General features: G+C 39.3%; 5 protein-coding genes and 1 long non-coding RNA gene across 12 annotated transcripts; all 6 read left to right on the top strand.

Annotated features, from left to right (window-relative positions):
• Positions 1–3,229: 3,229 nt before the first annotated feature.
• kif21a (kinesin family member 21A) lies at positions 3,230–70,511 on the top strand. 5 transcript variants are annotated; one of them, XM_044357897.1, is made up of 36 exons: positions 3,230–3,717; positions 31,307–31,529; positions 34,871–35,053; positions 36,123–36,263; positions 37,213–37,344; positions 38,044–38,214; positions 39,026–39,141; positions 39,336–39,531; positions 39,617–39,806; positions 39,975–40,041; positions 41,518–41,721; positions 43,682–43,769; positions 44,191–44,305; positions 45,495–45,683; positions 46,264–46,463; positions 46,702–46,809; positions 46,947–47,015; positions 47,289–47,428; positions 47,855–47,999; positions 49,224–49,418; positions 49,572–49,673; positions 50,259–50,424; positions 51,079–51,099; positions 51,885–51,942; positions 52,542–52,596; positions 52,697–52,899; positions 53,564–53,671; positions 56,100–56,231; positions 59,284–59,355; positions 60,326–60,462; positions 60,985–61,159; positions 61,413–61,577; positions 65,185–65,302; positions 65,975–66,145; positions 66,462–66,661; positions 68,617–70,511. In XM_044357897.1, exons 1-36 carry the CDS (start codon positions 3,674–3,676, stop codon positions 68,705–68,707), a joined length of 4,890 nt encoding a protein of 1,629 aa, XP_044213832.1. In that variant the 5' UTR covers positions 3,230–3,673; the 3' UTR covers positions 68,708–70,511. The 5 variants fall into 5 exon arrangements, with proteins under 5 accessions (XP_044213832.1, XP_044213831.1, XP_044213833.1 ...); XM_044357896.1 differs by having other exon boundaries at positions 53,552–53,671; XM_044357898.1 differs by lacking the exon at positions 51,079–51,099 and having other exon boundaries at positions 53,552–53,671.
• An 8,181-nt stretch (positions 70,512–78,692) lies between these two features.
• On the top strand, positions 78,693–148,649 carry LOC122986561 (copine-8-like). 2 transcript variants are annotated; one of them, XM_044357902.1, is made up of 20 exons: positions 78,693–79,005; positions 97,412–97,452; positions 105,646–105,692; positions 106,778–106,881; positions 114,829–114,868; positions 119,592–119,668; positions 126,170–126,233; positions 129,306–129,409; positions 130,117–130,221; positions 132,293–132,334; positions 133,388–133,463; positions 136,238–136,294; positions 137,267–137,328; positions 137,624–137,670; positions 139,504–139,685; positions 142,322–142,449; positions 144,995–145,097; positions 146,148–146,205; positions 146,919–146,992; positions 147,267–148,649. In XM_044357902.1, exons 1-20 carry the CDS (start codon positions 78,923–78,925, stop codon positions 147,477–147,479), a joined length of 1,707 nt encoding a protein of 568 aa, XP_044213837.1. In that variant the 5' UTR covers positions 78,693–78,922; the 3' UTR covers positions 147,480–148,649. The 2 variants fall into 2 exon arrangements, 1 of the variants encoding a protein (XP_044213837.1); XR_006404326.1 differs by lacking the exon at positions 146,148–146,205 and having other exon boundaries at positions 78,694–79,005; positions 147,267–147,291.
• Positions 148,650–149,997: 1,348 nt separating this feature from the next.
• Positions 149,998–153,844, top strand: LOC122986562. Its single transcript, XR_006404327.1, has 2 exons — positions 149,998–151,756; positions 151,793–153,844. It is a non-coding gene; the product is annotated as an uncharacterized LOC122986562 (long non-coding RNA).
• A 10,639-nt stretch (positions 153,845–164,483) lies between these two features.
• On the top strand, positions 164,484–171,447 carry cpa4 (carboxypeptidase A4). The gene is made up of 11 exons (XM_044356833.1): positions 164,484–164,592; positions 165,883–165,964; positions 166,965–167,099; positions 167,267–167,365; positions 167,662–167,763; positions 168,439–168,540; positions 168,906–169,016; positions 169,303–169,393; positions 169,808–170,007; positions 170,752–170,836; positions 171,184–171,447. Exons 1-11 carry the CDS (start codon positions 164,528–164,530, stop codon positions 171,369–171,371), a joined length of 1,260 nt encoding a protein of 419 aa, XP_044212768.1. The 5' UTR covers positions 164,484–164,527; the 3' UTR covers positions 171,372–171,447.
• A 1,560-nt stretch (positions 171,448–173,007) lies between these two features.
• Positions 173,008–189,186, top strand: smc1b (structural maintenance of chromosomes 1B). Of its 2 annotated transcripts, XM_044357259.1 has the most exons (25): positions 173,009–173,332; positions 173,652–173,840; positions 174,942–175,054; positions 175,304–175,507; positions 176,418–176,656; positions 177,040–177,295; positions 177,882–178,022; positions 178,192–178,274; positions 178,438–178,645; positions 179,462–179,647; positions 179,805–179,996; positions 180,953–181,099; positions 181,300–181,437; positions 181,617–181,733; positions 182,318–182,424; positions 182,844–182,985; positions 183,155–183,300; positions 183,777–183,930; positions 184,069–184,167; positions 184,295–184,451; positions 184,688–184,842; positions 186,880–187,031; positions 187,823–187,892; positions 188,110–188,220; positions 188,314–189,186. In XM_044357259.1, the coding sequence occupies exons 1-25, from the start codon at positions 173,224–173,226 to the stop codon at positions 188,455–188,457; spliced, it is 3,759 nt and encodes a 1,252-aa protein (XP_044213194.1). In that variant the 5' UTR covers positions 173,009–173,223; the 3' UTR covers positions 188,458–189,186. The 2 variants fall into 2 exon arrangements, with proteins under 2 accessions (XP_044213195.1, XP_044213194.1); XM_044357260.1 differs by lacking the exons at positions 187,823–187,892; positions 188,110–188,220; positions 188,314–189,186 and adding an exon at positions 187,693–187,795 and having other exon boundaries at positions 173,008–173,332.
• A 1,032-nt stretch (positions 189,187–190,218) lies between these two features.
• borcs5 (BLOC-1 related complex subunit 5) lies at positions 190,219–197,034 on the top strand. Its single transcript, XM_044357180.1, has 4 exons — positions 190,219–190,948; positions 192,281–192,424; positions 193,258–193,415; positions 194,839–197,034. Exons 1-4 carry the CDS (start codon positions 190,891–190,893, stop codon positions 195,070–195,072), a joined length of 594 nt encoding a protein of 197 aa, XP_044213115.1. The 5' UTR covers positions 190,219–190,890; the 3' UTR covers positions 195,073–197,034.
• Positions 197,035–208,419: the final 11,385 nt, after the last annotated feature.

Here is a 208,419-nt window from a genome sequence, read left to right as displayed (position 1 = left end):
ATATATAGATATATATGAGATTGCTAGAACTAGTCACTCAAATCTATAATTTTTTTTGCAAGGTTCAGAATTCAGCCCAGCACACTACGGAGCGATGGGGTCTGACAATGCCATAGCCTATATAACTGTGAGTACTGCATTAAGGGAGTGTGCCAATAACTTTTCTGCTATACTTCATCATTGCTAAATATGCCTTTTTTTATTGTTCAATATAATGTCCTTGTCTCCGCAGCTCAGATAATGGTGACCAAGTAGCCCTGAACAACTTTCTACAGCACATCCAGTTTGTACTAGCACACTTTGATATGTGCCAATTTGCTTTATAATGACTATATCGGCATCTAAAACTGTACTAGATTAACGGTATTTATTAAAAGTACTTTAATGCTGTCTTTTTGCACATTTCCAGTTCCAGTTGTCCTTTTTAGGAGTGTTTTTATTTAAGAACAAATGTCTTTCTAGTAATGTAAGATTCCCACCAACATCAGGGAATTTCTCAACTGAATAGTTTTCTGATGTGTGAAATGTTTGGAAATTGCACAAAAAAACCTACATGATTATGGAAACAAAATTACTTAGTATATATAACATTATATTTTATAGTTACAGATCCATTATTGTGTCAAATATTATAATATAACATCCAAATATTGCAGTATATGTTGTGAGAAATAGCAGTGATACCATCCAGCCATTAATCTTGTAAATCTTACTGATTGCCGAGTAGTTTTTGTACTTTGCGTAGGAAACAATACAGTATAATTCCAGTGAAATATTCAAAATATTCAACATTGCCTCGCCATGTTGTACAACAGATTTGATTCACACTCAGGTGGTCAGTCATATTACAGAATATTCAGAGGGATAATAGACCATAGATCAATTTTAACCTCATGATAAATGAGGTGTGTCCATTTTGTTACTGTCATTTTCATTTTGTATATGAAATGTTGGTGCTGTATATGAAGTTCTATTCCATGTCTCTTTGATCATCTTTTGTTGATTGATATGATCTTTGGGAAATAAACGTGCACTCAGTGAAGCAATCATCAATCACACTGTGCCTGTTAGTATTTATGATGCAACACTTGTAGACTTTGTTTGATGCAATGTTTACATTCACTCAAAAGTCAATTTCATGGGTGTACTTGCATAAGAACAAACAAAAAAGTGAAATGAAAATATAGCAATTATTATTAGTTTTTAAAGGGCCAGTTCACCCAAATTACAGAAAGCCATTAGTGCTGCAACTAACAAATATTTTCACAAATTAATCTCCAGATGATTTGACCCGTTAAAGGATTAATAATTTCATGTATAAAGTATCAGAAAGTACATCACAATGCATTATAATTTAAGGTGATGTCTTCAAATTGCTTGTTAGAGATATTAGATATTCAGTTTAATATCATACATGACAAAGAAAAGCTTCAAATCCTCATATTTGAGAAGCTTGAAAAAAGTAAATGAAATGATGAATTATCAAAATAATTCCCAGTTATTTTTTGTTGACTGATAAACTAATCAGTAATCAAGCTGATCAACTCAGCACATGAGGTTATATACAGGTTTGTGTTCAAAGACAGCTTTAGCTAAGGGGATGCTGTCTATGTGATTTGAAGTGCAGATTATCAGTGAGTTGAAAAAACGGCTTTGATCGTGATCATATTATTTAGGGTAATTTTTATTTTCAGTTTGGATATACATATTCAACATAACAACCTCTCTAAAAACAGTCAAAGTCACAGCCAGTGAACAGTGTCTGTAGTGCAACCACCATGCAGTCTTTGCCTTGTTTCACTTTAAAATGAACTGACATGTGCCTAGTCATTAGTGGGCCTGCCTGTGATTTGCAATGCCTTCCTGTCCCAGAAACCTGATAGGCTTGTAAAAGGACCCCTGTATTCATGGTGTTATTGCCCAGCAGGAAGTGGTAGGGTGGAGTGCTGGAGCCTTTTACACATAAACCAAATTGAAATATATAGCTTCAGGGAAACTGAGTCATGGCTTTCCCTTCTCCATTACCGTTGGCTGTTACTTACAGTGGATTGAAGAGCAGTTTTGTCCTATTATGTTATGATTGCAATACACCAGGCAATTTCAGCTGTATTTATATGTAATCAGAGCAGCAAGATACTTCTGCTGTATATAATCAGAACAAAACTGCCTTGTTTACACCTTACACACATATTCCCAAAATGTCAATTCTGTTTTCTTTACTTGAGATACTGTAGCTGTCACAACACTACACACTCCTCTGTAGACCTCTCATACTGTATCATGATGATTCATGACCACAAGGTGGCACTAATAGCCCAATTAAGTGAGTAATTGAATTGAATTGAGCATCATTTATGGAGGCTTTATGTATTGAACTAACATGCAGGTGTTTGTTTCAGTGGGCACAAGACTGCAACACAAGCAGAGTCCACTGCATCTTTTAATTTGTCACATTAACTTTATAGAAACATTTATTTCAAATTTTATTTTAAACATGATCTCAATCTGTAATTTCATGTCTTTTAAATGCATGTGCATGACGTGTCTTTCTGAAAGCTTATGTTGTAATACAGTAGAGATTATTTAGACCCTTGAGTGAAGTTCAAAACTCTTAAAAGCACTTTACCATGATGGACAGGGGGAAAAAACAATTTTTTTCCCAAGAAACTTTTAAAATTGTGTGTTAAATAATCACCATAAAAGAAAGCCTTACAATAACAGCTTGCAGGGAAAAAAACAAAAACAAAAGGAGAATTACATATAAAAAAAATCATAATAAAACTAAAATAAAGTTCTTTAAAAAATACAAACTTATACCAAATAATGGTAATAATTTCCATGTGATTTAGTGATGATAGTGAATTTTTTTTTTTTTTCTGATTTCAAAAAATCTTTATAATGACATAATTCAACAATAATTATTACTTACATATGTGGAATTTGCCTCAGTATTATCAAATTAATCATATAATTTGAAATATGACGATTACATTAAAATCAAGCAAGTGTCTTTGTCACAGTCTAATTGTATGATGTCATTATTGCTCTAAATCTGCCTAAAATTGAGTGTATTTAATATAATGTTCATTTTTCTTACAAAAAATATGTGTAACCTGCTTGTTATGACGTCATCTCGCAGTCGTTTCCCTGGAGAGGGGCGTGGCTTGCTGACGCATTGCGGCTCCCTCCCCGGTGCGTAAACGGAGCGGAGAGAGAGTGAGAGAGAGAGGCACGGCACCCGCGTGTACGCAGTTTATGTGTGCGTGTGTGTGTGTGTACGCGCGCGCGCGGCCATGGCTCACCTAGCAGCAGCAGCAGCAGCGGCAGAAGCGGCGGCGGCGTCAGTCTGCATGTGGGCTCGAGCCGGAGCTGAAGCATCCGAGCCGAACTGCGCAGAGATGCGGTGCACGTAGACGTAACATGCGGACACACCGCCTCACCTCATCGCTGAAATCACGTTCAAAAGCACCGTGAAGATAATTTTTAGTGTTTGTTTTGGCATGGCGACGGTGAAGTCGAGGTGAGCAGCTCCGTTGCTCGGTCCGCTCGCTTGCCGGGGCAGCACGCACTTTTTTTTTTTTTCTTCCTCCGCTGTTTTGCCAGGGCAAGCAGCCAAAACAAGATAAATCCGCTTTTTGTTCCTGTTTGCATATCGATTATTTTATAAGGAATCATGACGACCGGACAGGATGAAAGCTCAGTCCGTGTGGCTCTGAGGTAAGTCACTAAAATTTATTTTAATTCTCCATCAACCGGTAAATGCGTAGCTGTATCTTAATTGCCCGGTGCCACCTGTCAGTCAGTGCCGCGGGCCTAGCAAACACCTGCAGATCAACAGCAGCATCTGCTGAGCCACACACGCACACATACACACACACACTCACACTATGTATCCAGAAATTATCAGCCTCATTTCATTTCAGCACGGTGACCCAGTTCAGCCGGGCACCTCTTGATAGCTGCTGCGGGCTTTTCAACACACATTCTCGGTCTGTTTGTGCTTCACCTCTGCAAGAATGAGCAGTTTTCCCCCAATGTGTGATGTACAGTATGTGTCTGAACATAGCAAAACCCCCCAAAAAACACAGAGCATCACGCCCTTTGCACAGGTGCGCACACATGGGTTGTTTTCTGCACACTCTGGCATGCTCCAGGAGGGATGATATCATCTATTGTAACGGCTGAGCTATCAGAGAAAGAAAAGACAGAGAGAGAGAGAAAGAGAGAGAGGGGTGGGAGAGAGACAATCAGCCTGTGTTTCTCTCCTAAAGCCAGGCCTCTTCTCAAAGCCTCCTCCAGAAAGACAGTTAATCGATGAAAGAAGAGCTTCACTGACAGCCAGGTTTCAAGGAAAGGACAGTGGAGCGTTCAGTGCAGCTTCTGTCAAGTCTAGTCTTTGTTTGGAGACAGTCAGTGGACAGCACAGTTATGGCTTTCAGTGATCCAAGCTTGTTACTATCTATTCAGGCATGTTATTTTTTTTTTATTAGTAAAGCTACAGAATCTGTCCTTCTTCCTTTAAGTCCATGCACTTAATATGTGCTATTGTGCTGAAGTAGGCCGCTCCCACCCAGCTGGTGAGGTGGCACAGTGACAGTGGCATAATGGGAAGCCAGTCTCCCTCACAGTCTCTCTCTCTCTCTCTCATCCGAATGCCATTCAAGGCCATTCGCAGACCTTTTGACTCGTCATGAAAATGATAGATAATGACAGTATTGTTGCGCTTATTCCGTCTCTTCCCTCTATATCTGTGTGTTTTCCATCTCGTCCATGCTTGCTCATATTTTCCTAACAGTCGCCCTCATGTGCACTTGTTCACAAAAGTGCATCATCATTGTTTATCCAGAGCTTCCTGATTCCATCTCTCGTTATGAAGGGAGGGGGGAAAATCCATATTGTGATTGTGCTGTTTAAAAATACATATTGTTGGTGATGTTTTTTGGCATTTCTGGGCTGCTTTTATTGTTTGGTGGTGGATTCTTTTCTTGTCAAATATGTTGCTACTAAAGAATAGTTGATGTGACAAGCAGAAAATGCTTAAGCGAGGAAAATATCATTTGCAAATGCCAGAATTTGTCTGGCACATGTCTTCATAATCCAACAGCAATGGCTTCTTTTTGGAGATTTTGTTCTGACAGTCAGGGAGAAATATCAGAATCAGAATAATCTTAACTGGCAAAATATGTATACAAGGAATTTGTCTCCGGTTTAGTGGCTCTCAATGTCCAAGAGCAATGGCTTCTTTTTTAGAGATTTTGTTCCAACAAGAGTACAGAATAACTGTGTTGTATAAGAGATGGAGACACCATTTTTGGCACTGACAATGTCAATAGACTGTTTTGAGAAAAGGGCAAACGTCATCCTGGGAACTGCACAGAGTCACCAGGCCTGAAGCAGAGAGAGGACATGCATGTTGAAGGAAAGTAAACCAAAGTGAATTACAGCTCTTAATTGCAGAAAATGTCCCCTGAAGCAACCTGCACATCACAGATCAATTATATCTACCAGTGTAACCGAGTATCTGAAGGGAGATTTAAATGAGCAACATCCTCTCATGGAGACAGTGATGCTTCCAGGTGTCTCCAATCCCTCTGAAACTGCACAGTTAGTGGAAAAAAAAACCTGCTGCAAGTTGATACACCGAGTGGCCAGAAAAATAGAAACACCTGTGTTGATGTTGTGCAATGCAATTAAACAGCACTGCAATAAATACTGACTAAAATGTTGGGTTTTCATTGAGATACTGTTGTGGTGTTAATTCAGTTCTATTGTATGCTTTGAAGCTGTTGAACTTAACTGGGTCATAGAATATAATGTCGTCCAGTACAACAACAACAAAACTGACAATAGAGCCGAATCAACATCTGTTTCATTCTCTAATTTAATAACTTTTCGGCTCGTGTGAAGTAATAAAAATCGGCATGTAAGTCTCCCATGATTATTCAGATACAGGATGTTTGTTGTGAAGTTGAATTCCAAACTAAATTATGGCCACTGATCTTAAAAAGTCACGCAAATGCTTGCTTCCCCAAATTAGACATAACCATGTGTTTTAAAATGACTCGCACTTCCTGAAAGAATGCAAATTACAGTAAAAGTGAGGACAGCTTTCATCCACTGAGAGGTGGACGCTGGTTCTTGTTCCAGGAACTAAAATACAACACTAACTTCAGCACGCTACGTTTTACTTTGTCATATTTAAAAACAGCTCATTTTCTTAAAAGATACCCAGAAAAACCACCATCAGTCTCTCTCAATGAAATACTAATTTAATGTAAGCTTTAGACCTCTGCCAGTAATCTACAATTATGAAGGATTCTGGATATAATGATGCCAAAAATCAGTATTGTAATTAGTAGAAAGCTGTTTACTTGTTGACACGTTGCTTGGCACAAGCCCTGGTGATGGATTTGCCGCAGCATGTTTTCAACTGCTACCAACTGTCAAAATAGTTTGACAAGACTGTTGACAAGTCTCACCGTGCACGTGCACAACCAGTTCGTACAGCTGCTTAAAACTTACTCCTCACTGCACAAGAATAGGAGCGAGTCAACAAAATTCCTGAAATGTAAATTCAATGGAAAAAAAGTGTCAAGCTTATCTTGGAAACCAATATTTCCAAGGTGCAGTTTAAGCCTTATTGCCTGATCCCAGATTGCATACTGCTTTAAACAGGGTTACTTTAAGGACCGAGGGGTCTATTTGAGGTTGTTTAATCGGTTTTAAGACCCCAGCTTTTCTCAACAAAGGCCCTCCTGTTCTTTCAAACTTCTGCAAAAGAACTGGGTCCTCAGAGCATTTGCTTTCAACATGCATTTGCGTCCATAGTGTGTGTTTACTGAAGCACAGGAGGGGTTAGCATTGATAGTGCACTGGGAAGGAGTTACACAGTACACTTTCCTGACTACAGTATATAGATTGTGCTGCAGCTGGCTTATTTGCACAGTCCGAGACGTCACAGTAGTCAGTCTTACATCGAGGGGAAGGGCTCAGGTGGAACCGAGGACTTGTCTAACCTGCCTGCTGGGGCAATTGCCGCAATACGACAAGAAATAAAGCAGCAATTGTTTATTTCCGAGGCGATGACAGATGAGCGGCACAGATCAAAGTGAGAGGGAGGGACTTAGACTGTGTTTATTACTTTGTGTGCTGTAGTTTAGCTGCTGTTGCCAAGCTAATTAACCACCAAGCAGACCACAAAATGCAAAGACGCAGCTCATCAAGAAAAATCAGTTTCTATTTCTATTTATCCCCGCCCCCCCGGTAAGGACTTGTTGATCATGATGCTCAGCTGAAGGGCATAACAGTGATGATGATGAAATTATATAGGTCCCTAAACCTCTTAAGGCTTAAGTTACAGGCATACTTTAATGTAATGACATGGAGGCATGCAGGAACTGGTCTAAGTGGCTAAGTGTAAGCCCCGACTGTAGAGACAGGGTTAACTGTGGTAGAAGAAGCTTGTTAAAATGAGCTGCAAGATTAGAGCACATATTTACTATTATTACTTAATGACCAGACCAGACCTTAACTCAGCTGACAAGAGACAACAGCTGACAATAGCTGTGGGGGTTTACAGTGCAAAAAAGAGGCTGGGGGCCTCTTAACTGAAAGATCCTCTCTTTGGCTGGGGGCCAAATAGAGGATAAGTGAGGTACAGAAATTGAATGGGTGGAAAACTGCAGAAAAACATGTGTGAATAGAAAGTTCATTGTAAAACATTAATGAATACTAGGAACAGGTTTCTGCTTGTAGTATGTTCATTAAGTGTTAAATAAAGTTTTTGTCAGGATTTATATCCTAAAGCTAAGCAAGGGGATTTTCTAAACACAGTTTGATAGTATTTAGGGCATAAAGTACCTAACAGGGGCAGGACTAGTAGAGGACTGGCAGAGGACCAGTGGGAGCTCAGATATGGGACGTTCAGATGCGTTTTCGTCGCCCATGGCAGCACCGTGCAAACACAAAAGCCCCGACGGGTCTAAAGCCTCTCCAGACCTCGTGCTTTGTTCACATCCACTGAGCCAAGTCAGTCTGTCAGGAGTCAGCCACTGACCCATAGTCCTGTGGCTCTATGTGTGTTTGTATGTGGCTGTATCAATGTGTGTCGGTCAGTAGCTGTTCTCTCTTCTCTGCTGTTGTTGTAACTGTTAGTTTAGTGTCATTTTTATACCCTTCCGTGTGTCACACTTTCACATTTTCACACTTGCAGCTTCTTTAAGCTGAATGCTTTGTGTTAAACACCTGCCTGATGGCATGAGAGGGGGATATTTTTTCTGTCAGTCCATATTAAACACAATACACACACACACACACATTTTTCATGTAGTGGGAAAGAAGTCAGTCTGAACCGAGCAAACATGAATCTCTATTAGTGCATATAACTTGGAGGTCTTCCCAGAATTCCTCGACAAGACAGTGATGTTATCCTAAAAAAAAAATATTACATTTTTTCTGCATGACAGTATCTTCTAAGTTTGAAGGTGAGTATGTATTTAACACTCTATGTTGGTGTTATTTTAGAAGTGGAATGATATCAGGGCATGTTGGTGCAGCAGCGATGTCCCACTCTTTTAGGAAAACTCTCTAACTGCAAGACTTGATTTTACGACAAGAACGAGGCTGTGTTCAAAATCAATCCCTAATTACTATATAGGGCACTACTGTATTTACCTTCTGCTGTTTTATTTGAGTGTCTGAATACTGAGTGTGTAAATTTATCCACTAGTGACCTCAAAAATCCAACAATGGAACAGAGGGTTGGATTTGTGGGCTGGATTGTAGATTTTTTTAACAAGTAGGTCTCAGAGGGTGAGAGTGAACGGCGCTCCTCTTCCACCGGCTCTCCTCTGCTGTATGTTCTTTACACCAAGGACAGGCACGTCCTGAATTCACTGATGATACACTTATCATCAGCCTGCTCCATAAAGATGAATCCGAGCATGGGATGAGATGAGTTTGTCAAATGGTGTGATGAGGCTTTTCTCCATTTAAACGCCACAGAAACGAAGGATATGGTCATTGATTTTTATAAGGAAATGGTCCCACCCACCATCTCAGACCTTCATCAAAGGAATTGGCATCAAGATTGTAGAACATTATAAATATGCTGGAAGAGTCATTGATAAAAACCAGAAGTTTGCGGCCTGTAAGAAGGGACAGCTACGTTTGTTCTTCCTTAAATACTTTTAATGTCGATAGGAAAATGATGTCTTTGTTTTACAGGTCATTTATTGAATCTGCACTTACTTCTTCTATGATTGCTTGGTCTGGTGACCCGAACATCGAGGACAAAAACCACCTGAGCAATATTGTGATGGTGGATTGTAAGGTGATCAGTGTCCCACAGACCCCCCTGACGGCTATCTTTGACCAGCAGGTTCTCCACAGGGCCAGGTCTATATTAGACCGCACAGACCAGCCTCTCCGCTCAGAGTTTGAAACTCTTCCTTCAGGCCGTAGACTTAGAGTCCCCCGGTTCAACTGCAATATTTGTTCCCTGTGCAATAACCCTGCTTAATGTGCACATGTAATTCAGCATGTCAGAGTTTGTTTTGTTGTATGATAGAGTTCTGTATATTGTACATACAGGAAACATTTTTACACTTTCTGTTTTTGTACTTTTGTTCTTGCTTGTGTTGTTTTTTTGTCTTTTGCATCTCACCGCAAGTCAAGTTTCCCATCTGAGATAATAAACTGAACTGAAACAGTAGCGTCCGTGGTAGATGCGCTACTTTCTGCTAACAATCCCACAATCCAGTGCAGCGCAATTTATAGATGCAAAAATGATAATTGATGAGGATTATTATTAGTAATTGTCCAAAACTGATGCTCACTTTCGAGCAAACTGTTTATAATATACGGCGTGGTGAGAGAGTGAAGGAGGAAGTGATTTCGGACACACGCAGCGAATCTACGCTATGCTAGCAGCTCTATGAGGCTGCACTTAAGCCCAGCAGTGCTTTAAGCTGAATGCAAAGTAGGTTTAGTAGGTATAATGTTGCTTAATATTTGCTAATTATCACTAAACACAAAATGTAGCTGGTGAGAGGAGGTTGTGATTGATTGATTGACTTATTCGATACTTTGAAAAGGAAACCTGCAGAATCCAGCTTCTCATTGGGCTCAGGTTGGTCCTGTTTGTTTGGTGACACCTGGAAGTTGCTCAACATCCATCATAATCATATTCTTCATACATGCTATGACTCTATGTATAATTTTGTCATCCTGTTTTTTTTTTTTTTTAAATAATAATAGATATTTATCATCATTTTTATAGTAATTTGGGTGCAGCGTAGTGATGGAAAGGGGTCACTTGTAATATTCAGTATTTATAAAGAAAGATTTAACTTTTTTTGGGTACAGCCTGACTATATTGTGAATAAATAATGTATTTTCTACTCTTACAATCTTCTTCAGGGAGTCTGTGTTATTCTTTGTTGCTTTGACTGGAGCGTTGAGTGTCGGTTGTAAGCTTCGTTGTTCCCATCAAGATCTGCATCCTCGTGCTATGATCCACATTCTTTTGTTAGAGAAATAGCCCAAAGGGAGCTCGCATCATGTCGTATTACCTCTTCGCACACGCTGTTTGTCTTTTTAAGTGATAGCCAAAGTGTTAAAGTGCTAGCCAAGTTACCGAGACGGAAGCTATGAATAACACCTCCTTCGCCTGCAGCACTAGCTGAACGAGGAGTGTATGTTTCCAACACGGGAGCCGGAGCTCAGCAGAGGCCAGCTTCGAATAGACTGAGCTCATCGCAGTGTAACATAACTGACCTCACATCACTTCATATTTTATGGCACTATAAGGAGTGCACTCAGGCTGCCAGCTAATGTGGTTTTTATAGTGTTGCTAATAGATTAAAGTTGCCTATTATGATCAACTTTTATGCTCTTTCCTGTAATTAAGGCTTTTAGCTGATGCTATCATAACAGTGATAAGTGCAACTCCGTGAGCTTGTAGTCTAAAAAATGTGAAAAGATAATGACAAATGTCCCAGTGCCCATGAGGACACTCCAGTCAACATTATAAAGATATTTTAATCATTTACGGAACAGTGATATAAAACATAAAAGCAGCATATCCTAACTTTTGAGAAGTTGGGGCCAATGAATGTGTGAGATTTCTGTTTGAAATGACTGAATTATAAAAAAAGAAAAAAGTCTAACAGCTAACTGATTAATTAACTGTTTATTTCAGACTGTGTCAAACAAAACAAGCCATCTGAAGACATCGACTTGTACTCTGACAAAACTTTTGTAAAGACTAAACAGAAAAAAATATCAATAGATTATTTCATAATGAAATAAATCCTTAGTTTTGGGGTTGAGCTGGGGAGAGATCTGCAGCAGCACTACAGACTGCCTTTCTCTCCCTGCAGCACGACTCCAATTATCAGATATTCAAATTATCTTTAGTAACTGACTCTGTTATGGTGACAGGCTGCACTGGAACATGGTCATTTGAGTGAAACCCAGATACGTTTCCAGTGTTTAGCTGTCATGACCCTCTTTCTAGATAGAAGGCTCAACCACTCCGAGGCGATACTAAGCACAGCCTACACTTAGACTTAACTTGCCCCAAAATAGACTCCCGACCGGCCACAGCATTGCTGCAAGACCTCAGTTATCTATATCACAACCTCTAAGGAGTCAGCACATTTCTGCCAGACGCATCTGTAGCGATGCAGAGAGTCTTCAACTGCGGAGCCACACACACCACATGTGGACATGCTTATGACAAGAGCCCCCCCCCCCCCCCCAATTCTCCACTATACCTATTATATAGTACTTAGAAACTAGCTGGTCATACAAAATAGAGTGGATGTAATTATAGAGTAGCTTACATGTACACCACACCCATGCAAATATGTTGTTCGCTCTGCTGCTGGCTTTGTCTTCCCCCCGCTGCTGCACTTTACTTTCCTCATTTTTTTTTTTTGCTCATTTTCTTCCTTCAGTATTGCCTGAATACTCCTACACAGCTCTGCTTGATGTCAGCCTTTTCTCCTCACTGTACAAATCTGTCCAGTTAAGGACTCAGCTAAAATGGTTGAGGTCTAAATGTAGAACTGGTACCACAAATAGGATGTGGATGTAACTTAACTTCCATCATCAAACTGCCAGCAGAAAGTCACAAATAGGACACAGACAGTCACAAATAGCTCTGTTTGCATAGTGAGATGCCACCTTGTTATTTATGTCAAGAGGCTGTCTCTACAGTTAATAGGGAGGGATGTGTTTTCTCTGTAAAATGAGCTGCTGTCTTTATGAATCAGGCTGCGTCTGTCTGTCTTTCTGTCTGTCAATTAAATGTGATATGTGAGGTTATATCTGTAATATATCAGAAGTCATTTGCCTGTTTTGGATGGTGCATCTTTAGATGGTGCATCACTTGAGTGATTTATTTACCGAATGGATGCGGTACAATAAAAACTGTAATGTAAGATCTCAGATTGAGCAGCCACAATTATTTTCATTATCATTAATCAGTCATAAAATGTCAGAAAATTTGTGAAACATGCCCGTTTTTAGTTTAATTAGTCTTCAAATTACTTGTTTTTTGTGACCAACAGTCAAAACCCAAAGATATTCAATTTATAATGACAAAAAAAATAGTAAAAAGAGGCAAATCCTCAAATTTGAGATGCTGGAACAAGCAAACGTTGGCATTTTTACTTGTAAATGACTTAAATGATTAAATAATTTTTAAAATTTTGGCTGATGGATCTTCTGTCAATAAGCTAATCATTTCAGCACTAATCTCAAATACCAATGACTCAATTTTTGAAGAATCAATTCTGGAGAAATTGGGTATTTTGGCACCATGTTAGTGTATGATGTAAAGAAGTCTAGAGCTAGCGGCTCTGTGAGACTGTACAGTGGTTTTAGCTAAATGCTAACATGCTCACAGTGACAATATTAAGATAGTATTTACTAACTATTATTTAGGTATATATTCATTCAGGTAACAGCTACCAGGTTCACCATTTTAGTTTTGCATGTTAGTATGCTAACATTTGTTAATTGGAACTAAGCACAAAGTACAGCTGAGGATAAAGAAAATGTCATTAGTTTTGCAGTTATCTGCTCATAAACCAAAGTTTTAGACAAACTGAAATTTTGATCTGAGGATGGAGCTAAATGGAAAGTCAGGGATCATCAAAGTTATTAGAATTTATCCTCTCGAGACCTTGAATAGTTCTAGCAAGTTTCATGGCAATCCATCTATTAGTTGTTGAGACATTTCACTCTTAACCTGTTAGACAACATTGTTCCACCTGTGAGACCCATAATATCAGTCGTGCCATTATTACCTTTCAAATGACACCAGGGTTATGACTGTAATCAAAAGGGTTGAAGAACAGTAACTTTTTTTTATTTTGGCTACATTATTTTCAGGCTTGTGTCTGGTAATGTCAAGTCACTACAGGCACCAGAGGAAAAGTCAGGGGATAGTAACCAAAGTCATTACAATACATCATCTGGGAACCATGAATGTCAATAGTTGTTGAGATGCTAGATATTAGAATATAAACATCACAATATTTTTGAGAAAGTTCATTTGGGACCAAAGTGGTGGACCAACCAACAAACTGACATCGCTATCTAACCTTTCAATTTAAATTAAACTAGGAGGGATGATGCTTGTCGATACTACAGTACACCTTTTTCACAGCAAGAAAAGCACAGGTGGAACTAATAACTAATAACAGCCAGGGAAGCCATACTTGCAACCCATCACGCACCATCCCAGAGTCACTCATTTGGAAAAACTAAATGAGATTCAGCCATCATTAATGTTATTAACTGCACCTGTGTGTTTCTAGCTACGACATATCAAGATGGTCTACAGACTACTATATCAGCAAGATTTCTGGAGGACATGAACAACACTTTTAGATGCAGTCATTATCAATAATGTAGTACAACAGCCTCTTCACACAGAGCTCTCACATGTTTCATACAGTGAGGTTGTCACACCTCCCTGTGTCGGACAGTCTTACACCTAAATTGCAGGCTGGGATTAAACGGCGCTGAAGGCAGCGTATATGCAAATGAAGCTTCACCACCTGCCGGCGCCATGTAGCAGCTGCCTGGATCTGCATATTCATGAGGTGTTTGAGCAATTTGAATTTTTGCTGCAGGTGTGAACGCTCGACGTGGGCGGTATATGTGTTAAACGTCTCGGTGTTGATTGGCCACCTGCCGGCAAAAAATAACGGCAAAAAAAAACCTGAAATCATATATCTGAAAGAAATGCAAATGGTTAACCGCCGAGCCGAGCCGACTTCCACTCGACCTTGGCCGGCGTGTTTACCTAACCCATTATCTGCTATCTGGTTGCCTTGAAAGCTACAGATGGCGGCTGGCTGATGTGTCCCTCACCCACACACACACACACTCTCTTCACTTTTTCAACTAGCTTTTGTGTCGCTGTCCGGTGGTTGACACAGAGATGGGACTCCTGTGTCAACACCACATGGTTGAATGACACTGCAGTCCAGGCTCGACTCTGCCGTACGGGCTGGTGAAGTGGATTTTGAGAGTAAACTCCCAACAACTCACCCAGATACATCACACTTTTATTCTTTTCTCTTCTTTTCTTTTTCTTCAAGTGGGACGCTGTCGTTTAGTTTTGTGTGGTCTGTTATTCCTGTTTCGAAGGTTTAGATACACTAACTTGATATGATTGTGTGGATGTATAGACCAAGGTCAATGAACCAGCAGCTTAGATTGAGATTGTTATCAAAGGTTGACTGATTGTGGTGTTTTGTTATGACGTGGTATATATATAACAGATTATTTGTGGTAATTTTTCAATTGTAAATCTTTACATTTCTACCTTCTGTACCTAAAATACTATTCTTTAGTGAGTTTTGGAAAACTTTAACAACTGAAAACTTAACATAAATACAGGGTTAGGAGTGCTGTTTAGGGGACGGAGGTTGTCGGTTCAATCCCTGAACCGGCAGGATAAATCTAGGAGGGGAAAGTGAAGTGCCCCCCCCCCCCCCCCCATTACCACTACTGAGGTGCCCTTGAGCAAGGCTCTTAACCCTAACTGCTCCAGTGGCCAGCAGATCAGATCAGTGGTTTGACTGGGCAGCTTCCAGGTGTGAATGAGTGTAACTGTGTGAATATGATGAGGTCATTACCGCAAGAGAGAAGCTTCCTCTTAGTGAAACTACCCTGAATAAATAAAGGTTAAAAAAATTAATTAATTAATTAATGAAAAACAGCAGCTGTATGGTGCTTTTAAATGCTGAAGTAATGTACAAAAACATACTAGCAAAAGATGAATAAAGACAGAAAATGTACTATGATGACAAAACATTTGCAGACTGTGTTTCTGTAGCTGTGATCTGAGAGGAATCAGTATAAAATATCAGCATTGAATGATGCAATCGGCAGATTTATGAAATATCGGTCTAATGTACTGTATGAGCAGACATTAATATCTCTCTCTCTCATTGATGGATGTGTTACTGCTACTGGAGGGTATTTTACACCATTAAAATGTCACCTTTGCACCAGAAACAAAACCAGCTTTAAATTTGGATCGCTGGTGTTTTTTTATGCTATGCAGTCTTTACAAAATAGGATTTTCATAACCTAAGAATGACCACAGAACTATCCAACAAAAAGAGAGAAACCAATGTGGATCCAGGACGCCTCCATGTGTCTTCTCTCCTAGCCGGTATAAAGTACGTCAGCTAGTTTTACCTACATTTGCGGTTAAATATCTTTGTGCTAAATCAAGCATCCGCTGGAAACGGGTGCAATAATAATAAACATGTTGCTGTTTATTTCTTCTGCAGCATCACTTTTAATGAGCAGAGATGAATCACCAGTAAGAACTCCCACTGCGATGTTGACCAGTTTAAACGCTAACCATCGCTGGCTGTTGTTGTTTTTAGGCTCTGCTGTTATATGAGATGCTTGACATCATTACGATGTCGATGGACCTATATTAGTGGTGCCAGATGACTATACAGTTACAGTTTATTTGTTGGGCTATATGATCCAAATTTAATTACACACCTCTCGTATTAGATTCAACCTGTGTATGGGAGAGTGATTCCACTCCCAAAAAGGATGCGTCATTCATAGCACGCTGAGGTGTCCACAAATAACGTTTATACCAGTTGTCATGGAAATTTAAGATGGATTCATAAAGAGCGAGTTTTATTCCAGAATCACACATGTATACGTACGGGGACTTGAAGTCTGGATCAGAGCACTCAGATTTATAGTGGTAGCCACACCCGTTACAGACTGTGACAAAGCACTGCGGGACTGTTAGAATATACAACCTTGGGAGTTAATTGGTACAACAGTTGGTCCTTTGTTCTTCATCACTCATCAGTGTTTCTTCCTAGAGGAGTTCTGCCTCTGCAGCCGTCCTCTGGGAACTGAAAGTTGCAGGTCGGATCACACGCTTCCCCTTCTGATAAGATTTTGGAACTTTCTCACACAAGGTTTATGCAAGTAAAAAGTTCCCACTGCACATGCATATCTAAGTATAAAACATGTGGATTATTAAATAGTATATAATTAATAGTAAAAAGTTCTATTATGCTATCAAGTTTGAAAAAGAAATGATAATTAATAGTTAGTGAGCTGCTGTCTTTTCACACCAGGCATGTTTCATCAAACTCTGGGATGGTTTATGCTTCAGTATAATTTGTTTTAGCAGGTGTGAACACATAGTGATTTAAACATCTTCCAAGTGAACTGCAGAGATGGATGATATTCTGACTGCAGGCTTTCAAAATGACAAGTTCCTGTGGTTGTGATTAGTTGTTGGGATAGTCAGTATGAATCTAAATAAAACAAATGCAATAACAAGTCAAGTTTTCTTCAGGAAAATAAATACCGTATATTTGATACTCAGTGCTAAAGACAACATGCAGCCACAAGGTTGTTTTTTCTTCTTTTAACAAGTTGACATTATCAAAATACATTATTGGATATGTGTGACTGCAAGAGCTCAGGTTTGGTTTTAACTTTGGTAGGGACACTTTAGGCTGGACAACATCAGGGCCAGCCCTACACTGACTGACTGACTGACTGAGTGATGAAGTTGCACCATTGGTCGGCTGACCCTGTGTTGGAGTTTCCCCATTGGCTGTTGTTCTTTCAAAATGAATCAACAGGAACAGTTTTCTATTATGTCATCAGGGGGATGTTCACAGGGCTTCCGCTCATAGACCTACTCACCAATGATTTGCACGGGACTAGTATTACCTCATATGTGTGTTTCATGCGGCATGTTCCCACAGAATTAGCAAAGTCTACTATTTTTCTTGAATTTTCTGACAACATGACAGGCTGCAAAGTTTTACAGTCTTGTCTCTAAATGACCTAAATGTATCAACTGTGATGGAAACAGAGGACAGAGCGACACAGAGTGACAGTGTTTTCCTGCTTTCAGCTCTCAGCTCCAGTGTTAAATGCAGAGAAGTCTGTTTAATCACACACACACACACACACACACACACACACACACCAGCCGCTGTGATCGTGACTCTCCGGCTGGCAGCGCTGTCAGCAGCCGGCAGGAGAGATGCTCCACGGTGGTGCGTTTTGGATTTTATAACTGAACTAATTACCAGAACGCAAACCTTTTTTATTTCTTTTGACATTTTCACATCAGAAACGATGAACAACACCATTAAAATACGTGTCTCGCTGGTAAAACATGAGAGTCTGAGGCTGTTACATCAGTTTAGTGTAGGTGTGCTTGCAGTAACTGGGCGGAGATGAGCCTCTTAAATTTGCACCGAATGCTGTCAAAACTAATTCATAATTTCCACTTCAGCCTCCAGATGAACATGTTATATCCAGGAATTCACATTATAGACACTACTGACTGTCTTTGCATACACGGTCCAGCCATATGCTAGGTTTTGACCTGGTCTTGTTTGTCAAATGGCCAAAATAACTGTGTATCTCTATCACTCTTTTCTCTTCCATAGACACATGTGCGCACACACATACACACATAAAGAAGCTGACTCTGCAAAATGTTTACTTTACTGAATACGCATTTGCTGACTTGCCTGAAATCAGACTTGTATCATGATTTTTTTTCTCAGAATTTTACATTTTATTTTATTGATAGTCTACTTAACTATAAATCTGAGACCAAAGTTAATATTTAAAATGAACATATCATAAAATAAATGTATAGAGACCTGTAGGTAATGTTCTGCTCTGTAACTCCCTGCTCACCTGAGATTCTGTCCTTCTTTCAGTTTGTGGATTTTGGGCGAGACTTTTCTTTAAATCATCTCAAAAACTATTTCTATTCTATTTTTCATTCAGCTCCTGAACTTGTGGTGAGATCCTTCACTGTGACATCAGAGCTCAGCTGAGAGGCTGCAGCTCACCTGTCTGTGTGTCTCTGTGCTGCTCAGGCAGCTGCTGACTTGATTTTCACAATAAAATGATGCCTGACCGTCACAACAGATCAGTTGGACAAGCTTTGGCTAATTTAGCTTAATGACACATATACAATAATAACTCTGCTCTTGATCTACTCGTGGAAAAGGGGAGGATTGTTATTAAATAGTAAAAGTTTCTCCCATGAATTTCAAAGATTAATGTTTAGATTGATTAAAGAACATTTTTATTAACTAAACTCAACTGTTACTGACACAGAATGTCTGAGCAACAACCACCAATCAACACCTAACGCCTGAAATTAAATATAATATCAAATCATCTTAGTTTTGTCCAGTGAAGTCGTTTTCAATTCTGTGAGGAGGTTCGGGACATTTAAACTATAAATACTAATCGCTTCAGATTCTCCACCTCACCGACTCCACTACTGCTGCTAGTCAATAATGCATACAGCTTGAAGTTGAGGGTTGCCCCATATCCCGCTCTTTCACTGTTTGTCATAATAGTGCACTTTTTTTGCAGAAAACACACAAACCTGGCATCTCTGCAGCGATCTTACTGTTAATGTTACATGGAGTTAAAGTGGCTCGATTGTTTGAGATCAATCCAGCAACACCTCGGTAATGTTAAGGACACATCCTTACGTCCAAACCCAAATCTACACCCATTGAATCCACAGCTTCCCAAGACTTAAGCACCTCTAATATGGTCACCAGAAGATGTTTCGTCATGTGACAGCCCTGTATTGAAAATGTCTTACTTTGTAAAACATGTGCCAGTAAGAAGAGGAAAGGGTCCATGTCCCCTCCACCACTGACCCCCGGCCCTCTCCATGTTGACAGTTACAATTGATCTCTCGCTGGCACCCCCTTCCCCTCCCTTCTCCACCCCTGATAATGAAGGGGTGGTCTGCTGCCTGACCCTTGACCTGCAGGAAGCAGTAAAGCCGTTATCAGCGTGCCACAGGAACTCGGCACAGCTTTGTTTGTTTGCAAAGCACATTTTTCCAAACAGGCTCACATGCTCTAGGATCAGTGGAATATCCACGTATATCCAAAGCTTTATTAGAGGAAGATGAAGCAATAAGCTCAGGTCAGCAGCAGGGTTGTGTCGGCCTCCATGAACCTGATGTGCAGATTATAAAACCAAGTCAATGTGTCCTGGCAGAGGTTTGTGTGTGTGTGGCTTGTTTTCTGCAAGCTGTGGCCTCAAAGCATGGGATGAATTTATTCTCTGTGTTTACTTTTGATCTGTAACACACCTAACAAGTCCATAAAAGCATTTTAAAATAAATCTGACTCAATGCAAAGTTATGTTCACTTCCATATTTCACAGTTTAGTAATTAGATGAGAATCAACTGAGCTGAACATGTAAAATAAAAGTGTTTTTCCTCATTTGTACTAGATGTACAAACAGCACCTTGCTTAGATTCTGCACATTTTTTGATACTAGTGCAAATATGACATCTGAGTTCTTCTATTGGTAGTAAATCAAGGAAGCATTTGATTAAAGAATAAGCAAACAAGACAACACATGCTGTCAAAGTGTAAAGCAGTGTTATTTGTACATCATGGGATGAGACTGGGTTACTCAGCCTTATTGTTGCTGTTGCTTTCCAGAGTTGATATGTTAAACAGCACAGCTGGTTTTAAGTCTTGTGAGGTCACAAGTCTACAAATTCCAGGTCTGTCAAGTCTTTACAGACTATTAAATGACATTTAACATGTTTTCTTTCATAGCTGTGTTCATTGTTTTGTTTTGTTTACATAGCTGACATCAAGTTGTTTCAATGCATATAAGCCTGATAACTTTCAGCTTGTGTGGCTGTTGATGTCATTTATTTAATGTTCAAAATGTAAGTTTTGAATGATTTTGCTTTGGTTATCCTGTTGTATTTATGATTACTTATAATGTTGTTTTGAAAGGTTTAAAGCAACAATTAGTCAATTAATCAATTAATTGATCCACAGAAAAATAATGAGCAACTATTTTGATAAAAATTGAAAATTGAAATTAATTGTTTTAGTCATTCTCTTAAAATTAGCTGGTTTCAACTTCTCAAATAGGATGATTTAAAACTTTGGGACTCTGGGAAAATATTTTTTGACATTTTATAGACAAAACGATTAATTGAGAATATAATCAGCAGATTGATCGAAGGCGTTGCAACCCTGTAATGGTGATATTAGTCCCACAGCAGTCTGGTCTCATGTCCTCATTTATTTGAGAGCTCTGTTTGAGGGAAAGCTTAACAAAATGTTGACATGAGGACATAAAACATTGATCTTCTCTTTTCTCTGTCTTTTCTCAACTCTCTTGAGTTGTCATTTTAGGTGATTAATAAGATCATTAATAATAAATCCTGTTTCTCAGTAATATATTTCTATGCAAAAATGTTTTTAAACAACAGTTTTTAACCTTCGCAGGGAGGATTTAAAGTCAGGCTTCAGTTTCATCCTGCTTTTACCTGTTTAAGGATGAGGTCATACACTGATGTCAGATTTTGAGGTGTGTCGCCAAAACAACCTTTTCTTTAAGTTAAAGTGATTAGAAGGTACACAGAATACTCCTCCTTCCCCTCAGGCTTCTAGTATCAAGATGTTTGACAATTTTAAATGCATATTTATTTTTCTTTCACATCTGAATGGAGTCACTAAGGATCGAGTGTCATATGTTGTACAGATTGTAAAGCCCTTTAAGACAAACTCATGATTTTGGGCTATATTGACTTAACTTGTCACCTTTTCGTTAAAACCTATATTTTTTTGCCAGTTTCCATAAGATGTCGATTAGCATTTGTTTTGAAAAGGTGAAAATCTTTTGAGTTGATTGCTGACTTTTAAATTCTGTGCTGTTTTTAAAAGTGAAGAAGGTCTCAGCACTTGAACCGAGGCCAGCTCTGTTTTCTAACTCAGCTTTGGGCTTATTAATATTTTATAACTTCTAAACTAAAGTCAGATTTTTTTAACCCCGACTGCATCGTTGGCTCTTTGTGGAATTAATAGAGCGTATAACTAAAGCCTAGCCGAGCGGTTACACTCGCAAAGACGTAAAATTATCCCTGTGGGTTAAGAATAATTATATGATAAACCTTTTTTTTTGATGCCTAATTCACCGGTTGGGTCGGCAGTGAATTAACCTCACGCTGAAGTCTGTGACGGGTGGCAGGATGCTGAGCGAGCTGCCGTGCTCCGACTGTCTCCGATGCCCCTCCTCTTGGCATCTTTTAGTCGGCCAGACCGGCATTATATCCTGCTGGGATCGGATTATGACTTTAATTCTTCGCTTCCATTACCGGTCACCATAGCAACCCCATCCTTTATGTCACGCAGAGTACAGAGAGTGTTTCAGGGCAGCACAGACATAAAGAAGACACATCGATACAGTATCGGGGGTGGTTTTATTCAATCACCGCAGATGTGAAGTTAAAGCTTTTTATCAGTGATGGATTTGTGTTTGACAGTCGCACAGATCACATGCTCTCGTGGTTTTCTTCCAGCTCGTCTGCGGCCCGAGCGTTGAGTTAAAGTAGACGGCGTGCTGAGCTCTTTGTCTGGTACTGTAGGTGGTCCCGTCTGGCTGAACGGGCAGAGCATGAAACCACTTCTAGCAGTGTGTGTGTGTGTGTGTGTGTGTGTGTGTGATACTAAAAATGTACCTCCTCATTGTACAGCAGGGCACTTTAAAAAAAAGCACCCACCAAATAGAAGCTGCACTGGACCAAAGATTTCTTTTTTTTTTTTTTTTTAATTATGTGCCAGGCGCTTGCGTTTTTTTAGGAAGAAGCCAAACTGCACTAGTCAGCACACATGTAGTGAAACCACGATCATACAGTAATGTAGTGCTTCAGCACAGTCAGCTGCCTCACAACACACACACACACACACACACACATGTTTTAAGTCTTTGACAGTTTGGAGTCTTACACACAATCCCCCCCTCTCTCTCTCTCTCTCTCCATACACACACTCCTCAGCTCTGTTGCTCTAATCCTGCAACCACTGCCAGCATTCACTTTTTATATGATGGAAGAAGTGCAACATAAAAAAAATAGTAGAATTATAATATGTTAACAGCAACTGTGTGGCTGCTACGGGAGCGTTTTAAATGAGTCACAGAGATGTAAAGAAATGCAACAAGAAGCCGTACAGTATGTCACTGGAATAGTCTGCCAGGTTCTTCTTTAAGACAAACCATAAAATATTAAAGTAAATAAGAAAAATAAGTATCATTTAGTGTTTCCTTGCGATATAGATGTTCAAATAAATAGTTTTATTGGTTAATATTCAATTTCATGTTTTTAGAACGAGTGGTTTTGATGTCATTTATTTGACGTAATAGTGATATTACATGTACTGTAGTGTAACTGTAAGTATTTTTTAAAAGTGTGTTGTTTTATTTTATGGACCCCAGAAAGGGCCGTTGTTGCCATGGTAACGACTAATGGGGATCTAATTAAACATTAAGACTGATGAGATAAAACGGAGTGGCAACCACACACTGAAGACAGGATTTAATGGTCACACTTTTTTTTTTGCCAGTTTAAGACCAGTTTTGGTCAAAAAGTTGCTAGTAAAATCTGTCTTAAGGGAGCTCGTTATACTCGTTATACTGTATATATGTATCCCCAATTAATACAGTTTTTATATTAATTCAAATGTGGGACACTGGCCTCCACATACAGATCCTATAGAGAGACATCTGGTGGGTTTGGTGTGTTGTTGTAAGTGAAGGATGCTGGTGTTATGTAGAGTGATTTCTCTGTTTTATATGAGAGGTTTGGGGAAACTTCTTTTCTTTTTTTGGTTCATGAGGTCTCCCCGTGTATGTGGAGCAACCTCAGACAAGGACTTTCCCAGACCTGAGACTCGGTGACACCTGGGCAGGGTTTGCTGTTTGAAAGCAGCGACTGACAGGAAGATTAAGCCAAATGACAGCAAAGAGCTGCGAAGACAATTAAGCACATGTTTCTGTAATCTAAAACTTACCTGACCAGTTCTGAATTTTCCTGATGTGTTAAACTCAAAGAGTAAACTCCACCCCCCCCCCCCCCCCCCCCCTTTCTGGCGTTCGACGCCTCCTTTTAAAAATGATTTTCTGAGGTGTCGTTTTTGTGGGTGAGAGGTGAGAGAGGAAGCAGAAGAAAGCTGACCGCATCAGAGCAATCACCTGCACTATTAAAGCCTCCGTTTCCCTGCATGCTTCACTTTGATTACGACCACAAGGAGACACGTAGACACCAGCCTGCAGTGTCTGGCAACACGCCAAATGTGTGACACACACACACACACACACACACACACGCGCTTCTCTCTTATTACCTCTTCACTCCACTCGCACACACTCTTCCTCTCTGTCCTTCACACAGGCCTAATTGTCTGCTGGACTGAAGGACAGTTGAGACGTTCTGCTTAAAGTTGAGCGGACAGCCCGGTGGCAGGTGACATCATCCCAAGCAAGCCGCACTGCTGCTCTCAGCAAATCTCCACATAAAGATCTGGCCTGTTTACTCTCCCGGTCTGCAGCGACCACTGGGAGTGGAGCTTTAGCTTTTGTGTGCGTGGCTTTGAGTTTTGGCTGTGTGTGCATGAACAAAGGTTGCTCTTTTTTTTCTCTCCTCCTCTCTATCTGAGCACTAGCAGGGCTCTCTGCACTGCAGCGCTGTCTTGACAAACAAGTAAAGCCACAAAAAAACCTAAATGAATATTGTTTCTATTGTGCCATCGTGACAAGATTTCAGGTATAATAATTTGAAATAGAGCTGCGATGATTAGCTGATTAGTCGATCAACAAAAAATGTATCTGCAGCTGTTTTGATAATTTAATAATTTGGGGGTTTTTGGATTTGTGGACAAAATAAGACACTTGAGGACGTCAGCTAAGACTCCAGGATGGTCATCACCATTTCTCCATTCATCTGATGTTTTATTGACCAAATGATTTATTTTTATCGTTAAAAAAAAAAGAGAAAAATCTGCAGATTAACTGATTGGTCGCAGCCTCATTTGAAACACTGAATGGAAACAACAGTGTTTCATTCTACTTTAATGTTTTACATTTACCTTAAGCAGATTTTTATGTACATGCAATAGAAACACAGACAGTACGTTTATTAAATAATGACTCAGCATAGTTCAGTGTCACAGCAAGCAGTGGCACAACCTCCAAAAAAGAGTTTATCTGCTGTTACTGTCATGTTTAATATGTCCTGTTAGTTTGTCTTCAGATGGAAACAGTAAATATGGCCACCAGATATGATAAGAGTAAGACTTTCTGAATACTAATCACTTTTTTTTTTGTTTGATACTCAAGAATGGTGTTTCCTTGGCGCCCTATTTGTTACAAATCCTTTAATCAGGTTATTTTTTTTGCATATTTCAATAATTTTTTTTTTTTTTTTTGCTAGACAGCTGTAAAGAAGTGTAAATCTGCAGATAAAACTGAAAGGACTCACACATGTCTGTATCCTTCACCCCTCCCTCATAGAAATATGCTGCACCATTAATGATTTATTGAGTGCAGTGAGGAGGCGGTTTGACAGTAGTGGGGTGTTAGGAGGGGGGGGGGTGTTAACAGGTTTGGGCGTGCTTCAGTGTTCACAGCTGAACACCAGCAGCTCAGAAACAAGCTGTGAATATGCAAAGCCTTGAAAAGTACCAATACAGGGTTTTTACTCTGTTTTTGAACAAAAAAGATAAGATGTTGTGTCTGGATTGTATTAAAAAAATTGAGGGAAACTGAGGACACAACAAGCACAAATGAAACATGATTCACATTTGATTTACTGTAACGTGGTTTTAATGCATCAATGACAGATTAATAGTAGATTTCTCTGCATGAATCAGTTGCACTTTATTGGACCTGCAACCTTTGGACCAACATGAACGTCATGACAGCTCTCCAAAAGTGAAGCCAAAACATCTCGATCGCTCCCTGCCGGCTGCGGTATAGCTCATAAGTCCCGCCCCCTCCATGTTAGTGGATGGGACATGAGCCAAACTAAAAAATACATTTTTCTCAAAGATAGTTTCTGTCATTTTAGATAGATTGTTCTTATCACTTTGATGTTTGATTGTTTCTGATGTTTGACATTTTTCCGTGTCCTGCGGACCGTCATCCTGCCGCCTCCCACAAAGGAGACATTTCGGTTTCACTTTTGCATATCGGCAGGAAGTGGAGACGTGTCGTCCATCTTTATATACAGTCAATGGCTGCAACTAACGAATATTTTTTAAAAAATGTGAAAAATGTCAATCAACGTTGCTTTAGAGGACTAAAAAGAACAGATAATATTCACATTGAAGAAGCTGGAACCAGAGAATTTCAGCTGTTTTTCTTTTCTCAAAAAATGACTCAAAACGATTGATCGATTATCAAACTAGTTCCAGATTCTGTCAATCGACCAATCGATGAATCGTCGCAGCTTTAATAATGTAAACTCCTCAATGACAGGTTTCGTTGTTTGACACCTTCTGTGTTTGTATCTGAATCAGTTACCGGCTGACATAAAGTAGACAACTGGTCTTTGCCCAGTCGAGCCCTCGTGACCTTTGACCCTGACCTCTAACCTTGGCTCCTCCCCTAACACGTCAAATCCAGAGCCTCTAAAATAGACAAATGACCACAACTGTTTTTTACGTCCTCTGTATTGATACAGTGAGGCTCAGTTTACATTTTATAAACGCTGTCAGACCACTTTGACTGGAGTCATTATTGATGATGCATCAGAGCTATTGATCTGAACTATTGTGTAACTTACATGCTCTGCCATCTATAATAAAAGATGTGTATATTAATATAAACAACTCAAGCAGTAACTGATGTTAACAATGTGACCACAGTGTTGTAATTAATGTAAATTCAACCACTGAAAGCTTGCAAATTATCAGTCAAATTTATATACTATTACCATATTATCAACATCATGTTGCAGTATAATCAGTAAATTGATCATGAAGTTTTAGAGAATAACAAGACGTCTGTTTCTGTGTAATAAATCTAAGTAGTGTGTTATTACATAGACTGTTATCACAGCTGATCATTAAAGAAAGTGAATTAAATATCATTTTCTGATCGCTATTTTTACATTTTTTTCTCTATACATACTCCTACAATTCCACTGCTCTGCAAATAACAGCTAATATTTTACTATTTGCATCTTAATTTTTGAGTTAATTATCTAAAATTATACATTTATTGCTATATCAATCATTAAATGATGAAACGCACCAACAGTTTTGTGCTGGTGTTTCTTCTTTATTCTACCAGGATCATTAAAAGTGTCTATAAAGTGGTCTCTAACCATCACTTGTCCCTGATGGAGACTGAAATGTTTGGTTTTGGAGATAAATAAGATGAAGATAATGATAATACTCCACATCGCTGTTTACACGCAGATGAAAAGAGAGCAAATTTTGGGAATAAGCATCAGATTCCTGTGTGGGAAAGTATTGTGGGAGAGTGTTGAAACAGACAGGATTACACAGCCAATTAGAGAGTTAAATGGTCTGAAACAAAGACCCCCCTTGTGGTTACTGGAAAGGATTAGATTTATAGAACATTCTTACAGGCCAAGGAAACATGTAATTGGTTAAATACGGTGAATTCGACATGGAAGCTAATTGATTTTCTAACTGGGATCACGTTTATTGTGCTTTACAACAGCCACATGAGATCCAAACAATAGAGCTCAAGCCTCTGCAGCCCGGCTGAGGAGGCTGAAAGGGGAAGATTTGTTTTGCTTTGTGTTGTGAGCATGTTTGACTTTTTCCTGAGCGTCACGTTCACGCAGCTACACATACGTTTGAGAGCTGCTCGGTACTGTGACAGATACCTGCTTTTACTACTGAGAAGCTCCGCTGCAGCAGCTTCAGAAGGGGAAATGGAATAAATAGGATTTATACTTGTGTGTAAAAGGGTTTGGTCGTAGCAGCAGAGCACGTCGGCTACTCGTGCAACCCTTCAAAAATGTAAATAAACATCCAGGCTGCTGCAATACCTCATGGGGACTACAAGAGCTGTGGTTAGTCAGCTGGGGTTTTCTCCTACATGTTTCTGATGCCAGTAGATATTGTTGATATTGAAGAAAACTGCAAGCAAGTTAAAAAACTGTAGCAAAGTCTTTTTAACTGCAAACCTTCAGCTCGTTGCAATTGCTGTGTATTATTTCTTTGATAAATTGTTTTGACTATAAAATGACAGAAAATTTTGAAAAACGACCGTTATAATATCCCAGAGTTAAAGATATTCAGTCTACTGTCATATATGACAAAGAAAAGGCATTAACTCATTACATTTTAGAAGCTGAAGCAAACAAATTTATGGTAGTTTTGCTTATAAGATGAGTAAAACAGTTATTTGATTAAATAGTAGTAGATCAAAATAGTTGCCCACTGATTTTCTGTTAATCGACTAATCGGTTAATCGACTTATCGTTGCAGCTTTAGAACGACTGAAGGACTTTAGATGTGACCAGCTGTATTCCAGCTACAGCACAGTAACAGGACTGTATTACTATAATACGATAGCGATTTGAGGTAATAGAGAAAATAAAGAAAATAATCTTCAATAAAACCCAGAAATATTCTGGTTGGTTGATGCTAATATTCTAAGATTTAATAACCCAGTTTGGTATCAGAGATGAAGAAGCTAATCAGGATGTCCCCAGACTTTATTCTACAAAATCATGCATCGTGACTGAACTAATTCCTCGGATCATTAAACTTCTTTATTAGCTTGTGGGAAGTAAGGTGGCGGGGGAATAAAAACATTTTATTAATGGTTCAGATTCCCCCAAACTGCAGTAAAGGCCTGCAGCTCTACAGCTCCGCTGACAAATAGGTACTAAAAATGTAGATTTTGCCTTAAAGTAGTGTTTACAAATTTCTAATATTATATCAGGTGCATTGGTAAAAACACAAAAATGATATCAAGAAAAAAGGCACCTGCACAATAAATAGATACACTCAAAAAAAAACACCGGAGTACAGCTATGACATTATATCTTCATGACATGAAACTACATAAAATAATACTATGTAAAGACTTCACCTGATGCAACCCAGGTAGGAAACCCCTTCCTGAGCCTCATCATACACATACATGTGTTGCGTATCAATAAATTGAGCACAATCAAATACTTCAATCCCTAGAGGCAACATCTAACTGTGGTTCAAACTAGCCAGCCTAAGCAAAACCTCACCAGGTGACTGTATGTGGCTTTTTAAAGCAGCTACAGGATGTGCTGAGTTTGCTCTTCATCAGTGCAATACGGTGCAGTACGCTCGTATATTTCTCCTTCTTAATGCAGCTTCTCAGGCTGTCAGTAACACCTAAAAAGCCTTCTGTATAATTAGGTTGCCTGGGAAAAACCTTGAGGCCTCTGAGACCTTGAAGGACTGTGTATTACAGTAAAAAATCCAGGTGAAGGAATCATTCAGAAGGTTCATGTGTGCTATCTTTCATTCTGCGACCGTTACCTCTCCTCCCACCCCTCCGTCCAGCCGTGTAATCCTGCAGCCGTGGCGTTGGTGTCAGCGCCGGGATACAATGTCACCCAGACGGACACAATGGTCGCACTGTATTTCCCCTCACAGCATTGTTCTGCCTGAACTTGGAGGCACAATGAGACCCTTATCCACACAGGACACAGAGACTGGCAGGCCTGCTGTCAGGTGCTTTTCTTCCAAGCTTGTTTGTGAGCTGAACCCATCAGCGCAGTTGGTTTAAAGCGACACACTGATACTTTCTGCAAGACTGGTCACAATTAACCATTGATTGAGGAGAACATAGATGCTGAAATGATTCGTTAGCTGCTGCTGTGTACATGCTAACGCTTTACATTAGAGCAATCCTGGCTCTTAAGTACTTAAAGCTTTGCTGGTTTCCTGTCCTACCAGACAGTTAATTAATTGCATTAATTTGGTTTTACAGCTTGATTAAGTTCCTTATGTGATGTCAGAGTTCAGTTAAGAGACAACACGCAGCGTCGTGGTACATGAGGTTCAGGATTGAGAACAATGTTTAAAGTAAGAAGAGCTCGTTATCTTGTACAAAGCGTGATTTTTACACGTAGGTCTTACATTCAAGACATCAGTATACATCAAACTAATGAATGAACTGACATATTAGAGTAGTGTGCAGGAAGTCTAACCTGCTTTTCATCAGAGCTAAATTAATATGTTAATATTGATGGAAAAACATCTTTTCCAGTATTAATATATATAATAATTTGACACATTTTGGCAAACTCTCATTAAAAGGATCACATTGATCGACTGATCAGTGTTATTAACTGCGTTCTGTTGTTGTTCTTCACATCAGACTTGTGTGTTTAAAACTTGAATACATCATTTTGTTAGTTATTGTTTACAGTAGGAATTACAATTTGCTTGAAATTATTAATGTAAATTACAAAATTGCGTAAAACTAAAGCAATATGATCATGTTATCATAATATGATTCAGCAAATATCTGTTAAACGATAATATTGAAACATTTACTTTTCAACTGTGAAGAGTTGAAGGTCGTTTCTGTGGCCTGTTATAATATCATAAACTACTGACTTTAATATAACTAGAGCTATATTATACTTTTACCTTCACTATATTTGATAAGAGTTTATTTTCACCCTTCACTCTATGTAAGATATCTCAAAATGTTACTCATTTGACAGAAGACTCTAGGTCACCCCTGGATATTTTCCATCTTTTATCTAAGTTTTTTTACATGTCTATGACCTCCAGGCTGACCTTCGAGAAGTATTTTCTTTCCTGCCGTCCTTGTCCTTGAATGCAGATGTTTCTGATAGTGTTGTACTGCCTGTCACACCATCTTTCTTTCACTGCAGAATGAACACACACAGTTTCAGTCGTTCTCTCTCTTCTTTCCCTCTCACATCCACGTAAAAAACCGGTTAATCCCCGTCAGATTTCATTTGTCCGACATTCAAGAGAACATCTGTAACGTTCGGCATTTCAGCTTCGTCAGGCGCACACACACGAACAGACGCACTACAGCGGTACATACAGTATTAACCCAGCTGGCAGGTTTTATGGGACAAAGTATTGGGTCACAGTAGGATGATGACCTTGTCACTGTTCTACAAAAAAAACCTGCGTCTGTAGGGAGTGAAAATATATAAATCCATCTGTGATGGTTCTTTTCTGATTTCACAACAATATGTCAAAAGATGAACCCCTTGTTGTGTTTTAAAAGCCTTTCCTGTATGCAAATAATGCAAATAATAATAGAAATAATGTGGTGTTGCTGCACAGTAGATTCTGTATTTCAGTTTCCTTGAGAAGTGTTTGTTTAAAGACCGACTGACTAGAATGAAAATGATAATAATGATCTTTTGTTTTGCTAGTTTCACTTAAGTGGATCTAACTATTGTTTTTCTAGGTTATTTGCAAAGTTTTTTTTATTTTGTTGCACTTTTATACAATAATTGCATGTTGGCAAATAACTTATAGCACTCAGATTTGGCAGCAGGTCTTTATTTTATTGATCCTTTTATGTTTTTATTTGTCTCAGTGGTTTAGGTGTGGTTGAAATTTCTCCTTCCAATGCTGCCAACAGTTTCTACTGCTTTAGGCTGCGTTCTCTTAATCTACAGTAAAACCTCTTCATTTTTATTTCCCAGAATAACAAACTGATTCAGCTTTCACGAATCAGTCCTGGTGGCCTACGAGAGGCTGTGGTTTTGTTTTCCTGTAACAAATAATGTGACATGTGTTTTGGATTATTCAGGGGATTATTTTCCTTTTTATTTCTTAATTTGTGGATCTTTCATAAAGTTTGAAGGTGGTTTTCAGTTAAAGCCTCTATTACTTTCAAACCGCTTTCTTTCTAACATCTTATGTCTTTGGGGTTTTTTGTTTTTTTTTTTGTCTGCAGGATCCGTCCTCAGCTGGCCCGGGAGAAGATTGAAGGATGTCACATCTGTACGTACGTGATGCCCGGGGAGCCTCAGGTGATCCTGGGGAAAGACAAGTCCTTCACCTACGACTACATGTTCGACATGGACTCCCAGCAGGACAGCATCTACTCCACCTGCACGGAGAAGCTGATCGAGGGCTGCTTCGAGGGCTACAACGCCACCGTCTTTGCATACGGACAGGCGAGTCTTTGTGTTCAGTATCACAGCTGCACTTCTGACGGGGCGTTATAGCTTTAAGTGGACGTGTAGCAAACTGGTCTGTGTGCATGTGTATGTTTGAGGAGAAAGGGAGAAGGGGGCTGAGAGGTGGGAAGTGTTGACATTTAGGTAAAAAGACACAAGAGGAGACTTCTGTTGGAGGAATTTGAACTTAGGTTGGACAATATGGCCTCACAATATTTATAAGTCTATCCTTAGACTCTCAATTCAGATTAGAACTGCAAAAGTTAATCGATTTAATCAATTATTTGACTGACGGAAAATTAATGTGAAACTATTTTGATAATCGAATAACCGTTTCAGTCATTTTTAAGGAAAAATGCCAAACATTAGCTGGTTGCAGCTTCTCAGTTGTGAGTATTTGAAGCTTTTTTGTGACATATATGATAGTAAACAGACTATCTTTGAATTTTGGACTGTCGATTGGACAAAACAAGACATTCGATTGTGCAATTATGGAAGAAATTATAACAGTATTTTTCACAATTTTCTGAAATTTTATACACAAAATGATCGTCAGATTAATCAGTAATGAAAATAACTGTCAGTTGCAGCTCTGCTACTTTAAATAAGGAAAAACTAAACACCACAAAAATGTAAATGAAAGAAACTAAAGGTAGAAACCTCAGATAGAGCAGCAGAGGTGGAAATCTATCCCCCAGGGTGAACAGACATGCAATATACATATATATGTATGTTATATATATACATATAAGCCGGCCAAAATTACATTTAGAATAAATCTATATTTTGTAGTTGGAATTATTCATTTGGACAACATAATAATGTAAAAGGACAGTATGATATCAGTTTAAAATTAATCAGTATGTATATCAGCTGATTATCAGTATAATCAGATGCAGTATTGAAATATCATCCAGCACTTGTTCTTATGGCTGATTCTCAAAGTCCTGTTGGTTTACTTTATTTATTTACTTAATTACTTTATTACATTTACATTTTTGTAGTCATGTAAAGCTGTATGTGACATCACGAGGGAGCTAAAGCCTTATAATCCTACAAAGTCCTTACGGGGCCCAAAGAAATAACCGTTTCCCCTGCGTGCACACTGACTTGCACTCATTTATTAGTGTATAACTTGAAGAGCACTTTAAGGATTTATTCATGGTATTAATGGCATTACTGGCAGTGAGCCTGCTATTGCAAGATGAACAGAGCTTAAGGGTTTTTTTTGAAATCTTTATTTAGAAAACCAACGTTGTATCATCACAGCTTGAACATAAATGCTGAATTAAATACAGGAATGAGTGAAAATTAACAGAAATCTAACATAAATACCAAGAAACATGACTAAAAAAAACAAACAAGAGACCTTAAATAAATAAAAACCTCATGTTAGCATGTTTCAGATACTATTTTTACTGGATGCTGCTTTCAAAAAATCCTTGTAATGAGATAATAAATACAGAGACTCAAATATTTGGAAGAGATAGAAAATAAAAACACTTTATGTACTGTATGCCCAGAAATAACATGAATCTTTTGAACAGAGCTGTAGAGCTGACGTCAATTAATTTATTAGTTTATTGACAGAAAATTAATCCGCAAAAAAGTTTGATGACCAGTTAATCATTTAAATAATGTTTCGAGCAAAAATACCAAAACTTTTCAGATGCCAGCTTGACTTTGACTCACCTGTATGATAGTAAAGTGAATATTTATGTATTTTGGACTGTTGATTGGACAAAAAGACAAAGTTGAATATGTCATAAATGGGCTCTTGGAAACCCTGATGGGTATTTTTCACTTTCTTTTACATTTAATAGATAAAACAATTGATTAATTAGTTGAATAAGTAATGAAAATGATTGTTAGTCGCAGCCAGCTCCTCTGTTCCTTCAGCTACTGCTCCTTCTCTTCCACTTCTCTCTCTCCCTCTTTGTTTCCTCCACATGGAAATGACACGCAAGTCTGGGCCTCCGTCACCTCCCTCAACTCCCTCAACTCCCCTACCGCTCAGGTTGCTTGGCGACCGATCCCCCCGCTGCACGGCACTCACACGAGTCAAAGTGAAGTGAAGTGCATACACACCTCTTAGACAGCTGAAGTATACATCTTTAATGTGTGTCCGCATTAACCCGTATCTCCCCGGTAACTGCTGCTTCTGTGGCTGCCGGCCTACTTCTGAAAGCACTTTCACACATAAGACAGCGGTGGGTTTGGCCTGGATCAGACCTGTTTGCCTCTGTGGCTTTACAGGGACTAAGCTAGATTTAGAGCGACCCACTCGGCTGCATCACAAGAACTCTACCCCGGTCGGGTTGCAGATATAGAACGTAATGATGTGGAGAGCAGAGAGTAAATCTGCTGTCATATCAAAAGCACTTTGGGTTGTTTAAAGCCCTGGTTTATTTTATTTTAAGCAAGAGGTGCCACAGATATTCTGGTACTAATATATCCAATGACAACATCCTCATTTGAACAGAACGAATGCAGCCACAACACAACATTTTCTGAAGATACACAAGAAAAACTTGCTCTACAGCTACATGCGTAGCTTCCAGGTAAACACAATGAGTAAATGCCTCGTGGCCTGTTTCCAGGAAAATTCTGAATTGAAGCTGATGGCAGGAAAAAATAAACAACAAAAAGTTAATTACAACTCTTCATAACAGGATATAATAACAATAAGATATTTTATCTGTGTAGCACTTCACATGTCACATCCTGCCTGGGGCTGATTTTCATGGTTTGTGCCTCAGCTCCAATTAGGGGAAAAACAGCTGCAGCGTGCAATGATATTTTTGAGATGCCTCCCACTTTGTGGCTCTTTCCTGTTTTGACATGACATTACCCCCCCCCCCCCCCCCGTGCACAAAGTCAGATCCAGAAAGAAATGATTTTCCCCAATTTGTTGTGGAAGAACTTGACTCGCGTGCACAGATCCCTGACCTGCCCGACATCAGTGGCCGACCTCCCTGATGCTAATGTGGCTGAATGGCAAATGAGCAAATCCCTGCAGCCGGGGCTCCAAAATGTTGTGGAAAGCTTTCCCAGAAAAGTGGAGGCAGTTGTAGCAGCAGATTGAAGCCTGTGGTTTTGGAAAAAGATGTCGGAACAATCATGTAATGTTTAGGTGTACACATACTTTTGTAGTAGTGTAAAATCTACCAGATTTAAACATTCAAAAAAGATTAAACTTGGCACCTCATGGGCTAAAAATGCCATTAAAAACAACATTAATAGATTAAAAAAACAAATGAACAGAATATTTCTCATTAAAAGCAACGCTGTCTTGTGTTTTAGTTCTTCTTGTATGACGTTTTCTCCTCTTCATCCAGACGGGTTCAGGGAAGACATACACCATGGGGACGGGCTTTGATGTCAACGTCGTAGACGAGGAGCTGGGTATCATTCCCCGCGCCGTCCACCACCTCTTCAAGGGTATCGAGGAGCGCCGACAGGCCGCTCAGGAGCAGGGACGCCCCGTACCTGAGTTTAAGATCAACGCCCAGTTCCTCGAGGTACACGTCATCATATTCTCTCTCTCTCTTTAGCGTTAGGACAGGCATTTACAGAGATGTCATGGGTCAGGCTTATATTGTTGACACTGCTCGTTTAACAGGCTTTAACACCAGCGCTCCATCACTTGAAAATATCCACACTGACAATTGAACTGCAGCAGCTGTCATCGTGGGGTTAGGAGGTGTTGGGCGGGGGGGGGGCGGGGGGGGGGGATGGTGGCAGACAGGAAGAGTTAACAGGAATGATGTGAGTTGACAGTTGTGCTGGTCTATCAGACTGCGACAGCGCTCAAATTCCCAGAGAAGACCTGGAACTGGAGAGGTGGTGAAGATATATGGATACACACAGGAATCAGATACTTGGCAGATACTGATACTTTTAGACTAGAGTTGCTATCTGGTGCTGATATCTATTGTCTTTAGATCGGTCCTTTTTACATGTCCGTTAGTTTTATTTCCCCAGAATTTTCTTGTCAAGTTGCAAACTGCACTCAGCTAACTCTGTGACACTGAAACTCAAACTGTTAAAATCTTTTAGAACTGCTGTAGCTGTTGTTTTAGTGCTGCTAAACTTACAAATTAAACGACCAAACAACAGGGAGCAAATAACCTGTTCCTTTAACATACGGCACTGAAACACCTCTACAACAATCACAACAAAAGAAGTGTACCCACACGTGGAGGCACTTACTGGGGAGCAGTCGCTCTTTTCATCAAAACTAAGGAGGTGCACGCTTCAACGAGTGAAAGCACTCATCAGGGAGCAACTGAGACTTTGACTACCAACACCAGAAAAATACAGGACCAGAAAAATACAGGAAAACAAACTATAAAGGAGACCCTCACAGGCTCCTCTCCTGCTGCTGCGAGAAGATACGAGGGACATCTTTATGATATATATATATATATATATATGCTACATCATCCCAGGTCACATGTGACTTTGTTGATATTAAACACTTGACCTGCATGTGCATGAGATGGATAACATCCAGTGTTAAGCACTGCCTCTGGTGGTCAGGAAGAATGAAATAGAACTATATTTTTCTTGTGTTTTGTCTCTGTGCAGCTTTACAATGAGGAAGTTCTGGACCTGTTTGACTCTGCAAGAGACATGAAACAGAAATCTCACATCAAGATTCACGAGGACGCCACCGGAGGAATCTACACAGTGGGAGTGACCACACGGACCGTGTCCTCTGAGGCAGAGGTAAAGGAGTGTGTGTGTGTGTGTGTGTGTGTGTGTGTGTGTGTGTGTGTGTGTGTGTGTGTGGCTATTGGTGTACCCGATTACTAACCTCAGATGGGTATTTTAAACAGGCCTTGTTCAATCAAGTTTACAAATAACAGTCTTCAAATATAGAGAGGGAGGACATTGACTTATAACGCTGCATCTAAACTATTAATTCAAATTCAGTCATTCAGCAGTGAACTTTGTTGTCAGACAGCAGTATATTGGTTTCATCTTCAAGATATCACAGTTCTTAACAAAGATTTGTTTTGTTTTTATTAGTAATAATATTGTAGAGAGTTTATTTTTCTTTATGTAAAAAAAAGCAGAATCTGATGGACATGTTCTGAAAGTAAAGGACCAGTGTGTAAGATTTAGTGGCATCTAGTGTTGAGGTTGCAGAATACATCTTCCCTCCCCTTCCAAGCGCGTAGGCAAACCTACGGTGGCCGCGAATCTTGCAAAAAACACGAAAGGCCGTCTCTAGAGCCAGTGGTTTGTTTATTCTGGGCTACTGTACATGGCAGCCTCCGTGGAAGAGGACCCATGTAGATATAAAGGGTGATTATACACTAATTAAAACATGAATATTATATTCCATTTCTGCCAAGTCTGTTCCACTAGATGTCACTAAATTCTGCACACTGCAACTTTAAATATCGAAGGACTTTAAATATTTTCAGATTTATGAATGGATTTACTCTTGAATGTGAACCAGTTTGCTACCAGAAGACCTTTTTATGAATACATTTGAATTAATTTGTGTTTTAAAGATATTTGTGTTTATATGCAGCTACATCAAAGTGAATTGGACCAGTGTGTTAATCTCTAAAGCTCTCTCTCTCTCTCTCTCTCTCTCTCTCTCTCTCTCTCTCTCTCTCTCTCTCTCTCTCTCTCTCTCTCTCTCTCTCTCTCTCTCTCTGTTCAGATGATGCAGTGCCTGAAGCTGGGGGCTCTGTCTCGCACCACAGCCAGCACTCAGATGAACGTCCAGAGTTCTCGATCCCACGCCATCTTCACCATCCACCTGTGCCAAGTCCGCGTCTGTGCCTCCGACAATGTTCGTACATTATCACACTGAGCAATATCTGAAATGCCATGAACACATTAAATACATTCTGTAGAAGACTAAACTAATAAAACTCCTATCGAGACAAAAATAAAAATGAGAGCAGTCAGGTATCATTTTTTTTTGGAAACATTATTTTTGCACCAATGAATTGCTAAGTAATTGATTAAAAACACTGAGCAATGTGTATACGTCCAGTTTAAAGTAAAATATACAATATAGGAGATATTTATCAGCCAGATTCAGCTCATTGTGAGGCAAACAAAACTCACAATTATTAGTATTAAAGCATTTTTCTTAAGGCACCATACCTTGATATATGTTACTTTAGTTTGAGGTTTCATTCATTAATACTGTATTTGGAGAAGACAAACTCTTATTGGCATGTAAAAGTATCTTATCTGAGTCAAGTTTTTCCTTCATTTAAATTCTATCTGTCCCTTTTAAGTGCATAAATGTGCATTTTTAGTAATAAGATAAAAAAATATACAGTACTTACAGAGGAATTTAAAGGAAACCAAAGCATTTGATTTGCCATAACTCATTTTGTAAGTGTCATATATCTCAGATGGCAGGTATTTATAATTATATATATTATATTATTATATTACAGTGAGGACAACCCACTGGCATATTGTGCTGCTGTGTCACTAACTAGTGTTTTTTTTTTTGTCTTATTATAACTCACAGCAAGAAAATGAGACTGATAACAGGGTCAGCAACGGCAACTCTGAGATGGACGAGTACGAGACGCTGACAGCCAAGTTTCACTTTGTCGACCTGGCCGGTTCCGAGAGGCTGAAGAGAACCGGAGCGACGGGCGATCGAGCCAAAGAGGGCATCTCCATCAACTGTGGACTGGTGAGCTTCTCCCTCTAGTGATTTGTGAAGTCACTCAGTGAAGCAGGGAAGTGTTGATATTATAGAGTTTGACTGCCATCTAGTGGCCAAAGTTAATAAACATCTATTCTGCACTGAAAAAGAAGTCTAAGCAACAAGAAAAATACTGCACAGAAGGACATGCATGTGTTAATATTTCATCATTAAAGTTATAAGTGTTAGGATTTACTGCTTAAAAAGTCTTAGACATGATCTTTGCAGTTTAATCCACAGATATACAGCTTTAGACTGCAGCGCTGCGATTATAAATTGGTAGATTGAATGAAAATTTAGCTGCATTTTATGTGTGTTCTTCTTTTCTAAAAATAAACACAAATGCAAAGTATTACAAGCCTTTATTTGTAGGAATTAATGGGTTTGTTATTAGTGGATTTTGTGGATTTTTCTGTTTATTGAAAGCTTTTCAGATTATTTTGTGGGGTTTTCCAGACAGAGGAGGTTTGCATGTTAAAATTGCTGGTAAAAACAGGGAAGAGCACAGAATTTACACAAATGGATCACAAGAAAAATGTAAAGATATATTGAAATAATTTCCTTACAAATCCCCCGACTGCAAACTACAACTGTTAACCAGCCTGGAAAACTTGAGGACTTGAAATGCCCTGATTTAGTTAATGAACAAAAAGGAAAAAATTGTCTGAAATAAATTAAATATAATGTCATACCCATGCTAGGAGCCCAGGTTAGGTGACAAACATACATTGTATTTATGTTGTGACATATTTCACACTGAAATATTCTCTCCTCTCTGCTCCACCGTCTGTTCCTGAAGCTCGCTCTGGGGAATGTAATCAGTGCTTTGGGCGACCGGAGCAAACGGTCCTCACATGTGCCTTACAGAGACTCCAAACTCACCCGACTTCTACAGGACTCACTAGGAGGAAACAGGTTGGTGGGCAGATGTTCTCACTTTTATCCTCAAGTGTGATACATCGAACATAAACCCAGCCATTTCTCATAACGATATAAATACAGGAATGAATTGGAGAATAATTATCAGTAAAAATAAATGACAGTGCGAGTCTTTATCAGAATTGTGCAGCTGCACCAGACACTAAACATCCATCTCCTTCTTGTCTCAGCCAAACAGTGATGATCGCATGCATCAGCCCATCCGACCGTGACTTCATGGAGACGCTGAACACGCTGAAGTACGCCAACCGAGCCAGGAACATCAAGAACAAGGTGATGGTGAACCAGGACAAGGCCAGCCAGCAGATCAGCTCTCTGAGGACGGAGATAGCTCGACTGCAGATGGAGCTGATGGAGTACAAGACGGTGAGGAGAGAGGAAGAGTTTAAAGGGCAGGGAGAGCTGTCATGTCAGATGAGATTTACGTATATTTCATTCTCCTTCGCTGCAGGGTAAACGCATGGCGGGCGAGGACGGCGTGGAGAGCTTCAGTGACATGTTCCATGAGAACTCAATGCTGCAGACGGAGAACAGCAACCTGAGAGTGAGGGTGAAGGCCATGCAGGAGACCATCGACGCCCAGAGGGCGCGGCTCACCCAGCTGCTCAGTGACCAGGCCAACCAGGCCCTCGCCAGGGCAGGTAGGGAGGAACCTGCACACTCAAACTCTTAGATTAGTTTAGGCAAAGACTTTTTCAGCAAGATCGTGGTATTTTTTATGCTTTCGTCGTCATAACTATTACATAATGCAGTTAGAGACGATTCTTCTTTCTCTCTCTCATCTGGAACCTGTTCTGTTTCTTGTCCAGGTGAAGGAGGTACAGAGGAAATTGGCAACATGATCCAGAGTTACATCAAAGAGATTGAAGACCTCCGGTAAATATCTCTGACTGTAAATGTTTTTGAATACTGTGATTTATTTTCTTTGTTTGTTCTTCTGTCTCATTCAACCCACCGACTGATCAAGGCGCCATCACTTATTTTAAATTACTCAAATGCATGATGACTTTGAAACAAACTGATGACAGGTGTGAAATCATAAATATTTCTTATCATTTCATTTAAAAAGTCAGTTCATCCAAATTACAAAAGGACATATTTTTATCTCCAGCAGGTGAAAGCCTGGAAGGAGATCATGTGTTTGGTCGTGTGTGTGTGCATGTCCGTGTTTTATCTGTCTGCAGCTAATCTCACAGACTACTGGACCCATCAGCATAATGTTTTTTGTGCTCAGTCATGACTGTTTGCTCAAGAACCTCTGGTGGTTGCAGTGATTAACAGTTTTTAAAAACCTATTTTATAACACGATACCTTATGAGCCTTAGACTAAAGCTTAGACTTTCATCTTTTCATCAGTCCTCACCATTTTATGATATGTGTGACGTAGCAACAGGCATTTCTGGCAAGAGGCAAGGCTAAAAGTCTTATCTAGTTTGTTGCAGGCCACATTTTGGCCTTTATTGTGGCTCAAAAACTGACATCCATAGAAAAGTTTGGACTCATCTTAAACTGGAGCATCTGCAGATCAATTCTATGCCTGATATGGTATGATCCACTAAAGTTAGGCATGATACGAGATGAATAATATCCCTGTTACTGTTATTTTTGCCACCATCTTGACTGTAAGAGAGCCAGTAGGGATGGATGGTAGGAGTGAGATTCAACTCCTCGTTGTTTGGGAGGGGAGAGGGAGGTAGGGAGAGGTTTTATTTTCTGTGCTGTTACAACAAAATGTTCTAAATAAACAAAAAAATGTTTTAATTAAATAACAATGTTAAAATGTAGAAATTTGGAGTTATCATCCGGTTTATTGTTTCCTTATTAAGTTTATACAGTTAAGTGAACCCAGGAAGCTCAGTTACAATACCATTATAATATTCTATCTTAAAGAAAACTGAGACTATACTATACAAAAAAAACTTTATTCAAAACTTTATGTTATGACCAGCTCGAGGGCCACAACAAAGGAGGGAGACGCACACTGAACTTAGCACTAAACAAACTGAAATGTATTAATGCAAGAAACAATAATAAATGCAATAAAGTGTGAAAGTCAGTGATGTTTGAAAGTGTATGAATGCAGTGGCTGATGTGAGGCGTGTTCACTGTTTTCTGACATTTTGACCAAACAACTAATCAGTTAATGGAGTTAATTGCAGCTCTAGTGAGTGTGGAAGGAAGGCACAGAAGGCCTGGAAATAATACAAAGATGGAAAATAAGTTTTTGGAATATACTCTTGGATATCTCCCTAAGACTTGCCACACTGAACACAAAAAAATACTTTCAAAGCATTCAACGTATATCCTGTTTACTCTGAGTCTGATATCTGTGTCTCTGGATTTTCTCCTCAGAGCCAAACTCCTGGAGAGCGAGGCCGTGAACGAGAACCTGAGGAAGAATCTGTCCCGCGCCTCCAACCGTCAGTCGTTCTACGGAGGACCCGGGTCCTTCTCCACGCCGCTGCTGGCCCCCGAGAAAGAGACCTCCGACATCATCGAGCTCGCCAAGAAAGACCTGGAGAAACTGAAGAAACGAGAAAAAAAGAAAAAGAAAAGGTATAACGAGAGTGTTGTAGACGACCTGGATTATTTGTCATGGACCAAACATTTGATCTAGGATTGGCTGTTATGTGTTGTTGCATATTTAGCAGCTTTAGTGCTCGCATCTGAATAAGTTTCAGACTGGATCAGCACTTCTTTTTATCCCAAAGCTTGCCTTTTTTTTATGCTTTTATTGTTGTAGACTTTAATTAGAAACAATTTAACATTCGGGACAATAGGAACATGCAAATTAAAAGGCTTGTAGTCACGATTTGTACACCGAGTGCAGACGTTTTTTATTGAGTATATTTGTAGATGTGAAAAAAAATCAGGCAATCATTTGAAATGTGTTTAATGGAGATCAAAGTTATTTTGATAGACACAAGAATTCAACCGCAAGGAATAATTCCTGATGAGAAATCTACAACAGCATGAACAGCTGATCAAAGGCTCCAGGTTGGAAATGGTCAGAGATGTGCTGAAGTGGCACTTTTAAGGGGGATAAAAGATGGGATTTTACAGTGCAGAGCTTCCTCTGACCATTCTTCCCTCCATTCTTCCTTCCTCCGTTCATCTCTTGCTCCCTTCTCTCGTTTGACCCTTCACCCCTCCCTGAAGACTCCAGCAGCTGTTGGAGGAGAGAGAGAGGGAGGAAAGGCAGGAGGTGGTGGAAGAGGTTGAGGACGCCAGGTTTGTCAGAGCTTCCACCCTCCTGTTGCCATTCCCCATCCTTTGCTTCCCCTAATGCACCTTTATTTTTTTTATTAATTTGTTTATTTTCAGCAGGTTTCCCCCCACCTGGAGTGAAACAGTCTGATATAGCTGCTCTTTACTGCCATAAAAATCATTATAATACATTAGAATATGCCTTTTAAATCTTTCTTTTAGAGCTGTGTGTTCCCCTTAACTCTTCCATTGACTCATCATGCTACAACCCTGCTTTCTACTGCATCTTTTTTTTGTTTTGTTTTTTCTGACTTTGTAATAAATATTCAAGACAGCTTGTAACTAGAAAGTGATTCATGGTTCATAACACTCCAGCATAGTGTATGAAAACATTCAGATTATTATTGTTAAAGGTTTGAAACTTCCTTAAATGGTTTGAAAGTGTTGATCTCACTGGTAGAATATGATCCTCTTTCATTTATGACAGACTGTATTAATCAGCATTTGTGTAAAATGCATTAATACAATGTAACGTTGGATGATCAACACCTTTTTTTTCTTTTCTGTTCATTAATCTTTATTTTTTTTCAGTCAGCCTAGTCAGATGGTTTTGTGTAAAACACAACCTAAAACATCACTAACCCTCTATGATTGGATAAAATATTTATCCAACAGATTTGCTTCATAGATTTGGTTCAAAAATATCTTTTTTTTTCTTTTTTCTATTGTTTTTTATTGCTTTGCAAATTCCCTCCATGCTTTCTCTTTTGTTTTCTTGCTTTTGCTAGACTGATGAGATTCCTCTCTCCTTTGTTAAACAAACACACTGTCTTTTTCACAAACAAGCTCGTGAGCAACACAAATGTGGTGCCACAATCTCTGTATTCAACTTTATAGACTCTCTCTGCATCTATTACAGTACACGCAAACAACATTATCTTTATAATAAAACATATACATCGTCTACAAATATATCACAGTAAACTGAACACCAAGTAGTTTCATCAAGTTCATCAAAAAGCTTATTTGCCTAAAAGACAGTGGAATCATGTAATGACAACTGTGCTTTGTATGTGTCATTTAAAAAAAATTGTGCAGATCCAACTAAAAGAATGAAAAAATGTCCTTATTACCCACAGATGGTTTTTGCAGTAGAAATATGATGTGTTACAGTACCTGTGAAGATGCACATGCGATCCACGTGCATGTGTTCTGCTCAGGAAATATTCATGTGTTCCTTTTTAACATGGTGACAAGTGACGGCTGATAGATGACGTCTTTGACTCTCATCCGTTTCTGAATCTTTCAGCGCCAGCAAGGAGGAAGTTCCTGACAACGAGCAAGAAAAGGGCACCGAGAAGGAAATGGCCGAGCGAGTCAACGAGGACGCAGAGATGGTGAGATTGACCGTATCTTGTTTCATACGTACACTGACTCAACACTGAAAATCATTTAAAAGCTTGTTAACCCTTTATGTTACTGGTCTTAGGAGATTTCCTGGAAATAACAATGTAATTTGGTACAAATTATAGAGAAATGAGGAATTTCTTTGGAATTAATTTAAACCAAGGTTAATATTCCTTCATTATGCATTTATATTTTGAAACTGTTGTTTAGATATGATGAGTTTTGTTCTTGCCTTTGGACAAATTTATTATTTATGATTTAAATTTACTAAGTTTACCAGCTGAACACTATTTTTCTTATAAATCCCAAATTACATTTCCATTCCAGGAAATTCCTGAAAAGTAAAGACCTGTAAATTAAAGCTTTACCTAAAGCTCCATCATATATTGAATTGTTTGTGATATCTTGTAGGAGGTCCAAGAGGGCAGCGACCACGAGGAGGCAGAAGAAGACGAGGAGGAGGAGGAAGAGGAGATGGATGTAGAGGAGAGCTCTGACGATTCCGACTCTGAGTCGGATGAAAAAGGTTCGAGGAGCCGCGTCTGCTCTCTTCTCTCTCTGACTCACTCATGCACTCGTTTAGCAGCCTGCAGATCCACCACATGTGGGAGCTGTTCAGTCACTGTCGGCCCAGTTTTACACAGCACATCCCTGCCTGTAGAGATGACAACTTGTGACTGTATTGCTTAAGATGCATGTAAGATGCAAGAATACTTCCTAAGAGTCAAAGAAGGGGGTGTAACATGAGACAAAGGAGCAGCTGGATTGGGGGGGTGGTCTGGATACGATGGTCCTATCAGTGATGTAGATCCCCAAGGTGGTCTGAAGTCAGTCATGGAGGTGGAGGAGCACGGTGCTATTTGCATAGGAGGATTTAACTGATAAGACTGTTACAGATTAATACATCCTTGGTGACAGATCACTGGGTGCTGTTGGTGGAAACGACCTAAACGTTGATTCAAGACTGAAATAAAAGGACGTAAACACTTTGTGCTACCTGAGAATTGTTAACTGTTAAATTGCAACAGAGCAGGGGCAGTTCACACAGATTGCATTCAATCTGAGAATTATATAGTACAACACGCTCAACTCACAATCAAAAAAGGCTGGTGCTGAATCCTTGAAATATTAAAATTGAATAAAGAAGGGAATTAGGACAGCACACCTTACATGAAGAATCTGTTACATGATTGAGGTGTTTGCATTTCATTTCATTTTGTTTCATTTTATTTGATTCATCTAGTTTATTAGTTTGGTGTATTTTATGTTCTTTTGTTTGTTTTTTGTTTGTCTCCTGATGAGCTGGACATAAGTACATTTTTATTTCAATTTATTATTTTGTTATTATGATGACTCATATGTGTAGCTCTCTCTGCCGGGATGAACTTGTCGTGTCAGTTGTGGATGTCTATAATTAAGTCCACCTGTTTTGGATTGTGTTGATCACCAGTATACACGCTGAGGAACGGCGCCTGGCCCGAAACGTCCGTTTGGCAATTCAAATTAAAATCAGTCCTAATTCCCTTCTTTATTCAGTCTGAAGAAACAACCATCAACTCATGTTTATAGAGCATTTGTGCCTGATAATGAGAGAAAAGCATTCTTTAAGTAAGAAAGGGTGCTCTTACACCAGAAACAAGAAATACTGCAGGTTTGTGACTGCGGTGTCACTGCGAATGTGAACTTTTTATCTGATTTGATTCTGTGTCCGACAGAGAACTTCCAGGCAGATCTGGCCAACATCACCTGTGAGATCGCCATCAAGCAGAAGCTGATCGACGAGCTGGAGAACAGCCAGCGGCGCCTGCACACGCTCAAACAGCAGTACGAACAGAAGCTGATGATGCTGCAGTGCAAGATCAGGGACACCCAGCTGGAGAGGGACCGTGTCCTCCAGAACATGAGTAAGTCATGGATGGTGTTCGCCAGCAGGGGGAGTCATGTATCTCTCAGTGGAAAGAACAGACTGTACATAATTATTCTACTTATGGTGAGACAGTTTGGACAAAAACATCCACCGAAAGGCATACGTGGGCTTGGTTTTTAATGTCTGTGCCTTTGATCAGTTTATTTCAGTCTCAAAGTGAAGTCTATTTGACTTCCTGCTCGTCATACCTGTATTTATAAGAGTTTATATTCCACCCTGCACGTTTGATCCCTGCTGCTGAACAATCCAAACTTTATGTACTTCAGAAAATCATTTAAAGTCACTTGTGAATTCTTTCTACCAGCAGCCAAATAATGACAGCTACATGTAAGTCTATCATCATAATGGATCAAAGCTGAGAGATTTTTAAAAGCATGGAGGAGTTTTGAGCTTCTCTAAATTAGAAAATAACTGAAGATCAAGGACTGTATTAACCGTGACAGAAGATATTTTATTATTTCTTTACCGTGTGATGCTTCTTACTGCAATATTGAATACTGGTTCTTTTTTTAAAAGACCGTCTCTCCATCATTTTTATGTTGCATATGTATTTTCAGGCTCTGTGGAAAGTGGCACCGAGGACAAAGCTCGCAAGATCAAGACTGAATACGAGAAGAAGCTGAGCATCATGAACAAGGAGCTTCAGAAGCTCCAGTCTGCTCAGAGGGAGCACGCCCGCCTGCTGAAGAATCAATCACAGTACGAGAGACAGCTGAAAAAACTTCAGATGGACGTGGCGGAAATGAAAAAGACGAAGGTATATTTGGAAACACTGTAGACCTCTTCTTGTGAATGCAGTTACTCTCTTAAGGCCTATTCTGTTATTTTTAAGTAAATATGGAGGACAAGAGAATAAATGTGTCATACTATAAATCAAAAAGATCTCATAAATCTTATGGAACATTGGCGAGATAATAATGGCTTTTGATGCTACAACTTTATTATATACGTGTATTTGATATGAACGTATTGTCTGTTTAATCTGATCATCTCAGGTTCGTCTCATGAAGCAGATGAAGGAGCAGCAGGAGAAGAACAGGATGAACGAGTCTCGCAGAAACAGAGAAATCGCTACCTTGAAGAAAGACCAGCGCAAGCAAGAGGTTAGTGACGGGGACGTGCTCTGTACCCGCTTCACTAATCCACTAATTACATCTCCTCCATCAATCTGGGCCCAGTGTTTCAGTCCCTTTTATTTTAACTAATGTTGTTGATACTGTAATTGTGTTTACATCTTCAGCACCAACTGAAGTTACTGGAGGCTCAGAAAAGGCAGCAGGAGCTTATTCTGAGAAGAAAGACTGAAGAGGTGAGCAACTTCTGCACACATTCCTGACATTTACCAACAGAAAAGGTGCATCATCATCATCATTTTGGGTTGTATTTTGTTGTGTTGTTGTTGTTTATTCATGGTTGTGATTGAGATGCAAAAAAAAATCAAGGTATTTAAATCCTCCCCTGGACCCTCATAGGTCCTGCTAACTCACTAGTTTCACTTTATGCCTGTAAAGGTTTATGAATTATATGTATGTAGAAATGCTTGTAGTGTTCACCTATTTTCTGTTTGCCGTGTGTTTGTCAGGTAACAGCTCTGAGGAGGCAGGTCAGGCCCACCTCAGGGAAGATCATCAGGAAACTCCCAGACCTGAGCCAGGACTCTCCTCACCGTCCTCCCTCGGGACGCATGTACTCCTCCGGCAACGCTGCTCCGAACGGCACTCGGTGAGTTTGTGTGTGCGCAGGTGTTTTTTTTGGACGCACATTCATTTAGTTCCCAGAGAGACAGATGAGGAAAGCTGCTAAATATAGATATTTTTGGAGTGAAAATAGGCCAGGTTTTATCCTTACAACAAATACTGTATGTGGAAGTAAGCAATACACTGAACACCTGCTGCATCATAGTAAGTGATCCTGGAAGAAACATCCATTAATTCACTTAAAGTGTAACATAAAACTGAGTTTTTTCCATTATTATGATGGATTTAATTACATAATTCTGCACCGGCTCTGGAACAGGTTTATGAGTTTATTTACAACATCCCTGAATGTGCATATATTGTAAAAGTGTTCAATACATTCAGTCAATCAAATACTATAATTGACTGACGCTCTGTGTGTGTGTGTGTGTGTGTGTGTGTGTGTGTGCAGGTCTTCCTACAGGCGTACAGTAGGAATTTACTCCACCAGAATCGCCCGTAATAAATGGCAGACTCTCGAACGACGGATAACCGACGTCATCATGCAGAGGATGACCATCTCCAACATGGAGGCTGACATGAACCGCCTCCTCAAGGTAAAATCCTCCAGCAGCACCTGTAAAGTTGTATTATATGGTTTTACAGATGTTGGTTGCAACGGTCCAGGAGGGTTGAATAATTCGACTAGCTGGGAATCATCTCCAACATCAGTACTGTTCCAGCAAGTAACACTGAACCATCACCCTACTTTAAAAGAGCTTCAGTGGTCAACAGTCAAAGACTTGTTGGACTTTGCATCTGTGAGGTTGTAATGAATGTAACTCTATAAATGACACTTAGCTTACAGTAACAAACTTTCTGTACAGTTGAGTTTTCCTGGTGAGCCCAGCTGTAAGTGCATAAGTCAGCGTTTGTTATTGTGCCCTAAATTCTCTGCTGAATCAAAATAGTCTAGAATAAGAAAGTTGTCTAGTGTTTCTAGTTGTCACTGTGGACAGAAACTTCAGTTGATTTGTGCTTTTTGGGGCCAGATAGATTCATCACAAGCTGTGTAGACACTAAGAAGTGAAAGGTTATCAAATCCTGACCTTTAAGGGAGTCGCAATTACTGCTACATCATCTTGTTGTTGCATGATTCATCATCATCATCATCATCATCATCATCAGTGGGTTGTAAAAACAACCTCAGGGTTTCCGCCAGTAAAGTCGTTAGTCCCGGCGGGGGGGTGGGGAGGTGAGACGCAGTGAGACGTCTGTCCTCCCTCCTGCTCTCTGCTGTAAACACACGTAGCTGTCAGCGAGCAGCTGCTCTCATGTCTCCCCGGGCCTCGGTGCTTGTTTTCGGCAGAAACTCTCCTGCTCTCCGCCTGCTCAGGCTGATCTCGGATGGTAGGCAGGTCGCTCCGGTAGAGGCAGCCTCATCGTCACACACACACACGCTCTCTCTCTCTCTCTCGTGCGCCGCACACTCATTACGCACTGAGCTGTTCCATAAAGGAGCGATGCTGCTTGTGTAACACATTTGAGTTCACAAAACATCTTAAAATACTTTTTTTTTTTTTTTTTAAATCCACGTTGCCACCGGGCTTTGTGGAAACCCTGAACCCGTCGTAACCTGTATGAGTGAATCTGCTACTTCCTGCTTCTCATTTTTCAAAATGATCTAAAGCACTGCTTTCTCTGCGTTTTCCGTTTTTGTGCTGCTGCAACATTTATAACAACAATCAGAGATTATTCCACAGATACATCTGTCAAAACCTACATCTGCGGTCTAACAAATCAATATATAATAATTTCCTGTCCTCTCTGCCTTTTTAAAGCAACGGGAGGAGCTGACTAAGCGTAAGGAGAAGGTCATCAGGAAGAGGGAACGGCTGGACAGAGAAGGACCAGAAGCAGAGAAGGCGATGCTTCCCCTGAACGAGGAAGTGGACGCATTAACAGCCAACATTGACTACATTAATGACAGCATCGCAGACTGTCAGGCCAACATCATGCAGATGGAGGAGACAAAGGTGAGGAAAGCCGGATGACTTTGGGGATTGGTAGCCTAAAGGTTAAGCTGTACTGGCTTGCTGACGTGCATGTGTTCAGTTAAATGGATAGAGAAAAGTTGGAGAGCATTTAGGAAGTTATATGAATTATCCTTCACCGTGTTTTGTTTCCAGGAGGACGGCGACACAGTGGACGTCTCTGCTGTGATTAGTTCCTGCACCCTGGCAGAGGCTCGTTTCCTGCTGGATCACTTCATGTCAATGGCTATAAACAAGGTACCAGCACTGATAATGACAAGATGTCTATCAGGAAAAAACGTTCTTTTTCATAGCTATTTTCATTTTAGAATATATTCATATATTTTACTTTTTTATTGCATATTTTACTTTGTATTGTACTTGTATTTTTTTCTCTTACTTTATATATAGGCAGTTGTATATTTTGATTGTTATGCACCACAACACCAAGGCAAATTCCTTGCATGTGCAAACCTACTTGTTTCTGATTCTGGTTCTGACGTTCAGATCAATCCTTTAAGGTCCCATGAAACTGCATTTTTGGGGTTCAGCAGAGGGATTGCTGAAAAAAAAATGTGTTGGCCTTATTGATAGAGGTTTTTTCACTTGTGCAGGAAGGTTTTATTATATTTATAGGCTCCATTTAATGTAGTCTTTAAAGTTAGTTAATTGCAATAAGTACAAAAAATATCAGCTTCAAATAAAATCAATCATGTATATGTAGTTATGAAGGCAAAGTAAAGTTTCATATTGTAATATATGTCATTATGATATCTAGACTGCTGCATACTGTATGAAATCTGTATGAGTGAGAACAAATACTCTGCTGTCTGATGTCTTCAGGGTCTGCAGGCGGCCCAGAAGGAGTCTCAGGTGAAGGTGATGGAGGGCCGGCTGAAGCAGACGGAGATCACCAGCGCCACACAGAACCAGCTGCTCTTTCACATGCTGAAGGAGAAGGCAGAGTTCAACCCGGAGCTGGACGCCCTGCTGGGAAACGCTCTGCAAGGTAACGACAGCGTCTGTATGTGCTGAGACCAGCAGTGGAGATGAGGACCCAAAACACGGACCAGACCCTTCTGGTTTAACCCGGCCCACCTCCTGAAAGAGTCTTTAATATTACGTCAAGTTTGAATTTGAACTGAAACTTCTGATTTAATCCAGGGATGATGATGATGATGATGATGATGATGATGATTTCTCAACGTTGTCATGAATTAATTCTGTGAAAAGAGTAAATCTAAATATCTGGCCTCTCAGGAAGTGGACTGGGTTACTGGTCAGTTGCATGATTGGGCCTGTTGAGAGACTCTTTGCCTGTCGCCTGCTGCTGAATATAAGCTGGCCTAAAAACTTTTAAATGTCTGCTACTAAGATCATATTTGACCAAATTTCCTAAAACATAAATCCCTATAAATGTGTGAAAACCTCCGATTACAGAACTACCTAATTTTACAACCATTAGATTCTTTAGTATTGTAAATGGTGTGTATTGTTGCCAGCCTCTGTTCAGTAGGATGTTCTGTTTACAGTAGTTGCACTTTATTATTTTTTTTTGTTTTTTAGAATTTCGGGGGACTGTGGTTTTGATTTGTGCATTGCCTTTTTTCTGTTCCCCCACGTTTTCCTTTTCTTTTTTTGTTTTTTTTTTATGTTTTTACAGAGCTAGGTAACATCCCGGCTGGTAAGTGAAACCATCTTAGACTCATATCTGTGTTATGAATGCATGGTTCCTTCCCTTTGCACTTTGAAACTAACTAAACATAACATGAACAGGTGCATGAGGTGCAATGCAACCAGGCTTCCCTCCATCTGTCTGTTGATTCCCCCCGTTGCCCCTCATCTGGAGACACTTTTCCTCCTCCTCCTCCTCCTCCTCGTCCTCCTCCTCGCAGCTCACCATGTGCTACAGCCTCCATGCTTTAGCACCCTGCTAATCCCAGACCCTTCCAGAGGAACCATACAAACGTGGATAACGTGACTCTGATAGTCCCTGTAGGTCAGCTGACCCCCACAGGAGCAACAGACTAATTATTCCTCACACTTTACAACCTTTACGTCTCATGTTGGGTCTTTTGCCTTCACCTGAACCCACCCACACACCTCTTTTTATAACCCTTCCCCACCTGGCCGCTCTCTGACCTCTGACCTCTCACCTTTTCAATCCATCTGAACCCATTGAGCTACGTGAGGACCGAGTTTCTGTTGTCGATGAAACGGCATGGCGCTGCGCTGACATCGCCCTCATCTGCTTCCCTCGTTCATCCTTCCTAAATCCATTTTGAGCAACTAGTTAGTAACTAGTAACTTAAAAAAAAGAATATAGTTGTGTAAGAGAGTATATTATTTAGTGTCAGGCGAGGTGTACTCACTAGAAAACATTTTATAGAGACATTAAGTTGTCATCTCAGTCTTTCAGTCAAAAAGGTTTTTACTAATTTAATATCACTTATTGATCCTATTTGACAGGAAGTGGGGATGATAGCAGCAGTGATGAATCTGCCCAGAGCCCTTCTGCAGAGGGAAAGTAAGTTTATGTTATGTTTCTGTTGTGTTGTGCTATGCTATGCTATGCTATGCTATGCTATGCTATGCTATGCTATGCTATGCTATGCTATGCTAGTGATATTCAGTTTACCATGATAGAGGATTAAATAAACCAGAAAATATTCACATTTGAGAAGCTATTTTTTTATTTTAAAATGACTCAAAACAAGTAGTCGATTATCAGTGAAGTTGGCGATTAATTTTCTGTCGATCAACTAATCGATTTATTGACTAATAGTTGCAGCTCTAGTTTATGTTGTGTTTATGTTTTGTGGTGTTTGTGTTATGTTGTGTTTCTGTTATATGTTTATGTGATATGTTTATGCCTAGTTATGTATATTGATGTTTTATTGTGTTTTGTTAAACTGTATCTTTATGTTCATTTTTATGTTATATTGTGTTCTTAAAAATGTGTTTAATGTATATTATGTTGTTGTGTTAATGCTGTGATTTTATTATTATGTTAAATTTTTATTTCCTATATTATACATTTATGTTTCATTAATTAATTTAATTTTACAGAAGGTTTTATTTATATTAATACTCATTTCTATAAAACTCATGTATTTCCTCATGCAGCACCTTGGCATCAGATCTCATGAAACTCTGTGGAGAGACCAAAACAAGGAATAAGGTATTTTGTTTATTGTGTTTATGCATCATTTCCTGCATAATAAACTCCAGCGTTTACCCAATTACTTCCTGTCTAATTTCCACTTATCTGTGCTCTACAGGCTCGTAGGAGGACCACCACTCAGATGGAGTTACTGTACGCAAACACTGACTCCGCCCCCGACGCGCCCACCGCAGACTTCTCTGGCCCGATGTTGCCGTTAGCTGAAACACCAGATGGGGGAGGAGACATGGACTCGTCAGGCTCATCAGTCAGGGACTACACAGCTCTCTCTCCTGGCTTTTCCTCTAAAATGGGCAGCATGTAAGTCCAGGCCCGGCACTCTTTTGATAACACATTAATTGCTATTTCCTCCCTTCCTGCATGTTTGAAGTTGCTGCTACCTCCCTCTGCTTTATTTAGTTTATTTGACGTTTTTATTCCTTAGCCTCCTGACATCAAATTGCCATACCTTCCTCCAACTGATAAGTCCTTCGAGGTAAAAGCATGTCGAAAGGAGCAAATATTAACATATGTATGGCTTATTTATTTACTGTGCCCTGCAAAAACCGCCACTCTAATTCCTTATGACGGCTGAGTTACACACTGAAGCAAGCAAATATACTAACCAGACCGCTTTAACTGGCTTGTGAAAGACCATGCTTCAAACTTAAGTACTTTGTGACTTTTATGGCAATCAGTAAATACAGTAGTGGAGTTATATTTTGGGGTGCTGTAGTATAGCACAAAGTCTACAGTGTCGTCATTAATTAAACATGGGCTTGGCGAAGAACCACCACTGTTTTGGGACTTAAAATATCAGGTAACTGTGTTTCTGTGTGTACTGCATGCTCATCTCCTCATTGTTGCCATTATTTCGTGTTGATTTCACATCTTTCGGTTGTTTCATTTTTTTTTTTTTTTCTATACTGTCTTTGTGTTGTTTGTGGATAACTGTATCAAACTGAATGATCAGTTCTGGCTCCAGAACTCCGTCAGGGGTGGAAAAGCGAGCACCGGAGCCTTCACCGCTCTCTCGCAGGAAGACCTATGACAAGGCAGCAGCTGAAAGGGCAAAGGTCAAGGAGATTAAACAGTAAGAGCCCGTTGCCAACACTGTGGCTGCAAAGCCGAAAAAAAACTTCACTTCAACTCTACTAATACTCCTTTTTCTCGGTTTCCTGCTTTGGAGAAGCATGTGGTTTCATCCAAATCAAAACTGCTCTCTGCCTGGTGCGATAACTTCTGACCCGCCAAGTTCTACACTGAATTTAAAGTCATGTTTTTCCTTCCTAACCTGGAAATTATGTCTCTTTGAGCCATAATGGTAGTGATATTTATCTTTTTTTCACTCCTGTTTTTGACTCAAATTCAGTGTTCAACTTGCTTATCAATCCCTCTGCTGCTGATCTAGTTATGATTAGCATTTCACATATTTAGGAAATCACTGGCCTTTTTCCTCTTCTTGTCTTCTCAGTAAATTCCTTTTTCCTTGCGAGGCAACTGGATTTGCGAGATCACAAGATCACGCGAGAATCCATCTTGTCAGGCTTCAAGTTATGCGCTTGACCGATCGGCTTCCTAGAACTACCGGCAGCTACAGGCGTGGTTTAGTGATGACAGCGAGAAGCCCGTGATAGACGGTGATAGACAGATGATTCATCCAATCACCTGCCAAGTATTTTTTGAAAGTGCCTGCCCTTTTCCAAACAGGACGACTTCTCAGATGGTTCCGAAAATCTGCTCTCATTCATCTTCTCTCAGATTTATACTAGAATAGATTAGTTAATCTTATGTTAGTTTTAATGAATAATATTGTCAGCAACAGTTACTCCAGAAGTCTAATAATATTTAAGTTTTTTTTTAGATTTTATTGGTATGTCATGCACATGTTTTTCTCTGTTCTTTGTGCACATTATGGGTTTGCTCACTTGAAACAACACTCACTTTCATGATGCACTTATAATACACATTGACAGTGTCTGTGGGTGAGTGTGGTGCATATGAGAGAAAACAAAATATTGCTGCATTCATGTCACATGTAGAAACGTCAGTAGATGCTACTTTCTCAACTGGAAAAAAGGGGAAATCCAGATTGTCTGACTTATGATCTGATTAATGAGAGTGATTTATTAATTGTGTACAACAAACAAAATGAATTATTTTTATTTGATGGCATTTTATGATTGCAGAACAGGATTGTTGCCATCACTCTTTAAAGATTATTTAAACAGACAGACAGGAATCATGAAGAAAGAAATAAATGATAACCAACAAAAGTTCCTGACCGGAACTGAATTTTAACCACTAAACTTTTTAGGCTACAGCGTCAAACTTTTTCTGGTGTGTAACGACCATTACAGCCTCAAACTATCTTAGCTATAGTTAGACTTAAGCTGGTGAAGATCGGTTGATATGAAATGCATTGTGTTAGTATTTGTTTTGTCTTGAAATTATATTCAAACCAAAAGTTACAGTAGTTCCACAGATTTTTTTTTTCTTGTCATGGAGAAAAGACTAAAAACAAAGTGTCTTTAGCAGATTAGCCGACATTAAGACTCTCCATCGACTCATTGAAACTCTGGGATATGTTAAGCCTTAAAATGAAAAATAATAAAAATAATAATCATTTACTTCTCAATTAATGGTTTATGGGAAATGTCATTTAATGATTTAATAAATTATTCAATTACACAAAAATTTTGCAAACAAATGTCTTGTGAAGTCCTAGTGAGACAGGAGTTGGCTAAAAGATATCTTGACAAGTCGTTATTGGTCTGAAATACCAACAAACTGATAAATCAGTCTAAGCCAAGTTATGTGCAAGTAATGTTTTCATTTTTCATCCATCCAAAAATGTTGTTTTCTCGTGTGTTGTAGCATTACAGCCTCACACTAGCCTGGCTATTATTAGATTTAAGCTGCTGATAGAAGATACTTTGATATCAGGTGCATTATGCCAGTATTTTGTTCTCTTTACATTAATTATGTACCCAAAATTGGAGTGTTTGCTCAATAGTGTTTTCTTGTCTTGTCATGGTGAAAAGCCTTTCACTGAAACTCTCCTCTGAAACCAGGCTACCAAAATCCCTGTGCTATATTATGCCTTTAAATTAAAACACTTTAAAAATAGTAAAACATTAATGGTTGTAAAACGCACAAAAGAAATGTATTTTTGAAGCTCTGGTGAGGCAGAAATGACTGACTGCCATCTTGACAGATTAATATTTGCCTGACATAACTACAAACTGATACATCGTTCTAAAGATAGCTGGCTGTAAACTACAGTGTGCAGAAAGCTAGAATAATGCTATCTTGATGGCTGCAGAGAAGTCTGAACATGTGAACGTTTTCCTGTCAAACTATCCTGACAGTTGATCCTATATGACGTAAATGCAGCATATGCATCTCCCTTCTGTCTTCATGCAGTCCTCCCACACTTCTGCCTGTAGTGTATAAACAGCTTAGCACACACTTTAATTATGCCGCAGCTTAACTGGCAGCCCTACTGTCTTCATTCACAGCCCAGTCATCAGGAACCTGAGGAGCAGCATACCATTTCCTCTCTCCCCTACCGCTCGTCCCAGTAACCACATCGGCGTGTTTAGCCGTATGACAGGGTATCTGGGGCGTACTGCAAACGCCCTGCAGGATAAGTAAGGACCGGAGATAAGTAAAATTGACATGATCCTGTCAGAGAGTCAGATTAGAGTCAGGGAAAGATGATAAAGCTGAGAAGCGACACACGTTACACTCCAAAATCTGTCAGGTTTGACATGCTGGCCAATTCCCAAATTAGATATTTCCAGTCAATGTATAATAATAATAATAATAATAATACCTTTTATCTATATAGCGCCTTACAAAACAAGTTACAAAGTGCTTTACATATAATTAAAAAGATAGTAAGCAAACAGTTAAAAAATTATGATAATAAACAACAAAAGATACTAAAGTAAAGTAAAATCAATAAAAAAGCAAGTCTAAAGTTTTTAAAATTGACTTAAAAGACAATGTGTGAGCTTCCACAACTGAAGGGCCCAAACAGAAAACATCTGGTCTCCTTTAGTTTTAAGGTTTGACCGTGGAATGACCAGGAATAAATTCAGTTCAGGAGGTCAGCTGTATATATTCTGGAGCTAACCGTCTATGAGCCTTAGAAGTGATCATTAAAATTTCAAAATCCACTCTAAAACGGGCTGGGAGCCAATGAAGTGATTTTAAAATGTGATGTGATGTGTTCTCTCCTGTTGGACCTGGTTATGAGTCTGGCTGCGGGAGTTTGAATCAGTTGAAGTTTATTGATGTTTAAGTTGTGTGAGGCATGAGAAGAGTGCATTGCATGAAATGAATGCATGAATTATTGTTTCTAAGTTCTGGGCAGATAAAAATGACCAGATTTTTTAAAATATCTTAATTGGAAAAAACATGATTGGAGAACAGACTTAATATGCTGGTTGAAGTTGAGGTGGTTATCAAAGATAACATCAACGTTTCTGCAATAATTAGTAATGTTAGATGATAGAGGACCAAGATGGGAGGAAATGTGAGTCCATGATGATTCTGGACCTGTGATAATAATCTTGGATTTTTCTTAGTTTAACTTTAGAAAATTTGACACAATCCAGTTGATTGGTGTCATTAGTTTCAAAGGAGAGATATAATTGTGTATCATCGGCATAGAAATGGTAACTGATATTTTGTTTTTTAATAATATGACTAAGTGGTAGCATGTTAATGGAAAATAGTAAGGGCCCAAGAACGGATCCCTGTGGAACTCTATATTTTAGCATTACTGAAGCTGATTGATAATTCCCAATTTCCACACAGAATGACCTTCACAGAACCAATCTAAAACCAAACTTGAAATGCCCACCCAATTTTTAAGACATTCATTTAAATTCCAAGATCAACAGTGTCAAAAGCTGCAGACAGATCCAACAGGAGTAATACAGTGTGTTGACCACAGTCAGCTGCTAAGAGAAGATCATTAAAAACCCTGAGGAGTGCGGTTGCTGTGCTATGACCTGCCCTAAAACCCGGCTGGAAGAGACCATTACCATTCATGAAAGAAATTACCGGTTTTTTAAGGAGAGGTTGTCCCGCTGTTTTTTAAAACAATCAGGAACAAGGCCAGATGAAAGTGAGGAGTTGAATTAATTCACCAGAAATGGACAGGTTATCACAAAGGTTTCTTTAAGGAAGTGGGTAGAAATGACATTAAGAGAGCAGGTGGAGTTCTTCATTTTGGCAATGGTCTCTTTTTAATTTTCAATTGTTAGTTTATCAAAGGAAGCTCAGGTAGGTTAATGTAGACAAGAGGCAAACACGAAGAACATTTTGGGATTTTGGAGTGTAATGTTGCCGTGTCATAATAAAATAACTAACTTTTTCTAGGTAGTGTTGTTATTATTTTGATTATTATTTTATAGTTTAGGTCATTCAGTCTTTTTTAATCTTAATTATGTTGGTACAGAGTGGACCAAACCATTTTAAAGGACCATACTAGTTGTACTGAATGTTTTGGCTCATTAAACACACATTACAACTGACCATTTTGTAAAGCATACAGTAGAAGGGGTTTAATTATACACACATCATGTAGGTGCAGGGCTATTAAAAGACAGCACCAATGAGAGACACAATTTTAATTCAAATAGACAACATTTTAATCCAATTTGGACATGGATGTGGGATTCATTATAAAAACATTTTGAACAGACTTAAATTGAAACATTATCCATTTTAATTAAAGTTTAAATTGCGGCTTTGGAGTAAGTATGTGGCCGTTACTCTCTCTCCATTTTCATTCCATTCACTTCAAATGTAATGAATTTAATAACAAATCAACTTTCTGTCTTAAGACTTGCTGACAATAGGTAATCCTTCAGGGTGAGCATTTTGTTAATTTTTGTTTTTGTTGTTTGGTTAGTTTCAAATATTGTGCTGTAATGCAGCTGGAGTCTGAAAGATTTGTTTTGAATGTTTCTTTATTGGTGCATTCAAGTATTTAAATGTTGGCTGCTTCGGGGGGCATCCATTTGTAACCCAAGAAACAATCAAATTCCAATAATCTTTTTCATTACTTCCATGTTTTCTTATTGTTTGCTCTCTGGTTTGGATTCTTAAATTGAAACCAAGCTTCTGAAATCTGTGGTTTTTGGCAGCCAGCTCTTAAATGTGTGAGCGTGGAAATGCTCAGAAACCAGGCGAGCATTTCCAAGAACAAAACAAAAAAAAAAAACAGAGCTCCACTTGCACATTTATAACCATGTGGCAACAACAGAACATACAGAGAGAGATAAATCTAACTAAATGTAATGAAAACATACTGTATTTCAAGCAAATTGTAAATATTTGCAAGTGAACTTTTATACTCTTCTGGAGTAAGCTGAAATTATCTAGTTGTGGAAATAATAGAAGATAAATGTAAGGTACTGTATGCTTTGGAAGATGGCCGGCAGTAACGCAAAATGTACATGATTTGAAGCTAAAATGTGGAAAACCAGTGGTATGGTCCTTTTTAAATTCATCACATACTAGGAGTGAGGTTTAGTCAGACTACATCAAGTATTATGTCTTTGAGATACTTTGCTCTTGTTGAAGTTAAGCTACTGAATATTATGGTTTAATTAGTAAAAAATAAGGAACAGTGTATAAAATAGGGAATAGTTTAATCAGTGGACAATTAATGCTCTTGCCCTCCAGGATGGATGGATGCCTCCACCTGTCCTCCAACATCCTCCGTTCTGTTTCCCCTCCTCTCTCCGATCCACCCAAGTACAACTTCCTTTTTTTATTTGTCTCATGGCTCACTAAGATTTCACCTATTTGGGGTGCAGGGCAAAGGTGAATCTTTAGTCACATGGTGTAGATCTCATCCTTTCATTATCATGACCCACACTGTTTGATTGAACATGATTGTTGGACAGCAAAGCAGTTCATCAGACTGTCCTGTAACGGAGCGTCCCAGGGGTTTCATCCCATGATGCCGCAGTGTCCTTGTGCAAGACACTTTAATTAACCAGACATGGCTGGTTACTGTGGTTAAAAACAATGAATGAATATCCTCTCTGGGATCAGTACTATATACTCAATGATCCTCTCTGTTCATTAGCCTTTTCTTATTTCAGTGAGGCTTTTACTTTTGACACTACCGGCCTTTTAAACCTCAATCATTCACAACTCCTGAGTATTGACATCTGGATCTGTGGTACACCATCAACTCTCCCTGCGGCTCCACTGATACTGATAGCTACGACTGTTTGAGAGTAGCGATTGTTCAATTACGCTATCAGATGCCAATTTGTCAACACGGGAATAGTTCAATTTGTATCGATCTGGGTTCCTGTGATGCTGTTGAACTTGCGGTCCCTGATGATCCGGCACTGCTGGTTTCCAATGATCGTCTGTCTTTGTCTCCTTGGATGTTTTTTTCTGTTACCGGCTGGAGAAGAGAAGCTTCTCACGGTACAGGGGGTATTTTTGGATACTTGGCTTTTTCTTTTTCTTCAGCACAGTAAGGGTGATTCTGTTCACAGCTGTCTCATCACTTTTCTGTGGACTGTTATCATCTTTCTATTTTTGATATGCAGCACTGTGCTAATCAGCCACGAGAGCTGCATGCTGTGCATGACACTGGTTCTGTCGGTGTGATTAATATCTGTGTTGCTCTTGTTTGTTCAGATTATTGGACAGGGTTACATCCATACTGCAGCTATTGATAGTGATATATGTGTGTGTTTTCCAGGGGCGTCATTAACCCAGTGCCATCCACTAAGAGCAGTCGCTCAGCAACGTTACAGTGCGTCCACGTGGCGGAGGGACACAGTAAAGCTGTTCTCTGTGTCGACTGCACCGATGACCTTCTCTTTACCGGATCCAAAGGTCATTACCCACAATCCTCCTTCCCTCCATCATTCCCTCACCTCATCACTCTTTCTCTGTGGCTCTCTCTCGGTCTTTACTCCCTCGTCATTGATATTCCTCACATGCCTCCTTGGTAATTTATTACATTTTGATATGCTGTTCTATAACAGCAAATAAAACCTGACAGGGATTCATTAGGACTGTCATACACAATATGTGGAACAGGAGAATAAATGAGGTAATGAAATAAATTGACACTGGGTACCTGCAGTAAAACTCTAAGGAGGAAGGAGCTTTTAAACATAATAAATTGAGATAAAAATGGAGGCAATCAGGTAGATCGAATCTCTCATTTATTCCCAACCTGCTTTCTTCATTTTTAACTTATAAAGTAACTTCTCTCTCTGGGTACTTTTATTTGATTTTTGTCCTTGTTATTGGGAATAGTTGTATAAAATCAGTCTGGATTTTGAGCTGTACTCTGTTGAAATAGTGTTGACAGAGCGCAGACAGACTGACAGACTATGTGTCTTCTTGCAGACCGGACCTGTAAGGTGTGGAACCTGGTGACGGGTCAGGAGATAATGTCCCTGGCAGGTCACCCCAACAACGTGGTGTCAGTCCGCTACAGCTCCAGTTTGGTCTTCACCATCTCCACCTCCTATATTAAAGTCTGGGACATCCGGGACTCGGCCAAATGTATCCGAACGCTAACGTGAGTGTGACTGTCTCAATGGTTCTGCCCGATCTTTAGCAGCTGAAGAGATTGTGTTTATACATCAGTTTTACCAGGATTTCTTGACTTGACAAGAACACAAGTAAACCACAGAGGCCTTTATTAATTAATAGACCCTGACTCAGAATTACATAAATGTGATGTACAAGTGAATTTGGGAAACCTGTTTTCCTTTAGAGTTCTAAGATGCCAGCTGTAGATTTATTTAGATGTTGCCTCCGTGTGTCTGCAGGTCCTCTGGTCAGGTTAATGTTGGCGACATCTGTGCGTCTACCACCAGCCGGACGGTCACCATCCCAGCAGGAGAGAACCAGATCAACCAGATCGCTCTCAACCCCAACGGGACGGTTCTGTACGCTGCTGCCGGAAACTCAGTCAGAGTCTGGGATCTACGAAGGTGAGCAGTTAAGTTTAACTAAAAAGAAGAAATGGTCACAAACAGTCATACTTGAGCTCTTGAGCAGCATGACTTTAGGGGTGGCAATGTGAGTCCGAGTGGTGCAGAGTGAATATTTTGAAATTTGGTACAGACATGGTGATGGTCTCTAGAAGATGAATTTGATGAAGATTTTGGTGATCCCTTTATTTCACACTTCATACAGTGACACCAGTAAGTCGAGCTTTCCACCTGTCCAACACTTCAGTTCATAAACATTACCGTCTCACAAAGCTGCTAATGTGACATCTGACTGATCTCAGAGAGATATAACAGAAAATAGGTGATTACTGTCTCCAATTGGGAATCTTTTGAGAAAATTCAATATCATTAATATATATTATATTTCAAAGTCAGCACTATTTGTAAAATACAAAAGCATTCACTTTTTCTATAGTCTCACTTCAAAAGTCAAAGAAATCAAAGACAATAGCCATACATGATAATGAAAATTACAAATGAAAAACATCTTTTTTTTTAATCAAAATATCTATAAATATTATATGAACTAATGCTCTCAGTCTGCATTCATCCCCTGCCATTCTGATTCTCTCCTTCTGATCCAACCTTACTATTTTCAGATGCATAACACAGATTAGTTTAGTTATTCATAGCCCAATTTATTTTTGCTGCCCACTTGGAAGACTCATTTCAGTATAAACACCTGAAGGTATCCATTGCTGTCATCCATCAGTTTTGATAAATTGCCTCTTTGCTCCTCTTGGATAATAAAAAATTGATAACTGGCAGTCTGGATGATTAAAATAACTTTGAAACAACATGACCTGCAGGAACACACTATTATTTGCGCTGAGACAGAGTCCTGCAAACTTCATTCAGAAACTTTGTTCATCCACTTAACAATTAAGTCCATGCGATCATTCCCTCTGTGTTTTCCTCAGTTAGAAAAACAGTTAACTGTTCATAAGTGTGGCGGCGAGGGGGGAGAAACTGTTCCTGTGTCTGGTGGTTTTGGTGTACAGTGTTCTGTAGCGCCTACCACAGGGGAGAAGTTGGAACAGGTTATATGCAGGGTGTGAGGGGTCTGCAGTGATTTTTCCTGCCTGTTTCCTGACTCTGGAGGTGTACAGATCCTGGATGGTGGGCAGGTTGGCACCGACGATCTTTTCTGCAGACCTGAGATGTCTGTTGTAGTCTGTTCCTGTCCTGTTTGGTGGCCGATCCAAAGCAAACGATGATGGAAGCGTAAAGAACAGATTCAATGACTGCAGTGTAGAACTGAGTCAGCAGCTCCTGAGGCACGTTGTATTTCCAGAGCTGGTGCAGGAAGTATATCCTCTGCTGGGCCTTTTTGATGACTTTGTTGATGTTGGACTCCCACTTCAGGCCCTAGGAGATTGTAGATCCCAGAAACCTGAAGGATTTCACAGCAGACACAGTAGGCTGTTTTATAGTTGTAAAGAAGATCCATCATTAAGCCGCATTTGCTTTTTTTTTACCCTCAACCAAACAAAGCGTCCTTGTGTGTGCTTTTACATAGCATGCCAGCGTTCTGGATTCAGAGGCGTGACGTGAAACATGACAGCATCAGCTCCCTGTCCCGCCATGCCGGCTCTCTCTTTTACACAGACATCAATCCAGCTCTGTTACTACCTTCATAGCCGGCTTATTGGCAGAGCAACTCTGCCTCCCCATTCTATGTCCGAACCTTTTATACAGAACAATGAGACAGAATAAAGGCGCAGCATTCTCACCTTGACCAGGCTGTGTAGAAGGGGCTAGTGCTGTTGAGTATGGTGATGGGGGACAGTCATGGGGGGCTCCCCCTGAAGTCCAGTGTCATCTCCACAGTGAGCGTGTTCAGCTCCAGGTTGTTGTGACTGCACCACATGCCCAGCTGTTGGACCTCTCGTCTGTATGCAGACTCCTCGCCGTCTCGGATGAGGCCGATGACTTTTGTGTCGTCTGCAAATTTCAGGAGTTGAACAGACGGGTGTCCTGAGGTGCGGTAGTTTGTGTAGAGGGAGAAGAGCAGCAGGGAAAGCACACATTCTGAGGGCCAGTGCTGACTGCTCAGGTGCTGGATCTGGTTTTTTCCCAGCCTCACCTGCTGCTTCCCGTCTGTCAGGAAGTTTGTGATCCACTGAGTGGTGGGGGTAGTCACAGTGAGCTGGGTGAGTTTGGTGAGGAGGACTTCTGGGATGATGGTGTTGAACGCCGAGCTGAAGTCCACGAACATCATCATTGTGTACGTCTCTGGGGAGTCGAGGTGTTTCAGGATGTATCATCATCCACTGAACTGTCTGCACAGTAGGCAAACTGCAGGTGGTCCAGCAGGGGGCCTGTGATGTCCTTCAGGTGGGTCAACTCCAGTCTCTCGAAGGACTTCATGATCGCAGATGTCAGGCCAACTGGCCTGTAGTCGTCCAATCCAGTGATGCAGGGTTTCTTGGGGACCGGGATGATAGTGGAGCGTTTGAAGCAGGAGGGGACTTCACACAGCTCCAGTGATCTGTGGAAGATCCGTGTGAAGATGGCGGCCAGCTGGTCAGCGCAGACTTTCAGACGGGGGGGGTGAAACGCCGTCTGGGCCTGGTGCCTTTCTGATCGTCTGTCTCTGAAAGAGCTGACACACATCCTCTTCACAAACCATCAGTGCCGGTGGGGAGTCAGGGTGGAGGGGGGGGGGAGGGGTGATAGCAGGGGGTGAAGTTGATTGTGTGAAGTCTGAATCGGAGCAAGTGAGGGGTGTGAAAGTGAGCTTATCTAACCTGCAGTAAAATACACTCAGGTCGTCAGCTAGTTGAAGATTCTCTGCAGTGTGGGTGATATATAGTCCCCTTTAAACATGTGCTGTAATGGGTAAGACTGGTGTACTGCTGCCACCACATATAAAGGGCAGAAGATGGTATTTGGACACTGGAAACCTTTTAAAAGGATGGTCTGCAGGCCAGAATACGTGCACAGAAAGTGAGATTTATTAACAAAAAATATTGACGAAACAGAGGAAAAAATGAACCCTGGGAAATTCAACCAAAACAACTGGAAGGTACCACCTGCTCAGGTTACCACAGGGTGAGCTAGAGTGATACCACGCTTTCAAAACATAAAGAACAACACTGACGTAGAATTTCTGTTACTGCCAACAATCACAATTTCCTCTGGTCACACACACACACACAGCTATGAGTGCACCGAATATACAGAATGTCAGTTTATTACAGAACAGTTTTATCCTTCCTCCCTCAACTTGACAGCGCCAAGTGACTCACTACTGAGTGCAGCTAATGATGCACACCTGTTGCCACTATCACTGATTAAGCAGACAATCTGCCCTACCATCACAACAAATGAAGCCCTTCAACAAAATGTGACATCGTGAAACACAAAATACTCAATTGAAACGTTACATTTGTGTAACATGACTGAAATGAACAGAAACATTAGACTGAAATTAGTGATTTAACACAAAAACACCAGTAATGTTGGGAACTAGGGCTTAGTGAACAGGGAGGAGAGCAACCTTTTCACAACTGGTGTTTAAAATGGTTGCAGTGGGCCAAAAATTGATTATACATGTTCATTTATATTTTGTCTCTTTTGTCAGATTTGCATCCACTGGGAAGCTTACTGGTCACCTCGGTCCAGTAATGTGTTTGACTGTGGATAAGTCCGGAAACAACCAAGACCTTGTGATCACCGGGTCCAAGGATCACTATATCAAGGTGTGTTTGCAGTGCATCTCTTAAAATCTTATACAGTATTTATCCCGGCACATGCTCTGTGATTAGCATAATGTTTCCTCTGAGTCCTGCAGAAGAAAGTAAAAGATTAAGATATGATTCAAACATTCAGGAATACAACACAAGGACTTTGGAAGTTACTCGAGCTCCATCATGCAACATCAACCTACAGTAGCTTGAGAGGAAGATTTGTTTTCACAGCCTGCACATATCCCACACAGAAACATACCAATAAACACAATACAAGAAATCTACACTACCTACACATACTTGTATACATTCATGCTCCTCTATGTATTCATGCTCATAGTTAAATACTGCACATTTACATTTTGTCATTTAGCTTTTATCCAAAGCGACTTACAAGGGAGGCAAGACGTGTATGTACTCACACAGATGAGTCAGGATCTATATGTTTGTTCAGATGTTCAGTGGCAGAAGAGACAAATCTCCCACCAGAGACATTTTTAAATCCGTTGTGTACGACCAGATGGCGGTAATGTGAAGTGTAGATACAGGGGTGATCAGTGTCATTCGCTATTACGTGCATGGCATTTGATATTCTAATCTTCTGGAAACGTTGGAACTCACAATACAACGCACAACAAAGCGCTTTCAGAAGACATATTTTAACACGCGTTGTGGCTGTTGCAGCTGTTTGATGTGACTGAAGGCTCTCTGGGAAGCATCAGCCCGACACACAACTTTGAACCGCCCCATTACGACGGCATCGAGTCACTGGTGGTCCAGGGGGACATCCTCTTCAGCGGCTCCCGAGACAACGGCATCAAGAAGTGGGACCTGGACCGCAAAGACCTGCTGCAGGTACTGGAAGTTTAAACGTTCTTACTTCTGTCTGATCGATAAATGAAGCTGCTACGTTTAGGTGGTTTGATACACAGTTCGGTTCACCAGAAGGAAAGTTTCACCATAAAAAGATATAAAAAGACAACAGACATTAAAACAAGATATAAAAGAAACAGAAGTCAATATAAAAACACATATACATACATATACAGTCATTCAATTGTCACATGAAGGTCAATTTCAATTGTTAGAATGTTTAAAGTTTCAATTTGTAGATTAAATCGCTCAAATCTTCCTCATAACTTTTAAAACCTTCGATCTTTCTCCCCATCAGCAAGTCCCGAACGCCCACCGTGACTGGGTGTGTGCGCTGGGCGTGGTCCCCGGCTCTCCGGCCCTGCTGAGCGGCTGCAGAGGCGGGGTGCTCAAGCTGTGGCACACGGACACTCTCGGGACCCTCGGGGAGCTCAAGGGTCATGACAGCCCCATTAACGCCATCTCTAGCAACAGCAGCCACCTGTTCACTGCCTCCGAGTGAGTCTCAAACACACACCAACACACACTTTTAACTTTGTGTCCCTGTGTTCGCTTCTAGAAGGTTTCAGGTCACATTTTCGATCAGCACAGCTTGGATGGCGTGTTACTGAACTGCAATGTAAAGCAGGAATAAACAATCAGAAAACAGGCTGTTAATAAAAGAAGGTTAAAAACAGACCAATATGTCTTCACCTCCTCATCCTCAGTCAAAAAGGATTCATCTTAACCCCGGTGAGACTTGACAGGAGGTCAACTATATATTGATCACTGTTTTTATTGATTGTCAGTTACAGAATGTTGAGCGTTTGTTGATTTCTTGGATTCCTGTTTTTCACTGCTGCTGGTTTTCAGTTTCTTCTTTCCATTGCTGTCAAATATTTTTATCCCCACAGTGAGCGTAAAGACTAATCTTACATACAGGAAGGCAGAATAAAACTTTATTTATATAACTAGATTTATATAGCACCTTTCAAAACCAGAGTGTTAAGTGCTTCAAAGTTACAAAAAAAAAAAAAAAAAACATTAAAAAACATTTGAAGAGATATTCTGGGTCAAAGTCAAGCTAGAATTATTAAAAGAAGAAAGAAGAATAAATCAGGGCAAGGAGGCATCAGTGAAAAGCCTTTTAGAATAAATAGGTTGTGAGATAAGATTTAAAGGAATAGTTTCATATTTTGGGGCGTATTTGCTTTCTTGCCAAGAGTTTGATGAGAAGACAAAATCCCTGTAAAACCACAAATAGTCGTGGACAGATACAACGTGTTTATTAGTGAGTTTGAAATCGAGCCAGGCTAACTGTTTGACCTTGTTTCCAGCCTTTGTGCTAAGCTAAGCTAACTGGCTCCAACTTCCTATTGAATGGACAGATATGAGAGTGGTATTGATCCTCTAATCTAACTCCAATCAGCGTATTTCCCAAAATGTTTGCTCACCTGCACCTGTGAAGGAGACTGTTCTATAATTTGGGAGCCAGGACAGCAAACACCTGGTCACCAGAGTCTTAAAGGATAAGGCTGGAAATTTTCTTTATTTCTCTTACTGTCAACAAATCTCATGCAGAGCCAAACCAACGATGAACTGATCCTGCTTACAAGTGTTCTGTGTTTATCTAAAGCCTGATATATCTTATTCCTCTGTGCTGTAGACATCTGTTGTTGTCCAAAAACTATTAAAAACCATAGACTGTATAAAAATATGGACGTAGTTACCGCGACGTCACCTGTTGGTTTCTGAAGAGCGGTTTTGAAGCTCAGAGCGAGCCGCTCCGGCCGTCGCCATCTTGGCAGTGCCTAACTCCCAGCCAATCAAAAATGGGCAAAAAGGCGGGCCGAATGACTGAAACAAGCCACTTAGCAGCTGGCGGACCTGTCACTCAAAGCAGCCATGTTCTTCATTATGCATAACTTTACAGCTTAATAAAACTTAAACGGATAACGGATGAGTTATAAAAAAAATTCACCCCCCGTACAGTTGTACTGAAAAGTGAAATTAGCTTTAGAGACCTGAACTGTTTTTTGTACCAGGCTGTTTATTTCTGCAGTAAAGTTGGGTATTTTCACATGGGGGTCTATGGGGATTGACTCACTTTTGGAGCCTCAAGTGGTCATTCAAGGAACTGCAGATTTTAGCACTTACGCATTGGCTTCATTTTTTAGCCCCGGAGGTTACCGCTCGTTAAAAACACATCAATGAGCCACAACGCTGCACTGGGTGACATGTTTCTTCATCACAAAGAGTTTGTGCATGTTAGTTCATTTAGAAACGACTCCAAAGACTAAAAACAGCGATAAGTCTTTATTCTTTGGAGCCGTTTCTAAACAAACTATTGTAACCATTTGACGATAGTTTTATCCAAATACTTTTTGAAAAATAAACAAGGTCTACAGCGTGATATCTGTGTGCATCTGGATATTTTTTGCTGTTTCTTACTGTTTCACGTTTCTGTCTCTCAGTGACCGGACAGTGAAGATCTGGCGTGCGCGCGGCGGACTGGACAGCACCTTAGAGGCGGGTGACAATGCGGACGAGGTGGCCAGTAACTGAACACAGCACCTCCTGCCCCGGTTTCCTCTCTGGAACAACACTAAACAGCGTCTTCTGATGCCGCTGCCCTGCACTTTGACCCCTAACTTATCCAGCCCAATGCTGACTCCCAAAACACACACACACACACACACACACACACACCTTCTGCCATGTAACCTTCATGACTGAACCACAGCAAACACTACAGTAATCTCAAAAGAAAACACATAATACAGACTTTATATACTCAGAAGGCTGTAGACAAGTCTTGACTGTAGATCATGTTAAGAAGTGAATATCAGTAGGGTCGCATTTACTCACAAAACATGTTTATTTAAGAGCTGAACATTACAAAATATCTCTGCCGCTCAGCTTAGATTCAGCGCTGTGCCAGCAGCATACGATACATCCACACACACACACACACACACACACACACACATTTAAAACAGAAAAGAAAAGGGGGGTCGCAGCGTCTTTTGTTAGATTAGGCAAAAAATCAGACGTATGAAGAAGTTGAGTGTTAGAGGAGAAAAAGGTGGTAGAGCTAGCGGGTTGGTAGCTGGTCTTCACAACCCAGTTCTCCAGTTTCTTGGGTTTCACAGATTGTTTTCTCTGCACTCAAAGCAGAACCAATGTCCCCCCCCCGCGCGCTCCTCCCCCCCCTCCCCGAATAACGAAAGTGGCTTTACGTGAAAAAGACAAATCACCGTTCCCCTTAACTTCCTCTTAACCGCTTTTGTGCTCCTCCTCCTCCTCCTCCTCCCTCCCTCTTCAGTTCCTGCAGCTGCCTCAGATCAGCGACCAAAATCGTGCAACTCGTTCGTCTTTGCTGTGAACAAGAAAACACACTTTACTTACTGTAACGGTTCCACTTTTACTCTCGAGCACTTGTGAAAATCGATACAATTAGTCTTGACACTTAATCCTTCTTAAATGTGAGCAGGTTATTCTACACACTTCTTGTTCATGTGTCATCGCGTGTATGTTCACTCTCTTCACATGTTGCTGTTAACACTCAACCCTCCCCACCCCCTCACTACTACTGAGTTGTCGTCTAACCCCCCCCCCCCCCCCCCCCCCCCCCCCACTCCCATGCTGCTAAGTCGTGTGCTCACCTTCTTCAACCCTATAAGAGGGCTTCTTGTCGTGGACTCCAGGTGAGGTCCGCTCGGTACCGTAGCAATGTACTGTGTATGTATATATAAGTAATACTATCTTTCTTTTTTTTTTGTGAGAGGAGAGGACTTTAGACTCTGCCTATGTTGTGAGCCTAACCCCCGTCTCCCAATTCTGATCCTTTTGGGGCCTTCCTGGAGACACTCATAGTCTCCCTGATGTAACTGATCTATGTGTCAAGATTGTGTGCTGTCACATTTTGAATGTTCAGTAAAATAAAAAAAAAAAAAAAACAGTTGTAGGCATCCTTTAAGTACATATCTAATGTATGTAAACAATGTATTTAAAAAAGAAATCTGACTGAATGTTAGTTTCGTGGGACCACCGATCTGAACGGAGTCTCGCACGAGAGCCGAGAGGACCAGAATTGCAGGAGGACTGAGCTTTACGAGCAGGATTAACGCTTCGGGCGGAGCTTCTCCCCCCCCCCCCTCAGTAAGCTGACTGATTAAGTTTATTGGCCTACGGTTAGTTTTTTTTTTTTTCTTCTTCTTCTTCTTTGTTTTGTTTGTTATGCTGTCTCTGTTCCACATATCCTGGGCGTTCCCCTCTGGAGTTGTAGTAGCCATTCCCTAATGGCGGACTCTGTAGCGATTCTAATGTCAGATGCCTGGTGAGAATAAATGCCATCTGTCAAAAACGACCAACTCTGTGTGGCTTTCTTGTTTCTATTTGTCATTTATAAATAGTCTTCTGCTGTTGGTGTACAGCAGGTTGGTTGCTTATAGAGATATTTACAGGTAGATGGAGTGAAGTATGGGTGATTTTTGTCATTTTTTTTATGAATCTTAAGCTGAGAAAAGAAGTTTCAGTCATATTTCCATCTGTTAGATTTACTTGGTTTTAGACACACAGATCACTTTTTATTTGTAACAAATTAATTTATAGTATTTTACAAGAGAAAAGGAGAAAATATACATCAGTAAAGTAAATTATACATCATTAGGTTTTATTTTTTATGTCCATAGTGTCCTCAGATTCATTCAGATCCAGATATGATGGGGTCCTTGTTGTTTTCAGTGATCTGTTTCTCCCCCTTATTCCTCAGGGGAATTTTTAATATCACAAATGTTTTGTAATGTTTTATGTAAACCAGCATGAAGTTGTTGCTTTTTTGCAGGCAACAAGTCAAATTTTGCTTCCTAACATTACTTCTGTTATCTTAGATACAATATGTTGCTATTCTTGGGGCTCTCGTGGCGTAACATGTGTCATAAGGTTAAACATATGTCCTCCCACCATATGTAAATCTTTCTCATGTGACTAGAAGAAACACGGGAATCGTTTGCATTTTGCTGCATCTGCCCACGTACCCTCCAAACCCGTGAAGCAAACTCTTCGTTTCTGTCCTTTTTCCTGCTATGATTCCCAGAATGTCTGTGTTTCTTTCCACATCACTGTGTCTTTAAAAGCTACTTTTTGTAAAACAGATGGTTTTAGAGAGGCAACGCTCTCAGGTGTCTGAAGTGATGGAAGTTGGACACAAGATGGCAGTAGCAGCAGTGACAGGACTGATCAGGGACAGTATAAGCTGTCAATATCAAAGAAGACTTTCACTGACATTTGAGGCATTCGGCTAATAAGAGAAACAATAGAAGAGCTTTAGTTCCTCTGCAGACAGATTAACCTGCTCGGAGGTTCGAGGTAATGAGGATAAACACATGTATTTTAGACACAGGTTTCCTTTACAAGAGTCAAGACAGAAAATAATGCAGGTGTCGCCTTAAAGACCTTGTTCATTCAGTTTGATCCTCCAACAAATCAATAATCTTTATTACAACAAACCAAAAAATGAATATTGGGCTTTTGGGGCTCCTCTGGGTCTGGAGCCCAGAGGTTTTGCCGTGTTAGTAATCCAGTTTAGTTGATAACGACACAGGAAGCCATCAGTGAAGAGTGGAAGGACCCAAAAAACAGAATGAAATGACAAAAGATGCATCAGCCTCTGATGACGAAGTGCTGCAGTAGGCGTGTTTGCTACAATACTCAAATGTTTTATGTTACAGTATTACAGATACTAATAATGATGGTATTATGTAGGAGAATAATTTTTTAAGATAGTGAAAGAAATTCTTTTGAAATTTGTACAGATCAGTCTGATTTAAATAAGTCACATGACACTAAATGACCACCAAAACGTTACTTCTAGGCTGGATTATTGCAGTTCCTTATTATCAGGCTGCACTAACAAGTCTCTAGAGACTCTCCAGCTGCTCCAGAATTCAATTTATTTGCATATTCATAGATTCTGGATTTTTTTTTTAATGCGGGAGAAAGAATAGACGTAATTTGAAGAACTTTTAGCTAGGTAATTGAACTTTTTCAGACACAAAATAACTATTCAAAAGTAGTTTTATGCATCTTGAGACATGTCTGAAGGGGATCTTAAAGATTTAAAGCTGTCGAAGGCTTTAATAACCCTTTTTTTTTTGTTTTTAATTACATTTTGCTTGGAATCATTAATTTGTTCACACCTTTGTGAAACGATAACACAAAATTATCACATTCATGACACGTTTCCACTGAAAAACTCTGTGATCTATTAATTTTACTACTCTAACAACTTAAAAGTTACACTCTATCATGATGTCCAACATGTACAAGAGATTCTTTTTGTTGCCAAAATCCAATGAGAACACTCAAACAGAGACTCTGTTCATTCGTCTAATGAACGACTCAGGAGGCCATCAGGGTCTGCAGTCATAAATCTGCAGGACTGTCTGACAGGCGGCACCAATCACCGGCCACCTGATGTGAATGTTACAGGGTTTGCGTGTGTGTGTGTGTGTGCGTGTCACTGAGGTTATGTTGGGTTTAATTTGACCCAGAACCGCCTGCAGAAGACTCAGCAGTACTTTCACTTTGTCCCATAACTCCACAGACACCAACGCCAGTTTTAATCCACGTCTTTGTTGTTTTAACAAAGAAGAGCTGCTTCTCCGCTCTTCTGCTACATCTGTATACGTAACTAAATTATGCTGCTGACTTTCTCCACAAACACCAGATGTGGCGTTTAAAGGCCAGTAGCCCCTTTTCTTTGATGTAAGCCTATTAATCCTCATTTAAAAAACAGCACAACCAGCTGTTTCACAAGATGCAGAGATGTGCACATTTTACTCCTGTGTTGTTGCTCGTTGCTGAGCACATCTCTGACCCTCGGAGAGAGATTTTGACCTAGCTAAGCAGAAAACTAGATCTGAAAGACCCTTTTACAATGAACAATGCAGGATTAGAGCAGCTGAGTTTTGCAGAGGGTGGGTTCTTACTAATATTTAACTGAAATAAAGCTCTAATTATTATAGTTTTGGGTCTGAAAATCTTTCTTGTCATGTCTTTTTGTTGTGCTAGTAGATTTTGCTGAGATGTAATAATCCTTAATGCCTTATTTAAAGTCCCCTTCCACTCAAAAATATGTTTTTCTTCTTGTTCCTACAGTTGGATGTTTGAGCTTCACTGTGCAGAATGATGTATGTGCTAACAATGCAAGACATTATATATATTTATATGTCCCAACACTTCATTGAAGCTATATGATGTTTATGTTCAAACCCGAGAACAAGCATCAAATCAAAATATAGATGTTTTATAATATTGATGAGTCATTTCCCCCCCGAATTTTAGCTTTGATATATCTGCTATCTTGACTAGAGTTTAAGATAAAGTGTTATTGGTTTGTAATAATGTCTCCAGCAGCAGGTCAGGCAAGGTGGAAGAGGGTTAATACAGTTTAGAAGAACTCTACATCTGTCGCAGCAAGACCACTTCTCCAGCAAATTAAGAGAAAGGGAGATTGAAGAGACGGTAATTAGGAGCAGACAGAGCTGCTTCACACTCTGATAATTTGAAATCTATTTGTGGCACAGAGGCATGAATATAATACAATTCTTTATGTCCAGATAAACTGGGGCAGCTTAAAGCAAAAACTTTTCTCTTTTTCTTTTTTTTTTACAAACTGAGCGATTAAACACAAATTCAAGTCACGCAAGTTTGATTTAAGTTGCTCAACTCAAGATTCTGGTGCTATATTAAATTCTTTTTCTTTATTATTTAGATATTTTTCCATCTCAGAATAATTTAATGATGTCTGTAAGGATTAAAATATTGTCCCGATCCAAGGGTATTCCTGAAATTAATACATTTATGACCAGTATTAATCTCCAAAGACTTAATTTTTTTTTTAAAAAGAGGGAAGAATTAGAAAAATTAACTTAGTGGAAGTGCAAGAGATGACAAAACAGTTCACCAATAAAGTTCTCAATAATGAAGTTCATTTGTTTGACAAGGCCATCTGTAAATCACTACCGCTTCCTTATTACAAGTGATCAAACTAACTGCTTCATCTATCGCTCCCTCAGCTGCTGTGTAAAACTGATGCTGCTCGTGTAATAAAGAGGAGGTGAGATGAATTAGACCCATCATATCTCCTCATATCTCTCCCAACAGAACCCAAACCGACAGAAACAAGACCACAGAGTCAAGTTAGCGGCTCTGTGAAGCAGCGTTTTTAGGCACATTGGTGCTTTGAGATTCAGTTAATCAGTTGTTCTCAAACTTTTTCACCCTTAAACTGACACAAATTAGACCACAAACCCCCCATCTGATGAGGTTTTTGCATTTTAGATGTTTTATTACAGAAAGTGTATGAAACCCATGAACAAAATAGTCATATATTCTGTCATTATGTTACATGGCAGACAGACTTTTTTGGCTTCATGCACCACTGAGCAACTTTCACAGGAATGAATGGGTGCCATTGGTATCCATGAATGTTTGTACCAAAGTTCCTGGCAACTCATTAAATAGTCGTTGAGATATTTCAGTTTGAACCAAAGTGGTGAGCCACTTAAAATATTAGCCAACCACTTTACACTTAACATATGAACCCAGATGAAACACCTCTTGAACTATCTTAGCTGTTCAACCATTATCTACCAAAACTCATCTGACCACTTATGAAATGTAAAGGTCGGATCTGTTTCACCGAGGTCGTCACTTATCTCCCTCTCTGTTTGCACTGGATATAGAGCCGATGTACCTGAAGCGGTTATAAAGAAACACAAATAAAGGTGTTTGTACTGTATGCTGATATCTCTACAGACCTTTTTCAGAACACAGTGTACTTGTCAACGACTGTGATCTGCATAAAGCAGTCATTAAATGTGTGAAGCTGAGACTTTTCGCACTTGATAAGGGTTTTTAACTGTCTGCTGTGTTCCTGGCTTGAAGAAGATATTTTCATTTTTGCAAGTAAGGTGCTTCCAACATTTCTGATTCTCATTCTGTCTGTTTTACCTGGATGAGTCTCAAACAGAGAAGAGCAGCAGTGCCCGGCATGCCAACACCACCGGAAGACAAAACCAAATGGATCCATAGCGGTCATTCATTTCCGATTCATATTTTTTTTGCTAATTTCTATCAGGGAAATGAGAGTTGGATCACCGTGTGGTCATTTTGTACAAATTGCCAGGTGCTGTATTCAGGTAGAGAAGATGGGGCTGCAGTGTAAGTAGGCATCATTTTAGCGAGCACTGAAATTGATGAAGCCACATTCAAGTTTCCATCCAAAATGTGACTCAGAGAAGTCTGTGAAACATAGAGAAAGATTTTGGTTTGAGCTCAGTGACAAACAGAAAACATATCATACAGCATGAGGGCTGATTTGCATTAGATATTGTATTTACAATTGCATGATTTAATGGTGGAAGCTGCATAATTTCATGTTATTTTGTTATGAACGTACATCATATGCCCAACTTTTTTTCTTGGTTTGGGCCCCTTGGTTCTAGTTACATTATTGTGGTTCCTACTATGTGTCAACAGTTTGTAGAAGACCCTTTCCTGTGCATAAAACCGGGTCCAGTTGATGTTCAGTTGATGTGCATGAACTGACTCGCCAACACTGTCGGGAACGCCGCCTGTTATCACCCAACATCATCAGTGTTGGACCGCAGTAACGCTCTCATAGCTGAATGACACCGAATCCCTGCAGCCAGTTTCCAAAATATTATGGAAAGCTTGAAGCCAGAAGAGCGGAGGATGTTATAGTTGCAGATTAATACCATTGAGATGTTCAAACAAGACATTTGAGTGTCATGCTCAGGTGTCTGTATACTTTTGGCCATGAGGTGTATTGTGAGATGGAAAAGGCTGTGGAAGCATGGGACTCATTTTTAACAACATATCAATTAAAAAAAAGCATGATAAATACTTGGAAGGGCAAAGTATGTCTATATAGTGGTTCCTATGGGGGTCAGTGCACTTCCAAGGGGGTCATGAAATAAATGTGAGGGGTTGCTATGATTCACTTAATAACAAAAGGGGAAAAAAGATGAAAAATTATACTTTTTGTTTTTTTTAACCATGCAGATTGTCCATCATTGTGGTCCAGATGTTCCCAGATGATAAATCCTATTGACATCCAAGTGAAGTAACAATAAGCAAAACACATTTTTGAGAGAAAGGGGACTTTAATTTTACATTTTGAACACTCACACAGAGGGCTGAAACATAAACCTTCGTAAGACCCATATTACTCAACAGAAAACACACGACTCCATATTTGGTTCATCTAACAGGTGTTTGACCTGCAGGATGAACTTTCTGTCTCTTTCTTCAGCCTAATAGGAACCGACAGACATGTTTCCATTTTTAGCTCTCAGGTTCATGCTGAGCTGGTTAATTGAGTTTGTTTTGCTCAGGTGCTCTTTGTCATCTGGCTTCGATGTGACACTTTTCACCGCGATCCGATCACAATGTCATCAACCGTACGCCTAACCCTCTCAGGTTCGACTCTGGCCTCGAGTTGGTCGGACACACAGTGACCATGTGACACACCTTTGTACCTTGTGGAAAGAAGCAGCTGACTCCGTGTGAGTGGAGAATGAAATATGTTGTGCAAGTTGCAGGCACACAGATAATAATAATAATAATAATCCATGTGAAACCTAATTAATCCATAATAACTTCACCTTTCAGCTGCAGGCATTTTCAGACTCATTTTGGAAAGTTAATATTTGATAATGCACTGCATGTATTTAATAATTTTTGTTCCTTAACTTATAACTATTTTAAAATCACACTGTTAAGTTTTATTACTTTCCAGTTCTTCTCCACACACTAATTACATTTCCTCCCACCCACAAGGATAATTCAGTTGGCTCCTCTAAGAACTATTCTTAATATTTCGACGGAGAGAAAGTCAACTTTCTTTTTATTCTTTGCCATTTTTTTCATCGCAATTTCCTCAATATTTAAAAGAACGGTTGCGAGGAAAATGAGTTTGTGAATAATTCACCACGATTCAGATGAGGAGCTAACGAGGAAATAACAAAACAGCTCAATTAACTGTGAGTCAACCCAGAGCCTCTTCACCCCTCAAATGTAACTACATTAACGAGCAAAATTAACAAAATTAAGTCACATTTTCATTAAAGGAAGAATTAAAGTAGAAGTTTGTTGTTCCAATGTGAGTTTGCATGAATCTCAGCTCCCAGCCAAATCAATTAATGAGTTTATTGATCAACGACCTTATCAACCATCTGCAGATACTGTATATTGTGTCTTACACATACAAGTGTTCAGCTCACACGGACTTACAAGACACCAAAATACGCTGCAAATAAATAACTTTTGTCCTCTGCAACATGTGAATAAAATCAGCCACACAAAATGTTTCCTTCTTGAAACTCAGCTCAAGTTGTTGTTTCCATACGAGAGGTGAGTCAAAATATGTGAACAGATTTCTGGGATTTACAGACACATAGAATTCGCACTTTTTATCTCATAATTAGGATTTTTTTTCTTTCAAAACTTACATTTCATTTCATTTCATTTGTCCTGATATTTTAAGTTTTATTGTTGTAATTCTGACTTCTTTTCTGAGATCTGTTTTTATTCTGACTTTTATCCCCAAATTCTGTTCTAAAATTTCAGCTTTTCTCAGCCGATTTTACGCTTAATTTGACGTTCCCAACCTTAATCTGAACCACATCTGACATTTATACCAAAATCATCTAGTTTCCACAGTCGACCCAGACACCAAACTCTGAACTTTAATCCTCTGCTTCTCTTCTAAACGAGAGCATTCTGTGGTTTGGCAACCAGTCAGTGCAGTTAAAGCCACTGGTCAGCAGCCTCACACAGAGGACCATGAAGATTTTATTGTAGTCAAACGACACTCAGATCTCCAGATCATATATGAGGAAAACATCATCTCTCAGGCCAGAAAAATTATTTCTGACCCCACTGTGAATACCAGCTCCTCCCCTCAGGCAGGAGAAACAGATACAAGCACTCCTTCATCCTTCAGTCCATTAAAGACATAAACAAACACCCCAGTGGCCGACAGCAGCGAGGGCTGATTGTCGTTATTGATGATGATGTTTGTGTACTGTTCTGTATGGTGAATGTGTAATAAGTGATAATGTCAGGGACTAGTGCAGTAGATGAGATTCTTCACTGTTTTACCTTTTATTGTGAGGATCTCAGAATTATGAGTATTTATGGCACTTTTTAATCATGGTATCTATGAGATGTATGATGTGTAGTCATGCTGAATTATTTGGTGCTGTACAGCAGTAGCATTATGTGTCCAAGGCAAATTTCCATGGGACAATAAAGTCTTATCATATCTTATCTTATCCCCAAAACTCAGATAATGCAGAATTTATCCTTTTGCGAGACTTTGTGCTCATTATAAGTAGATAAATACATTTCTATGGTGTGTGTGTGTGTCTCTCTGTGCGTGCGTGTGTGTGTGTGTGTGTGTCCGTGTGTGTGTGCGTGTGTCCCCTCCCCTTCACACCGCGGTCTCTCCTCCGGAGCACCGAGGCGCACAGAGAAGCGACTCCGGCGCGCTGCAGCTCCGCGTCCGCGTTTCTCTCTCCAGGCTTTGCGCTTCCAGACTGCAAAAAAAAAAAAGAAAAACCCCGACTACTTGACGCTTGGTTGCAAGGCTTCCTCCTTATTCCTCCTTTTCCTTTCTCTCGGTTCCTCCCATGCCGCCGTTAAGGCGCTGGATACGGGGCGATTTGTGATCGACCAGGCAGCAGCTCGATGAATATGGCGTGTATCGGGGACGCTGACCCGTTCACCGCTGCGATACCTGCCACCAAAGTTGAACTCACGGTTTCTTGTAGGTGAGTACAAACTGCTGCTGGTCCACCACACTGTCTGCTGTAGTTAGAGATACACAAGACATGTTTATGTGTGTAAAATGATCTAATATTAGTCTAATATTTGACACCTGATAAGGAATAACTGTACGCTTCTAACACGCTGGATGGTTGGATGCCTAGTGGAGAGTAAACGCACCAAAAGTCTTACGCGCTCGTTTTTATTGCAGAACACAGTTTACTATCATTGATTTTAAGCCTAAAATGCACAATTATAATGGTCACCTCTCTCTCTGTATGACAGAAGTGTAAGATGAATGATGATATAGTGGTTTATATGTGGAGTTAAAGGGAAATACAGCCGGATTTTGTGCGTATGTTGGCAGCAGTTCGCCTTTGGATAATCGCCAGATGGAGGTCAGAGTTGACATGCCTGGTCTTTAATGTACTGTCACATCTCTGGGCTGTAATACAGCTTCCACATAGAGCTGTGAGACTTTACTACATGTTGACAGTAGCTTCTTAAATAGTCACTTTCGGTGTCGGATTATGAGAGAGTATTATTTTAAATTCAGAGGATTTTTGTGCCGGAAAGATGGATGAAAACGTGCGCGAGCTGTGCGGTTCATGCTGTGGCAGCATCCTCTCTGACTGTAGCAGTGATAGTGGAGAGATTTACAGTAGATGGAGATGGGAGGTAAGGAGGGAGGTGGAGGGGAGGGAGGAATTTCTGGATACTGCAACTGGCTGATGAGACTCATTTAGCCACCTTTAATTATGTGTTTAAATGAATATATTTACTGTATTTAATCATCTGAATTTCAATGCATCTCTATCTATCTATCTATCTATCTATCTAGAGCTCAGACAATTAGTAGATTAAATGATTAGTCATCACAGTAAATGATTCTGCCAATATTTTGATAATTGATTGATTGTTTCAGTTAGTTTCTCCAGTGTGAGGATTATTTGTTGTATATGATAGTAAACTGAATATATTTGGGTTTTGGACTGTTGGTCTAACAAATCATCAACATCTGAAGACGTCAACATGAGCTTTGTGAACTTTTCTGACTGTTATAGACCAAACGATTATTTGACTATATTAAAAAATAATTAACAGATTAATCAGTAACAAAGATAATTGTTAGTTGCAGCTCTTTATACAGTATCTGTCCATCTATCTACTGCATCTCTTCATGCTGAGGTGGGCGTTATACAGCTTCTGTTTTACATCATTGTAAACCAATCGTTGGGTTGGTCGACCAAAACAAGACATTTGAAGATAAAACCTTTTTTCACAATTGTTTTATAATTTCATAGACGAAACGATTAATCAAAACAATAAGATTTTTATTCTAATAAAACTCAATTAGACAATTGACTAATTCACACACACATTCATTGACTGATGACACAGCCTTCGGGAGCAGTTTGGGGTTCAGCATCTTGCCCGAGGACATTTTGACATACGGACCGGAGGAGCCGGGGATTGAGCCGCTGATCTTCCGATTAGTGAACGACTCGCTCTACCTCCTGAGCCACAGCCGCCCCAATTTATCATATCCTCCCATTTGAGAAGCCACCACCATCAAATCTTTCTTTAAAAAATGACTAAAACAATTTGTAGATTAATTTTCTGTCGTCCGACTGAGTGATTGATCGACTAATCGTTGCAGCTCAAGAGGAAATAATTGGCAAATAGTCAGTTGCAGTCCAACAAAGCATTCAGTGACCAATCCTGAATCTGCATCTGTTATGTTTCTCATCTCTTCTATTCAGATTTTTCCTTTAATTTGTCACCTGTTTGTATAATTTCAATATAATGATATGAGACAGTGTTATGTGGGATGTGCAGTAGCTGAGGATTTCTCTCTGCCTCCACTTGCTCGATCACTGTATCACATCATTTTAACTAAAGTTTCATGTGTGTAAACTCATGAGGCCACAAGTAACGATCATTTCTAAATTATTAATCATCTGTCGGTTATTTCCTGAATGTTTTATTTATCATTTTGTCTATAAAATGTCAGGAAACACTGGGAAAATGTACATGATCTTCAGATAGTTTGTTTTCCCTGTCGTCCAGCTCTGTATGGTAAGAGTTAGGTTGTGCTTTCATGATATTATTTTACCGGAGAACTCAGTCTTGTAAACCTGGTTTGAGACATAATGAACAGAAATATACAGACTTTGGACTAAATTATGTTTCCACTGACCTAAAGTCACCGGGCTGCTGCAGAAAACCGACCTGTTGTTGCTGTTTTATGTCGGTCTAAGATAAAAGCTTGATAATGGCTGGACAGAAGAAGTCAGTCTGGTAATGACCTTAATGACTTTGAGATCAGAGTCTGTGAAGACGTACCCTCCAAAATGAGGAAGCCACCATCTGGACAAAATAATTGTTCTTTTGAAACGATGGCATCATGACAGAAAATTTCTTTTGTTAGAAAGAGTTATGACTCATCTCTAGTTTTCTTATAAAATGCTGCTCTTACAAATGCAACATACTGAATAAGCTCTTGATCATGTGACCGTGAATAGTTAGTAGTTATAGATGATTATAGATGGATGGATTAGTGTTGCGGTGCAGCATTTCATGAATGCTTTACAGGAAAGGAGTTTTGAGTCATAGAGTCATTAAGTAATGCATTGTTTCTATTAGTATCAAACAGCTGCCAATAGGAAATAGACCCATGTAGACAGGTCTATAGCAAGGTGTACGGTGGCCTGTGATGGCCAAAAAAGCAAAAGTTCTAACTGAAATTAAATTGCCTTTTTTTTTTTTGGTCTGCTACATTAAACATATCTTTGCTATAAATCACTTTTCCTACATTCTCTGAATCCAAAAGGGAGAAATTAATATTTTAAATTCTTTGGTTTCATGATGTTGCCCCCTAGTGTTACATTATTATCGCTCTGTCATCCACCAACCTTGTCCCCTAGAAATAACGTTCATATACAACTAATTTGAGCCAGAAAATATGTTTGGCTAGAAATGTACGTTTTCTCTCAACATAATGAGAAAATGTTGTTAATGAACGTATGAGTGAAATGTTGAGAGACAACGTACTTAGTTTTATTTTTCTTCCACTAAAATATCTGATTTTGCAGCATCTGCTAGCAGAAACTACAACAATATTAAACTTTTTATGATTATGATTTGTTTAGATAATGGCAGCGCTTGGTTAAGGTTAGGGAAAGATTGTGTACTGAAAAAAGTTTGCATTGACTTGAAGCACAACATGTTTTGAGCCACACTGTGATCTTTCACTAACTTTAACCTTAAAGTGCTTTTGTTGACTAAACCTAATCATACGCATGACTCAGGATGCAAACTCGGGTTTCTGGTGTCAAAGTCCTGCATCTTGCTTATTTGGGTGAACTGACCCTTTAAGATACTGGCTGCTTCTTAGGGGGGGGGGGGGACTGTATGATCCTGAAAGTGAGTTTTAAAAGCTCTCTGGCCAAATGATTATTTAAAGAGCAACTTTAAAGGGAACTTCATTCATCATATTTACATCAAAATCAGTTCACTAGTCATGAAGAAGGTCTTCAGTTAGTCGTAAAAATGTTATCTTGGGCTCGGAGGCTACCAGTTATAACAGAAAGTCTGCATTATGTACTGATTGTAAAGTTTGCAAGATATTACCATTTACTGTGCAGGGATCAATGTTATATATTTGTATAATGGGAAATGTAGGATTCCAATTTTTTGGAGCATGTAGCTCTTAATCTCTCTCAAAAAAAGTCATTTGCTATGCACTTATGTTTAACTTGCACTTGTGAAAAGTGGAACTGAGTATTGAGGCACTCGTTCTCGAAGGTTTCTCCTTGATCTGTTGCTTTGCTTGTACCTCATTTGTATGTCACTTTGGAGAAAAGCGTGAATGTTCGTAAATGTAATATAATGATCAGAGTCTTAAAGTCGGGCTATCTCAGCCTTTGCTGCGCCAATTTTGACTGTCACAACAACGCTTTTCAGCCTTGTATTAACTGTTTAAACAGTCTGCATAGCTTTTGATAAAGTCCCACATAGGGTTATTTTGTTCTGGGATTGAATGCACCTTTTAAAGGATAGGTTCTGTTTTTTTCAAGTCTGGCTAAATACAATACTGACATGCTCATATCTTAGTCGCAGCAACAATTCCTACCCTCCACTCTGAAGCTATTCTCTCACAACGCGACTACACCATAAGGGGAAAATCCACATCCCTCGTTCTGTGTAAAAATGTATTCAGAAGTTCGGCTGAAGCTAATATGATGCTTCAGCGGTCTGAGTTGGCTAAATCAAGTCGATATCTTCTAAAGTTTAAGTCTGTTTAGAACAGAATTCCCCCTTTTTGTTTCCCTGGAACGTTCCTTGCCAAGCTGCACCGGAGGGATACATTCTAGTAGTCACGTGTAGATTTGTCGCCAGCTTTTTACTCACACGTATACTGTGTGTTTATTTACACTTAACCCCCCCGTCAACTGTTAGCTGGCAACTGTAGCCGGTGATGACGTGACCATGTTCTTGCAGCCCCTCTTCTACTGAGCCGTACAAACGTGGTATTTAAGTCCAACTCGGTCCTATCAGGAAGGAAATCTCAGGACAGCATTTGCTCGTCACTTGTTTCTTTCAGGACACGCCAGATAAACACAGACATGATCCATATTCCATGTCTTATTAGATGCAAAGGCCGGAGCAAATTGAGGAGGTCTGGAGGACAACAGCTGGAGAGTCGAAGCACATTGTTACCAAAATATTTGTAAGCAAAAATACTTCAGCTAGCAAAGAAAAAAATTCACTTAGAAGTTTACTCTGAGCACATCTTCAGTAGTAAAAGCCAGATAACGTCAACAGACTTACGCTTCACTACCAAAATGTTTCCCTCCACTGCTTAACTTTAGAAGAAGAACTAACTTTAGAAGATACCAACTCCATTTAGCTAACTCAGACCGCTGAAGCCTAATCTTAGTTTTAGCCGAGCTTTGGAACGAGGGCTGTAGATTTTGTCCCCCATTTTTTACAATGTAGTCGCACTCCAGGAGAATAGCTTCAAGGTCAGTATGGAGAGTAGGAATTGTTGCAGCAAGTCTCATTTCCACATATATACGAGCCCATCAGCATTGAATTAAGACAGATTTGAAAAAACCAAAACCTATATTTAAAGCTCTTTATTTCATTCACTACATAGGAAACTCTAGTTAAAACATTTATGCTGAATACTGGTGCTCTGATGTTTTCATCTGTACGCTGCAGTGATCGGTAGTTTCCATGGATTAATTGTTCAGTTTGATTATTTTTATAAACAAAAAACATCCATGAAACACAGATTTTAGCTGCTGGTGGAGTGGACACCATCAGCAGCCTCAACAACACATAATTCACCAGCCCTGAGCTGGTGGGTGGTGTGATTTTCCCACTTTGGTGTCTCTGCATGTCGGCAAAGCTACTGAAGCATTCAGTCTAGATAGATCCCATCTTTCAGTGAAAGCCCTCCTTCACTCAATAAATCCAAACCATCGCCGGACTCATCACGTGTTTATTCAAGCAGAAGAAGTGACAGATTGATTAACTCAAGTCCAATATTGTGCATCAGTGAGAAGAAAATCCCACAGTCTGCTGCAACGGTACGCACACACAGCCGTTTGACTGATGAATGCCTATCACTTCTGATCACAAGGCCTTGATGACACACACACACACACACACACACACAGATGGAGTTTAGTTTTGTGCAGAGATAGTATACAGCGAGGCTCGCAGGCCTATAGAGCTGCAGAATCAAACGAACCCTGCAGACGTTTGGTCCTCGGAGAATGTTTGTGCACAAAGACGTCGGTGTGGCTGTCATCTGATCTGAGTGGTCCACAGCAGAGAGATAGCCCTGACCTTTGGGCACAAAAGGTACGAAGTGTATTCCGTCGAAGAATTGACGTGCTGTGATGTGGCTGTATTGAAGCCGGACGCTGACCTGCTGAGAGGCCGGTCGATGTGTCACAGCCGATGTTGCACTTTCCACGAGGAAGGTGAAGAAAGAGACAGAAAGACTTGTTGAGGCAGAGAAGGAATCCTGTATGCATGTTTCTTACGTTAGTGCTCACACATGCACGGCCAACACGACTGCAATAATATGCAGGTTTATCAGACACACAAATTTAAGCCTTACAAGGTGACAACAGCTGATTTATTTAGTCCCAGTGTTTGAATTCTGGAGATGATATAAAGTAGGGCTGCCACCAATGATTAATGTCATGGTCCATTTATCGTTTATTTTATGAAAGGTCCAAAAATTATGAAAAATGTTCATCACAAGTTCTCAGAGCTCAAGGTCAGCACTCAGAATTGCTTGAATTTTGTTCAGCCAACCGTCTAAAACAAAGGTATTGAATTTATAATGACATAAAACAGAGAAAAGCAGCTAATCCTCACATATGAAAAGCATGAGTCATGAGTGTGAGTGCTATTTTTTCTTGATATATTATCTAAATGACTGCTCTAGGTCTGCAACTAACGATTGTTTTCATTATCTAATAATCTGCAGATTATTTTCTAGATTAGTCCCTTTGAAAAATGCCCATTATAATGTCTTAAAGCTCAAAGCATCGTCTTCAAAATGTCTTGTTTTGTCTGGTCAACAGTCAAAAATCCAGATATTCAGTTTACAATCATGTACTGTATGTATTAATTCTTACAACCAGCAAATGTTGGCATTTTACAAATGGCATTTTTACTAAAATTACTAAAATGATTATTTGATTATCAAAATTGTTGCTGATTGATTTCTGATGATCAATTAATCAATTAATTGACTAATCGTTGCAGCCCTTGATTACTCAATAATTAAAACTCAATAATTAAAAATTATTTTCTGGTGATTGACTCATGGGTTAATTAATTCAGTTTGAAGAAGCAGACAAGCGGTCAGAAACTCTAAAATGGTCCTGCTGTTGATTCAGTTTTCCAAAACAGTCCCAGAAAAACAGATATATTAATTTTCTGCAGATGTTCAACGATTGCCAACATCAAAACATTGACAACCCCAGGGGATTTTTGTTGCTGTGTCCCCATGTTACCTGCCTGTCTCTAATATCGTCTTTCAAATAATAATAATAATATTAACTCTATATATATAGTACTTTACAAAAACAAAGCAACAAAGTGCTTTACAATAAAAGGAATGGGGAAGGAACAGGGTGCTCTGGTAGTCCAACACCCCCAGTTTAAGTGTGGCTGGTGACCTTTCATTCCCCATCTCTTTCCTGTCATCGCTTTACTCTGCTATCTAATAGAAAAGACAAAAAATACGCCCCAAAAAATAATTTAAAAAAAACTATGAATTAGAAAACTCTAACAGCTTCTAATTAAGGCTGCAATTCATAACTTTTGAAAATTCTGAAATTTGTTGAAAACCCTGATGTGTAGGCTTTAAAACTCTGCTTTTCAAGACTCCTAGTTGTATAGGGCCTGGGGACACTGAAATAAATGGGCTCGAAGCATTGCCTGCACCAATTTTTACAAAGATTGTCTCATTTTTCTACAGTCTGAATCATTTTATTAAAATAGTAAATTGAAAATCCTGTAATCACACCAACATTCTACACATAGGGGCTTTAAGCTGTAGATTAAGTTTGGTCTTGTCTGACTCACCAACTTCTCAACCATCATCCCAGAGTTATATCCCATCCAACATCGTGTTTTAACCATAAAATGTTGAATAATGTGAGGGAGACACCATCAAACTGCTATCAGTGCTCTTTCAAGGGGAACATCCTGCTCCACTTTGTATGCCATTGTGGCTCCTCCAAGTGTTATTGTGCTCTGCAGCAGCGTTTCCTCAGAAAATTAAAGCAACATTGTGCAACTATTTTACCTTAAAATAACTCTTTCATTCCCACTCAGCACCCTGAATGCCTGTTCTTGTACTATTTAACTTGGGTTGAGAGGGTACAATCACCTGCGAGAAATAGTAGTTAAATGGATGTAACTCAATTTCCTGCTGCTGCTGTTTCAAAATAAAGTCTTTCCACTGACAAACTAACTAGGAAATGAAATGTGTTTATTGCTGAGTTAGCGGAGCTTCATTAGTGGAGCTATTTTTCAAGAGTACAAGCAGAAACAGCCACAGTAGCCATGTTTTCATTAGATTTGCAAGAGAATTTGAAGTGAATTTTTGAAATGTCACAAGAAGGAAAATGCAAATTAGGTATGTTTCCATCAAACGGTTTGAAGCGAATAAACTAGGCGACCGAACGCATAGTTTTGTCAGAAGATGGTGGTAATAATCCGCCAGTAAACAGAGTAGAAGAAGTAAAGGTTGTCAACCAGAAACAAAACAAATAGTTATACTGCCTTGATGAGAGAAATATAAAAAACAACTTATTTTACCTTGCAGTGAGGGTACCGCATTATTCTATTTGAAGAGGAACAGACTTCAACACTTACTGTTGTGACATCCCTCACTGTGCTTCTGGCTGATCTTATTTCCGTGATTGTAAACATCTGAACCCACAGCAGTTGTGTGCTAAAATGTAAATACAGTAAATACTGGTGGCTGCCAGTATGTATCTTAGTTCGGTTGATAACGATATAGTTACATATTGGCGAGATAACAAGTGATTGTGATTCACTGAAGGGTTCCTCATGTGAGTCAGATGTTGCTTATTAGCTGAAGACCCATCCGCATGTACTCATATAGATGTTTTCATCAGCGGTAACTTAACACGGTTCAGATAAAGCTGAAAGCGATCAAGAAACAGTAAAATAAGGCTGATATCTGAAAGTACAAACTTAGCAGCAGAGGCCTCTGTTGCTGCTGCTTTGCAGATGTTACATAGTCTTGCTTTAAATCCACCCAACAGTTGATTGTTCTTTTGGTTGCTGCAGGGGAAGCAGATGTCTAATGTACCGCTATGTTATGTATGCCTGCAAGCTTGTCATATATCCTTTGTGCTTCTTGTAAAAGTGAAGTGTTTCAAGATTGAGTAATAAATCTTGACTTGACGTGACTGAAAATGTAACCAAATGGTAAATTTGCATAAAATTATACAGCTAGTCATGATATGTAAATGAAATGTCTCAAATCCTCACAGTTCTGCTTGTCTCAGTTCAAGTTCAAGGAACAAGTCAGCAGGAGAGATATGCGTCCTCCCCTCAAATCCTGTCATCTCCAAGAAATCCACTGACTTGATGAAGAAAGAAGAGGCCTCAGGAAGTTGTGGAAAAAAGCAACAGCAGAAGAAAGAGAGAGCAAAAAGGAGAAAGCGAGAACAGTATTTTACAAAGATCCCTTTAAATTTCACAAAAGAGAAAAGCGGTAAAGAGAAAAGCGGATCCCTGAGAGCATCAAAAGAGGAGGTTGAAGGACATCTCAGAACCATCCACACTGACAAGCTAAAAGATTAACTGATTCTTGTCCCAGCTGACATCCCATCAATCTCACCACCAGGATGCGGGGTGCACCATCTCCCCCCTGGCCTTCACTATAGCAATGGAGCTCATTATCAGTATCTCCAAATGGGTTGAGATGGCTACAACGGCTACAGTTTGGTCAGAGGTTACCACCGATACGAGTCTATATGGACAATATATCAACAGTGACGACAACTGTCCCTTGTACCAAATGACTTCTGGAAAAGCTTCATCAAAACATCACATGGGTAAGGATGGAGATCAAGCCCAGCAAGTGCAGAAGCATCTCCATCGTCAAAGGTCAAGTCATAGATGAAAGATTTCCATAATGCTTAAGTCCTGTCAGACTGTACAGGAACAGCAAATAGGAATCACCAATTGCAAGTCTTGTGGAAGAATTCAAATGCACCAAAGCAAGGTTGGTCATAGGGAATATATATATATATGTATGTATATAAGCTTATGAGAGGAAAAAGACCAAGTACTCTGAACTGGCAATTGAAGTTGTCAAGAACATCTGGAAGACCAAGATTTCCCCTGTAGAAATGGGATGCAGGAGATTTGTTGCTACATCTACGATCAGTCTGTTGAATAAAATGGGGATGAGGAGACGCTCCCTCCAACAAGCAATCAAGTCCTTGTCAAATGCAGCAGAAAAAAAGCAGCAGGATTTGGATTTAAAAGACAACAATGGGGCTGCAAGATGAAGATAGGAGGGTATGGAACTGAGGGGGGTGTACCTGGGACGCCAGGTATCACTGTTGAGCCCTCTGGAGATGTTGTGGGCTTATCGATGAAACATCAAAGAAGGAGAGTACCCACCTGATGACCACGATGACGTACCTACCCTCGCTTTCACCACTCCAATCCCACTGCCATCATCGAGAGTGTCGATTTACCACAGAGATTGAAACATCGAATCCTATTAACTCTGCCATATGGTTCATATTTGAGTCAAAGTCAAATGAACATGGAGCTAAAACGAAAAACACTGTCTGGTCATGAGAGAGAGTAAATTCGGAGATGCAGAACAGGACAGTTTGTTTATGTAATATGTCAATTTTTTCAATTGATTTGTCTTTCTTTATCTCTTTCTTTTTTCATATAAAGTACGTATATTGCTTCTTGTTTGTTTACTATTTTTATTATAACTTTTCTGTTTATCTGTTTCTTGCCTCTTATAAAATTCCATTCAGTTACTTTTTTCTTATTAATTACTTGCTAGATCTGTTTGCTAATAATTAAAACTAAACTAATACAACTTAAAGTTCAAAAACCACGTTAATGAAACGTTAATGAAAGTGAAATCAATCTTGACTAAACAGATTCCCTGTTTCCCCTCCGCTTCACCCTCTCCGTGTTGCTTCACCTCGCAGCTTTGCTACCTAAAGTGTATTGGTCCTTGATCTTACACATCCTCCACCATTTAGGTGGAACAGAGCAAAGAGCATAAAACCAACATATCAAGTCAGTCTCAGGTGGTGGGTCCAAACCACAGGAGGCCCAGTGGGGGTCATGCTGAGTGGATGCATTAATGAGTTTTTGAAGGAGTCATTTGATCTAATTAAGGCACTAGACAGCCACCATAGCTTCACCTGGTTACCTCAGAGAGCCGACATGGCTCCATCACATTACTAACCACCTCACCTCCTGCACCCCCCCCCCCTACTGCTCCGCTGCTTTCATCTTTTGCGTAGCTGCTTTCCACTATCTCTGTGATTGCTGTAGACAGATTTGAGGACATCCTGTTGATTAGCGTCCAGTGTTTGATGTCTTTTTACTAGGTACAATATGTGTTTTCAGTGCAGATTCTGTGCTTTAAGCTTTAGAACTATAGCAGCAAATGTATTTTAACATATGTAAAGTGGAGATTTACAATGATTTTTAGTTAATATACAATGTGTTTTTTTGTGCATTCATCGTGGTTGGAGTTGTGTGATTGAGGAGACTAGTGCCAGCTCACCTCATGTTTCAGGTCAAAATACATTCACGTTCACAGTCTCTGGTCGGCTGATGATATTTTCACTGCAAACCGACAATGACGTAAAACAACTGAGCAAATTTCATGATAGACGTTCTGCCTGGATCATGCTGAAAGATACACATCACAGCTTTTAATCATACTCTTTCAGTTTTCTCCAAAGAGAGCATACACCCTAAATACTGTATCTCCACATGGATTGAACGGGGATATTGACATTAGACCTTTCTTGTAATTTTGACCACCTCGTCTTAGTTGAGCTATTATAATGATTGATTATCATGTAGGGCGTATTTACATTTTTCTGTTGACTTGGTTATGAAACAGAGATAAATCCTCTCTATGTTGTCTATCTCTCTCATATATCTGACTGAATTTTATCTGATGAAGACGTGAAGATCTCAATAAATTGACAATTTTAGCCTCTTCTTACCTTCACATCCTTTGGCACATCAGTTATTTAAAACCTGTTGACTGATCAAGTCCTTTTATTCAAAACCAATAAAAAAGTTTAAAATGTGTATAAAATGATGGACATAACATCTAGAAGTTATTGTGCAGCCTATAAAATATTAGTTTTGAATATTTCACTCAATAAAGGTGTTATATGTCCTAAAATTAAGGTTGCAGAACATACAGATAAAATACTTGATATTTTCAAACAGTGTGAGGAAAAACATTTTATTTTATGCCTGCTGAAATTTAAGGGGAAAGTTGTTTGAGTAATTATATAAATAGGATAAAGCTCTGATAAAACTCAACCATCCAACAAAAACTACCTGACAAAAAAGAAAACATGAAATCCTCTTGAGATTTTCACAGCAACAGATGAAGGATGAACTAAGACAGATACTGTAGTGGACATTGTCCAGGAACTTTTGGTCTAATTGACTGAATTGCTTATTCAGATTAGTTACAACAAAATTTAGGCAATAACTTGTATAAGTCATGACCCATGTAAATATCATATTCTGGTTACATAGATGTTACTTGCTCTTAGTTGAAGTGGGTGTAATTAAGGGATGTGCGATATGACAATACAGCCCCATTTACGACTCATATTAACGTGATCTGTATCTGGCTACATCATCTGGATAATGACATCCAGCACATGGGTCAGGTGTAAATGGGGTATATACTGTACATGATCTCCGGGTCATTGCTTTTAATATGATAATCTTACATTAGTCATTTATAGTTGACATTGTGAGTGTATGTGATGTGCTATTGTGTGTAGCTTTGTATTTTGTGTCCCGTGTATTTTTTGCTATGTAATGTTTGTTATTGTGCCGTTATATGTTTTAATTGTGACCTGCCGAAGGGATTGCAGATGAATTAGCTATAAGCTAACTCTGGTACAGTACATCAAATGGTAACATTTATGTTTAACACTGTACATGGTCCCAATAAATACATAAATACATTTTGGCCACTATTATGAATCAATGTGCAGGACTGTTTTATGGCAATATTTTTTTGAGTTCCTTGGTTTTTCAGGTAGTTATTTTGGTAATTTAGCTTAAAACAGACATTTCTTTTTGGTTATTTTATCCAAAAATAATTCACTATATCGCAATGTTATCAATTTCACAATATAAAATGACCTATTACATCCATATGGCCCTCTCCTGTTGCAGAATATCATACAGTGTTTAGACAAGAATAAGCAGCATACTGCTTTTCAGTTGACTGTCAGGACAATGATCAGAATAGCTTAACAAGAAAAAAGTAGTACTGTGGTGCCGAAGAGCACTACTTGTTGGTGGTCACAGTGGAGGAGGCTCATGCCTGAGATCTATACAGTAATAGAGATGGATGAAGCTGTTCTGTTGTCAATTAATCATCAATTCTACCTACATCGATTTGATAATTAAATGTACTGTAATAAGAGTGTTTTCACTGTTGACATTGCTTCAGAGTTTCCCAGCAGTCGTGGCTTATTATTCTACCTCTGTTCTCAAGTTCACATGGACTGCTGATGTTGTGACTTTCTCTCTGTGAAGCAGGATTCCTTTAGTTCATTATCGGATGCACATCACTTTCCCCACCACACATACAAACACGAGGAAAATCGTTAAGAGAATGTCTTAAGTGCTTCTAAGGTGGATTGATTAGCGCAGCTCAGAGTTTTCCTCAGACTCAATTGACCTTATTGATCTGGTGTTGTCCTCAAAGCAGGACGTTCATTACTGTGCCTTTGTTTGCAACCTCTTTGTTAGCTGGGCCATAGCTCCGCTGACAACTGCTACTGTCCTAACAGTAAGCAAACCTTTACATTGGCTGCAGGGCTAAATGTCAAGCTTGTGGACTTATGTGAGGTTACGCGATGGGAATGACCACCCACACTGCAATCTGAAGCCCTCTGACTTGCTGAGAAGGTTTTCTTGCTACTTGTGCTCCCGTGGAGCTCGGCGAGCGGAGGCAGGCACAAACACTGCCGGGGTTAATGCTTCCAATCCCACCGAGGCCACACAGGCTAAAAATGTGGGCACTCACATCCATCTCATAGCATGTGTAAAGTTTGTTGGCGGAAGCTGAACAGTTGAAAATTGTTGAGGAAAGTGCTGTTTCACAAAAGTTAGTGTTAAAAATGTTACTGAAATGATCATTTCTGTGGGGAATCCCCCGCTCAGAGCTTTTACTGGTAACTGTGTGGGTGTCATCCACAAAATGTTATTTACAAGATTTCTTAAAGCCTCTACACACTCATAGTCCGTCCACACAGGTGTTTACACTGCTGTACAGACTGAACTTGACTGAGAACTCCCTCAACCTCTTCATTAGGCTGAGGGAGGCTGATTTCAGTTTTTTCAATTAATTGGGATTTTTATTTTGAATGATCCAGTATCGATTCTTGAAATCCTGGGATCAATCAGTCTTTGCGTTTGCGCCTTTACTCAGTAAACATGTGTACATGTGCACTAAATGTTATTAGTATGCGGTGTTTAATTGGTGTAAATAGTTCAGTTAGGCTTGCATGATGTGTACAATGTCTACATTGTGGAAATTAAGTTATTACAGTGTGCACAAAAAGCTTATTTTGAGTTAAAAGTAACAGATGATAGCTGGCTATATTAGCCATCTTTGTCATGACAGTAAACGTGATGTGAATAGTTGCATTTTACGGGTTATGGTTTATGCTGTGAGTCAGGATGGTTAGCTGACTCTGGCTATCTTGAAGCAGATCTAGAAAATGCATCTACGAGATGACTGAAAAAAGACACAGCGTTTGTTAACAGGATATTATCTCTGCCTACGAGATGTGAAGCTGTGGACGTCGACTGAACGGTGTGTGGATTCTACTAAAACAAACACAAGTGTTGCTCACTTGCGTGGAATGTAGAAGAAATTCCCAGGAAAGTTCCCAGCATAAATTGAAAAGTGCTTTTTGCAATATTAGTATTCATCTGATGTCAATGAATCAAGAATCAAATCCAAACCGAATTGAATCGGCCTAACAGCTAACGTTTTATCATTTTTGTGATTTAGAAGCAGACTTTTCTGCCACTTAAGTTGCACATTACCCTCTCTGTTTCCTACAGTATAAAAACAACAAAAAAAACACTCAAAATAATCTAAAAAACGTGTGCTGTATAAAGAAAATAACATGCAAAATATATGTGATGTGATTTCCTGTAGCCAGCACTTCTACTCTTATTGTAATAAAATTCAATTTGATCCCGTTTTTATGTGAGGTTGCAAATCTCCAAAGGCGTTTATTCAGTGTTCCCTTTTTTTTTTCCAAAAACACATCTTAGAGAATTTCATCTCAATTGCTCTCACAGATGGAAGTTCCCCCCCGTCTTTCCCTCCTTCCTCACATACAGGTATTTAAAGCTCTAGCTGCCATGTTTAGGTGGCTGTGATGTAACTGGTGGGATTTCAAATGTAATTCTGGTGTCAAAGAGGGACCGCTCTCGTAAATGTTTGATGAACTACGAGGCACTCTGCTCGGACCGCCCAGACGTTTCCCGGGCTGCCCGCGGTGGAAAGGGCTTTTTAAAGAGTCGCCCATCTATATAAGAGCCAGGTGGAAGCCCTCGGGTGCACATGAATCAGAGGGAGGTTACCATATCCGTATAAATGTGTGCACTTCTGCCTGTGAACACACACATACGGTTGCGTGCTGTCTTTCATACACTCCTAAGTCTCTTTTTTTTTTCTTTTCCTTCACTGCATCTTGTTCTCTGCCTCTATTCATACTCCTCTGGGAGCCAACAGGGTACAGTATTGCTTTTTATTGGACATTTATCCCATTTGGCAGGTGAGGTCGCCCACTTCTCACTCCTACACAATCTCTCAGACTTTCCGCCAGTCATAAAACACAGCCTCGATATGACTAGGCCCCAATTCCATCGCTTATTATCATTTATTTAAGGTCTCAAAGCCGGAGAAAGGCCGGTGGGTGTGCCCTGACGGCGAGGCAGCGGAGCGTGGTGTTTTACCATCTGGGCCACACTGGGATCAGCACAACACGAGTGCCTGATCTAGATACATCACTAGCCATCAACGGCTTGAAGACACTCGTTGCTTGTCATACAGGACAGGACGGGCGACAGAGTGCTCGCCCCGCAGCTAGCATGATAGCAGGAGACTCTCTCTCTCCCAGCTCTCCCCCTTCATCTCTGTCTCTGTCAGCAGAGCACAATATGCACGAAGTCTCGCTGCCGTGATTATTACAGCATAAAGTGACACCCAGCACAAAAACTACACCTTGTAGGCTGCGAGAGTGACTGTAAAAAGTTTGTTTCTTACTTCACTGAGCATGATGGGTCACGTCAAGTTAAATTAATGGCAGCTACAATCAATTTCAAACGTTGTACAGCGAAAGGAAGGATGTGTGATGATGTATCGTTCAAAGGAAGAGCTGACGAAGTTCTTATTTTGAAGAAGTTTATTAGACGATGGCCATCGGTTCCATTCCATATACAAAGATGGTCTGGGCAACGTATTGACACGAATGACAGCTACCTCACAACATATTATGTATCATAACATACCACATCTGGAACAGCTCCAAGCTTGACCATGGACCCATTATTTGTATCTAAAAGGCCCCCAGAAAGGCTATACCATATTACCTAAGGTGACATGCAGACTATGGAATGTTTTTGTCACATGTCCAACACCCAAAATCAGTAAAGTATATAGGGTCAGATAAAAGTCATACTAACATACAGTAGAAAAAACATCAAAATGTCCAGATAAAGTAACTTAGCAAACCTCTGAACAAGCGTAATCGCTGTCTGGATTATGTTCACAGGCAATTATACAATCGTTTAGTCTATAAAATGTCCATCACAAGTTCCAAAGAGTGTGATGTATTTAGATGTCTTGTTTGATCAATTAATAAAGATATAAAACCAAAAAAAAACAGCAAATCTTAACATTTAAGAAGCTTGAACCAGATACTATTTGGACATTTTTGCTTGATAGATAACCTAAATGATTAATCATTAATAAAAATTGTTGTCATGTAGTTATCAGACGATCATCTAATTGATTGACTAATCGTATCAGCACTACACCAGTGCTCCCATGGCTGTGGAGATTTCTCAGGTCTGGTGGGAAGATCCTTATCATATTGAAATGTTGTCTGTTACTGAAATGTTTCAGCTGCATTACAAGCTCCTTTCTTTTGTCCTGACGTCCCAACGTTTTGCTTCCACTCGATCATCACAGGAAGAAATGGAAATAATCTCTTCTCTAATCATTAACATGTCTTTGTACATAATTTATCAACACATCAAGGTGTTTTTTATTTAGCATGCCTCTGTTCAGACTACATAGCCAATGGGGACCCATTTTGCATGAAAGTGGAGAATCATAATATATCACTCTGGACTCTGAGACGTCGCTGGTTCTGATGCATCAATTTGGAAAATTGTCTTTAGGAGATGTCAGTTTCAAATCCCCTAACTTCAGGGATGTGCAGGCTTAAAATGAGGGAATATTTTTTTCATTATAAGTGACTGTCAATTTGAAATACGCAGTAACAGGAGCACCTTTGAAATCGAATGCAATACAGTAGTAGTTTTCAGCTCTTGTTGACGCATCATTTGGAGACAGTCAATTGGATTTGAAGCTGTAGTTTCTGATTTTGGTGTTTCCCATTATCCACCCTCTGTAGAGGTAAATGGGCTTTAAGTCTACATAAGCTCTTTGATTTAAAATATCCTTTTTAATCCTGTATTACGTTTTTATGTGGGTCTTTAACTGTAGATTTTTGGGTTAAGTGTCTCGTCGGATTTCCCACTGATGGCCAATTCACTCATATTATTTAGTCCTCTTGGGTTAGCTCTATGAAACCTTTATGAGCTTTTAACATAAGATTTGGTAGGAGTACAAGCTGAGTGAGCGAAAGGTTCACTTCAGCCCCTTTGGGTGTAGTCGGACTCGTCCCCGTCCTCCTCGCTACCTCCTCCTGAGACCTGGACACAGTAAAATAACCAGCACAGAGCATTAACCCCAGTGCTGCGGCTGCGGCTGACGTAATATGCCGGGTCTCCCCTTTTTGAGACTTAGCCGCTCCTCGGTTTCTTTCTTCTCAGGCCTCAGGCAGCTGTGACTTGTCGTCTCTGTGTGCATATTTAATTCCCTCTGAGCTGTTTAACCGTGGAGTACCTGAGTAGTGCCGAGCATCTGCTCTGTGATGGGACTCTTCGGTGCATTTATCCCTACCCATGCAAAGAGCCAAGACTGGAGTGTCATGTAAATTTGATGGCAGCCTCTGCTGTTGTTGCTGGCACCCAGGGAGCGCAAAAAAAGTGAAAAATAGGTCCTCTCCTCTGCTGTTTCCTCTGTATGTTTGAAATATAAATGGGCTCCACTTTAAGCTTGATTTTATAGTCTGTTTAATGTTGTTGCCTCAATGACCGGATGGAATGACTTTTGGTAATCAAGTCAAAGGAGGATTATGGGTAAACAAGTTGTCGTGGTCAGTGAGGGAGCTAATTAGTCGAGATTTAATGATGCAATAGTTTCACTTTCTTTGTTGAAGTGGGAGAGCTGTGCAATTAATTTTTATGTCAATTTGTTTTCCTGTCTTTCAGAAACCTGCTGGACAGAGACACGTTCTCCAAGTCTGACCCTAGTAAGCTTGTCTCCCATCACACACACACACACACACACACACACACACACACATACACACACACACCAGCTCCCAGCAAGACTAAAACACACGCACACACCCACATGTATACTGTATGCACACACTCAGATACATGTGGACATTAAATTCTGCACACAAACAGATATATCCACAGACAAACATGCACCACAGGCAGATTTTAAACTGTGCAAACACACACAGTTGCATGCACTACACACACACACACACACACGCACATGCATACTCTGCTTCGGCTGTGTGAATCAGTAGACATTTGCATATGTCAGGGGTTGTATTCGTCACTGTTCTCTGCTCCCAACGTGAGTGAGGGGAACCAGATCATCCTCACACACAAACCAGTCACTTCCCTCCTACAGATTACAGGGACACACACACACACACACACATACACACAGGCACACATTCACACATACACACTCCCTTGACAGCAGGGGTTCAATTTGGCAACTGGTCCAGTGTTTTTTAAAGGTCCAGTCTGCAATCGAACCATGATTTGCCTCGATAGAATAAGGTAAAGTGCTCTATTGAAGATATTTCTCCCTTTTAAACCTGCACACTGAGTTCTCAGTTCAGTGGTTTTGTGCCCAGTTAAACATGTAAACACCAGGGCTGAGTATCAAACCTCTTTCGGTACAGACTGAAATGTGTCACAGAGTATTGGATGACTGTCAAGTACTTAACGATGGCAATGAATGAATGTCCAGTCAGATTTGTAATCTTGTTGACTCAGGTTTTGATCGGTTAGTTCCTGATTTAAATGAAAATGTAGTTAATTTCAGACAGACTGCATGTTCTTTGGACAAAGTTCTTGCACAACTGTTTCTTTTTAAACATTTAACATTTTAGAAGTTTTAGCATGTTTATATTTTGACAAAACATTCCCAACTCAAAGTCCACTGACTAGCTTTATTGAGAGCTTTTAATCTACGGCTGCAACTAATAATTGTTTTCATCATCAGTTAATCTGCCAATTATTGTATTGATTAATAGACTAATCGTTTTGTCTTTAAAATGTCAGAAAATAGTAATAAAACACTATCATATATGACAAATAAAAGCATAAAATCCTCACATTTAAGAAGCAAATAGTTGGTATTTTTCTTGAAAACTAATTATAACAATTAATTAAAACTAACAGTTGCTGATTAATTTTCTGTCAATCGACTTATTGAGTAATTGACTAATCGTTGCAGTTCAATTGTAATCAAATCAAATGTTTTTTCCTCAACTCCATCTGCTGAGGAAGACTGTGTGCTTGGTCTAAAAGCCCTGGAAAGAGCTAGTAAGTGGATCTTGAGTTGGGATTGTTTTGCCAAACTTTCACTCTTAACGATTACATTTCTGATAGTAAGTTTTGGTATCAGTTAGGACTGCAACTACCAATTATTTTTATTTTCATTCGATTAATCTACCAAATATTTTCTAAATTAATCATCTGTGAAATGCCAGAAAACTTTAAAAGATGTCCATCAAAAGTTCCAACAGTCCAAGGTGACGTTTTCAGATGTTTTGTTTTGTCCAACCAACAGTCCAAAACTCCAAAATATTCAGTTTACTATCATAGAAGAAGGAAAACAGAATATATTCACATATGAGAAGCTAAAACCTGTGATTTTTTTGCAATTTTTTGCTTGAAACATGAGTTAAATGATTAACAGATAATCAAAATTGTTGGTGATTAATTCTCTTTCTCAAGTATAGAATTGGCAAGCGCAGGTATTGAAACATTTCAAAAGTAACCCAGCCCTAGTAAATACTTAAAATATACCCACTCATACTCAAGTACAGAGGCACACGTGCACACAGACCAGCTTGTAAAGTAGTTCCTTGGTGTTTTTGTCTGTCGTGCCTGCTTTGTTTTCTGTAACAGACTGTGACAGTCCTGTCGGATAAAAGCCCTCTAAAAATAAACACGAAGGGAGGAAATACTTGCTCTCAGATATGTTGAAATGATGAAGTTGAAATTTATGTTCCGTTTTTTTTTACCCTTTTATTCAACCAGGGGAGGTTCGGTTATCATGCACACATTTTTTTTTAGCATCGCCTGTCTTCATTTCCGAATCCCTTCTCACGTTACCGCCTCGGAGCCGCCTGGTGCACCCGGTGGTGTTTTTAGCGTCGATTGGTGTGTGTGTGTGTGTGTGAACCCATAATTGGTGAGCTCCCAGAATCGCGGATTGGACCTTTAAGTGTCAGATGTTGGGAGAGGAGGTGAGCATCCATGCCAGCCCCAACGTTTATGCAAGGAGGCACTTGTGCTGCGTCCATGTCTCTGCTCTGCTGACAGCACTGGCCCCAGTCACACAGCATTAGACCGCCTCAGCAGAGCCACACACACACACACACACACACACACACTCAAAAAAAAAAAAAAAAAAAAGTGCATACATTCAGGGCCTCGGGCAGACTCACGTACCATATTCATATTAGCTTATCAAGCTGGACAACAATCCAGTGTTTCTGTTTTCTACATGTGCTTATACAGTACGTGTGTGTGTTCCAGCTGTGGCTCCTGTGGTGCTTGAATGTGGATGTGCTTGATCAGTGTGCTCCGGCAGATTGGAAAAGGCCATTAGACAGACAGGAACATTAACAAAGTATGCACCGCCGGTATCTACAACATTCAAAGCAGAGATGCTGTTGGAGGCGCTTTTGTCCTGCCATCAGCCTGATGAATAGGAAAAGTTGAAAGTGCGCAGGTACAGGTACAGATGGGTAGGATGCATCACTATTTACAGCCGTGTGATTGATATATCGCTTTTTCCCCCTCGCATAATAAAGCGGAGACCATGTGTCGTGCGATGCCTCACGACAAGATTAAAGGATGACTGTATATTCAACCAGCTGAGCCCCAGCTTATTGCACAGCATCCACAGTGTAACATACTGTAAACAACATCCACACTGACAGTTTGACAAAACACAACAAGTTTAGGCACTTCTACCGCCACAGCAGATGCATCATAATTAGGACGTTCGTTCTTTGTGTTTGCACTCAAAAAACAGTGTGACATTTTAAACACGACTGTTTGAAAAGTCATCAGATTTCTACAAAATGTTAGCAATAATATATTATATCTGGTCTCGACATGAGCTTCATTCGAAAAAATGAAATGTCAGTTTTGGGGGGAAAAACATGTAATTCATCAGATATACCTGCTGGTTTTGAAACCGCTGATGTTTTTTTTTTTTTTTTTTTTAACTCACAGTCACAACTTTTAATGAATCCATGATTAAGTCAGCCATGTCATTTCATCAGTTGGTGGTAGCTCATACATTAACTCAGGCATAAATTTACAATTAATTAATGCTTTAATTAATGATAATGCCTGTCGCTTCAGTGGAAGGTGTTGCCTTCGTAATCAGATGTCATGAGATGAACACAAGTTCTTTTTTTTTAATTTTCATGCAGCTTTTAAAGTATCTGGTGTGTCTGATTGCCCACGTGGGTGTTTTGTTTGGGTGTCCCTGCTGACAGGACCTTTATTTTAGAGTTTTTATGCTACATTTAAGTAGTTTCACCTTTTGGCTCCAATGAGTCTGCAGATAAAATGTAAATTGCTGTCTTCATCACTAAAGCTTGAAAGTTCATCTTTTTTTCCCCCAATAACAACACACTATATAGACTTCCACATTAAATTCCTCATGAAATGCTACTGAATAGAGGACATGAAAACTGTAAATGATGCCAGAATACAAACATTGTAGTGCCTCATCAGTTCTTACCACTGCCTTGACGTTAAAATACACTCAAAAACTCCCTCCTTCAAAGATGCTTGAATGTTAACACAGAGGAATTTCCAATGCATGTTTATTTATGTATTTATTGGGACCATGTACAGTGTTAAACATAAATGTTACCATTTGATGTACTGTATCAGAGTTAGCTTATAGCTAACTCTCATCTGAAGTCCCTTAGGCAGGTCACAATTAAAACATAGTGCTGGTGAAATGATTTGTTGTTATGTCTAGAAAATGAATTAACAATAAGGTTTATGGCTATACCAGGAACTTAAAAGCTACCTTTGCTCATACACCTGAGTACACACTGAGTCCCAGTGAGTGCGACTCCAGTGGCATAGCTTCACTTGGTGGTTTCAGTTCATAGAACAACTGTTCCTACTATTTCTTGGTCAGGCGCTGTTACCTCCTGGAATCAGCTGCTTGCATGGCTACAGTGACAACAAAACTCCAGGGGCCAGATGCCTAAAGCTCTGTGTAGATTCATGACTAAAATTGAGTGTATGCACAAAGCCAGAAATATGCATACATTAATTTCATCAGATTTATTAAGCGGTGCTTACTCATTGTTCTGTTTTATAAATCTCATCTCAACCAGCTGTTTTCATATCAATACTGCTCCACCAGTCTCCAGAGCTGTCAGTGAAACAAGAACAGTTTCACAGATTGTGTTGCAACAGTGAGATTCTCCAACAACCAGAACAGCTGTTATTACATGCGACTCCGTGGCTCTGTAGAGCGTCTATATCATTAATTCATCATCGGCAGGAATATCTCAGAAATGTAATCAATGATTACTTTGTAGCGCTCATATCTAAACCAACTTTACAAAATGTGTCACAACTGAGGATAAAATAAAAAGAATATTGACAGCAAAATAAAATGTTGACTCCTATGTAAATTAAAAGAATGATAAAAATGAATCACACAAAAATTATTAATGAATATTACATTTGTAAATGCACCTTTGATTGGCATTTTACAAATCTCTTTGTAAACTGAAAAAATCACACAATCAGCGTAGTTGGTTGTCAACCTAAACAAACAATGTTTTACTAGAAGATTCTGTCTCTCACCACATATTTCTTCTCCACCTCATCACCCTCAGATAGCTTTAGAGAAATATGTGTGAGCCTGGTATGAAGAATGCATTCTCACCACATATTCTGTGTTTATAAATACCAGTTGATATGCAGAAAATGGCGTATGCATGGTTTTTGTGTATATGCATTGTTTATGCATCTGGCCCCCAGGTGGTCACTGCATCAAGCCAATTAGTAGTGTGGCACATAACGCCACATAAAACCACACTTTTGTTTTTGTACTGACACATATAACACGTTAATTAGTGAGCTTTAGTGGTGCTTCAAGGTGGATTTTTGTTATCTTCATACAGAGCCAGGCTACCTGTTTCTCTGTTTCCAGTCTTTAAGCTAAGCTCACTCACTGTTGGCTGTAGTTTCATATTTAGTGTAAAGGTGAGAGTGGTAACAATCTTCTCATCTAACTCTCTGCATTAATAAGAAACTTTCTCAAAACTATTCCTTTGCTGACAGAAATTAAATAACATTTTGTCAGAGATGAGAGCAAATATTGATATCAAACACAGTCTTAACAAAATAAGATTTCTACTACTTTGCAGCACACTAGCTTCTTTCTTGTGCTTGTTTTCATTCCTCCTCTCAGCATTTGCCTCTGAATATATTTCCTGCAATGGTGTGCAAGCATGTGTTTAGTCGCTTGTTACATGGCAAATGGATAAAGATGGACACACACTGGTTTTTGCAGGAATCAAACATCCAATAATCTGCTTATAGAGCAGTCTCTGAAACCACTGAGCTACACAACCAGTTCTTCATCCACACTGTGGGTCCCCACAGGTGGTCTACAAGCCAGGCAGACCATCTCAGTGGTTACTCTTACATCTTAGTACTCAACACAAGCTCACAGGCTCATGTCCTGTTATATTTTTGCCCCCCTTTTTAGTGCTTTCGTGCAACCAGATAGGACAAGGACAGACAGAGGTTGTTGTTGTTGTGGCCCTTTAGAGTTAGCGATCATTGTTGCTCAGGTGGAATGGGTTGGAAAGAGGTTCATCTGCCTTCCTCATGAGGTAAATTTTAAAGATGGCTCCCAAAGGATGGTGCTTAAATCATGGATGTATAAAGAGAACTGGATACAGAGGCGGGTCCCTGTTCATTCCTATGAAAGTTGCTTAATGGCGCATGAAGCCAAAAACGTTTGACACCAACAATATAAACTCAGAGTTGTCTGAGTTTAAGATAAGATAGAAAGAAGAGAGAATTATTAAATAGATAATATGCAGATAATTTATCAATCACAATAAGGTGAAAATAAGCAATTATGCTAACCTAACCAATATTTTTTGGTCATTTACTTCTTATAACATTTTCAAATTTGAGGTATGTTTGTGAAATTTAATTTAAAATCTACCCAGTTTACATAATTATTAAACACCATTTATATACCTATTTACTTATTTTACTATTCAATCTAAATGGTTTAACTGCTATAGCATTACTGTATATTAGCAACCTAACGCCTTGTCAGTTGGTTAGCTATGTAGCATTAACAGTTACTAAAAGTTACTGGGTGTAAATATTTTGTAGTAACTAATCTCTACATAAGAACTTTGTAAGGTGCAAGTTTCCTTTGTAAATGTGGACTACAAACATTGAGAATATGCATTCAGAGTAAGTAGTATTTAATTAGAAAGAGGCGGAAATATGTGATTAAGCTAACCCAATCAACAGGATTTGGTCATTCAGTTGTTATTGGTGTAATTTAAGATATGTTTAATTGTAATGTATGTAATTTAAAATCCACCCAGTTTAAATCATTATTAAACATAATTTTGACCATATTCCATTACCTTTTAAACTCTCTAAATTACTTAACTAGCTGAACTGTAAATTAGCAAGCTAATATTAACGCTAGCTTTGTCAGTTGGTTCAGTTAGCTACGTAGTTACTAGCGCTTAGTTAACTTTTACATCTGCAGTTAATGGATGTAAGTATGAAGTAACTAACAACTCAACTCACAACTCTTTCTTCAACAGAAATAGCTATATGTATGTATGTGTGTATATATTTTATCCTTTTATTCACAAAACAAAATGTATCCTGTTCAAATTTAGTGATTTGTAAATCTCCACTTAACTAGGCTAAGTTGGAACTTAAACCCGCACTGCTTTTGTTTTACAAAAGTACAGTATTAGAAAAACAGTTACTTATTTATTAGCCCAGCAGATACACTAACATTAGCATTGATTTTAAGTTGTGTTTCTGGCCAAGTGATGAATGTAAGACCAACATTCACTCTCCCCATTGCTCTGTTTTTGGTTTCTACCAACTCTTTAGGGAAATATGTGACTTTTTAGCTGATAAATTCTCCACTGTGTTTTTACCAGCTAGTTGCTAACTTTGTCTGCTGTTTGGTGCCTGGCAGGTAATGTTCGTGGCTAGGTAGTGCAGTGGCTTTTTAGAGCTTTATTACTTAAAACAGCTGCCTGCTGTGGCTGAAAAATGCAATTAGAGCAGTGAGAGTGACAAGCTGTAAAACAAAGACATGAGCTGAAAGGTTTTTCTTCTCTGTGGGTTCATTGCTACAAACTATCCCTCTTACATTACATTCATTTTATGCATTAATGATATAAAAATATTGATTATAGCCACTTTAAGAACAAGTAGTGCAACTGGTTTACCAAACAGGCCAACTAAAAATACCCAAAACATAAATTCTGTTGACTGTTGACAGTAATCTGTTGTTTCAATCATGCAATTTTAAATAATTTTATATATAAATTAGTCATGATAATGCATTGTTCATGTTTTACATTAGTGTTTCCACCACTCCACTATTCACTCTTTCATTATGATCACATTTTATCAGTTAAAACAGATTTCTAATTGTCTGGTCCGGGGGGTTTTTAGAGTTGTGAGTCGCTGCCATGTGAGAGATGTGTGTGAATACAGTAAAGGCTGCTAGAATGTAAATGAAATGTCATTTTAGTGCCAGCTGACTGCCTGATGTTCTCACTAGTAGTCTGTCATTCAAAAACACTCCAAGACTCCCTCGGACGGAGACACATGAATGTCAATAAGGAGGACTTTCCGACGCACCCCCCCCCCCACCCCCTTGCTCCTCCACCCACACAGACATTCATTAAGCCCCATCACCATCCTCCCCCTCCCTCCCTCCTCTCCCTCTTTCTGAAATATCATCATGCTGCAAGGCAAAGTTCTAGTGACATTTAATTAGGGAGTTTTCCTCCCATGTTGGGGTCCAAGGAAAGAACACACTCTCAGCGTTGTTTGTTCACTGTTAAATACTCTCCAATCAATCTAACCTTCTCTTGTTTTTCTCCTCTCCCCTGTTTTTAATTCAACAGTTTGTGTGCTGTACACTCAAGGAATAGCCAACAGGGAATGGAGAGAGGTGAGTGCAGGGGTGAGATGGTGGGGAAATTATGTATTTATAACCAGTCAATGTTTCCAAGGATCTTGCAATGCAGCATTTCATTTTGAAAGACAAGAGGTTGGCCCATGAGCCAGTTTACAGTATCTATATAGTTATATGAAGTTTAGAAATGTGTCTGTATAATGTCCTAGTTCATTATAATGTAGTTTAAGTGCATGCCATGTAAACTAGAGGTCTTTATGGGTCCTCTCAGTTCATAATAAGCAAGAGCAAACCCGGGACTCCACTCATCCAAATGATAATCGTTGTATTGCATTTGTTGTATATTTTGTAGTGTTGGTGTTCTGTCTTTGTGTCGGTCTGTTCAGGTTGATTACATTTTGGAGCGAGTCTAATTATCCTCGGGATAATCCTCAGGTTTCTTTTGGATCAGGGGCCCATTTCACAAAAGGGATTTGTCAGCACTGCTGACATGCAGAAAATGTAAATGCTGGCATGGTCGCTTTTGACAAAGGATTGTCACTTGCAAATTACAGATAGATTTTACTACACATTGAGTTTGGGTTGGTTTACCATGGGTAAATTGTCAATTGAGATGTTTGTTTTATAGTGGGACAAAAACTGTTAAGTTTGGTCTTAGAAAAAGTAATGTTGTTACCTCCATCAAAAAGGTTTATCCTCTGTACAGTGGCCATTTTAGAACATTTCAGACTCAGCTTGTCAGACTCAGCTCTTCATCGTCAGTCTTGACTAAAGTTACATTAGTCAAACCTGTCAGGTGGATTTAGGATCAGCACTGCTTTGAGCTGAATGCTAAGGTGCTACTGTTAGCATGCTAACATGCCAGTGGTTAGCATCATAACCCACTAGCAGAGGTAAAGCATGGCATATAAAACTTTGCAAATTATAACGTTAGCATACTTACACTGCTATGTCGTGTTTTTAACAAAATACTTTAACACAGTGTAAAAACTGATCAAATTTCCAACCTTTTTTTAGTAGTGTTGTACATTTATTTCTATATTTCTTGTGTCACTCAGTGTATAATTAGGTGAATGTTGATGCCAGCCACTAATTATCACCGGTCTTGACCTTTCTTCCAGTTCGGCAGGACAGAAGTCATAGACAACACCCTCAACCCTGACTTTGTCCGCAAATTCATCCTGGACTATTTCTTTGAGGAGAGGCAGAATCTGCGCTTTGACCTGTGAGTTAACAATTGGTTTATGCATGTTGGTTTGTGTGTGTGTCTGTGTGTTGTGCAGGCGGAGGTGAGAGTGCTGCTCTGTGTGGAGCAAAGTTGAGTTAAGACTGAAATATTCATGGCCTGTGCAGAGGGAGTTGTAGGTCTTCTCCTTTTTAAATAAAAGACAAGTTTCCATGCCACTTTTTCACCAGCCTTCCCATTTTAATTCATACCATTCATACAATGCTTTGAGACAAAATAGGACCAGATGCCCACAGTCAATCATACAGTAGACGTTTTGAGATGACTCATTTTCAGTATTGGACATTTCACCATGGCATCCACTGAAAAAACAAGTTTGTCCTCACAGCAGTATAATGGAATCATCAAGCTAACAATATGAAAATAGACGATAGTGATCAAGGCCCTGAACTCCTGTCTCAGTCAATTTTATTACATGTTTCCAAAAAAAAAAAAAAAAATTTCTTTGTTTTTCACCATTATTTTTTAGACATTAAATCATGGTTTAGGGTGTCATGCAGTGCAGAGGAAGCCCTCATGAAAGAAACAAACGACCTCCTTTCAACAGCAGATGCGGGTGATTGCTCGGTCTTAATCCTTTTAGACCTAAGTGCGGCATTTTACACAGTTGATCATGCAATTTTAATTAACTGCCTTAAGCACTGGGTGGGTATCTTCGGGTCAGTACAGAGGTTGCTCAGATCTTACCGCTGAAATAGAACCTGCTTTGTTAAAACAAATGATTCATCAGCTACCAGCAGACAATAAGCATCTCTGAGGTTCCTCTGAGCTCATTTTAGGCCCCATCATGTCCTCCCCTCTCATGTATTTTATTCTGTAGTATCATTTGTAAATATAATATGCAATAATATTCAGATCCCTCATTAAAATGTGGCAACGCAGGCTCAACACTCTTGTAGGAATATCATAGATATCAAGAGTTGGATGTTCCTGAACTTTCTATACATAGAATATGACATTTTTTAAAGTGATATTTCACTTCCTAACTTCAGAAATTTTAACCCAAAAGGTCTTGGCACTCTTCCAGCTTCCATTTCAGGGGCCATTAACTAGAAATCTGTGATACAGCATTTTAAAAGTTCGGCTTTTGAAGGTCATATTACATTTTTGTGACTTTTCAAGATCATTATTCAGTCAGAACATGTACGTCAAGGAATTAACCCTAACAAAAGGTTACACAGTTAGACTTGGTGCTCTTTGAGGAAGCCCTCAAGAAATCTGAATAACAATGAGGATTCCACTGGGAGGACTAATCCAACCTTGATAAACATATATGTGGACATTAAATCTTCAAAAAACTGCAACAGCAAACAGCATTGGCATGTGTATATCAGCAGAGTAATGGTGAAAAGTGTGAAAAGGTTATAACAGCCATGCAACACTTGCACATTTTGATGGACGTTACTTGTCAGCTGGTAGGGAAGCAGCTGATGAATTAGCCAGTTAGGCTGAAGACTGAGTCAGCTGTTTATAGTGAAACATACATTATCCTGGAGAAAATAAAGAGAATAAAGAGCCATTTGTCAGGATGAGCTGTAGATATGTTACAGTTTATTTGGATTTTTTGTCTTTTTTTACTCCACATGCTTTTGTATATGTTTTACGGAAAGATGCATGTTTTGTAAAATAGCGTGTCGTGCAATCCCATGTGGGATGGGCCAGATGTTTGGACCAGAAACCAAAAATTTAACAACTATGGTAAAGCATGACTGAAGCAGCTGATGCTGATCAGCTAATGCAAGAATGACTTTAGTGCTCTGCCTGAACTAAAGCTATAAATATGCTCCATTTATTTTTATCACAAAACATGATAACATAGAGGAGAGACTGGGAGAAAAGGTTAAATGTTAGAATATACAATTAAAAACAACTCATTTCATTTTTTACTGTAATTCGGTTTATTATAATGATTTTTTTAATTTGCAAACTGTTTACAAACTATAGTCAAAAAGCTTTTTATTGATATATACAATATATCTATCCACATATATACTTATAACCGAACAAATATACACACACACAAACAATAACATTCTCATAAACATATACAAACTAAAGATAATACTACGAGATAATTGACTATGATTCCCAATTTACTCATGAACAGAAATCCATCCAACAAACCCACGTAAAATAATAATAATTTAAAAAATATATATATACAGAAAACCACATCACAAAAGACTACACATGTTGAGACCACTATAAATCCCCGTCTTCCCACCCCTCCTGAACCATTTGACCAGTATAACAACTAACTGGTAAGAATGTTACTATGACAGATACAACCTTCTGAACATCTTTTATGCATGTAAGCCATTGCACAGCTACATACTAATAAACCTGCATATCTACATAATTCTAGATGTGTCCACTCAAGGTACAAGTCTGGCATACAAGAGAGAAACCTATTCCATCTCTATGTAGTGCACACAATGAATGTACAAGGTCAATGAGTTCTCATCATAATCAGGATAAAAAATAACTCAACTTATCTTGTTTACAGCATTGAGAACAAATGTTCAGTAAGACCTACAACTAAAGAACAACAACAAAGCTAAATAGATAAAAACATAAATGTATAGCTGGTATATAAAGCAAGCTGGTATGAAGATAGATAAACAACAATTAGACAGCAAATATAACATTTTACGATTTATTTACGATTTCAACTAAATCTTTCAAATATACTTTATACACCATAGGTCATAATATATACTGTATAAGTCCCATGTAAATGTCATAATAATGTGAATTTGTTGCCAAGCTCTTTTTTTGACAACAAGTCACTGTAGTTGTGTAATCTAGCTGGTTGCTGAGTCGGCAACTTTTTGGCTGGAAAGTGAGCGAGCAGGGCAAACTGTCCTGATTGGTTGGATAGGTTCAGGTGTGCCGAGGCTGACAGAAAAGTATTTATTGTAGCTAATAATAGAAAATACACCTGTATTTTGAGTCACAGTGTTTTTAAAAATTATAAAAAAAGAGCCCTATTTCCTCATGTAGCCCTAAAAGTCGAGCTGTCCGAGTCATTATGGTAATCCGGATTTTTCTCTATTGTGTTTCAGCCTCGCGCGTATTCACTGTATTTTCCCATGATAGCTCATGAAATATGGAAAAGGCTCTTTTGTTTGTTTACTTGTTGGCCTGTCAGCAGGGCCACATGCTGCTCACACGCTGTGGGAGGTTATAGCGAAGGTCAAGGAGAGAAGCTAGCTGTTTGATTCTGTGTGATTGAGTGAGGTTGTGTGTGTGTGTGTGTGTGTGTGTGAGAGAAGGCAGTGGTTTGTATTGTAGTTGTATATATTCTGTGTCAGATAAAATGTGTTTGTGTTTGCACTATTAGTGACGTACAGTGTGTGTATATGGAGTGATATTTTAGAGTGTGTGGGTGTGTGAATCTGAGCATATGTGTGTTTGTGTTTTTGTTAAGGGTATGTTGGTTTATGTGTGTGTGTGTATGTGTGTGTGTAGTTTCATTGCCTGTTTAGCTTTTTGTGTGCTTGCCAAGGCAAGTATGAATAATTGTGTGATATTTTGTATATGCATGTGTTTTCTTGGTGTGTGTGTGTGTGTGTGTTTTACCATCTGCGTGCGCTAGAGGAATGTAATGCAGACTTTGCGAGAGTATCATGCAAGATGTTAAAAGCTGTCAAGCAATGGCGAGAGGAGTGTGAGTGCTTGTGCGTGTGTGTGACTTTCTGCAGGGTTCGTTGTGAGTGGGTTAGCATCAGGCCCGGTTACTATCCTCTGGTGATGGCCTCTCTGATGGCCTTACGATCACTTGCAGCAACAACATGGCTGTCCCCCCTCCCCCCCTACACACACATTCCTGTCGTCAGAGCAAGTAAAATACCACAAAAAGCACACACAGACACACACACATACACTTTGATACCTTCTTGTGTACTCATGTTGAGCTGTAACATGCGTGTACACACACTCCTCAGATTTCTCATTACAGAACTAGCGGTTATGCCGGTTTTCCTCAGCCTCTGTCCTCAGGTCTGGAAGTCTTTTTTACTCCTGCAGCCCTTCATTACCTCCACTTCTCTCACTTCCACTCAGCGCTTCACATCCCTTCAGGAAATGCGTACAGCCAGACAAACACTGAGCTGCCTGCAAACTGCCAGTATAGCTGCTTGCTGAGCCATCCCACACTCTCTTTACCCAAAGACCCCAAAGCCACGACACACTTTGCTTCCTCTGCTGCTATCCGTGCCTGGAAATCCTGTTAACCCTCATCTCGCTGGTGGCCATGTTCAGTGTTTTTTTTTTTTTTTTTTTTAAGGGGGGGGGGGGGTTGAGGGGATAAATCTTGAGATGCTCACTGGAGCCAGTGGCCGCTCCCCCGAGTGGATGGTTGTCTAATCAAGTGTGGCAAACTGGATCAGACCTCAAAAAAAATGAAGTGAAATACCAGCCCAAAAGGAATAAACAGCCCTTTTACCCGAGAGATATGATAGTATAGGTTGTAACTTCAGTAGCCAAAAACGACCTATAGTTACCTCGGAGTGACAGATGCCATCTAGCGGCTGTAATAATCATGACCTGCAGTTCAGATGATGACTATATTAGGTGGATTTAGCTGCAGGAGACTGTTGTGAGTTTGGACAGTTTTTTTTAAAAACCGTGACGATTGTTGTAGTGTTTACTGTTACCGTGACAACATTTCAAGTGATCACTTTAACCAAAACCATCTGATCTTTCCCTAACCCTAAAACATAATTCATTTTTAACAGTGGTTTGTAACTATTATAGAGGCGGCGTATTAGAAAACGCTCCTATGGGTTGTTCTGGAGTTCAAAGTACAATTGACCTGTTTGGTTGTTTAGTTATAAAAATGTGTTGGAAATAAAAGACGGATGTAGCTTTATTAACTTTGTTTATTTCACTGGATTTAAGATCTTTCTTCTAGTGTAGGGGATCAAAAAATCAGATTCAAAATTCATAAAGAAGGCAACTTTTCTTTATTCTACGTAGAAATTTTTGGAAACAAATCAGTCTTATTGCAAAAAAATGTGATGAAATTAAAGTTGTTTTTTGCTTATTATGCATATTTTTGTTTCTTTTCTTGCTAAAATAATTGAAGAATCAAAATCTAAATATAAACCCAAGCCCAATTTCTTCTGATTAAATATATGACAGAAAGCATCAACAGCAGTTTGAAACATTTAGACATTTAGGATGTGCATATTCTCTTTCCTCCAATCCTTTCCTGTTTTTAAGCAACATTTAGGTAAAATAACACGTCAGGACCAATTACAGCAATGAATATGTGCTTGTAAAACATTTGTGTAGCATCTTGTGTCAGTCGGTATGAAGACTCTATGAAGGTTTTATAAAGCTGTTAGGAAATGGAGCTGAAGTGTCACTGTGCTGTCGTCTGTTGTTCGCCTGCCTCTTCGGCCTCGTTTGTTTGTGTGCCATCATTAGTCATCGTTGCTCAGTTCAAACGGAGCTCTGAGCGGCCGCCCCCCCCCCCCCCCCCGCAAGACAGACAGCGCAAGACCAAAAGAAATCCTGTCTGGCCCAGTGCCGATGCAGAGTGATGTCATCCACATAAACACACACAGCAAATGTGCACTCACGAGGCGCCGTGGGACATCTACTCCTGCAAACACTCTTATGTGTGTGTGAGTGTGTGTGTGTGTGGGTGACATGTGCAGCCAAATCATCATACATACATCAGTAGTATGTTTCTCTCTCTCTCTCTCTCTCTCTCTCTCTCTCTCTCTCTCTCTCTTTCTCTCTCTCTCTCTCTCTTCCTCTCTCTCTTATTATTAAATAAGATTAAATGAATCATTTATGAACATTTGGGAGCGACAGAGGCGAGAGGCGAATAGAACATGAAGCACACCTGTGCATTTTGCTGGCGGCGTGTTGCGTAACAGCAGTGTGTTTCCTTGCTCTTATGGAATTACATTACTAACAGTACTGTATGCCCCCCAACCCCTCCCCACAGTAGTAACACAGCGTCTCCCAGTTTTGTCAGCAGGCGCCTTATCGTACATGGCATGCTGTCTGTAGGAAGAAATGCCCAGACTCTTCCATTTACACACTCCGCTGCACGATGCTGCACACACACCTGAGACACCTAGGAAGATGACGGGTTACGGGAAGTAAATAAAGCTGGATAAATTGCTCTCTGGAGGGGCGAGTGGCTCACATGGTCCGCGTGATGCAACTGTTACTTCTGCTTGTGGATGAATGGTGTTGGACATTGGACAAGTATGTCAGTCACAGAGAAAATATTCTGTCTGCTAGAACGTCAAGTACCTTATCTTCATAATCCATTATGATAACTGTAAACATGGTGGTGAGAAATCTTTGTATGCTTTGATGCACTGGTGAAATGCAGATGTTTTGCTAATATAGTATCATTGTCTGATACTGCATGTCACAGATGGATGACCAAGTATATATTGTGCATCCTCCTTGTACCAGTTTCACACCAAATGTGCGAGAGTGCATACTTTAGGAGATGTATTGCTTGGAATGAAGGTCATCACACAATCCTATAAAGCAGCTAACTAGGATGCAACACACTACATCAAAATGTAAATAATTGTATTGTATTGTTATATTTTTCTTGCCATACTTGAGATTGCTCACACAGCTACCTGATGAAGCCCAGTCTCACATTTGGAAATCATGGCCTTGCTCAGTGTGATGTCGAACTTGTGCGTTTGGTGCAAAAGCTCTTTTTGAGTCATTATTTTAATTTTGAAAATATGAGAATGCAATGATGAGAGGTATTATTTCTCTATATTTAGGCAAAACCATAAGGTAAACAAACACCATAGCACTCTACAATACTAGAATGGAGCGCTGAGATGTTTTTTAAATCAAAAGTGGCATCTAAGATATCGTACTGACTCAGCTTACAGTCTTCCTTTGGACTGTCTGCCAGCTGACCTTGTAGCGTAAATCTAACAAAACAAAAAAATTACCTAAAGTACACAGCAAATCCCTTAATGATGATTACAATTTACAATTTCATTTAGCAGATGCTTTTATCCAAAGCGACGTACATCTGAGAGCTGATGCAACACAAGCAGGGATCTAGTTAGGAGTATGTGTCATGAAGCTAAGTTTGAGTCCGGTAGGATGTAGGTGCCAATAGGCAGTGCACAGAGACAATGCATAGAGTGCATTTCACATAGTTTTAAACATTTACTAAAAGACACATTTTACTACTAAACCACACATACTGTACTTGGAATTACCTCTTGAATGATCTTAGACATTGTCCAACTCTGACTGTCCATACATTTTCTATACATGTGTACTTAAAACTTAAAACTTACTTTTACAGCGTTGCCTATAACTGAACTTTTATCTCCACTTTGGTTTAATTTTTATAACATAATATACTACTAAAATATTTAAAATTTCTGATTTCTTATTTAAATTTTGAGAGATATATCTCCTCAATTATTCTTTTATCTGCATTATTCTTTTTTACATCTTTTATTCAAGTTGTAAACCACCTTGACTTGTCATTGTGAAAAGTGCTATGTATTTTAAATAAAATTATCTACCATATCAGGTGTGTGAAAAAAATAAAAACGATAACAACAAACTTTCAATTTTTACTTAAAATTGGGAAGTGGGAAACATGCCGAGTAAAATGTTAGATTTTCACCACTTCTGATGCTGAAGCCACTGATATTGTTGCACCCTTATGCATGAAATCAGCTCAGTAAAGCTTTCGGTGCTGTAATCACAAGCCTACTTTAAAGCTGAACAGCGTCTTTGCAGTGATTAGAGAAGAAGTGCCTTGCATTAATAGTAGGTGATGAGGGAGAGAAGCTTGTGTCATAGAGTACTAATTTGTGTTTTGGCAGCCCTTCAGTCACAGACCTGCTGCTCAAACCTTTCAGCTCCTGTTCTGATGCTTCATCTCTTCTCTTCTCTTCTCTGCAGGTATGATTTAGACTGCAAGAGCGACAACCTCTCTAAACACGTGAGTGTCTCCTTCACCTCAGCTGTTCAACAATCAGTCATGCATTCATGCAATATTATAGCAAACGTTTACCCTTCCAGTACAATAGCAGCTTGATTTGAATCTGAATGTCAGAGGTAAGAGTAGCGTAACAGGAACAAAGCAATCTTGTTGGCATTTAAGCTCCTTTTTCTGACTAGTTCCAAACACATTCGGAGGGGTTTTACACCACAGCTTCTGCCTCTGGGAAATGTTTCTGACATCCTCGCTTTTTGTATTTGTTAGCAATGGTGTTGCATGACAATCAGGTATGAAACTTGAGGCTCAGAATCACAGAAAATTACTGTACAGTTCAGTTAGCATACATACAGGTGTGGACGTGTGGTGGATTGCATGCAAAAGAAATGAAAGCAAATGCTAACAACACCAGAAGAACCCTTGCAGAAATAAGACACAACCCTTCAAATTTATCATCATAATTATTCAGCAGCACTTCTAATAATATTTTGTAAAGTTTATCGGCCTTTTTTAAATGAAATATTTTGACTTGATGAACTTGTAGTTGGCTTTTTATTTATTTGTGTGAGGTCTGAAGGAAATCTACTGTATGTGTTCAGTTTGTTGCTACTCTGACAGATTGACAAATCTCACCACTAAAGGTCCAACTTACTGTTACCGAAGCTTTCCACCATAACTTCCTCAGCAGATAGAGTTGCTCAGTTTTCATGGAAATTGAATTTTTGGTCCCAAAACAGGTTATGACAGGAAGCCAAGTGGAAAACTTGTTATCACATGACCAAAATTTCAAAATTTCCTGACATAAGGTCAGGTGATAACAACTAAACCATCTCCATGGCAACTGGGCAGGTCTATATGCTATGGGAGGCTTATAGACCATGCTTACCAACTTAACGTTATCAAGTTAAGATAAAAACAAAGTACATTAAAACATACATAAGACATTTTCAGGCGTCATCATTCACAGAATCCTATGTGTGTACAGTGAGGCTGCAACTAACTATTGTCATAATCGATTATTCTGTTGATTATTATTACATCTATTAATCAATTAATATATGACAATTTATGTCAGAAGATAGTGAGGAATGACCATCACAGTGTCCCAGAGCTCAAAGTCACATCTTCAAATTGCTTCTTTTGTCTCACCAACAATTCAAAACCCAAATATATTTATTTTATAATTATATAAAACAGTAGGTTTATGGTAAAAACTTATGAAACTGCAGGTTAGTAAATTTTAAACATCTTGCGTTCCTCAGAAGGAATGCAGGTGAGCTTTGTGACCTGCCTTTCATGGTCAAGCTCTACTTCCATCTTGATTTAAAACCTGGAACTTCAGATTTCACTGCCCTACAGCCCCATCCTTCATATCCATTTCCAACAGAAGCTCCAGCAGCCTCCTGCTCCAGTTTTGTCCATAACCGAGGCTTCATCTCCACCTCCATCTCCATGCCCCTTTCCTTTTACCCCACCTAATATTCATTGCCAACTGCAGGCGGAGTTCTTTTCCTCAGTTCCAACCCCAACGTGCCCCTAGGCTTCTACTAAGAGCGCTGTGCAATGTGAGCGCAAAGACTCACTCTCAGCATGAAGGCTGAGGACGCTTGGATGCGTCCTGTCGTCGCTGTGGATGTGTGGGATTGGTGATCTGGCACGCAGTGATGGCTCCATTGTCCGAGCACAGTCCATCTCCAGTCGCATGGCTATAAATAACAGAAAATGGGGGGGGGGGGGGAATGCACACAAGTATAGTATCTCTCTCGGCAGCTTCAACGCCAGCGTTTGAGGATGCTTCCCTCCCATCATAGCAGATGTTTCCCTTTGCCATATGGTGTGCATACCTTGTGCAGATATGGCTGCAGGGGAAGATATGCAGAGACAGAGCATACAGTTAAATCCAATTAAGGGCTGGGTATCCTGTTTTCTATTAGATGAAGTGGATGTTGCTTTTTCATCCCGACAGACGCTTGTCACGGACATGTGCACGACTCCTCTCTTTCAATTTTACCTCAGTTTATTTTTGTATCCTGCTTAAACAGTAATATCATTTTCAAGTCATTGTTCATTATTATAAATTCGATGATTAGCGAGTGGATCCAGACAGGGAAATGGCTTCTTTGTTTGCAGGCAGTAATTAAGTTAATTGGCTGTGTTCCCCCATCACTATTTGAAAGCGTTCAGGATTTTACTGCAAACTTTTATTCTTCTTATTACACATACTATAGCTGGAAATGCACAGACTTTTTTACTCATTCTTAAAGACCTCTGATACTAGCAGCCTTTTTAAATATAACATTTTTATGTTGAAAGTTGTTGAAAGTTGTGCCGCTGTGGAAAAAGAGGAAGGTGATTGCATCCAGCCATTACTGAACATGGACTAAAATGGTGATTCCCCAACTTGGGGGTCAGGACGCCTCCGAGGGGAACTGAAGATAAATCTTAGTCTTATCTTGAGATGAAGCTACACAAATTCAGATTCATTTTTCTTCCAGCTTATCTCTAATCTCTTGTTTTTTTCTTGTAAACTGCAGAATAGATTTATCTCCTAAAGCTTCGTACAGTTTTTCAAAGCAAACAATCTTAATATCAGACCCAAGATAACAACTACTGCATTTTTCATGCAACTCGCTGCAGCACAGGGCAGAACAGTATCTTAGTGCATATAACAGTCTTACATCCATATTGGACAGTCCTGCACCCCATGATTTACATCCAATCCCAACATTCATTACCATTGCAGGAAGTTGTGTGTCTTTATGTTGCGAATTGAAAAGTGAGGGGCTGCTGGATGGGCGTGTTGCACATCAGACTTTCATGCAAAGTTAGCATCCAATTACAGACCTGCAATTTAAGTTACCTTTATATTGACTCCCACCACAATTTTTCCCTAAATTTAACCATGTGTTGTACACAGTTGCCACTTCCTAACCATACCTTAACCATAGTTTATTGGCCATAACCACAATGTAGTGGTGATGCAAAGCTATTGCAGAAAATGAGAATGTTTTAAAAAGTTGTCATTGAACATAATTTACAGTTTTGCAGAATTGTCCAATGTTGATGTTCTTATCTGGTGATAGGGTTGAACAGTGACAGTTTATGCTCAAAGACTTGGACATGATCTCTGGATGTTGTATATTAAAGTCCTGATAAGGAGAAGGACTTTAAGAGGAAGTGCAGTTCTTGAGGAGTAACTATCACTCTGTTGTCACAGCTGTGATCTTTTTTACTTGAAGATACCCTTCTAACCTTTTTTTTTTTTCCCTGCCACCACTGAGCCTGTTAATCTGGGTTCCTCAGCCTCTAGCCTTAGATTTCTGAGGCGTAGAAGGCGCTGGGCCGGGGCTGCTAGCTAGCAGCACACTTAAAAAGGCCAGAGCATTTTTGTCGTCTCTTTTTGTTTCGAGATCTCGGCTAGAGGAGGAATTTGCCCAGTACCGGCAAAGATCTTAGGAGCAGCTTTCTGCCCGCCGGACTCAACATGGCTCATCTGTCAAGCACTTTTACACACATGCACACACACACATGTGCGCTTACTCATGAACACATGCATACACAATCTGGTAGGGGAGGCCACACAGTATCACTGCATGCTCTTGTTGCTGCCTAAAGGCTTCCCCTCCCCAAACTGACTTCTCTCTTATGGTCACCCTACAGTAATCAACAAGGACACGGGTTCCTGTACACGCTGGGTTTGGGTGTTAATATGCAAATCATACATGGAATATAGAAAGGAACCCATTCAATGCCAAAAATGTGATATTTGATATGCTTAATTTGTTCAAGAGCACAGAGATTGAAACACCTTTCAGCCTGACTGTATGCAATTCCAAGCAAAAACAAATTTACTTTTTAAAAAATTTGACCAGCTTCCTTCTTTTTTGTCATGTGTCTCCACTGACCTGAAGAACAACCAATCACTTCATTGTCTCTGCCTTTGTAGTCTTGATTGATGGACAAGCAATAAACCTCGTTATTGAGAAAAGAAGCAGGATGAAATAACATTTAATAATAATGAGCTCAGTTTTAAAAATGTACTGGATTATTTTACAATTTCATCATATAACTATTTGTTTTTAAATTAGAGCTGCAATTATTAGTTGATTAATTGATCAGTGGATCAACAGAAAATTAATTGCAAACTATTTTGATAATCAAATAATCGTTTTGAGTCATTTTTTAAGAAAACATTGCCAACGTTCTCTGGTTCCAGATTATTAAATACAAATATTTTCTGATGTCTTTAGTCCTCTATGATAGTAAACTGAATATTTTTGGATTATGGACTGTTGTTTGGGACAAAACATTTGAGAACGCCACCTTGGTTTGTGGGAAACTGTGATTGACATTTTTCACCATTTTCTGACATTTTATAATATATGACTAGTCGATTGATTGAAAAAATATTAGACAAATGAATCGATAATGAAAATAATCATTAGTTGCAGCCCTATTTCAAATGTCTATACAGTGTTGAACACTTTGGTTCTTTATATTGAGAAACTTTATTTACACTGTTATTGTCATATAATCTGATTAATGAAAACTGTAAAATCTACACATAGCTCTAGCATGATGCAGTATGATGCCTTCTGAACAGTGAACTTTATTTGCCAAATGAAGAAATAGGAGCATTGTCCTAATTAATAGTTTTCTTTTCAGCTCCCTGAACCTATTTCGTGTGTTTACTTGTTTACTCGTATGTTTACTTTCACACATGTAGGATTTCCTGGGCCAGGCGTTCTGTACACTGGGTGAGATAGTCGGCTCCCTGGGAAGCCGCTTGGAGAAACCTTTGATGTAAGTAGCTCATGTTACCATGCACACACATGCACCAAACAGATAAACAAACACGCTCACTCAATATGTCTTCTGCCATTTTAATTTGACACTTTTAATTTAAAGCGGAGGGGCAAAAGGCTTGTATTGCATTGATTTTTTTCACAAGAAAAGGGGGCTCATGTTTTCGATTTTAGATTCTGTTCCATTCAGTCGGATGAATTGAAAATTTTTAAGATCACTTGCTCTTGTTTGTCTTTGAAGTGAAGCGAATCAGGAGCATAAAAATGAGCCAAGATGTTGATGAAAGCGCACGCTGTCTCCATCAGCCAAATGAGATGAATAGTTAAACAGCAGCGGGCGACTGTAAACATGTTCAGATGGTTATCAGCAAGTCGTGAAAAAAGGGACAGTTCACCCAAAGGGAAAATGTCAGCGGTGAGCTCCCAGCTCATTTGCTGAAGAAGCTTAAACTGAACTGAAGCCTCATCTGAAGCCCCAAGAAATAATCAGGGACATTTTCATATGAATAAATGTCTGATTTTTATCCTCCATTGCTGATTAGGGTAACAAAGTAGTGATTAAACCTATAGCCAGTTCATGTGCTACTCTGTGTGTGGTTGATGTTGGCTTTGAGACATCCTCTGCTGCAAAAAACTCTCTCCCTCCTCTATCACCTCTAATGGCAACTATCCAGATTTGACAATAATGTCAGAAAAGCATCTTAAAACTGCAACATGTTTAGCATAAACAGAAGAAGAACTGAGCTGTTGGCGTGATAGATAACACGGCTGAAGAGACAAAGAAAAGCATCACCCACTGAAATGGAAATGTTATCAACAAAAGGTTTGATTTTACATAATTACAGATTAAAATTGACACCTCTCATCTCTCTTATTTGGAGTCGGGGTTTGATGTTGAATAGCCCGTAAATGATTGAAAAATGTCAAGTAGAGAAAGTTGGCATCAAGAGCTCTCTCACAGACTCCTTCACAACTGAATCATATTCCTCTAGGGTCATATTCTCAGTTGTGTTTACCAATTACTGATCAGAAACTGTGTTTATTTTGACAAAATTCTTACACAGAAGCTTTCATTTTTCAAAAGTTTTGACTTTTGATGGTTTCCCTTGAGGAAAGTACCTGAAGCAGATTTGTTTTGAAAATTCTGTGATTTTTCAAAAGGCTTTTTGTCAACAGAGAAGGTATCAAAAAAACAACATTATTTGGTCTTAGTAGAGAAACTCAGGCACTGAATCAGCACCAGTATCCAATTTTTACACAGCCCTGACTGAAAGTGTTTATTTATTGATTTAAAAAAGCATTCCAGGGGACCAACATGCATATATATAAAATTAATGTACTGTAATCAGCACATCCAGAATGGACAAACACATTTAAATACCATAACTTTTTACATGTAGCCACTGCACGTGTCTTGGGCAAATTGTAAAGCTGTACTATATCAAAAAAAAGCTTAAACGCAACCAAGAAGCATTAGAGATGCATTGAACTCCAGTTGTTTAAACCACCTCTGCAGGACGAGACTCATTATAGCCAGATGTTGCAAAAGGTGTAAACACATTTGTTTCTTCACGGCGATCTTTACCGCTCCTGTTGTAGCGTTTATCTGATTCCTGACTAGTTCAACCATGAAATCGTCTGTGTGGATGAGAGATCAGCTTGAGTCAGAAGCCCGTGAAGATGAGCAAGAAGTTTTGTCTTGAAAATTCAAAATAAACAAGCCATTTCTCTTCTGGTGCTTTCGGCAGTTAGCAGAGAGCTTCAGGTGCATTACCACCACCCTCCGGAGTAGAATAAGTCCGACCCTAATTTCTATGTAGCCTGGGAAAACCAAGACAGACCCAATAAAATTTGTAGTGAGGCTAATGGATGTGCATATAAATAGCTAAGCGTAAATGCAAGTGTATTAACTCACTTGAAGACTGACTTTAAGTATTTTACACCATATAAATGTAATGAATTATAAAGGACTTGAAAGTCTCACCCCATCGGAGACCTTTAATTTGGGGCCTTTTAAAAAGATGTCAGTCATTGTTTCTGATGCTGCCTGGTTGTGTTTTGTTGTGCGTCTTATCTCTGGTCTAATTCTGTCTGCTGTACTCCGGTCTCTCTTGTAAAAGAGATCTTGATCTTAAAGAGATAACCTGATAAAATAAAGGTTATAATGAAAACGACAAGCACGAATAACCAAATAACAATGAAGTAGGTTGTAGTGTCTCATATTATTTCAGTTGCACTGTAACTGCAGCACTGCAGCAGCATCTTCTCGGGCTTACTGAAGAGAACAACTTGTTGTTGCTTTTGTTTTTCTCCTGAGGCAGCAAGCCATCAGTAGTCTGACCCTCACCTCATCCCCTGTCCTCCAGTGGTGTCCAGCGTGTGTGATAGAAAGCTAGAGAAATCGAGTGAGAGCGAAGTAAATGACTGTACCGGCGTCTACATCCATGACTGTCTGTCTGTTTCAGTCAATGTGTGTGTGTGTGTGTGTGTGTGTGTGTGTGTGTGTGGCTGTTTGTGTGCCAAAATCAATGAGTGGTTGCTGCTGAATGAGTCCGTTGAAGAATGACACACAAGAAATATGATGTAAGAATGCGTTGCTGTTGCCAAGTTATGTAATCACCTCTGCCTGCAGTCATTCACTGTGTTCCAGATCTGTGTGTGTGTGTGTGTGTGTGTGTGTGTGTGTATGTGCATACCTACAAGTTTTATTTTTTCCTTTTTTTTAAGATATGTTAAGATACTATTTTTATTCAGTAATGTTTGTTTGTGTTTGTATGACTGTACGTGTGTGTTTCTGCTCTGCTCACTCCGCTGCCTCCAGGTGAGGCACAAAAAAAACAACAACAACAAAAAAAAAAACATCTTAAGTCAAAAGCATCACTTCTGCTAAGTAGAGTGGAGGCGGATCTGACAAATAAAGAGCAAGAAAGACAATTGAGATAACAATCTGCTTCAGAAATACACTACAGTTTAATTATGCTATTATGTGGCATGCTGTGTATGATATAAACGAGCATTTCACAGCACAGTCTCAGTGATGTGCCATCAACTTTGTTTTGTTGCTGCTTTTAGATTGTTTTTTTGGCAGATTTGTGTCCAGGTGCAAATTAAGTGCGCTTTCCATTGCGACATAAGGCTTGTGCTGTTTTCTCATGAACTGCTGCACTCAACTGAATAAAACTAAATTCTGGCACATGAATGTTTTTCCATCTAGTCAAATAGACTCTATCACATCATCACATATTCAGATCTAGCAATGATATTGGACAAATCTGCTAAAGCACAGATTATGAAAAAAATGACAATGACAACAAACATTTTTTAACCTCCAGTGTCAGTATTTTTAAAATGATCTTTATAGCCATGCTAGCAACATGGCTGTAGAGATGTCAGTTGGTTGGTCGACCACTTTGATCTAGACTAAAATATCCCAACAACTATTGGGTGGATTGCCAAGAAATTTTAATAAACTAAGATTCTGACCATGGTGAACGTTATACCTTCTAAACATCAGCATGTTAGCATTGTCATTGTGAGCATGATAACATGCTGATGTTAGCATTTGGCTCAAAGTATCACTGTGAAAAGTACAGCCTGACAGAGCTGCTAGCATGGCTGTACACTCTTGGCAACCACAGTATTCTTAATATATTGTTAAAGATAATATATTGTTAAAGATGGCAATTTTCAATATTTTTCGAACTGTCAACAAATCTCATGAGAGCCAAACCAAAAATCTTCTTATCCTACCTGCAAGTATTGTGTGTGTATCTTATTCCTATGTGCTGTAGACCTCCTTTGTTGTCCAAAAACTATTAAAAACATGTCAATGAACCACACTGTTTGTTTAGAAATGGCTGCAAAGACTAATAACAGTGATCACATTTGCAGTCTCCGGAGAGCAGTTCTGTGTACAGCAGATGACACTGCGCATGTGTGAGAATGCAGAGCTTTGCTAGCTTGTTGTGCTACATATCACAACCTCTTGACTTTGTACCACATTGTACATTGTTAAGAATTTTAGTACAAAGTCAAGCGATTGTGAATACTTGTAAGTAGATCAGTTTATTGTTGGTTTGGCTCTGCACATGAGATTTGACAACAATAAGAAAAATACATGCTTTAAAATATTTCTTATGTTAAAATAACCAATTTTTAATATGTTGAAGCCTTGTTGAACTGTGTGCACTCTCTGAATGCTTTCTGGGTTTTTTTGTTTGTTTTTTTATTACAAATACACAAGAAATTGATTATTAGCACAAGCTATCACAGTCCAGAAACACCTTTAACCTCAATAACTCCACTAGGACACCAGTGTTTTCCATTCAATCAGTAGTCCAATCAGAAAGACCTCATGTTTACAAAAATATGGAGACTCCAAATGTCCTTTTTCGAAATCTGCCTGAACCTTTTTATGAAAAAAACACTGTAGAGTTGTCGTACTATGTGCGATGTTCTTCAAAAGGGTGACATTTATTTACAGCTCCATACTGCCGACTGACTGAAAACAACATTTTTATTTTAGGTGGACAATATGTTTCCATTTTTATTGTCTTCAAAGACCTTTTGCTCTGTTTCTGTATCACCTAGAGTGTTTCTTACACTTTCACAAGAAACTTTTGGAGGTTTCCTTTCTGGAAAGACTTTATTTATGCATATAGTCAATATGGTTCAGAAGCTACAGACAGTTTAATTTGAGTATGTCATTTTAGATATTGCTCCAAAACAGGATGGAGTGGAAGAGGTTAAAGAACCTGATATTGTCTCGCTCACTCTCCCTTCACTCAATAACCTCTCATCCGCTTCTCCGTCCTTCTTGTGACTCTACCCTTCCTCTCTTCGACACGGTGACTCTATCCATCTCTTTCTTGTCCCCTCCGTCTCTCTCCCTCTGCCATTTTTCCATCTGCCCCCTTACTGAGCAATCTCTCCGCTCTCCGTACAGTGAATTAATTTCACTGAATGCCTCCCTGTGCATCAAAGGACGGCGATGTGTCTCAGGTGACAGGCGGAGTTTCAAAGCCTTGCTTCAATTTGCCGTCGGTTTCTCCACATGTGTTATTGTAGGCTCCCTCTGCCATTACTGGACAGTACTTAGCCAAATGAAATTATCTCTGCCCTTCCTCATTCTGAATCAGGCCCGGGGTCTGTGGCATTCATTTTGTCTATTTTTAGTAGTCGTTCTCCCTTGGCTTTATTGGCTGAATATTACGCTTCACCAGCTCAGGATGTAAACAAACAATGTAGCTGAAATGTCACTGGATATGGTTACGTTATATTGAGGTTATTTGTTGTAGGTTTTCATTTACCATTAATTATTATTGTTCTTTTAAACAATCAGGCAATGAATGTGAGAAAGAGAGAAGAAGAAGAGAACTTTGAACCCAGATCTGCAGGGGTCTTGTATTTTTCATTGTGGGGAATCACCTCAGGAGAAAAATCTGACGGCTACATTCTCAGATCATAAACATCACAGGCTACCTGTACTGAAGAGTGGAAGGGTCAGGACCGCAGCAGCATGATCATTATTACTGTCATTAAATACTTCAGTTTGCCTGAAACTATTGTGTGTGGTGGATAATTGCTATATGAAGAAAAAGAAACAAGAAGCACCGGTGCTTCATCAGTTTAGATTAAACTTTATTGTCAGAATATGGGCAAGTATGAAAGACGTACTTGCAGAGTGCACATAGATGGTCACTTTTCATCTGAAATTCAAATTACTGTTAGGAACAAAAGGGAGAATTTTTGATCTGTAATCATCTCTTTAATCAAATTCAAAATTCTTGGTGTGTAAGTGCAGTGTAAAAGGTTGTGCCTTATTTGCAAGGACTAATGTAAATACAGCATATATGTAAAGATGAATGAATGATATGCAAGTGAGGCAGCAGAAGCACCAGGAATGAACAGAACACAGTCAGACATCATTCCACAAATTGAGAATAATACGAAAACACTTTATTTTCAGTCCTTGTTTTCACTGCAGTAAAGCAGCGTCACTCCTCCTCCTCCTCCGTCTGCTGCTTGTATTATTATCTCATATGTATACAAGGTTATAAACAATCAGTATTTCCTGAATCGGGGGTCAATTTCACCCTTTCTCTCAAACCGGCTGGATGTTGGAGAGCCTCGTGATTTCGTGCGTCAGAGTTCAATCTGATTTAACTAAAGAGGCGAGGTCACTTTGCAACCGGCAGTGAATACATATAAACTTGTATACATATACAACAACATATTTTAGGATAGGCTTCGTGGGTTGCATTCAAACTAATTATGCACACTTAAATACAAGTCAGTGTGGAATAGACATCAGGACAAAGTTAAACTATAATGCGGTAGAGTTTCTCAGTTTTTAATTAGTTGTCGTAGAACATTATTCTCTTACACCCTCAGACAGATTTTCCCTCCAGCTCTGGGTATTGAAACCATTGTCCTGTCTGTCACAAACACATCGCTTGAAGCTTATAGCTGCTAATGGAAATATTCTTGTCTCTTCTAGAGGGATCCCGGGGAAGAAATGTGGCACCATCATAGTTAGAGCAGAGGAGCTGAGCAACTGCAGGGTAAGACTCTGTTTGGTTCCTCTGTTAAACAACCAGAACTTATCTTGACACTTTCCTCTAATTAGTCCCACTGACGCATCTGGTACTTCATGCAGTTTAAGATAAAAACCGTCTCACACAAGTCTGGTTGTCTGGTTGTAAGAAAGGGATTTTGCCAAAATGCTTTGCTTACCTTGCGAGGCAGCTGGATTTGCAAGATCACGACATCATCATTATGTGCTTGCGTCTGAACCATCGGTGATTCGGACCAATCAGCATCCTGTGAGGATTCTCGCCTGATCCTGTGGTCTCGTGAATCCAGCTGCCTCGCAAGGAAAGACGGTGACAGACAGATGGTTCATCCAATCACCTGCCAAGTTTTTTTTTTTTGTAAGTGCCTGCCTTTTTCCAAACAGCGATCGAGGACGACTTCTCAGATGTTTCTGTGTAACAAAACATCTGGCGCATCAGGTTACAAATTTACTCAAACACCTTCCTACAAACACGCAGGTGCACACAAATAAAGTCCATACACTCAGCTGCTAGCTTATTAAGTTCACCCAGCTATAACTAATGCAGTCTTACACAACAGCCATGCAATAAATCTTACCTTAGCTCCATTTATAGCGACGAGGATGGAATAAATACTAAGAGCATCTGACGTAAAACTCAATACAATAAAACAGCACCGCAAACTGCAATTTAAACACTGACATTGAGTTGAACAAAAACTTTCTTAACAAGAACTGAGCATTTACTGCATGGTTGTTAGACTGCAATAGTTTTTCCTCAGAGAGCCTAATAAACTGGCAAATGAGTGTACACATACATTACACCATATATACTGTATGTTCTCTTACAGTCACACTTTCCTTCAGTGCATTTTACTGTAGCACTGATATTGCTTCACGAATGCACCAGAGATATTCTCTGTTAGACACTAGTGTTGCCATGATACCATCAATTTGACTTCAATTAGAGAAAGTGCATCATCTAAAAGTGTGTTTACTAAAAATACCACCGTACTGCTGCAAGCCAGGAGAAGCATCAAGCACTGTCACAGAACATGTGTTGTGTTTTATTTTAACAAGTTGTGTTACCACTTTTGTTGTCGACCAGTCGAAGAGGACTGGTTTTCATTTCGAGACACGGCGGACTGTTTTGTCATGTCTTCAGTTGGATTTTGTGCTGACTGCCTCGGTCCACTGTAAAGAGCCAGACTGTGACTCTGTCTATTCAAATCCTTCTTTCTTTTAAATGGGAAAAATACATCTAATATTTTCAGACTGTTCAAAACACAGCAGCTATTTCTGTGGTTTCTTGCCATTCTGGGCCCATTTTGGTGTTCGGTGGTGTCTTTCAGTCCTGTAGATGCATCATCTTACAACAATATATTTCCAGTGAAGCTACAGTGGAGGATCATAGCAGATTTTTTTTTTTTGCAGAAGTCAAAATATCAAGAAAAGAAAATGTCACACGTTGTTGTCATTCCTTCATAATCAAAGAGGCTCTGAGCTGCCTTTTTGCATGAGGAAAGAAAACCATTGTAGAGGCAGAAAGAACCATTTGTCCTCTGGCGACAGACAAAATACCAGAATGTATCACAGCCACTGAAGTAGATGAGTAGATGACTAGATAATGTTTGTTCTTTTTTGTTCATCTCTCTGCACACATCCAGGGAGACATTGGAAATTGCTTAATTAAGGGGAACAGTACCAAAAAAAAAAGTTAATTACACTTCCACTTTATTAAAAAAATAACTTATAAATTGGATGTTAGATGATATCATATTAATAATGTACAAGTGTCAGAATGTCCAAGGGTGGAATTAAGTTTAATAAACTTGATTCGATCTGTTAATCCCTGTTTAGGGACAGGTGATTTCAGCTCCAAGAACTCTGTGGCTAAAAACATTTACAAATACAAATTGTTTCATCTTTGTATTCATCTTTTCATGCAAAGACGAAAGTTCGGTTTCAGGAGTGTGGGAGAAAAGAACGACGACTTCTACAAGATTATGAAAATGTTGCGAATGCTTTTCATTTACATACATTTATATCAACCTAGCAAATAGTACATTGTAATAAAACTTGTCTTTGTGCACATCCAAAGAATTTGAAATGTGGCCTAATGTTTTGTTCTATTAAACCTGAAAATTATGTTTAGTTTCACTGACAGAAAACTGACACTGAGGGAACAAGAAAAGGAAAATTTCATTGTAGTCACCAAAAAGCAATTTGTGTCTGAAAAACACTGTCCAGTGTTGTGTCAGACTTGACTGATGTTAAACTGTAGCGTCTATTTGTTAAACAATGAATTTACACATTGCAAATCAAAATAAAAGATAAGACTTTATTGTCCCAGAGGAAAATTCCCTCGGATACAAGAGGCTGCTGCTGTACAGTACCAAATAATCCAACAGTAATGTACATCATACATATCATAAATGCCTAGATAAAATGTAGCTGCACAATAAATTACTCAGGAAAATCAAAATACAATCAAAATACTAAAAATCAATAAATACTCAGAATTCTCAATCTGATTTTTTTTTTTTCAAAAACATGTAGAGGAGAGTGAGTAGTTTTAAGTCGAGTGTCGGGTGATTCCTTTCAGGCTGCGTACTGCTCCAACAAGCTCCACCATTCAGAAAATTAGGCCAACCTCTAAGTGAGACGTGGGGCAAAAAAAAAAAAAAAGGCCCCACCGCTGCTTACAAAGCTGAATATTGCTGTGAGTGCACAGTAATAATTCAAGGCAACCCAGATGAGCTGAATAGGGAAAGTGAGGGGAAGATATCCTCTCTGTCACCAGTAGAAATTATGCAAATGCACCAAAATCAGGGAGGAAAAAATCTACTTTTTAATCAGAATCACTTTTTTCACTTGATTTAATGCTTTATTTACAACTTATAAATAAACACAGACAAAACAAGATGGCACAGAAAAGTGGTTTGGACTGTTACTCTTCATAATGCTTTTGACCTATAATATTTTAATAGCAGAGAGTCATATTCTATATCATTATAGACCTCATATATAGACCTGAGCCTGAGTGTAACATCTGTATTTTGGTCCCTTCTCTCCTTTTTAGGAGTCGGTGATGCTGCAGTTCTGTGGTAACAAACTGGATAAGAAGGATTTCTTTGGAAAATCAGATCCCTTTCTCGTCTTTTTCCGCAGTAACGAAGATGGATCGTAAGTTGACATGCAATTTCCTCGTGGTATTTGTGGATGTCAAGTCATCGCCGCTATCTGCATATGCGTGTGTTACATACACACAGATACACACATATATATACACCATGGAAAGATGCCTGAAATACATATAGACGCTGAACATGATTGTTCATGCTCCAAAAAGCTCCCATACAGAGGCTATAAGGACTAAACTGTAATGTGATGTTACATAATACTCGGCGCTGTATATGTGACTTCTGCCGTCCAGCCGTCAACCGGAGGAAGCAGCAGACGAAGGGATGAGCAGAGATAATAGGACAGAGTTGACAAGAAGAAGATAAAGAGAGAAAGGATGGATAAGATGGAGTTAAGTGAAAACTGTGTGCAGAGATCGCAGTCTCTTTGCCCCGCAGATGCTTTTATTCGAGTCGACTTCAGCGTCTCGCACTTAACACATTCTCTTTTTGTGCAGCTGGGTATTTACTGCTGCAGCCTAAATGTTCCGCTGCAGGGTATAACAGCAGCATGCTGCGGCTACGAAGAGAGCCAGACTTGGTGCCACATAAAAAAAAGAACAGGAAGTGGTTATTTGAGCCAAAGAGCAAGCTTTATAAAATACTTACACTCTCCTTAATAACAAAGACAGGAGGTACTCTCAGGGTTTTGTTTTTACCTTTTAGGCAAATTTGTCATCTGTTAACAGCTTTGTACTTTATGTCTCACAGGTATACCATCTGCCACAAAACAGAAGTGGTGAAGAATACTCTGGATCCGGTGTGGCAGGCTTTTAAAATTCCTGTCAGGGCGCTCTGCAACGGAGACTACGACAGGTACAGTGGGAGACAAAAAGGAATCCCACAAACCTAAACGTTTTACTGGCAATGTTTACAGTTAAATAATACTATACAGAATAGAAATAAGGGTAAGAATGAATATTATTTTTACAGCAGAGATCAACAAGTGCTTTGACAAATAGACATATTCAAGCCAAGTATCATTTTAAAACGGATTTGATCCAGTAGCTCAAGGATTTGATTTGTCAGAAGTGTGCCTTCTTGTTTGCACTTCCCTCACCCACATTGTTAGACAGGAGGACAAGGGAGAAATAAATATATTAGGCCTCAACCAGTGTTTTTGTCAACTGACACAAACCTCTGGCCCATGATATCGCTCCACTTACTTGTACGACCCGCACTCTAATGAGTTCCAGTGTGGTTTTGTATGTATGTATAACAGGAGGGATTAGGTGTTGACCCCAAATCACATTTGATTTGGTTTTACAGGAAGAGAAAAAAGAGGGATTTGGATATGTAAATACTAAATATATATTTGATGTATTATTAGAGATAACAGAACAATGAATACAGAGATACAAGGTAAAAACTTGTAAAATGCATTCATTTCTTTAAGGGTACAGTTTCAGTAAGATTTTACTTTTTAATAATATTTTGTGGCAGCTTTGCTTGCAAATACCAAGCAGACCACTTATTCACCTGACGATATACACGAACAGAGCACTTTATTAGGAACACCTGTGCAATCTAATGCAATCCAGTTCAACAGCTCAGATGCATAAATTCCACTTTTATGAAGTTTATACATTTTCAGCTGTTGTTTACATTGTCAGAAAGGTGATAATTCTACTTTATGTTTATTATTGAGGTTGTAGTGGGCGGCGGTGGTGTACTGGAGTGCGTTATATTGAATAGTGTTCCTAATAAAGTGTAGTACTGGAAGAATAAGACTTTATGCTGTATATCGTGACAGTATTTAGTATTTAGTATGTATTTCTATATTTTACACATATCTACATCTCTATCATTCAGCTGAATGATCACAGAGCAGCAGGTGAGGTGATGTGAATGTATAAGGAATAGCACATTGAGATAATGTATTGCAATGCTATCATTGCTATTAGAAATGATGGTTGTTTTGTTGTTCTGTTGTTTTCAGAAACAGAAATTATGCCATCTATGGATAATCCAGTCCAGAGTCTAACAATTATTTTCTTTAATAATCAATTCGTTATTCAGTGTATAAAATTTCCGTGAAAAATGTTTATTCCCTGATGCCCAAAGTGACATATTCAGATGACTCATTTTATCTGACCAACAGTCAAAAACCCAAAGATGCTGAGTTTACTATCATGGAAAACTAGCAAATATTCACATTTGAGAAGCTTTTACTAGTGAATTTTTGGCATTTTTGACTTACCAAGTCATTTTTTAAAGCATTTTGCTTTAAAAAATGACTTAAGACAAAGTCCTTGTATGTGCAAACCTACTTGGCAATAAACCTGTTTCTGATTTCTGATTTAAACAATAATTCAATTATGAAACACGTTGCCAATTAATTTCCTGTAAAATTAATCAACTAATCATTTCAGCTTTAGAGTACTACAATGTATAGTTGGGGTCAATAGGGGCCAAACAACAAACTTTTGTACTGGAGGCCCCAAAGGAGATTAATCCGAGTTTACAGAATAAGGATGTTAATACTGTTCATGCGACCTTCCAGTCATAATTAGGGCTGGATGACCTGGATTATCGGCCACTGAATGCTGAAAGAAGCAAACAAACAGGGGATTTGCTCACCTTAGCCAAATTATCTGAGAGCTTCCTAGTTCTTATTCTTTTTATCTTTTTGAAAATTCTAATCCTTATTTCCCCGGGTTACACAGGGTGTACTGATATCAACCCTTAAAAAACACATTACCTTCCTTTGACTCCCCTTCTCTGTGTTACTGTTCATCATCTGGTCTACTTAGGACTCCAGTCTTCCACACACGAGTTGCCAGCCTTTTAAGCAGAAAGACTGTAAATCAGTGGTGCTAATTGGTTTTTTAATGGAATTTCCGTCTCTCTTCCTCCCCTCCCTCCTTCCTCTTCTCTCTCCCTACAGGAGCATTAAAGTGGAGGTGTACGACTGGGATAGAGATGGAGGGTGAAGGAACTATTCTCTTACTCTTGTGCTAAGGACTAAAACAATGACGTCTGTAGTGCATTGTTTGTTATGACGCTCCATCCACCTATACCGTATTGTAGTTTTATTGACACACCGCTGTGAAAATAACCCCAATTACATTTGCAACAAGGCCCTTGAGGAGAGTAAATACAGTAATTACCTATGAGTTATAGTTTGTTGGGACCAACCTCTATTAATTAAGCCAACATACAGTAATGTCTCTCAGCATTTCAATTCAACCTTTTTGTATGAATTCAAGAATCTACACTGACAAAATAAGCTCTCTTTTCTTTGTTGCTGATAGAGTGAAGACTCGAAGATACTTGTTTTTATTGACATGCTCCTAAAAAATAAAAAAACTGCCCTGAAAATATAAGAGCATATGTGTAAAGTAGGCTAGGGCGTTTGGGATTATGGTCACAGATCACACTCCAAAAATGTTTGTCCTCGTGTACCCTCTTGTTGTTCACTGTCGGTGTAGTTACAGTAGAAAAAATATGACTGTGCATCCCCTCTGTTGACAACACCCCCCTCCTGCTTTAAATATACATTAACTATTAATGCTGCTTGAACGGTCTCTTGACAGATAACTTCACAGAGTCAGTCAGGGAATAAAAATGCTGTTTATCTTTTGAAGCGAGTGACTTCAGTGTATGCAGGAGCAGTTCGCCCCCCTTCGTTGTTAATCTCACAGGCAGTTTTTGACATTTCAAGGGCATTTTGCCCCGAGCTCCCATTAATTTCTGACCCTGTTTCCAACTGCATTGATTATCCCCATGAAATTATGAAATTGGTTGCTACGCCCACTCCTCTGGTAACCAAGGAGCTTGTTAGTGATACTCCTTGTTTTTCCCTGTACTTTGAAGAAGTCGATGTGAATTCCCAATGAATAAAAATGGATGAAATGTGTAATTCTTCCTCTGCCATTTTTTGATGCCTCACTACTATAAGTGCTACTTATAGTAATAAAAAACATTGATAAAGGATTTTTCTGATGAGGAGAAATGTGACTTTGTGCGTTTGTTTTTACAGTCATGACTTTATCGGGGAGTTCAGCACCAGCTACAGAGAAATGTCCAGAAGCCAGTCACAGTTCCACATCTATGAGGTGATATTCTTCACACACACACACACAAACACACACATTTGTACTTCTACACTTTGACCCTTAAACTACATATTAAACTATGTGCTAACAAACTTGAAATGAGGTCCACTGTCTTCAAATCTGTCCATAGTGGAGCTGTGATTCAGGAGGGCTTTTTGATGTAGTAGAACATTTTTTAAGGAACACAATAAAGAAAACCTCTCAGACAGCAAAGGGCGACAATCAAGTGACACAACACAGCGCCCACACACACAAACTGCATTCCCACCTTGTGGTGGTTGCAGAATTCGATATCTAGAAATATTATTATAACACAAAACAATTGTCTTGCGCTGCTGTGCCGCTCTTGGGCGCAGTGTTTACAACAGATATCTTTAGAGGAGAGCTGAGTTTTTTTCTGTTACTAGCAGCAGTTCAATCAATTGGAAGAGATAAATTTGAAGTGAATAACAATGTTGATTTAGGTTAGCAACAGAGAAAGAGTTTAGTGAGATTAGACTCAATTAGCTGAAGGAACTTACAGTGCAGTGATGAAAGAACAGTGAATGAAATGAATGACAGCACGGGGAATCGGAAGTGACAGAGAAGATTAGAGCGGGTAGAAATAGTCGAAATAATTCACCAATTGAGGAATGAAGGCAAAATGTCAGAGAAAAGATACTGAGCTTACTGTATGTCAAAGCTTAATTTAGATTGCTGCAGAGACTCTAACAGTGCCGTATCTGAATGCTGATAATCTGACAAAAAAAAAGCAAACAAATGTTTGTTTGTTTTTAATTTTGTCTCAATACATGATGATTTGTTTTTGTGTAATTCTGGAAATTCAGAAACACACGTTATTAAATTCTCTTCCATCTTTAATTGCAGCACGAGAGTTAGCCTAAAGCAACTGGCTGTGTACAAAGGTCAGAGCAGCTTGTGTTCAAAGTTTAGCAAATATGAACACAGTGCAACGAATACATGAGCACAAGATCATCTCTGTAATGGAGGAGACAATAATGTGAACATCTATTTCTTCTTCTCTCGCAACATGCCTGGTGTCTCTAGTGCACCTCGTGTTTCACCGTCTCTGGGCCTTAGAGATGAAAGACAAGTGACGTACAGCTTGATCGTGACTAAAACTGGACAAACACATAAATATCACAATACAGTTATATTAAAATAACCTTATACTCTCAAATATTAGGTCCAAACAATATTTCATATACAATACAAGTCTGTCAACAGACTGATAAAATAACATAACCCAACAACAGAGTCACGTTCTAACGTTTTCAGACAAGTATGCAACATAACTAAGACCCTTAAGACCAATTTTTAATTAAATCTCATGAATCTGAAGATGTAAAAGTGTGTGTCTCTCATCCTGTATGCCGGTGCCACACGTGCACAGATGTTGTTCAGTTGGTGTACGACTCCATCTTCTTAATTCAATACGAAACGTGTGACGACAGACGCAACCTTGTAAATGTAATTCTCAGGTGATCCTCGATATATGGACCACTGTTTGCACACATCAGAGATTAAATAATGTTTGAATCCATTGCTTGCATTCTGTTTCAGATTAACATAACCTTGATCTCGTAATTTAAAATGTAGACACACACGTGCTCAGACACAAAAATGATGCACCGCTTGATTTAAAATGTATTTATAGTCTGAGCACAGCCGACGTTTCCCAGAACCTTCCTCAAGGTGAGCTGGGTTTATCCCATCTGAGTGCTGCTCCTTTCTATTGGGAATGCATCACCGCCTCATCCAGCTGTTTCTTATTGATTCAGAGGGCTTACATAATCATTTAAAATGTAAAACCCCTGTCTTTCTGGTCTATATTTCGATTCAGGTCATTACACTTGCACCACAACACACTCACTGACATGGAGGAATACATCAGCAATATACATGAAGTCTGGTGATGGATTAACAGGATGCTTAGCCCAGATGAACTACACAATAATGTACAGTATATGCCAATAAGCCGGCACCAGTTCCTCAAAAGACAGACTTTCCTTTAATGGTCAGTGCAGCTCACTGACTGGTCCATTAACTCACCAATCATAAATCGCCGAAGGTCAAAAGTCAGTAAAGATGCTTATGAAGCACAACCTGAATCACTTAGAAGAGCAGGGTGTTCTCTCTCCGTACATGTGACGTAACGTGTGATCTCAACACGTCAGATCCATGCTGCCTCCACCTTTTTTGAATGAGCTTCGTGCTGGACTTCGTTTTAACCCTTGAACCATAATTTTGCTTACTCTTGGGCACAAATGCTGAACTTAACACATCTGAGGCAAAGACTTTAGGCAAATATGGAAAGAGTTCTCTGTCGGGAAGTTGTGAAGGATAAGTGTGGGTTTCTTTATCAGTTATCATTAATCAGAGCCAGATAAAACTAATTAAGGCTATAGATAAAAACAAGAACGCAAAACTCAGGATATCCTCTTAACTGAGACGTACATTATAAGAATTCAAAAATGTTCTGACTTGAGCATTTTTTGAGAGATTCTTGTGGTTTCTTATCATTTAAGTACAATCAGATGTTTTTGGAGGCATCATGTAGCGTACAATAAAAGAGCAGAGTAAGAAGCTATTTCCCCAAATAAAGTGGGTGTCATGTGGTGACTGAAATTCTGTATTGCATATTAATTAAAAAGGCATTTATTTGAATTCTTATGAGGTTTAATTGAACCAAGAAAAAGACATGAGTCAGGATCTGTGGTCACTGATCACTATGACACAACAACATGGATTCAAGCTCATATTTTTCTCCACAGGTGCTAAATCCAAAGAAGAAAGGAAAGAAGAAGAAAAAGTACCAAAACTCAGGAACAGTAAGTCAACAGTTTGTTCAGTCTTTACAATGCTTTTTTCCATTGTGACACCATGGCTGCACTTACAGTAGAGGCCCTTCGTTTAACTCCAAATTGCTGCTTATACAGTACAGTATGAGACTGAAGATCTATTCTAAACGTCAGGCACTGACATTTGACACCATTGTGAAGTGACTGTGATGTCAAAAGACAGGTAGATGACAATATATTCAACAACTTGACAGTACAATTTTCACAGTTTTGCATACAATACGTACCTGTAAAGTATCAAGTATTTCCCTTGACAAATACTCACCACACCAGCTACTTTGCTTTGCTTCTGTCTCATTGTCTTCCGCACTTATATTAAGACACCATGACAACTTCCCAAGAAGATTGGTTGCATATTTTACACCGCATATTTTACACTGACAATTTTGAACTTTCAGCATCTTTGTACTGTACCTGGGGATCTGTTTTTTTTTTTCCACACCTCTTTGCGGCCCAGATTGCAACTGAAAAAGTATGATAAGAAGCAGTTTTTTTCACTCACACTGAATAGAAAACATCTAATTATATCCATCCAGCCAGCCATCTACATGTGCTTTAATTTGGACACTTGTTAGTATGATAAATGTAATTTACAGAGTAAAGAGTTTGTAACTGTTAGTGAGAGGAACTGGCTGGAAGGCACTTCATTTAATTTCAAGTTTATTTATTCATGTAGCTCATTATTTTAAGCATGTGGCAAATTATCTTTATAGAGGGAAAAAAAACCCTTCTTATACTCTCACTAATGAACAATTAGTCAGGTCAAAGTAATGCAACAACATGAAATACAGAGAAGCATGTTGGAGAGACACAACAAGCCGTCCTAACCAGCCTGACCAGTGCTTTCAACGTCTCAAAATACCAAATTAGATACATACAGTATGATCAGGTGCTACATTAAGTGATTCTCGTCTAATTCCTAAACTTTTTTCCGGCCTGTAGGTCACCCTCCTGTCCTGCCTGGTGGACACTGAGCTCTCTTTCCTGGACTACATCAGAGGCGGGTAAGTTCACAATAAATGGCAGCATATGAATCTGCTGAGATAAACACACCGATATTACTCTCACTGTCAAATCCAGAGTCACCTGCAGTTGTGATGTGGCGTATAGAGATGCAGAGACTCAGCTGAGAGGATTACTGCACCGTGTTTATCTCTCAGCTCCAATATTAGGACAGACAGCTGTCGATAACCTGCTGCTTAATTGCTCACTGCTGCACGCTTTGGAACATGCTGTGGTATAATCTAGCATGATTGATGATTCCACGTTACTCCTTACATGATGTATTTTCTCTTGCAGGACTCAGATTAATTTCACAGTGGCAATTGATTTCACAGCATCAAATGGTAAGTGTTTTAAAGCTTCGCTCTTATCAGTGAAAGCCCTTAAGTGCATCGAACAGATTAAACTACGGCGGTTAACGCTCAGATCTTTATTTGATGTGGACTCTTAGGTGATTCCTTATCAGTCATTTTTAAAATGTACTTAATCTAATGACACTTCACCTCTTTTTGCTAATTAGAGCCAAACAAACAAAGGAGAGCAGCTGAAATTTGTATAATTATATGAGGAACTTTTATTGCTTTAAACTTCATAACTCAGCTTGATGTTCTTTATTAACTATAATTTGTACAGATTGTGCCTCAGGGTAGACAGAGAGAGTCATCACACCCACTTTTTCAAATCATATTTCCAATTCAAAATGTTGTCTCCTTGTAGTTAAAGTTTATGAAGCCCCACAGATAAACTGCTGTACATTTGTCAGTGACAACATTTTAACGAAAAACAAACAAAATGAACATTTCTGCACAGTAGATTTTGTCACATTTGTGTCATTTTAGTAAGAAACTATTCAGTAAGTTAATATATTTAACTCAGTTTTGGAGACATCACTATGGGGCAGGAGAAATGGGCGGCTTTCTTTACTGTTATCAAATCACTTTCCCATGTTTACATGTGTGAGAAATGGCTGAAATAATAGTGATATTATGCACATAATTAAATTATTTCTTGGTAATGGGGACCATGCTGAAGTTTTCTTTGAGCGCTAGTTGCTCATATTTGCAAAACTACTTAGAGAAAGTTGTGTCAAAGCATGAAAACTATCTAATTTCTTGTGTAATAATGCACAGAGTAATCCATACACATATACATAATTGCATATTAAAGGTAAGGCTGGCAATATTCTGTTTTTCTCATTGTCAACAAATAAACAAAGCCTGAATCCCTCATATACTGTCCTGTGCTGTAAATACTCACTACACAACCAAATGTGTATTAATCCACAGGTGAAAATAGTTCCCAACAAATGCACAATTTACTCCTGCATGAATAACCTTTACTAAGAACAACAATGCCCAACTGTTTTAGAAAATAACCGAGCACTTTATTAAAAATGAAACAATATTTGTGACCCGCTCTTAAATATTTATGCCATCAGTAGGAACAAATGGGCTTTGGGCTGAGTGCCACATACATGGCAGGGAGGTCAGAAAGACATTGTTGATTTTGGTCTTTTCATGGCATTTGCTGACAAAAAGAAAAATATAGAATAACACCATCCTTATCCTTGAATGTCACCATCGTGTTCACAGTTTTTGGATTTACTTTGATGTATTTATTTTTATCTGTTCTCAAAATAAATAGCAAGACATGACTATAAAAACTTTTTTTTAAAAACTATTATTATCATTCCTTGGTTGTATTTTTAATTGTCAAGAGCAGCTTTTAGGACAGGAGTTGTTTTCCAAATCAGAAAGTTTTAGTCACAGTAGACAACCCTGCATCTTTTCTGAATAATGGCATATTTAGTCATGACCGTGGCAGTCAAGATGCGGGGGGGTCGGCAGGTCACTTTAGCTCACCACCTTATTAGTGAAGCAATTAAATTGCAGCAGTGGCTTCATGTTACTTAGTTAGAAAAAACTGCAGTTCCTCACACTTCCCGCTGAGGTTTGAGGCAACCAGTGGGATTATTCTGCCTCCAGTGCAGCTGTGCCTTGGAGAAATGTTTGTGTAACTAAAACTCTGATCTGCGTTTTAACCTCCCTCCGCCCACACACCTCCTTTTTCCTCCTTTTTTATTTTAATATGACTCACAGCCCAGGGGGGGGGGAGCAGGCATAATTACAGTTTGATGCTGATGTGTGTTTTATTGTGTTCAACCATCCGGGTCCCAGGCAACCCGTCCCAGCCCACCTCGCTCCATTACATGAGTCCGTACCAGCTGAATGACTACGCCATGGCGCTGCGGGCAGTCGGAGAGATCATTCAGGACTACGACAGCGACAAGATGTTTCCTGCACTGGGCTTTGGTGCCAAGCTTCCCCCAGACGGACGGGTTTCGCATGAGTTTGCCCTGGTGAGGAGACGGCGTCATCCCATCATTGCATCATCTAAACATCCAGCCACCCACCTGTTTATGTACAGTACACATACACATACACATACACATACATATACATACAGAAATCCTCCGTATCTTCCAACCATGTCAGAACTTCTTACACAACACATAGCATACAACCAAACACTTTTACACACCCATGACTAATTTCAGGCAACTGTTTCTTGGTGTGTGGTAAACGAGGATGTGTAAAAAAAAAAAAAAAAAAAGCCAAAAAATAAAAACAACAACAACCTTACCGCCAAGGCACACTGCGGTGATGGAAGCCAAATGAGCTGGTTAGTTTTGGGCTGTGAAATTTGTTGTTTTTTTTTAGTATATTCTGCCAAACAGCCTCACTAGAGTGAGAAAGATGCTGTCAATCATTTCAACCATGGTTTTATTTATTTATGGTAATCATACCAAGGTATGTCAATCATTGGATGACATATGGAAATCACATAGCAACCTTTAAGGATAAATAATCTGGATTATCTCTGTCTTCCACGTAACACTATTAACGATCCTTACCGCTCTGCCAATGTCACGCACTCTAGACATCCTGACCACTTCTCAACCACCCATAATCCTCTCCCTGGTCTACTGTCACTTCCAGATGTTGCTCCAGAGGCATTTACAGCCATTACAGCTGCTCAGCGTTGGGTAACAGCCTCCCCCCCGAGGCACCGAACCTTGAGACAAGGCACATATGCATTAATCTAACCATTAAGGATTTAACTTAGTCAGCTCTTAAAGAGGAAGGCTACAGCTGTGTTGCCGCAGTGGGAGGAGGCCACCACTGAATCCGACGTAATTATACGAGCTCCATTTGCAAAACAAAGGAGTCTCATGTGCAATGTTCGTACTCATGGGCGACCAAGCGCTTTTTTTTCCAAGATGGTTTCTCACTGAGATAATTAGAAAGCCCAAAACATATGGGTGGCTTAAATAATGTATTGTTTTCTTCTTTGTGAATTTCTTTTTGGTGTCTTAAACCCAGTCAACCAGACATCAATATTTAAACATTTTTGAAAGGATGTGGAGGCTGCAGAGTTACAAAAAAACTCCATAAAACAACTTTTATTCAATTTATACTAATACAAGAATATTAAACTGTAGAAGCCAGGTAGATGAGCTCCTCTTAGACAAAGTCTAATCATCATGTTTCATCCTCTTGTAACCTCTGGTACAAACACGCTTTGTCTCACCACAATGAGCTCCTCCAAAATGATTTTCCAGGTATCCATTCCTCATGCAAAGTTAAAAATGTGAAATGGCTCGCCTCGGGATATTCTTCACTGAAATGCTGCAACAGAAGAATTAAACTGTCGACATTTCCCTAAAATATCTGTAATATTGTAAGATTAGATTCTACATCCTTGAGGTATTGTAACCCTCTGGTGCAATATTGGAGTATTATTGATGTTTTAGCCCTGAGGCGGCCATTTTTGATGTCTCTGTATGCATGTAATCATGTTATCCCCCAATTTACAGCCAAAACATGTCCGTTTTTAAAATAAAATGTAATTCCATTCCCTTTTTTCCATAAAAGGATATAAAATCTACAAATGCTGTGTATGTTCTCCTTCAGGGTGGCACTGTTTTAGCTACACTGCCTCTGAATATCAAAATATATTTGAGTTAGTTTCTTTTTAGCTTTGATGCGTAGTGTTAAATGTGTTGGGTCTGTTGTTTACTACAGAGATGTAATGTAAGCAAGATATTCTAACTGCCCTTGAATATATTTAACACATTTTTCAATATATTAGCTGGATGACATGAAATCAATGACAGTGACACACTACTGTATATGTAAAGTAACTGTGAGGTAGTGAACACCTAAAGCAATAAAGTGGTTGAGGATACTGCAGACCAAGACCATGTACCAGAATGTAAAAAGAATAACATATAATATTCTTCATTATCAATTTATTCACCTGTAATATGTCAAATAATATTGGAAAATGAATGTCACAGCAAATCCCCACATTGGAGAAGTTGTAACCAGATCATATTTGGCATTTTTACTTAAAAATGTGCATGAAATTAAATGATTTCATGATTACCCAGATTAATTGTCGGTTGATCAACTTATTGAATAATCGACTAATCGTTTCAGCTCTAAACTTAAACACAACAAACAGATCCGACCATTATCTTGTTTACTTTGCCTTAGTACACAAGAAGAACTTGGACTAATGCCACAAAGTGAAGTTCATAAGACTTTTATTCTTCATTCTCAGTGCAGTCACATGGCAACAAAATACTTGAATTGTTTTGCTAAAGCTGCTCAAATGCAGATTTTATCCCTGATTTAATAGAGCTTCTACTGACACAGGGATTAGTAGACATAGAGAATATTCTCATTTTTGAGTGCACTGATAAAATAAACTTCTTCTCCGAGCTTACACTCCCTCCCCCATATTCTTAATGTAGCTGCAAAATAGGCCAGCATGAATTTAAAGCACTAAAGGACCTCTGTGCATTTGAAATATCTACATTTCCTAAATATTTAAACACTGAATGAGCAGTTGTAGCTGCACAGTTTGTGAAACGGACATAGAATGTGATTCTTTACCCGTTAACGGCTTTGTCTTTCTCTTTTTGTGCAGAATGGTAATCCACAAAACCCGTACTGCAACGGTATCGAGGGGGTGATGGAAGCCTATTACCAGAGTCTCAAATCTGTGCGTCTCTACGGACCCACCCACTTCTCCCCTGTTATTAACCATGTGGCCAGGTAGGTCCACTATAATCACAGACACGGACGTGGAAAGTGTAGGCTGACACACATGCACATGGAGTACAATGCCAACATGAAAGTAGCAGTGCTGCAGCAGAAGTTCCACACTTATCCTGGCAGATCAACCAGCTTTGGTGAGATTCCCTCCGTGTGTGTGGGCTGCTGTACAGCGATCTGTGAAGCAAAGGGAGGAGATTAAAATAAATTTGCTAATAGCTCCCTCACCTGAGGAAGAATCAATACTTAACTCCGGTGGTTTGGACATTGACAGTCCTTTGGAAGGTGGACCAGCCTGCATGATGATTGATGGGCTGCCTTGAGGTGCAAGATGAGGCACCAAGGAAGGAAAATGACAGAAAATCCTTGAAGAAACATTGCTGTGAATTACAATAACTGTCATACTTTCCGCCAGTTCACAAATAAACAGTGAATGAATTCCTATAGAGACAAGGAGAAAATAATTAGACCTAAACCTGATTAGCATGATAAATATTGGCCCTCCAGTGCACTTGCATTTTTTATTGCAGCAGCGATTTTTAAAAGCGCTGTTTAAACTATTTAAAACAAATAATATATACTTCTGCTAGATACTACCAGCAGCTGTCAGCAGCCCAATTTACACAAATAACCACTGGTAAAAAAAAAAAAAAGTATTTTACTGTTTTGTAGTACAGCGCTTTTTTCAACTCCCACCTGACGTTCCCTATTGCCAGATCTTGTCTCATGATCCTCCAGACTGACTGTAACAAGCACTTTTCTCACCTTTCATCATCGGCTTTCAAATCCCATCTCTCTCCGAGTGCCATCCGCCCACTCAGCCTGAGAATAGCTGCATTGTTCAGCGCTCACTTCTGTGGAGCATCCAACCATAAAGGAAGGAATCTCTGTCTTTATGTTTGTCTGTCTGTCTGTATGTATGTATGTCTTTCACATATCTCAACAACTGTTCATCCGATCAACTTCACGCTTGGCGGGTGTATTGCTGAGGACACAAAGAAGTGCAGTGTTGAATTTAGTGCAATTTGGACATGCAACATGTTCAGTATTAATAAACTTTGAATAAACAATCAATCAGTGATCTGCTCTGCTCTGCAGCAGCAGGGTGGGACTTCTGGGCTCTGCGACTGCATGTCATGAGCACAGGCGGTTCATATATCATATAAGCACAAATCTGTTGAGCAAATATACCCACTCTAATGATCTGAACTGAAGTGACAGAAAATGAGCTCAATATGATTGATCCACTTTATTTTAGGACACACATTTTTTCAAAAGCTCTCTGTTATGTATTTTATTTTTAAATGCAGCCCTCATTATACTTGAAATGAGAAAAGATTCACTATTACAGTACTTAACATCTGGGTATAATAGAATGTTAGTTTCTTTCATGTTGTTGTTGTTTATACTCATTCACACCTCACATCAGCAGTATTAATGTTTCTGTGCATTGAAGCAGCAACACCGAACAGTTGAACAGGCACGTTTTGAACAGGCACTAAAACACCAAGTCACATCAAATTTCCCAATTGTCTGACTGTTTGTGTGTAAGCTGTTTAACATATATCTCAAAATATTGTCTTGACATCGCTTTGACAGCTGTGAGCATTAGCTTAGAGCTAAAAAGCAAACATGACTCAAAGGTATATTAGCATAAGTCTATTTAAATTATATACCATCCATACCATATACAAAGTAGTTTCTTCTAATGAAATACATTTTATAGATGCAAACTTAGTCAGTATAGAAGAGATATACAGGTATTGTTTTAAATGACATGTATTGTGCAGTATCACCTCTCTGCAATGAGTCTTTGCACACTTTACAGGTTCAAATTTAGGACACACAAGCACAGTATGTACGCACATGCACATGAACACACATGCACATACATAACTTTTAATGAACTGAATGAATACTATGAATGAAAATTATATGTATTGTTTTGTGCCCATCTACAGTAGGGACAGACATCGCAGACTTGCTTAGGCTATAAATGCTGTTCTGTGTGGCATTATCTCATGCTGTATACTTGGCCCTATGCAAATAAACATTAGATAAATAAATTAAACAATAACACAATAAAACAATAACAGGATAAAAGTAATTAGTTGTCAACATAGAAACTAAAATCATAGAACTAGCCAAGCTATTTAAAACTATATGTGCTATATGTGATGTTGTATGTAATGTATGTAATTTTTGGACATATAAATAAACATTTTCACATCTGACATTTCATTACATCAGTGTGTACTTACTGATGAGCCTTGATCATTAATTACATTTGTCTTTTGATAAAATAACTTTTTATTTTTTTTATCAATCTCTGAGAGGCAATCGCTTAATCTCAGATTGAATATAATAAGGTAGCAATGTGTACAGCTTGAATTAGGAGTACATTAAGTAAAAAGTAGATATGAGCAGAAAATAAAGCTGCTAATAGAATCTCATGTTTGTGCATTACGGGAAGTGCAGACTTTCTGTCTGCCTGCTACTGTCTTTTAGTTTTCCTCATGTGACCTCTTGTCTCTCTCCATGCCAGGTATGCGTCAGCAGTGACAGACGGCTCGCAGTACTTCATCCTGCTCATCATCTCTGACGGCGTGATCACGGACATGGCACAGACCAAGGAGTCCATAGTCAATGTACGGTACCACATCACATTTAAACTCTTATCTACATTTGTTTTGATGTTCAAGCTTCATTGTTAAGACCGGTGTTGCCATGGCATTTCCAAGAGCATCTTAACTAATAAACATACAATCATCTAACAATAGGAATGTACAGTATCATAGACTGCAGCAGCAGATTAAGCCGTCAATGGCAATCCTATTAAACCAACAAACAATATGAAAAGGAGAATATAAAAGCAGTACAGCTGCTGTATCAATTGTGTAGTGCTTTCCTCTCTCTCCCTTTGTCTCATCCTCACTAATGAGGGGAGTGAGGGAAGAGGGGGAGGTCGGCCTGGTCACCCTCCCCAGTGCACCCCCCAGTATTGCTATGTTCAGCTCTAATAACTGCTTTTATTATATATAGTTAATGTGTGTAACGATTGTGTGTGAGCTCATATATTTGGAGCCTCAGTGGCCCATCCACCCTCCCCCCTTCCTCCCCCAACGCCCCCATCTGATGTAATGTTATTGTGAAGTAAGATTTGAGAGTAATTATTTAGTAGCCCGCAGAGGATCCATACCCCCTCATATCTCAAGCAATTTGGGCATCCGTCTAATAACCACGGGAAGTTATGAAACACTGAAAAACCTTCATTCATCATTCATCACTTGAACTGTATTTAATAAACAATATTGCGATGCAGGCGGCAGTTCAGCTGCAGCTCAGGGCAGAGGAAGATGTAAATGGGAGTCATTTTTAAGCTGTCAAGCTTTGGGAGATTTAGACAAAGTTGTAGATGCATGAAATTAGAAAACTCCAGAAGTGGACAGACGAGACGTTTTATGAAACGGGCTGCAGAGGGCAGATGGAATTGGACGAACCCCGTCTGTCTTAACAATGGGCATTGAATTTTGCTATTGAGCTTCCTTTCAATGGACTGTTAGTGTACTGTTAGTAATTCGCTGGGGTATTTCACTGACAGCCTGCAGCATTTAAGATAGCAAGTGGTGAATAGAAGGAACCTTGCTTCTTCCTCCTGTCTTTGATGCGCCTATTTTGCCTTCTTCCACCCCTTACAGGCTGCGTCTCTGCCCATGTCAATTATAATAGTTGGGGTTGGACCAGCGGAATTTGATGGTAAGCAGGGTGAAAATTACGTGCACATGTGTGTGTGCATGCTTTTGTGTGTATGTGAAGGTATGTGTGTGTCTATATGTGCATGAAATAATCATTTGTCTTCATTCTACTTTCTATCTCACCACCCACATGGTTCAAACCTTCCTCATGCAGCCCTTCTTTTCTTCTCTCCTCCATTCACTCGTCCTTAATTTTCCCCCCCCCGAGGTGGAGTTTTTTTGTTTGTTTTTTTTTAATGGACGATGGCCACGTTCCTCACCTCTTTCATATGTTGTTGCAAAAACATTCATGTTTACAATTCAAGGAGCAGTCCTCTGTAAAACAAGCTCACTCACGATGAGCAATTAGCCTGCAAAGTCAACAGGATTCAGCGATTATCACGCTCATGAAGTCAGTGTGTACGGTTGCATGATGTCCCCGCGGTGCACATCGCTGGCTCTGCTTACACATATCGTAGCATGTTTCCCCCCCTTTGTGCACAGTTGTGTGCAACTTACAGCCCGACGACTTCACGCTCAACAACGCAAATTCTGTGTACTCATGCCACGTTCGGCATTGTCAACACTCCGAGGAAATGTAACCCCGCGGTACGATAATGGCTTCAGCAGATTAATACAGAACACACAAACTGCATGTCATGTTTGCTCTCAGTAGCTTTGACATGGCGGTTGGAGCCTCCTGACAGAGCGTGACTGATGTGCTTCCCTCCTCAGAAATGATCGAGCTGGACGGGGACGAGGAGAGGATCTCATCCCAAGGACGATATGCCGAGAGGGACATTGTTCAGGTACAAAATATTCCCAATGACATGGCTGACTGGCTGTGAGACTGTTCGCTCAGCAGAATGTCTCCGGAGAAATGTGGGATTGGTGATTAACGAGAAAGGTCACGGTGCTTGACCCTCTGCTGTGCTCTTGTTTTCAGTCTGTCGTTTTTCTATCTCCTTTCCGCTGTCTCGCTCTTCTAATATATATCCACCTTTTCCTCTGTGTCCTTTTCATTCTGTTCTTTTTCACTTGACAATCATCTTCTCTCCTTGTTTCCTCTCTTCTCTTCCTCAGTTTGTTCCTTTCAGAGACTACATCGACCGGCGAGGAAACCACATCCTCAGCATGGCTCGACTGGCTAAGGAAGTACTAGCCGAAATCCCCGACCAGTTCCTGTCCTACATGAGGACCCGAGGGATCAAACCCGGCCCCCTTCCACCTCCTTACACCCCCTGTCCACAACCAGCTATACACCCCCTCCTCACCAGACGGGTAAGCCGAATCTAAGGGCCGAGGCCTCGCCCCAACACCGGCCAGCCGACTCTACTCTCCTCTCTCTGCTTCTTCTTTTTCCTACTCTTCACTGGAAGCTTTTGAGCACACAGCGAAGCTCGCCAGCTCTATCATGTCGCACTCGGGAACGTTTGGTCATGAGCGGTAATGCAGGTAACCCAGAGTGGACGCTTCCGTTTTTTAGAGGAAGGGAAATTCCCTCCCTCAGTGGACAAAGGTGGGGTTTTTGAAGGATCGTGGTGAGGGTCTGAGATCACCTAACTGCACCAGGAAGAGTGGACAGAACATAAACTGACTACTCGTAGCTGTCAGCCTGAAAGGGTCTAAACTGTGGAGGCCCTTTTTTTTTTTGAAACACCGTTCATCTATTTGCTATTTCTATTTCCACTTCATCTATCTTTCACAAAGTCATGTTTCTCTATATATAAATGTTTACAAAATCGAGGACTGCAGTGGAGGATTTTTTTGCAGGAGGAAACATAATTTATACCGATCAATGTGAAAACCTTTCAGATTACTATTTTTCGGCTGCAGAAACCGGAGTTTGTGACTTTGTACAAAAAACGTTCAGGCCCAGGAGTCGCATTCTTTGTTACAGAGTGTGTATGATTTTTTTTTATATAAATAAATGGAGCATGTGCTAGTTTAAGAGAAAGCATGCACTGTTGTCCTGCACTCAGGGCTTTGTCCCTCCCACACAAACCCCCCCCCCCCCCCCCCCCCGCCCTCTACCACCTCACCACAACCACCACCACAACCACCACTGCCATGTTCCATTAAGAACAAACCAGTCACCCACCTGAAATCTTCCCACACTCCTTACCTTCTGCTCCGTCCACCTGCCTTGACTCGGAAGGGAAGCTGTGCTCCCTGAGAGTCTGGTTAAATCAAATGCAGCAGGGACTCGAACCAGCCTTACTCTTTTGTCAGATAACATTCACAGGCACCGTGTTCACCATGGGTTCTGGAAATGTGGATCTCCAAGCCCAGAAGTCAAAAACACACATTTACACTACCGAACCTGACTGTGTGTTACGTTTTAGAGTCTCTTTATTTCTACGGAATGACATTGTACTTCAGAAACATTTTTTTTGTGTTGTTTTACGTCTCTCTACCTCTCACTTTGTTTACTATTGCCAAAAAAAATGTTGTTTAAATAACAAAGTGTCGGCGTGTCTGTGATTTTTGGTGAGTCTGTGGAGTTCACAGTTTTACCATTCTCACTAAGTATTCACAAAATATTCGCCAAACTGTAGGTTGAGAATTATAGCACGTTGGTTGCTATCAGATCAGGTGACTCGCACCTTTGTGGTAGCAACACACTGTGAATATGTGCACAGAAAACAGTTCACCAACAGACCAAAATGCAAAGATGCTTTTTCTTTTAAGAACTACCCATATGGATTAAAGTAGTGACTATCAGCACAGTTTTTAGTTCGATATTGTCCAACATTGTAACTAAAAGCTGAAGCCAGTAATAACCACTAATCCCTAACGTTTAGTAGCATTTAGCCATTCATCTCTTAGAGGAATACTCTACAGAAAACCTGTTTTCAGTATCAAACTCTCCTTATAAAGTCTTGAAAGGTTCCTCTGAAAAGTTTGTAGCTTGCTCCTTTTGGACTGTTCCTAATCTCTGAATTGCCTGGTGTTGTGCTCATTTGCAACTGTTTCTATGGTAGGAAAATTAATTAAGCCAGTCAGAGCTTTGCAGGCAGGATTAAAGGAATTTCAGGAATACACTTATTCGCCTTCTTGCCAAGAGTTTGATGAGAAAATTGACACCACTCTCATGTCCATACTGCTATTCCGAAATAAAATCCGCTTACCGGCACTTTTAAAGCTCACCAATTAATGTATCTTTTTTATTTTTATTCATACAAAGTGTAAAGATTACACAGTGTGGCTTAATGGGGCTCCACTGGTTGCCTGGCAACCTCACAATGACAACAAGACTCTAGAAAGTTACTGCTCCTGGCTAAAGGTCAATGTTAGATTAATTCAGCAGATAAGATGCCGTATATTGTTCTGAAATTCATCACCAAAACATTTTGAATTCGCTACTCATCCTCCATATCAAGTTGACAAACATAACATGATATCTTAGAGTCAAAGTTGAAATAATACTTTATATTATATAATTATATATGGCCATAACGTACACATATATGATCGTTATATTATCTCTGTGAGTCACATGTTTCTGTGAAGTAACATTGAGGATATGGTTTAAAGAAAAAATTGAAATGGTAATATGGTGAAATAGGTGATCCAAACTTACCTTTGATTGCTTATTATTATTATAGTTATAAATATATTTGATATAATAAAGAAATACTTTAGATTTGAAATCAAGTTCCTAGCAACCAAAACCGTAGCTTCTGTGTCGACTGGATGACAATTCAGTCTGATTATCGGGCTCATGGCGACCTAAGTTCAAGGTGAAAAAATAATGAAAACATCCATAGAAATCAAAATTAACCACCGCACACTGTAATGACTTTACTGTGACTTTATTAATTAAGTCACAGTAAAGTCATCACAGTGTCCGGTGGTTAATTTTCACCTTATATGTTCCTGCGACCGACCAGCACCTGACTGAAAACACTGGCTGTGCACGGGGAGTTCTGTCCTTTTACATCCATAGAAATGTTTCAGTCCATCCTGCAACATAAATCATTCCTCTTCTATTATTCACTAGCATGGGTACCTGAGTTACATGCGTTGCTCACACCTACACCTGCTTATGCCGGTCGGTGCTGCTGACAGCAGCTGCCGACCTTCATGATGGAGCAAGCCGCCAACTTTTTCAGGGTGACCTTTCAAGTCCACAGTTGGTGAATATTTGATAATGAAAACCTAGTTTTTCAGTGCAGTATTCCTTTAAAAATGGAGGAAAGCTCCAACCCAAAACAGGTAACTGCACTGTCACTTTTATTCAAGTTTCAGGGTGAAACACTGATGCAGCCCTGCTGTTTTGCCCAATGTGACTTTAAGCAAAGCACAAACCATTTCCTATGAGAGAGGCTACAGTCACTGTACCCAGAGGTCCCTTTGTAACTCAGCCTCATGTAAATGTGTGAAGAACAGCGTTTATACGTTTTACTCTATATCTCTGTACTACAAACTGTAGATCTTATCAGTACTATTTAGGGCCCTATTCAGTCAAGTCATCAATGTAAGAGACGGTTTACAACATTTTTCTAAACGCACGCCTCAAAATCATCATATACATCTTAGCTGATGATGCTTAATTTAAAAGTCTACTTATAAACCGCTTGTGAAACATTTTCTTAGACATTTATACACTGTACAAATTTTTGCCTTTTTTGTGTATCGGTCAATATACTGTATGTGTAATGCTGCTTCTTTACGGCTGATATAAGTATTACATTTTATACCGAGGCCTGTAATCATATTTAAATCATGACTAACAGGCCTTATTCATGTTTATACATAAGTTATTCATATTTAAATCATGAACGACAGGCCTGTATTTTTTTTATAAGCAAATGGTTAGATAATCATGTATGTTTCATGTGTACAAGATGTTTAAAAGTAGACCTAGTGACAAAGTACACTTGGTAGCATTATTTCTCTGCCAAATTCGACATATTGTCAAGTGTAGCGTCTCGTTGTTGGCTGAGACTCATCCCAGAAAAGCTGGTCATCCAGTTTGACTGAATAGGGTCCCCCAGTGTGGGGAGAGGTGGTCTGATAGGTTTTATACTCTTATGTATTGTTGTTTCATTGCGGGGACCCCCATGTGACAGTGGGGATGTCGAATTGCACAATGTAGCACCGGTCTCATGACTGGTATTGGAATAAAGCACCACCAGACTGAACCAGATCAGGCAGGAACAGTCTTTTTATATGTGTACGTGTATATATATTCTGTATATACTGTATGTTTTTCGGGAGAGTTGTGTTGCAGTGAACTGCCGAGACTCTGTGACTCTCCTCCTGAAACACAAGGCAGGGCCTTTCATTTATTTATCACGACAACATGTCAACTTCATCTCACACCCACACTCTCATATATACTGTACATCCAGTACATGTATTTGTATATGAAACATGCATGACACTTACATAACAAGGCGAGGGTAGAGTGAAGATTAAGGGTGCTTGTTTTCTCAGAGAAACAGTGGTTTCGGAGATAATGTCACTTGGTATTTATTGTAGCATCAGACCCTTTAAAAGCAGGGTTTCTCAATCTTTTCGCCACATTTTCAACATGTCAAGTTGTGATGGGAATTTTAGTATGACATGTCTGTTTTCAAAAGCTTGGAGGAAACTCTAAATAGATATATAGAAACTAGAACCACTCAGTAATTCATATATCTCCGTCAAGGCTGCACAATCCTCTAAATTTGTATTTTAATTTGCATCTGGATGTTCATATCGCAGTTTGCACATCAGAACCTTTGTACAAAGTGTTCAGTAGTTCATGAGAAAATGGCAAAAATGTTCATAAATCTCACAAATCATTCCTAAAGTCCTGGATTTCATTTAAATCTGTTTAAAAGATATCTTGCAATCAAACAACTCGGACCAGAAACATAAGATTCTTAGCTGAGATACAGATAAACAACTGTACATTGGTACATTGAAACCAACTGACGGGTCACTGAGGCCCGCCACCTTACTTACTGTTGCTTCCTACGCTTTTCTATTCCCGCATAGCACATATGTGGTTTATAATTATAACAAGGGTCGATTTACCATTTTAAATTCTTTATCGTTTTTAAAACAATGGCTCCTTGATTTCTATCATAGGTTCAGCCTCCTCACAGTGGGAAAATACTACACAGTGGATGAGCCGGTCTTGAACTTGGTAACTGTTGTAGTTCGTTAATGATGTGCTCCTTGGCTGTAGATGTAATACCTGGTTACAACTGTAGATTGTAAACCAGTAAACCAAACACGCTAATGGCTGCAGCTCAGATAAACACCCAGTTTACACTTCGCTTGCACTTTTGCCCTTGTGGTCTTGATTATGGAAACACTGCAACATGCAGCGTGCATGAGGACAATTAATTTGACAAAATGTTTTATAAATATAACCTCATCTTTATGTGGTGGGGTTGAAAATCTCAATGACTGCACAGCTCCATCATATAACTACATTATAGATATTAAAGCGTGTAGCTCTTTGCTTTGACATGCATGTATTTGCCCTCAGGATGAGGAAATTGAATACCGTTCGCATAGCAACTCAGTGGAGTTGAAGTCTTAACATGTACTGCTGGGTTTGTCACATGCCAGTGCAATGTGTGAAATCACTGTTCCTCTGAGGCTGTGTCAGTGTAGGAGTAACAATCAAAAGCATTTATTGTGCAGGAGACTACAAGGCAAGAAAAAACCCCTGCGCTACCGGTGGACAAACAGATTTAATGAAGTAGGCTTACACCTCGCTGCCTCCCACCACCCATCGCTGCATCCATGTCACTCTGCCAAGGCGGTACCATGTCAGCATGCCAGGCCATATGAACACTCATGTAATCTTCACACATATAAAAATGAAAGTTGTTTACTGTGCGATATAATATAAACAAAGTGGTTTAATTGAATGCTCGTGATGAATATCCTGTTTTATCCTGATGTATTTTTATAGCATGCATTATGTTTGCATGGGTAGATTTTTTTTCTAACAGAGATGAACCAATGGGTTTAAAAAAAAAAAGAGAACAATTGTAATATGACATCTTTGTGTGTTCTTTATGAGTACTTTTAGAGAACGTTTTTGCCTTAAAAATCTCACTGATCAATCTTGGAATTGTGCAATGCCTTCAGATGTTTCTTTTGAAGACTGATTTCTTGTTCTCTGTTTTGCTTTTCTTTTCTTTTCTTTTTTCTTTTTTTGGTACGCTCATGCACAGCCACTCCTCTGTCAGACTCATCAGCATTGTTCTCTCAGATCCAGTGGTTGAAGTGATGTGAATAAGAGGGAGAATGATACGAAGAGAAAAAAAAACAACAAAAAAACTGGGCTGTCTCGCTCTCAGCAAAGGCACAGAATCATTCAGCTGGGAATAATGTCCAGCCTCATACAGCCATGTTTAAACCTACAATAGATCTGCATTTCACTGGGAAATGAAATCAACTGTTACTTTTTGGATAAGGGTGATTCATGGCTTTTGCATGATCTTTGTGATTACACTATAAGACTGATCAAAAATTATTTATCCATTGATACATGCAGTTATATTTACATCTTTAATTAGCTCTTGGTTAGTAATATTACAAGACAGCACAGGTTTTACTGTTCCTATATGAAATATTGAAGCCACTAAAGATCGATTTAAAATGACTATTTCTGTAAGAATTGAACTCTTTAAATAAATATTCATATCAAACCCTTTTTGTTGTTGCTTCTATGCTCTAAAAAGAAACTGAATTACAACTAATTAGGGGTTTCTTCAGTCTCAACGGGGAGCCAGTGAGTGCCTTGCAAGAAAAAGTATCATTAAAGCTTTTCCATGAAAGTATCCAAAGTGTTAATTAACATCATTAACGTGTTTATCTGCATGGTGAGCTGTTGTATAAAAAATAACAGTTTCTCTTTTTAGAGACGTTTTCTGTGTTGATAGGCACCTGTTCTGGTTGATGATGCCAGTATGATTTGTTCAAAACAGAGCCAGCACACCGGAATAGGTGTATTTCACACCATTACACCTTTAAAGTGCACATTTCAAGATTTAATATGTTATAACGGGGTGACAAGCCGTCCCGTTCCAAAGACTCCTCCGAACGTGGCTCAGGAATGTGTCCTTCTTTTGCTTGATTCATTGTCATCGTTTACGGCCTCAGTGTCCGAAAATCAATAGTGGGCCACGTCAGTTGTTTAATGGTGCGTTCAGGTGGATGCTTGTCAACAGGTAAAGTCATGAAATATCACATGACCATCAGCAGTCACTAATAAATAAACACTCACGAGCACGTTATTTAGCACCTGTGCAATCTAATGCAATCCAACACAACAGCTCTGCCATAAATTCTACTTTTACAAAGCTTATACATTTTTAGTTTTTGTTGTCAGAAAGTTGATAATTCTACTTTATGTTTATTATTGAGGTTGTAGTGGGGAGAGGGGGTTACTGGAGTGTATTATATGTTAATGAGGTGGGCAAAATATTAGGAACACTCTTCAATATAATGCACTCCAGGGCTGTTGTATTGGATTGCATTAGATTGCACAGGTGTTCCAAACAAAGTGCTCAGTGATTGTGTACGTAATTATCAGGACCAATCAAAAAGCCCCTGCAGGACATAAATAACTGAAGCCAGCCATGAAATCCATCATTTGCTCATGTTAGCAGCCTGTATATGTGATTCATCACAGAGCATTACGAGCTTTCCATCATGTGTGGAAGTTTAAATGTCCATTTATTTACTACTGGTTTACTACCTTACTGGTTTAGAGGAACTTTGTGATGAGTTTGGAAACATTTGAATTGAATTGACAAGGACTCCCCCAGTGCATCATTGAGCTGTTTTCACATTATAGCAGAAAAATTAGGCTCCACACAGAATTATTGCAGGGAGTCTGTTGGAGTTAACTAATTGGCAAAAAGAAATGTGCAAAAACGTAACTTATGGTGCATTCAATTCAAGTCAGAGGTTGGAAATTTCCAAGTTGAGAATTCCCAGTCCACGTCTCAAGACGTCAAATGCGAACAATTGACATGGCAGGCAGCATATATTTTATTTACAGTGTTTTTAGGTACAGGAAATGACTAAATGGCCTTAAATTGATTACTTATCATTAACGGTGTTGACCTCCATGTTCACTTCCAAAGACGCTGCCATATTGAGTGACATCAGAGCTTCTGCTTCTCAGTGAAGTCGGAGAGCATAAAATCGGCTTCCAGTTGGAGCTCTGGCTTCGAGAGCAGTTTCATAACACTGTTTCAAGTAGGAGATTGTAAATTTTAGACTTCGGAGTTGTCTGAAACACAGAATAAGCTTATAACTATTTGCAAGGTTTATAATCTCTCCTGATCTGGTCTGATTCCAAGTGAAATTACTTTCTCAAAGACCATTATGAGCCACATTATGAACATTTTCAATATGATCATGATTGATTATTGTATTGTTAGATTTAGAAACACTTATTATTTTGTCCTCCATCTTTAGTAACAGTAGCAGTAGTCTTCAGCCACTGGCTGCACTTACAAAGATGAGTCGGGTCAAAGTTCAAGATACAATATTTGAACATATCTGGTCCTCCAAAGAACACACTTTCATTACTTGCATTCTTATTAGGAACCTGAATGGGGATGGCACTCATCTTTTTATATTTATGCATCACAAGCAATAGTATAAGCCAAGTATTCCAACACTTAATTAGTTAGTGCATTTAGGCTAATTTGAATAACTTGCAGGCTTTCACACAGTCTAATTCTGCTATCTTTACTGTAGCTCAGGCATCATTTAATTATCCTTGACTGCTGGGGAGTTCCAGTTTAAAGTATGTCTTGACTGTTGGTGAAAACTTTATATCTTCAAAATCTCATTGTTTCAGGAACTAATAAAAAGGGGCCTGCGTGTAGACTCAAAGAATTGTCTAGTTTATCTAAAGGGTTTTGTGTGTATGAAGTTTTCACATGACAACAGCAGCCAGACGCTGGTGGAAGTGTGCTGGCAAATACTGAAGGGTTTTCTCACAGAGCCATCTGGAGTTTACGGTTGGAGGGTTTCTCAAAGCCCTTTTACTTTTTACATTATATGACACTGACATTCTTTGTACGATCACATTTTATGGAACCTCTGCTTCATTATTTAGTGCTGTTTGAAGTGTCAAGAGAGACAAAAAAGCAAGTACATGATTTTTCCAGAACAGAGATAACAGTAGACCATGGTACCATCTGCTTCATGGTGCAGGAAATCAGACCTCCAATTGTATAATCCATATAAAAAAAACAAGGTTTGTGCACATAAGCATCATGTTTTGTTTGCAACATTTTGTTTACTGAACTGACCGCCCAGTAAGAAATACGATGTGTGTGAGTATAGTAGCGTCCTGTCTATAAATACACATTCTAATGTTTCTCTATTAAATCAGAGGCATTTCTGCCTTATTATCTGGCACAGTTGTTACACGCTTTCACTCAAATGTCACATGACGGATGCACTGAAAACGTCCGATGATTAGAGACCGCGGGCCTTGATGGATATGAATTGTTTGCCTCCTGCTCTTCAGAATAGCAACAAAACAATTGCTTGATGCTGTTGGGAAGTGATCTGACATGCTAAGAGCGTGGGTTGCTTTGTAACAAGTGACAGCGTGCTAATTACAGCCAGTAGACTTTTTTTTTCCCTTTCCTCGTTTCAGTCCTGTCCAAGATTTTAATGAGCGCCCATTGCTGTCTTCTGTGTATGTTTATCAGCATATGACTCTTAACTTCACGTTGAGTTATTATGTTATTATGGTTGACTCCCTCTTAAAGCCATAATCAGAAACTTTAATTGGCAGCCCTACACACACACACACCAAAAGCATGACAAGCAAAAAAAAAAAAAAGCAAAATTAGTAGTACTGCAGGTACTACAAAATTTTTGTAGTACCTTTCAGAAAAATAAAAATATACCAATGAAAAAGGTGAGTAAAAACAACAATAAAAATATATACAGCACATATATATTTCATGTAATATTAAAATATATATGAAACCAATAGTTAGTAAAGGTAAGACAGATATCTGCAATAAAACACTGCAGAATTTAAAACCTACATAAAGACAACAATTAACTGATTCATATCATAATCGTTTTCCTTTAAAGCAGCTTCAATGAATATTTTGATTAATTAACAGGATCCTATGACTGAGGGGTCACCCACTACAAAACCACAGTTTGTAGTTCATCCGACTCTCTTCAGAGAGCTCTATGCTGCATTTTAGAGTGTTTCAGCTCATTGTTTTGGTTTTCTGGCCGCCACTTCACTGTTTTGTTACAGTGTTACCACTCTCAAAGTATCATTTTTCGTACCAGCAGGAAGCTGTTGTCAACAAAAGAGCTTTATAATCCCACTGTATGATGCCTGGCCAGCACCAAATGACAGACAAACAGAGTTAGCAACAAACCAATGAGGACAGTGGAGCATTTAGCTGGTAAAGAGCCAGATATTTCCCTCATGAGTTGGTGGTGGAGACCAAAAACAGAGCTAGAAGAGAGTGAATATTGGAATTACATTCATCAGGTCGCCAGAAACATGACTTCAAATGAATGATAATGTTGTCCTGTATCCGCTGAATGTGTAACGAGCCAACTTTTTCCTAACATGTTTGCAATGAAGTGATAATATATCAGTCACAGCTTGTTTCTGCTGGTCTCATGTGGCAGGAAATTATTACAGGTTTAAGCAAAAATTCCCAAAATTCACTGGTTACAGCTTTTCAAATGTAAATATTTGCTAGTTTTCTTAGTTGTCCATGATAATAAACTTAGTACTTTTGGGTTTTGGACAAAACAATGTTCATGTGTTTGAGTACATCAATCTGGGCTCTGGGAACTTGGAGTATTTTTCACTACTTTCAGCTTAATCAATGAAAATAATTATTAGCTATAGCCGTAAAAGCAAGTCCACAAAGGTGTGTTTTCAGAGGCAGTTGAAGATATACTGATTTAATCTACTTTCATTTTACAACTTGTGAATCTAAATAAAGATAGAAAATATCTTTCAGAAATGTAATTTCTCTTAAAACAGACTAATTTAGCGTTTTACATTGCTCCATCAGACCCTGCTTCATCTTATTTGACACAAAAATTAACTTTTTAATATGCACCTCTCAGGGAATCACACATCCTAGCTGTCACACTACAGGGACCACCTGCGTGGAGCGCTGAGACTCTGAAGCAATAAAGCAGACTTGAACAACCTCAGCATGAATCTAATATCACTTGAGCTGATATGGGGAGGTACTCGAGTCTCCAAGCTGCCATTTCTGCCAGTTTTATTTCCCTTGCTCCCCCTTATCAGCTCATCAACTGTGAGCTGTCTGCATGCTGAAATAGGTGGTGATGAGTAATGGAATAAGGAATAGTGTGTAAAATTTTGATGACGCGCACCTCAAAAACCCCGCAGCCAGCACACAAACGTACACCAACCCTGCAGAAGGCAGCGTCTGTCCACTCGACTCAGAAGGTACAGGGATAGACACGACCTGGCAAGTACAAGGCATAGTTAGGATGAATATGAAACATCTCCCCTGCTATTCTTTGAAGCAGGGAAGGGGGGGCATGTTGCTAAATATAACCAGAGCGTTTTGTGCCTGCCGTTCTATTTTTACACAAGCTTAGGCCTTCCTGGGCTGTGGTTGTCTTTTCTTAGACTGTTACATAATAATCAAATCTTAAGGCATGAGGCAATGATGCACAGTCAGATCCAGAATGAAATATCCCATCATCCAGTCAAGACTGAGTATTCAGTGTAATGATAAAAAGGCTAAGAGACAGATTTGAAAGGTTTTGATGCAGGATATGTTGTATTGGATCTCTGTGAAGCATCGTGGTTGTTTTTGTATAAGACTAATGTGCGTTGGATTCTTGACAGGGTTAAACAGCCCAAAGGACAGTTTGTCAGCTCGGATGGTTGACAGGGAAGGAAAGGTAATGAGTTAGTCTTCGGGGAGACATGTCATCTTGAGTATGCAGAAGTAACAATACTAAAGAGCAAAAAACGTTGATTTTCAGCATTAAATATGTGCCTTGGGACAGTTAACATTCACTGCTTGTCCTCATATAGTGAAAAACAAGCCAGCAGAGCCTTACCAGATGTACAGTTCCATAAAGACTCAATTGGAAAAAAATGGAGAATGTAAATGTGACAGCGCCATGAAGGATTTTCTAGAGATGTGGCTCCATTTCAGAGCTTATATAATCTTTATACAGATCTGTGTGAATGCCTGAATGCATATTTTTAACAAATTCAATTCTGCTTTGTGCTGTCAACAAAACAGCATGATGAAAAGTGTCATTTTGAGTTTTGATTCTCTATTTTACATATTTGACAGAGATTCGCTGATGTTAACAAACATTGGACTTGCTTTATAAGCCCCAGAAATGGCTTCTGACTGCTTAAATGGAAATGATTCTCTTTAATTAGATGTTTTTGAAGCAGAATCACAACTATTCAGTACATGTTAAAGGGGTTCATTATTTCAAGTTCCACAAATCAATATTTTTAAATATTAACAATGGCTCAAATGGCTGCGTGTAAGCAGTTGTTCATTGTGAATACCCCACAGAGAATTATCACCTCGCTGTGTAGCGCTACGCAGCTTTTGAGCCTCTTTTACATCACTGTTTTGGTTGTGCAACCTACAAATTTTTCTCTCTAGAACCCTATTTCCAGCAGCTAAGCACCAAAGCACCAAACAGAAGAAAAGTCGATGTTGGCAGCGACCATTGACTGTATATAAATATGGACGACCCATCTCCACTTCCTGCCACTATGCAAAAGTGAAGCCAAAATATCTCCTTTGCGGGAGCTGCCATCTTGCTTGTGTGACGTCATTTGGAGCAAGAGTCTGCGCAGTAGAGTCGGGAGGCAGGATAACAGCCCGCGGGACACGCCCCTTCAGCCATCCCACCATCTGATGGAAGTTTGAGAGTGGCTGTCACAGCTGTCAATCATCACACCTCCTTTTTATATCATCAAATAACTAATTAAAAACAAACTTATCAGAGAAATGAGCACTTGAACATACATCAGTGTGATAATAACGACCTAAAATGACAGAAACCATCTTTGGGAAAAATTCATTTGACGTGTACTTCGATTTTTTAGTTTCTGCTCATGTCTCATCCGCTAACATGGGGGGGGGGGGGGGGGCAGGACTTATGACTCATACTGCAGCCAGCCACCAGGGGGCGATCGAGATGTTTTGGCTTCACTTTTAGGCAGCTGTCATGACGTCCATATTTATATACAGTCAATGGTAGCGACTAGCTGGTGAAGAAAGTGAAACATAAATAAAAAGATAAAAAGAGACTGAATGTTGGACTTCTGTTCGTCAGATAGACCGAAACACAATTCCAAATTAATGCTAATGTGGCTAATGAACAGGTGATTGTTGAAACAACAGTTAAAACAACTTTATTAGGTGATATCCAAAGTACAATGTGTGATTTTCAGCTTGCTATCGAGTTCTTCTCCCCCCATGTAGCCAAAAAATTAAATGCAAGTTTAAAGCCCCACTGAGAGTTGATCTTGATATTAACACTGACTCCAATGACTCATTTAACATGACAGGATGTTGGTACTGCAACACTAACTGAGAATCAACACCCAACTTTTCTCTACACAGCTTTTAGACTCTCTTACCTCAGTGTTTGGTTCTCCAGCCCGAAAGGGATACCTTTTATGGGATAAACAGATCAGAAAATGCAGCTGCACATTACAATGCATATTTAATCAGACGTGTGACTTTTTCATCAGCAGAAATACTGTCACTTCCTTGCTCTCACCCTGCTCTCATTATGTCTTTTTCACACCCGCTGTTGAAAGTTAGTCTGTTGTAGAGGCGGCAGGATGAGAGAAAGTTAGTACACCATAGAGGGAAATCACTCAGTCGGTCATGGGGGGGAACACATTGGACATATAGGCTGATATCTAACAGTGAAACACAATCAGAGGGAAGATTTTTCATTACAGAGAGAAGTCACAGGAGACCGACTTCTCCTCGCTTCTGTCATCTGACTACTAGACTGGACAGAGGGAGGAATCACTTGAGTGAGACGTGCTCAGGTGACCAATACAAGCGAGGCATCTCAGGGATTCCCATCACCGGCACTGAGATTAAATATTATTGGACACAAAGTCATCCTTTCTCTGTTGTGCTGCAGATTTTATAGACAAAAAAATATCAAAAAACAGATCAAAAAGTCCTCTGTAATTTCTAAGCATAAGCTATGTGCAAAATGAGATGAACAAGTGAGTAATAAATGATTAATGGTCAATTTACTGGTGGGCCTCTGAAATATTGAGAGAGAACTCAGCCATGAAATGCAATGTAAATGGATCTATTTATAGTGTAGCAGAGGAAGTCATGTGGAACAAGCTAGTCGGGGGTTCCTTGTTCGTATAGCTTTTAGAGGCAAATGACAGGGGAGAAAAGAGGGGGAAAAACACACACACTACACCCACATTTGCATGTAAAGCCACTTTTCATGAGAACATTAAACTTTTAGACGTGCACAGCAGGAATAGCAATAAATAATTTCCACATTGAGAAAGATGGAAAGGCCCCAACTCAACTCCCACGTCCCCTGTAGCCTCCCACGCCTATTAACTGCCGCCCCACACCCCCCCACCCCCCACTTTGTCTCATGGGATTGTTTGGGAGTGAAAAGCAAGGGAAGTGACATGTTAAAACCTCTTTTTATTAATTCTCAGAGAAAGGAGGGTTTGGCGGGTTGTCACAGCAGCTGATGGAAGCAGGGAGACTGTGTGATGCACATTCTGATATCAAACAGCGGATATGAAGGATGAATAACTTAAACCACAAATCCTCTAACAGTAATAAAATATTATTGTGTTCGAACCACAGGGGAAGGCCAGGAGAGGAGTGTAGACCCAAGGGTCCCTTTTATTATATTATAACCATACTGGGAGTCGATGTAATGATAACTTCTGTTACAAGAACTACATGACATTACAGTGAGTGCAAAAGATTATGGAAGTATGTGGCCAGTTCTGTAGTTAGGATCCATACTTACATATAGTTTTGAGCTTGTATTAAATCAAATTTGAGCTTTAATAAATGCCTCCTGCACAGTCGTACTCACCAACTCGATTTATAACACTGATCAAGACAAAAGAACCTCCCCGGCTGATCAATAATTTAAGATTCAGGGTAATTCCAGCCTCCTTAATTTGATGTCACTCACTGTAGCCATAAATGGGGTGCATTATTACTGTATGGCATGCAATCGTTAAAGTAATTTGTAGTGCACTGCCATCTACTGGTTACTCTGCTCACATGCAAGTGTTTGTAAACCTATTTGGCTGGTTTACTGCATACAGTGTCCACATACTACAGAACTACTATATATGGACACTCAAATGTGATTATAGAACATTTAATTCCAAAATCCATCATCCATTATCAATCCATCTACAATTTTTTCATCCTTTTTTCCATTCTGTATTTCTGTCATTTTTCTGTCTGGTCTACTCTTTACGCATAACATCTATTGCACATCTGTCGTTCTGGAAGCAGCTGAGAAGAGGAGGTTTCTTCCATTAAAGAGTTTTTTGGGGGGAGCTTTTCCTTATCAACGGTCTAAGGATAGAGAATGTTGTATTTCTATACAGATTGTAAAGCCCCCTGAGGCAAATTTGTGATATTGGACTATACAAATAAAATTGATTTGATTCTACGTGGGAAGACTGTCCTCAGGATTTTGGAGCCTTGCTGCAGGGATTTGCTCATATTCAGCCACAAGAAGCCCAGAGCCCTGAACTCAACACAATCCAACACCTTTGGGATGAACTGGAACACGCTGTAGCATTGAGATTTCCTTAAGGTGTCTTGGCCAAAAGTTTACTAAAGTATGCAGACAGGAGTTTTATCACTGGCTGAGCGAAGAAACCCATCAGATCTTAATCATATAGGCCTGCTAATCAGATTTACAGTTTAAAACTTTAGCAATTTAAAACCAATCAGTTTCTTTTGGACATTCATAAAAAAAGACTTTTGCTACAAGAAATACTGTCTGGGAGAGCTTAATCAGCTCGGTCTGCTACACCCAGTGGACCCAAAGGAGACCACAGCCTTGCCTGGAGCAGCGCTGGAGAGGAAACATTGGAAGTGATGTGACAGGACGTGGAAGCACGGCAAGCACAGAGGAGTGCAAGCTAGGCTAACTGTTAACCTATACAAACCGGCAGTTCCAGTAGTCATGTTGCCTAATGTTCTCTGGACAGCAAAATGGATTATGTAACTCCCTCATCAGAGCTGGTCACTTGTTGACCTGCAAGAGTTGTCCGCATCCAACTGAGACATGAACTTTTCTCTCTAAATGCACTTTAATGCACTGTGGTGCTAACTGCTTGTTCTTTTTTTGTTTGTTTTGTTTTGTTTCTATTGGGATTTATATGTTTTTATCATTTTTTAAAGGGAATTTTTAGATAGACATTGTATCTTTATCCTTTCTGTTGTTGTTGCACTGCTGTGGGCTGGGAGGAAGAGCATTTTGTTTTTCTATGTATGCAAATACACAAGAAAATGACAATAAACTAAATCTTGAATCTTAAATCTTATTCTTGTGTGCTATTCCTTCTTAGTCCTGTTTTTTGTACAGTATATGAGTCCAACTTGTGATGTAAGTGGTTAAAATGACTGGAGAAGAATTGGTTGCTGTTCCTTAAGTTTACAGGATATTCCACCTGTTTGATCCAAGTAAATATTCCTTTGATGTTCTGGTGGCTAAACTGTGTAAAGTCTATTCCAGTGATTCCACCGAGGGGTTGAGACTGTTTAAGGGGATACAAGATCAATTTGAGGGGTTGCAAAATGATAAACAAGTTCAGAAAGAAGGAAAAACATAGTTCTGATTCACAAAATGAAGTTTCCTTCTCCTGACTTTTAAATCTTGGACAATTTTACATTTGAACTAAGCAGACTTATGGCAACATTTGTCTTGGCTTTGTCAAAGGTGGTCCACAGGTTCAGACTTTGTAAACCCCTGGTGAAGCCAAAAGGTCCGTTACCACTACAGCCCTGCACTTTGTGTGTCTGTACTGTGTATAGTTGAATCAAATGTATTATATCGGAGTAACTAGTTCATTAAAGGCAGAGAAATATCTGGGAAAATACCACTATCTGCAGCTGAGAACTGGAAAGGTTAAACAAAGCTTTATCAGCGTGTTCATCACTCAAAATAACTTTCCAGACAGGAAAGCTGTGTGATTATCAGTACAGTGACGAAGCCTAACCTCTCCTACATGGGAACAGTCCACCTGTCACCTGGTGATATTAAGAGACTGGAAGAACTGGTGCCTGACACGGTAACAGTCCGGACATACAGGCGAGATGAGAGGCCTCTGGGTGCTGTTAGTGCTTGTGGCTGCGGCCAAAGCTGAGAGGGTCTTCACTGGGTGAGTTCATCTGTGCACACTGTGGTTTTATTATACAGTTTTTAGATTTTCATATTGAAATTCTGAAATTGTCAGTTTGATGTGACTTCAAATGTATGATTTTATATCGACTGTGACCTTTGAAGCCCAACTGGGGGTCTCATTGCTCTCCTCAGCAGGATACTTTTTTCTGTCTAATTATGAAACTTTTCCTTGAGAAGAAAAATACTCAAGAATATACGAATATAATATTGATATAATAAAGGACTGTGATGCATAAAAAATCATCTCCAATGGCCCAAAAATATATTTAAACTTGTTATGATGCCTCTACAGAATGTTAACTATTGTGGTTTGGGGAATAATGGTGTTTCTGGTATTAAAAAGTTAATTTTCTCACAAAAAAAAGAACTACTATAACAGAATAATTCTTATTTGTGCTTTAAAATTTCAAGCAGGGACTTTAACAGTCCATTAACTCACTATCCACTTCTGTTTGGAGGGAGCAGATGCAGTGTTAGTTATTAAATAAAAAAGGCTTAATTAGGTGACTTTCCCTCCATTAGATGCCGTCTATTCAGCATTTCAAATATCTGCAGAGGCTGAAGAAGCACATTGTTATTCTATAGGTATAGAGTATGATATTTATTTAATGTTTATTTGAGTAGGGACAAATATGTAGCATAAAGTAATAACACATAGCATTTATAGCCTAATTTGCAATGTTTGTCCTTAGATGGGTTTTTTAAAATACATAAAACTTAACAAAAAATACAATAAAGACACAAACAATTCACAAACAATGATACAATAAAAGTATAAAACGATCACTCATGACTGTACGACTGATCCTTCTTTAAAAACTGTTTCAATTTCAGATAAAATGATCCCAGTCATGATCCATTTGAGTTCTGTAGGTGACAAGTTTCAGATGTTGATCCGTCTAACAGACAAAGCCGTCTGTCCAAATTAACAAAAGGGCACCTGGTGTTACTGAGCCAAAAACCCTGAGAGGTACCACCAGGTCACTGAGCACCTGAGGAATCTGGTTATTTAGGCATTTATAGATGAGATTTAAAGGAAGATGAAATCATGATTACAGTGTTATTAAAACGTATGGAGTGGGAGTTATAGGTCTGAGCACCAGCTGTTCTAGTATTCTGTACAATTAATCGCTTGTAAAATCGGTAAACAATGAATTTAATCTTCCTCTGCTGCTGAATTCACTGTAGTTGACTGTGAATAAGAGCATCAACTCAGAACCTGAAATGTAAATATGAATGTTTAAAAACTGAAGTGATTTTCTTCCAGAGATCAAGTCATCAGGGTCAATGTGCAGTCTGAGGAACAGATCCAACTCCTGCAGGCTCTGGAGACTAAAGAGGAGTGGGAGGTACACACACACACACACACACACACACACACACACACACACACACACACACACACACACACACACACTGCGTTGAGTATACAGTACACACACCTAAGTATGTTCAAGTGTTTTCAGCTGCTTGTGCCAAACAATTTCTCATGAACTTCCAACGAGTACAAAAGGCAAATCGAGTTCAACTTGAAATAATCCACCAGACTTTACATGAGTTGGAAGGTTAACAGAGTTATCTCCACATGTCTGAAAGTCAAAAACTCTCAGAGGGCTAGTTAGTGTTTCATGCTTCATCCTCCAATGCATGGATTAACCTCTTATTCAGGTCTTTTTACCAAATGTTTTGCAGCTTCACTAAGATGCACATTAATGCAAAGTCAGAACAAGCAAGTATAATAAATGTATCTATGTATAAAAGTCTTTGATAGATCTTTGCTGAGCCTCTCAGTGCTGGCCTGGGGTATCCGGTATCTTCTTCCTGACCACAGCAGGGAGAGAAGGCTGTTAAAATACCACAATACTCTTAAAATCAATTCTGGGAGTCAGTGAAGGGAAGCTTAAACCGGATGGATATGTTCATGCATGCTGGATCTGTTAGAGGTTACAACATTGAGAAATTATTAAAAAGACATGTTTAAAAGACATGCTTTACATGTTTTTTCCACAAAAAAAGTTAATTAAAAGTAGCTGTGATGCCACAAATCATGCTCGTAGGTACATGGCTTAGTTTCAAATTTAAGGTGAGCACAAAGAAACATGAAAACAGCCTTCTAGTGTCAAACTCTGCACATGTATCATCCGCATCCACACAGTGAGGCTCAAGCATCCAACTGAAGTATAAATAAGCAAAACACATCTTAGAAGAAATTACTTTACTGGTCATCACACCCCTATTGTACCTTCTCAGACTGGGTCCCAAGGGATGGCAGGTTCCCTTTGAGTGTTATGCATGTTTTCCAGTCAAATTGGTGATTTCTCATATTATATTTTCTACATCTAATCCCAGCTGGACTTCTGGCTCCACCCCGTCTCCACTGAGCTTCCTGTCGACATCAGAGTGCCCAGCTCCAGTTTGAGTGCTGTGAGGGACTACCTCCATGGCCACAACATCCCCTTCTCTGTCATGATTAGCAACCTTCAGGTTTGTAAAGCCCCGAAAATCAATTATATATTAACACAAATTCCCTGATATCACCAGAAAATATGTAGAAGAGGGCAGTGGTAGTGTCAGCATCCTGGGTTTAAATTTGATTCTCAGAATGAAATTATAATTTTCTGAATTGAAAATCTCTTGTATGTCACATTCAGGAGCGTCTCGATGAGGAGAAAGCCGAGATGGAGAAGAACCGGATAAGGGAGCGCGGCACCAGGAGCTTCAACTTTGGAGCCTATCATCGTCTGGAGACAGTAGGCTACTAACACAGAATCTGACATTATTAAATTCCTCACACTTATTAGCTCAGAAATCTAGTATTGTGTCTTTTCATCATTCATCATCAATAACACATTAAGCATAGGAAGAAATCTGTGGAAAAAGACTTACATGAGTGTAGATCAACCAGTTACATTTCATCACTTTTTTCATGATGAAAGGAAGACAAAAGTAAACAAAAGACAGACTTTTTGCATACATATATTGTACATAACGTACTTTTGTTTAGTATCAGTCATTCCACATTTGTTTGTATAACGCTCCCATTCAGATCTACAACTGGATGGACACCCTGGTGGCTCAGTACCCTAGTCTGGTCACAAAAGAGGAAATCGGGAAATCCTATGAAAACAGGCCCATGTATGTGCTCAAGGTAGGATGAATCTTCAACTTTGTGACTTTGTGATCTTACGCCGTAGTAGCATGACAACAGTGATAAACGGACATGCAGCAATACCACATGCGTTCACGTGCGTGAGTGTGTTTCAGCACTGTAAGACATGTGTTAGCGTTATTGCTATAGCAATGAACCGACTCTTGTATGTGGAGAAAAATCCAATATTGGAGAGCCAGTGTTGCCCACTACTAACACAGTGGAGGTGTAGATTTGACAGTTTCATGGCCAAACATATGCTTTACTTTTTAAATCAGTTTGCACTTTTGACACTTCCTGACATAAAGTGCTTTTGCAGGGTTGGATATTGTTGGTCAGCTACAGACTTCCATAGATCCTTGTGTATTTCAGCTCTAACATTTTCATACTTGTATTATTTTAGATTATTTTTATGTGAGTAAATAAATTTTCTCTGTCTGTGTACTTCTGTTTGCAAACTGGCTTGCTTCCCCTCGAGGGAAGAATAAATTATCTTTAATTGAATTTAATAAAATTTTTATGGCTGCATAAAAATGCTAATTCAGCCTGACATACAGTATCTGATGTTTTTAAAAACTTTGGAATCTTAATGTGAATTTTAACTGCAGTTCTGTGGAATTGAACAAAGCTTGTTTACAACCACATGAGTTTTCACTCTGTTGACTTTGTGTTTAGTTCAGCACTGGAGGCAACAAGCGTCCCGCTATCTGGATGGACACTGGTATCCACGCCAGAGAATGGGTGTCTCAGGCCACTGGAGTGTGGACAGCCAACAAGGTAAAGCATATCAACAACATAAAGTTATGTGTTGAATTTTAAATATGTTAGATCTCCTCCAGAAGTTGTACAAAAAAATAATGTCAACTGTCAAAGAAGAAATCACAAATGAAGTCTGTAACGGCATGTAAGTTGACAAGAAAGCTACTTTTTCCCAAAAAAGGCCCAATAATAATACATCTATGTTACATTGATTGTGTTGAAATGTATGGAGCTTTACATTTCTTTACCCTTGTTTACCCTTCTTCTATTTTAACAGACATTGTCACTCTGGATAAAACTGTCACCTAAAATGTATAAAATACAACAGACTGCTTTCATTTTTGAGCATTTCTACAAAATCAGTGTCTTGTGTTTTTGTTCAGATTGCCACTGATTATGGTACCGACCCTTCCCTGACCTCTCTTCTGAACACCATGGACATTTATATGCTGCTCGTAGCCAACCCTGACGGCTATGCTTACACCCACACCAACGTATGTCACTACCACTCACTGAGAGACTTTAAGAGAAAAGCTGCTGCATCTTTGCATCGGTTTCCTGCTTTACTTTTATAATGTTTTTTCAGTGTTGTTTGTACTAAAACACATTCTTTTAACTAAAAGAGTTTAGAAGGATTAAAAGGGCCCTGAAAGGTCACTGAACTCTCATGTAAAACATTTTTTTCATAAGCAGGAAAAAAGATAAAATGGCAATATTTGCAGTTTTGTGATATTTGCCTGAAACATAGTTCTTGTCTAACTGAGGCTGTCTGATGCACAGGATCGTATGTGGCGTAAGACTCGCTCCAGGAACCCAGGCTCCATATGCCGCGGAGTCGATCCCAACAGGAACTGGAATGCAGGCTTTGGTGGTCAGTATTGCAAAGACAGTAAACGTTTCTCATTTACATTATAAAGTTTGTTTTTGTACTTGAGCAGACTGAGAGGACAACGTTTCCTGTAAAAATATATATTTTGCAGATACAGATATCTTTTCAAACAATAACTTTTCTGTTTCAGCAAGAATATTAAATGAAAATACACCAAAAGTTGATATGATGAAGTATTTCTAGGGAAGAAAATACATTTTTCTGTGACACAGGATATGAACATATGTACAAGTACAAAATAAGATCATATATGTATGTCATGTTGTATGATGTATGAGTCCCTTTACACTGTACTGGTTGCGGGTGCCTTCTACTGAGTTGTTGTTGTCAATATGTATTACGTGTTATATTTACTGTCTCTGCACAATGTGTTTTGATTTCATTTCTTCCCTCCAGGCCCTGGTGCCAGTAAGAACCCCTGCTCTGAGGCCTACCACGGCCCCTCAGCTCACTCTGAGATTGAGGTGAAGAACATGGTGAACCTGATCCAAAACCACGGCAACTTCAAGTCCTTCATCTCTGTCCACGCTTACTCCCAGCTGCTCATGTATCCCTACGGCTATTCCTGCAACAGCGTGCCCCATCAGCGTGAGCTGGTAAGGAAGCAGAAAATTGAGTAGACTGTGAGGATGCGTATAGCAAATTGAATCTGACACCTTTTTCCACTGTAAATGCTGTCTTATGAATCTATTAATGCGAGGGAGTTCTTCCGCAGGAGAGCAAATCCAACAGGCTGATAAATTTTCACTTTGAAATGTCTGTATTCTCAGGAAGACAGAATATTCTTGATCTGATAGGAAATGTCTATCTCTGTTTTCCTTGAATAACTTTAATGATTAAGAAAGAAATATCTTGCCTTTTGACTGCATTCTATATTAATAATTTATCACTTAATTAAAGTTTTACAGTTGGAAATTCTGATAATTTGCTCCGGGGTTAATGAACTGACCAATTATAAACTCCATACTACTATTTAATTAAAATATTATTATAAAATTATCCCCCTTAGTGAAGCCAGATTTGCTCTTTTTCAGTAATATGCTGTCGAGAAACTGTCAAATGCACATGGTCATGTAGTTACTCATATGTAACTATGTCCTCTGAGACAAATTTGTAGTTTTGGATTTTGGATTTTTTAACATTTCCTGTAACAAAAGAAGGCAAAGACCCTTTAAAAAAGGTTGTCTTATTCACCTTCCCTCTCCAGATTTTTTTCTATGTGATATGGGTATTTCGTGTAGAAAACTTACTGCTCACATTCTCATTATGTCCCCTCCTGCACCAGCAAGTATAGAAATGTACCTAAAGACTGTACCTTGTCCTTCTTTGGTTCCCTGTAGGACTCTGTTGGCAGAGCTGCAGTGCAGAAACTCACTTCCCTCTATGGCACCAGATACAAGGTTGGAAGCATCTGCAAAATCATCTGTGAGTACCTTTTTCCCTCTTTGTCCATGCCACGTCTCAGTACTTTAAACATTATTGTTAAAAACATGACAAATTGCTAAAATGTGTAGCTGTAATTAAGATAAATAATAAAACGGACACTACTAATTACTTACATAAGTCAGCAAATGTAAAGAACTATATAAAATGTACCTGCACTTGGAACAAAAAAGGAACAAATCAAAATATACATTTCAGTCCATCTAGAATAAGAGTAATATCGTTATTATAACTTATTATTACTACTACTATTAATATTAATACTACTGTTAGTACTGTTGCTATTAACACTACTACCAGTGCTATAATGTCTCTTCCTCTCCTTTTAGATCAAGCCAGTGGTGGCAGCATTGACTGGTCCTACGACGTGGGCATCAAGTACTCCTTTGCCTTCGAGCTGAGGGACACTGGACGCTATGGTTTCATTCTGCCAGCCAATCAGATCATCCCCACCGCCACCGAGACCTGGCTGGCCCTGAAGCACATCATGGAGCACGTCCGTGACCATCCTTATTGATATACTCGCCTTCATCATTTGGTGCCGATGTATGTCATTTGACTTCAACACCGACTAGTAAATACAAATAAATACAGTCTTTGTCTGTGTTTGAGTAAACTTTTTGTCTCTGAGTGTTTTATTCTTTCCACACATATATAAGGTTGGTTCTGCTGTGTGTTGGGGTGGTGAAGGGTTATATGGGCACCTGAGTCACACAACTTTAAGTCAAGTCTCCCTGAAGGTTTACTGATTTATTTACTTGAGGCTGGAATCGATAAATGTAAAGAAATACTGTATTAGAGGCTTGACTTGGGTCTTACTTGGGGCCTGGCTCAGTCTTTGATTTCTAACTTTGCTTACTTTGTGTTACTTCATTAAATTATAATAAATCTGACAATATTTTTTTTTATCCATTCCAATATTCCATGCTGTTTTATTATTTTATTTTATATTGTTTTTCAGTATTTTATTTCAGATATCAAATTAGTACAGATAACATTTGAGTCTGACTTATACATGGGAGCAAAATAGGCTATAACAAGTTACTTACTGTAGCTTTTTCAAGCATTGTAACCTTAGGTATTACAGTTATCCATAAAAGTTAAAAAAAAATATACTCACTGTAATAAAATGGGAAATAAAACCAATTAAAAACTAAGTATCCATTCTCTCTCTCGCATTCTCTCTTTACTAAAATATGTAGGCCTATTATATATTAACTCCCTCTGAAATGACTTATTTTTATTTTACCCCCAAACAAGACTTAAAGGACCAGTGTGTAGCATTTAGTAGCATCTAGAAGAACAGACTTGGCAGAAATGGAATCTAATATTCATAAATCTGTTTTAATCAGTGTATAATCACCTGAAAATAAGAATGATTGTGTTTTTGTGACTTTAGAATGAGCCTTTTATATTTACACAGGGAGCGGCTCCTCCTCTGTGAAGCCCGCCATGTTGCACCCTAACCCTAACTCATGTAGCCCAGAACAGACAAACCAGACACTGGCTCTAAAGAGGACCTTTTGCATTTTTTGCGAGTTTTGCCCTAAAACTTACATTGATAAGAAGTGAAAGCTAACTGGTCGTTCCATTGCAGCATCAGCACAGCAGCAGGGCTATGCTCGGCATTTTTGGACTGAAGGCCATTAACGTATTATAGAAGACATTAATGATGTAAGTAAAATGTCATGGCTACAAAAGTAAAACAAATCTCTTTCAGTTCTGTTGTCATATGCCTCCACAGAAATGGCCTGCATTGAACAATGAAAAAATATTATAAATATGCATACTAAGAACAACTAAGTATAACTAAGAGTCAAAGCAGAAATGTGTGAAACATTCATTCAGAATTTAATTTATTAAACAACACTGCTAGATTCCACTAAATCCTACACACTGGTTGATGGTTGCCAAATTTTTTTGTCCCAGGATGGCGAAGTCACGACCCACCCTAGCCTCTGATTGGCTAGTACTCGTTGCCTTCATTGGTTGGATTGGTTAGGTTTAGGCATGAGGAGTGCGATTGGTTAGAGTTAGGGTAAGAATGTCAGGGTAAGCCAATCAGAGGCAGAGTAAGGAGGGTTATGACTTCGCCATCCTAGGAAAAAAAACTAGTCCTTAAAACTACACGAGAGAAAATCTCTCACATAGCAAATGATGTACATGCAATGTAAAAAATATCATTTCCCAGTTTTAGAGTAATACAGTTCAGTGAAAATGCCGAAATATCCATAAATTGTTTTTTGTGCTTTCAGATACTTTTTTCCGTTTCCCGCCCATCCTCAGTCAGTCCACCATTACTTCAGAGGATTTTTGTCCTTGACGCCAAGAACAACTGTCTGACAAACCTCAGCAAAAGTGAGCTTAAAATGGGTTATTTAAGACAAATTGATATTGAAAACTTCAAGTCATGGCGTGGGAAGCAGGTAATCGGTCCTTTTATGCGGTTTAACTGCATAATTGGCACCAACGGCTCTGGTAAGTAAACTTTTTACAGTTGCATTAGCAGACTCTGTAGTGCGCTAACGCTAACTGTCAATGCTAGCTAGCTACCTTGAACTAAATAACCGTTACTTGCAACGCCCATTATCGGACAACGTTTAGCTATAGCTAGATCGATGTTGGCATATTTTCAGCGAAATGCATTTAAACATTTGAAGAAAATGTTAAACCACATACAGTATAATGTCGGCCTTTTACAATCGGTTAATGTTAAGTTTTCTGTTACAATATCGATCCCTAAATTTAACTTAATAATCAGACTCGTGCTTCAGACATATGTTTGACATTGAACTAGGTAAGTCCAATGTGATGGACGCCCTGAGCTTCGCCATGGGGGAGCGGGCTGCCTCCCTCCGAGTGAAGCACCTCAGAGACCTGATACACGGAGCTCACATCGGGCAGCCGGTGTCCACCAGCGGTAGCGTCGCCATGCGGTACCGCGACGACGAGGACAAGGAGACAGTCTTCTGTCGGAGCATCTCTGGTCAGTTCAATATGTTGAGTTGTGTCAGGTTTACATCTAAGGTACTGTTCTTCTATTATAGTCATCAGTTGAGGATGCCTCTCCAAAGATTTACATAAAAGCCACGGGGAATAAGCTTTTCTGTATTCACGTTGAATTGAAAAATATAATTCAAGCTAACGTACTCTGTTTACAAAGACAGCAATTCCCGAGCCTATTTTAACTCTATGCAGGCTTCATTATACATTAGTGGTGGGCAAATAGCGGCCCGTGGGCCAAGTCTGGCCCTCCAACAAAAATATTTGGCCCTCTACAAAGTAATAAAGCTGAAGTTTTTCCTTTAATAGGTTACATCAAATCTAACTCTTCATAAATCTGCAGTTGATAACGATGTAAACACAATGCTGATGTGAATCCCAATAGATTTGACTTTGTAGCATCTTATATACTTACTAGATAAATTACAAAGCCTACATAACATCATTTGGCTGATCTGAGCAGAACAGATTTGTCTCAATATCAGTATTTTGCTCCAACCATAAATGAAGCAAGCCACTGTCTATAGTGTGTGGATAAGTTATCAGTTACATTTCTATTCCTGTAGTGTAACACAGAGGATATGCTTGTGTTTATGAGTCCCTTTTTGCCAAATGATTATTATCACAAGCTCCTGTCACTCTATGAGCCCTCACTTACTGATGGGAATTATGACATCAGCCCTCAGATACAACCGTAAAACTGTTATATAAATCAATGTATTCTTGAATGAGTTACAAGACATAAACAGAACATATTAAAAACATATTAAGCTTTGCAATACTGGGGAAAAAAACTGGTTCATGGTTGAAAAATACTTAAACTTGCAACTTTAAGCAAGTTACTAACAATGTGTTCATAATAGGGTTGTAATTACATGTAGTTAAGTTGCTTGTCAGCGAACAGTTTTGTTTTGAACTATTAACTAAAGAAACACAAGCTAACCAACTGTCTTGACACAAGTCTGTCCAAACTTATGTATTGGTTGTGACATTCAAGTCTTGATTCTCATCTCTCTGTAGAATAATACATTTACAATACAGTTTTTGGTAAAATCTGTCTCAACTCTCAAATTGTATTTTTCAGGTGACTCCTCTGAGTATCGTGTCAATGGCGTACATGTTACTCTGGCTAAATACATGGAGGAGCTGGAGAAGATCGGCATTGTGACTAAAGCTCGAAACTGTCTGGTGTTCCAGGTAAAATGTCGAGGGACTCTACTGATATGTGTGTCAGAATCACAGTTGTTGTGTTCATAAATTCACGAGACAAACGTCAGAATATTTATAGATGTGAGATGAATCGAGATCAGATTAGAAGATGACATCAAATACCCTTTACATGAATGTGAGAAATATTCCAGAAACAAATATAAAAGGTGCTGTATTAGGTGGTAGTAATAATAATATCCTACAAACAAGTCAGTCACTCTTTATTCTCCTCACCAGGGGGCAGTGGAGTCTATAGCTTTGAAGGACCCAAAGGAGAGGACAAAGATGTTTGAGCTCATCAGTCAGTCCAGAGAGTATACCGCAGAATATGAAAAGAAGAGAGAGGCCCTGCAGAGGGCCAAAGAGGACACACAGTTTCAGTTCAACAAAAAGAAATCTGCCACTGCTGAGAGGAAGCAGGTGTCCCAGGAAAAAATAGAGGTAAGGTAACACAAACAGGGGGATTATTTTTTTTTTCTACCTTGCTATAATAACATGTGCATCCTAATACCTCTAAATTCAGCAAACACTTACACCATTTATACCTGCCAGCTATATTCATAACCACCCACAGATAAATCAAGTGTCTCGCTGAGAGCAGGTGGCTTGTATTCATTTTCCAATCGGGAGGACTCAACGCTAGCACAGTACTACACTAATGTTTCTCTTGCTGCTTCCTAAATGCTTGAACTTGCATCTTGAAAGCAAAAGAGACGACATAAACATTGTGATGTTACTGCTCCCTGTTTGGATTTTAAATTTGATGAGCCAAGCCACGTTCATGATGTAGCTGTTCCTGTGTTGTGATCAGATACTGAGGAAGTTTGGAGAGCAACTTAGACAGAGGTGGCAGAATAATGATGTGAAATGACTGTAAAATAATGAACTCTCAGGCTAGTATTGTAAAATACAGCTATAATGGTCATAAGTAGTACAAAATGCATATTTAACACTTCATGCATTTGGTGAAAGAAATTTTCTGGCGTATGCATGTAGCCTCATAGAATGACAGAAAATGTCTCAAGCCATAAAATCATAGTTTATCTAGTGCTGCAGCTGGAAATCCAAGCTGATAAATTTTTGAAATTTTGCTCTTTTGATCCCTTTGAATTTTTCTTCCTCTAATGGGGCTCCATACATCCATGCAGGGGTGCGGCCCAGGCTGTCTCTGTAGATTTAGATGGAGGAGAGAGCAGCAGGAGTAAAGTTGTGCTCCTAAATTACTGATGTATCTGTGCTCACAGGAGTGGTATCATGTATTGTTTTGCATCAACTGGACTGTAGTTTAGTGGCATTAGTTGACCTCTGCTGTCCATCGATTGACTCCCCCTCTCACATCCCTCTTGTCCAGGCCCAGCGGTACCAGACGCTGGTGGACGACCTTCACCAAAACCGCCTGCAGCTGAGCCTGACTGAGCTGTACCATAACGAGCAGGGCATCGGCGTCCTCAGCAACAAACTGAATGAGAAACAGCAGGCTGCAGCTGCTCAGAACAATAAACTGGTGAATTCAGAGCAGACAGTCAAAACTCACAAGAAGGAACACGGACGCCTCAGCAGAGAGCTGCAGCACATCGAGAAGGAGATCCGGTACATAAACTTTATGCTAAAAAAGTTTTTCAGAAGGATTCTTGTGCTTTGGATTTATTTTTAGGTTTTGTGTTACTGTGAAACTGCATATTCGCTTTTCACATATGTACGATTTGAAAGTTAGAAATGAAAGACATTTTAAATATTATTAACCAGTATATAAGAAAGTACATTAAAGTGTAGTTAATGGAGCAGAAAATGTATTTCATTTGTTCCTCACCAGCTCTTTTGTTCCTCTCTGTAGGAATGTCTGAAAGCCTGAGATGATTGCATCTATTTAGCTCTAATAGAACCAGCTTATTATATTAATGCATAGATGCTGTGTGCCAGTTAGTCTGTAATTAACTACAATTAAACTGAGTCTCCTCTCACCTGTCGCCTAGTGCCCAGGAGCATGTCCTGTCCCAGTCCCGGTCCCAGTACATCAAAGCTAAAGTAAACACCTCCCATCACAAGAAGAAGGCAGAGGGGGTCCGTGATGCCCTGAAGAAGAGTCAGAAACTGATGGCTCTTAAAGAGCAGGAGCTGGCAGAGGATCGGCAGGAAATCGCTGAGCTTGAGAGGACCTGGAGGAAATACGAGAAGCAGGTCCGGAAGGAGAGCGTCTCCAGAAGGGACATCGAGCTGGATGAGGATCAGGTGAGTGTGTGTCAAACAATCTCACCCCCTTTCTCTCCTGGTCAAACCAAAAGTCAACTGACATGTAGTAAAAGAGAGCGACTGGCAGGTTGTTTTGTGCATCACATACAGAGCAGCAGCGATTACTCGATTAATTGATTAGTTGATTCATAGAAGACTATTTTGATAATCAGTAAATAATGCTTACAAGTTCTGAAATGTTGGAATTTGCTTCATTTCTGGGTCTTCTATTATTATAAAGTGAATATTTTGGGGTTTTGATTGTTGGTCAGACAAAACAAACCACTTTGAGATGTCACATTGGACTTTAGGAAGTTGCGATGGACATTTTCCACCGTTTTCTGATGTTTTATAGACCAAATGACTAATCAAGGAGAAAAAAAACAGAAAAATATCCATTAGTTGCAGCCACATATCATAAATATATAATACAGGATTCTATTTCAAACTCCTTAAAAACTGGAAAAACACAGGCGTAGTGGGAAAATATTAGGATGGTGTGATTTATTACGTCGGCCTCCCAAGGTGCAAACAGTGAGAAGATTTACAAAAAAGTGAAAAGATGAAAATTGTATTTCTGTTCCAGCTAGAGCGATACAAAGAGCTGAAGGAGCTCGCTAGAAAGCAGAGCGCCGTCCTCAGCCAGCAGGCAGATAAGCTGCACTGGGAGGTGAGAGCGGACAACGAGAAGATGGCTTTCGACCAGCGCCGAAAGAAGGAAGTGGAGGTAACGTCACTGACACATTTTTGCTGACACTACACATCCAAGTTAATATACATAGATGATTGAGCAGCTGCTGAAAGGTATGTGTATCTAATCGTCTGTGTTGCACACTACTGAATCTGTGATGAATATGTCCCTGTTCATACGGCTCTTGGAACATCGCCTGCTGTAGGTTGGGATCAGGAACAACCAGACTCAGCTGGAAGATTTGACACGCAGAGCAGAGAAGCTAGAGGAGTACACCAAGACCTGCAAGTATGTCATGATGTGTTTGCCTTATATCATATGGCTGTACCATGTAATGACAGCAAATTAAAAGTTTGTCAATCTTAATAATATTTAGATTTTCAGGGAGGTGTTGAACTCATTCACTCACTCACTTTGATATCAGAATGTAACATCACACCGTATGTGTCAGGTCGTCCCTTGAGGAGTACCGTCAGCGGGAGGAGAGCCTGAGTGCGGAGCTGCAGCGGGGTCGCCAGCGCAGTGTGGATGTGAACCAGGAGCTGGGCCAGGTGCTGGAGGAGCTGGGGAACGCCTGCCTGGACAGCCAAGAGAGCAAACGCCAACTGCAGCGCAAAGAGCTGCTAGAGAAGCTTCGCAGACTCTATCCTGAAGCTGTGGTGAGAGGCCAACAAGCATCATGAGAAGGGATGCAGTCATTCAGCTGGAGGTCCTAACATTAAGGCAGCTTTGTTGGCAAACACCTCCCCTGATTAATTATGCTTCTTGGAGGCTGACAAAACTTCTACAATCCATCACTTTGGTCCACACTGAAAGATTTCATCAACTATTGGATCACCATGTTAGATTGCCAGTTTTAAATTCATGGTCTCCACCTTTCCTGTAGCACCACAATGACCATAGTGAGGTTGACATTTTTGTTTTTCTTTTAATGACTCAACAGTGTATCCTAATGACTTTGGGGATCCCCTGACTTTTGAATTGAAAATGAATTACCATGGAATTTGGTACAAATATTTGGAGGAAGTATTATTTCTTTGATGGTCCCTTAACTCTTCATCTAGCGCCACCATCAGGGCAAAATTTCAGTTTTCTTCAATACTAAATACCTGCAGAACATTCAGACATTTCCGTCAAGCTGTACTTTGTGTTTACTGCTAATTAGTAAAAGTTAACATGCTAACGCTCTTTAACATTAGCATGTAAGCATTGTGAGTATACTAGCATGCAGATATTAACATCTTGCTGTTTTCCTAAAGGATCAGTTGAATATAACGACCAACCACTTTGGGAAACACTCACCCATTATTCAGAACTTTTCAGTTGTTAAAAGTCCCTCGTTTGGCTAAACAACAAGGATTATGTTTTGTGCTGCTCATGATTTCTGACCGCATCTTTTGAAGTTCATAAGAGCTTTTCATTTAATCTGTGAAAACTGTTCTGAAACTATTTTTTTTTTTAATTTCTCGTCCCAGTATGGCCGTCTGTTTGACTTGTGCAGCCCCATCCATAAGAAGTACCAGCTGGCTGTCACCAAGGTGCTCGGCCACAACATGAACGCCATTGTGGTGGCCTCAGAGAAAGTGGCCCGTGACTGTATCTCTTTCATCAAGGAGGAACGAGCCGAACGCGAGACCTTCCTGCCCATTGACTATTTGGATGTAAGTTGAAACAGTTTCTAAAGCATGACATTGCTTTTCTCGGTGGTTGAAAACAGAAAGGTTGTGAATTACTGTTGTGATTAACTAAACACATACTTTCTCAGTTTGACACACACATGTGCAAACTCAGTTTCAGTGATAACCAACACTGTTACAGGTGAGCCCTCTGAATGAGCGACTGAGGGAGGTACCAGGTGCCAAGATGGTGGTGGATGTTGTACAGGTTAACGCTGCCATAGGTGGAGCCCAGCTGAGGAAGGTGGTGCAGTTTGTCTGCGGCAACGCCCTGGTGTGTGAGACCATCAAAGAGGCGAGGAGTGTGGCCTTTGACGGGAAGGAGCGCATTAAGGTATGCCTGGAACTAAAGTCACTTAGCACTGAGCACAACATGTGCACTAGAAATTTTATTTGGCTCAGTCATGCTGCCACATTGCAGTCTTTTTTTTGCCATTTTACAATAATAATAATAATTTAATATCTATAGCACTTTTCAAGCTAGGAGCACTTAGTGCTTTCCAGTGCAAAGAGACAACAGAAAAGAAAATAACATATAAAACTAACAACAAAATACAGTCACACAAATAAAAACAACAACAACACAACAGACAGTTGCAAATAAAATCATCCATTAGTTAAACAGTTAAAAATAAACATAAATCTAGTAGTTACACAACAGAGCTGTATTATGTGAACAGATGAGTCTAGTTGTCAGACAAGAAGTCTATAAAAATGTGTTTTAAGATGGTGTCAGCAGACCAAACCGAATACAAGGCCTGTTCTATTAGTTATACCACACAATAAATAAGAATAAACATTTAAATTACAATATTGATTACTGCACTTTGAAATTATTAAGAGAAGACGTTGTTGCAGACAGTTTTCTATAAAGGTTGTCTCGTTCATATGGCTGTAGTCAACCAAAGAAAATCTTGGTCGACTGAAATCGTACCTACTCTCCAACCAGTCGATTGATCAATGGGGAAAAAAAGCAACACTCGTGTAATATAGTAAAGAAGCCAAATTACCCCTCTGAGCTAACGCATGCTAACTACACTGGTGATATCTAGTGTCGACACACCAGAGTTATCTACCCCCACAAACAAACAGTGCTATCTTCTCCCAGGGTGCCCAGGGTGGGTCCAGGTGTAACACCAGTGATTGTCCAACCAATGAGAATTTAGTCCAACAAGAGCATATTGATCAGCCAGTCGACAAGGAGACTACAGCCCTGCTCGTTCAGAGAAAATTGACATGGTGGTGGACTCTACTGGTAACAGACATGTTAATCAGATGTGTTTTCTGTAGACAGTAGCTCTGGACGGGACGCTGTTTTCAAAGTCAGGTACGATCTCTGGAGGCTCCAGCGACCTGCGAACCAAAGCGCGCTGCTGGGACGACAAGGCCATGACAGGTCTGAAGGAACGCAAGGAACAGCTGACAGCTGAGTTACGTGTGAGTCAACATGTGTCCTAAACAGTAGTAAACAGCTGACCTGTCGACAGATAACTCTCATCCATTGTTTTAACAAAAACATGTTCTGTCAAATATACTGTGTATTTATTACTGAATTACAAATTCATATAAATGTTTCTTTTAGGCGTGCATAGTTTATTCACAATAAACAGTCCCACTGTGTTTTGGTCCTGTGACAGGATCTGATGAAGCTGAGACGGAAGGAGTCGGACCTGAAACAGATCATTGCTCAGGCTCAGGGTGCTCAGACCCGCCTCAAATACTCTCAAACTGAGCTGGACAACATCCGGAAGAAAAACATCCTCAAATGCCAAGCGGTAGGACCAAAGAACTTCAATTATATTTAATGTAATATCATAAACAAGAAAGATATTCATTCACTTGGCTTTAATGTATGTGGTGTATCACTATCACTCCTACTTGAATCCCTAAGGAACATTAGACATATAAGCAGAGTACTCATTCTGTCTCGTCATGATCTGTTGATTGTTTTCAGGAGATTTCTCGTATGGAGAGTGAAATGGCAAATCTGGAATCTCAAATCCAGATGCAGCAGGAAAGTGTAGAGACGAAGGATGCAGAGATGAGGAAGATCAGAGACCAGATCGACCGGGTACTGTTGTCAGCACACCTTCATCAACCTGTTTGAGCCGCTGACTCGCTCTGCAATTTTGATGCTAATGCTGAGTTGGGGAAAGTGAAAAAGCAGCGCTTGCTCCTCCCTCGTTACCACCACTGAAGCGCCCTTGAGCAAAGCCCTTAACCACAACCGGTTGAGTGGAGCTGCTCAGTGACCAGCAGATCAGACTGGTTGTACTGGGCAGCTTGCAGTTGTGAACTGTGTGTAACTGTGTAAATGTGATCAGGGCGTTCCTGCAAAAGAGAGGCTGCCTCTCAGTGAAACTTACCTGAATAAATAAAGGTTTTAAAAAGTTACATTAAACTGAATAAAATCTGCTTCACCATTCATGTCATGACTTGACATCACGTTTCTTGGGGTTATTAGCCAGAACCACTTGCATACAGTACTATAGGTGTAAACAAAACATAGAGTCTGAGACAACTAATAATAATAAACTATTTTACTGGAAAACTGCAAAAGTGGCTTGTACACAAACTTACTGTAATTGCTGGATCTTTTACCAGGCGTTGTCTAACTGCTGGCTGTATAACAGTGTAGATGTTCTGTTTATACAGATGGAGGATTTGGTGTTTGATGACTTCTGTGCTGAGATCGGTGTGGACAGCATCAGAGAGTATGAACAGGAGCACCTGAAACATCAGGCAGAGCTCGACAAGAAGCGGTACGACGTGATTAACACCTTTGCTTGGAACAAAGTGGAGAGTGTCTTTGTGTTATTGTGATTTTATGAGGAAATATATATGATTACTATATTGACTATTAAAAACATGCAAGAGAATATTTTAAATGCATATTCTAATAAAATCACAATAGTATTAGGTTTAATTTCTTATTGAATCTTTATCATTTTATTATGTGTTTTAATGTAATTCATTTCAGTTAGCTATAACATAAGTGCTAAAACATAAATTCCATTTTTGTCCAACAGACCTGCATAATTAAGGTTCTTTTATGTAAAATCAAATTGAGAATATTGTACAATCATTTGTAATCACATTATCTGTAACTGTTTTATAATTATGGTTTGTATGAAAGTTCTCAGGTATTTATATAAGCGCTTTGATACGTCTGTCCCTTCAGGCTGGAGTTTGAGAGCCAGTGCACTCGCTTGAATGCACAACTGGAATATAAACACGAGCAACTGGAGCAGCAGAGGAAGAAGCTCCACAAAATGCTGGAGATCATTGACAAGGAGGAGAGAACGATGGCCGAGCAGATGAAGGTGATCATCACAGGCAGTCGTTCTGCGTTAACACCGATACAGTTTACTGACGTCAAACTACCTTCTGTAATTTGGCAATGTGTAAAAATGATGTATAGAATGCTGATGTGAAAAACCTCTGCACCTGGAGACTTTTTCAGCCTGATGTTTTCATTCCTCCCTTTTTCAGGATGAGGAGACGCTGCTGGTGGCAGTGGAGGACGGTGAGAACAAACTGCTGGAGCTGAAGAACCAGCTGCTGTCCAAGAAGAACCAAGTGGCCGCTGCCAAATCTGAGCTAGACCAGAAAACCCAGAGCCTCCAAGAAACCAACAAGTAACACTACCACTAATAATACTAGTGTTACTGCTACTTTTACTGTGGCGTTATGCTACTACTTAATCCACAACTGCTACTACTGTCAGTGTGTGTGTCTAATCACCTCCTATTGGTTGTATATTTACATTTTTCTGATGAAGCTGTTGACTGAACAACATGTGATATGTTGTGCAGATCATTCTTATATTAATGTTTTCTGACACATTTAAAGGTGTGTTTACATGTATGTTTTCACTTATGATCAGTTATGACATTTGATGACCTTGAAGTCGTTTCTGTATGATCTTATCGGCAATGTGATGAGTTTCTGGTTGAAACGGGATATTGATGTGGGACAAGAACAGTCATATACTGTTGGAAATGTGGGTGAATATGACATGAAGCATCATCATATTCCATTAAAAAAAAGTCCAGACTCCTATAAAACTATAAAATACTGCAAGAAACCTTCCTCTGTCTCTCTTTTCTCTCAGAGAGTTGGTGAAGTTTCAGCGGGAGGTGATGTCTGCGGAGACAGCCTTGGAGCAGAAACGCTTGGCTAGACACAACTTGCTGCTGGCCTGCAAGATTCAGAGCCTGCCCATCACTCTGCTGTCAGGGAGCTTGACTGAAATTAGTGAGATGCAAGTAAGACATATTGCAGAGATCTGCTGTCTGTTTTGACAAGTGATGGTTCTTCGTATTATTCCTGTCCAGTCCTGCAAAAGTGTGGGATATTAATGTGATAATTAGAGCTGAAAATATCATATTTTTTGGTCTGTGCAGCTTGACACAGAATCTGAAAGCACTTCAGCCACCATTGACATCTACGACAGAGAGGCTCAACTCGTGATCGACTACTCTGGCCTGAAAGCAGATCTCAGGGTGAGACATCAAGCCCAGAGACTCATCGTCCTTATTTTCTCTGAGTCCCTTTTAAATATTTGACCAGCATGTACTATAAAACATTTGCACGATACTTAGTGCCTTGAATATATGTGTGTGTGTCCAGAATGTGCAGTCAGAGCAGGAGGTGGAGGCCTGCATAGAGAGACAGAAGGAGTCAGTTTCCTCCATAGAGGGAGTGCTGCATCGCACCACCACACCCAACCTGAAAGCTCTGGAAAAGATGAGAGAGGTGAAGGACAAGTTACAGGGAGTGACAGAAGGTACTTTGTTGTTTTAGTTATTTGTTTTATCTCTATCAAACGATTTAATTTGTGATTAATATTTCATCTTTGAATAAAACTCCTGAATGGGGATTTTATCTATTACAGTGCTCTGCATAAATGGTTTTATCAATGGCACCACTTACACTACATTCCATAATTTACACCTTATTTACAGTTTCATTCTCACATGGGATTTCTGGCTGTTTTGTTACGTTCCCTTTTCCCTCTCTCAGCCTTTGATGCCAGTACCAGAGCAGCCAGGAAATGCAGTCAAGAGTTTGAACAAGTCAAAGCCCAGCGCTTCCACCTCTTCAGCCAGTGCTTTGAGCATGTGTCTGTTGTAATTGACCAGATCTATAAAAGAATATGCAGGAACAGCAGCGCTCAGGTGAAGCAACACAACCAGAAACACAGAAACACATGCCAGGGGCGGTGGAAACAAGTTTTGATATTGACATATTTATATTTATATGTTGAACTTATTAGCAAGCAGTTGCTTACTCACACATCCAGCAGTTACAGAGCAACATTATCATCCATTTGGAGTTGTGTTTCTGTCCACCTGGTGAATGTAAGTCCATTATTCACTCTCCTTTAGCTCTGTTTTTGACTTCTATCAACTTTTGATGGAAATATCTGGCTCTTTAGAAGCTAAATGCTCCACTATGTTCACCAGCTAGTCTCTAACTGTGTCTGTTTGGTGCTGAGCAGGTAGTGTACAGTGGATTTTTAGAGCTTTTCTTCTGAAAGCAGCTGCATGCTGCGGGTGAAAACAACGTTAATGGGAGCGCTGAGAGTGAACCAAAACAGTAAAATTGCAGCCGGACAGCTAAACAATTAGCTTAAAGGGAAACCTATCTTTCTTACCTGGAAAATCTCCCATCAGGAAAATTGACTAATGGGTCTAATTGACTAATGAGGATGAAAATTTTTGAAATTGGCACAATATTGAGCAAGAGCACTTCATTCAGCAGGCTTAGATTGTTGTTATATGTGTCTGAGAACAAAAGTAAACACAGGAACTAGCTGCATGTAGCAGCATTATGGCTAACTTTGTAGTTTCTTTACAGTCCAACCGCATGAAAGTCAGCCTCATACATATAAACAAACCGGCGTGCGTCGATGAATATGTGGGTGATTTACATTCTGTAATTACTCACAGTTACGTGTTGAAATCACATTTTTCTAACTGTGTGGAGCTGAACGTCTGGTCCAGCCAGCCACAGATGATTCTGTGGAGGTGAAACAGTCTCCAGGACAATAATGTAGATAAACGCTGTAAATCCATTTGTAGTATTTACACAGCTGGGATTACTCTCATCCGTGGACACTTCTAGATTTTCCAAGTCTGGCAGCAACAGGTCCCACTCCACAGAAAAAGTTTTCCTCTTCACGTGTCAGTAGAGCTGTGACTGCAGGAACACCCGCGGTTTCTTTTTGCCTCCATTCTTCGTTTCAGTTGTTTCAGCTCCTCTCTCTCCGCTCCAGCTCAAATAAATTGGCTGGCCTGTCGAAGTGAAATGACTCATAATAGTCCACATGATAATCCATCATTGTACTTAGTTTTTTCTTTAGTTTCTTTACAATCCAACCATCCAACCATGGTGAAAATCATCCTCCCACGCGGATGAATATCTGTGTGGTTCGGATATCGATCCCTATGCAGTTAGCCATAATGCTGCTACATGTGGCTAGTTCCTGTTTTTACTTTTTTTGACACTTATAATAACAATCTGAGCCTGTCAGTGGCAAAAACAAGCACTTTTAGTGGACGTACTTTGACGGGCGCAATTGCCCCACAAGGATCACATTGCAGCCTGTTTTGCAACCACCAGCTGAAGCTCTCTCGCTCAATACTTGACTGATTTCAAAACATTTTGTCCCCATGAGTCACTCAGACACAATGATGGGAAAATAGGGTCCAGGTTGAAAAATACCAAAGTTTCCCTTTAAACTCGCTATAAAGCTCTAAAGCTGAGGGGAGCTGCAGAGTAATTCTCTGTAGGTTCATCACTAGAAGCGACGCCTCTGACATCACATACTGACATTTGATACACTGTTATTGTAAAAAATATAGATTATCTCTGCTTTAAGTCATTTTTCTTAAGTCCACTACAGTCATGTTTGTAAAAAGGGCTTTTAATGTAAGACATTTTAACCAACAAGTTGGGTTTCTGTGCACTTCAGAGATGATTTACTGCACATTGAACTGTTAATAGTAGGTGTATACATACATCTACATCTCCTAACCCACTGTGGTTCCTCCTTGAAGGGCACTTTGAGTTCTGCTAAGTGTAAAAAGTGTAAACTACACACAGTTCTCACAAGCACTGGACAATGCAGAAGGTGTTACAAACGCGACAAGATGCCTTAAATGATAAGATCCAATAAAAGACATTAGAATAGACTGCTGTATGTGCTCCAGGCCATTCTGAGTGCAGAGAATCCAGATGAGCCGTACTTGGGCGGCATCAACTACAACTGTGTGGCTCCAGGGAAACGCTTCATGTCCATGGACAATCTCTCTGGTGGAGAAAAGGCCATCGCCGCCCTGGCCCTGGTGTTCGCCATCCACAGGTAACATCACACACACACAAACTCCAAAACAGACTAGATCACATTACATTACAATACATCTGATTCTAATCGGTGAAACTGGAAAATTGTAGTGAGTATAATAGTAGAGAAGGTTAACGACAACGAGCAAAAGGAATTACTGAGGGAAATAAAAACTGTAATGATAGCTGTGCATAATGATAAGTAGAATAAATATAATAAAGTATTTTTACTGACAGATAAACACACCACCATTTCTTATTTTCATTTCCCCAAATCACTGAGCAAATTTAACTGGACAGCTGGATAATTACCCCCCACAGCTTTTACAAACAGAACAAACAGCATTGCTGCACAGCTGTTGACGCATGAAATATCTCTCACAAACTACAATTTCCTCTTGAAAGTCTGGGGGCTCTTAGCTTGTAATGATCACGAGTTTCTTAAATGATGAATGGTATAATGAAGGAAAGGCTTTGAAATATGAAAAGCCTTTCGATCATTTCCTGTTTCACATCAACTTTACGTGAAAAACTAATTTAAAGAGAGAGAGAGAGAGACTCTCCCTGAACTCCATCCATCAACGCTGCTTCTTTTTTTATTTTATTTTGCACTGAAACTGTTTATTATAAATTATAAATTAAATACTGTTTTACCTCTTTTGACTTCTTTCCTTTTGTAGCTCTTGTCACACATGATCTAATATCTTTTGCATTAATTATGATGGCTAAGGCTCTGACAACTTGACCCACATTACCGGTTTACTGCGTCTGTGCTGTTCGGCACGCTGGTGTTTGTGTCATTCCTCGCAGCTTCCGCCCTGCTCCTTTCTTCATTTTGGACGAAGTGGATGCAGCCCTGGACAACTCTAACATCGGCAAGGTGAGATTCATCACAACAGCGGTCTTTTTCTCTTAGTCAAAAGCTGTATCCAGGGTGCACATTTAATATGTAAGGGTTAATGCCTGAGGAGGCGTCCATTATTAGGAATTAATGGACGACAGGGCGGCCTGTTTACTCACCACTGCACTTTTACTTGTGATGTGTTTTATGTGTTACATTAGTGCATTCCTTGTTTTGGTATTTTGTTTACATCCAGGTGACCAGTTTCATCAGGGAGGAGTCCCGAGACAACATGCAGATCATCGTCATCTCCCTGAAGGAGGAGTTCTTCTCCAAGGCTGATGCTTTGCTGGGAGTTTACTCAAATGTGACAAACTTTTAAAAAACATTGAAAGTTTAGAGCAGGAGTCTTTATATATGTCATGACAATACAGTTCTACATTTTTTCTCTCCTTCACAGTTTGATGAATGCATGTTCAGCCGCATTCTGACCCTTGACCTGCGTCCCTACCCTCTGGTTGACGAGGACAACGGGAAACAGACGGACAAGGAGCCCAGAGCCGCCAGAAGACAGGACTCACGTAGCCTGGAATCACCTGCATGAACCCCTTGGTTCTGTTGTCTTTTTGCCCACTGGTCATATTGGTAGTCTTCAGCAGAGTTATTGCAAAACCACATTATAATTTTACAAGTAGTATTCATTAACACCAAATAATGACTTCTATGTTCAGTTTTAGTCTGTTGTGCTTTTCCTGGGGTTAAAGTTCAAACCTCAAGGTATTATTTTTGATTCTCTTGTCTCTCTGTCTCTTTATGAGCAGGTAGTGTGTTTAAATTTACCCACGTGGGTGAAAAAATGAACCCAAAATGGCAGTTTAAAATTTAAATGGTTAGATGGCAACAACAACAACATTAAAGGAGAATTCTGTTCTTGTTTCTAAAAGTTGTGGCTCTTGTTCGTCCTCCAGGATGTTATTCAGAGGTGATGACATGTTGCTATGTAACTAGCTTATTTTGTATATTTTGTACTTTATTATTTTTGTATTTACATTATATTTTTAAGTGTGACTAATGTTCTGTTCATTAAATCTTAAGAGTTAAAGATGATGTGTGTTTTATTTGGATTTACAATGATTAGATGATTAACAGAAAATTAATCATCAACTACTTTGATAATTGATTCATTGTTTTGTCATTGTTCACATGCTCTAGTTTCAGCTTCTCCAGTGAGAGGATTTGCTGCTTTACTTTGTCATAAATGAGAGTAAATTGAGTAGTTTGATTTTGGGATGTTGTGTGAGAAAATAAATTGAAGACATCACTGTGGGCTCTGAGAAATTGTGGATGGCATTTTTTTCATTATTTTTTTAACACTGTATAGATAATTGATTAATCAAGAAAATAATCAGCAGATTCATTGATAATATAAATAATCATTAGTTGCATCCCTACTTTAATTTTCTGAGGGCCACAGTTGGCCACACAGGGGCACAATTACTCTACAGAGTTCTAGGTTTAACCATTTGAACAGTGGTGGAAGAAGTACTCAGATCCTTTAGTACCAATACAGCAATGTCACAATACTCCATAACAAGTAAGTCCAGCATGAAAAATCCTACTTAAGTAAAATAACATAAGTATTATGAGCTTGATGTACTTAAAGTATTGCAGTAAAAGTAGTGGTTTGGTCCCTCTGACTGATGTATTATTATATATGACATCATTAGATTATTAATACTGAAGCATTAGTGTTAGAGCAGCATGTTACTGTTGTAGCTGCTGGAGGTGGCGCTAGTTTCAACTACTTTATATACAGTTAGCTAGTTTAGTCCAGTGGTTCCCAACCTAGGGGTCGGGCCCCTCCAAAGGGTCACCAGATAAATCTGAGGGGTCATGAGATGATTAATGGGAGAGGAAAGAAGAAAAAAAGTTCTGATACACAAATCTGTTTTTAACAAAAAAGACTTTTTCTCTAATCTTTGGTTTTTGGTGAAATTTCAGATAATTTATTGAAATTAAATTATGTGAGAAGTTTAGAGAGAAAAATCACTATTTGGTGGAGCTGTTAACAACTCATAGACATGGGAAATGTGACCCTGACTACACACTGCTTTTTGTAAGACGTCAAAAGCCAAAACAGTTGGAAACCACTGGTTTCATCTTTAACAATGTGTTGTATTTTAAAAGCTTGTTATATTATCCATTGTGTCAAAACTTCATCTGAAAAGTAACGAAAGCTGTCAAATAAATGTAGCGGAGTAGAAAGTAAAATATTGCCCTCTGAAATGTAGTGGAGTGGAAGTATAAAGTAGCATCACATAGAAATACTCAAGTAAAATTGTTCAGTACTTGAGTAAATGTACTTTGTTACTTTCCACCACTGCATTTGAAGACCATAAATCCCACATCCTCAGTCCATTTTATAGTTTGAGTGTCCATGTTATGAGGCACTGTTATTAGCTGTTAGTGTTATTATTTGTCATTTGAAGGATACATCAATAACAGGAAAACCAGTAGATTTAGAGGTTTACTGATATAATTCCTCGTTTGGACCTCAGCAGCAGTGGGGGTGGTAATGAGCTGATCTGGAGCATTAAGAAGAACCCCGTGATCAATATTTACGGAAGTGTAGCCTCACTATGAACTGGAAGAAGCGCACAGTCATTTCTTCCTTTTTTTAATCTCATGTTAATATGAAGATAGGCTAATTCTTCAAACAACGCGGGTTATCACATGACTCTAGGATAAAAGTCTACTAACGACTTTTCTTTAGAGGGATGTTTTGTAGCCTGTTAGCTAGTAGCAAACGTTAGCAGGGACGTTTGACACAACATAGCTAGCTTTGACTCGGTTGGATTGCTGAGACGACATTCACTTCCCTTCCTGCCAAATGGTAGTCATGTTGTCACTCCGGGTGTATTTGGAGGTCGCATGAAGGTTTTGCAGACGGTATTTCGTCAGTTTCTTTTTTTCTTTCGGTGCGGTGTCTGGAAACGTTAACTAGAAGCTAACCGCTAGTTAGCCGAACGTTAGCACCATGGGAGCCGAGCAGAGTGGAGATGCGGAGAACAAACACTCCGATTACGGCTCGTCAGGTGAGACTACCTTCCCTTACACTGAGGAGGATTCATGAATTAATAATTTTCACAAGTTTCTACAGTAGTCAGTCAAGATTGAGGGGCACTGTCAACTATATTATGGGTGGCAGCGTGTGTCCAAATATGTGTGTAACAGTTAGCGGTTACTTAGATTTTTGAAGTATTTGTAATACTTTTTCATGCTTCTAGTCCACCACAATTCAGTTATATGTAATGTTTTTACTCCATTACATGCATATATTGTTAATTATGTGTTTATAGTTATAAGTTGCTTATTTTTTCACTATAAACAAGTAATACACGCGTAGATTAAACTACCTCGTCGAATATAACGTAGTTTGCCTTCATCTTCATAAACTACAGCACTGAAATATTGTTTGCATGTTAATGCGTCAATAATGATAATCTACACTCTGATTGGGGCCATTCTGATTAATCAGTATTTTCGCTACTTTTCAATATATTCAATGTATTCAAACGTCCTTACAATGTGGTTTTACTACTTCTACTTAAAGGACAGGTTCACAGTCTGTTTTAAAACAACAGTCAGGTGTCCATATAAACACTGAAAGAGGTTTTCCTCGCTGTAATCATTCCTCCTGTTAGTACTGGCTATTAAAAGATCCCCTTCAAATGTGCTCTCAATGTAAGTGATGGAGGCCAAAATCCACAGTCATTTTGTGCAAAAATGCATTGAAACGTTGATCTGAAGCTAATATGAGGCCTCAGCAGACTGAGTTATTCATATCAAGTGGATATCTGCCACATTTACAGTCTTTTAACATCATATTCTCTCTCTCTGTGTCTCCCTGTTGAGCTGTGGTGGAAGCATAGTAACAAAGAGAGGAATTTAGCACTTAAAAAACTAAAAAACTGGCTAATTTGGATGGTTGAAGCTTCATATTAGCTTCAGATAAACTTTTAAATACATTTTTGCACAGAAGGAGGACTGTGGATTTTGTCCCCCATCACTTACATTATAAGTGTATTATGAAGGGATCTTCTGATGGCCTGTATGAACAGGAGGAATGATTACAGCAAGAAAAATCTATTTCAAAGTTAATTTGGGCTCCTGACGGTTGTTTTAAGACAGACTTAATTATGAACCGTCCTTCAAGTAAAGGATCTGAGTTCTTCTGTCTCTGTCCAAATGACAAAACAAGTATTCTGTCGAAGAAGGCTCAAATAGAATAATAAAAACAATTGGTTAAGTTGTAGTAAAACTAAGGCTTCAAATAAAATCCTGTGACTTGATTGTAAGAAGGTTATAGGTGATGTGAATTAAGAGTTGGCTGTTGATGTTAATTCATAGAAATATTGTCATTGCAGTCGTTCCTTCTCCAGCAAAGCAGAAGGCAAAGATGGATGATATTGTGGTTGTGGCCCAGGGGACCCAGTCAATGCGAAATATCCACAATGACCCAGATGTCATAAAGCTTCAAGAGATACCCACCTTTCAGCCGCTTTTGAAAGGTAACTTTATAGTCTCCCAGCTGGATTTTAGTGACATTTTTACGAGACCCTTAACAAAGACAGACTTCATTAGGTACACCTTGTTAAAACTAATGCGGGCTCACCGGCAGCAGAAATCCCATATTCTCTGGCAGATATTGTGTGCTATAATATAATATTTTTGCATTTATGAATGTCCAGAAATGTGTGTATATATAAAACTGCTAACATTTATATGGGTCACTAGACAGAATAAGTACAATTTGAGTGTTAGGTGAGAGAAAATAATGATACTGAAAACCGATAGCTGCCAAGTATATACATATATATATATATATATATATATATATATATATATATATATATATATATATATATATATATATATATATATACACACACACACACAACAATGTTATGATCTCTGTGATCTTTGTGGTAAGTATTGACAAAGTCTGACCAAGATGTTTTTGAGATTGAAATGTTGCTCTACCGAATTGAATTTATTGGGAGCTATTAGTGCAGTGTGTCGATTTTTTTGTCTGATTTCTATCATTTCAGTTTTCTTATGAAGATCATTAAGAATTTTATCTTATTTTCTAGCAGTCCCCACCAGTCAATTTTCTAATTCTGTGTAGTGAAGCAAATTGTTGCTGCAACTCGTTATGACTGTGTTAGGAGGTGAATAATGAGCCAAGTTTCCTGTGTAGGCGCAGTCCTGAAATAGCACAGGGATAGTTCTATCACATCCTGTGCATTGCTAATTACAGTAATTACAAAGTGTTAGGCTGTTGTCAAGTGTTACTCTGTTCCAGCATGCCCCTTTTAAGTCCTTTGGCCTTCACTCTCCACAGGAGTGCTGAGTGGCCAGACATCACCCAGCAGTGTGTGTCTGGAAAGACTGGATGCTGCCCAGGTTCTGCAGCTCTGCGTCCGATACCAGGACCACCTACACCAGTGTGCCGAGGCCGTAGCCTTCGACCAGAACGCCCTAGTCAAGAGAATCAAAGAAGTAAGGCTACCAATATACAGAATGGGTCAGCTAGTTTATTGGATTTCTCATTGCTCAACACAACAATAATAAATATTGTGTTCCTTGTTCAATATAGAAAGTTTATTCCAACATTTAAGAAATATATTAACTACTAGCATATAGACATTTTTGGTTCCACAGCTAGCTGTTTGGAAATTTCAGATTTTATTTCCAAAGTCAGTCATCAGAAAATTGACAGCAGTTTGGATCATTAGTTGACCATAAATGTAATTTATTAAGCAAAAATACCAAATATTCACTTATTCCAGCTTCTCATATGTGAGGATTTGCTGCTTTTCTTTGAATTATATCAATATGAATTGAATATTTTTGGGTTTTGGTCTCTTGTTTGGACAAAACAAATAATTTGAACATCACCGTGGTTCAAATGAATTGTAATGGGTATTTTCACTATTATTTTGCCATTTGAAATGCCCAACAATTGATTATTTGAAATATTAGTGAAAAAAATTATAAATAGAATTATCAGTAATTAAAATAGTAGTACTACTAGTAGTAGTTGCATCCCAAAGCCAAAGACAACAAAGCTGACAAATGTGCAAGACCTCATCAAGTCTGAGTTGTAGAGATTAAACTGATTCCAGGTGTAAATAATAAACATTTTTGTTTGTCTGTTTAGTAGTAAAGACACATGCATCTGGTAAAGGTTATGTTGAAACTTCACACATACACTCAGCAGCCACTTTATTAGGAACACCTGTGCAATCTAATACAATCCAATACAACAGCTCTGCCATAAATTCTACTTTTACAAAGCTTATACATTTACAATTTATGTTCGCATTGTCAGAAAGGTGATAATTCTACTTTATGTTTATTATTGAGGCTGGTAGTGGTGTACTGGAGGGCATTATATTGAAAAGTGTTTGTAATATTTTGTCCCCCTCATGTATGTTAATGGAGTGGGCAAAATATTAGGAACAGCATTCAATATAATGCCCTCCAGTACACCATCACCACCCTCTACCACCTCAGTAATAAACATAAAGTAGAATTATCACCTTTCTGACAATGACAACAAAAACTGAAAATGTATAAGCTTCGTAAAAGTAGAATTTATGGCAGAGCTGTTGTATTGGATTGCATCAGATAGAACAGGTGTTCCTAATGAAGTGTCCGGAGAGTGTATATTAGACTCATAAAAACATCACTTATCCTTTATGTTTGAATTTCCATTCAATTTGTCAGGAGTGCTTCTATTGTACTGTTCTGCATATGTAATATTGTTAATGATGTTCATGTGTTAGTGAGTGGTAAGTTTAAAATTTTATGAGTTTTGTACACATGCATAGCTATCTTCCTCTGTTTTGTTTTGAGATGATTCAAAGTTTTCATCAAAAGTCAGACCATCTTGTTTTCTCTGCCGTCTGTTTCTTTCCAGATGGACTTGTCAGTGGAAACCTTGTTCAGCATAATGCAGGAACGGCAGAAACGCTATGCCAAGTACGCAGAGCAGATCCAGAAGGTCAATGAGATGTCCATGATCCTGAGACGCATCCAGATGGGTATCGACCAGACGGTGCCGCTGATGGAGCGACTCAACAACATGCTGCCTGAGAGCGAGCGCCTGGAACCCTTCAGCATGAGGCCCGACGGGGATTCTGCCACCAAGTAGCCTCCTTTAAAGCCAACATTGCTACTTGCTACTCGAGTCTCCATCCGTCCTCAGTCCAGGAGGAAGTGCAGTTCTGTCCAGCTGTAGGAATTCTAAGCTTTTTAAATGGGTGAAAGAATTTTACCCATTTTCATAGTAGAGGAGGAGCTCAGCTTTAATGTCCGATTCTGTTCTGGTCAGCTCTCCAGCTCACGATAGCTTCTTTTTATTATTTTACTTAGTGCAGGAAGGAACACATCCTACTTACTACAGCACCTCTACTCGGCACTCACATGTTCATACCTGAGTCCAACCACATTTTTCTGCTACTGGCCACTGACCAGCTCTACTGGAGCAGTTGCACATTTCAGAAATGCTGCCTTCAAATGAACCCTAACTGTACAAACAGCAGGCATGGAGATTATTACTAATCATTTCCCTGCAGGAAATAAATTGGCAATCTTCCAGGCACAGGCCATCTTTGATAATCTAAAGGCAGGAGAGGAACAGACATGTTTGTTTGAGAATGAACTCTAAATGCTCCAAAAACATGTCCTGGGCATGTGTTGCAGGTTTTTAGAGATCTCAGAATTTTTCCTGCTACTCTGGAAATTTGCTTCTACCTGCCAAAATATCTTAAACCACTTGAGAACTTCCAGTGGATTGATTTTGGATCTTAACAATACAGACATTTGTTGTTTGTGATCCTGATATTCATTTCGCTCCCAAGCCATATGCCACCGTTTGAAGATCACTTCCATGAACTGCTTGCATGCAGATTGACTGCTTTTTCTGTATAATATCAGTGTTTTTTTGGGAAATTATGAAGAAGAGACTCGCAAAGAGAACCAAGAAGGATTGTTTACATCGGATTACACGAGGAGCAAGGATGTACATTTGGTGTAAAATGAGAAACTTCAGCCTCAGCACCTCCATGGACAGAGGAAAGTCTGAAACATTCTCATGAACTTTTGAACTTCAGTTTTCTGTTGACAGAACTTTAATTTATTTGGATTATTTTGCCCAGCAGTGCCAAGCCTGTTTGCATGTAAAATAGTAAAGAAAGTTGAAAAATAGGACCTAACGGGGACCCTGACGTTTCAGAGCTTTTCAGCGGATCGCTACAGAAGAGGGATGCACATGAGGACAGAAAACATTTCATCAAGTCACCCCACTCGTCAGAGAGAGATCTCCGTCCAGACAATGCTTTTACATGACTGCACCGCATTTCAGCATTAAATGTTTAGTATGTTTGTTTGCTTGTCACAATGAAAGTTAAACATCACACATACCAAAGATTCACAAGTCCTCAAAGCTGTTTAATATTAAGTGGCACTTTAGAAAAGGGAAGGTCGGGCATATCTTTAGGCTGTTCGAGGAATGTGGTCAAGTTCACTTCATTGCTTCATCTGTTGAATATTGTATTTTAAGTCATGTGTCATTTGCTTAAAGGGTTGGTTCCATCAAATTACAAAAAACAAATGTTCTCTTCTACCTTTAGTGGTATCTATCCATGCAGATAGTTTTATTTGTCTCTGAAATTTCTGCCGCCGCCACAATATAATGGAGGTGAATGAATTTAGTTTGTGGTGCTCACAGCATTGAAAAGTTGCATTAAATAAATTAAACCGTAACGCCGTTATCCTGTTACTCTGGATAACAAACAAAACACTCTATTAATAGTTGGATCATTTGTGTAGAAATTACCAGGACATTGTTTCTGGAAAGACACATTGCTGAGTTTGTGAATAATTTTCATAATGTATTTAATTTAAAATATAATTACTTAATGCTGTGAACACTACAAATGAAATCCGATTCAACTCTGTTGTATTTTCAGCAGCAGAAATTATCTTTAGCTGACCTTTTTAAAGCCTGTGTTTCTGAACGACTTGATACCACTAGAGGTAAGTGAGAAATTATGTTTTTTAATTTGATTGTGACAAGACCCTTTAACTAATAACAGGCCAGTTTGCAGTGTGGCAATAAAAAAACAAAAGACACTAATAAACAAAGACTGAAATGGCATTATTACGGCAGCAGTGTGACAGTATGGGCTTATGTAGCTCCACAAGGTGGAGCCAGAGATAACACAGTGTGGCTACTGGTCACACACACACCGTTGAAGGTTAAAAGTCCAAAAGCAGCTGCTCTCAAGTAAGTCAGAGCTTGAGTGTCTTGGTGAAGGACACTTGAGCAGAAGAGCTGTTACATCCAACACACAGGCTGCTGCAGGAATCAAACCTGGAGCCTTAAAGAAACAGTCCCAGAAACCACCAGGCCAACCTGTTTCCATCACCATTACCTCTACCAGAGCTTCAGAAAGCCTTATCTCACAAACACCACCTTCTACCACGTAAGATATAGCTTCACCAGACACATTTAGTAAGATTTCTCTTTGTCCAATCCTTATTCCTTTTGTTTATACTTGGGTCAACAAAGTCAAGCCCAGTGCATCCCTGACGCGCCGATACAACTTGTATCAACCTCAAAGCTAAAATCTGAATGAGGCATTAAAAGATTTTACTTGGAAAAAGTTTGCAGCTAACGGTGAGTGGTTCCTCTCTGGATTCAGCGGTGGATGGTGTTTTGTTTTTTTTCTCTTTCCCCGTGAGCCAGTGTAGTCTGATTAGAATGGTTGTGTACATTGTGCAGTTTTTCAGCAGTGTATAAACATGCTGAACTCAATTACACCTACAAAAGGATCCTCCTCCGGCTGGCTTGCTTTGAGGTACAGAATTAGCCCGGTTGGTTGACATAAGGGACATAAGGCAGAGACAAGTTTTCTTTTGAATTTAAAGCAGAACTCCTTTGATATGTTATCGCCTTTCATGTGTAAATTAAAATGGGTGAAAAATGTCTTAAATGGCCTTGGGGGTATTGTTTGAACATTGGAACAGAAATGGGAATTGTCACTGCTTTCTGTGGCGAGGAGGGGTAAAAGTTCCTCAGTCTTTGTAATGAAGAATAGTTCCTGACGCTCAGAGCTGGATATTAACGCCACAAGATGATACAATATGATCTGCCACCAGGAAATTCATTCACCGAAGTGAAATAGAAATCCAATTTCCCTTGTATACTTCTCATTTGAATATAAATCAAAGGCTGGTTTGCTCCTCTTTTCCTTCCTATTTTGCTTGCTCAAAATTGCAACATGAAAATAAGTCTGGCCTTCTTATCGCTGTCATCTTTTAGGGGGAAACACAAACCAACATCGGTTGTTTTTTTGTGTGATAAAAGAAGAATTTAAGTTTCCGGACAGAAAGTTGCTGAAATGTGAAAAACAATATAATTGTTGTTTTAGTTACATAATTCAAAGGCTTTTTCAGTCATGTGAGATTATGTAATACAAAAAAGTTAAGAGGGTAAATTTTCAGTTGCTCGGATGGAAACAGTTGATTAGTCCATCGACAGAATATTAATCTGCAGCTATTTTAATATTTTGATAGTTGTTTGACATTTTTGAAGCAAACATATCAAACGTTCTTATGTTGCAGTTTCTTAATGTGACGATTTTCTCTTTTCTTAAAAATCTTCGTATTTAGAGCTGAAATAATTAGTCCATTGAGTGATCCGCTGATCAACAGAAAATTAATCGGTCACAATTTTGATAATCAATTTTATCGATTCAGTGATATTTCAGGAAAAACTGAAGCTTCCAGCTTCTCTCAAGTAAGAATTTGCTACTTTGTTTTTTTATGATAGTTAACTGAATATTTCGGGTTTTGGAGTTTTGGTCGGACAAAACAAGACATGAAAATATGAAAACTTGAGTTCTGGGAAACGTCTTATATTTTATTGACCAAACAGATAATTATTAATAAAGAAAATAATCAGCAGATTAATGGATAAGGAAAATAATTCTGTCAGTCTTATATGGGATAGTACACTGAATATATTTTGAGTTTTGGACTGTTGCAATATTGTCATATTTCAGTATTCAGTTTATTGATGATGATAATAATTGGTTGTTGCGGCCCTTTTCAGTCAGAATTTACCTGATTAGAACAGTTCCCCGTATTGTTAGGTGGCATTTATAAAAACATGTTTTTTCACATCACACTACATTCCTTTATATAAGGTACCAAATCTTTCTGAGCAGGTTAAAACCATTTTTGCCCAGAACTGCCGTAAATACTGTTCCAGTGAACAGCTCGAGGAAAGGAGGCGTCCCTTAGATGATTGCCTGTATTGACTATATTGACTTTCATCCTGTAAAATTACCCAGCACTGCTTTTTTATTTGACACCCAGTCACCTCCAGTGATGAATAACCGGTGGACCTCCCTCTTGAGTTGCAGCCAAACATTATCCCTCTTACTGGAGACATGAATTCTACCTCAGACCAGATCTATCAGGGGACATCTAATAAAGCACTTTGTTGCTTCATTGCACAGTTGTGTTCTCAAGGACATCGAGCCGCTACAGCAGACCAGGAGTGACGTGTCCTTCCATTGAAATGCCACTGCTCCAGCGCTGTTTAGGAGGGCAACAGTATATCAGCATACAAGCCCTTTAGAACATCTGGAACGTATCCAGGGATTCATACTCAGGAGCCCGTTTCACAAAAGCGTTTTTAGAGCAGATTGCAGTTGCAGAACGGTGCCAGTGTTGCTTGCAAATTGCAGATAAATTTAGGTCCTCTCGCATGCTTATGCATGAGTTGCAAGTATGGTGTTTCTTTTGATCAGTTAAACATGTCAAAAGTAGCAAGATTGGAAATGATTTAACATTGCAAGTTGCAGCTTGCATGCTGCGAGTTTGGTTGAAAAAAGCCGGTGATGCTCTTTGGTCTCTACATTACATATGTGGAGCGTATTAGGGAATTTATCTCGTCCCATATGAGATATATGAGATGATGTTTTCATCAGGAGGACCAGCTGTGGCTGCACTCGGCTGGTTGGATCAGTTCAGTTCAGACATTTCAATACCTTGGATGCGGTGGGATTGAAATGTCTCTTATTAATCAGTTTAACTATTTTGTTTCTAAATCCTCTCTTCAGCAGAGAAAGAGTAATGTTCCTTATGATATGTACCTACAACGGTATTCATATTGATTATAAACCTTGTTTTAAAGGGGACATAACATGCTTTTGTAGTTTTCTGTCATTTATATACTGTTATGATGTAAGATGTCTGTTAAACATGGTCAAAGTTCCAAAACATGCAGTGAACTTATGTAAAAACGCTCACTGAAAGTCAAAAGTCCAGTGCTTCAGCCTGCCCTGAATGCTTCATTTGCTACTTTAACTCTACTTCCTCCTTGTGATGACATCAGATTGTTTCGAGCATGCCCACACATGGCCGTCGGTTCCATAGCCTTTATTGCCAAGGTTGTGCCACGGGTTGTTTGTGTCGTCCACTCCCATAGTTTGGATGAGATGCAGCCTTGAACATGTACTGATGTATTTGAGAAGTTGCCATTTCGAGTAGAGAACAAGAAAAAGAAGTGAACAGCCTCTGGAACTGGTGGAAGTCTGCTGAGGGTCAGAACAGTGAGCTAAAACAACCTGTTTCAGAACTGAGGGGCTGCATAAGGACCAGTATAAGATAAATCAGGAGTTTTGAACTGTAAATCATGCAAAAATATTCCAGTAGAGCCCCAGAATATAAATATAGACCTGGAAATGTGCATGATGCATCCTCTTTAAAACAGGCATTTGAAACAACTAGAAAAAGAAAGATATCAGCACCCTGTTGTGATGCATTGACTGAAGCCAGTCTGAGGCAGCTGACTAAAGGGGACCTATTATGCTAATTTTCAGCTCTATAATTTTATTCTGGGACTCAACTAGAGTAGCTTTGCATGATTCACAGGTCAAAAAACTCCTTATTTATCTCATACCGGCCCTTTGTGGAGCCCCTCAGTTCAGCCTCTGTCTCTTAACAGGCAGTCTTGGCCTCTGGCTACCATGACTACCGCCAAAACAATGGAAAAACGTCATAATGTTAGTGGAGCAGGGAACTCGCATGCTGTGCGTGGAGCAGATGACAATAGAAATAAATCTGTCACGAACCGACATGGGCTTGGGCTGAAAACGTTGGAAACCAAGTGTTCAGATCAGTCTGAAGCCAGGGCTTTTTGCTCGCAGGGATTACTTCTGCATACATTTACCTCATTATTTGACAAATAAGGAAAAGAATAATATGTCTCCTTTAAAAGAACACACTTGTGAACTTGCAGTAACTTAAGAATCTGTTCACTTCACCAGAAACAGGTGTTAATATCAAACAGCACTGACTATGTACATACAGCATACCATAGATACAGTATATATACACATCTGAACTATTGTAACAGGGCTCCTCTAACTGATGTCAGTCCTACACTATGAGTCAGACGTGACGTTACCAGTTGATATTTCTGATCTCAGACCTTCTGTGTTTCTTCCACTGCTCCTTCTCACATTTTTTTCTCCATTCGCTGAATGAAGAGTGAGATGTGACTGAAGGTTCAGAAATCTAGCAAGTGTACCTTTGAGCTTAGGTTATCAATACCATATGAAGCAGAAAAAGTGAATTTACTCAATTATTTACTTTTAAATACTCATCCATGTGCATCTAAGCTTTAACAACTGAGTGTAACGTTACCTTTCACATTCATATTTTTAACTATTTGCCACACAGGTGTTTATGTAATGACAGTTATAGTTAAGTACCCTCACAGAGGTGCTGACATCATGAATTAGAGCGAACCTGTGTGGGCAGCAGAGTGGAAATCTCCAACATGAGATGCTATTACAATGAGGCTTTTTGCCTGAATATTTATTGAGAAATGTTCAACTAATAACACAGTTTTATTAAATAGAAAGCACACAAACATGTTTACACCTAAAAAATATTACAGAAAGAAAGAAGAGTTTTAGTTTCATGTGCCAGCCCATTTTGCTTTATTTGACAGCATTTTTCCCTGTTGCAAGCTTAAATGTCTAACTTTTAACTTAAAATTGAACACATTGAGCTCTCTGGCCACTGTACAACTCCAGTCAGTGTGGCTGAATGTCAAAAACTATGATTTATGTGCCCTTGAGCATGGCTCTGCCCCCAACTGCTCCAGCAGAGCTCACAAAGCAGCCAGAAGTACAAAACCATCAAGGATGGTGGGTATTGGCAAATGTATGATGTGTAACACATCCTCTCTTACAGTTGACTCCCTGAGAGTGGTGTAGATAAGGACGTGTTCTGGCCTTGTTTGGATAAAGAAAGGTTTAACAACAGTAGTGAAAAGAAGAAATAAAAACCCAGAATAATCACATTTTACACCAGTGATAACATTTAAATTGTTTGAGAACTTTCCTTTGATCACACGTGAATGGTGAGAGACTCAGATGGTGATTCATTGCCACCGGGCCCGCTGCCATGAGTGACAGCATCATGTCTCATCTGAGACAGCCGGTAGCCAAACAAACAGCAGCTCATTACAGCATCAGTTTGGATCTCTGAATGGGGGAGAGGTGACATTGGCTCACAATGCGCAGTGGGGGGAAGGGTATGTGCTGGGGGGGGGGGGGGCAGCGTGTTGCCATAAATTGTTTAATGTTTCTTTACGTCTCGGCGGTCATACTAACTAACCAAAGGTACTTGAACTTTGGATGCACTAGCTTTTGAGTATCAAAGGAAAAGAACCTCATCAGGAACTGCAGCCAAGTCCCTGTTTGATAACTGATGCGATCCACGCATGCAAAAATTCCCAGGAAGCTGCACTGTTCAGTCAGTTTTGGTGTGCTTCAAACAATCTAGGTCAGAGGTTTGAGGCGTGTTGAAGGGGGGGGGGGGGGACATTATAATAATATTAATAATAATAACTTCAGCTTTTTCAAATGTGGGCATTTGGAACACTTATAAACACTTGTGCCCTTAACGTGTGTTCAGACAGCAAGTGAAACACATTTTCGCCTTGCGTTATTTGTGTGAATTTGACTGCTTGTGCAGTTAAGTTGTCACAAACAGCCAGTGTACTGAGAGTACAGACGTTACAGATGGTACTGAGTGTACAAGCTAGCACCTGCTACATCACTGGGCTTTCTGATGCATTTGAACATCCATGACTCCATGATTTTATTATGTAACCAATGTTTTGCCCACATTGAAACCGTATTTGGTTGTGGTTTTTCACCTTTTCATCCACGATTGTTTCCCAAACCAAGCTGAAATGGAGATGGCAGAGTGGGAGGTTTTTTGAGTGTCCACCGGCACCTGCAGCTCTGTCAGCACGCCGGCTTGTGTAACATTACAGCTCTTGATAAGTTTGAATGACTAACTAGCGCACCGTTTGTGTATTGATCCTTTCACACTGGTACAATATCCAGATTTGATGAGGAAAAATGTTTTGTAAATGAAAACAAGCCTCAGTAAAGTACTGGTACTTTACTATACTCGCTGGCTGCGTTCCGTAAACACACCATCAGTAGCGGAATGGACGGGATGCATGCAATGCATTCTGGTTGTTGTAGGATTCCCCCTTAAAAGTGGTATGGGGAATCTACAGCCTTTTTCTCAGTTTTCTGTAGTCATAGGGCACCAATTTGAAAAAAATGCACATTTCTGCTACACAAGTGACCTAGTTTTAAGAAATCATCATATTCACAGTGGTGAATTTTCCCTTTAAGGAGAGATGGTCATCTTGCCTTCGATATAAAAGACGGTCGTCTTGCCTTCGATATGTGCCATTGTCATGACCAGAATTAGAAAACATTAGATTAGAAACAGGTTTATTGCCAAGTAGGTTCACATATACAAGGACTTTGCCTTGGCGTTGTGGTGCGTAACAGTCAGAAAATAGAAGGTAAAAGAAAAATACCACAAAACATATGGTGATATAACTATATAAATAAAACTTTACAATTAAAATGTGAAATTATGGAAGCCCATAGGAGACTTTATTAGAATGAAAATGTAAACTTGAAAGTGTTATTTAAGTAAAAATTAAAATGAAAATGCAATAAAATTTACATTTTCATTTTCATATACTCGTATAGGCTTTCTGTGAGCACATTAATATGAAAATGGAAAAGTTGTTTGACATTTGATTTTCAAAGTCGTACCCTGCTGTACAGTGGACCATATTCAAATGAAAATTAAAATGCAATATACACAATGTAACCAGATTTTCCTTTTATGCAAACAACGTTCACCTCACCCGCGGTCATCTCAGCTGATAGCAGCCCGACTCCTGAGATGATCGGCCGGTCAACATGATCTGATGAACTGATCTGTGCGGCTCTTTGGTGATTTACTGCCGGCTCTAATGTCTCTGTAGCATTTTGTTGTGTGATATAATTCCTTTTGGAAGATAAATGTTGGTCTCAGATGAAATCTAGACATTGTAGCTGCCGCATTAGTTTGTCTGAATGTTAAGTGAAGCTTCATGTTTTTGCTGGACGGAACAACAGCGCTGCTTCTGGGTCTCTATATGTACAGATATCACCACATTTACATAAATATAAAGGTACATGAACAGATCAATCTATATTCAATTTCTTTTTACTTTAAGCTACATAACTGTTTGGATTTTTATTATAGCTACATTACAAACTGCATCTCTCTGTCAGTGAGGTTATTTTTTGTGAGAAAAAAGTGTTAGTGAAGCTTTGAGTTGAAAGTATTTTGTCACAGTAGTCAGGTAGGTGCGGTGAGGACATGGCAAGTTCGACTTGAGGGTACAAACTTCCGAGGACGGGAGGACGCTTAATAAAATAAAAAGAAATGTAATACAGACTGATCTGTTCATTTTAATACATTTATATTTATTGAAATGTGGTGATATCTGCACATATAGTTCATTTTGACACCAAAATAAATGTAAATGTAATAGACTGGGGGCGCTGGGCATTTGAATATTGTCCACTGTACAGCAGGGTACAACTTTGAAAATTAAATGTTAAACAGCTTTTCCATTATCATTTTAATATGGTCATAGAACACCCGTATGAGTATGTGAAAATGAAAATGTAAATTGGATTATTGCATTTTTATTTTTGCTCAAATAACACATACGTATGTAAGAAATTATGATTCTATTGTGGAATTACATTTTCAAGTTTACATTACCATTTTAATGAAGTACCCTATGGGCTTTCCATAGTGAAATATCATAAATATAGTAAAAAAATATATCTACTACCGGCACCTGGTAGCATGATACGAGAGCACGCACACAAAATTCACTGTCAATTGTGATACTATAGTTAAGAAAGCAACTTGGTGAACACTTTTTAGCCACTTAGGGGCTAGAAAACTGATCACTGGAGACTCTCCTGGGTGCTGCTGCTCCATATATCAGTGACAGGAGCTTTTTCTGCTCCCATTGCTTCGACCGTTCGGTTCAAAAGATCTTGGTAAAGCTATGCTTTTTGTTTACATAAATAATGCCACACATGATGAACAGTAAAGTTTTGAACACCCTTGGAGTATCATATGCTGAAAAGTTGTCATAGTTAGGGATGATGTATCCCTAACTAACGGGGAAAACGGCGCATCCTTTTGGACAGTTTCAGCTTGAAGGCGTTCATGGTGTTGACCTCTGTTGTAGATACAAATAGTGTCAAAAGTGTTTGTATGACTAACTAACTAAAAACAAAAGAGTTTGAGAAAGGAGGTCAGTCCCTGCCTGCTTTGTCATAGCTCCAAACTTGACCAATCACTGCGTTAAGCAAAAGTTACAAGGCTTTTTGGAAACAACATACCCCGATTTTGCCAGTGGAAAGGGTAAACAAGTCCTTTGTTTGAAGCATGCTGAAGCCTTTAAGCTTAAATGTGTTACACAGACATGGCACTTGTTGTGTGCGCTGAAAGAACTTCTCCAAACAGCCGTTTTTGTGAAGACTAAATATTTCATCCATAATTCATAGTCGAGCGGAGGAAACCCTGTGAGACAGGAGCTACGTCCATCACTGCTCTGTTGTGTTTGACTCGCTCAGATGAGTGAGTCAAACAAGCCGCTGGGAGTTCTGCTCTCTCTCTCTCTCAGTGCAAAAGCTTAGTGCTACTTAATGTAGGACTTTGTTTTTCAGTGTATAACTGTCAGTTACAAATCTGCCTTTTTGTTTACAACATGTTTCTTCTATTTTCTTCATCTTAATGGGTGCTTCAAACCAAAAAAAATACATCAAATATTTATTATCATCAGTGTCATACACATGTAGAAAAGCCGGTTACTTTGTAGCGTATCCTGTTGTGGATATAACACTGTCACTAAAGTATGAAATGTTATCATATGTATGTTATAGTTTTACTCAGAAGTAGCACAATGGCGACGCATCTCAAACAATGCCAGTTAGTTCTACGCTGTTCATTACGGCTTCATACAAAAGGGAACACATGTACTGCTTCTCTTCAAACAATAACAAGTAGCAGAAATTCATTATTCGCTCTCAGTCATATGCAAATGCGAACTTATCCTGTACAATAACGCCCTCCTCTTCAGTCTCCTCTTAGCTGGGTGCTCCAGCTTTGTGTATCTGTGTGTGCTTGAGTCTAAAAAAAAAAAAACCCATCAGCACATCTTATATCAATTATGTTGAGTGGTCTCTTCACATTGATTACCAGATAAGAGGTTGAGCCAAATGCTTTGTTCCAGAGAGAGACGTACAGTGGACAGATGGGTTTGTGTGAGTCGGTGAAAAGGCGATGGAGGACCCTCGAGGTTTGAACCCGTTGGCTTGAACAGAGAGCTGGACGAGCCTAAAGTAAAACGTCCTGTGTTTAGCCGTTTTGTAAACTTGAACAAATATCCAAATGATTTAAAACAAAACCAAAAAAACCCCACCTTTCGCCAACAACACATTATCTGTTTATGTCAGACGTCACTGGGCAGTAATGTGATTTCTGCTGCTTCCATCTGAAAGTGGACCAGAGTGAATGTGTTCTTAAAAGCACCATTTATTAATATTGTAGCTGCAAAGTATGTATTTAAAGTATTATAATAATTGTTCATTATTCCTTTTCTTTTTTTAAATCATCATTTTGTCAGAATTCATTTTGGTGAAAATCGGTGCGAAACCAGCAGCTCATTTGCATTTTCTCTCAATTGTTCCTTGTCAATTTTTTATTACTGGAAACATTTTTTTTTGAGCCGTCAGTGTCACAAGAGGACCAAGAAATAGCAGGAAAGATAACTACTGGGGTGTGAGTAACCATAAAATCTAGAGTTTTTTGTGTGTGTGTGAAAATACTGTAAAAATGAAGATCCTTATATGTATTTGGCATTTCAAATAATTTTTTCCAGCCTTTCAAACAGCCACTACTTTCTATTTACTGTATTACCAAATGATGTGAAACCTTTCAGTCAAATAAGCCATTACAGTGAACATCATGCATGGTGACGGTAATGACATGAAAGCGTAGGCTGATTTTGAAAGTTTATGCTGTATTACCACAAAATCACAAACAGTAAAAGGTAAGATGTTCACAGTGATTACTGATTTTAATACCGTACTAAACTTAAATGCTTCTGAAAGGCAGTAAAAACAGATTTAAAACATAAGTATGCCTTAGAAAATGGTAGGCAGTAAAGTAAAAAGTGATGTGTATTAAAAAAGCTTAGCTACTTACTGAGCTATGAGTGGAACAATGTATAATGCAAAAATATTGCATAAAATCAAATTATGATGTGCCACTATTGGCATGTTGAACCTAAAATCCTCAGCAGCAAGAACATATTTGAGTTTGTCTTGTTTTCACTTTATGAGCACAACCTCAAATAAATGACTCACTCCACAAGGAGAAAGATGGCATGGTGGTGAGAAAACTTGATGTTTATCTATTTGATTAAGGTTATTACACTTTCCAGTCAAGTATGACTAGAATGTCAGATGCTTTTGAAAGTGCTCGAGCATTTTGAACTATCTGTAAAGCTAAAGTGCAACATTGCAGACTAATTGTTTACTTTTCTTATTCAGGGTCACAGACTCTACAGGGGCAAATATGATGGAAAACCACCTGGCCAATGAAAGTAACAGGAGTCTGCCTTTATCAATGTCATCGGGATAAAAGTACTGCAGCTGAAGACTTGTTTGTTAGAAAGAAGCCTGTATGTTGGGTTTTGTGACTTGGTTTTGTCTGGTCACTCTGTCAGGGATGCTAGTTTTAATAGTTGTGTCCGTGTGGAGGTTTTATGTTTAATGCAATCAGAGTTAACGTCAAAACATCCACCGGGTCGCCACTTAAGCCAATTGTAATTGGCTTAGCCTCATACAGTAACGAATAAAAGCAATTGGCACAATTTTGGCTATTTGGAGACGTTTTGGAGAGGTTCGGGGACACCATTGACACCACAAACTAAAAACTCCTTAGATCTGATAAAGTTAGGTCTAGAGGTCTGGAAGATGCAGAGTGTATGTAGTGAAATGTCTGCATAGTTCTGGCATAA

This window comes from Thunnus albacares, chromosome 7 (genome assembly GCF_914725855.1).
Source record: "Thunnus albacares chromosome 7, fThuAlb1.1, whole genome shotgun sequence".
NCBI lineage: Eukaryota > Metazoa > Chordata > Actinopteri > Scombriformes > Scombridae > Thunnus > Thunnus albacares.
This window is presented reverse-complemented; position numbering and strand designations above follow the sequence as displayed.

Excerpts from the sequence above, each read along its gene's own strand:
- kif21a (XM_044357896.1), top strand. The coding sequence starts at position 3,674 with ATGACGACCGGACAGGATGAAAGCTCAGTCCGTGTGGCTCTGAG. Across the intron at positions 37,345-38,043 it reads GCGTCTGTGCCTCCGACAAT|CAAGAAAATGAGACTGATAA; the intron begins GTTCGTACATTA and ends TATAACTCACAG. Across the intron at positions 53,672-56,099 it reads AAGGTCAAGGAGATTAAACA|CCCAGTCATCAGGAACCTGA; the intron begins GTAAGAGCCCGT and ends CTTCATTCACAG.
- LOC122986561 (XM_044357902.1), top strand. The coding sequence starts at position 78,923 with ATGAATATGGCGTGTATCGGGGACGCTGACCCGTTCACCGCTGCGATA. Across the intron at positions 97,453-105,645 it reads GTTCTCCAAGTCTGACCCTA|TTTGTGTGCTGTACACTCAA; the intron begins GTAAGCTTGTCT and ends TTAATTCAACAG. Across the intron at positions 137,671-139,503 it reads TGATTTCACAGCATCAAATG|GCAACCCGTCCCAGCCCACC; the intron begins GTAAGTGTTTTA and ends TCCGGGTCCCAG.
- cpa4 (XM_044356833.1), top strand. The coding sequence starts at position 164,528 with ATGAGAGGCCTCTGGGTGCTGTTAGTGCTTGTGGCTGCGGCCAAAGCT. Across the intron at positions 168,541-168,905 it reads GAGTGTGGACAGCCAACAAG|ATTGCCACTGATTATGGTAC; the intron begins GTAAAGCATATC and ends GTTTTTGTTCAG. Across the intron at positions 169,017-169,302 it reads ATGCTTACACCCACACCAAC|GATCGTATGTGGCGTAAGAC; the intron begins GTATGTCACTAC and ends TCTGATGCACAG.
- borcs5 (XM_044357180.1), top strand. The coding sequence starts at position 190,891 with ATGGGAGCCGAGCAGAGTGGAGATGCGGAGAACAAACACTCCGATTAC. Across the intron at positions 190,949-192,280 it reads CTCCGATTACGGCTCGTCAG|TCGTTCCTTCTCCAGCAAAG; the intron begins GTGAGACTACCT and ends TTGTCATTGCAG. Across the intron at positions 192,425-193,257 it reads CTTTCAGCCGCTTTTGAAAG|GAGTGCTGAGTGGCCAGACA; the intron begins GTAACTTTATAG and ends CACTCTCCACAG.
- smc1b (XM_044357259.1), top strand. The coding sequence starts at position 173,224 with ATGGGTTATTTAAGACAAATTGATATTGAAAACTTCAAGTCATGGCGT. Across the intron at positions 179,648-179,804 it reads TGCCCATTGACTATTTGGAT|GTGAGCCCTCTGAATGAGCG; the intron begins GTAAGTTGAAAC and ends ACACTGTTACAG. Across the intron at positions 181,100-181,299 it reads AGCTGACAGCTGAGTTACGT|GATCTGATGAAGCTGAGACG; the intron begins GTGAGTCAACAT and ends GTCCTGTGACAG.